This window comes from Bubalus bubalis, chromosome 18, assembly GCF_019923935.1.
Source record: "Bubalus bubalis isolate 160015118507 breed Murrah chromosome 18, NDDB_SH_1, whole genome shotgun sequence".
Classification (NCBI taxonomy): domain Eukaryota; kingdom Metazoa; phylum Chordata; class Mammalia; order Artiodactyla; family Bovidae; genus Bubalus; species Bubalus bubalis.
The window spans coordinates 42,703,166-42,946,958 of NC_059174.1; the positions used below are offsets into that span (position 1 = coordinate 42,703,166).

The window sequence follows — 243,793 nt, forward strand, 5'->3', positions numbered from 1 at the left end:
TGAGGTTTATTTTTTTTAATTTTTTTTGGCTGCATCAAGTCTTAGCTGTGGCCCTTGAGATCTTCATTGCAACACAAGGGCTTAGTTGCCGCACAGCATGTGAGATCTTAGTTCCCAGACCAGGGATCAAACCCACGTCCCCTGCATTGGAAGGTGGATTCTTAACCACTGGACCATCGGGAACTTGGTCCCGACCAACTGCACTTGAGGTTTTTTACATCTGTTGTAGCTCAGTGTTGGGAAGACAACATAATGGGGTGTTAGTGGACATCTCTTCCCGAATCAACTCTGTTTGAACAGAGTTGTTGGACAACGTGTGGGACCTCACGTTGGCAGCCTGAAACTGGTCACATGGGAGCACTGACACCACAGAAAGCAGCAAATGTGACTAATCAGGGTTCCTTTTGTTTGGTTTGGTTGAAGAGCCCTTGATACAACAAGCACGCTGATTCCAGCATATCCCCCCTGGACTGGAGCAGATTGAACAGCTGGTAATCCGGCGAGCAGCAAAGATGCTTCCAGTGGATGGTCTGAACAGACACTGGGAGGTAGCAAGAGGTAGCAAAGAACAAGGAGAAATAAAGGTTGGTTTCTCCTGAGGCCTCTCTCCTTGTTGGCAGGTGGTCTTCGTCTCCCTGCGTCTTCACATGGTCTCCCTCTGTGTGTATCTGTGTCCTAGTCTCTTCTTACAAGGACACCATTCATATTGGACTCGGGCCCATCCCAATGACCTCATTCATCTCTTTAAAGGCCCCGTCTCCAAATACAGTCACATTCTTAGGCACTAGGGGTTAGAATTTCAATATATGAACTTCTGGAGGACACAATTCAGCTTATAACAGCCAGGAATTTCTGAGGAGGCTTGGGAGACAGGGCTGAGCCCTGGAAGGCTGATCAAGAACAGCCCCAGGACAAAGACACTGAGGAACTCTCTCCTGAGGGCAGGCACTGCATCTTATCTGTTTTTGTTTCCCAAATGTCCAGCACAAGGGCTGGCACTTAGTAGGGTTTTTATAAAAATGTTTTTGAATGAGTGAGTGAATGGATGAATGAATGAATGAGCATGTTACTAGAAAAGATATCCCCTTCTCAGCACCATTTTTATAAACAGGTGAGAGTCTTTTCAGTTTAATTTAAGGACAGGTAAGGGTCTTCCCTGGTGGCTCAGATGGTAAAGAATCTGCCTGCAATGCAGGAGACCTGGGTTGGATCCCTGGGTTGGGAAGATCCCCTGGAGAACAAAATGGCTACCCACTCCAGTATTCTTGCCTAGAGAATCCCATGGACAGAGGAGCCTGGCGGGCTACAGTCCATGGGGTCGGGAAGCGTTGGACATGACGGAGTGACTAACACTTTTACTTTCTTTCAAGGGTCTTCTTGTTTCCTTTGAGGTTGGTTCTCTTTGGACCAGGCAGGTGAGAACTAGGACCAAACTTCATCTTGGCCCCCAATTCAGCACCCACTGTCTGCATCAACACTCCCCACCCCGCTCCATAAGCAGGGTTTGAAACCTAGAATTCCCTGAAAACCGGAGGGCATGTACACAGCCTGGGAGGGAAAAAATGTATTGGCACCAAACTACAGAGAAAGCAAAGCAACATCAGGATTAGCACACTTGATGGGACATAATATGTCAACTAGTTTCCATGCCTGTATTGTCATTTATTACAAATACGTATTCATATATTATCATAATGCGAGATGGTAGTGCATTTCTATTTTTTTATTTTTACTTTTTATATAGTAGAGTCTCCAAAAGTAAAGGCTTCTGGGGCTTGGGAGGCTCTTAAACTGGCCCTGTGCCTATTAGCTTTCCAGCTAGGAGAAGGAAGTCCGAGTTGGGGTAACAGCACAGTTGCCCTGTGGCATGGAGACCATCCTTAGAACAAGGCTGCCATCCCAGCAAGTGGCCACAAAAGCTCCGTCGGAGCTGCTTCTGAAGTCAAAAACTCCACGACTGGTTTCAAGTAAGAAACTCTTTCCTAAACATTTCCTGTGGTCCCCCTTTCCCACCAGGCACAGATGACATCGTAAAGGATACAGGACCCGAGGCTTTATTTCCTCCTGAGACTGGTTTCAGAACTTAGGTCAGCTGCTCTGGGAGGGAAATGAGGAAGAATGCGAACATGTTTATTTTTCCCAGAAAGAGCATGGAGTGAGGAACAAGGATGGTGTGACTTTGCCCTAAGAGTAAGCCTTGTGGGTCCTGACATCTGACACTGTGCCTTTAACAGTCACCTGGGAAGGAGTTTGAAAAAAAAAAAAAAAGGAATATTCTGGTACTGTATGCAATTGTATGTACCACAGGCCTGCTCTGAGCAGAGAAGATTCTATATCTATTACTTAGAAACAGATGAGAAGATGAATCAGCAGCTGCTAGACAATCAGATGAACCGCACTCTGCTGTATTTCAAGCCTAACTTTTCCTTCTGCCCCTCACATCTCCTAATGGTCAGTGAGCTCCGTGGTACCCTTCCATGACCTGTCTGATCAACTGCAGGATCATGGCTAATAAACTGATACAAAAGAGCTTATTAAGACATACCCTTTAAGTGTATGATAATACGCAATTCAACACAGCGTAACAACAGTTCAGAAGCCCAGGCTCACACTGTGGCTTTCTCCCGGCAAATCGGGGCATATGGTACCATAAATGGAGCAGGAATTTACAGCAACAGAGATGTACGAGGCAGAGTAAAGCTTCATCTGTAAGGACACACTGAGTGGCAAAAAAAAAAAAAAAAAAAAAAAAACAGTTATTGTATTTTCTACTCTGTATTCTAATGAGAAACTCAATCCCTTTCGGTAGAGTGTGGGCTCCCTCTGCTGCTGACAGGAGATATCAAGACTCGGTGACTCAGGAATCCTTGGGCACCTGAGCAGAGCAGGTGGCCAGTCCTGGGAGGAGAAGGATGGGGCTGAACATTCAGATGAACAGACTTGTTACTGTAGGCTCTGCGTCTGTGGAATACTGTGACTATCTGTGCTGCTACTGCAAGTGATGGAAAACAGAAGGAGGACCTGTCCACACCACCTGTGTCCATCCTGAAATACGTCACAGCAGTGGTGCTGAGAGGCAGCCCCCCGAGGGGCGACCCTCCCCTCCCTCCTCCTCCTCCCCTTCCTTCTTTCTCCTCATCTTCTTCCTCTTTCTCTGCCCTCTCTCTCCTTCCCCTTCTTCTTTTTTTAAAAAAATTATTTATTTATTTTGTCTGTGCTGGGTCTTCGTTGCTATTCGCGGGCTTTCTCTAGCTATGGAGAGTGGGCACTCCTCTCTAGCTGTGGTGCTCAGCCTTCTCATGGCGGGGGCTTCTCTTGTTTGCAGAGCACAGGCTCTGGCTGCATGGAGTTCAGCACTTGCAGAGCGTGGGCTCAGTGGTTGTGGCACCCTGGTCTAGTGCACAGGTTCAGTAGCTGTGGTGCATGGGCTTAGCTGCTCTTTGGCATGTGGAATCTTCCCGGACCAGGGATCAAACTCATGTCCCTGCATTGGCAGACAGATTCTTAATCACTATGCTGCCAGGAAAGTCTATCTTCTTCCTCCTAGTCCTCTTCCTCTCCTCTCCTTCTTTCCTCCCTCTCCTTCTCTCCCTCCTTCCCTCTCCCCCATCTCTTTTCTTCTTTCCCCTTCCAGACAGCCACAGTCAGAAGCTATACATTCGCTACTGAGCAAGAGGGCCATGGGGAAACTGCTAGCTCTCTGGGTGATATATGATCACCTACTCTCACCTGCAGCCTGCAGGGAAGAATGTTCAATTACATTTCTGATGGTGTCCTAGGGAATACACATTTATCTCTCATATCACTAATTTCAACACGCAAAGCATTTATTCATTGGTTCATTTAACTAAAAAGTCTCCAACAGTTGGACCATCTTTGACTTTAATCTAGTTTGTTTCACTTTTTCTCTTTCATATTCAGTGCTCCCATTTCATTTAGCTTATGAAATGGCAACACACTCCAGTATTCTTGCCTGGAGAATCCCACAGAAAAAGGAGCCTGCTGGACTATAGTCCATGGGGTCGCAAAGAGTCGGGCACGACTGAGCGACGAAATAGCAACAACAGTGTTTTGCAATTTCTCCATCTTTTTTTTTTAAGCCTTTATCAAGCGTAGTATTAATAGAAAAGCTTTTGTATACATATATAGGAAAATAGTATGTATTATATGTATGTTTTCAGTTCAGTCGCTCAGTTGTGTCTGACTCTTTGCAACCCCATGGAGAATCCCATGGACAGAGGAGCCTGGAGGGCTACAGTCCATGGGGTCGCAAAGAGTCAGATACATCTGAAGCGACTTCGCAAGCATGCCTGCCATTTTCTGTGATGACAAACAACAGAGGGAGACAAGATTCTCAAGGTGTAGCCAGGATTTGTTTTGGGCGTGATGAATTTCAGATGCCTCATCAATATCCTCATGATGACGTGGGGTGGGCGGGTGGATGTCCTACACTGAGTTCCAAGAAAGGGTGGGCTGGAGATAGGATTTGGGAATCACTACCTAAAGCCAGACATCCTGGAATGTGAAGTTAAGTGGGCCTTAGGAAGCATCACTACGAACAAAGCTAGTGGAGGTGATGGAATTCCAGTGGAGCTATTTCAAATCCTGAAAGATGATGCTGTGAAAGTGCTGCACTCAATATGCCAGCAAATTTGGAAAACTCAGCAGTGGCCACAGGACTGGAAAAGATCAGTTTTCATTCCAGTCCCAAAGAAAGGCAATGCCAAAGAATGCTCAAACTACTGCACAATTGCACTCATCTCACACGCTAGTAAAGTAATGCTCAAAATTCTCCAAGCCAGGCTTTAGCAATATGTGAACCGTGAACTTTCAGATGTTCAAGCTGGTTTTAGAAAAGGCAGAGTTACCAGAGGTCAAATTGCCAACATCTTCTGGATCATTGAAAAAGCAAGAGAGTTCCGGAAAAACATCTATTTCTGCTTTATTGACAATGCCAACGCCCTTGACTGTGTGGATCACAATAAACTGTGGAAAATTCTGAAAAGGTGGGAATACCAGACCACCTGACCTGTCTCTTGAGAAACCTCTATGTAGGTCAGGAAGCAACACTTAGAACTGGACATGGAACAGACTGGTTCCAAATAGGAAAAGGAGCGCATCAAGGCTGTATATTGTCACCCTGCTTATTTAACTTATATGCAGAGTACATCATGAGAAACACTGGGGTGGAAGAAGCACAAGCTGGAATCAAGATTGCTGGGAGAATTATCAATGACCTCAGATATGCAGATGACACCACCCTTATGGCAGAAAGTGAGAGGAACTAAATAGCTTCTTGATGAAAGTGAAAGAGGAGAGTGAAAAAGTTGGCTTAAAGCTCAACATTCAGAAAATTAAGATCATGGCATCCAATCCCATCACTTCATGGCAAATAGATGTGGAAACAGTGGCTGACTTTATTTTTCTGGGCTCCAAAATCACTGTAGATGGAGATTGCAGCATGAAATTGTCACATGAGTATATGTTCCTCGGTTCTTTGTCTCGTCACAACAAAGATTTGGAGCAACAGACATTAAAGCCCTCGGCATGTCACAGCTCTCGGGTCTTGGACAAACCGTGCTACAGCTCTTAGGCAAATCAGTGTTACAGCTCCATTTTATTTAGAAGATAGCAGGAGAGAGAGAGAGAAAGAAAAGAGCGCACGCACGCAGGAGAGAGAGTCCGTGAGAAAGCGCTTTGGCTCCTCCTTTTATATGTTTTTCCTCCACCTGGGCCTGCCTTACACAAATTGGGCTTAGCCAGGAGTGCTGTTTGTTCTGCTTGAAGTCTTCACTCTGGTCCTTGGACCTTCCTTTGACCTTCCTTGTCTTCTAGTCACCCCCATTTTGGACTCCTTTTCCCTATTCTACCTACCTAACAAAATTAAAAGACACTTACTCCTTTGAAGGAAAGTTATGACTAACCTAGACAGCATATTAAAAAGCACAGACATTACTTTGTCAACAAAGGTCCATCTAGTCAAGGCTATGGTTTTTCCAGTGGTCATGTATGGATGTGAGAGTTGGTTTATAAAGAAAGCTGAGCGCTGAAGAATTGATGCTTTTGAACTGTGGTATTGGAGAAGACTCTTGAGAGTCCCTTGGACTGCAAGGAAATCAAACCAGTCCATCCTAAAGGAGCTCAGTCCTGGGTGTTCTTTGGAAGGAATGATGCTAAAGCTGAAACTCCAATACTTTGGCCACCTGCTGCAAAGAGCTGACTCATTTGAAAAGACCCTGATGCTGGAAAAGATTGAAGGCAGGAGGAGAAGGGGACAACAGAGGATGAGATGGTTGGATGGCATCATTGACTCAATGGACATGGGTTTGGGTAGACTCCAGCAGTTGGTGATGGGCAGGGAGGCCTGGTGTGCTACGGTTCATGGGGTCACAAAGAGTCGGACACGACTGAGCGACTGAACTGAACTGAATGTATAGGTGGCACTGGACGAGATTGCCAGGGAGAGAATTTTAAAAGCCTGGGGCAGGAGACTTCCCAGGTGGTCCAGAAATCATCTTTCAATGCAGGGAGCACAGTTTGGATTGCTGGCCAGGAAACTAAGATCCTAGGTGTCATGGGGAAACTAGAGAGCCTGCTGCTGCAAATGGAGAAAGCCCTCGTGCCACAATGAAGACCCAGTGCAGCCAAAATAAATAAGTAAAAAATTATAAAAATTTAAAAAATAAAGACAAAAAAGGAGCCTGGGGCAGAGCCCTGGAGTAACTCCCAGATAAAGTCAGGAGGAGGAACAGCCAGTACCCACAAAGGGGAAGTAAGAGAAAACCAGGAAGCCCCGGGGCAAGTATTTCAAGGAGGAGCCAGAGATCAACATTGCTGCTGATGAATTGGAGTTATGCAGTAACTCTGAATACATCTAAGTGCTGATGAATTGGAGTTATGCGGTAACCCTGAACACAGCAGTTTCAGAAAATCCTGCCTGGAACAGTTCAGGAGAAAGAAGAAACAGCAAATACAAATGACTTTTTTGGAGTTCTGCTATAAAGGAGAAGGATAAAAATAGGCTTAGTAGAAGGGGTTTGTAGCATCATGACAAGTGTTTTGTACTGTTTTTTTTTAATTGTGACAAAATATACATAAAATTTACTATCTTAACCATTTTTCCATAGCCAGTTCAGCAGTGTTAAGCACATTCACGTTGTTGTGTAACCAATCTCCAGAATTCATCTTGCAAAACTTGAACCCTGTACCCGTTACACAACTCTCCATTCCCCACTCCTCCAAGACCCTGGAAACCACCATTCCATTCATACTTTCTGTCTCTATGAATTTGACTACTCTGGTATATTAGTCTGCTAAGGTTGCCATAATGAATTTCCACAGAGAGGGATGGCTTAAACAACAGGAATCTATTTTTTCACAGTCCTGAAGCCTACAAGTTCAAGAGCAAGTACTGGAAGGTTTGGTTTCTCCTGAGGCCCCTGTCTGTGGCTTGCAGATGGCCACTGCCTCATTGTGCCCTCACATGGCCTCACCATGTGCATCATCTTCTTATAAAGACACTAATCATATTGGATTAGGGCTCCACCCATAATTACTTCTTTAAAGAACTTATCTCCAGGGACCTCTCTGGTGGTCCAGTGATTAAGAATCTGCTTTGCAATGGAGGGGACATAGGTTTGATCCCTGGTCAAAGAACTAAGATCCCAATGCCGCAGAGCAACTGAGCTGGCACGTGCTACAATGAAAGATCCCAGACGCAGCAACTAAGACCTGACGGAGTCCAATAAATACATAAAATGTTTTTTAAAACGACCTACCTCAAAAGCAAGCCACCTTGAGGGTTATGGCTTCAACATATGAATTTACGGTAGAAAAAATTTAATCCACAGCATCTAAGTGCTTCATATAAGTGAAATCATACAGTATTTATCTTTTTGTAACCGGCTTGCTTCACTCAGCATAATATCTTCAAGGTTCATCTATGTTGTAGCACCTGTTCCAATTTCCTTCCTTTTTTAATGCTGAATATATTCCATTTTAAGTCTATAGCACATTTTGCTCATCCATTCATTCATTCACCAGTGGGTGAATGGACTGCTTCCACCTTATGGCTATCGGGAATAATGATGCTGTGAACATGAGAGTGCAAATATCTTTTCGAGACCCTGTTTTCCATTTCATTGAGTATAGATCCAGAAGCGTATCACTAGATCATATGGGAATGAATGCTATGCTTAATTTTTTGAGAAACTAATCACAGCAACTACATCATTTTATATTCCCAAAGACAGGGCACAAAGGTTCCAGTTTTTCCACATTTTCCTCAACGCTTGCTATTTTCTAGAGTTGTCTTTTGATAGTCATTTTCATGAGTGTGAGGTGGTCTCTCACTGTGGTTTTGATTTTTTTTAGTAGAAGTCGGAGAAGGCAATGGCACCCCACTCCAGCACTCTTCCCTGACAAATCCCATGGATGGAGGAGCCCGGTAGGCTCCATGAGGGTCAGACACGACTGAGCGACTTCACTTTCACTTTTCACTTTCATGTATTGGAGAAGGAAATGGCAACCCACTCCAGTGTTCTTGCCTGGAGAATCCCAGGGATGGGAGCCTGGTGGGCTGCCGTCTATGGGGTCTCACAGAGTTGGACATGACTGAAGCGACTTAGCAGCAGCAGCAGCAGCAGCACAGTTGATTTACAATGTCATGTCAGTTTCAGGTGTACATCAAAGTGACTCAGATATTATATATATATATGAATATACCCATATACACACATACACTTTTCTGATTTTTTTCCATTATAGCTTATTATAAGATATTAAATATAGTTCCCTGTCACTGTGGTTTTGATTTGCCTTTCCCTAGCAATTAGTGACGGTGAGTGTCTCTTCATGTGCTTGTTGGTTATTTGTATACCTTCTTCGTAGGAATGTATATTTAAGTCCTTTGCACATTTTGAATGGGGTTGTTTGCTTTGTTGGTAAATGGCAGGAGTTCTCTATATTCCAGACATCAACCTCTTATTAGATATATCATTTGCAAATATTTTCTCCCATTCTGTAAGTTGCCTTTTCTTTAAGTTGATAGTGTTCATGGCTACATGTACATTTTTAATTTTGATAAAGTCCAGTATATCTATTTTTTATTTTTGTTCCCTTTTGGCATCATATCCAGGAAATCAATACCAAATCCAATATCAATTTACATTTTTTTATTTTAAAAAGCAATTTGAGATACTAAGAGTAGAGAAAATATGTGGTCAATGAAACAGGGATTTAAAAGTTTTATTAATTGAAACAAAGGTTATTTAATCCACATAGAAAACACATATTTAACTATGAACTCTTACAAGATAAATAAGAGTACAAAACTGTTACAAAAAACAATGAGAAATCTACAGAAACACAGTAGTATATGGTAAGAACTTCAAATAATTCATTAGTCTTTGATAGATCTGGTATATAAAAAAACTAATAGGTATATAGAAGATATAAATAGCTTTATGCTGTGTATGTATTAAACTTGTCTACTAACAATAAAGGGTGTGTCTTTTCCAGTTCCACAAGATATTTTAAAAATTAGCTAATTTTTTACAAATAATGCAATGAAAGAAACTCTGGAGTTTGATACAAGCTCACATTCCCTGACTCAAGTGCAAATTTTTTTTAAATTTAAGAGTTAAATGTTTTTAGAATTCAAACACTTGAAGTTTTACAGTTTTCTGGTGGTTCACTGTATTATTCAACAATCATTTCCAGCTTTCCATTTTCTAGGAACAGGAAACTGTGGTTTTCTGTAAAAAAGTATGATTGTACTTCTTCACCCCTTTGATGTTAAGAATAGTCAAATGATTTTCTTTGGTCGGTGCAATATGTAGAGAAATGATAAGTATCATTTCTGGGTGGAAACTTAAAGGAACAGTACACAATTCTCTAGGTTATCTCTGCCACAGTGAGATGGCAGTTGTTCTGTTAGCCTGGGTCTCAGAGTGGGGAGACCTGGAGCAGAAGCCCTAGCCAACCTCGGTGAGCAAGAAATAAGCTTCTGTTGTTTCAAGCTGTTAATATTTTGAGAATTTTGTTACTACAACATAGCATCCTGTCTGATACAGGCCTCTTAAATAACTTCTCAGCCAAAAAGATCAAAGGCTTCCCAGTTGGCACAGTGGTAGAGAATCCGCTCAACAATGCAGGAGACACAGGTTTGATCCCTGGGTAGGGAAGAAACCCTGGAGGAGGAAATGGCAATCGACTCCAGTATTCTCACCTAGGGAATCTTATGGACAGAGGAGCCTGGTGGGCTACAGTCCATGGGGTCACAATAGTCAAGACACAATTTAGCAACTAAATAATAACAAAAAGATCAAAACTGCACCTTGGAGACAAGAAAACAAGTGCTATTTTCAAAATGATGATTGACCATTCAGTTCCCCCCACCCCCCCCCACCCCCCCCCGCCTGGCTACCACCACCACCAAGATCCTACAAAGGGGCTTCCCTGAGAGCTCAGTTGGTAAAGAATCTGCCTGCAATGCAGGAGACCCCGGGTTGATTCCTGGGTTGGGAAGATCCACCGGAGAAGGGATAGGCTACTCACTTCAGTATTCTTGGGCTTCCCTTGTGGCTCAGCTGGTAAAGAACCTGCCTGCAATGTGGGAGACCTGGGTTCGATCCCTGAGTTGGGAAGATCCCCTGGAGAAGGGAAAGGCTACTCACTCCAGTAGTCTGGCCTGGAGAATTCCATGGACTGTATAGTCCATGGTGTTGCAAAGAGCTGGACGCGACTTTCACTTCCTTCCTTTCTTTTCAAGACCCTACAAAAATGGTAGTAAAGGACTAAAATGGGAATAAATCACCAGGAAGTTGTCCATCAGTAGAAGAAAGCTGTAAAAAAAATTGTGAGACTGTGTCAAGCTGATAGAGTAGTAACAACAGATGACATACCATGAGGAGGTTGCTGATCTTCCCAACAGAATTCCAGAGAGGCAGAAGACAGAGGACGCAAGACTGGGCCAAAAACACTGAGATTATTCAAAAGGCTCTGTCTTAAACAGTCCAGTCCTTACCTCTACCCTTGATCAGAATGCACAATCAACTCTGTAAGTTAAACATCTGACAGTTCTTCCAGCAAGAAATTTAATAACAAAGAAGTAAAGGGAGGAGGAGAAGGAAGAAAGAGAAAGAAGGAAGGAGAAGAAGGAAGGGAGGAAAAGACAGAAAGAGAGACAGATATGTGTATTAATTTGCTAAGGGCTGCCATAAGAAAATACCACAAACAAGAAGAAAAAAACCTCCAGAGGAAAGAGAACTAATTCAGGAAACAGAAGCAAGTTTAAATTTTTTTCTAATTATTATCACAACTATATTCAGGAAGTTTTGCATTCAAAATCTAGAACAAGCTACTAAGTAAATGGCACAATCAGAGAACAAGAAAGGGCTCCTGGGACTTTCCCTGGTGGTCCAGTGGTTAAGAATCCAACTTGCCAAAAAAAAAAAAAGAATCCACCTTGCAATGCAGGGGACTGAGGTTCAATGCCTCGGAGTAACTGAGCCCATGTGCCTCAACCACTGAGCCTGTGCGCCCCAACTACTGAGCCCGTGCCCGCAACTACTGAGGCCGTGCGCCACAACTAGAGAAGCCCGTGCACTGCAACAAAGACCAAGTGTGGCCAAAATACTTAAAAAGGTGGGAGGGAGACTTGTATAAAGTGGAAATATGATGCTGAGGTAGATTGAAGAGAAGGTTCAGAAGATAAAACAGAAAAAATCTTCCAGAAAGCAGAGCTAGAAGATCATGAGATGGAAGACATGAAAAAGACACATAAGCTGTATCAGGGAAGTCCAGTTTTATAAACAATCTAGACAGACAGATAGAAATCAGAAGAGAAACATTATCAAATGAACAATACAATAAAAGCTCCCAAAGTTAAAGTTACAAGTTTTCAGACAGAAAGAACCTATGAAGCAAATAGTATAAGGACTTTTAAAAATATATCCACTATTCTGGCCTGGGGACTCTCCAGGCAAGAATACTGGAATGAATTGTCATGCCCTCCTCCAGAGGATCTTCTCAATCCAGGGATCAAACCCAGGTCTCTCACACTCCAGGCGGATTCTTTACCAAAGGCACTCCCAATTTCCCTGAGCCACCAGGGAAGCCCTTTACTATATATATATATATATATATATATATATATATATATACTATTATATATACTTTACTATATATATACATATACACTATATATATATACTATATACTTTACTATATTATATATATATTATATATATATACTTTATATATATATATATATACTATATACTTTACTATATTATATATACTTTACTCTATATATATATATATATATATATATATATATAGGGCTACATCAGCTCTTAGTTGCTCTCAGGCTTCTCTAGTTGTAGCATTCGGGCTGGCAGCATGTAGGATCTTAGTTCCCCAACCAGGGATCAAATTGGCATCCTTTGCATCGGAAGGCAGATTCTTAACCCCTGGACCATCAAGGAAGTCCCCCACAAAGACTTTTTAAAGACCCACATGTTTGCAAAATTTTAGAACATTGGGCAAAAAAGAAAAATATTCTAAAAGCTTCCAGAAGGAAAAAAATACCACTTATGAAGGAACAAAATTCAGATTTTATTATCACCAACACCAAATGTGAGAAAACAGATGAGACACATCAATACCTTCAAAGAGACTGACTAATAAATACAATTGAATCATGGATTGACAAGAAAACAAACAGTCGTGGTGAAGTTTATTTGAACAGTTAGAGCCAACAGTGGGTTGTACATCAATTAGATAATGCCATTTTATCTACATTAATTTATTGAGTGAATAATTGTAGGTGTGCATGAGAATGTCTTTTTCATAGGCTACATATACTTAGGGGTGAAGTGACATATTATCTGAAAGTTACATTCAAATGGTTTAGAAAAACTGTACCTGTGTATGTGCAGTTGTGTGTGTGTATGCATGCACAGCACATGTATATAGACAAATATAGCATGTGGATAAACAGATAAATCTTAATGATTAGTGGAGCTATATGAAGGACATACAAGTGTTCTTTCTACCATTCCTTCCATTCTTCCTTAAGATTTGATGTTTTCCAAAATGCAAAGTTAAGGAATTTCAAAAATACAACAAATACATAACAAAGTTGTAAATGAAAATGGCACATATACACAATGGAATATTACTCAGCCATTAAAAGGAATACATTTGAATCAGTTCTAATGAGGTGGATGAAACTGGAGCCTATTATACAGAGTGAAAATGGCAAATAATTTAAAATTTTTTAATTTAAAATAATTCAGAGAGAAAACTCTTTTGTCTATAAGTTTATAATCAACCAAGCAATTAAAGTATAAGATAAATATTCAGACATGCAAGCACATAGAAATTTTACCTACTAGCTTTTTTTCTTAGAAATTTACTTGAAGATGTGGAACACCAGGGAAATCCTAAATTCTATTTATTTATGGCTATTCTGGGCTCTCGTTGCTGCACTCAGGGTTTCTCTTGTTGAGGTCAGTGGGGGTTTTCTCTAGTTGAGGCAAGATGAGGGAATGTCCCTGGTGGTCTAGTGGTTAACAATGTACCTACCAGTGTAGGGGATGGGTTCGATCCCTAGTTTGGGAAGTTTCCACATGCTGAAGGGCAACTAAGCCCATGTGCCACAACTAGTGAAGCCTGTGCACCCCGGAACCCATGGTCTACAACAAGAGAAGCCACAGAAATGAGAAGCTTGTGCATCGCAACCAGGGAGTAGCCCCCACTTACCTCAACCAGAGAAAGCCCGAGTGCAGCAATGAGAACCCAGCATCAGATCAGATCAGATCAGATCAGTCGCTCAGTCATGTCCAACTCTTTGCAACCCCATGAATCGCAGCACACCAGGACTCCCTGTCCATCACCAACTCCCGGAGTTCACTGAGACTCACGTCCATCGAGTCAGCGATGCCATCCAGCCATCTCATCCTCTGTCGTCCCCTTCTCCTCCTGCCCCCAATCCCTCCCAGCATCAGAGTCTTTTCCAATGAGTCAACTCTTTGCATGAGGTGGCCAAAGTACTGGAGCTTCAGCTTTAGCATCATTCCTTCCAAAGAAATCCCAGGGCTGATCTTCAGAATGGACTGGTTGGATCTCCTTGCAGTCCAAGGGACTCTCAAGAGTCTTCTTCAACACCACAGTTCTAAAGCATCAATTCTTCTGCGCTCAGCCTTCTTCACAGTCCAACTCTCACATCCATACATGACCATAGGAAAAACCATAGCCTTGACTAGACGAACCTTTGTTGGCAAAGTAATGTCTCTGCTTTTGAATATGCTATCTAGGTTGGTCATAACTTTCCTTCCAAGGAGTAAGTGTCTTTTAATTTCATGGCTGCACTCACCCACCATCTGTAGTGATTTTGGAGCCCCCCAAAATAAAGTCTGACACTGTTTCCACTGTTTCCCCATCTATTTCCCATGAAGTGGTGGGACCGGATGCCATGATCTTCGTTTTCTGAATGTTGAGCTTTAAGCCAACTTTTTCACTCTCCACTTTCACTTTCATCAAGAGGCTTTTGAGTTCCTCTTCACTTTCTGCCATAAGGGTGGTGTCATCTGCATATCTGAGGTTATTGATATTTCTCCCAGCATAGCCATAAATAAATAAATCGAATTTAGGATTTCCCTGGTGGTCCAGTGGTTAAGAATCTGCCTGCCAGTGCAGGACCCAGTATAGCCATAAACAAATAAACAAATAGAATGTAGGACTTCTCTGGTGGTCCACTAGTTAAGAATCTGCCTGCCAATGCAGGGAACACTGGGTCAATCACTGTTCGGAGAGGACTTCACATGCCTCAGGGCAGCTAAGCCCACACGCCACAACTACTGAGCCCAGGGACTGCAACTACTGAGGCCCGTGTGCCCTAAAGCCGGAGCTCTACAACAAGACAAGACACTGCAATGACAAGCCCATACATCACAACAAATAGTAGCCCCCACTCGCTGCAGTGAGACAGTCTGCCTGCAAAAATGAAGACTCAGGGCAGCCAAAAATAAATAAAAATTTTGAATGGAATTAAAAAAAAAAAACAAAACAAAACTGGATGAGGGCTAGAAAACAGAGAACCCAAGAAATAAATCCAGAAGGACAGGGATGCAGCAAGCATAGAGAGAAACCTGTCCAAATTAAAGAGGGGGGAGGAAGGCCTTTATAAGACAGGTATCTGATGATAAGAGTGGAGTCCATCAGAACACATGACATGATGGAGAGCTGGAAAGAAATGTTCGATTTTCTTTGATAAAGAAAAACAAAGGCACTCCCCATTTCACTGCAGCATTATACACAATAGCTGTGACGTGGAAACAACCTGAGTGGCCATCAGTGGATGAATGAATAAAGAAAATGAGGCACATATAAACAACACAATATCATTCAGTCATAAAAAAGAAGGAAATCCTGCTATTTGCAACAACATGGATGGACCTAGAGGGTACCATGCTACATGAAGTGTCAGATGGAGAAAGACGAATACCGTATGATTTCACTTGTATGTGGAATCTGAAACAGTGAACTGAAAAGCAGTCACAAATAATATCAAAACAAAGTCATAGATGCAGAGAGCGAACAAGTGGTTGCTCGAGAAGAGGAGGGGTTGGAAGGAGAAATGAAATATGTGAGGGAGATCAAGAGGCACAAACTTCCAGTTACAAAATAAATGAGTCACAGGATGAAGTGTACAGCATGGAGAATATAGTCAATAATTATGTCATATTTGTGTTTGGGGATCAGGAAATGGCCACCCACTCCAATATTCTAGACTAGAAAATTCAATGGGCAGAGGAGCCTTGCAGGCTCCAGTCAATAGGGTCGCAAAGAGTCAGACACAACTGAGCACACACATCCACGTATGGTGACAGACAGTATCTAAACTTGTCATTGTGATCATTTTGTAATGCATAGAAATACTGAATCACTGTGCTGTACACCAGGAGCTAACATAGTGTTGTAGGTCAATTATACTTCAAACAAACAAACTCATAGAAAAAGAGATCAGATTTGTGGCTACTAGAGGCGAAGAAGGGGGTTTAAGAGGGCAGGAATTGGATGAAAGCGGTCAAAAGTTACATCCTTAGAAGTACTAAGGATGCAAGGTACAACATGATTCACATAATTAACATTGCCATATATTATATATGACAGTTGTTAAGAGAGTAAATCCTAAAAGTTTTCATCACAAGGAAAAAAAACTTTTTTTTTCTTTTTTCTTTTATTTTGTACCTATGTGAGATGATAGGGCTTCCCAGGTGGCTCAGTGAGAAAAGAACCTGACAGCAATGCAGGAGACGCTGGAGATATGGGTTCAATTACTGAGTCGGGAAGATCCCCTGGAGGAGGGCACAGCAACCCACTCCTGTATTCTTGCCTGGAGGATCCCATGGACAGAGGAGCCTGCTGGGCTACAGTCCATAGGTTGCAAAGAGTCAGACACAACTGAAGCTACTGAGCACTGAACATATGAGATGATACATATTCACTAAACTTATTGTCATAATCATTTCATAATCATTGTCATAATCATTTCGTAAGTTAAATCATTATGCTGTACACCTTAAACTTATACAGGGCTGTGGGTCACTTATATCTCAATAAAAAGGATGGAAAAAGATTCAATTATGATTACAGATTAGAATATCAATAAGATGCAGCACAGATAATAGAACCTGGGAATGTAGAAAAAAGGATGTGAACTTATTGGGAGGACAGAGATGCTGATGTATTCATCTTTAAAGCTAGGAGTCAAGAGACATTGTCTATACCTGATAAAATAAGAAATACAAGTTGTAAGTGTATTGCTTAAAGATAGAAGAATCAACAACTTTGGAACTAAAAATAGTAATATGTGTATTAAGAAACTAAGGCAGAGAAATAAGGGTTGTGCAGTGTGTTATCCTTAGCCATCATGGATGTTATGCTTAGACATTTCCTAAGTCATTTCCTAAGACATTAGGAAAATGTCTAAATTATATAAATGAAGACATAACAGCATAGGTATATTATTTAAATACATATCCTCTTATTTCATGATTCTGCATTTGCCTTCTTTCCATGCCCATAGTTCGCAGTCCAGCCTCAAAGGTATTCCTGCAGTTCCTTAAACATTGCAGGCTTTAACTTTAGGGTCCTTGCATTTCAGTCCCTTCTACCTGGATTCTCTTCCATATAAAATCTTTGTGACTCTCTGTCTCTCTTCCTTCAGGTCCTTATTCAAAAGTCACCATCTCAATGAACACTTCTCTGACACCACTCCTGCCCTCACTACCTGATTTTTTTAATCTCAATACACAATTAATAAAACAATAAATGAAAGAACAACTACAGATTCAGCTGGGTTTACCTTTGGGGAACTAAGAATGTGTTGGATAGGAGTGCATCAGGAATAGCTAGCTTTCCTCATAAATAAGTGACTTTCTAAAACCATATTATTTTCACCATGGTTTTACAAAATAGGAAACCATTTTAAGACATTGTGAAAGAGAAAAAATAACACTATTGATATGTATAACTATAATATGTAAATAAGACTATGTGTATATATATATAGTTTTATATATGTGTATATGTATTCACAAGTAAATTAATTGCTTAATGTTTTCATTATTAAATAAGAAAGAATAAAAATGAACATATAGAATGTTCATCTGAAGGAACTGAAAAGAAAATAGCAGTGGAAATATGAAAATTAGGTAGAAATAGACAAAAATAGATTTAAAACATAATCAATACTGATAACTTTTGAATTCCTTGAGAAAAAAAAACAGCAAAATTCTAAAATGACTAGAAAGTATATTCAAGAAAAGGGAGGGAGGGAGGGAGAAACATTATTCCCTCTCAAAAAGGAAGAAAATTCTGACACAGGGTACAGCATGGATGAACCGTGAACACATGCCAAGTGAAAGAAGCTAGTCACAAAAGGACAAATAGTACCATTCCATTTCATGAGGTACCTGTTGATAGGGCCCAAATAGCGTCTCATTGATAAGATGGCTCGTTATGTCGACCTCACAAACAAGGAATAAATCACAGTGATCTGTGAGACTGACCAAATTGCCCAAATAGCATCCTGTTATTTCACTGGGGCCTATCTTCCCAAAGCTTCAAGACCACCAGATTACAGACCTCCTGCTACGTGACCATCCCTTCAGAGAATTTTTTCATTGGTTGGGTATAAGAAGGACTCCATCAGAAAGGAAGAACACTGGTCCTCCTTAAGAGCCACTCGCCCTCTCTTTTCCCTCTAGTAAATTTCCTTCTCTTGCCTGACTGCCCTGCTTGCTCTCTTTTTCTCTGCACTCGCCTTACACCTATCATAGGCAAATTTGTAGAATCAGAAGGTAAAATGGTTCAAGGTTTGGAGGAAAAGGGGATTGGGAGTTGTTATTTATAAGGCATAGTTTCAGTTTTACAAAATGAAAAGCATAGTAGAGATTGTACAAGGTGAATGTATTTAACACTACTGAATTGGTTAAAATGGTAAATGACGTATTATATTTTGCTACAACCAAAAAAACAAGCATGTCACAGGGTTAGGGAGCTGACATTCTCCCCAACAGGAATCAATGTCTCCAGGCCCAAAGCGCACAATCTTACTGCCAGGGAATTCACCCCAGGACAGCCCTGAGTGTGCGTGTGTGCGTGTTTGTGTGTGAGCATGTTTGTGTGTGTGTTGGGAGTGTCCCCACAGTTCACACCACATTTCATAGCTCCTGCGCCACCCTCTGAGGAAAGAAAGTAAAAGTGGAAGCCACTCAGTCGTGTCTGACTTTTTGCAACCCCATGCAGTCCATACAGTCCATGGAATTCTCCAGGCCAGAATACTGGAGTGGGTAGCCTTTCCTTTTTTCCAGGGAAATCTTCCCAATCCAGGGATTGGACCCAGGTCTCCCACACTGCAGGGGGATTCTTTACCAGCTGAGCCACAGGGGATGCCCAAGAATACTGGAGTGGGTAGCCTATCCCTTCTCCAGTGGATCTTCCCGACCCAGGAATCAAACCGGGGTTCCCTGCATTGCAGGCAGATTCTTTACCAACTGAGCTAACAGGGAAGCCAGATCCGTCTGATTCCCAACTTCAGCCTCCCAAGTTTGTTTTAACTTGGCTTCTCCATGCAGGATGACCAGCGAGTCTCTGTTTGCTCCAGTCCCACCCTCAATCCATTTTCAGTGTACAATTTAACATTTCTTAACAAATTTAAGCGGAGAAGGCAATGGCACCCCACTCCAGTATTCTTGCCTGGAAAATCCCATGGGCGGAGGAGCCTGGTAGGCTGCAGTCCATGGGGTTGCAAAAAGTTGGACATGACTGAGCGACTTCACTTTCACTTTTCACTTTCATGCATTGGAGAAGGAAATGGCAACCCACTCCAGTGTTCTTGCCTGGAGAATCCCAGGGACAGGGGAGCCTGATGGGCTGCCATCTATGGGGTCGCACAGAGTTGGACATGACTGAAGCGACTTAGCAACAGCAGCAACAAATTTAAGAATTATGGGCCTTCATCGGGGGTTCAGTGATTAAGACTCGGGCTTCTACTGCAAGGGGCACGGGTTCCATCCCTAGTTGGTGAACTAAATTCCCATGTGGATCTAGACTAGTAGCTTAATGTTTTCTAGAAGATGAGTTCATCCAACCCAAGGGGTGGAAAAAACTCTGGTGATGGCTGAGGAAACAAAATTGTGCAACCATCACTGCCGTCCAGTTTCAGCACATTTTCCATCATTCCACTTAGTCTAAGCACCCAGATCCTTATCCACCAAAGGGGATAACAGGAGCCTAGCACATTATAGGCTTAACAAATTTTACCTACAGTTATAGTTGTGGAAAATTCTGAAAGAGATGGGAATACCAGACCACCTGACCTGCCTCTTGAGAAACCTGTATGCAGGTCAGGAAGCAACACTCAGAACTGGACATGGAACAACAGACTGGTTCCAAATAGGAAAAGGAGTACGTCAAGGCTGTATATTGTCACCCTGCTTATTTAACTTATATGCAGAGTGTATCATGAGAAACGCTGGAAGAAGCAGAAGCTGGAATTAAGATTGCCAGGAGAAATATCAATAACCTCAGATATGCAGATGCCACCACCCTTATGGCCAAAAGTGAAAAGGAACTAAAAAGCCTCTTGATGAAAGTGAAAGAGGAGAGTGAAAAAGTTGGCTTAAAGCTCAACATTCAGAAAACTAAGATCATGGCATCTGGTCCCATCACTTCATGGCAAATAGATGGGGAAACAGTGGAAACAGTGTCAGAGTTTATTTTTTGGGACTCCAAAATCACTGCATATGGTGATTGTAGCCATGAAATTAAAAGATGCTTACTCCTTGGAAGGAAAGTTATGACCAACCTAGATAGTATATTGAAAAGCAGAGATATAACTTTGCCAACTAAGGTCTGTCTGGTCAAGACTATGGTTTTTCCAGTGATCATGTATGTATGTGAGAGTTGGACTGTGAAGAAAGCTGAGTGCGAAAGAACTGATGCTTTTGAACTGTGATGTTGGAAAAGACTCTTGAGAGTCCCTTGGACTGCAAGGAGATCCAACCAGTCCATCCTAAAGGAGATCAGTCCTGGGTGTTCATTGGAAGGACTGATACTAAAGCTGAAACTCCAATACTTTGGCCACCTCATGCGAAGAGTTGACTCATTGGAAAAGACTCTGATGCTGGGAGGGATTGGGGGTAGGAGGAGAAGGGGACGACAGAGGATGAGATGGCTGGATGGCATCACCGACTCGATGGACATGAGTTTGAGTGAACTCCGGGAGTTGGTGATGGACAGGGAGGCCTGGCGTGCTGTGATTTATGGGGTCGCAAAGAGTCAGACACGACTGAGCGACTGAACTGAACTGACTGATAGTTGTTGATGGTAGCCTGTTTCTAGGTTATTATCTTTTCCCACACACAGCCGGATCTTAACCCTGCCGGCGTCCACGCCCGCTGAGCACACGCTTGCAGCTGGGAGCAAGAACCGAGCTCGGGAAGGCTCGGGGCAGCAGTTCTGCCCTACATCCCACCGCCTGCAATCGCGGATTCGGGTTTCTCTCCAGTCCCTGGCTGGGGCGGGCTGCGCGGCTCTAGGCTAGATTGGTGATGCCTGGGCGCTGCGGACGCCTGCGCAGTGCAGAGGGCGGTGCGCGCGCAGAGGGACTGCCGGCGTTCCCTCGGAGTGAGTCGGAGCGTGTTCGCTGCTGCTCGCCCGGGCCGGCCGCAGCATGGCGGAGCAGGAGCTCGAGGCGCTGAGGAAGCAGAGGCTGGCCGAGCTGCAGGCGAAGCACGGGGTGAGCGACCCCAGCACCCGCCCAGCCCGTCCCCTGCTGGGCGCCGCCCTCACCCGAGGTAGAGGGCGCGGCCCCCCAGCGGAGGCTCCAGGCATCTCTGCCCCGGGGCCGAGGACCCCGTCTCCGCCCGTGGCGGCCTTCTGGTAGCCTCCGAGCCTTCTCGGCCCCTCTGCCCGTCGCGTAGGGGCTCGGGCGGCCACCGAACCACGTGCTGCCCCGGGCTGGTCGGGCGCGGGCCGTCTCTCACCCGCCCGGCCGTCTTAGGTCCCGAGCAGAATGCTCAGCTTCTCCGGTCTCTCGGTGCCCTTAGCTAATGGACCTAGCCTACTTGACTACTGTTCCAGGCGAATGTTGTTTAGAATACAGTTGGTTCGACCCGAGGGGTCGACAGACATCTTCTGGGGGGGTCTTCCTTGTGCCAGGAGCAGAGGGTACAGCGGGGAACATCGCCTGACGGAGTTGACAGCCCTGAGAGCCAGGCACTGAACACTAACCCCGGAGATGAAACGCCCAACTAATGACTTTGCTGTGAGGAAAGCCGGAGTGAAGTGTTAGGGATGGAGCGGGATAGCCTGGAAGGGAGCGTTGTTTGGTTATCAGCGTCCCCAATACCGAAGCACATTTTCTTTTCCAGAAATTATTCTTTACACGTTAAATACGGTTTCATAAGGGGGGCTCTTCTCCTTAATAACCTGTTTGTATTCTAAAACATTCTATTAGATTGAGACTTTAGAATTCATCAAAACGTTGTAGTAAGTGGAAACTTATCTTTTTACTTCTGTGAGGCCCAGCTTTTAATTATTTTGTAAGCCCATCTCTACCCCTGCAGGAGCCTGTTAGGTACCAGAAACAAAATAAAATAACAAAATAAAATAGTTCCTCCCCCCCACCCCCCCCACCGTGAAATTTCTAAAAGATAAACTTGTTTTTTTCAGGATCCTGGCGATGCAGCACAACAGGAAGCGAAGCACAGGTACCGGCTGGAACTCTGAATGTAGAGGGGCCTCTCCCTTTTTTTTTAATTAAGAAATAATTGATTTAGTTTCCGTGTACAGTATGCTGATTCCATATTTGTTTATATTGTGAAGTGACCACCACTGTAAGTCTGGTTAACATCCATCACTACACATAATTACACATTTTTGTTTCTCGTGATAAGAACTTTTGAGATTTAACTCGCAGCAACTTTCAATACTATTAACTATATACAATTCAATACTCCTTAAGTATAGTCACCACCCACTCTATACGTTACATATTAATTACATCCCCGTGGCTTATTTATAACTAGAAGTTTGTACTTTTGACACCTTCACCCACTTTGCCCACCTCTTGCTCTGTTCTCTATGTCTGTGGGAACTCTGAACTCTTTGAAGGGTGGTTTCACCTTTTTTTTACTTTAGGTTTATTCACAGATGTGTGAATCTTAAAGTTATTCCTGGCATAGGGATTTTTCCAGACCCATCTCGATTAGTTTGTCAGTTAAGTATGTATAGAACCCCGCAGTACTTACTACTTTGTATTGCAATTACTGATTGATGTTTCTCTGCTAAACTGTGATTACCTTAAAATAAGCATACTAATAGGACTACCTCATAGGGGTGCTATGAGGATTGCAGGGGAACCCAGGGCAGGGAACCCAACCCAGGATTCTTGCCTGAAGAATCCCATAGACAGAGGCGCCTGGCAAGCTACAGTCCATAGGGTCACAAAGAGTCGGAGGTGACCAAAGTGACTGAGCACGTACACACAAGAAATATTAACTGTTTTTCCTATTCTCAGTTTATCTCAGCACGTGGCAGAGCACCTCACATGCGGCAGGTTTATTAGTAACCCCATCATGCTACCTTTTTTCCCTAACTCTTATAAAAAACACAAAAGGTAAAATTAACCTTCTTAACTACTTCTGAGTGTATCATTCAGTCGTATTAACCATATTCTCATTGCTTTGCAACACATTTCTAGAACTTTTTCATCTTACAAAACTGGAAGTATACCTATTTACTCCTTATCCCTCCCTACCCTCAGGCTACTTTTTATTTTTCACCTGGCACAGCACACACACAGCATGTGGGATTGTAGTTCCCCAACCAGGGGTGGATCTCATGCCTCCTGCATAGTAAGTGCAGAGTCTTAACCACTGGACTGCCAGGGAAGTCCCCAATGCTACCTTTTAACTCATTCGTTCATCCATCAAATATTTACTGAGCATCTGCTCTGGGTCAGGCATTGTGCTGTGTCTACAGAAATAGGCAAGATGGAGAAGGTTCCTTCCCTTCTGTATGTAGCTCATATTAGAGGGAAAGACATATTGTTAAGCACCTGGGATAGTGCTAAGAAGAAAATAAATCTACTACATGAACTTCACTGATTCTGAAGATGGGAATTTTTTTTCACATTTTAACATATCTGAAATTCAGATGTGTTGCATAATTGATCGCTCTTCTGGATTCTTCCGAAGAGGATTTACCTTTACTTCTGCCATCACTTGGGTCATTTCTAACCTTAGACCTCATAAAATTCTCTGCTTGATGTTCTTTCCCTGCCTCCGCCCTGCTACCAGAAGGAATTCAGACAGCAAACCTACAAGGCTAAAGCTTGAAGTCAAGAGACACTTTTTTTCTTTCTCCACTCAGGGCTGAAATTGATGAATGCACACTTTCCTTTCTGCATAGTGGTTTATTTCCTGTTTCCCTTGTACAGCGGATTCAGCCTTCTAATTCAGCCAAAGAATCTCTGCTTTTTTCTGTGTTAAGTTCATATTAAGTTTCTTGAAGGGCTTCATTTGAAAAACAATTTGTGCTTTAAAAAAATTGGACACTGTCCTGTGAATATGAAATAGTTCCTGCCTAGATAGGTGGAAGATGCAAGGGTAGAAATGGGTATAATTGTAACTCCTCTCCCAACCCAAAACTAGAACTGAGAATCTTAAAACGTGGAATCTGGTCATACCTTGGCCACAGTTACCTGTGTCTTCTTAACGTGGTCTCCATGAACCTCAGCTTCTTTATCTCTAAGAAAATTATATGGATTAATCATTCGTCTGTGTATTTGCCTGAAATCTCACTACAAATTTCTAGCACTTCTCACACAATGGGTACTTAATAAGTGTTTATAATGGTGGTTGAACTGAAACTCACTTCTGAATTGGGAAACGGTGAAGTTTAACCTTTCAAACTCACAAAATATAAAACTGGCTTTTAAGTAAGAATGGACTTGTTACATTTTTCTGTGTTCAGTAGGAATGCTGGCAGCTTAGTTCTAATTTTGCTTGACCTGTTTTTCTTGTAGGGAAGCAGAAATGAGAAACAGTATCTTAGCCCAAGTTCTGGATCAGTCAGCCCGGGCTCGGTGTAAGCATCTTCAGTTTTCTTTATAAAAGTGGTTTGAGTCAGCTTAGAATATGCAGCCCTGGATGCATCACCGTGATTGTACATGCATAGTAATATAGAAATTTGCTTTTCTATTGGATGGGTTGCTTTTTGAGGGCTTCCCTGGTGGCTCAAGCGGTAAAGAATCCGCCTGCAGTGCAGGAGCCACAGGAAATGCAGGTTCGATCCCTGGGTCAGGAAAATCCCCTGGAGGAGGAAATGGCAGCCCACTCCATGGACCGGGGAGCCTGGTGGGCTACAGTCCATGGGGTCACAAAGAGTTGGACATGACTGAAGCGACTTAGCATGTATGCCTGCAATATAGAGATTGCTCTTCATGGAACAGCATGGTTTTGCTTTGTTTTTAAAGCATGGAGCTTAGAATCTGAGCCCCCAAGTTTAATCTTGGTTCACTACTACCTCTGTGGTCTTGACTGAGGTTGACAAAGCTGAACTGTAGTTTCCTCATTTTTAAGAGGAGTAACAATAGCATCTGCCTTATCTACCTTGGTGGTCTCAAGACATAAATAAGTCTTAAGTGCTTTAGAAATGTTAGTACTTAGTCTCAAGGAATAAGTGCATTTAGTCAAGTGCATTTAGTTCTGACTTCTTTTTGTGCGTGTTTGTGTGTGTGTGTTTATATATATATATATATATATATATATATTTTTTTTTTTTTTTTCCCCCTTCCTTTTTAGTAAGTAACTTAGCACTTGTAAAGCCTGAGAAAACTAAAGCAGTAGAGAATTACCTTATACAGATGGCACGGTATGGACAACTAAGTGGGAAGGTAAGCTTGACCTGCCTTGAGGCAGTTTTAATCTGTTGTTACCTACTTGACCAAAATGTATCCTTAGAAGGTCAATTTCATCTCTTTCTGGTTACAGAATTCTTGTTGAAGCAGTTTTTAAAGGCGAGAATAGTGTCTACCATAGATCCTAAAAGATAACTCTCTTTTCTAAAATCCTTTGCTGCTTTCCTTTTCTGACATTGCTCTGGAACCAGTGACTATTAGGGTCAGATAGCCTAAATTGCTTCTACAATGGAAACAAGGTTTGTCAGCAATACTAATTAAAATTGGGAAAGTTATGCTTGTTTCGCAAATGAAGAAGTGCTAAATTTCCTGGTTATTCTGTGCATTGCTATACTGCCATGAGGGATATATTCTGGCAACCCTGATCTTCCTTCAAGATCCAGACGAGCCCCACCGGCACTGGGGAGCCCTCTGCCACCACCACAGCCTGCAGAGATCAACCTCCCCTGAACCCTTTACACTGAGAACGTGTGTGGAGGGGTGTCAGCGGCTTCATCTTTTTTGAGTGACTTGTCTCCTGCTTTTAAGTTTCTCAAGGTCTCGGTGCGGAGGCAGAGTATCTCTGTCCCTTTCACTTAACACAGTGGTATAGGTGGTTGTCAGTCTGCTAGTGGTGATGAAGGGGTTCTTAAATACCTGTTAACCTTGGATTTTTTGAGGAAGCTAACTGATGGATACTTTTCCTCCCGCAAATGAAGACCAGCAGAGCAGATTTTAAGTGCAACTTAAACCAAGAGTTATAGCCAGTGGTTTCAGCCAGCTGTCCCATTCTCCTTCCTTCTTGACCTCTACCTCCACACCCTGGAAGGGTTGAAATGATTCAGTCAGCTAAGGTCAATTCTTTGTCTTAAAAAAGCACTGTTTTTCTCTTTGATTATCCTAGGTATCAGAACAAGGTTTAATAGAAATCCTCGAAAAAGTAAGCCAACAAACAGAAAAGAAAACAACAGTTAAAGTAAGTTTCCCCCAAAGCACACAACAAAAGAAAGATTGATATTTTAAATACGTGTTACATCTGCATGTAGTGTGTCAAACATTTTAGCCCATAGACATTTTTGTTTTACAACACTGGGAAGTTTGGGGAGAACGTTGCATTGAGGGTCTAATTTTCAAGGCTCTTTTGTTGGTCTGAAACACTTAAGTTATATTAAACACAAACAGAAATGTCTTTCTGTAGTGGGTAGGAATTTGTTTTCTCAGAAAATCTGAGTTATGTTTTATGAAACATGATACTCGTTTAATTTTCCCCCCAGTTCAACAGAAGAAAAGTAATGGACTCTGATGAAGATGACGATTATTGAATTTGTCTAGAGACTGACTGGAACTTAACTAAGTTCCAGTATTATCTAGGAGATAATACTTGGCAGAAGTTAAGATCTGGTGGTGTGTTTACTTTGTTTATTGTCTATATACCTTTTAAAAATAAACTTGTTATGCAAAATAGAAAAATTTGGACAAAGTTGTTTTTCTACCATAGAGAAATAAGCAGAAGATCTGCATTTAAAACTTTTTGTCCTTCCCTATCAAAAGCTTTGAACATATGTAGCAGCATGAATATATCCTTCATACTTGTGACATTAGTGTTAAGTGGGAAAATGACCTTAGCAGAAGTAGGAGCTGCTCCAACATCTTCAGTGAGAAGAAAATAGCAGCATCTATAACATCATAGGTTTTAAGACTCATGGATTAAGCTGAGTCAGTTTTAGTATTTCCAAGACATAGGTTCTGAAAGCAGATAAGACCTTTTTCTTCCTACAGATAGTCCTTACATTTAATGTAGGAAAATTCCTAACTTTGATTTCATTTATAATCTGCTTTTCAAAGCATTAACTCATCTAGCAAATATTACCCGTACCACCTCTGTAACTGGAGGATACGTCCATTAGAAAAAAATTAGCAAAATAACTGAGACATGCTGGTAATAATACTTAAACACTAGTAAACATGTTTTTAAGAGAAATGATTTCTAATGATTCAAGTCCAGTTAGTTCACCATTGTGGTAGAAATGTTCTGGGTCTTCAGTGATAGGGTTGCAGGTAACTTAAAGCAAGTGTCATCTTTTGTCCTTTATTCCCACCAGGTTACGAAAAACTGTGCTTGTAACTTTGAATCATAAACTTAACTCTCAAGTGAGCTATTCAGTGTAACTTGTCTTAGTCCGGGGTGGGGGGGCGGCCAGCTCCAGAGGAAGTGCATAACATTTAATGAGCTCAGTAGGATTAATAGCAGGAAAATGTGATTTATAGTTCCAGTCTCTAGCTAGAGATATATACCCTGCTGGTATATTTCTAAATTATACTTGAGATTTTACTCTATTTCAGACTTAAAATTTAGTGAAGTGAAGTCAGTGTTAGAATATATGTCTAGTATTCCTGAGTAAGCAAATAAATGAGTAGAGCCATTAAGGACATCAAAAAGAGTTCAGAGGAACAGTAAATCACCAAAGTAAAATCTGATCAAGGATTTTGAAAAAATAATCCCAGTTAACAGGTAGATTTTACATAGAAACACTGGAAGGAGACTAGACAGCTCTGAGCAAGTTTGCTACATGCTTTCTCTTACAAAATAAGCACTGTTATGGCAGCTGTTGAGGTGAAGGTGTTGGACTATAAACCTCCCCTCATTCGGAGACACTCTAGAATGGAAAGTGAGGACAGAAATTCTCGATGACGTTGCAGGGGTGGAATATGTTCCCATCCAGGGGGTGGAGGCTGGTTATTCTCACCTTTCTGATTTAACTGACAATACTCTGAATTCAAAACATTCTCATACAAAATAGGAATTTTGGCATTACCAATTTCTGAATTGTCAAATATAGTTTTAATTGAGAAAGTAATTAGAAACACATGTGTTTTTTAAAATACTTGAGGTAATCACTTCAGATTGCTCACCCTGCTGATTACCAGAATAGCTCAAGAGGAAACTTCTCCCCCAGGATTGAGAGTCCCATTCATGGTATTTCCGTCTCCAGGTGAAGGGCGCACCCAGCTGGAAACAGGTGGCACTGCTAGCCAGGCCTTGACCCCAGCTCTGCCCGTGCAAGCAAATTAGCCCCCTTATTTCCGTAAACCTTCTCACTTGACATTCCTACCAGCTGAGGCACTTGTCAGAATTATGGAGGGTGTATGTGAATGTTTGGCTTCTTCAATATTTCTTTCTTTTTTTTTTTAATCACAGTATGGTTGCTTTACAGTGTTGTGTTAGTTTCTGCTATACAACAAAGTGAATCAACTGTATGTATAGACATCTCTTCCCTCGTGAGGCTCTCTCTAGGTCATTGCAGAGCACTGAGCTGAGCTCCCTGTGGTACCACAGCTTCCCACTAGACACGTCTATTGTACACACAGCAGTGCCTATGTCAGCACTACTCTCTCAGTTGGTGCCACCCTCTCCCCCATGCCAGGTCCATGAGTCCATTCTTTTACACCTGCGTCTCTATTCCTGCCCTGCAAATAGGTTCACGGTAGGTTTTCAAAACTGTTGTACCACCCCCAAAATTAGGTGGTTTCCAATGTACGTATTTGTATCTTGGACAGGACTGTGCTAATAAACTGCACAGTGTCAAGTCTCTTAATCAGGATGCTAGAAAAGCACAGCAACTTAGGCCAATAAGGTGGTTTTGTTTAAAAGTGGGGGAGAGGAGGAAAAATAGAACAAACTTCCAAAGCAACCGTGCTTATTTGCTGTTTGGGCTACGTACCTGTATTCACTTTGTTCTTCTGATGCTAAAAGAAATGAAAATACCTTTGTGGGGGCCCTAAGCACCGTGCTTACCGGATTAGGTCAGCAGCCTTGGATAATCTGCCCCAAATGACCCAGTTCACACGTTTCAGTCACACTTGTATCTCTAGCTGAAAAATAAAATGTATTATCTATCCAGTGGGAGAAGATGACTCCACACACCAAGCACATGTTGATAGCAGAAAGGCTGAGAAACTATCACCACAGGAGAACAAACTAAAAAAGGTACACCACGACACACTCAAGAATCATAAAGTTTACTGTTTCTTTCCCATCGTTTGGCACATATCCAAGGCACATTAGAAAATTAAAAATCATAAATTACTTTATAGAAAAATAATCAGCCCCTCCCTTCTGTACATACATAAGTATTTCCAAGAACGTGCACAAAACCATTTCCCTATTACAAAGTTATTTGAAAATGTACTCAGGACAAACCCGTGTTTGCAGCTCTAGACTAATTAGTAACATAAAAAAATAAGAAATATAATCTATAGAAATTTATAAAAAGGAATAAATGGCAATAAATTCTAACGTAAAGTTACTTTGACCTGGTTTGTGCTGTAAGTTTTGAATCTGAATCAAAAGACTAAGAGAAGATGTGCCAAGTCTGCTCTGTTCAGTAACCATCCATCCGGTGTGACGTTTAGGGGGGCTCTTAACGGAAAGGGATGTTTCTAGAGACACTGCTACAGGTGTATAAGTGCAGTGGTCAATTATCTGTACTTTGTTGGAAGAAAAAAGTATACCCAGCTTTCCCCACATACATAGTGTAGAACATGTCATATGTGTCCATTGAACTAAAATGAGCAATCAAAATGGCATTTAGGCATCTTTGGGTTCAAGTGTTGCTTAAAAGGGACATTTTTCAGCCCTGTTTTCTTTATTCAAATGCTGTATTTCTGCCCAGCCTCCACAGTACAGTGAAACCTAAATTGCTTTTCTTCAGCTTATCCCAGAGGGAGGAGTTCTTTTAGACTGTGGTTTGCTAGTTCATGCACATCACAGAGGTTTAGCACCTTTCATTAGAAGGGGGTCAGAATCTGGTGATGAAACCTCTCACTGTAACCCAGGAACCCAAATACTTAAGAAGTGTCTTAAAGATCTGGACACCACTGGAATTTTTGTCCATCCCTTTTCAAGTGTACCCATTACCTCTGAAGAGGAAAGAGCTAGTGATGACCTGCTGTTGTATTCTTTCTGTCAGCCACAGAAAAGCTTTCAGGACCTTTCTGCTTTTCTCTCAAGCCAAACAAATTGCATTTAGTGCGAAGCTGTATTCATGCGCAGCATCTTCTTGTTGAGGACTTGCTTCTTGGCAGTAGATAATTCCTCCTTATTACTGTTAAGACTGGGAAATGCTAGCCTCTTGGGGAGTGCTCAGGTTGCCAGCAGTCTCTGGGCCCTTGGGTGCCACTGTGTCGTCGACCGTGTGTCTACGCAGCATTCTCCTGTTTCTGGGAGCAGTTTGCCTTGGTCCAGACCTCTCCGGCTGATCGTTTCCTTTGTCAGCAGCCTCAGACCTGCCCTGGTCTGGCAGGTTATTGTGCTTCCGTGCGACTCTTTGTCTCCCTGGCTAAAGAAAAGATACGATTCAGACACTTCACATTTGCACTGTACTTGAAAACAACCACCAGAGTAACAGCTACCCTTGAGCACTTCTTGAGGTGTCATCAATGTGCTAAGTACTTTGCAGGCATAATTTCAACTCTTAACATCCCTGCAGTGAAAGTGTGACCTGCGCGTACTCCACATGTCAGACACAGTGTAAACATGTTCACGTGTTTTCACATTTAATCTTTGCAGCTCTAACAGATGTGTACTGCTGTCATCCCCACTGTGCATACAGCTGAGGACATAGGATCAGCAAAGTTCAGCAATCTGCCTTAAGTCCCCCAGCTAGCAAGGGGAAAGCTAGCACTTGAACCCAGCCATATTTCAAAGTCTGCAGGTTTTCCACCCAGCAGCAGGTCTATTAACAAAGCCAGGGAAGATTAACTATGAAATCAAAATCAGTCATATTAACAAAAATCACTTTAATTTGCTAAAAGATTTAGAACTGTACTATATTTGTTCCAGCAAGCCTATGCCAGACATACTATACATTCTATTTCTTAATAATTGGCATTTATGATATTGACGAACACCAATAAGAAAAGCCATGTTTCAGTAATGCCCTACTGTATAGCACAGGGAAATACATTCAGTATCCTGTAATGAACTATAATGGAAAAGAATCTGAAAAAGTATATATATATATGTATATATGAAAAACTGAAATCACTTTGCTGTACACTAGAAACTAACACAACAATGTAAATCAACTATAATTAAAAAAAGAAAAGAAAACCCATGTTTTCTGAGAAGAGCCACCTAATAGCACCACAGAAAGGAAAGCAGGCTTCTTTTTATGAGTATTAAATAGTGTTGTAGGAAGATGGCCACGAACAAAACTGACTATATGAGCAACATTATACCATACTCCCCAGGTTTTTAACTATCCATATACAGATGTGTTTTCTTCCTTACATTAGTGATTAACACGTTAGTGAATTAGCTCACGCGGTAAAATCTGAGAGAGTTCACCTAGTATGCATGTTATGAACTGCGGGATCTTCCCATGTGTCAAAACTGTCTGCCACTTTCCCCTCACTTTCCTCTCTCAGCTCAGAAATGCATTATTAAACGTAACAGTATTTAATCTTGCCACCACACTCATTTTGTTTCTAACTCTTTACCAGTGACGGGACTACTGAGATATGAAACGTGTTTTCCAAGGATTAGTTTTGAAAAATCTAGGATTTAAAAAATAATGGTATAAGCCAGTGTTTAATAACTCACCTCATGCAAAGAATCTTTAGTAAGATTAGGGACACTTCTGTCTCGTGCCATAATCTCCTTTGGAGTCCTTGCCCTGAAACCCAAAACAAACTAAAATAAGTGTTTGGGATAGTGGTGCAAAATATTCTGGTTGGCCACGAGGTGGCAGCATTTGATGGGTGCAGATTTATTTATATGCATTAAAGCTGCAAATAACCTGCTTGAGTTGTAAGTAAAATTAAGGTCAAAAGCACAGAAATAAACTTGAATTTTATACTCACTTAAATGGACCAACTGAGTGGACAAAGTAAAACTGTCTTGTAAAAGGTTCATCTGGTAGATCATATAGTTTTGAATTCCCTGTAGATAAAAGGATAAAAACATCTGAAAACGTCTAAAGGTAGTTTAACAATTGTTTAGAAATTAAAGCACCGATGCAAACTTTCAACATTTCTTTTAGTTAAAGTTTAACAACATTTAGGAAATTAAGGATTTCATTTGCTTACAGAAACGTGTTAGTAGATACCTATGTATTACTGTATGAACCCCCATGAAACAAAAATAAACCCTTAATACACTGATACTCCACAGGCACAAACAATTACAATGAGACAGACTCAGGATTACCCAGATATGTGAATAGATTTATTCATATTATTACACTTCAAACTACAACAATAGTTTTTTTTAAAGTTGAACAAGGACCCCATCTATAACAACTTTTTTATTAAAATAAGAAAATACTTCAGCCCCACCCCTGTTTGGCAGCTGCTGTTCTAATTACCATTAACCTCTATACACCTGCAAATTAAAAAAGAAATTTCTTAACATTTAAACTTTTTATATTTGTGTGTAGCCGATTAACAGTATTGTGGTAGTTTCAGGTGAACGGCGAAGGGACTCAACTATATGTATAGATGTATCCATTCTCCCCCAGACTCCCCTCCCACCCAGGCTGCTACATAACACTAAGCAGAGCTCCCCATGCTGTACAGTAGGCCCTTGTTGGTTATCCATTTTAAATACACCAGTGTGAACCTGTCCATCTGAAACTCCCTAACTATCCCTCCCATCCTTCCCCTCTGCCAGCAACCATAAGTTCCTTCTCTGAGTCTCTTTCTGTTTCGTAAGTTCATTTGTATCCTTTCTGTTTAGATTCCGCATATAAGGGATGTCCTACGATAGTTTTCTCCTTCTCTGACTCAGGATGACAATCTCTAGGTCTATCCATGTTGCTACAAATAACACTACTTCATTTTAAAAAAAAATATTTAAAGGTAGCATTTATCCCAGATGTCCAGGAAATGCTTAGAAAAAGGCTTGGATTTAGAACTCGAGACATGGACGGAACTACCAGAGGCAGGGCCTCCTCCAAAGCTGGCAAGTGGGGGCCTGACCTTCAGGGTAAGGCCTGCAAGTGTCCCCTCCCCCCTCAGGAAGCACTGCCATCGACCAGAAAGCCAGTATCCAAAACAGGCGATGAAACAGGCTATAATGTACATTTCTTTGGTGCCTATAATCCCATTCCCAGTCATGACTCTAATTACATTTTGCATTTAAAGTTAGGTGAAAACTGGCAACCACTCATGGATTTCCAAATAAAGCCAAGCTGAGAATTCCAGAAAGAATGTGAGTTCTTACATTTTTTCCTGATCTTAACAGTGACGTACTCGCTGTGGTCTGTTTCACCAATGTCGTCTAGTGTGGCCACACAGCTTGGTACAACTTGAAGCAATTCCATTATTTTTGAATTCTATAAGTTGAAAAGGAAAAGGTAACAGTGATGGGGTTTTAAAATTCTTTCTTAGGAGGTTATTGCCTGTTTTTAATGTAAGTGTCAATGCTGGTGTGGCTGGGCAGAAAAGCTAAGAGAAGCCACTACCGACAAAAGTTGGAGGCCATAAAGTGGTGGACAACAGCCCCGCATCTGGGGGCTGGCTCTGCCCGTGTTTCACTGCTCTGTGCAGCGGGGGTGATGAGAACAGGATCTATTACTGTAGACTTATTGTGAGGTTACTGAGCGCCCAACACATAGAAGTACTCAGTAAAAGATACTCATCATCATTTGAGGAAGTGCTAAACTGAATGTTTAAAATATGTCAATTCTGTTAAATACAACTGAAAATTAGAAATGAATATATTGCATACTACACTGAATATACTAAATAAACATACTCAGCCTATACTTCAGCGACCTGATACAATATACTAAGTAAATAAACTCAGCCTATACTTGGCCACCTGATGCAAACAGACAACTCATGGAAAAGACCCTGATGCTGGGACAGACTGAATGCAAAAGGAGAAGAGGGCAGCAGAGGATGAGATGGTTCAATGGCATCACCGATTCAATGGACATGGACTTGGGTGAACTCTGGGAGATGGGGAGTTGCTGCTGGGACTGCAGCAGGCCGGGCATGCTGTAGTCCATGGGGTCGCAGAGCCGGACACGACTTAGCAAATGAACAACAACATGAGTAGTTGTGTTATGGTGACTTAAAAGTGTCAGTGGTGCAGTTCAACAGCCTACCGGTTGTCTACCTGAGTAGGGAACTATATGAAGATTCAGCGTGAACAGAGGACCAGTGAAGAGGTGCCTCTTCCCCAGGAGGAGCAGACTGTTCCCTCACCATTTCCCACAGTGCACATCCACCCCTGGGAGGGTGGTAAACCGCCCCTCACAGAACTCAAGGTGTGCTCACGGACCGCACACACTTTCTCCCTTGTGCTGCTAAGACTCTGATGGGTTGCCAGGGCGGGGAGGGCGAGACCAGGACACTGTCGCATCCTGCTTCTTCCCCGCAGGCACCTGACTGCTGGGCAGTGGGCCAGGCCAGGGCACCAAGGCCCACAGTGGGTGAGAGGCACCTCTACTCGGACCTTTGAAAACTACCCCTGGGGACTTCCCTGGCTGTCCAGTGGTTAAGACTGTGCTTCCAATGCAGGAGGCATGGGGTTGACCCTGGTTGAGGAACTGACATCCCACATGTGGCATGCAGCATGGCAAAAAAAAACTACCGCTGGCTCCCGGGCAGGCCACCTCTGACCAGGTGACCCAAGGACCAGGGGTGTAGCCACACTGGCAGACTCTAGCACGCTAACTCAGCCCAGCTCAGTGAGTCAGAGGTCTGGCTACCATTCTCTCAGATCTGGCTTCAACGTGGGGGATCCACGAGAACTGTAAGGGAGCTTGGGATGCCCTCAGCCAGGAAGTGCTCCCACCTACCTGTTCAGCACAGTCGATTGCTGTGCACTGCCTCTTATTCAGGACCTGAACCGATGCTCCATGAAGCAGTAGCAGCTCCACCACGAAGACGTGCCTTTCTATCACAGCCTCGTGCAGTGCTGTGTTGCCCTTGTTGTTGGAAGCGTTGATGGAGGCCCCATGCTAGAAAGAAAAGCAGTGCAGTCAAGAGCAATGCTAAAAATGATCCACGCCGAATTGATGTGGTAGCTATATGGATGTACACTATAACCTTCCTTCAACTTTTCTGCATGTCTGAAATTTGTCTTAAAATGTTAGGGGTAAAAGTAATACTGAGGAAAAAAGATTTATGTACAAAGATATTCATGGCAGCATTTATCACTCAACAGCAGGGGAAAAACAGAAGTCACCTAAATGTATTAAGCAGAAAGAGTTTTAAAAAAGAAAACTACAGTAAGTACATCCATAATTATGCAACCATTAAAAAAATTCAGATTTTTAATAAACGGTTTTCTATGTTAAGTTAAAACAAGATAGAGGACCTCCCTGGTAGTCCAGGGATTAAGACTGTGCTTCCGCTGCAGGGGCTCGGGTTTGATCCCTGGTCCAGGAAGTTCCACATGTCATGCAGTGCAATAAAAAAAAACCAAGATAGAAAACAATACTGATCTAAACTATGCACATTTTCAAAAAGTCACCCAAAATAGTTACCCTTGAGTAACAGGGTTATGGAAAATTTGGGTTTTTCCCATCTTTTATAAATTCTTCCTTCTACAGTCAACACATACAACCTTCATCATGAGAGGAAAAAAAAGCAGTGACAAAAAAGGACATTCAGCTCACATTTCAGGTAATGATTCAACTGACCTGGTAAATGAGGCAAGACCCAAACCTCCAGGAAAAGCGGTGTCTCAGTCCTTAACCCTGCATCTCTGATGCATCGCTGACTCCAAGGCCCCTGATTCCAGAGCTCCTCTCCCAGGGCCCGCTTACATCATGAGCCCTGCCACCTCCCCAGGGCACTGCCAGGGGCTCCCTGCGAGCTGACCCAGTCAGCAGCTCCTGGGCCGGGGTGGGGGCAGGGGTGGCGGGTGCCTTACCTGCAGCAGCAGCGCCGCGACTTCGTGGTGGCCTCTGGAACAGGCATAGATGAGGGGTGTGTTTCCACTTATGTCCTTTTTATTGGGTTTTGCATTCGACTCTAATAGACACTTCACCACCTAGCCCAGAGAATAAAAATTTAACATTAGCAGGGAGAGATCCTCTAACTTGATATTCTTCTGGTTTTTCTGTAGGTTTATCCAGAGGGCTCTTTAGACACATGTCTGACCCTCAGGAGAAAGCAGACCAGCTGAAGCATGAAGGGGTTAACCTGTGCTGAGGGTCTCCTGCAGGCCAGGCATGCGCCAGGCACCAGTGCTTGTCATTGAATCACTGTATGTCCCCTGGAGAGCTGCAATAACTAGTTTTACATGTTAGGAAGCTGATGCTAGGCATTACCTGAAACATGATTCCTGTCTTTAATAAGCTTACAGTAGAACTACTAAGGGAAGATGAAAAAAAAAAAAGATATTTAACTGTCTGGCACAAGACAGGAGCTGTGGGAACACAGAGGTGGTCAGACACACTTCAGCCCTCGATGACCAAAGCCCAAGAATAAGAGAGAGGCAGTTCCAGGTGGGGGTGAGAATCAGGACTGGCTCTGGTTGGCTCCGCCCCCAAAAGCACCAGGGCTGTGTGTTCTGTTGCCAGGCGGCCCTGCCCTGTGCGTCTCAGAATCTCAGGGCTGGGAGGAAGGACACAGGCCAATCCCTTCGGACAGCCACCTTCCCCCTCTGCAGTGTCCCCATGAGGTGAGGTTCTAACCCTGTCCACGCTGCCCGAGAGTCAGCACCGGTACCTGGAAGTGGCCCTGCTGGCAGGCCAGGTGGAGTGGGACAGCCTGGCTGGCATCTCGGGCCCCCACGCTGGCACCGTGCTTCACAAGGAGGAGGATGAGGTCCGCCCGACCGTGCAGGGCAGCAACGTGCAGCGGGGAGGAGCCATCCTGGTTGGTCACATTCACACCAAGCCCACTGGCGGGAATCTTTGCCAGCTTCTAGTAAGGGCAGGAGGTGGAAACAAATGTCATTAGTTTTTAAGAAAACCAGCTAAAGGAATTGAAGCCACCTGTCCCAGCAGCCCCTCTGTAAAATTTGGAATCACAGCGGGATCCTGAATCAGGCTGCCTATAAGTGAATTAATACTGAGAAAGGTCTGATATATCAAAGTGTAACTTCCATTTTCAAGAAAGGAAGCCCCCTACAATGATACCATATTATACCATGGCAGTTCAATGGCGAAAGCAAATCCTGTCTTAGATGGTGCTGGAACAAGTGGATATCCATATAGGCAGAAACTGCCCATCAACCCTTACCTCACACCCAACACACACACTAAAGTGCATCGCAGACCTAAATGTAAAAGCTACAGCTATTAAACTTGAACACAAAGGAAAATCTCTGCTATGCTGGGATGGGCAAAGAATAGCTAGGACACAAAAAGCAAAAGTTTGATAAACTGGACAATAAAAATATTTAATACTTGCTCTTTGCATAAGGTAAGTAAGAAAATGAAAAGGCAGGTCACAGACAGGGAAAAAAATGTTTGCAATGTGTATATCTGACAAAGGACTTGTACCAACCACAAATTCAAAACAGAACAAGCTCGCTTACAACTCTTGTAAGACAATCCAACTTAAAAAAAAAAAATAGGTAAAAGATTTTCAAAGGACTTCACAAAAGGCTTCACAAAAGACCGGAGAAGGCAATGGCACCCCACTCCAGTACTCTTGCCAGGAAAATCCCATGGACAGAGGAGCCTGGTGGGCTGCAGTCCATGGGGTCACTAAGAGTCGGACACGATTGAGAGACCTCACTGTCACTTTTCACTTTCATGTATTGGAGAAGGAAATGGCAACCCACTCCAGTGTTCTTGCCTAGAGAATCCCAGGGACAGGGGAGCCTGGTGGGCTGCCGTCTATGGGGTCGCACAGAGTCGGACACGACTGAAGTGACTTAGCAGCAGCAGCACAAAAGACAGTTGAGCTTGGTGGGGGAGCACCTAAGGGACTCCCCTGCTGGTCCAGTAGCTGGGACTCCATGCTCCCGATGCAGCAGACCCAGGTTTGGTACCTGGTAGGGGAACGAGATCCCACATACTCCAACTAAGAGGTCACATGCAGCAACTAAGACCCAGCACAGCCAAATAAATAGTAAAAAATGAGCACATAAAATAACATCTTTAGTTACCGGGGAAAAGCAAATCAAGCCAAGAATCACAAAACTAAAGGGTCATGAAGCACCATGACAGTCGGGAGAGGGAACGGCCAAGAATCACAAAACTAAAGGGTCATGAAGCACATAAGTGACAGTCGGGAGAGGGAACGTGCAATCCAGCCAACTTCAAAGGGGCAGGAGGGAATATCGAGGGTGATAGAGAGTCCATTCTCTTGCCTGCGCTGGTGGTTAAGCATTCGTTTGTCAAACCTCAGAAAGCTGTTGGCTATCTCAAGCTGAAGCTCCCCTTCATGTTTATCATGGAACTTCCTTATTATTCACAATAGTTTTAAAACCAATCATGCAGATACAAGGAAAATCAATCACTAAATTAAAAGGGCAAACAAAACAAACCAATAGAACTAAAAACAAACATTGAATTGTGATGCTGGATCAAGTATTTGATAGTGGAATGAATATGTCAGTGGTTTCTGTGACTGATCAAAGATTAATCTTGGGTTATCTAGTTCACTTCTTGATGATTAAAAATATTATCTCTTTAAAAAACTATGCTGAAATTAAAGGGTGAATTTTACTGTACATAAGTTATATTTCAAAAATCACAAACAAACAAGTGAAGAAGTAGAAGGGGAAAAACATGATGAAACACCACTGCACACTTACCAGAAGGGCTAAAGTTAAAAAGTCAAAATACCAATTGTTGACCAGGATATAGGTCAATTAGAACTCTCACACCCTGCTGGTGGGGAATGAAAAATGCTATAATCACTCTGGAAAACTGGCCATTTCTTATGAAGTTAACATATACGTCCTGTGTCAGTTCAGTCACTCAGTCGTGTTCAACTCTTTGCGACCCCATGAATCGCAGCACGCCAGGACCCCCTGTCCATCAACAACTCCCAGAGTCCACCCAAACCCATGCCCATTGTGTCAGTGATGCCATCCAACCATCTCATCCTCTGTTGTCCCCTTCTCCTCCTGCCCTCAATCTTTCCCAGCATCAGGGTCTTTTCCAATGAGTCAGCTCTCCGCATCAGGTGGCCAAAGTATTGGAGTTTCAGCTTCAACATCAGTCCTTCCAATGAACACCCAGGACTGATCTCCTTTAGGATGGACTGGTTGGATCTCCTTGCAGTCCGCGGGATTCTCAAGAGTGTTCTCAAACACCACGATTCAAAATCATCAGTTCTTCTGTGCTCAGCTTTCTTTATATTCCAACTCTCACATCCATACATGACTACTGGAAAAACCATAGCCTTGACTAGACAGACCTTTGTTGGCAAAGTAATGTCTCTGCTTTTCAATATGCTATCTAGGTTGGTCATAACTTTCCTTCCAAGGAGTAAGCATCTTTTAATTTCATGGCTGAAGTCACCATCTGCAGTGATTTTGGAGCCCCAAAAAATAAAGTCAGCCACTGTTTCCACTGTTTCCCATCTATTTCCCATGAAGTGGTGGGACCGGATGCCATGATCTTAGTTTTCTGAATGTTGAGCTTTAAGCCAACTTTTTCACTCTCCACTTTCACTTTCATCAAGAGGCTTTTTAGTTCCTCTTCACTTCCTGCCATAAGGGTGGTGTCATCTGCATATCTGAGGTTATTGATATTTCTCCCGGCAATCTTGATTCCAGCTTGTGTTTCTTCCAGTCCAGCGTTTCTCATGATGTACTCTGCATATAAGTTAAATAAGCAGGGTGACAATATACAGCCTTGATGTACTCCTTTTCCTATTTGGAACCAGTCTGTTCCATGTCCAGTTCTAACTGTTGCTTCCTGACCTGCATATAGGTTTGTCAAGAGGCAGGTCAGGTGGTCTGGTATTGCCATCTCTTTCAGAATTTTCCACAGTTTATTGTGATCCACACAGTCAAAGGCTTTGGCATAGTCAATAAAGCAGAAATAGATGTTTTTCTGGAACTCTCTTGCTTTTTCCATGATCCAGTGGATATTGGCAATCTGATCTCTGGTTCCTCTGCCTTTTTTAAAACCAGCTTGAACATCTGGAAGTTCACGGTTCACATATTGCTGAAGCCTGGCTTGGAGAATTTTGAGCATTACTTTACTAGCGTGTGAGATGAGTGCAATTGTGCGGTAGTTTGAGCATTCTTTGGCATTGCTTTTCTTTGGGATTGGAATGAAAACTGACCTTTTCCAGTCCTGTGTAACATATCAATTATACTCATGGATAATTACCCAAGTAGACATATGTTTACACAAAGACCTGTACACACAAATGTTCTTGGTTGGTTTATTCACAAAGCCCAAAGCAGGAGACAACTAAATCCCCTGATCCCAGGTTGTTTCGAGTAATCAACAGTTTATTCTTTACCACTGAGCCTGACGCACTTCATTTAGCCAGTTAATCTGCTGAAGGACATGTGGGTTGTTTCTGGTTTGGGGATATGGCAAATGAAGTTGCTGATGAACCTATTAGCAGAAATAAAGACACAGACGTAGAGAACAAAGGTATGGAACACCAAGGGGGTAAGGCGAGGGATGAATTGGGAGATTGGGATTGACATATATGCAGTATTGATCCTATGTATAAAACCAATAACTAATGAGAAATGGCTGTACAGCACAGGGAACTCGACTCAGTGGTGACCTAAATGGGAAGGAAATGCAAAAGAGGGGGTAGAGTATAGAGCTGATTCACTTTGTACAGCAGAAACTAACACACTGTAAAGCAACTATACTCCAATAAAAAATTTTTTTTAAGTTGCTGTGTACATTTGTTTACAGGTTTTTGTGAGAACATGTTTCCATTCCACTAAGATCAATAAGGAAAGCAATTGCTGAATCATATTGTAATTACAGGGTAATTCTATGGTTAGTTTTATATGGAACAACACACACGTTTTTCCAAAGTGGCTTTTACATTCCCAGCAGCAATGGATGAGTGAACCAATTTCCCCGCATCCTCACCGACATTTGGTATTGTCACTTTTCACTAATTTTTATTTTAGCCATTCTGATAGGTGCGTAGCACTATCTCATGGTGGTTATAATTTGCATTTCCCTGAAGGGTGATGACCTTTAACATCCTTTCACATGCTTATTTGCCATCTTTAAATGTTCTTTGGTGAAATGTACGTTCATTTTCTATGCCCATTCTCTTCCTGGTTTGTTTATACTATTGAGTTTTGGAGGTTCTTTGTATAGTCTAGATTCTGGCCCTTTGTCAGATACATGGTTTGCAGACCTTTTCTTTAAGTCAGTAGTTTGCCTGTAGCTTCTTTGCATGGGTTTCCACAGGGCAAGTTTCTAAATGAGAAGTCCAACTATACTACAAAGCTACAGTCATCAAGACAGTATGGTACTGGCACAAAGACAGAAATATAGATCAGTGGAACAAAATAGAAAGCCCAGAGATAAATCCACGCTCTTATGGACACCTTATCTTTGACAAAGGAGGCAAGAATATACAGTGGAGAAAAGATAATCTCTTTAACAAGTGATACTGGGAAAACTGGTCAACCACTTGTAAAAGAATGAAACTAGAACACTTTCTAACACCATACACAAAAATAAACTCAAAATGGATTAAAGATCTAAACGTAAGACCAGAAACTATAAAATTCCTAGAGGAGAACATAGGCAAAACACTCTCCAACATAAATCACAGCAGGATCCTCTATGACCCACCTCCCAGAGCAATGGAAATAAAAGCAAAAATAAAGAAATGGGACCTAATTAAACTTTGCACAATGAAGGAAACTATAAGCAAGGTGAAAAGACAGCCTTAAGAATAGGAGAAAATAGCAAATGAAGCAACTGACAAAGAATTAATCTAAAAAATATACAAGCAGCTCCTGCAGCTCAATTCCAGAAAAATAAATGACCCAATCAAAAAATGGGCCAAAGAACTAAACAGACATTTCTCCAAAGAAGACATATAGATGGCTAACAAACACATGAAAAGATGCTCAACATCACTCATTATCAGAGAAATGCAAATCAAAACCACAATGAGGTAACATCTCACACTGGTCAGAATGGCTGCTATTCAAAAGTCTACAAACAATAAATGCTGGAGAGGGTGTGGAGAAAAGGGAACCCTCTTACACTGTTGGTGGGAATGCAAACTAGTACAGCTACTATGGAGAACAGTGTGGAGATTCTTTAAAAAACTGGAAATAGAACTGCCATTTGACTCAACAATCCCACTGCTGGGCATACACATGAAGGAAACCAGAATTGAAAGAGACACGTGTACCCCAGTGTTCATCGCAGCACTGTTTATAATAGCCAGGACATGGAAGCAACCTAGATGTCCATTGGCAGATGAATGGATAAGAAAGCTGTGGTACATATACACAATGGAGTATTACTCAGCTATTAAAAAGAATGCATTTGAATCAGTTCTAATGAGGTGGATGAAACTGGAGCCTATTATACAGAGTAAAGTAAGCCAGAGAGAAAAACACCAATACAGTATATTAACGCATATATATAGAATTTAGAAAGATGGTAATGATAACCCTATATGTGAGACAGCAAAAGAGACACAGAAGAACAGTCTTCTGGACTCTGTGGGAGAAGGCGAGGGTGGGATGATTTGAGAGAATAGCATTGAAACATGTATAATATCATATGTGAAATAGATCGCCAGTCCAGGTTCGATGCATGAGACAGGGTGCTCAGGGCTGGTGCACTGAGATGACCCTGAGGGATGGGATGGGGAGGGAGACAGGAGGGGGGTTCAGGATGGGGAGCACATGTACACCCATGGCTGATTCATGTCAACGTATGGCAAAAACCACTACAATATTGTAACTAGCCTCCAATTAAAATAAATTAATTAATTAAAAAAATAAATGAGAAGTCCAATTTATCCATTGTCCTTTATGGATCATTCTGTGGGTGTCCAGTCTAAGAACTCTCCACTTAAATGCTGGATTCCAAAGATTTCCTCCTTTTTTTTCCCCAAAAGTTTTATAATTTTACATTTTACAGTTAAGTCTGTGATCCACTTTGCATCAGTTTTTGTACAAGGTGTGAGTTTAGGTTGAGATTCTTTTTTTTTTTCTGAACATGTCCATTTGCTCCAGCACCATTTGTTGAAAAGGCTGTCCTTTCCCCACCAACTTCCTGTTGGCCCTCCGCAGCTGTATGTGTGCGGGTCTGTTTCTGAGCGCTCTGATCTGTCTGACCTGTGTGTCTGTCCCTCCACCTGGGCCACACTGTTTTGATCAGTGTATCTACACAGTCAGCCTTAGTATTGGGTAGAGTGATCCTAATTTATTCTTCTTTGCCAGGATTGTTGTTAAGTATTCTGGGACCTGCACCTTTCCATATAAATTTTAAAATTAGCTTGTCTGTGTCTACAAAAGCTTTGTTAGGATTTTGATAGGAATTGCATTAAAACTGTAGATCAATCTGGGGAGAAATAACTTCTTTCCTATGCTGAGGCTTCGTGAGTCTGTTTCTCTAAGTATTTAGGCATTCTTTGATTGATTTTTTTCATCAACATTTTGTGATTTCCAGCATACAGAACCTATCCATGTCCTGATAGATGTTTACCTAAGTAGTTCATTGTTTTTGAGCAGCTGTAAATGATGTTGTATATATAGTATGTGCTCACGTGCTAGCTGTCTAACTCAAGGTCCCATGTTAAGAAAATTAATTTGACTTTACAAAACAGATACAGAGCAAGATAATACTACCTTATTAAAAAAAGCTTCACCATGGGTGTCTCTAACCTAAGAGATGACTGAGTTTGTCGTTCACATGAACCTTTGCAGCAGAGTGCATGCTGAGATGTGTGACTTTTGTTCTGTCCCCATGCTGCTGGATATTTACAGTCCAAAAAACTGAAAACTGACCTCTCCTACGTGGGCTGCTTAAAAATCAAAGGGATTAAAAAAGGCAGATGCTGGTTCAAAGGATGTGATGTGAAGCAGCATCTCGGGCCCAGCCGATGACTGTATGGCTGGAGGCAATCACCGTATCTCTGCTGTTCTTGCTGTTTACTTTGTTTTTTTTCCACCTCACAGTTCATTAATTGTAAAAAGAAACTGAATTACACATCACAGTGTCTGCTGAATTGGTCAGATAAACTTATGTTCCTGCTCACTTAAAACCTACTACCTTTTTCTCTTTTGTAATTTCTCAAAAAGACACAAAAGTAAATTGCTTCATTCTGTGATTAAATTAACCCCTTACCCTCTTCCAGCCCAGTGGTGTGTTACAGCTTGCTCAGTGATAAAGAACAAAATGTTGATGACACGCAACGACCTGGAATTAGGCTGAGTGAGCAGAGCTAGTCCCCAAAGGTTCCATGCTTATTGATGACATTTATATAACATTTTTGAAATGACAAAAATATCAGAGCTGGGGAACAGATTAGTGGTGACTAGGGGCCAGGGATGGTGGGGTGGGGTGAGGAGGTGTGGTTATTAGAGGCAACATGAGTGATTTTCCTCGTGATGTGAAAACTGATCTGTACCGTGACTGTGGTGGTGGATGCACAAACCTTCAATGTGTAAATGAGACAGAACTAAACATACATACATGCACACAAGCACCAGTAAAACGGGAGATCTAAGACGGACCCATGGCGATGCCCTGGTCAGGATATGTACTGTGCTTTTGCAAGCTATTACCACTGCGGGAAATGGGGGGTGGAGAGGGGACAGGGGTCTCTCTGTGCTAGGAGGGGGGCCCTCCCACAGAGGGTGCACCAACATGAGCCAAGGCAGAGGGCAGCGGAGGTCGCCTGCAGCCTCCCCAGGGGACCATGGCCCCTTGGTGTGTGTCTGTTCATAAGCTCCTGCCTTGTGACTCAGGGGCCCTGAGAACCGCTGAAACACTAAACCCTCGTGCGTGGCCCTGTGCCCTGACCTGCGCGTTCAGAAGGCAGGCAGCCCAAGCTGATCCTGCACGCGTGTCCACTTTCCCCTACCTTGAGCTATAGGGTCTCAGGGGACACCTACAGCCAGCCACTCGGCCTTAGCTGGCTGAGAAGGGGACGACTTTCCTAAAGGGAAAAAGAAGAACTGGCCGCCTACTCCCGCCCCCACCTTCCAACAGAAGAGACGCCAAACCTTTTGAGCTGGAGCACACTTGGGGCACTGGCACAAGGGGTGACAGAACTCAAGATCCACCGCCCCAACAGCATCTTCTGCTTCATCCAGGTCCTCCTCCGTCCACTCCAACAGGTAACGCACCTGGTGTCAAGCAGTGAGGAGAAACGCGGACTGAAAGCCCATCCTAAGCTCCTGTACAAGCTATGGTGTCCTACATGCACACACACACATTAGTGTTCTGCACACACACACATTAGTGTTCTACACACACACACACGCACACAAACACCATATGCACACACACACACACACACACACATAAATGTTCCCAAATCAGGACCTACATCTCCACCACCACCAAAGTAACTTACACACGATGGTGCTCTTTCTTGAGGACTCCAGGGTCTCCTGAGCTCAGGCCTTTCTAAATCCTTTTAGTGGTGACAGAGAGATGGAGCTACCATTTCTGCAGCTTGCATTAGATTCTTCTCTTCTGTCTTAGAAAGGGGCAGCATGGTGCTGCTTCAGGGTGACAGCTTTAAAGCCCTGGTCCTAGAGCATCTCGCGAGCACCTCCTCTTATGTTACCTCCATGTTATCTAATTGTCCTCCTTCGACAAGCAGTCTGTCTCATCTTATCGGGGAGCAGACTCACTCCAAGGGGCCAACAACTTGTTCAAGACCACTTGACGAGGAAGTGGTGGCCAGAACCTAAACACAGGCTCTCTGACTTCACAAGCGTCCCTTCCACATTAATGCTCTAGCCCACAGGCCAAAGCACTGGAAAGACCCCTAACGGGTCAAATTTATGTTCCAGTAAAGGCCAGTTTCTGGGATATTAAATATGAGAAAACACAAACACATTTCCAGGCCTGGTTCTGAGCCCTGGGGAAGTCAGCAAATGCCTGCGAGGAGTGACAGAGGAAGATCCCATGCCCCAGGAAGATCCCATGCCCCTCCAAACATCCCCCCTCCAGGGCCCCCCTCCACATTGCTGACAGCAAATATTCCATGCAGGCTGAAGGCCTCACCTGACCCCGGGGCCTCACCTCCCAGGCTGGCTGGGACAGACTGGACTCAGGGAGATTGCTCCTGGCGGTGGTTAGAAGACATACGATGGGGGAAGGGGGCTGAGGGCGGTGGCCTCGGGCTGTGGGATGGGGGCTGTGTCGTGTGTGTGGATGGGTTTGGGTGGTGACCACCGGGCACTGCCCTGCCTCTGCTCAGCTCCTCCGTGAGCGGCCCCACCCCCTCGCCCGGCCACAGGATGAAAGCAGATGTGTCATGACACAGAAGGGTTGGTCTCTTCTCTACACCCATAGGAGCCTGAGAAACTCCTCCTTGGCTTCCCTAAAGAACACTGACTTCCCCGGGGCTGGTCTCGAGAGGGGAGCAGCCGGCACCAGCCAGATCCACACCCCGGATCCTCCCATGAGAGGAGCTGTGAGTCAGGCTGGGGGTTCACAGTGGGCTCTGGGCAGAGGCTAAGACACTGATAACTATGTTCAGACTCCATATACCCCCGGAGGCTGTGCTAATCAAATCCCAGGAAATTCTGTCCACCACCCCAAACTCCATCATCCTTGAGAAGCACTCCTGAAACATGACTCCTGAAAGCGCTCTTGTGCACTTGATCCACTCAAGGCTCCAAATCTGGTAAGGGCTAATTTACTCCTTTTAAAGTGGAAGACAGGGGACTTCCCTGGTGGTCCAGTGGCTCAGACTCCTTCCTCCCAACGCAGGGGGCCTCGGTTTAATTCCTGGCAGGGAACTAGATCCCACAGGCCACAACTAGAGATCCCTCATGCTGCATCTAAGACCCGTTGTAGCCAAATTTAAAAAAAAAAAAAGTTTTTTTTTAATTTTTAAAAAATAAAGTGGAAGACAGAACAGATTCCTTTCAGGAAGCCGAAGATAAGCCGGGGGGACTGCCCATGAGTGTCTCCAGTGATCTCATCACAGCTGTTCCCCGTCGCCTGACAGGAAAGGTTAGGACGCACACCTTAGCGCCGTCTCAGCTCCGAGCCTGGGACTCAGCCTCCTGACCAGGATGCCACACCGCCCACAGCTCCTTGCAGGGCCACACCAAGGCCCTCTGTGCTCTGTCCTCCCCTCCGCCACCTCTACCCATCCCCTCCCCAGTCTGTTCACCTTGCTCCCGGCTAGTGGGGTCTGGCCCTCTTGCCAGCATCGCCACCCTCCTGGAATATGAATGTCTAAAAGGCGGGGGGCAGGCTCCCCCTGAGGCTTTATCCCACCTGCCTTGTTACTTGTTGGGGGGTACGTCCCATCCCATCACCATCACTCATGAAATGCACCCCTTCTGCGTGAACGTGAACAAAGACCCCCCCATAGCTCCTAACTCACCTGGAGACCAAACACACGGGCACAGCTGCTTCAGCTGAGAGCGAGCCGTTTGAAATTCACTTCTAAAAACTCACCATTTTTATGGAGGTTGTATGTGTTAGGAGATAGGATATGGGAACTCTGTCTGTACTTCCTGCTCAATTTTGCTATGAACCTAAATCTTTCTAAAAAATAAACTATTAATTAATAAACAAAACTCACCATTTCCAGGTCTCCATCAGCAACAGCTCTTAAAAGTTTTTCTACCTTAATAAAAGGAAAAAGAATGTAAGGGAAAATATAATAATATGGTAAGAATAGAAACAATAAAAATGACATTCTGGGCATTCCCCAGTGGTCCAGTGGTTAGAACTCAGTGTTTCCACTGCTGGGGGCCTGGATTCAATCCCTGGTCTGGAAATTAAGCTCCCAGAAGCCTCATGGTCAAAAAGAATAAATAAAGGTGAAATTCATGTTATTATTAGAAAAACAAACAAAAAAAGAGCATTCTGAAGACCTAGTACCTTTCCTGTCTCGATTTCATTCAGTATCTTTCAAACACATCCCCGAAGTTGTTCGCACAGGGCACCTTCCACATAAGGTCTATAAGATGACCTGCCACTTATATGGCACAGGGGGACACCAGCCACCTGGAGTCCAAGTGCTTCCTAAGAGGGCGACCACCCGTCAGACCTGCATCTCTTCAGCTCTCATTATCCACCAGCTAGGATACCACGAGGTTAAAGCTCATGGATCCACTCCCGGCCTGTGTTAGACCCTGGAGCATGTCTCCGGGCTTTTCTTCGCTGTGGTTCTGCATTGAGCTAGGGGTGGCAGGGGTGGAGGGGCCCCAGGGTGCGGTCAATGAGGGCTCCCCAACTACAGGGGAGGAACTGGGGCACATCCATGCCATGGTCTGCTCTGTGGGCTGACTCTGGACAAGCTGTAAGGTAAGTTAGACAGGAAAAAAAAAAATGAACAGGGTATAAGTCAGATTTTATAAAACGTAGTGCGAGAGGACACGTTACTATCTCCATAAACTCTGCAGGAAGTCAGGAACGACACACCAAGTTAATAAGTGTGCTGACGGAGTGGGAGGCAAAGGCAGAGAATGTGCTTTGTAAAATAATCTTAAAGCAGTGGACCTATAGGTGATTCTACGTGTAGGCTTCTTAGAATACTCCCCCTCCCATCACACACACCCACTCCCATACACACACACACACACAGACACTTAAGCACGTGTGTCCATGAAGGGCAAGGAGGAGGAGGCTGGGCTTCCCCCAAGGGCACGGCATGGCCCCCGTCAGGCCGGGGCTCTAAGTGGCCCCCAGAACACAGGCCCCCTCCACCCTCCCATCTGGGGTCCTCACCTCTCTGTAGTCCTTCTTGGGGTCGTCTTGCCTGGAGCCCAGCGACACGGAGGAGAAGCTGGAGGTGGAGGAGCCCTGGCTGATGGAGTCCGTGGAGCACTGAGGGGCCTGCACAGACACCTACAGGCCAGCAAGAGAGGGAGTGAGGGCCAGACAGAGGCTGGTCGCGAACAGGGCCGATGAGTGCAGCCCTGCCATCTTACCTCTGAAGACTTCTGCCTCCTCTCGAAGGACAGATGGTGGGCTTCCATGATGGACAGAATCTAGGACGAAGGGGACGCGGATGAGTCCTGAGATGAGTCACCGAAGTCTCATCACCTGTATGGTGCCCCCCACCTCCTCGGGAGGGCACACAGCCCAGCCAGGCCCACAGCGGGCGGAAACCTACCCGGGTTCACACTAAGTCCAACAGGAGGAGCCGGTCTCCCCACCAATGGGCTCGGGGAACAAGGGAACCCAGGCACAGAGGGGCCTCAGAGGCTGCCTGGTCCAGCGTGGGCTGGTTGTCCACAGGCCTAAAACATGGCCTTTCCACTGGCAGCCAGGAGCCTCAAGTAGGGGCAGCTCAGAGCTGGGCAGGACAGCCGTTTGCTTCTTCTGTCTGCAGATCTCCTTCTGGAAGGGCCTTTGGGAGAAGCTCCAGGACAGAGGTGCCCTCAGCCCCTCATGGGCATCTCCGGCCAAGGGTGGCCTCACCCAGTCCCCCAGTTCTGGCTGCTGCAAAGCTGAGACCCTGTAAGGGCATGGGCAGCTGAGCCTGCTCCCCTCCCCGGGGCCAGGAGCAGGGATTTAAACCTCTGAAAACTTGGCCCAGAAAACTCCAAAAACTAGGTCTTACATTGTGCCCTTATCACACACACACACACGCAATAATAATAGACAAAGAGGGCAGGGGGAGGCGGGGTGGAAACATCTGGAGGCGATGCATCTGTTACAGCACAGACCGTGGTGCAGGTCTCATGGGCATGGACTGATCTCCAAGCCCATCACGCTGCATACGCTAAATGCGCACAGCTTTCTCCATGTCACACATACCTCAATGAAACTGAAAGTGAAATTGCTCAGTCATGTCCAACTCTTTGTGACCCTATGGACTATAGCCCACCAGACTCCTCCATTCATGGGATTTTCCAGGCAAGAACACTGGAGTGGGTTGCCATTTCCTTCTCCAGGGAATCTTCCCGATCCAGGGATTGAACTTAGGTCTCCCGCATTGCAGGCAGACTTTTTACCATCTGAGGAGCTTTCTGTATGTCACTCATACCTCAATAAAGTGGCTTAAAAACAAAAACCGGTACTCCTAGAAGACAGCAAGGAACTAAAAGAACAACCTAGATGAGGGCTGGGAATGATAAAACATCAAGAGGCAAATGTAGGGCCTGTGCAGAGAGAGACATCTGGAGACCTGCATGGAAACAGAACCACCCGTGCGAGCCACCAGCCAGGCTGGGCTGGACATCAGGACCACGGATGGCCATGGGAGGTGGCCCTGTGCTCCCCCAGCTCATTGGTCAAATGCTTCTCTGTGGGCATCCCTTCAACTGGGTTGCTGCCACAAGGCATACAGGCCTGGCCTCTAGAAGGAACCCCCATTCCCCACCCACTTGCAAGTGAGCACTGCATGACATGTGGCCCCAAACTACATGTGTCCAGAAGTTACTGGCAGGAGAGGATAGTAGCTCATTAACGAATCATTTATGGAGGAAACTATACCCAATGACATCCAGAGCTGGCCGACTCAGAATAAGGTTTTAGGTACTGAGGGTACAGGAACAGGGAGCAGAGCTGATGCTGCTGTCTCCAGGCCCCGCCCCTGCTCTCCCTGGTGGGAGCCACTGCCCCATCTCCTCTCACTCTATCTGCTCACAAGCCAACAGCCCTCAGAGGCAAACTCTGCAGGAGCAGCTCTTGGGAGGACACTGAGAAAAACTCCTACTAAGATGGAAAATAATACGACTGCATGAACCTCATTAACACCCAGGTGTGGTACGCAGCACAGCGGGTATGCACAAGTGCTACCCTTGGGGACCAATGCAGTTTGAACAGCACAGCAGAGACCTGATCTGAGGATGGTGATTTTTTTTAATCATACTGCTGGTATGAGAGGAAAAACGCTACCTTTGAGTTTAACGCACACTTGAGGGGCGTTTCCTTCAGCCTGTTCTGGATCTCTGTGGACGCCCCATTCTGCAACAAGGTCTCGATGATGCCCTGGTAACCCCAGCGGGCAGCGATGTGCAGGGGGGTGTCTCCCTTCTCGTTACCGATGTCCAGTCTGCAGGCCTGCACGTCAAAGTAGACCAGAGCCTTCACGCACTGCGAACAGAATGGGAGAGGCCCCCGTGAGCTCACAGGCCAGGCCCCCGGCAGATCTGTGCACCCTGCAGCCTCAGCCCATATCCCGACTCGATCCAGGTGCCATCTGCCAAGCAAACATGCAGTAATAGAACGTTACACCTCCAGGGTTCCAGGTAACCTGATCAGGACACATCATTTTTATTTTTTAAGAACCCAACTGCCAATCAACTAGAATGGCTGAATAAATTGTCGCATATCATGTGTAGAAAGGAATTCCCAGAGTAGGCCTGACCATCATCCCGTGAGAGGCCAACCTGCAAGTCTGGCCCTGGACTGGCCAAGTTCCTTGGGAGCTTGGATATGAGGACCGTTCTCACAGTGCCCTGACTGATAGATAAGATGGGCTCACTGGGCCTAAACTGTTTGTCCAACAATGGTTTATGCTGAACACCTGCTGTTCTTCTGGGAGTCTGGAATTTGAAAGATGCTAGGCAGAGATGGTTCACACTACCAGCCTCCAACCAAAATCTTGAGCACTGAGTCCCTAATGAGCTTCTGGTGGAGAACACTGCACGTGTTGTTACGCTGCCCGAGGAATAAGTGTGTCCTGAGTGACTCCACAGGGAGCAACTCTTGGAAGCCTGTACCTGGTTTCCTCCAGGCTTTATCCTTGGACCCTGCCCTTGGCTGGTTTTGCTCTGTGTCCTTCCACTATAACAGAGCTGTGAAGCAACTGGACGCTGAGTCCCGTGAGCCTTCCCAGTGAGTCACTGAACTGGGGAGTGGCCTCAGGGACCCTGACACAATACACATGACAGATTATCATGTCATGATTACAGAATGGGCCAGATCTACATTGATTGACCTACAGGATGTCCACAATATAGTAAGTTAGGAAAATAAGCTGCATAAAAATATGTCAGGGGGCCTTCCCTGGTGGTCCAGTGGTTAAGAGTCTGCCTTCCAATGCAGGGGATGCAGGTTCGATCCCTGGTCAGGGAACTAAGCTCCCACATCGCATGCATGTCTGTGCTTAGTTGCTCAGTCATGTCTGACTCTTTGTGACCCCATGGACTGTAGCCCACCAGGCTTCTCTCTCCATAGGATTTCCCAGGCAAGAATACTAGAGTGGATTGCCATTTCCTTCTCCAGGGGATCTTGCCGACCCAGGGATCGAATCCATGTCTTCTGTGTCTCCTGCATTCCAGGCAGATTCTTTGCTTGCTGAGCCATCCTACATGCCGCAGGGCAACTAAGCCCTCGAAATGCAACAAAAGATCCCGTACGTCACAAAGACCCAATGCAGCCAAATAAGAATAAATATATTTTTTTAACATGTGTACAGTATGATTTCATTTTCACTCCTCAACCACCTAGCCCTTTGTCTGTATAAATCTACCTATATTTCACCATGGAGAGAAGCAAGGGAGAGAGTGGTTAGGAAAAAAAAAAAAAAAAAACACACAGTTAAATATTAAGCAAAAATGGAAATGGTAAAATTCCTTGATATTACCACAAAAATATAAAATGTAAAGAGTGAGTACGAACAAAGGCAAGAAGCAGATGGCGGCAGGGAGGATGCACAAGATTTCAGGAAAAGACAATGGGCAGTTATGTTTCAGATTTCTGTTATTTCAATATAGCATCTGTAATATGCTTTTAAATTTTTTAATTAAAAAAATAATACACCAAATGTTCCAATAATTGTCAACATAAAACACGACATGCAACAAATGTGAAATCCACTTTTCTCCTCCAGTGAGAAAGGGTAAGGCCCCTCCCCGGGGACAGCAAGGACCACTTACGTCCTCATGGCCGTAGGTGCAGGCCAGGTGCAGGGGGGTGTTACCGTTGTTGTCTTGCACTTCGGCGCTGGCTTTGTAGTGCATCAGCAACAGCTTCCAAGGGAGAGAAGAGAGCAGTGAGCGCCAGTGAGCACGGCAGGGCAGGCCTGGAGCCCTCCAGGAGCATGGCCTGGGGTCTTACAGGGGGTTGTTGCCCAGTCTCCATTTTCAACCTTATCTACTTACAATTAAAATTAGATCAGCCCTTTAATGGAAACCAATCTGAAAAAGAATATATACTATAGGGATTTCCCTGGTGGCCCAGTGGTTAGGACAACACATGTCCGCTGAAAGGGGCCTGGGTTCAATCCCTGGTCAAGGAACTAAGATCCTGCATGCCACGGCCAAAAAATAAAGAAAAAGTTACCCAAAAAAAAAGTACTTGGCCCTGGGCCTGGTGCTTAATAAGTCAGTGAAGGTCAGCTCCCCACAACCCCAGGGTACTGAGTCTTGTATGCATTGTCAGACATATACTGGCCTAAAAAAATTTAAATTAAAAAAAAAAAGATTGTACACTGTAAATACACTACATACACACACATATATATAACTGAATCACTTTGATGTACATCTGCAACTTATGCATTGCTAATCAACTGTACTTCAATTACACAAAAAAATTGAAAAAATCTGAAAAATAAAAGGAAAAAAAAATATCACTCATCTTTCCTGCAAAAAAGTTTAGAGATCATTAAAAAAAAAAAAGAGTGGCTATATCTATATGTATAACTGATTCACTTTGCTGAAACTAACACAACATGGTAAATCAACTATACTCCAATAAAAACTTTTAAAAAAACAAAAACAACCCCCATCAATCACTAGCAGGAATGGAGGCACTTTATGTACCAAACAACTTCAGTTGAAATTGAAACATCAGTGACTGGCAAAACAATTTTGCTTTCCAGTTTGTGGACTGTCTTTTCACCGTAGGTATTATGTCTAAGGGAAAATCCATGTTGGGGCTCTATCTAAAATATTTCTAGTATCTGGGGGGTGCCCTTCTTACCGCGGATTACCATGACATTTCTAATCTACACCTAACAGTTTTGGCCCAGCAGACTCTGGGGGAGGCGCCCAAGACCCCAGGCTTGCCGTGACCCCCACAGAGCCACGTGGAGCAGAGGAGAGGCCAGCCCTGCAAGGCCTGGAGCAGAGCCCAGCTGCTCACCGTCACGCTCTGATAGCCCTTCTGACACGCAAGGTGGAGCGGGGTGGAGCCGTGGTAGTCCGTGGCATTTACCACCGCGCCCTTGGAAACCAGGAGGTCGATGAGGGACGCCTGCCCTGCAGAACAGAAGGGAAAAGGGTGGGCTTTCTGAAACCAGTGAGCGAAGCTAGGGCTTTATTTCACCCTCATCTGCTGGCACGAGTCGTGCCAGGAGGTATCTTTCTGCGTGGGGGGAACCAGAGCTAAGGTCAAGTCACACGCTACAGACTCTGGACACCCTGGGGTGATGCTTCCCCTCTGGAGGGAGTTCGGCCCCACCCCCACCCCTGCCGCAGCCACAGAAGGTAGGAGAAAAGAGCCTTAGATGCCCACAGAAGAGTCCATGGTGCATCACTTCACAGGATGGAATACTGTGCAACCATGAAAAAAAAAAACTGACATGGAGAAATGTTCTTACACATCACCTAGTGAAAAACAGCACCCCACAGACAGTGTGAGCCCCACAATATCATATCCTTTATATACACACACACTCAAGCATGGCGATGTTTCAGTCATGGATCAAAACAATCTTTAGACGACTGCAGGATGGCGAGAGTTTACAGATGTTGTGTTTTCTACCTTGAATGTGCACTTTTATTTGTGCACTTTAAAAGACAGAGAACTAAATTCAGTATCCTATGATAAATCATGATGGAAAAGAATATAGAATAAAAAATAAATTAAAGATAGTAAATTTAATTTTTTTTAACAGGAATATGAGAACCTTAATTCTGAGGTCAGTCTCATAGTTCAGATTCAAGCCTTCCCTGGCTGGACCACCAGCCCAGAGCAGTGTCAGGCATCCACACAGCCCAGACACATGCTCTTCCAGCCCAGGGACAGCACATGAAGGTCCCGGGGTGGGGGGCCTGTGATACAATCCCTGCCACCATCCCACACCGCCTCCCCCAGCAGCCATGCTCTGCTGGGGCACCCTTGGCCCCCATCCCTTTGCCCTGAGAGCACAGAGGCCGGACCACATACCACAGAGGGCAGCCACATGGAGCGGTGTGTGACCCCTGTCGTCTCTGGAGAATGGAGTGACAACTGAGGGGTCATTCAGCCTCCTAAAAGGGAAAGAGGATACAGAGAAATAGACCGAGGTAAGGACATGCTGGGGTCCTGGGACCAGAAGACAGACCTCCGGTGTGATCCAAGTTGGGTCTCCTCTACAGCGACCCGGAGAGCATCAACCATGGCTTCCACTGGAACCCTCCCCACACTCAGCCCTCCAGCCTTTGACACCCAGCCAAAGAGCCCGATAAAGATAAGAGGAGACCGAAAAGGTTGTGGGGAGGAGCTGATAGTCCTCCATCCGAAAACCCACTTTCCGAGGTTGGGGCAGGCCCTCTGCTCGCCTCCCCAGGTTAAGCAGCCCAGCAGGGTGCTAAATATTTTTATTTCATCTGATTCTCCAAAGAGGTGGAGGTTACCATCTCCAGTTTACAGCAGAAGCAGCAGAGTGCAGCAAGGATAAGTTCCTGATTCCAAATGGCACAGCGAAGGAGGGGGCAAGTTCCGCCCAGGCCCCAAGTCTCCCCCTTCCCGGTTCTGCGGGGCCCTCTTACCCAGAGACGAGTTGCTCACAGTCATCACAGAAACACAGAGGGTGGCACATCCTCTGGACAGCATCTTTATCTTGGTCTTCCTGACTCAGGAGTCTCTCCACTTCCTTCTGGTTACCTGATGCGATGTGCTGAAGTGACATCAAAAACACTGTTGATACGATGGAACGATTCGTTCTCTAAACTGTGAATTTTTGAAGCATCCTTACAGAAACATACATCTATGTGTGTGCGCTTAGTAGCTCACTTGTGTCTGCCTCTTTGTGACCTCAGGGACTGTAGCCCGCCAGGCTCCTCTGTCCATGGGGATTCTCCAGGCAAGAATACTGGAGTGGGTTGCCATGCCCTCCTCCAGGGGATCTTCCCAACCCAGGGACTGAACCTAGATCTCCTGCACTGCAGACAGATTCTTTACCATCTGAGCCACCAGGGAAGCCCATCAATGTGTGGATGGATGAAATGACTTGTTCTCTGGGACTTGTTTCAAAATGATTTGGATGGACGGCGAAAGTGGGGCCAGGTTTAGAAATGAAACAAGATTAGGGAGATGGCTACGTGGAGGTTCGTTCATCATACTACTCTCTTTTACTTCTGTAAATGTTAGGATTTTTTCATGACTAAAATAACGACCGTCTGACAAAAGTTGCAGAGCAACAGGCATCGGGGGGACAATCCACCCTGAGGGTCGGCGTAGATTCTGACCCTTCTTTTAGATTACAGTTGTCTTACAATCTAATAGAGCCTTGGCTTTCAAAAGAGCTGCAATTAGTAGGAGACCCCTGCTAACTGCAGGGCTCACCGTTGTGGCTCCCGGATATGTTTCCTATGTGGAGTGAGACTTTCTGGGGCGCAGAGCTCATGGAACCCACTCTGGCTGGTGGCCTCCTGATGACTGCCTCCCAGGGCACCTCGCCAGCCTCCCCGTGGTCGATCAGATCCGAGGAGGGAGCCTCCTTCACTGCCTGGGGGTCAAACCACCAGCAGGTGCTGTGTTCCCAGCCCAGTGCAGGCACACAGGTGTCTATCACGCAGGTTCCTGGAGCTGAGAAGAGGCACTGATTCTGGCAGAGCTGCCAGTGAGGTGCCACTGAGCAGACAGTGAAGAACAAGCTATGTTTTGCTGAATGGAGAGAGGAGGACAGCCAGGCAGAGGGTTCCATTCACAGGGGTTCAGTCCAGCTCACATCAGAGAAGACGGGCAGCAAACTGATCCCATGAGACCCCAGCATCCCTACCTCCTCCTTGAGCACAAAATGGACTTCTGTGTTGAACTATGCAAACCACCCTGATGGATTCTACAGAGAATCAAGAGGCGAGGAAAGATGGAGAGCTCCTGGGACTTCCCTGGTGGTCCAGTGGCTAAGACTCCCAATGCAGGGGGCCCAGGTCTGATCCCTGGTGGGGGAACTAGATCCCACATGCTGAAACTAAGACCCAGCAGCAGCCAAATAAACAAAAATAAATATATATTAAAAAATAAAAGACGGAGCACTCCTCACACATCTGCACCCTCGGGACCTCCCGTATCTTACCTGAAACAGGCAGTCGATGGGCGTTGAGGTCAGCTGAGACAGTAAGCTCATTCTCTGCTTAAGGAACAGTCTGTCACCAAATCCCTCCGACTCCTGCAGGAAAAGCCGATAAGCCATGTTATCACACGTCATGAGCTGCAGTGCAGATCCTTGAGAACAGAGGACCTGGGACGATCGGTGCCATCTCCCACAGAATGGGCCCGGCGGTGCCTCTCCCTGCCCTCACTGAGCCGCACAGCAGACCCTCATCAGGCTGGGAGAGGGGCTCCCCATTTACCTCCCCGGGAAGTGGGGCTCTGACAACAAATACCCAGCAGGGATGTGGGAGGTGGGCAGTGTACTGGCTGTGTGTGAATGTGAATGAGTGTGTGTGTGTGTGTGTGTGTGTGTGTGTAGAATGTAGCATCTCTAAGTGTGGAATGTGGCATGTACACAGCACTATCATCCCCAAGGCAACCTAGGTTGTCCTGGCCTCCCCCACCTCTCACTATATCTGTCCTAATGCCTGCAGAGCTCTGCCCTCTGCGTTTTATCTGGGCCCACAGACAGGAGACCTGGAGGAGGAAATGGCAACCCATTCCAGTACTCCGAATCCCATGGACAGAGGAATCTGGCAGGTTACAGTCCATGGGGTCGCAAAGAGTCGGACACGACTGAGTGACTGAGCACACACAGACAGGAGAACCATTCGACAGGCTGGTCTACGCGTCTCAGCAACAGAGGGAAGGGCTGTGCGTCTTGAACATACATATTGAAACATCAGACAACACGGCCCCTTGGCCCAAAGTCCAACAAAGTCTACCCCAACGAATAAACTTCATTGTGCAGATTATTTTTACCTACATACAAAAATCCAAACAAATATTCTTACTTTATGAAATCATTTCTAGAGAGACACTCAATGCTCACTTAAGCACCTGTGACTACATTTTCTGATGACAAATTAACTTCCTTGGAAAGAATGCTGGCGGAAGATGGAAAGAGTTGTTCTCAGCCAGCTGCTGCCAGAGCTCACCAAACCCTGAGAAAATGATGGGATCAGCTCTCTGTGGCCCCCTAAGTTCTGACGTAGGTGGTCCGGTTAAAAATAAAGCTGCCAACACTTCTGGGGTCCACCGCCAATCAGGGCCCCTCACACCAGCCGCCCTCACAGGGTTGTGTTGGCAGACAGCAACCCCTCAGCATTACAGCTGCCTTTGATCCCGTTGGCATCTGCTGCATAAAGCTCTGTTGACTGTTTTATTCAGTGATTTACAGCTGAGCAGCTCAGGGTCAGAGAAACATCAAAGACCTTATTGCTCAGGTAAATCTGGGGCTCTTTCCTCCACTTGGGGTGACTATTTACAGGGCAGTGATGAAAAGAGACAGATCTTCTAAGATTGAATCTTTCAGGGAAGAATGACCAGAAGAGATCGCATATCAGCTAAGACCAATTTGGGAAAAGGGTAAACCCTATTTATTGGAAGCCCAGTAAAGCAGGACTGAGCCAAAGCCTGCAAAGCTGGAGCAGAGAAGGGTGGAAATACTGTTTGGGTTCTGCCCCATTTTTTTTCTGTCCACAAAGGTAAAAGTCACCCCAGTAATGATTATTTTCCAAAAGTTCAAGCCTTCACTAATGAACATACTTAAAGAATGTTTATAGTCATCTCAACAAGGATTATGTCTTGGGGAGAAAATTTCCGTGAAACTACATTAAAGTATATATAGTCAATTGGAAAACATTATTTGATTTAGAAACACTTAATGCTTTTCAGAGATCTCACCTGCTGTTTAGAGATACACTTGGGCTCTTTCCCCAGGAAATACCACCACCGAGCTGAGACCTCACACACTTCTAGATGGAACTGCACCAAGGCAGAGACAGCACCGCAGACGAAATCCCAACGCTGACATCACACACAAGTGAGCCGCAACGCCTGCTCTGTCCATACAGGTAAAGGCAGGCAGCTCTCAGGTCTGATCCCCTCAAGACCCAAGGGTTGGGCTCCACGGCTGGCCATGAAGTTGATGCAACCTTGTCCCAAGTCTGGGGGTATCAACAAGCCTTCGCCCGGGAAGGCAGGACCAGCTGGTCTGACAGCCCAGACCAGAGGGGCACACTGGGCTGTGTACCCACCTTGCCCATCCAAGTTAACAGCCAGCCGTGGGGCGATCCACACAGAATATACCAGAGAATCAGGAAACGGGGACATCCAGATGAGGAGTGTTGCGAGAGCAAGGAAGTGCATCAATTATCACTTCATACGTTGAAAAGGCACTTTCAAATATCCCATTTAAGGACTTCCCTGCTGGTCTAGTGGCTAAGACTCAGAGCAATGAAGACGGAAGATCTGGTGTGCCACAACTAAGACCCAGCCCAACCAAACTAAAATAAATAGGTTTTTTTTTAAAAATATCTCATTTGATCCTCACAACTATCCTGCAGGGGTGAAATATATAACGTGCTCCCCAGTGTAGACAGGAGAATGGACAGAGGTTCAGAGAGACAGACTTGTCCAAGGGCTAGACCCCAATATACACCAGCACGAGAGGTGTCCCCTCACATACTCCCCTGATGCCACTTGGAACATTTTCTGAAGGCAAAGCAGGTGTGAGAAGCTGAGCGATGGTGTCCGGTCAACCACCTCTTTATTCTCTGGCCAAAGGGCTTCAAAGGCTGGCGATCCTGCCTACACGTCACGGGAAGCGAGATAGCAGGATGGCTGCGGGACAGGAAGCGGGCAGCAAGGGACAGGAGCACCTTCAAGAGGTGGGTGCCTCCCTCCAGGTGACGAGGCCCCATTGAGGAGCACGAGGCGAGGCCTCTGCAGGGCCGTGGGTCCAGGAGAGGAGAGCAATCAGAGGGAAAGGACCGGAAGGGCAGGGCTGTGATGGGAAACCTCCCCAGGCAGGCACCATGGGAACAACATGCGTTCCTGGAACCTCACAGCAGACGATTCAACCTGGGACATCTCACTGCCCAGCTCTGGAAGTGAGCGGCATTTCTGACTCTGTGGACACGTGTGTATGCAGAGGCGCCCGTGTACACCACATGTACATTCTGAATGTTAATGGTTTCCCCCGAATTAGAAGCAACTTTTCTTGAGAGTCGCGCAAGACCCATTGGAGATGAGATGCATGCATGCTAAGTTGCTTCAGTTATGTCCAACTCTTGCACAGCCTCTAATTCTACCTGTGTGTGTGCTTACATTCAGGCTCAGTCATGTCTGACTCTTTGCGACCCTTCAGACTGTAGCTCACCAGACTCCTCTGTCCATGGGATTTTCCCAGGCAAGAATACTAGAGTGGGTTACCATTTTCTCCTCCATGGGATATTCCTGACCTAGGAATCGAACCTGTGTCTCCTGCATTGGCAGGGGGATTCTTTACCACTGAGCCACCTGGAAAGCTCCTGTATATGTGTATGGGTGATCAAATCAAACCCAGACAAGAGCAGAACTTAATTCTTCAGCAAGTACCAGGATAGTTGGGCTATGTGCCAACAAGTGCAGCAGAAACTCAAATTTTGGTTAAAAATATAATTGTTTAAGCACAGAAAAAGACGTCTACCAAAATGTTAATAAAAGTCATTCGCAGATAGTGTGCTTATAGGAGGCTTTTTCTGTCTTCACTGCAACTTTTTATATATCAAATATTACTGCTACTGCTAAGTCACTTCAGTCGTGTCCAACTCTGTGCGACCCCATAGATGGCAGCCCACCAGGCTCCCCCGTCCCTGGGATTCTCCAGGCAAGAACACTGGAGTGGGTTGCCATTTCCTTCTTCAATGCATGAAAGTGAAAAGTGAAAGGGAAGTCGCTCAATCGTGTCCGACTCTTAGCGACCCCATGGACTGCAGCCCACCAGGCTCCTCCATCCATGGGACCCTCCAGGCAAGAGTACTGGAGTCGGGTGCCATTATTACTTATAAGCAAATATTAGTTTTCTAATCAGAAAAAAAAAGAAAACTATCCTTTCTGGAGAAAGAAACAGTATGCAATGTTATCTACAATATCATTTCAATTATGTAAGATATACATGGCAAGGAAAAAGACTGGAAAATACATAAACATGTTAACAGTGAATGAATTCATGGAACTGCTTGTACCCAAGTGTCCCCATTTGAACAGCCTTATGTTCTTTTTCAGATGTTTCAACTTGTCATTTACTTTGGGGAGCTTCCAACATCAGGGGGGCATTAAGATTGAGTGTGAATGTTCAATCCTTGGGGCTCTGGGTTTTTAATACAGAAATCTCTCCATTTGATTGATTTCAACTCTGCAATTTCTGTGAGTACTCTCACGTTTTGGTGGTGGGTATAATGCGAAGTAAATCAGCAGTGAAATCTTGGTTTAAGCCTCTCACAGTTCTCGTGGGAATATAATCGCCTCTGCCAGTCTAAGTTCATCAACGAACCAAGGAAATTACAATAGGGCCGCTGAGTCCTTAAAACTGCAAACATTATTAATCTCATCTCTTGCCCAGCATGATCAGGGTACCCCAATTCACCGCTTCTGGTGCCCCCTTCTGCCCGTGTGCATTTGAGGATGACCAGGATTAATGAAGCAGGAGATCAATGAAGTGAGAGCCAAGGATGACCTGCCAACTTTCACAACCTACCGACTGCTTCGTGTTCAGTCTGCCAGGCAGTTTTTAAATGGCTAAGGCCCCATTTTCTTGGGAGAGCATCTCTGATCCTCCTTCTCCCCACCACCCTGAGAATCCCGCCGCACACACCATGGCACCCACAGAGAAAGGGCAGGACAGGAGGGAGCTCTTACTGGCTTAACAGAGAGGCTTCCCTGCCGAATATATTCGATTGCAGCCTCGATTGAGGTCAAGCAGTATCCCAGTTCATCTTTGGCTGAGCTGCTAAATCTGAAGTTTTTGATGTAACTCAAGTTTGCCATCCTAATAAAAGGAAGAAAACAGTTTAATTGCTATATACCCCCATTAACGCTTTGGTAGAAATGATGCTATTGGCTTGGTCACAAAGTCGGTCAGCTCTGGGGAGCTAAGGCTGCTTCCCCTGGGATCTTTATTTAGAAGGAGTGCAATTAGGGAAATAATTGGGACTTCTCTGGCGGTCCAGTGGCTAAGACCTTTTGCTCCCAATGCAGGTAGCTGGGGTTCCATCGCTGGTCAGGAAACTAACCTAGATCCCACATGCTGCAACTAAGACCTAGTACAGCCAAATGAATACATATTAAAAAAAAAAAAAAAGGCAAAAGACGTAAAGTCACTTGTTACTTTCCTGCAATGAGCTGATTTTTAGGAAGCTGATTTTTTCTATGGTGAATTTGGGTTTCTGTGAGAAAAGGATGGGCTTTGGAGCCAGACAGAACTGGAGCTCACTTGTCTCTCAGCTACTGACTAGCCACATGTTCCAGAGAGAAACGTAAGATCTCTGGGCCTCACTTTCCCCACCTGCAGGTGGAATGACAGACGCCCCTGCAGGGCAGGTACCTGGCTCCTACAGGGCGCTCAGCTTCTAGAGTGACACCAGAACCACCCCAGTGCAGTCCTGCCATTCTGAAAAATGTTATTTTAACAAAAAAAAAATATTACCAATTAGGGATCTCTGTTTTCACAAGCAAATACAACAGGACTGACAGCAGATCATCAGCACACATGGTCTCCAAGTTAACTGCAAGCAGGAAACACACATTCAGGGCCATCCTGGGACGCAAATGGACTGACAGGCGTTATCAACTCCCCACCACCGTCCAACCCACAAAACCACAATCCGGGAAGATGACACATTGGGGAGAAATTCAATCGCACAATTTCCTTTCTAGTGTCCTGAATAGATGTCAGACTCCTGGAGGAAATGAATGCCTCCTGAGAACACGTGCAGAAAACAGCAAGCTCCAAGCAGACCACCCCTTGCTACCTGTCCCCCACAATCCCAGGACAGGGAAAGAGCCCAGGGAAGTCGGTGATGGTGGATACGACTCGAAGGTGTGCCAGGATCACTGCCAGAAGCCTCTTTCCTCCTGAGATCATTGCCATTTTATACACTGCAGAGTCCAGGGCTGATGGGCAATTTCTCATTGAAATTTTGTTTAAGTAATCCAGTCACACATTTAAAATTCCAAACGGTGCACAAGAGCAGACCATGCATGGCTCTCCCATCCGTGCCACCCAGACTTCTTCCCCAGAAGCCACTTCTATTGCTTCCCATGTATCATTCCAAGAGAGGCTATGATCACCTCACTGTGTGTGTGTGTATGTGTATATATATATATATATATATATATATATATGGGTATAGAGTCACCCGCTTTGTGCAGTGTCCTGGAAATTCCTGTTCATTTCATTTAATACACTTTGAAGAGCATCCCTACTGGCCCACAAAGATCTGCCTTCTGATTAATTTTTAGTTTTTACTTTTAATAATGGAAAATTTTAAGTATATACAAAATTAGAACAACCTAACAGTTGAACTCCCCTGTACCCATCACCAGCTTAGCTTGTTTTTGAGGCCGCTGCTTCTCCACCAGCATTTCCTTACCTAAAGATGCCTAACCTACCCCCCTACCCCCTAACCCTACCCCCATTACTAGGCACCCACTCTGCAGAACAGGCTCCGGGGTGCTCATACGGGAATACTCTACTACACATCAGCCCATCTCTGTGGCCCTTTAAGATGGCACTGCTCCTCAACAGATGTTTGCATCTGGACTTTTGCAGCCACTGCCCTGCCAGCCCCTTCCCTGAGCACACACCTCTCTGGCTGGGAGACTGGGTGATCAGCTGTACCACCTTCCGCAAACAAGCCAGCTTCTGCTGCGGGGACGTGCACCTGTTCAGCTGAGCCAGCTCCCTCTTCGCTCGAGGTATGTTGAAGCTGCAAAGTGATTTGGGACATGACCATATAAGACCACGGTGTGAAGGCCCTCCTTCTTGGTAATCACAAATCTCAGATTTACATTTCTCACGGCAAACCATAAGTAACGGCAAACAGAAATAGACACTCAGAAGTAATCTGAGACAGCAGCAAAACCCAGCAGCTTTCAAGGTCTCGAGCAGGCTGCCAGGTGATGTAGCTGCACCAAAAAATTAGGGGGAAAAAGAAATCAACAATCCTTAGCTTCAGAGTGAAACAGGCCAAAGAGGGGGAAAATTAGACAAAGAGATTAGACATTTTTGTATCCTGATGAAACAACTCAAAAGGAGGGGCTCCAGAGAATTTTCTGGCAGTCCAGGGCATGGGACTCCACGCTTCCACTGCAGGGTGGGGTGAGGGTACAATCCCTGATCGGGGAACTGGGATTCTGCAAGCCTCAAGCTGCAGCCAAAAAAAAAAAGAAACAAAACCAAACAGAGGTGCCCCTAAGGCAGGGGGCCCTCAGACCAGCAGGTGACGAGAGATGTCAGTGTGCAAGGCCCACCTGGGTGAGCTGCACGCCCACCCAGAGACCAGCTGTGCACGACCCCACCTCCTCCGGCTCCCACCCACCGGCACGCTGGAAGTTGGGTGCAGCAATGTGCCAGCTCTGAAACACTCATCTACCAACTTTAAGCCTTTATCTTTGGTCACAAATAATTGCCCTGCTCCACATCTGAACCACGTCACCTAGAGATGACGCTGCTACTGAGGGTCCCGCTTCTCGGGGACACAGTGGCCCAGCCCCCGAGGACGCCAACGCTGCAGTGTAAACCCTTACCTGAACTCAGGTTTCACACCGATATCCTTCTGCTGAAGATCCTGAAGGCTCCTCGTGATTTTGTTAAAGGCAGCATCCTAACGAGAGATTTTAATGAAGCTTCAAATGTCTGAAAAGGCTTAGAATGGGGCTTCCGTTCTGCATGGTGATGACAGAACCTACCTCTGCTGCCTCCATGGTCCCCACGTACTTGAATATCAGGTCGTAAATATCATGCTGGACGTACATCTGTGAGGTCAACAGGTTCAAGAGTGTGTGTGTGGGAAAGTGGGCAGCAAAGGAGGCCCCGGCCCTGGACCTCCTCGCCCCTCACTTCCCAGGGCCCTTACCTCTACCGCCTGCTTCATCAGGTTCATCTGGGCCTCCTGCTTGGCGAGCACTTTCTGGAGGACAAGGAGAGGACAGTTACAGAGCGTGGACTGGCCTGGGCCAAACCACACGTCTCTGTTTTGTTTTTGGTTTTGTTTTCTTAATTGAAGTATAGTTGATTTACAGTATTAATTTCTGCTGGACAGCAAAGTGATTCAGTTATACACATACATATACATATATATATATATATATACACATTCTTTTTTTTAATATTCTTTTCCATTATGAAAAGATTTTTTTTCTATACTCTTTTTCTTTTCTATATTCTTTTCCATTATATAGCCATTCTTTCCCATGATATTCTTTTTCATTATGGTTCATCAAAGGATTTTTTTTAAAAATATGCATTTATTTATTTGGCTGCACAGGGTCTTAGTTGAGGCACTTGGGATCTTTAACTGTGGCACGCAAACTCTTAGTTTGCAGCGTGTGGGATCTAGTTCCCTGATCAGAGATCAAACCCAGGCCCCTGCACTGGGAGCACGGAGTCTCAGCTACTGGAACACCAGGGCAGTCTGTCATAGCATATGGAATGGAGTTCTCTGTGCTATACAGTAGGACTTGGTTGTTTATCCTTTCTATATGTCATAGTTTACAACTGCTAACCCCAACCTCTCCTGCCATCCCTCTCCCAACCTCCCCATCCATCTCCTCCCCAACCTCCCCCTCTATCTCCTCCCCCAACCTCTCCTTCCATCCCTCCCCATCCTCCCCCTCCATCCTTCCCCATCCTCCCCCTCCATCTCCTCCATCCTCCCCCTCCAACCCTCCCCATCCTCCCCCTCCATCCCTCCCCATCCTCCCCTTCCATCCCTCCCCATCCTCCCCCTCCACCCCTCCCCCATCCCTCTCCTCCCTGGCAACCACAAATCTGTTCTCTGTGTCTGTGCATCTGTTTCTGTTCTGTAGATAAGTTCGTTCATATCATACTTCAGATTCCATGTATAGTTGACATTGTATGGTATTTGTCTTTCTCTTTCTGGCAAGTCTCTCTTTTGCAGGCCATGCTGCTTACCAGGTGGGAGTCCCTCAGCAGCTGCTGGAGGCATTTGGTGTAGAGAGCGTTCACGGAGTCCTGCGGAATACAGAGCAGAGAGAGGCCATCCTCAGAATCTGAGGCCACGACACTGAACCCAGGATGGAGCCAAGAGAATATCTCACAAAGTGGATTTCCTGGGCAAAAAGCTCTAAGTCCTAATGCAAGCTTATCAAACTAAGTATGTGATTTTTTTTTTAATTAAGTATGTGATTTTTTTTTTCCAATTTTTTTGGGGGTGTCTATGCATTAAAAGTAGGAAAAAAAATTTCCCTTAGGGTTAACACAGATGATAACAATATTCATCATGATACTTCTCTGTGATTTTTCAGGTTTTCTACTGTGCTTCTTACTTTTTTAGGTAACAAGAAACATTTAAACAGAATCCAACATTTTGTTGGACGTTTAAATGTTCGCTTCAGATATGTAAACGTTGCCAACAGAGGCGGCAGCAAAGTGGCAGAGTGATCCTGGCGCTCTGAGCCAGGGCACGCCTATGGCAAAGGAGGACTCAGCTACTGACTATGTGATGACGGAGGCTCTTTCGTTCACACTCTCTGAACGTTCGCTGGAAAGAGGCGATGTTCCTGTCAAATCTCTCCGCGTGTCTTCCCAAAAATTCCCTCACATCTTCGATGGTTTTCAGGGAAAAAGAATCTGAGGATGTCGAAGGCTCTTCTGAAAAAAAGAGACAAGCGGGTCAGGCTGGCTGAAGCCATCGCTGTTTCCTGAAGAAAAGAAGTCCCACAACCCAGTGCCCTGCTCCGCCAGCACCTGGATCACCATCTGCCACAGGAGGAGAGGGATAAGCTTATTTCAAGATATCACCCAACAGTGGCCCAGGTGGGGGTCCAGGGAGCCTGGCCCTCTTGAAGCCCTTTCCTGGGACAAAAACCTGAACTCTCCGGGATCACAGGCGTGGCCTGGGAGGCTCTGGTGACGAAGCCCTGATTCCTGACAATAAGACCTCGGACAGCATTTGGTACATCATTATCTCAATTTTCCTGGAGCACCAAAGAATTATATTATCTGTTGAAAATAATGAGATCTCAGAGAAGCACGGCAGTGGGGCTCCGTGACTAATAATGCCATAAAAGACAGCTCTGAAGCCGAGGCCCAGAGACAAAGCCAGGGCTGCCGTTTTGCACAGCTCCAGGGCGTGACATTCCCACTGAGGTCACATGTCGCCGCATGTGATGTGGCCTCACCCACGTCACGCTGGCTCAAGATGACCTTCCGATCTATGTTCCAGGGGGAATTCTTGTAAGCAGTTATGCAGGTTTCTCGTGGGCTCCTGAATATCGTACAAGATGTTCACAACTGCTGTGTCAGGAGGAAGTTCCACAAGCAGGTTTCTCCCAGTCAGGAGAAAGGGGTTTTCTCCCAGAATACCTGAACTCTCTCTCTTTTCCAAAGGATGGGCTATGCACAGTATGCTGAAACTTTCTTCTTTCTCATTGTAGAAAGTTTCTTCAAAAAGAATGGGCACTGAGAGAAGACAGGCGAAACCAGCTCCTAGTTTAATCCTGTTTCCTTGGATAAAGACATCCTAGAACAAGAAACAGGTCACTGCACCAGCAGCCGCTGTGACCGCCGACCCCCTCTCAGCCTGGCCACCAGCAGGCGCTCCACCCCACCCGCCCACCCGCCTCTCCCCCGGTGTGGTTTTCAGGAGGGCAGCAATACTTCGATCTTCTTTCCTCCTTGTTCACCCTGTTATGGTGGCTACATAATACCCTGACCAATTTCATATGTCACAACAGAAAAGCATTAAGCTGTTCCTTAGAGAAGAAGAAAGCCTGTGTTCTCTGGAAAAAGAAAAGGAAGGTTCTCCTCTCTGAATAAGAGATCAGAATGACCCAGATGACCCAGAGGGGTCGGAGGATGCTCGCTGCACCCCTCCTTGGCTCATCACTCTGGCCGTGGCTGGGGTGCCTGGGGAAGACCAGCCACCAAGCCTGGCGCTTCTGTTCTCCTGGTGGATTTGGGTACCGGGAAGTGAAGAAGTAAACTGATGCGCAGCTGTGGTGAGCAGAGCCCTGCAGGGCAACAGCAGCCTGCTCAGGGGCCGCAGGACTGCAGGCTCCCCTCTCCCAGGCTGGCGCGCTGTACCCACCTCCTGTCACAGCCTGCTCAGGGGCCGCAGGACTGCAGGCTCCCCTCTCCCACGCTGGCGCGCTGTACCCACCTCCTGTCCCACCCCAAGCACCCACAAGCCCTGGCTAAACCAGTGTGGGCCCCCACTGCTGCTGTGGGTAGACTGAGGACCACAGCCATTCCTGACCAGGGACGGAACTTACCCCTCTCAGAAACTATCTGCTTCCACTTGAAAAAAAAAAAAAAAAAAAAAAACAAGAAAATGCCTACCCCAAAGTTAACATCAACCATGAGACAGACAGATATCACATACCTCCGGACACAAAGTACTGAGATAAAGCACCCTCCAGTAGGCATTCTAACTGAAAACGCTTAACTGTGATCTAACCAAGGCAAACATCAAAGAAACCCACACTGAGGGAGAGTTTACAAAGGAAGACAAAAATGTCAATGTCATCAAAGACATAGGCCGAGAACTGTTCCAAAAGAAAGAAACTAAAAAGACAAAAACTAAATACGTTGCATGACCCCAGACATGATCCTGGATCTTAAAAAAAGATCTTTTTTGCGCTAAAAGGGTATTACAGTTAGCACAGTTTATTTAAGGACAGTATGTTGGAGAAGAGTATTCTGCCAACCTGAAATTTTCTGAGTATGATCACTGTGCTGCATTATATAAGAGATACACATTGTTTTGAAGCCAAGGGACAGGGTGTCTGCAACTTATTCTCACTCTTTCTGAAAACGGTTCAGAAAAAACAGCAATATGTGTGTGTGTTAACAGATAGAAAGATAGATAGATGGGGGTGGGGAGATGAAACAGATGCGGCCAAAATGCAAACAGCTGACCAGTCTGGAGAGAAAGCTATGTGAATGCTCCCTGTACATTACTGGAACTTTGTATAGGTTAAAACTTCCTATGTCATTGCTGTTGTTCAGTCACTAAGTAGTGTCCAACTCTGCGACCCCATGAACAGCAGCACGCCAGGCTTCCCTGTCCTTCACTATCTCCTGGAGTTTGCTCCAACTCATGTCCACTGAGTCAGTGATGCCATCTGACCATCTCATCCTACAGGTTTCTTAAAAAATTAGAAATTCATCTCTGATCCCAAGGGCACAGGGATAAACAGCTTGCTCTGACAGGCCTCTCTGAGGAGGTGTCCCAGCGACTCCCCAGTTCCCCGGGGAGAAGCCTCATGGGCTAAGGGAGATGTGACCAGCACCACCTCCAACTCCAGGCCACAGCCAGGACCCTGCTCTCCACGGCCAGCTTCTCTTCACTCCAAGGCGGCAGGGCTGTTGTGGTGTCAAAGCCACCAGGTGACACGGACAAGAAAGTGAGCAGCAGGACTCCCTCCCCTCCCGAACTCTCAGACGCTGAGTGAGTGCTCCTAGGTGACCCATAGGAAATGAAAGAATACCTTTCCATCTAAGGTCTGAAAGTGTTCTTCCACTGGAATCAAAATATAGGACTCAAACTGACAGGTAGACTGAATTCTGGTTGACAGGCTTCCTTTGCAGGGTACTAACACCTGGAAAAAAAAATTAAGGTGAATACTAAACAGATGTGTTGTTTACAACTCCAGCGGAACAGGATGTATCCAAAGATGCTCCAGCTGGAATTGCAGTGGAGACCTGCAGGCAGACAACCCCTGGGGTTACTGGTCAAAGCAGCAGCAGCTAATCTCTTGTCACTGCGATGGAAGCCTGGATGGACGTCTCATCCGTCCAGGATCTCGGGGGTGAGGGCGATGGAGGTGGGGGGGCCTCGGTCCCACCCCACTGGGCCCCTCCCCACAGCTACCCCAGGTGGCCGCTTTGTCCTAAGCAGGCTCAGAAACAATTCCAAGTGAAGAAAGGTTTGAAGGGTACAGAAAACTGAAACTAACAGATGACACGTAACCCCACACCTGCACGATAAACATGGCACATTGAAGACAGTTTCCTTCCCATCTTTTTTCCATGCTTTAAGCCCAATTGTGATCACAGTTGGTTGTACCAGCCACAGAAATAGTTTCCTAGCTCAGGCTGCCACCTCCACCAGGGATATTTCGGGTGCCAGACTCTGTCTTTGGAGCAGGTTCAACCTGAAATGTGAATTTTGGTCCCATCGTGGCCACCACGTTGACCTGATACCAGCCTCTCTGCTCAGCACAGCAAAGGAAGGTGCCCTGACATCCACATGGATCTGTGCGTGGCCTGGGGACTCACATTTAAGAGGAGGCTCTCAAGTGCACCTGGAAGAAGACGACCAAGGGGGTCGACCAGGTGGGCCCCTGACCAGGGCCCCAACTCCTGAAGCAGCTGGAACAAGACAAGGGGCTTCTGCACTGTCCCCATTGTACAGACAAGGAAACTAAGGCTCAAGCGAGTTCAGCAACTTGTCCTAGGCTACAGAGAGAGTGGCAGAGCCATGCCTTAAACTCCTGCCACCCACACCCATCACTGCCCTGTGCTGAGGCCTCCTGGAGGCCAGTGCTGGGAACACAGCCCAGTCCCTGCTGGAGTTCCCTCTGCAAAGACACCATGCAGCTCTGGGCCTTAGAGCAGCTGCCACTGGGAGCTTCCCTAGGTAGGCCAGAAAGAGCAGCATGGCCTCCCTCCCCACAAGGGACAGGGGAACGCCGAGTCCTCAGAGCAGGAAAGGGAGGCCCTCATTGATGAAAGATCACCACTGTGTATGAAGTGGCCTTGCCCCTCCACAAAAAATCATGACTGAATCAGACCCAGAGCTGGACTTAGCTACCAAGTTCAGGAAATACAGAGACCAAAGGACTTTGGTGAACACCAACACAGGACTGCAACTGGCAAAAGCCAGAAGGTAGGAAAGCCTATGGGATGAATGACCTGGATACATGAATTTCAAGGAAAGAAGGAAAATGAGGAAAGAAAGGGATATAGCTAAAAAGAAACTTAGGGGACTTCTCTGGTGGTCTAATGGTTAAGAATCTCCCTTACTGATGCAGGGGACGTGGGTTCAATCCCTGGTCAGGGAACTAAGATCCCACAAGCCATGAGGCAACTCAGCCCTTGTGCCACAACTAATGAGCCTGCATGCTCTAGAGCCCCTGCTCCACGACAAAGGAAGCTTGTGAGCTGCACCGAGGGAAGGCGTGTGCATGGCAAAAAAAACGTGCAGCTGGAAAGTAATAATAATTATTAATGGAATTTAAATTTTTTTAATTAAAAACACAATAATAAGACACTTAAGACTGCGGTGATGGCTTCACAAGCCTGTAGACGTGTCAAAATGGATGAACTTTACACACTAAGTAGGTACGGTTTAATTATTCTAAAAGTTTAGCTCAATAACATTAGGAGAAAAAAGAATGACTTGAAAGGCATACCCAGCAACAAAGATTTACTGTACAGCCCAAGGAACTACCTTCAATAGCTTGTAATCACCTGTAATGAGAAGAATCTGAAAAAGAACTGAATCACCGCATCACTGCTGTACACCCGAAACTAACACAATATTGTGAGTCAACTATAACGAAGAGCTGACTCGCTGGACAAGACTGATGCTGGGAGGGATTGGGGGCAGGAGGAGAAGGGGACGGGAGGATGAGACGGCTGGATGGCATCCTGACTCGATGGACGTGAGTCTGAGTGAACTCCGGGAGTTGGTGATGGACAGGGAGGCCTGGCGTGCTGCGATTCATGGGGTCACAAGGAGTCGGACACGACTGAGCGACTGAACTGAGCTGAACTATAACTTCAACTGAAAAAAACCAAGGCCTATCAAATTCAGAATAATGTGTGGATCTCCTCTGGATTCTGATTTAAACAAACCAACTGGAAAACAAAAAATGATGAGATGATGTGGGAGATTTGCACGGTGAGCGAGAGGCGCTGAGGAATCTCTGAGCTATGATAATGGCGTGAGCTTGTGGGTTTTTTTAAAGTCCTTATCATTGAAAACTACATTCCTGAAGATTTACAGATGAAATCAGATGACTGCTGCTGCTGCTAAGTCACTTCAGTCGTGTCCGATTCTGTGCGACCCCACAGACGGCAGCCCACCAGGCTCCCCCATCCCTGGGATTCTCCAGGCAAGAACGCTGGAGTGGGTTGCCATTGCCTTCTGCAATGCATGAAAGTGAAAAGTGAAAGTGAAGGCGCTCAGTCGTGTCCGACTCTTCATGACCCCATGGACTGCAGCGCACCAGGCTCCTCCGTCCATGGGATTTGCCAGGCAAGAGTACTGGAGTGGGTTGCCAGTATGACTACCTTATATAATTTTCTGGAATTTATTTCCAAATGATCCCCTGGCTGAGGGGAGAGGGCAGCAGGGTTCGAAGTGAGAAGTGCTGGCGTCTGAGCCCGGCACTGTGGAAGCTGAGAGATGGGGGCAGGGGTGCATGGTATGATTCTTTTCACTTGTTCATGTTTGAGATTAAACACAATAACTTTTTAAAAAATTTTTCAGGTAGCCAACTTTATTCAAGTAAGTATTAAAATTTGAGTTTGGTTTTCCTGTTTTTTTCTCCATTCAATATTCCTGACACTGGGCACTGTTGGAAATATGGTGAACTGTCCTCATGACACTACATTCTAAGTGGGGGCTACAGATTTAACAATGTAACAGATTCCATATATCAGTAAGTTTTGTGCAGCAATAAAGCAGGGCATCAAGCCAGAGAATGCCTGGAGTGGGGCAAAGGTTAGCTAACTCAGGTCAAGTTGTTAAGGGGGAGGGCTCTCTGAGAAAGCCTCATTTGAGCAACGAATGGATGGAGAGAAGGACCTACCAAGTAAAGATCTAAGGGAAAAACTTCTTTTGGAGGGGGCACACCACACAGCATGCAGGTCCTAGTTCCCAGACCAGGGATCAAACCCAAGCCCCTTGCAGTGGAAGTCTTTACCACTGCACCACCAGGGAAGTCCAGGGAAGAACGCTTCTGTCAGAAGAAAGCAAGTGCAAAGGTCCTGAGATGGGCTTGGTGGGACCAGACGAGGAGAGAGAGCAAAAGGGGAGACAATCATAATAGTTTTAAAAGGTTAATAAAAGTGCAGCTTAAAAAAACAAGAGGCCCTCAGGTATGAGAACCAAGAAACAGCCTCAAGGCTCCTAGATGGGTCACTGCAACCTGGAACACACAAAGAAGATCTTGGAGATGAGAGGGTTGGCCCCAGGCAAGAGGACAGCATGACCCAGGCCTAAGGGATTTAGGTGGCCAAAGGCAGGCCAAGGGATTGCCCCACTCCAGCTCAGTGGATGCAGGCGGGGCCTCCGAGGGGCCAGGAGCTTCTGAGTGCTTCAGAGATACACACTGCTCACCCCACCACCACTGTGACTGCATCCTGGGTGCCTCCTCACCGTGTACACACACCTTCTCTGCCTCCTTAAATAAGCATGGCCAGCTCCCGAGGCACTGCATCCCCCTTACCAAGCCCACGGCTCACCATAGGGTAGACACCAATCAGTGCTTGCTGAGTGAACAGGGAAGCCTCCAATTTCAAGGACTCTCCCAGTTTTCAGGCAGGCGAGGCTGCCTGGTGCATTTCAGGGCAAGCAGAAGCCAGTGGCTGGCTCTCTGCGGCTCTATCCATCCACCAGGTTCCTGCTGAGACAGGTGTGAGGAGGATCAGCGGTGGGTGGCTATGAAGCCACCCACGGGAGGCAGGCTCAGGTGCCAAGGCCCTCACAGGAGGGAGGTTCAGACTATTTCTGGAACGGAGGTTATGGAGCTGTAGCAGCCGGTGTGGAAGACGCAAAGTTCAGAGTTGCTGAGAAGACCATGAGTTAGGGACTCAGTTCAGAGCTTAACAATAAAACTTTTTATTATAACCCCTTTGTAAAGAATTTTTTAAAAATAATAGTCATTAAAGAAAAGAAAGCATAAAAACAAGAATTAGCATTAGTCATACCTACTCCACGGTAGGACTTCCCTGGTGGCTCAGACAGTAAAGCGTCTGTCTACAATGCGGAAGACCCGGGTTCGATCCCTGGGTTGGGAAGATCCCCTGGAGAAGGAAATGGCAACCCACTCCAGTACTCTTGCCTGGAAAATCCCATGGACAGAGGAGCCTGGTAGGCTACAGTCCATGGGGTCGCAAAGAGTTGGACACGACTGAGCGACTTCACTTTCACTTTCAGAGCAGCGTACCTGCCTGACTTCCCCCCGGCCTGGGTCGGCTACTCCACAGGAGCACATGACGACTTCTGTCCTATTACTCAACCCTCTGGCCTACAAATGACCTGTTTGTGGAAATCCCCAAAGGCATGTCGTGTCCCCCATTCCTCTGAGTAACCCTGCAAACCCAGCGTGGTCTGTGGAGTATAGGAGATACTCGGTGTTTGTCAGATGAAGCTCTACTAAGCAAATTCCGAGAAGTGGAATACAAACTTCAGTGCCCTTAGCTGGGCTGTATAAGCATGTTCTTGAGTCAGTTCCCTGGAACTTAGAAGTCATGATGCTAGGTTCCCAGGCGAGCCCTCAGAAGCCTGCATACCCCATAATTAGACCCATAATTACAGGGCCACGATTAAAGGACCAAATGTCATCTCCTTTTGCCATTGTTTTTCCTACAGGCAAATGGACCCACCCCCCCCACCTCCCCGGTCCACCAGGGAAATCTGGAGAACTTTTGCCCAATGCCCCAAGAACAACAGCCCCGGGGTGTGGGAGGCCTATGCAGCTGCTCTGAAGAAAACTCATTGCATAATAATTGGATGGTCACAAGATCAAGGTCACTGTGAGAGAGTGTGTGGGCATCACAGGTCCCTGGAATCAGAATGGGAAGGAACTTTAGGAGATGGGGTTCCACTGTCCAGTCAAAGAGCAAATGGTGGCAGGGGGTGCCTTCCAGGACACGGGGCAGCCCCATCAAAGGAAGGTTCGGGAAGGAAGTCAAACTCGAGGAGGGGCTGGGACAGGTGAGGGGAACAGCCAGCCTGCACCCTCAGCTGTCGTGTGAGGGGGCCTGCCGGCTCCATTTGCAGGGGGAGAGGTGAAGGGCATTTAACCGTGGGGAGACACATGTTCAAAAGTGGCGACTTCAGGACTTTCCTGAGGGCCAGTGGTCAAGAGTCCACCTTGCAATGCAGGGGTCACGCGTTTGATTCCTGGTCAGGGAACTCAGACCCCATATGCTGTGGAGAAGACCCAATGCAGCCAAATAAAAAAGTAAATAAAAAGTGGTGACTTCACATTTTTAGAGCCTAGTAAAGGACCCTAATCCCCAGGGCAGATTCAAGGGCCACCCAACTCAGTCCAGGCTTCCCAGGTTGGGTGCGAGTGGTAAAGAACTCACCTGCCAGTGCAGGAGACTTAAGGGACATGGGTTCAATTCCTGGGTCAGGAAGATGCCCTGGAGGAGGGCATAGCAACCCACTCCAGTGTTCTTGCCTGGAGAATCCCACGAACAGAGAAGCCTGGCGGGCTACAGTCCACAGGGCAGCAAAGAGTTGGACATGACTAAAGGGACTTAGCACAAACTCAGCCCAGTGGCCAAGCCCCGTGGAAAGAAATACAGCATTCACCTGCTGAGGCCATGTGGGTCCCTCAGAGATGGCAGAAAGGATGAGTGCTCTCTCTTCTAGAGGTCATTGGGATATTCTACTTTTTACACTCAACCAACAGACCCAGAAAGAGCAATAAGACAGGTTAGATGAGCTGGGGCTCCATCACATGGCCAACAGGTGGCAGGAGCTGGTTATCAACACCTGGCCTGGCTGAACAGGACAGCAGCAGCCCGCTCCTTCCCACAGTTGCCCTTTCCTGAGGAGCTGGCCTCCCTGATCCTCACGTCTACTGAATGCTGGCCCCATGCAGCCCCTTGTGGATTTCAGGGGGAGCCGGAGTAAGAAGCCTAGGGCACCCTTGGGATCTCGGGATGGCAACTTAAGAAGTATCTCCCGGGACTTTCCTGGTGGGCCAGTGGGTGAGACTCCATGTTCCCAATGCAGGGGACACGAATTTGATCCCTGGCCAGGGAACGGAGATCTCACATGCGCACCTCGCAGGCTAAAGAATAAAATTTAAAAAAGAAGAAGAAGAAGCATGTCCTGTTCTTCGATGTACCAGAGAGGAAGGTGACTGAGATGCCAAAGTTCTTATTCCAAATTCCCCTTTTGCTAAAGTGAGCTTGAGTGGGATTTTGAGCTGGCAGCTGCAGAAGCACCTCCTGGGTGACAGAGAGAGTGCTAAGTGCTGGCAACACAGCGGCGAGCGAGACAGGTCCCCGTCTCAGGCTTCCTGAGAGGTTAACAGCGGCCCGCAGCACGGCGCTTTTACAAAGAGAAAGTTACCTGTGATAATACACTCTTATCTAGACAGTATTTCTTTTCAAAATACCATAGAACAAAGATGGGAAGGAAATATTTCCCCAGTTGGGTCAGGCCCTCTCAGTTACCATGATGTTTGGGCCTTTTCTCTGTGACACTTAATCATAATTCCCTGGAGAAGGAAATGGCAACCCACTCCAGTTTTCTTGCCTGGAGAATCCCATGGACGGTAACCATAATTAGTTAAATATTAACCCAGAGCGCGACCATCTCTCCCACTAGAATTTTGGGTAGAGATCCATGAGGGTGAAGATCGTGATGCCTACTCATATTTTTGGCTGAATCTCCCACATCAAACCTGATGTCTTACACATAGCAGCATTTAAGAGCTGCTGTCAAATGAACGGATGACAGTGAACACCTGTGGCAAGCTTTATGAGATTTTTATTTTCTTCTTTGGAAATAACTGTATTCTCTTAACTTTTTTTTTTTTAAATATTGAAGTTTATGACTTCTAAAATCCAAAGTAAAAAAAAATTCTGGGAAAGAGATATTAATCACCAAACCAATCATAAAAACCAGAAGGGACTTGGGTGAGAAAAAAAAAAAAAAAAACAGGCTTCTGATGGCAGAGGGGTGGGCTAAGCATGGAAAAGTCAGTTCTAAGGTTGCAGAGAAACCTGAGCTGACTCATTTCTCCTTTGGTTCAAACCCTCGGCCACCTGACTCACTTAAGACCCCATCACTGGGTAAGAGAAGCAGGAACAAAAGTATGAGAAGAAAAGAGGACATGCAGGAAGGGAAGAGGCCCACACGCAGCAAGTACTGAAGCCCGCATGCCCTAGCGCCCATGCTGTGCAACAGGAGAAGCCACCGCAATGCAAAGCCCGAGCTCTGCAACTAAGAGCAGCTCCCGCTCGCTGCAACTAGAGAGAAGCCCTTGCAGCAACAAAGACCCAGCACAGCCAAAAATAAATAAATAAAAATTATTTAGAAAAAAAAAAGAAGAGGCCCTGCCATAGGCAGGCGGCACAAAGGCGCCCAGCTAACTCTCTGTATCCCATGGTGTGTAAGATGTCAGCCAAGTTCACCAACCTCGGAATGAAGAAAGGCCTGCAGTGTGGGCCCTTCCTCCCTCCAGGCACCAGACGCCCTGCCAACAGACCACGGTTTTTCTCTTCTCTGGCTCCTGTTACCTGGCTGCCCCTGTAGGCTTCTGAGGTTGTGGTCTCTACTATGAAACTTCCCTCGGCTCCTCCTCTTCAGGAAATGCCTTTGAAGGTGACACACCCGTACATTCACACGTTCCCCTACTCTGCGGGAGTGAGCACCCATCTCACAGACAAGGAAGGATATGATTTCTGCCCTGGAGAAGCCCTCCTGGTCAACATGGAAACAGGAGAAACAGAGGTGACTACCATGAGAGCAGTGATAATGGGGGCTGAGAGTTCAGAGAAAAGATTACACCTGGGCTGGAGCAGTCTCAGGGGGCTTCCTGGAGGAAGCTGCTCAGGGTGGTTCCTCTCTGCTCGTCCACATGTCGAGCATAGTCTGGGGTTTGCTGCACTGAGCAGTTCTATACCTGACTCCTGCTAAATTTAACTGAAGTCTACCTTATTTGTAGGTAGGCCTCCCACGCCCAGCAGAGAAGGACCACCCTCGGGATCGATGCACTTACAATGCCATGAGCTTGGGCCACCTTGTTGCACAAGTCAGGACGCCACTTCTTAAGAGCCAGGTAGAAGGGATTTTTCAGGAGGTCCTCATCATACAGAGCCATATGGACTTCAGGTGGGGCAGAGCGAGTCTCCTGGGACGAGAGAGGAAACAGCAGTAAATGACCACCTTCAGACTGGTGTGTCATATCTGATCTAGCAATGTCCAAAAAGCATCCCTGACATGCATTACTCTACAGACCTAAGACACGGTCAGGAAAAATCAAAGAAAACCTACAAGTTCCAAGATGACTTTTCTTACTGGTTAAACGTATAAATCATGTTCAGAAAATCTTGTTACGCTTCAAGTCATTGCAAAAGTAACAACAGCTATTTTTAGAACATCCTACATGACTCAAATTATGATATTTTAAAGATATGCATGTTTTTAATGAAATATTTTAAGCATAACAGAAACGTAGAGTAATAATGCTAACCTACCACCCAAGATAGATCAGTCGGTAAAGAATCCACCTGCAACGCAGGAGACCAGGGTTTGATTCCTGGATTGGGAAGATCCCCTGGAGGAGGAAATGGCAACCCACTCTAGCATTCTTACCTGGAGAATCCCATGGACAGAGGAGCCTGGTGGGCTACAGCCCATGGGGTCACAAGGGTCAGACACGACTTAGCGACTAAACCACCGCCACCACCCAGGATTACCAAATCTTCCCACATTGCCATATTTGCCTCAGATTTTCTTTTCAGAAAGAAAGTATATCAGAGTAGACTGGTTCCCCTACCTGCCCCCACCCTCCCATCCTCTACTCCTTTTTCAGAGACAACCACTATCTTAAAGCTGTTTCTATATCCTTCTTGCTGACATTTCTACTCCTTTAAAACTCATATATTCATAAATAACACAAAATCTTGCTTTATGGGCTTCAAAATCTACATAAATGGTATCACACTGTAAGTAGTCTGGAACATATACTTTTCCATCTTTTCCATCAACATTATGCTTTCAAGTTCTATCAGCGCTGATCCACACAGCTCCTATTAATTTACTAATTCCTGCTGTACTGTATGAAGTGAACATGACACAATTTATCTAATATCCTACACTTCAGTTGGTTCCACATCCTCAGTATTACAAAGAACGCTGACACAAACACTCTTACACTCTTACGTGTTCCTGGAGTACATATCCAGGAATGTCACTAGGAAAGGCACTGCAACACACACCTACACCTTCACCAGACGCTGACGACACTGGACCGCTTACGACCTCCCTGCAAAGTCCATGAGCACTCCCCTTCCTCCCATCACATCCTAGCCAGTGCTCCTTGGAGCTGTCAGACCAGCTCATTTATGCCAGTCTGGGCATAAAATAGCTATTTTGCTGTTTCTAATTTTCATTTTTTTTTCCTGTTATTTTATTTTATTTTTATTTTTATTTTTTTAATTTAATTTTATTTTTAAACTTTACATAATTGTATTAGTTTTGCCAAATATCAAAATGAATCCGCCACAGGTATACATGTGTTCTCCACCCTGAACCCTTAATTTTCATTTCTTTAATGAAGTTGATTATCACTTCTTTACATGCTATAAATTACCATGTTTCTTGGCCAGTTTTCTAATGGGTTGTTGGCCCTTTTCTTTACAATTGGCAGCTCTCTCAACATCTGGACACTACAAGATGTTGCAAATATCTTCTCTGGATCTGTGACTTGTCTCTTCATTTTTCCAAATGAGTGTTTTCAGAAATAAAAGTGTTTAATTTTAATGTAGTTGAACTTGTCCATCTTTGCCTTACTGGTCAGTGGTCTTGGGAGCTAAGGAAATCTTACCATCTTGGCATGCCCCCTTGTAAATTTCACCATTCCCCCTATGAGAAGGTGGAGTCTATTTCCCCATCTCTCAAATTTCAGCCACCCCTGTGGTTTGCTTTAACCAACCACACACACAGAATTGATGTTCTGTGATTCTGAGTGTCAGCCTCAAGAGCCCTTGCAGATTTCACTTTCATTCATTTCGTACCACGTGATCACCATGCACTAGAGAAGAAGCCCATGGGATGAAAGCCCATGGAGGGAGAGAGAGGTGGTCCAGTGAGCATAGCCAGCCCACTGGCTGAGTGCAACCACACAAGTGAGCACAGGTGAGACCAGTGGAAGACCCACCTTGCCAGCCCGCAGAATTGTAAGGAACAATAAACTGTAGCAGTTGTAAGTCACGAATCTGGGGGCTGGCTGGTTATGCAGCAAAGGCTACCTGAAACCACATCCTTTCCAACTTCAAGGCCACAAAAATAGTCCCTGTAATTTCCAAGACTCTTAAAGTTTTTCATTTTTTGGAATTTAATTCATCTTTATTTTTATATATGCTATCAATTGGGCATTTAAATTTTTTCTAAAGGTAATCTTAGTTTGGTCAGGGTCTTATAACAAAATACAATAGACTGAGGGGGCTTAAAGAACAAACCTTTTATTCCTCACAGTTCTGGAGGCTGCGGGTCAAAAATCAAGGTGCTAGTATAGTAGATCTGGTTCTTGGTGAGGGTCCAAGTCTTGGACTGTATGGGTTGGCCACCTTCTTACTATATCCTCACATGGCAGAGAAAGAGTTCTCCTATCACTTCTGCCTTTTATAAGGACACTAATCCCATCATGAGGGCCCCACCTTTATGGCCTAACCTAACCCCAATTAGATCTCAAATCTCCATCTCCAAATACCATCACATTTAGGATTAGGGATTCAACAAATGAATTTGGGCTGGCTCGGGGGGCGGGCGGTGTGGAACAGGGGGAGACAAACATTCAGTCCACAGCATAAGCCAACTGTTCCATCATTGTCTTTTATATATTGTATCCCTTTCACACCAGCTGATAATGTTACCTTTGTCAAATTCCAACTTCCCATGTATATTTGCCCTATTTCTGGGCTTTAGTCTGTTTCAATGGTCTTGACCAGTGCCATCCAACAGATTTATGTGAGAAATGTAATTGTATATACATTATGCATAATTACATATATTATTTAAAATTTTCTAGTAGTCATATTTTAAAAAGTGAAATTAATTTTAATTATATATTTTATTTAATATGCTGCTGCTGCTAAGTCACTTCAGTCATGTCCGACTCTGTGCAACCCCATAGACAGCAGCCCACCAGGCTCCCCCATCTCTGGGATTCTCCGGGCAAGAACACTGGAGTGAGTTGCCAAGTCCTTCTCCAATGCATGAAAGTGAAAAGTGAAAGTGAAGTCGCTCAGTCATGTCCGATCCTCAGCGACCCCATGGACTGCAGGCTTCTAGGCTCCTCCGTCCATGGGATCGTCCAGGCAAGAGTACTGGAGTGGGGTGCCATTTAATATAGGTACAATATATTTCCAACATGTGAACAATGCTTTAAAATTATTGACATATTTTACATTCTTTTTACGTCTATGGAGTCTTCAAAATCTGATGTGTATTCTGCTCAATTCATACTAGCCTCATTTCAAATACTTAATATCCACATGTAGCTAGTGGCAATTACTTTAGGAAAGAATCAGACCACATTAATTTATGTAACTATGGCTTCATCATAAGCCTTGACATCTCTTAGAGGAAGACTTCTCCCCCTGTTCTCCAAAGTTGTTTGTTTATACCTAATTCTTTACAATATCACATGAACTAGAGTCAGTCTATCAATTCCATGAGATTTCTATTGGGATTTTTATTGTAACCAGTAAATTTACAGACTAGAGAGTCAACATCTTTATAATAATGAATCATTCTCCATGAGCATGGTATGTCTTTCTACCTTCATCCTCTTTTATGTCTGCTAATTAAATTTTCTCCATTTGATCACAGATCATGAACATCCCTGGTGGTCCACCAGTTAGGAATCCACCTGCAGAGGATGTGGATTTGATATCTGGTCCAGGCGGATTCCACATGCCACAGGGCAACTAAGCCCGAGCTCCACAACTACTGAGCCTGTGCTCTAGAGCTCATAAGCAGCAATTACTGAGCCTATGTGCCACCCATACCGAACCCTGCACACTTCAGGGCCTGTGCGTTGCAACAAGAGAAGCCACCACAGTGAGAGGCCCATGCACCACAATGAAAGAGTAGCCCCACTCACCGCGACTAGAGACAGCCTGTGCACAGCAGTGAAGACGCCGAGCAGCCAGAATTTAATTTTTTTAAAAGATCATAGATCATGTATAACTTTCATTAGACATTATATATATATCCTGTATAGATTTGCTCCTATTGTGAATGGGGCTTCCAATTCACCTGGTCTACTCCCCTTACCATGTATCAGCGCGGTTTTTAACTGAAATATGAGACAGGAATATGAAAAATGGGCACAGAAAAGGAATCAGAGTTTTAGCCATGTCATTTCACCTCTCTGAGCCTCCATCTCAGTTTGAACAATGGAGAAAATGAATACTTGTCTTACGAGATTTCCATTTACATGTTACCTTCACTATTTTTGCCACTCTACACACCAATGTACGGTCACTTTCTGCCAGCCCACATGGTGCTTTCGTGAGAATTACAAAAAGGCAGCCCATCTTCCCTGTAGGTACAACCCTGTGCCAGAGCACATGGCTTAGTAAGCAGCTCATAGGCTACACACCAGCCTAGTTGGCCAACTTCTCTTCTCCCCCGGGGCAGGACACTTGTGCAATATATAACCTGCACAGTTGTACACAACGGCTCTATTGTTAATGTTTGACATTTTCCTTTAAACATCTACTCCCATTTAAAATTTATTTTTAAAAGAACCCTTATCACTACTTTAAATGGAAAACCAGCATCACTTCCCATTCAGATAATCTTATAATTAAAAATGATAAAGCCAATTGACATTATTTAAAACCTGGCTAGATACCACTGCCTGCCAAAGGTTCTTTGAGCCTCTTCTTTTCATTAAAAAGAGAAAATTAGCAACAGTAAAGGGCATCAAGCAATCTTATCCTTGATATAATCAGATGAATGAAATATAAGTGAAAAACTGAATTACTTTCTCATTATGTAACAGTATTCCAAAACGCCTCTTTGGGGAAACGCTAGAAACAGTATGCCTAAGTGCATTATGAATTCCATCCCTAAAGTCTAATGTTAAAAACAGCCACCATTTATTTGAAAGCATCCTTGGTCTAGACACTGTGATAACTTCTACACATTCTCATCCCATTTGAATGCTCACAATAAGTACAGGTAACTAAATACAACTAATGCTCACAATAACCACAGGTATCATTTGCCCCATGCTGCAGATGAAGAAACTGAGGGTCAGCTGTCCAACTCGAGGTTAGATGGATGTCAGAATTTATGCTGACACTCATCCCTTTAACCACTGCATTCATCATGTAAAAATAATTATGCCTAGGGGTTACAGCACACAAGCCACGGAGGCACAGACTCCACACTGCATTTCCCTTATAGAAGTCCCCGTGACAGACAGCCAAACAGGCTCCACATCAGATCCCCTCGGTCTGGTCCAGCCTGGGCTGTCTTGGCTGCAGGCCCTCCTGAGGACTGCCTGAAGAAGTCCCCTGAGCTCCCTGCAAATCCTCTTAGGGAGAAGAGCCTAGCATGAAAATGGCTACATATAATCCCTTCGCAGGCCCCAGCTCTGCAACCATTTAGGTATTTGAATCGTTGAAGGCAACCATTACTGGAGCCCAGATAATCCTTTTATGAGTCCCTACCAGAACAACTGGATAATATAATTTGGCTGGGGCACAGTCACAAGAAAACAAAGTTCTGTGCTGGTTCCGGACACAGCTGGTTCTACATGGCGGAGCACAAAAGTAAAGATGCCTTAGATAAAAACCACATGAGAAACAGGATGAGACAAGGTCAGACTAAAACTGAGAAGGGACACTCCTGCTCAACAGCCAGACAGGATGCTGGCAGAGCACCAACACCCGCGCCCACGAGACAGACCTGACAAGGGTGGGCTCTGATGGAGGAGCGAGCCACCTCACTGGGAAGCAAGAAGACTTAGAAACAGGACAGTGCCAGGCAAGGTAAGGAGAAAGGAGTACCAGGGATGGGGTTGGGCTGGGGCGTGTGGGAGGCCTCCTTGGCAGGGACCACGGCGGGGCCAAAGCCACCAGGAGGCAGGAACACGTTCCTGGGGAGCACAGGAATAGACTCAAGGATAAACTCGGCTTGACTAGCTGTGAACATGAGCTCTGAGAAATAATAAGAATCCAGACAGGGCAGGTCAGAGAGGGGCAGCAAGGGAAGGGAATGGCCCTGAATGTCACGTCAAAACGCTGGGTTCAAATGCATGAACTGTGAACACAAAAGACTCTCTGCACCCACTGCTGGTGAATGGGATGGAGCTGGCTGTTTTTCAGTCCAAGTCATACGCCTGCTCTTGGACATCAGTCTCCTGGTTGCCAATGACTGAATCCCGTCCAGCAGTAGGGATACAGAGAGCTCTTTCCTGCTCTGTTCTTGACCTTTCTGTCCCAGTGTTAAAAATATGTAATAATCAGGGACTTCCCTGGTGGTCTAGTGACTAAGGCTCTGCACTCTCAATGGAGGAGGCCCAGGTTACATCCCCCGTCGGGGAACTAGTAATAGCTCCCACACAACACAACTAAAAATCCTGCATGCCACAACAAAGACAGAAGACCCTGTGTACCACAACTAAGACTTGGCACAGCCAAATAAATAAATAAAAATACTAATATGCAATAATGCTTAATGCCAGAGCTGAATTCTTATACAGGGGTATGTGCTTTAAAATAATCTGACAAGTTTACTTGCAAGAATTGGTTTTGTATTTTAAAATCACATGTGAGGGAAAGAGGTGTGAAACCTCATTTAAACTCCTTAAAAAAAACACACACACACAAAATTCCACTCTTTCTTAAGCGCAAATGATGAAATGATTTACAGAAAACCCAGTGAAGTTAGTCAGAGGTACCAAATACCCTTGCACATGAATTATTTGAGGTTATTTTGAAAAGGAGAGTCAAGCGAGGCCTCAGACCAGTGCTGGGCATTTTAGGAGGTGGTGTGCACACCCGTGGTTTTGTGGTCTTCAACCGTCCTGCCGGCCCGGATGAGTCTGTGTTGTCGGGGGCCATCTGGTGATAGTGTGCAGCCTGGCTCAGCAGAAGCCAGCCCAGGAAAGTCTGCACCTCCCAGAGAAGCACTCCCTGCTGAAATCTCACTGCTGTGGCTGCTCCTGCTCACCCCCAGGGCCCTGACCATAGACTCTGACCAGGCGTATTTTCCAACTGATGAGCAATATTCTCCAGCGGGCTTAATGTGTCTCAGAAGGAAAAGGCAGAAAGGGAAAACTTCCTATGCATCTCTGCTTAATACCACATGGAAGCAGTTTGATGATGTAACGTGTGGTATTACAGCCACTCGTGTCCTTCTGTAATGTCTACGGCTCCTGTCCATATGCTTCTCAAAGCACTTTGAAGCCTGGCTGCCTGGCTCCCTGCAGACGTGCAGTAACCGCTGGTCCAGTTGAACAAAATGACAGCGAGGTGTTAGAGGAAGATCAAGCTCCCAGGGAGGGATTATCTCTCCCAGGAGCTGGAAATCCACCACCCACATGCAGGGGAGGATGAGGGGCTGGTCCTGCAAGTGTAGGCAAAAAGCCAAAACCAAATGTGCTCAGAGCAGGCTAAGCACAGAGCTGGCTGGAATGTGGAGCCTCACAGTAGGAGAGAAGGCCTCAGGGCTGGAAGAGGGCTGGAAGCAGGGAAGTTTGGAGGAATACAACTACCCCTCAGAAAGCCACTCCACACCTGTTCCTGGAAATGCAGGGGAGCCATCAGCACCAAACTCCCTCGGGCTGGAGGGCAGGAGCACCACGGACCACTTCTCAGTGCTCTCTTGGACGTGGAAGCAGCCTCAGGGCAACTCGTGTCCGACTCTTCGGGTCTGAACCCTTTCTAGATCTGATATCTAGCATCATGTGGTCACATTCCCCTGCTCCTCTAGGGAAGGAGGAAGTTACTGGACACCAACCTAACCCTGCTGCTGCTGCTGCTGCTAAGTCGCTTCAGTCGTGTTCGATTCTGTGCGACTCCATAGACGGCAGCCACCAGGCTCCCCCATCCCTGGGATTCTCCAGGCAAGAACACTGGAGTGGGTTGCCATTTCCTTCTCCAATGCATGAAAGTGAAAAGTGAAAGGGAAGTCGCTCAATGGTGTCCGACTCTTAGTGACCCCATGGACTGTAGCCCACCAGGCTCCTCCATCCATAGGATTTTCCAGGCAAGAGTACTGGAGTGGGGTGCCATTGCCTTCTCCTAACCCTGGCACTTCATAAACAGAAGGAGAGCCCTGACTCAAACACTAACAGTGGTGTCCCTGGTGATCCAGTGGTTAAGACATTGTCTTCCAAAGCAGGGGGTGCAGGTTCGATCCCTGGCTGGGGAGCTAAGATACCACATGCCTCAGGGCCAAAAAAACAAAAATCAAAATCACAAAACAGAAGCAATATTGTAACAAATTCAATAAAGACTTTAAAAACTGTCTGAGGAGGAAACAGATGGGCTCCAGGCTAAGCATTTACAACTGGCCTCCTATTCATACCTCCTAGGGTGGGAAGAAGATGAGCTCCAGGCCTGACATTCATCACCAGCCCCCTGTTTATATTTCCTAAAGCAAGAGACAAACGGGCTCCAGGGCAACAAATTTATGACCAGACTCCTGTCTATATTGTGAGATCTACACCTGGATATAAAAACCAGCAACAGGAATCGGGTAAATAACCAGACATTGGGCATTTTTATGGCAGGGGCAGAGTGACACTAAATCCTGTTAAAAGATCGGGTATTTCCCATCCTTAGGCCAAGGGAGACATTTCACATGTGCAGAAAGGCTCCTTGGGGGTCAAAAAGGAGGGGGCGCCACCCCATAACATGTGATGTTAAGGGCATCCCACAGGCCTCTGGGCCAGAATCCATCCTGGAAAAAAGTTCTGCACACATGTTGGGGAGGGTCCTAGGGCAGGTCAGGTGTGGAAAAAGAAACCAGATAATTGGCTAAAGGTAAACAAAGACCTGGAAGAACTGTCCTGTGCTTGCTTCAGCAACACAGATACTACAGATACTAAAACTGGAAGAACTGTCCTATTAAATGACAACTGCCCCTGTTCTGTGCCCCCTCCTCACGAGGGGGATGTCCATACCCTTCCTCTCTGGGTGTGCACCTCTGTCTTGTTTGTGTCTTAACTAAACAGCTTCTCTGTGCTTTCTCCCACTTGTTGTTATGCTTTGTCTCTAGTAGTAAACTTTGTACCTGCATTTACATTTTTGGCTCCTAGACAAATGAATTTTTCACTGGGGGCAGAGGTCCAGGGAAAAATGGCTTCCAACCTCTAGCGCTTACTGTTCTGGTGGCTAGGATTCCTGGTTTTCATCCAGGCTACCCAGATTCGATTCCTGGCTAGGAAATCAAGATCTCATTTCGTGCCACCGCTTACTGCTGCCTGGCCAAGATCAGATCCACATTGGAAAAATAAAAGACGCTAACAGGCCAACATGTGTAGAACAAAACCCCAGCACCTGCCCTCATGAGAGCAACACAGTCCAAGAGCCACAAGGAGGAACAGTGAAGACCTGGAGCCCAGGCCCCAGGCAAACACCACTGCTGCCCTCCCAGCAGTGCTGCCAGAAGGGATTATCGCAGGTGACAAGGCCAGGTGAGGAGAACTCACCACAGATGTCCACTCAGCTTCAGGGCCCCGTCTGCTTTTCTGCCACTAGAACTTGTGAGACCTATCTGTTTCTGCTCCCATTTTGCATTTCCACCCCCCAGGCCTTCAGGCCCTGACCTTTGATCCACCGCAAACCTGTCCACATGAAAGACAGGATCTTTCAAACACTGAGACCTGTGCGGGACTACTCCACTCCCTATCAGATGCACTCTCAACTTCTCTGCTTGGCATGGAGGCCCTCTTATTCCTGGCCTCCTGGCCACCTCTGCAGCTTCATCTCCTCCTGCTGTCCACAAAGCTCCGGGAAGAGATGGGCTCTCCTCCCTTCTACCTATTTTGTCCTAAAAACTACTCTTCCTCTGTCAAGGCCCCATTTGGCCCATAGGTGGCTGAGACGGCCAAGGGCCACAGTATCACCACTGAAACAACCAATTAAAGGACAGACTTCTGCGTGAGAGATCCCTGAACCCAGCGCTCTGGACGGGGTTGGGGGCGGGGCCGGCTGCCTCAATGCCAATCCTGGCAAGGTGCCTGGAAATGTAAATATCCTGCTAACATCTGCTGCTCCTCTCTAGGGCTGGTGGAAGGGTGCATTACTTAATCAAAATAGGGGTCTCTCTTTCAGAAACCCACAAAACTTGGAAAATTCCAGCACAAGGCAAACTAGGAGTCCCCTACAGTTTTGTCTGCGCCTCATTCCCTGAATGTCCTAAATCCTCAAAGACGACGCGCCACTTGCTCCCCGTGGCCCTGCACGACCGCAAGCGCCCACGTCCCCAGCACCTCCAGAGGCGGCCAGAGCCGCACGGCCTTGCTCACGCGCCAATGGGCAGTCCATTTTCAACGAAAAGAACTGAACAGACTCAGAATCCAGAACACCGCTTGGTGCTTCATAGTTTTCCCGGGGTAATCTTAACCCAGCTGGAAGAGGAGACCCCCGCCCCATGAGAGGCAGGCTAGCAGGGATTCCCTCCTCTCCTCCCAGCTCCTCCACCACCACGGGGACCACGACAGCCCGGCTCGAGGATCCGCACCCCTATCCACAGCCTCCCATCCACAGCCTCCGCTCCACCCGCCCCGCCAGGCCTCCCTTAAACCCCAGAAGCCACCCAGCCCGTGAGCGACGGCCCTGCCTATTATTGCCCCCAAGTCTGAGCTCCCGGGATCCCAGACTGCTAACCTGTCCTGATGCCGCGGGGGTCAGAGGGCTCACTCTTCGCCAACCCCACCCCTCGACCCGCAAACACACACGAGGGGCAGAGCGAGCCAGGCTGCGGACGGGAGCTGGAGAGCGCGGGCGCGGCAGTCCACCCCGCGATGGGCCCAGGCCTCGGGGGCCTCCCGGGGACAGCCAGCCCAGCTTGGGGCGCCGGCCGAGGAACGAGCCCCTCCCCCTTCTCCGCTCCGAGGCCCCGCCCGGCCTCTGGGCCCAGAGACGCAGCCGTCCCTAGGGAACGGAGGCGCGGGAGGAGACAGGAGGGAGGACACTTACTTAAAAGGCTACATAGTTTCACTCCCCGCCCTTCCAGGAGTGGCGCCGACACCTCCCAGCCCCTCGGTAGAGACCTCAGGGCCCACCACCCCAACGCGGCAGAACTGCTGCACCGCCCACCCCCGTTGGGCGGAGTCGCACCCCAGGACTCTGGTCAGTCCAATGAGAAGCTGTCTTTATTCAGAGTGACGCGTGCTCAGAGCAATCATTGAGCCCGCCCAGCCAGGGGTGGGGCTCAGGCGGCGTGCAACACTTCCTATTCAGAAAGGACCAGCCCAGAGCCATCGACTGCGCCTGCCTGGAACGGGAGGGGGCGGGGCCGAAAAACACATCTGACACAAGGGGTGGGGTCCAAGCTCTGTTGCTGGAAAGCGGGCTGGACTAGGATGGGGAGATACGGCAGCCTTCCCGCCCCGCAGATTGCCCTTTACTACTCGGTTTGGAGGACAGGGGTGTCCAGTCCTACGAAGCATACTACTTCCGTCGCTGGCTGGGTCTAAGAGTCAGAGCCTTTGGGTTGTAGCCCCATCACTTACATGCACGTGGGGTGATCTTGATCCTCCTCCCCCCTTTTAAATCTGAGCCTCAGTTTCCCCTTCTCAAAAACAGAGGAGGGTTGGATCTGCTGAGCGCTAATATTCCAGACTGTAATGGGGTGCAGAGGAGGGGGAGATGGGGGACCTGCACGTGACCTCCCCGCTCAGGGCCCCGCCTATGCCTGGTCCGGGGGATGGGAGCGCCCAGCGAGGAAGGGCGGGGGTGGGCGGATCTAAGAAACCCGACCCCGCCGCCCTTAAGGCGCTCGGAGCGAGCGGCTCAGCGGCCGGCTAGCCCTGGCGACGGCACGGGAGGAGGATGGGGACCTCAACACGGGCTTCGCAGGTGCTACCGTGGAGGCGAGGGCTGCGCCGGGATTCGGCGTGTGACTAGGAGCGCACCTGGGGAGGATGGATGAGGGAATGGCAAACCGGTTCAGCGGAAGCGCATGTTGTGGACCCTGAGCAGCGGCAGCGCCAAGCTCCTCTCAGGCCATGAGGAGTGCTCGGACCGTCCGTCCGGGGAACGCCGTCGAAGCTGGCTGCATCCTGCTGCGCTGAGTGGGTGAAAGTGAGAGGGGCGCAAGCGGCCGGGGTGCGCGGGAGAGCAGCGCCATGGCGAAGGAGGAGTGCAAAGCGCTACTGGACGCGCTTAATAAGGCGACCGCATGCTACCATCACCTGGTGCTGACCATCGGCGGCTCCGCAGACTCGCAGAACCTGCGAGAGGAGCTGCAGAAGACGCGCCAGAAGGCGCAGGAGCTGGCGGTGGCCATCCGCGTCCGGCTGACAGCCCCGCTGCGCGACCGGAGCCTGGGCGCCGAGGAGCGCGCCGAATTCGAGCGCCTCTGGGTGGCCTTCTCCGGCTGCCTGGACCTGTTGGAAGCCGACATGCGGCGTGCACTGGCCTTGAGCACTGAGTTTCCGCTGCAGGAGCCGCGGCGGCCACTGGTGCGCACAGGGGTGGAAGGCGGCGCGACAGGCGTAGCGGCGCGCGCCCTGAGCGCCCGCAGCCTGCGGCACGAGGCGCATCGCGACTTCGACGTGGAAGACCTGCACCAGCTGGAGCGGGAGATCCTTCAGGTGGGCGAAATGATCCAGGATATGGAGATGAAGGTCAACGTGCCCCGCTGGACGGTGCAGGCCCGGCAGGCGGCAGGTGCCGAGCTCCTGTCCAGCGCCAGTGCCGGCGTCTCCTCGGTGGGCGGCGTGTCGGTAGAACAGCGCACTGGGCCCTGCGACCTGAGCAAGGCCAAGGCCGCCACCATCTTCAGCGCCGTGCTGCTGGCGGCTGTGGCCTTGGCGGTGTGCGTGGCGAAGCTGAGCTGACCGGTACCCGACGGGTCCCCGCCTCCACCAACCCCTCTCCGGAGACACCCCTGGAGAACGTCTGCAACCGCCTGGACTAGGGATGGGAATGGGATCTGGCATATTTAAGGGAAGCGGTTCTAAAGCACAGTGTGTTGTAACGTGTATGTTTGTACGCGTGTTTGAAGTACACATCTGCCTGGGCAGAACGTGGCTTCCCTCTTGCTGGCCCGGGAGGAGTTAATTTTGCGCGGGCCACCAGGGCATTATCGCTAATGTATGCAAGAGCTTTATCCCCTATTAATAGAAAACCGTTCTCAGTGACCTGAGATTCCTCCCAGTTAATACGTTACCGCCTGTGCTGCTGGGACATGTTTACACTGAAGCTGAGCTTGGTGCCCCAGCCCCTGCGGGTGATTCCCATTCTCGGAGAGAGGCAGTTTGGAAAGAGGATGGGGTGAAATGAAGTGTGAGGTGAGGGCGCTGTTTTGTGTTTGTGTGTGTTGGTTTTGTTTCCTGGAACAAGAAAGCAAATGGTAATAAGATGTGAGCAGTTTTTATTACCTTCATCCTTTGGGGCCTAAGCGTAGGAGAGTGTGCGTTCTTATAGGGCAGGATTACACACTTCTGCACCTGTTTACCTACTGAAAATGACTCCCTGGGTGGGACACAAGCTTTGGGAAGGGACGCAGTCTATCCATACAAGCCCTTTCTCCTTGACTGGGGCTTATTTTTGTTCCAGAACTACACCAGAGTTTTTGATCCTCCTTTGGGGGAGGGCTGGGGAATCCTCTTTGGAGCCCTTAATCCTAACTATCCCTTGGAATTTGCTTGCTAGCCAGTAGGAGAGCTGGCTTTGGAGGGAGTTGCACAACTCCCTGACCTGGACACCCCCTGAGAGGGTCAAGTGACATCACTGGGCACAGAGGTTTTGAGCCAATCAGCCCTGAGACTGGGTTAGAACGTAACAGCTTTAACTCCAAAATTAAGGAGATTAAAAAAAAAAATCTTCTGTTTAAAAAAATCGTATGACCACATTGTGTACTATCAAAGCTGATTTTTTGTAAAAGACATTTGGCCACGAATTCATACAGTTGCCAATGTATCGTTACATGATGTCTTTACTTAAATATTTAGATTGCTAAACAAACATCTCCATTTATTTTGAAAATCTATCTTCTTAAGGCAGGAGATCATAGCATAAACTACTGGAACCACAGGTGTAGATGACAGAAGTTGAGTGGCCCTAGCCTCTTTGTGGCAATAAATAAGGAAATGTGGAAAACACCCTAGGTCCCAGGCTGGAATTTGAGCGGTGCCACCAGCTCCCCACCTGTGGTTCAGAGAGAGCGTTACTGGGGAAGAAAGGCTGAGAAAACAGATGCATTTAACTCTATAGATAATTTGGAATAAAACCCAGAGACTGATTTGGCTGAAAAGTGAAAAGAATTTTTTTTCTCTCTCTCTTTTTTACCCCAGAAGGGAGAAAGGGGACCGGGAGGAGGGAATGGGTAGTGTTTCACAGGGCAGTTTGAAGGGCCAAGGGTCAAAAGTAAATATCAGTCCCAAGAGCTCAGTCCTACGGACCACCCTCCCAGCCTCGCTCACCCAGTCCCACTCCTCAACACACAGATAGTTAAACCACAGGACCTGTTTGTGTGTTTCTGTGATAATGGTTTTAAAAGATCCACAAAATCTTAAGCTGATTAAGAGTTCTGCAACAATAACTAATAAAAGGAACTCCTTCTGCTTCATGCAGTCTGGGTGAATCTGAATTGGGCCATATCAATTTCTTTTTACACCTGCCTTCCCAGGATAACTTCAGAAATGACATAGGAAGTTTTCTAACTCCCCTCTTTCTCATCCACCTGGGATATAGCATGGACACTGTCACCTCATGTCTCTCAGGCTGGGGCATATTGTGACCCAGTGTTGGAAAATATCCCTAAAAACCAAGCCCTAAATATATTCTTTGATCTATAAAATTGTGACTCTTTGTTCTTTTGAAGGTGTTTTTGTTCATGATTCATCAGAATCTGGTATAGAAACAGCCCGTTAGAAGCTGTATAGTCATCACTTCTCAGCCTTTTGGCTAAGATCAAGTGTAGAAGTTGTGTAATCCATAGAGGGCAATTGGAACAAGCGAATGTCTTTATTTTCACTCTTCCCATCTACTTGACAGATCCTTGAGTATTTACTTACACGTGCAATCAAATGTGTACCTGGTTCTGAGAATCCACTGCTCCGTGAAATCAGTGATTAAGTACTGTACACACACCAAAAAAGCTGAATTAGAATGAAGGTATTTATCCTGTGGCTCTGTTAACCTAAACACCTCTTTGTTAAATATTCATAATATTTGGCATTATTTGGGGTTATAACATTGCCTAATAGAACTTTTTGCTCTATGATGCGAGCAAAATCACCTTCTGCTTGAGCAGTAGGCTGCTCTATAACAATATCTCCCTGATCTCATTTCTCTGTATCATTCAAGAGGTTGTTTTCTGGTAGAAGCCTGATTTAATTTAGAGGTTGGATATCAAAGTCATTAATTTTCTTAAAACATTTGGTATGATCTTATACCATGATACAAGTGATTAAAAAATTACAAATATTTAATAGAGGGTATATAGGGTACGGTCAGTGTTAGAGTCAACTTTCCTAAATTAAAGGTACAAGTGAAAGGATAGGTCTTTACCTCAAAAATTAAGTGCTATTATATTGATAAATCTATCATATGTTAAATACCTGTAAGAGAAAATATACCTGGCTTCTCTTTTGGGAAAATAGCACAGCTTTATCTGATACTGATATGATAAGAACTTGTAATGTCAAGACATTTATCATGGAAACTTTCAACTCTTCCTATTAGAAAAAAAGAACAGAACAATGTTTATAGACGAAAAAATGCCTGGCAAATTCTTTTTTATGTACTCTAAGAATGTATGCTTTTAAATGCCACAAGGGAAAATATTTTTGGCAAGTCAAATTAGAGCGTAAAATTCATGATTTGCCTAAGGTTTACAGTAAGCTACGTAAGAGATGTGTGATGTCCAATGACTGAAAAGCAGTTTGGGTTGAAGAGAGTTCCGGGTTGCATGAGAACCCTGATCATGCTGCATTTTTTTCAACATGCACGTTCATACATTTTTTTTTTTTTTTAAGCTAGACAGTTGATTTTTAGGATGCACTTCTCTGTTCTGTAATGAGTGTTTGTTAAGGGTGCAAGCCCCAAAGTGTGAGCCTGTAAGGCAGCCTCAGAAATAGAAGTGCTATAGGACTGACTTCTGTATTCCTTCGGGGAGTGCCTCCTCCTACAAGGCCACACCAGTTGCAGTGGGCATGGCTCTGCCTTTCTCTCCAAGTACCTCAGACAAGTCACTGGCTTCCCTGTGTCTCCCTTCCCTCATCTGTGAAATCGGAGGGTCCTGACTGGTGAACTCAAAAACATTTAACAGGATGTAGTTAGACAGGGAAGAGTTATTTTGTTTGGGGCTTTTTTTTGAGAGGGCAGGGGGTAGTGAGGGGTTGTTATTGTTGGTTTTGGTGCATATTGAAATGGAATCTTACAGTTTGTCTAAACTTAGCCTGGTGGTAAACTTCTATATGAATTTTAAAAATCAGAATGAACTAAGCTTACTGTGATTTTAGTCTATCACACGTGTGTAAAAATGCTACTTATTTATAGTATCTAGATTAGAATTTTTAATTCAGACTCTAAATCCAAGAAGGCCTAGTGTTTATTAAACACTTGGTTTTACCCAGCAACCTAAACTGATTCTGGTAACTTATAGATGTGAAATCCCATAGTTTGTCATGGAGTCTTGGAGAATCCTTTTCTGTAACTGCCCTGTACCCTCAGAACTGTAATGGCATTGCCTACCTGATGCTGGGAAACTAGCACAGCGTGGGTTGTTTTATGTGGCATCAGACACTAGTTGGAAGTAAAAGGCTTCGTATCTACTGTTTGAATGATGCTTCTAACTAAAATGGTTATTAATAATTTAAAGGGGCTTCCCTTGTGGCTCAGCTGGTAAAGAATCCACCTGCAATGCAGGAAGATAACATGCAGCATTCATAACTTTGTTGAAAAAGGCACCCTCAAATGATTCAGCTATCAACTATTATGATATTTTAAGTTATTCTTAATCTTCTTCATGTACATTTAAATTGAAGTGAATTTATACTTCACAGATTTCATTACATAAAGAGATGTTCAGAAGGACGCCAGGATTATAAATCTCCAGGTGTTTTTCTGCAATACAATCATACTCTTCTTTTCATGGAAGATGGAATCCAGGAAGAACAGTAGATCTGCATATGAACACTATTTGGCTGTGGTCAACACAGATCAGAGTCATGTTCAAATACTGTTCCTTTAGCTCTTAGGAACTGACCAAAGGTGCAGGAACTGACCACATGCCCTGCATCCATGAGCACAGGATAGATATATGTAAAAGCATTCCTCTCTTTTATTTATTTTCATTTCACTCCAAAGAGGATTTTGGGTGTTTTCACTGCAGTATTGTGAGATCTTCAGCATCCTTCTTCTCTGGTGTTTGAATTTAGAATGTTATAACCTTAAGGCTTATATGACAAATGTTAATAAGCCACATGAAAACTCCTGTTGACAAAATAATTTTTAAGAGTCCTTTTAACATGCTGTTGTCAGGAAAGCAATTTTTAAAATACTTATTTATTTGGTTGTGCTGGGTCTTAGTTGTGGCGTTCAGAGTGTGGCATGCAGGATCCTTAATTGCAGCATGAAAACTCTTAATTGCAGCATGTGGGATCTAGTTCCCTGACCAGGGATGGAACTTGGGCCCCCTGCATTGGGAGCATGGACTGGACCAAGTCCCCAGAAAGCAAATTTAAATGTCTTTTGTTTGTAGGTATGTGTCAGGCACATAGAGAAGATCTATGAAGAAATTTACATAAATGAAAATGTTTGTTAATGTTTGGTGGGATTATAAATGCTATTTTTTCAATATATTTGTATTTAATATTGTTATATTGTTTTTACAATAAAGTTTGAATGCTCTTATGGTTAGTTCTGTGGTCATGTATGGATGTGAGAGTTGGACTGTGAAGAAGGCTGAGTGCCGAAGAATTGATGCTTTTGAACTGTGGTGTTGGAGAAGACTCTTGAGAGTCCCTTGGACTGCAAGGAGATCCAACCAGTCCATGCTGAAGGAGATCAGCCCTGGGATTTCTTTGGAGGGAATGATGCTAAAGCTGAAACTCCGGTACTTTGGCCACCTTATGCAAAGACTTGACTCATTGGAAAAGACTCTGATGCTGGGAGGGATTGGGGGCAGGAGGAGAAGGGGATGACAGAGGATGAGATGGCTGGATGGCATCACTGACTCGATGGACATGAGTCTGAGTGAACTGCGGGAGTTGGTGATGGACAGGGAGGCCTGGCGTGCTGCGATTCATGGGGTTGCAAAGAGTCGGACAAGACTGAGCGACTGATCTGATCTGATCTGATGGTTAGTTACTAAAAATACAAATTTTAACAGTTAGGGTCTCAATTTTAATGAGAAATGATTTCAGAACACACACCCCTACCCCACCAGGAACCACAAACAGGCAAAGCAGAACTTTTAGAATCTTACCCACAGGGAATCAGAAGCATGTTTTTTTCTTTAATTAATTAATTTTAATTTGAGGATAATTACTTTACAATATTGTGGTGGTTTTTGTCATACATGAGTCAGCTGTGGGTGCACACAGAAAATGTATTATCAAGACAATAGCATCAAGGTTAGGAACACTGACTACAGAATCTGGGGTACCCCTGAATTCTGATCCATTCTTATTGAAGGTGTTCATTAATCTCCCTGACCTCAATTTCCATATCCTTACAACGGGAGTAATAATAGGGTATACTTCATAGGGTGGGATTCCCAGGTGACTCAGTGGTGAATCCATCTGCCAATGCAGGAGATACAGGCTCAGTCCCTGGGTAGGGAAGATTCCCCTGGAGGAGGAAATGGCAACCTACTCCAGTATTATTGCTGGAAAAATCCCATGAACAGAGGAGCCTGGTGGGCTATAGTGCATGGGGTTGCAAAAGAATCAGAGACGACTAAGTTCGATGATGATGATGACGAACACTTCATGGGGTATTGACTGTGCTGGGGGTATTGACTGTGCTGGGGGGTACTGACTGTGCTGGGTCTTCGTTGCTGCACGGGCTTTCTCTAGTTGCCCCTGAGCAGGGGCTCTGCTTCTTCAGGGCCTGGGCTTCTCATTGCAGTGACTTCTCTTGTTGTGGAACACAGGCTCTAGGTGCATGGGCTTCAGTATTTGCAGCACTCAGGCTCAGCAGTTGTGGCACAAGGCCTTAGTTGCTCCGAGGCATGTGGAGTCTTCCTGGACCAAGGATCAAACCAGTGTTCCCTGCATTGGCAGGCAGATTCTTAACCACTAGACCAGGGAAGGCCCATAGTCATACTGAGGTTAAGATTTTTTTCTGGCACAAAGCTCAATAAATATTGGCTGCCTAAAATGGAACTGGCAGAAAGTGAAGAGGAACTAAAAAGCCTCTTGATGAAGGTGAAAGAGGAGAGAGAAAAAGTTGGCTTAAAACTCAACATTCAGAAAACGAAGATCATGGCATCCGGTCCCACCACTTCATGGGAAATAGATGGGGAAACAGTGGAAACAGTGTCCAGCTTTATTTTTTTGGGCTCCAAAATCATGGCAGATGGTGACTGCAGCCATGAAATTAAAAGACGCTTACTCCTGGGAAGGAAAGTTATGACCAACCTAGATAGCATATTGAAAAGCAGAGACATTACTTTGCCAACAAAGGTCCGTCTAGGCAAGGCTATGGTTTTTCCACTGGTCATGTATGGATGTGAGAGTTGGACTGTGAAGAAAGCTGAGTGCCGAAGAATTGATGGTTTTGAACTGTGGTGTTGGAGAAGACTCTTGAGAGTCCCTTGGACTGCAAGGAGATCCAACCAGTCCATGCTGAAGGAGATCAGCCCTGGGCTTTCTTTGGAAGGAATGATGCTAAAGCTGAAACTCCAATACTTTGGCCACCTCATGTGAAGAATTGACTCATTGGAAAAGACTCTGATGCTGGGAGGGATTGGGGGCAGGAGGAAAAGGGGACGACAGAGGATGAGATGGCTGGATGGCATCACTGACTCGATGGACGTGAGTCTGAGTGAACTGCGGGAGTTGGTGATGGACAGGGACGCCTGGCGTGCTGTGATTCATGGGGTCGCAAAGAGTCAGACACGACTGAGCGACTGAACTGAACTGAACTGAAAATGGAATGATTGGGCAGAAGAATCAATACATATGAAAATACTAACTTCCTATAATTTAGGTGAAATCTGCTACACCAATCTGAAAATTAAAACTTGATAAACATGTCAAATTAGAGAAGGTATGTAATAAAATGGTCAAGTTTATAGAAGGAAATTTAGGTTATCTAGAAGTTGGACTCTGTACATTTTTTAAAGTGAAATTTATTAAGGTATAATTTTAATAGTGGAGAAGGCAATGGCACCCCACTTCAGTACTCTTGCTTGGAAAATCCTATGGACGGAGGAGCCTGTTAGGCTGCAGTCCATGGGGTCGCTAAGAGTTGGACACGACTGAGCGACTTCCCTTTCACTTTTCACTTTCATGCATTGGAGAAGGAAATGGCAACCCACTCCAGTGTTCCTGCCTGGAGAATCCCAGGGACGGGGGAGCCTGGTGGGCTGCCGTCTGTGGGGTCGCACAGAGTCGGACACGACTGAAGTGACTTAGCATAGCAATTTTAATAGAGTAACACTCACCCTTCTGAGGTGTGCAGTTTTTTGAGTTCTGACAAATATATACAACCATGTAATCACCACCGCAACCAAGATACAGAATGTTTTCATTACCACCCTAAAGTTCCCTCCTGTCCTCTGTAGGCAATCCTTTCCTCTCACCCTCAAATCTGGCAACCACGGATCTGATTTCTGTCCCTGCAGTGTTGCCTTTTCCAGACTGTCACCTAAATGGAATTGATGCATTTTTGAGAAAACATGAACCTTTTGAAAACTTTTCTCAAAAAGCATTCTGAGAAATCATTTTTATGTGGTGATTCTTGGTGCACTGGATGGTGCCAGTCATTCACAGGTGAATCTCATTTAACCACAATGACATCTTCATTTCCAGGCAGGCTGAACACACTCTCCTGGCCCCTGTTGATTCTCCAAGCTGAAGTCATCTCTCCGTGGCTAGCCACGCATAGGCTCTTCCTTTCTTTTCCCATGGAAAAACCTGATAAATAACAAACAACAGAAGTGAATATAGGCTCACTGAGGTAGATAGCTATGGGTAACAAACAGCATGACATGTTTGGGAAGTCTTTTTGTTTTTTTTTTCTTTCAGGATCATGCCTGTCATGATAAATCAAATGAGGACATTTATTATCATAAAGATAGCTGGGGAGGATCAGACAAGTGAAACGTAAGAACCAAGAGTCAAGTGTCCCTCTCTAAAATAAGCAACTATTGTCATAAACAAAGTGACTCATCTCTTGTGATCACGTGGCACATGGGAACTGCCAACTCTAATAGGGGATGGCTGTGTATACTTACTGTCAGGCCTGGGGTAAAACACTATGCTCCTGGCAGAACAGTGCCGGGCAGGGCACCTGGAGGACATGCCGATAGGCCTGGAGACATTCCAACACTTGCTGCATGTGTGACCTTAAATATACAGATCACAGTGAACTGTCTTTCTATATCTCTTGCCCATTGCACAATTGGAGGTTTTTTCTTTCTTTCTTAATATTTACTTATTTGGCAGCTTTGGGTCTTAGGTGCAGCACACAGGCTTCTCTCTAGGTATAGCACGAGGGCTTAGTCGCTCCGTGGTATGTTGGGTGTTAAGTTTCCTGGACCAGGGACTGATCGTGAGTCCATTGCCTTGGAAGGCAGACCCCTCGGTGGTCTCAACCACTGGAGCAGGAGGGAAGTCCCTTGAGGTTTTTTTTCTTCTCCATTTTTTCTCTCAATCCTTTGTGAAACGCAATAGAGTTAATTTTCTCAGTTTATTACATCTTGGACTTACTTATGGTATCTGTTGTCACAATAAAGTTATAAGTATGCATGGCGTGTCAAATTGATCAATCTTTTCCCTTATGCTTCTAGATTTTGAGTCAAAGACTATAGAGGAATTTACCTTTTTCTCCTAATACTTAGATATTTTTTTTATCCACTGTTGTAGCTAGCCTCCAAGATGACCACCAATGATCCCTACCTCCTGGTGTTTACATGTGGTCCCCTCCCATACGGAATAGAGCTGACCAGTGTCACAATAGGATACTGTGGAAGTGGTGGAGTGTGACTTCTGTGGCTGTCAGGAAAGGCATCATGACTTCTTCCCTCCTCTCTTCTGAATCATTGATTACCAAGTAAGTCTTGAAGACATCCAGGCAGCCCTGTGGAGAGGCCAATGTGGTGAGGAACTGAGGCCTCTAGACAATAGTCATATGAGCAAGCCATTGTAGAAATGGATCCCCCAACCCCTAATCAAATCCTGGTTGACATGCTGACCACAGTCTCATGGGAGATACTGAGACAGAATCACCCAGCTAAGATGCTCTTGATCCACAGGAACTGTGAGATAGTAAATGCTTACTGTTTGAAGCTACTGAGTTTCCAATCTCCCAAGATAAAACTCTAATTCCTTCCTCTCCCTTGCTCTGCATATTCAACAGTTCCACCTCCTAAATACTCTCTAATAAATCATTCCCTCTCCCCACCTCTCCCCTTCTTCACAGCCACTCTCCTAGTTTAGACCCTCATTATTGCTTCCCCAGCACATTCCATGGGGTTCCAGAACAGCCCCATCCAATGGAGTCATCATGCTGTTGTCAGCGTGACCTTTGAAGATACAAACTTAATCATGTCACCACCGTTTACGGCTTCCTATGGCTCAAAGCACTGAAATGACTTGGATGGTTGGGGATTGGATAGACTTGGATAGACTCCGGGGTACCACCCTGATCTCTACAATAGATTGTGAAATGATTTTCTCAGAGCAGACAGCCAAATGTAGTGGGAAAGCAGATAAGGGAAAGGTCCCTAACTGTGGATTATGAAGAGACTTGAGATGGATGAAGTTTGGCAGACTCCACCTCCCCAAACCCCAGTCTGCCAGTATATGTGTGCTCCCTTGTCTCTGTGTGCTTTTCTAAACATGTGGTCCTGTTTCTGGGATGTGGTCAGTACACATATATTGCATTTTTAGACGGAGAAGGCAATGGCACCCCACTCCAGTACTCTTGCCTGGAAAATCCCATGGATGGAGGAGCCTGGTGGGCTACAGTTCATGGGGTCACTGGGTCGGACACGACTGAGCAACTTCACTTTCACTTTTCACTTTCATGCATTGGAGAAGGACATGGCAACCCACTCCAGGGTTCTTGTCTGGAGAATCCCAGGGACGGGGGAGCCTGGTGGGCTACTGTCTATGGGGTTGCAGAGTCAGACACGACTGAAGCGACTTAGTAGCAGCAGCAGCATCTTTAGAAATTGATGTTAACAAAAAAGTCAACCTAAATACAGCTGGTGCCATCTCTGGATTCTCTCCCAGGAAACATCTCACATTAGAATGATAGTTTGAAAATGAGGCTCAAAGAGTATGGTCTGTAAGTGTTCTGTGCTAAGTCACTTCAACTGTGTATGACACTATACAACCCTATGGACAAGCCGGTCAGGATCCTCTGTCCATGGGACTCTCCAGGCAAGAATACTGGAGTGGGTTGCCATGCCCTCTTCCAGGGGATCTTTCTGACCCGGGATCAAACCCATGTCTCTTATGCCTTCTGCACTGGCAGGCAGGTTCTTTACCACAAGTGCCACCTGGGAAGCCCATGGTCTATATACTCATCCAAAAACATAACAAATGTGTGATCAACTATAATAGCAATTGTAGGAGAAACCGTTCCCCAGTGGCTCAGTAGAAACTGCCTGCATTTGGGGAGACCTGGGTTCCATACCTGGGTGGGGAAGATCCCCTGGAGAAGCAAATGTCAACCCACTCCAGTATTCTTGCCTGAAAAATTCCATGGACAGAAAAGCTGTAGTCCATGGGGTCACAAAGAAACTGAGTGACTAACACTTTCACTTTTCATGAAAGAGTAAATTATCAAATGGCCTAAAATGCTTAAGGTGGTCCCAGGTGCCCTTGACAATAATGTGTGGGACAATAATGTGTCCCAGATCACAAGGCAGGAGCTTGTCCTGGGATTCAAGGAGCACTTTTCACACTCAGACTGTGCAGTGTGAAATTTGTATTTTGGTATCTGGTTCATCCGTCAGTTTCTCGTTGCTGGGGTTCACGTCAGTTTGCAAAGCTCCGACACCTACCCCCTGGATTCCCCTTCACCGCCCGGCCACCACCCTGCCCCCGCCCCTCCCCGCGCCCCGCCCCCCTCCCCGCGCCAGAGGAAACATATCCTCTTGTCGATTCCTGGTTTAATCGAGAAAGTCCTAGTTCTAAGGTTTTGTTTGATCAGGTATGTGTCGCCAGGCCTAGGTCTGCATCGCACTTTTACCTCGACAGTCATTGTGCGACCCTAAGCATTCCCGCTGTAGTCCTGTGTCCTGCCTGGGTGAGGAAGATGAGGCCCTCCTAGCACGTGGCTGTGACAGCCTTTGTCCCGCGAGAGTGACCTGGCTGGGAACACGGGCATTCGAGGCGGAGCTTCTCTGCGTGGGCACCACACCCTTCTTACAGGCAGGCGCCAGCTCGGCCAAACAGCCGGGGTTCACCGATTGCCCCGTGCGCGCCTCGCTGGGAGAGGCGGGAGTTCACTTAGCAAGACGCCAGCTTCCCGGGAGAGCTCCAGTGGCACCAGAACCCCGAGCCCGGAAGCCGCGCTCCGCCGCCCGTCATGAGTGTCCAGGTGCGAGCGGGCCCAAGCAGCTGGAGGCGGGCAGCCACCTTAGTGCTGGCGGCGGGCTGGACGCGCCCGGTCCCCGCCGCCCCATCGAGGCCCCAGCCACCCGCCGAGGGATTCCGGGTGCTGCTGCTGCAGCGCTCCGCGAGCCAAGGCTTCTTACCCAGGGCGCACGTCTTCCCCGGCGGGGTGCTGGAGGCGGCAGACCGCTCGACCGATTGGCTGCGCCTCTTCGCGCCGCACCACGGGCCCCCCCGCTTTGGCCTGGGTCGCGCGCCGCCCCAGCGCTCCGCCTTCCCGGTGCTGCCCAACGTCCGGCCGGGAGCCGTGGACGAGGACGCGGCGGCGCTGCCGGATGACATCGCCTTCCGCATCTGCGCCATCCGCGAGGCTTTCGAGGAGGCGGGCGTGCTGCTGCTGCGGCCCAGGGGCCCCCGGCCCCCTGATCAGGCGCCGGGCTGCGCCCTCGCGTCGCCGCCTGCCTTGGCCGACTGGCGCGCCCGAGTCCGCCGGGACCCGCGGCACTTCTTGAGCCTGTGCGCGCAGCTCGACTGCACTCCCGACATCTGGGCGCTGCACGACTGGAGCGGCTGGCTCACGCCCTTCTCACGCCCCGGCGGCCGCCGTTTCGAGACCACCTTCTTCCTGTGCTGCCTGAACGAGCCGCCGCCGGTCTTCCCCGACTTAGTGGAGGTGGTGGACTGCCAGGTAGGGCGTCCTCCCGGCCCGGAGTGGGGACCCACAGGAACTAGAGAATGAGGACCCCGGCAGGAGGCCCAGCTCCCCCCGGACCTTCCAGCAGGCCGCCTCAGGGCCGTAATAGCCAGTTAGCTACTGAGCGGGCCTGGGACCCACGCCGTCCGGACCCCGGCCCAGCAGGCCAAAGCTGTGAGATTGGTGAACTGTTTTCTGCTTTTTCCCGCTTCACAGTCCCAGGGCCTCGAAGATGTCTCCCCACGCGGTTTCTCCAGCGGGTGGCCGGCGGAGATCCCAGGAGTTCTGCTAGTGCTCCTTCCTGAGCAGTTGCCACGCTTACACTTATTTCGTGCCCGCAGCCGTTTGTTTCCTCGTAGTTCAGTCTTTTAAAATTTATTTGAAACGTTTTCATTTGAGACTTGTTGGGGAAAAGCTACCCACTCCAGTATTCTGGCCTGGAGCATTCTGTGGACTGTATAGTCCCTGGGGTCGCAAAGAGTCGGACACGACTGAGCGACTTTCACTTTCACTTCCGGCTACCGATATGGCCTACCTTGGTGAATGATTCCTCTGCACCTGAACAAGAATGTGTTTTCTGCTGTATTTGATGGAGTGTTTTTTAAAATGTCAATTAGGTTAAGTTAGTTGATGGTGTCTTTTTAGGTCTTCCGTATCGTTTACCTGTTCCATCAATTTCTGAGAAAAGGTTGTTGAAATCGTTAATGAACAATTTGCGGGTTTGTCTTATTCTCTTCTCAGTTCTGCCAGGTTTTCCTTCGGGTATTTGGAAGCTCCTTTGTAAGGCGTTGTGTAAGACTGTTCAAGCTTGGAACTAGTTTTTGATTGTGATGAACTATCCTTTATCCCTGACAATGTTCCTTATTCTGAAATTTGAATTTTATTATCAGATAGTGATATAGCTGCTCAGTCTTCCATTGAATTAGCAATAGCACAGTATATCCTCCTCCATTTTTTACTTTGAACCTGTGTCTTTATATTTAAAGTATGTTTATTGTAGGCAGCATATAGTCTTACTTTTTATCCTTTATGATAGTTTCTGCATTTCAACTGGAATGTTTCGATCATTTACATTCAGTGTTATTCTCAAATTTACTATCTTGCTGTTAGTTTTTTTAATCTGTCCCTTCTATTCTTTGCACTGTTTTTCTTCTTTTCTTGACTTCTTTTGGATTATTTGAGTATTTGTTGGACTCTTTTTATCTCCATTATTGCCTAATTACCTGTACTTCTTTGTAATTACTTTAGGATTTGCAGTACATCTCTCACTTCATGTGTAGTATTAGAACCATAAAATAATATATTTCCATTTCGCCCCAACTGTCATGTATGCTTTTGTAGTCATACATTTGACTTTTATTTCTACTATAAACGCTACAATACAGTGAATATTTTTGCTTTAAGCAGTTACTCTGTTGTACACTGCGAATGAGGGGGAAATGTTTTTTATGTTTACCTGCATATGTGATCTTTGCACTCTTCATTCGTTTGTGTAGATTTAAAACTACATCTGGTATCTTTCTGCCTAAAGAACTTCCTCTAATATGTCTTGAATTTCAGTTCTTCTGACAGTGAATCTTCTAAATTTTGTTTGTCTGAAAATATTTTGCCTTTATTTTTTGAAAGCTATTTCGTGTGGGTGTAGAATTCTGTATAGGTTGACAGTATGAGTTTTTGTTTCGTTTTTCTGCCAGTACTTAAAGATGTTACTTCATTAGTTTCCAGTTTGCATGATCTTTTGGTGAGAAATCTGCTTTTTTCTCCTCCAGTTTTATTGAAATATAATTGACACACAGCTGGTGGCACTAGCGGTAAAGGACCCCCGCCTGCCGATGCAGGAGACATAAGGGACAAAGATTTGATCCTTGTGTCGGGAAGATCCCCTGGAGGAGGGCATGGCAACCCATTCCAGTATTCTTGCCTGGAGAATCCCCATGGACAGAAGAGCCTGGCGGGCTATAGTCCATAGGGTTGCAAAGAGCTGGACATGACTGAAGCGACTTAGCACAGCACATTGTGTAAGTTTAAGGTGACAGCATGATGGTTTGACCTACATACACATAATTACCACAATAAATTTAGTGCATATTCATCTTTTAGAAAAGTTTGATTTTAACTCTGTTCCTCTGTACATAATGTGTTCCTATTTTTGGTTTTGATATGTATGCCTACTTTAAGTATTTTCTCTTTAATTTCTGGTATTCAGTAATTTGATTATGATGTGCATAGTTTCCTTTTGTTTTGTTAATAATTATTTGTTTCTTCAAATATTTTTCACCTCCCCCTATTTTCTGGGACTCCAATTACATGTATGTTAGACCACCTGATAATTTTTTGTGGGTCCCTGATGCCTTGTTCATTTTTTTTTTAACTTTTTTCCTCTGTGCTTTATTCTGAATAGATTTATTGCTGTATTTTCAAATTTTCTCTGTTTATATGTAGTATCAAAATTGCTGTAAATATCATCCAGTGTAATTTTCATCTCTAGAAGTTCCATTTATTTTTTTAAAAAACATTTCCTATTTCTCTCACGTTCATATTTTCCTTTACATCTTTGAGCCAATGGAACATACTTGTAACAGTGATTTTTAATGTCCTTTTCTGCCAATTCCATCATCTCTATAATTTCTGGGTCTGTTTCTATTGCCTGATTTTTCTTCTGGTTATGGGTCACATTTTTTTTGCTGAGGTCTTGTAGTTTTTTATTGTCATTATTGTTGAGTCATTTAGTCTTATCTGACTTCCTCTGCTCAGGTTTCTCATACGAGCTTGTAAATTGTTGGCCTGTAATTATTCAAGGCAATCAATTTCAACTCCCTGGTTTTGGATGTGAGGGTCAATTTCCCTAGTGTATGTGGATATTTAGCAGTAAAGCAGTTAAAGAAAGAAAGACCTTTTGGAGTTATTTTATATTAATTGAATCAGCTCTTTTTATCTAGATGTGGAAGGATGGAAGACTTGGGAAGGAGGGCACAGCAGTGAGGTCACTTACGTTAAGCGCTGACTGGTTGATATAATGCAGTTACTTCACTCCTGGGACAATAGACTGAGTCATGCCTCTTGACTTTTCTCAAAGCTTCTCTCGCTCCTGGCTCTTTACCTTCATGGTAACACACTGCGTGTACCATGCTACATTTTGTTTGCTGAAGGTCCTACTAGGCCTGAGAGAGCTTTGTCTTGTCCACCAGCATGTCCTTATTGCCTAACCAAGGTAGGCAGGAACGAGAGACCCTTGAGAGTCCCTCCCATTTATGGGAGGAATGAACGGGCACTAAGTTCTCAATCTGCTGCCATGAATTTATACTTCAGTCTTCCTTTGAAAGTGATCAGAACCTCCTTGCCTTCTTAGCATCTCCTGTTTTTTTATGCTGAACAACTCTCCCAGTTCAACCCATTGTGATCTATCCTTGCTTATTTACTAGTTCTCAGGATCCATGTCCTAATAATCAACCTCTGAAGGGGATCAACCCAGCTTTCTTCACTGAATCTTTCCTTGTTTTCTCAGAGGAATCTAGCAAGATACATTAATGAATTAATTTTTACATTTTTTTCAGTTAGATCTTAAGTACTGATCCAAGGATCTCAAATTTTGGATTGTCTATGGGGTAAACCTTAGGAAACTCTACCTTTGTCTTCCACAGTGGTCGTCTCCATCAGAGGCAATTGAAAGGCTCACATCAAAGGAAATTTTGCTTGCACCCCCACAGTTCTACGAAATACGTAGACTAGGAAACTTTGCCTCTCTCTCTGACTTGCACAAATTTTCTTTGGATCGTGAATCAGAAGGAATGGAAAGATGGATGCCGATCATATTGTTAACTGCTGATGGGATGATCCATCTTTTACCAGGTAAATCTGTGTTTACCAGTGCTCTTGTTGATATTCCCATTTAATGCTCTAGGCTGTATGGCAATATTCTCCCACACAGACACATGAATTACAATCTATGTTTTATACGCTACAGTGGAACTAATTAGATAAGCTCAAGTTCTATAAGATATTCATAGCTTTTATTATAACCAGAAATTCTGGATATATTACTTCATATACACGTATGTAAATATATTTCCTAGACATTGGCAAGAGTTCTCTTGAATATTATCTCACTTTACCTTTTAATTTTGAATTATGAAAACTTGTAAATTATACTTATTTAATTGAAAGAGAGTTTTGGTGGTGGTCAGTTATTGTTGGGTTAGTACAGGACAGAAGTTTTTTAGCAGCTTACAGTGGAGTTTTCTGACCTGTCTTACTTACGGCTGCTTGTCTCACTTCTCAGAATCGTGATAATATTCGTTACTCATCCTGCAGTGGGACAGCTTAGCAGTTTTGATATGTAAATGATGATTTCTCTAACCTTAAAATGATTGGAGCAGCCCACATTGAAACACCAAAATTATATGGATATCAAGGTGAACGTTATATTGAATGAAATAACGAGAGTCTTGAATTAGTATAAAAAATTATAGTTCAGGATGAAAAAGTACCAGTTATAAATATTTATGTGCCCAAAGAAAATTCTTGGCTAGAAAATGGGGAACAGGTGAGGTTAGGTGGGATATTAAAAACACAAGAAATATATTGAGGTAAACTCAAAAAGTTCTGATTATTTAACAGCTATATCAGTTCCAAACACAGGAAATGAATAAAAATAAATACTAATATATTGGAAGGTTTTATAAAATAACACTAAAGTTAAACTATTATTTTTCAGGAGATGAGATGTACTTAGAAGATTCAAACTTTTTAGAAAACTGTATGTCCACTGAAAAAAAGACTGAAGAAATCATGAACAAAGGCAAGAAATTTCACCGAATAGTGTTGTATAATTCCCACAGTTATGGAGATCATGCAGGTTATGGCATCCATGTGACAGTTCTGCCGAAGTATAAACACGTGTACCCTAAGAGCTGTGTAGTGGGTAAGAGCCGTCTGTAGGGAACAGCTTCTTTATACCTGGCCCACTTGTAGTTGTTCTAGTGAAAACTGAGGCTTGACTAGAGGTGCCTGGAACTTAAGGAACTTTATTCCTGTAAGTTCTAGGACAGTCTCTCCTATCTCAAGTGTATTGTGTAGCTCTGTTATTTTATTCTTTAAACCTTATAGTATCACACTAGTGTAAGGTATTAATGTTTTGTCACCAAAAAGAGAAAAAAGATTTCACAGAGATTTCCACTTCTGTGTTGTTCTGTTATCAAAAGTTTAAATAAGATGTTCTACTGCATTGTCTTTTAACTGTATTAGCATACTACTTTATATGCTAGCATACTGCTTTACCACTTCCCTGGTGGCTCAGAGGTTAAAGCGTCTGCCTCCAATGCAGGAGACCTGGGTTCGTTCCCTGGATCAGGAAGATCCCCTGGAGAAGGAAATGGTAACCCACTCCAGTATTCTTGCCTGGAGAATCCCATGGACGGAGAAGCCTGGTAGGCTACAGTCCACGGGGTCGCAAAGAGTCGGACACGACTGAGCGACTTCACTCTCTTCACTCTCATATATGCTAGGAGTTTGATCCATTAATTCCTTAGAGTTTCTGCTGGAACTAATTTAAGGGTGTGTGATTAGACGCATGGTGATCAGAAGACTGAGACGACCTTCAAACGACAGTGTCATTATTTTCTTACGACTTTAGCTTGATGATTAAGATGTAATTCCGTTAAAACTAAACGGCGTAAGTTATTAGTTTACCAAATTGGAAATTACTTTAGTGATTGTTGTTAAGAAATATGAAGCCATAACAGAAGTCATAATTTTTATTTTGGAGTGCTACTTGACAGAATACAAAGAGGTTATTAGAGAGATGTAGAACTATTCATCATTAATCATGCTTATTAATGGTTATTTATTATCAGTGTTTTTAATATGGGTAATTTTTTTATCTCCTCTTAAGAGGAATAATAATCTTTATTGATTACAGATGGGAAGTGGTTAAGAAGAAACCAGTTCTATTTCAGAACTTTGACTATATTATGCATTGTATCAATACATTCAATTTCACTTTTCATAAAAAGTATTGATAAATGAAGACTTCCCTGTAGCTCAAATGGTAAAGAATCTGCCTGCGATGCAGGAGACCAGGATTCAATCCCTGGGTTGGAAGTTCCTCTAGAGAAGGGAATGGCAATCCAGTATTCTTGTATTCTTATATATAAGAATTGTATTCTTATAATAAACTCCAGTATTCTTGCCTGGAGAATTCCACGGACAGAGAAGCCTGGGGGGCTCCAGTTCGTGGGGTCACAAAGAGTTGCACGGGACTGGGCGGCTAACACACACACACACAGGAAAACGTCTAGATCATTGGTTCTCAGCCCTGGGCACTGTTGCCCTTTAGGGGCATCTGGCAGTGTCTAGGACGTTTTGGGTTGTCACAACTGAGAGTGAGATGCTACTACCATCTAGCGGACAGAGGCCAGGGATACAGTTTAACATCCTGGAGTGCACAGGACAGCCACCCACCGTGAAGAATTATCTGGTCACGGTTGAGAAACTCTGATCTAGAGTAAAATCTATTGTCTTCAGTAAATGATTCCAACATGTAAATTTTGAGAGCAACGGATAGGGTTCGCGTTCCATCTGGCTTCTAAATCTATAGCAGTTCTCTTTACTGATGTTTAGCCTTGGGCATCCTATTCTTTATTCTCATTGAAAACAGAATGTTACAGCTGAGAGAGACCTCAGTCAACACCGGGATTTTGCCGATGAGAAAACTGAGAAACAGATTCACACAGCTAGTTAGTGCCACAGCCAAGAGTAGAACCTGATTCTTTTTCTAGCAGGTGGTATCTGTTGCCTGTCAGTAGAGGCCTGATCATGTCTGCCCACCACATCTTGGTATTACAGTCACCAGGGAAACCACAACACAGCCAAGCATTGGATGGAACAAAGCTTTACTCATTTACTCAAAGCAGCAAGGCCAGCTTTTGAATGACTTCTATAAGAATCTAAAATTGGGCTGGTGTCAGTATTTCAGGCTAACATGTCCTTATCCTCACAGGTCTTTGTCAATATAAAACAAGAGTGCCTTGTAATGTGGGAGAAAAAATAAGGACTTGAATGTAAGGGGACTTATCTCCTGGAGGATAATTTGTCGGAGGATCTCACATACATGGGCATATGTAGGTCACATCCTTAAAGGAAACTGCTTGCCTTCCACTTTCTCTTTTCCCTTCTCACTGGCTGGAAATGGTGGCAACTGGAGCAGCTCCTCTGGCCCCAGAGACAGAGGCCAGATGTGAAAGCATAACTGCCTGCTACTTGGATTGCTCACCTCTTGCTTGTTATGTGAAGAAAAATACACTTCTATTTCATATAAGCCACTGTATTTTAGGATCTCTTTGTTAAGACAGTTTAGCTTGTTCCCTAATCTATACTTTCCCCTCCTAAGCAGGTTCCCTTGGCATAGCCTTCCCTGGAAGTCTAACAATCACTGAAGCAAAAATCTTAGTCATTTGTGATTCCACCTTTTCCTTCATTCCTATATCCAGGTGACTATCAAGTCCTACTGATCTGTTATACACAATTATCTTGGAATTCCCATCTTCCCACATCTTACACTGCTATCACGTTGGTTTGAGCCACAGATGACTCTTCCTTAACAAACTGTAAGAGCTTCAAAGCCAGTCTCCATTTTCGTTCTTCCCCTCAATACATTCCTCTTGGAAAAATGAACTTGACATTGACATGATGTCACTGCCCTCATTAAAGTCCTTCAATGGCTTTTCTTCACACTTCAACACAAAATTTGTGGTCTACAAGGCCCCACCTTTTTCTCTGATGTCATCAAGCACCCCTCTCCCTCTGCACTCCCCTCAGAGGATCTTCTTTCTCTTCTTGACTGCTCAGAGTTCTTTCCACCTTAGAAACTTAGTACATACTGTTGCCTTGAGACAAACCTGGATCTCTGAACTGTTTTTGTTCTTGGGTCTCCTTGTTACTAAAGCTTCAGAAAAACAGATATTAAGAACAGAGGTTGAGGGACTTCCCTGGTGGTCAGGTGACTAAGATTTCAAGCTTCCAGAGCAGGGAACCAGGTTTGATCCCAGGTCAGGGAACTAGATCCTGCATGCTGCAACTGGAGATCCCTCATGCCACAGTGAAGATTGAAGATCCTGTGTTCTGCAACTAAGACCCAGCTCAGCCAAATTAAAAAAGAACAGAGGTTGGGCATCTAATATGTGGATTATTGGCATGTCTAGATGAAAGTTCCAGAACAAATAGAAGACAAGCATTATTTATAGAATGAATTTTTCTTGAGCTAAAGGAAAATGTTGATCTTCAGATAAAAAGATCCCGCTGTGGTCAAAACAAAAATAACAAAAATTGTTCAATACTCGGATGACATTTTGAATTTTAAAGATAGAGAACACAGATTTTCAAGGAGAGGAAGAAAAGATTACTTACAAAGGCACAAAATCATCTTAGTGTGTATCACACAGTAATGTGATACACTGGATAGTATATATAATATGCTGAGGGGAAAAGGACATATGCATTCACTAATTTTATATCAGCCATATGTATGAGCCACAGAAATAATCCTTGTTTATACATGGGATTTGAAGAGTCCAAAGCTCTGAAGAATTGATTTGATAGAAATAACTAAAAGATGATTGAAAATAAAAACTTTTGAAATAGAGCTGCATGATAGAAGTCCTGATGGTGAATATGGAAATAAAATATAGGAGCAAGTGTAACTATTTAAATATGGCTCAAAAGCACTGCAGATGTTAAAAATAATTCAAGATTTAACCTACTTTATTTTAAAAAGATACCTTTTTCCATAAAAATTTTGTTCAGTAATCCCAGATTATGTTATTAACAGGAAGTGGCTATGGGAGGAATAAGAAAAACAAAACATGAAAGGAGGGAATCATTAGCTGTAGTTTTGAGATAATACTTGTTTAAATATTTTGGAATGCAAAGATGGCTATTAGAATTTAAAGGTCACTTTTCAAATCAATCAAAAGCAAGGCACAACCCCTAAGGCAGAGACAGAAAACATGAAAATGGCTATCAAACAAAAGCTTAGAATAAGACAATTCACATAGAAATAAACATCAACCATGCTGATATGCAAAAATGGGTTAAATGTATTGGATGATAAGGAATCTTAAATGTTTTTAAATCTCTCTAGAAGAACTTGAAAAAGAAAATTAAATAAAGCCCAAATGTAGCAAAAGGAAGAAAATAATAAAAGAAATTAGAGCAAATTATGTAGAGATAGGAAAACAATAGAAAAGGCCAACAAAACTAAGAGTTGATTTTATGAAAAGATATTGAATTGAAAGTCACTCAGTCATGTCCAACTCTTTGCAAGCCCATGGACTATACAGTCCATGGAATTCTCCAGGCCAGAATACTGGAGTGGGTAGCCTTTCCCTTCTCCAGGGGATCTTCCCAACCCAGGGATCAAACCCAGGTCTCTCCCATTGCAGGCAGATTCTTTACCAGCTGAGCCACAAGGGAAGCCCGTGAAAAGGTAAACAATTGGCAAATCATTAGCTAGACTAACGAAGAAAAAAAAGAAGAGGCAAATCAATAAAATTATAAATGAAAGAGGAGACAATGCAACTGATACCACAGAAATAGAAAAGATCATAAGAAACTACTATGAACAACTATATGCCAACAAAACTGTGCAACCCAGAAGACATGGATAAAGTCCTAGAAATATGGAACCTACCAAAACTGAATCAGGAAGAGAGAGAAAATCTGAACAGGCCAATAGTGAGTAAGGAGGTTGAATCAGGGGGAAAAAAAAAAAACGCCCCAAAAAAGAAAAGCCCAGGACCAGATGTCTTCACTGGTAAATTTTACCAAACATTTATAGAAGAATTAATGCCAATCCTCAAACTCTTCCAAAATTTGAAGAGGAGGGAACACTCCCAAACTCACAAGGCCAGAATTTCCCTGATACCAAAGCCATATAAGGACACTGCAAGAATTGCAGGCCAATATCTCTGATGACTGGAGATGCAAAAATTCTAAAGTAAATATTAGCAAACTGAATTCAGCACATTAAAAGGATCATATACCATGATCAAGTAGGATTCAGCCCTGGGATGCAAGAATGGTTCAAAATCAAATTAATAGGTGTAGAAGAAGCACTTGGCAAAATTCAACATCCATTCATGATTAAAAACTCAAATTAGAAATAAAAGGAACATACATAGTAAAAGTTACAAATGACAGACCCACAGCCAACATCATACTCAGTGGTGAAAGGTTTGAAGCTTTTCCTCTAATACCTGTATCAGGAATAAGACAAGGGTGCCCACTCTTAACCATTCCTATTCAACATAGTATAGAAGCAGTTGGCAAGAAAAAGAAGTAAAAGGCATTAGAATTGGAAAGGAAGAAGTAAAATTGTCTCTATTTTCAGAAGACATGATATTATATATTAAAAATTATAAAGTCTGCACCAAAAACCTGTTAGATCTAATCAACTAATTTAGTAGAGTTGCATGATATAGAACCAACATATAGAGATCAGTAGAATTTCTGTACACTAACAAATTATCTGAAAAAGAAACAAAACAATCCTATTTACAGTAACATCAAAAACCAATGAAATACTTAGGACTAAATTTAACCTAAGAGAAGCAGAAGAGATTGAGAAGAGATGGCAAGAATACACAGAAGAACTATACAAAAAAGGTCTTAAAGACCAGTCTAACAACAATGGTGTGGTCACTACCTAGAGCCAGACATCCTGGAGTGTGAAGTCAAGTGGACCTTAGGAAGCATTACTACAAACAAAGCTGGAGGTGATAGAATTCCAGCTGAGCCATTTAAAATCATAAAAGATGATTCTGTTAAAGTGCTGCACTCGGTATGTCAGCAAGTTTGGAAAATTCAGCAGTGGACCCAGGACTGGAAAAGGTCAGTTTTCATTCCAATCCCAAAGAATGGCCGTGCCAAAGAATGTAGAAACTACTGTATAATCGAACTTATTTCACATGCTAGTAAGGTTATGTTCAAAATGCTTCAAGCTAGGCTTCAGCAGAGTATGAATTGAGAACTTTCAGATGTACAAGCTGGATTTAGAAAAGGCAGAGGAACAAGAGATCAAATTACCAACATTCGTTGGATCATAGAGAAAGCAAGGGAATTCCAGAAAAACATCTGCATCATTGATTCCACAATAGCCTTTGACTGTGTGGATCACAACAAACTGTGGACAATTCTTCAAGAGATGGGAATACCAGACCACCTTACCTGTCTCCTGAGAAACCTGTATGTGGGGGCAGGTCAAGAAGTAGCAGTTAGAACCAGACATGGAACAACTGACTGGTTCAAAATTGGGAAAGGATTATGTCGAGGCTGAATATAGTCACCCTGCTTATTTAACTTATATGCAGTAAACATCAGGCGAAATGCCAGGCTGGATGAATCATAAGCTGAAATCAAGATTGTTGGGAGAAATATCACCAACTTCAGTTATGCAGATGATACCACTCTAATGGCAGAAAGTAAAGAGGAACTAAAGAGCCTCTTAATGAAGGTGAAAGAGGAAAGTGAAAAAGCTGGCTTGAAACTGAACATTCAGAAAACTTAAGATCTTGGCATCCAGTCCCATCACTTCATTTAAAACAGATAGGGAAACAATGGAAACAGCAACTGACTTTATTTTCTTGGGCCCCAAAATCACTGCAGACAATGACTGCAGCCATGAAATTAAAAGACGCTTGCTCCTTGGAAGGAAAGCTATGACAAACCTAGATAGCATGTTAAAAAGCAGAGACGTCACTTTGCCGACAAAGGTCTGTATAGTCAAAGATATTATTTTTCCAGTAGTCATGTCTGGATGTGAGAGTTGGACCATAAAGAAGGCTGAGCACGAAAGAATGATGCTTTTGAATTGTGGTGCTGGAGAAGACTCTTGAGAGTCCCTTGGATTGCAAGGAAATCAAACCAATCAATCCTAAAGGAAATCAACCCTGAAAATTCACTGGAAGGACTGAAGCTGAAGTTCCAAAACTTTGCCCACCTGATGTGAAGACCTGACTCATTGGAAAAGACCTTGATACTGAGGAAAATTGAAGGGAAAAAGAGAAAAGGGCAGTAGAGAATGAGATGATTCGATAGTGTCACTGACTCTATGGATATGAATTTGAGCAAACTGTGGGAGATGGTGAAGGACAGGGAAGCCTGACACGCTGCAGTCCATGGGGTTGCAAAGAGCTGGACACGACTGAACTACTGAACAACAACACGATTTTACCAAGAAGGTGAAAAATTTCTACTCTGAAAACTGTGAGCCATCGATCAAGGAAATTGAAGGTGCAAAAAATTGGATAGATAGCCCATGTTCATGGATTGGAAAAATTGATATTTTTTGTCCGTGCTAATCAAAGCCACTTCATTAAAGAGGCTCTTGATAAGGGTGAAAGAAGAGAGTGAAAAAGCTGGTTTGAAACTCATCATCCAAAAAACTAAGATCATGGCATTGACCCCATCATTTCATAGCAAATAGATGGGGGAAAAGTAGAAGCAGTGACAGATTTTATTTTCTTGGACACCAAAATCACTCCAAATTTCATGACTGCGGCCATGGAATTCAAAGACACTTGCTCCTTGGAAGGAAAGCTATGACAAACCTAGACAGCATATTAAAAAGCAGAGACATCACTTTGCCGACAAATGTTTGTGTCCAACTCTTTGAAACACCATGGACTGCAGCATGCAAGGCTTCCCTGTCCTTCACTATCTCCCACAAAGGTTTGTATAGTCAAAGCTGTGGTTTTTTCCAGTAGTCACATATGGATGTGAGAGCTGGACCATAAAGAAGGCTGAGCATTGAAGAATGATGCTTTTGAATTGTGGTGCTGGAGAAGACTCTTGAGAGTCCCTTGGACTGCAAGGAAATCAAATCAATCAATCCTAAAGGAAATCAATCCTGAGTATTCATTGGAAGGACTGTTGTTGAAGCTGAAGCTCCAATACTTTGGCCACTTGATATGAAGAGCCCACTCACTGGAAAAGACCCTGATGCTAGGGAAGATTGAAGTCAAAAGGAGAAGAGGGCAGCAGAGGATGAGATGATTAATTAGCATCACTGTCTCAGTGGACATGAATTGGAGCAAACTCCAGAAGATAGTGGAGGACAGAGGAGCCTGACATGCTGCAGTAGAGTAGGACATTACTTAACAACTGAACAGCAACAACTGAAAGCCATCTATAGCTTCAGTCAATCCCTATCAAGATTCGTATGTCCTTTTTTTGTTTTTTAATAGAAATAGAACAAAAAACCCTAAAATTCACCTAGAACTACAAAAGACCTTGAAGCCAAAGCAATTCTAAGAAAGAAGAACAAAGGTGGAAGCAGCACACTTCCTGACTTCAAGCGTTATTACAAAGCTATCAAAACAGTATATTACTGGTATAAGAACAGACACATAGACCAATGGAATGGAATCAAGAGCCTAAAGAATGAAACTAGACCCCTACCTTATACCACTCACAAAATCAATTCAAAGTGAATTAAAGACTTAAATGTGAAGACCTGAAACCACAAAAATAGGGGAAAATTTATTGACATGGGTCTTGTCAATAATTTTTTTAATATGACAACCTATAGCACATGCAACAAAAATAAAAATAAGTGGGACTCCATCAAACTAAAAACCTTCTGCACAGCAAAATAAATGATCAGCAGAGTGAAAGGGCAACCAACTGAATAGGAGAAATTATTTCCAAACCACACATCTGATAAAGGGGTTAATATTCCATAATATATAAGGAACTTAATAGTGAAAATTCAATCCAGTTTTAAAAATGGGCTTTTCCGATAAGCGGCCTGAGATGACCTCTAAAAATAGTGCGCTATTCACTCCACCCAGAAAACTCCACAAAATCATGCAAATCAAGAGGTTCAAATCTTCGTGTTCACTTTAAGACCATTCATGAAACTGCCCAGGCCATAACGGGTATGCATATCCAAAAAGTCACCAAGTATCTGAAGGATGTCACTCCATCGTTACAATGGTGGAGTTGGTAGGTGTGCACAGGCCAAACAGGGCTGGATGCAGGGCTGGTGGCCCAAAAAGAGAGCTGAATTTTTACTGCACATGCTCAAAAATGAAGAGTGTAATGCTGAACTTAAGGGCTTAGATGTAGATTCTGTGGTCAGTGAGCACATCCAGGTGAACAAAGCCCCCAAGATGCAGCGCAGGACTTACAGAGCTCACGGTTGGACCAACCCCTACATGAGCTCTCCCTGCCACATCGAGATGAGATGAACAAGAACAGACTGTTCCTAAACCAGAAGAGAAGGTTGCACAGAAGAAAAAGATATCCCAGAAGAATCTGAAGAAACAAAAACTTATGGCCCGGGAATAAATGCCACAAAAAATAAATGCAAATAAAAGTTAAAAAAAAGGGCAAAGGGCCTGAATAATTTTCCAAAGAAGGTATTCAGATGGCCAATAAATACATGATAAGGTACTAAACATCACTAATTATTAGAGAAATGCAAATCAAAACCACAGTGAGATACCAACAGTTCACACCTGTTGGAATGGTGGTCATCAAAGAGGCAAGAGATAAGTTTTGGCAAAGTTGTGGAGAAGAGGGAAGCCCTGTGTACGGTTGGTGGGGATGTAAATTGGTACAGTCACTATGTAAAACAGTACTGAGGGGCCCCAAAAGTTAAAAATAGAACTGTCATACTATACACACACACACACATAACTGAAAGCATTTATATAATTATCCTGAAGAGAGAGCAGCACGCCAATGTTACTGCAGCACTGTTTACAGTAACCAGGACATGGACAGAACCTGTGTCCATCAGCAAGGAACGGATGGGTAACAGTGGATGAATGGACAGATGCATGTTGAATGTATGTATATGTATGTGTGTGTGTATATATATATATATATATATATTAAAAAAATGGAATACTATTTAGTCATAGAAGGAAATCCTGGCACTGTGACAACATGGATGGACTTTTAGGACATTATGTTGAGTGACATGTCAGTGAAAGACAAATGCTACACTATCTCACTTACATGTAGAATCTAAAAAAATCTCATACAAAGGGATCAGATTTGTTGTTACCAAAAGTGGGGAAGTGTGAAAGTGGTCAGAGGAACAATCTTCCAGTTATAAGATAAATAAGTTCTAGGGTTATAATATACAACATGATGAGTACAGTTAACAATACTGTATTATATATTTCAAAGTTTCTAAAAGAGCAGATGGTGGAACTTCCAGGTGGTCCAGTGGCTAAGACTCTGCGCTCCCAATGCACGGGGCCCTGGTTCAATCCCTGGTCAGGGAACGAGATCCCTCATCCCGCAACTAAGAGTTTGCATGGCACAGCTAAAGATCCTGCATGCCACAGTGAGAATTGAAGATCCTGAGTGCTGCAACTAAGACCTGGTACTGCCAAATAAGTTTTTTTTTTTTTTTTAAAGAGTATATGATAACAGATAAAGAGAACAGACTTGTGGTTGCCAAGGGGTGAGGGAGGGAAAGATTGGGAGCTTGGGATTAGCAGATGCAAACTATTACATATAGAATAAACAACAAGTTTCTACTGTATATAGCACAGGGAACTATATTCAATATACTATGATTAAACCATAAGGGAAAAGAATATGAAAAAATACCTATTTCTAACTGAATCCTTTGCTGTACAGCAGAAATTAACACACTATAAATCAGATCTACTTCAAAATTTTTTTAGAAGTCAGAAAGCTAAAAATGTTTAAAATTCAAAGGTTGAGAAACAAAATACTAATAAAATTAGAATACAAACAATTGAAATAAATTTTTTTTAACTTACAAAAAAAAAAAAAAAAAGTAGGGATGTCCTTGGTGGTCCAGTGTCCATACTCCCAATGCAGGAGGCGTATGTTCAATCCCTGCTTGGGGTACTAGATCCCACATGCTGTAACTAATGATCCTGCATGCTGCAAAGAAGATCGAAGATCCTGAGTGTTGCAACCGAGACCTGGGGCAGCCAAATAAACATCTTTTTTCAAAGAAAAGAGTAGATAGTAAGTTTTTGTCTCTAGGGAAAAAACTTTTTTTTAACTATGTTATATAACTGATGGATATTAACTAAACATACATGGTAATCATTTTGCAATATATACATATATCAAACCATTATGTTGTACACTTCAAGCTTATATAATGTTATTAGTCAATTACATCTCAATCAAAACTGAAAAAAATTAAACCTAATTATAAGTTGCTTAACAGTCCTGCATGAGGGCTAAAAATAGAGAAAGCAAGAGCTCAGAGAGCACTAATCAGATGAAATGAAATTCATCATAGGAAGCAATAAAAGTTAATTTTAGTTTCTGTGTACAGTTAGAAATGGAAATATGAGAATCTTTTAGTGAGTAACACCATGTTGAGCTATGGAAAAAGATATATTAGAAACAAGGGTAATCTGACAGATGTATAATATTAGTGGGAACCATGAAGAAGACCTTCTCTGATGGACCAAGCAAGTCCATCAAAGATAAGTGAGGCGTCTGGGGAAAAACCCTGGACAGGTAGCTAGGCTTCTGCTTTTAGGTTAAATGCTATGACGTCAGCATTCACTTCCTCTCGATTAATGCAAAATAAAAGAATTTTAAAAGTTCCAAATCAGGTGACAAAGTAATGAAGCCAGCTTTTTAGGCCAAACTTGTTTTTCATCCCTTTTAAAACAAGAATATTTTAAAACTGGGAAAGTACACACTGCGTATGAGAACTGGTGACTCAAAGGTAAGATCATTTGAACTACATTTGGTGGGGGAGGGATCTGGCAGGGAGGGGAGCAAACAATGTCCCCTTCATGCCCATTTTTTAGAGTTATGTCAGTACTGGGAAACTTAGATCAGCTTCTCCCGATACCTCTCAAGCCACCATGAGCACACCGACAGAAGAGACTGGTCTAGCGTGACTACAGGTCCTGCTAACTCAGACTCCACCTCCTGCCATGCCTAATGCTTTGTCTTGTCTCCTTTTCTCCCTTCTCTTGGGGCTGGGGAGCAAAAAAAATCTAAGAATAGCTCACTGTCCACGAAGCCCTTTGCAGAACCAGAGTATCATCCCCATAATGGAGAGCCCCATCATCACCCCATGGTGCCTGTGAGAGCCCATCAGTTCATGACAACTTTTGGTTGCTTGCTGGGCCATGAGCTAGCCATGTTTGTGACTGACCAATATTAAACCTTCCTGCATTCCTAATTTTTTTTGTCTTAGGTTTTACTGGTAGCATTTTATTGGGATTTCAGCACTTTCATTAGTCTAGAGTTGTGTTAGCTTGGTCAGGTTTTGATACCAGAATTTAACCACTTTATAAAAATGCACCAAGCTAAAGTCTTTTTGTATTCATCTTCTTATCTTTCCATCACTTTAAAAGTGCTTCCCATTAGCTGTGGGAAGGGGAGACAGGTACAGATCCTGATGCCCTTCAGCCTCCAGAGGTCTGTGTGGCTGAAGCCCCACACACTGAGTTCCCACTGCAGCAGTCTTGACAACTCAGCCCAGACTGATAAATATTTTTGTTTCTGTGAGCCATGCTGTGAAAAGTTTGCAAAACACCGTATAGTAGCAGGGTATCTAATCAATGATACCCACCAGCTTTCTTGGCCTTCCCCAGTCAATAGAAATTGACGAGAGAGGGCAGATAAATTCAGGCAGGGCTTTAATGGGGCCCCTGTACCCCCGAGTATTTGTGAGGTGGTGATCTCGTTTCTTCTTTGGGGTGAGGGTAGGGGTGTGGCGTAGGTGGTTTGCCCACCTCTTTGTGATGCTGAGTGCAGGTGGCATGCGCAGTAGTCTGCTTTTGCTCCAGACACCCAGGTTTTTGCTCCTAGCTCTTCAGAAATGACAGTTGGGTTTTTTGGTCTCTGTATCATTTGGGTCCAGAATTTGCCCCAACTGCACACGGTTATTTTTAGTCCCATATAATTTCTATTTTTTAGCTGGTGGGGAAGTGTGTTCAGATGCAAGCTTTGCAGCACTGCAGCGAAGAGTCCCAGGCCTGTCTCAAAAAGTAAAAAAACATCAACTGGCTGTACTCTGTATCTACTCTGGGGATTGAGAACTGCCTCTGGGACCTCCTATTTAAAACACCCTCTTACACTGTTGGTGGGAATGCAAACTAGTACAGCCATTATGGAGAACTGTGGCGATTCCTAAAAAAACTGGAACTAGAACTGCCATATGACCCAGCAATCCCACTGCTGGGCATACACACTGAGGAAACCAGAATTGAAAGAGACAGGTGTACCCCAATGTTCATCGCAGCACTGTTTACAATAGCTAGGACATGGAAGCAACCTAGATGTCCATCAGCAGACGAATGGATAAGAAAGCTGTGGTACATATACACAATGGAATATTACTCAGCCATTAAAAAGAATACATTTGAATCAGTTCTAATGAGGTGGATGAAACTGGAGCCTATTATACAGAGTGAAGTAAGCCAGAAAGAAAAACGCCAATACAGTATATTAATGCACATATATGGAATTTATAAAGATGGTGATGATAACCCTGTATGCAAGACAGCAAAAGAGACACAGATGTATAGAACAGTCTTTTGGATTCTGTGGGAGAGGGCAAGGGCGGGATGATATGAGAGAATGGCGTTGAAACATATAAATTATCACATGTAAAACAAATCACCAGTCCAGGTTAGATACATGATACAGGGTGCTTGGGGCTGGTGCACTGGGATGACCCAGAGGTATGGGATGGGGAGGGAGGTGGCAGGGGGCTTCAGGATGGGGAACACATGTACAACCATGGCTGATTCATGTCAGTGTATGGCAAAACCAACACAATATTGTAAAGTAAAATAAATAAAATTTTTAAAAAAGGATAAAAAAAGTTAATGTAGAAAATAAAACAGACCTGGCCATTTCCTGTCTTTTTGTGACAAAGTCTGGAGCTTTCAGGTGCTCTGGTCCTGACAGGTGCCTGATTGGGGGGTGGGGCCTGGTTAGCCCAGTTCAGCAACAGGTGAACTTCATGTACTTCCTGTTGTGTTTTCCTCCTGATTGGCGGCCACAGGCACAGGACTCCTCTCTCCTGCTTGAGGCTTTAAGTGCATGTTTGTTTGACTTGTAAACTCAAGCTTGTATTTAAAACTGGAAGCTTGGGACTTCCCTGGAGGACTTTGCCTTTCAAGGCAAGGGGTGTAGTTTCTAATCCCTCATCAAGGAACTAAGATCCCACATGAATCCAGCCCAAGTAAACCAAAACCTAAAACAGAAGCAATATTGTAAAAAGTTAAAAAAAAAAAAACTTTTAAAATGGTCCACGGTAAAATAAATAAACTTGAAGGCTTAATGAGTATTGTTTCCCAAATATATAACCCTGTTCTAAACTGGTGCATCTTTTGCCATCTTATTGACACGAGCTTAAGAAATTGTTTTTTTTTCACAACTGAAATATTAAAGAATTCATCTGTAAAATCACCTAGCACCCAGCACCCCCTCCCTTTTAAAAAGCTGTGGTTCCTTCGATATTTAAGTAATATTCTTTTACTTTCCTGTTTGTTGGCTTACTAAAGCCTTGGAGACAGATCCCTGAGATGGTAATAAAAGTTAACCTTCCTTGAGTGCTTCTTGGGTGTCCTTTGTTTCACACAGGGTGAAAGTGAAGTGAAAGTTGCTCAGGCGTGTCCGACTCTTTGACCCCATCGACTATACAGTCCATGGAATTCTCCAGGGCAGAATACTGGAGTGGGGTAGCCAGTTCCCTTCTCCAGAGGATCTTCCCAACCCAGGGATTGGACCCAGGTCTCCCGCATTGCAGGCCGATTCTTTACCAGCTGAGCTATCAGGGAAGCCCCTCACATAGGGTGACCTCATCTAATTCTGAGAACCACTGAATCCCAAGTTTCAGGTGAGAAACCAGAAGTTTCCAAGCGTTGAAAACTTAACCCTACCAAGACAAAAAATTACACATCCGGGCCAAAACTTGGTCCATGACACCGCAGTATGCGATCTGCGGTTATCACAAGAGTGTCCAAGACACGTGGGGAGGACTTCCAGGTGAGGGTCATGTGGGAGGAAAGTGGGGACTAGGAGCCATACCAGAAGGTGGAGGTCGGAGAGGATGTGGTCAGGGGACCAGGAAGGCGGGAGGCGGGGTGGGGAGGGAATGGGGGTGGGCTGGGGGATTTGGGGTGGGGGTGTGTGGTCAGGGACTCTTCCTAATCCTCAAGGCCATGAGATGGACTCCGGGCAAAGTGGGAGTCGGAGGACATGGGCTTTCTAGGCGGCCACACCGCTCCACGCGGACTGGCGCCGACCCGGGAACGAGCCACGTGACCCCCCCGCAGCTCCGCCCCCCGAGCCCCCAGCCCCCACTGCCCCCGCCTCCAGGGCGCCGTGCGCAGGGCGGCGGCGGTTGTCTGGCCGTTGGCGTCCGTGTGGTTTTGGAAGTCTCGGGGGTTCAGCGGTCTGGGGTTGGGCGGCTGGGGGCGGTGCGGGCGCCCTAGCGCGCCCCCTGCGGCGTCCGGGTGGGAGCGCGGCGTGTCGCCCGCTGTTCGCGGCGGTGCGTGGCCGGAGCTTGGCTCGCGGGCTCCGCGGCGCTGACCCGGGAGGAGGCGCGGCTCCCCTCGGACGCCGGCCCTGCAGGTTTTCGCCTCTAAAGCTTGTGGCGAGGGAGTGGCGACAAGGAGAGCAGGACTGGGGCTAGGCCGCGGCGGTGCGCGTCTCTCCAGGAGGAGTCCGCCGGACGGCCGGCGAGGTGCGGGGAAGATGCTCCAGGTCCTGGTGCTTAAGGTGAGCGAGCGCGAAGCCCCGGGCCGGGCCGTTCATCCGCTCCCGTGCAGGGGCCACCCCGTGGGGACCCGCGCGAAGGGGTTCCGGATGGGCTCTTCCTGGACGCTTCACATTAACAACGGGAAGTCTTCGTTCAGGGGTGCTCCGTGCAGTATTGGGGACGTACTTAATAAAGTTACTCGTTGCTTCTCCGAAATTCAGATTGCACTAGGTGTCTTGTATTCAGAACCTCGCGGGGAGGGACGGAGTCTGACACCTCCCACGCACCTGGTCCGGGATCCGCGCAGGGTGAGCCACCGTTCCCTCCGCCCCGCGTCCGCAGTGTGTAGACCTGTTCCTCTCCCCGGATGCGGGTCCTCTCCGGCGGGCCCCCATCCCCGTTGGACAGGGAACTCTGAAAGCTGCAGGCTGTGGCCTCACTAAGGTGATAGAAACAACTCTTCTGCTGGCTGAGCGTATGACTTAAGTACTGTCAGTGAAATCCACAATGTCAAGAGTAGTTTATCTGCTGCAGGGGCGTGCTTTGCCCACTGGAGGCTGGATTGAGATTGAAGCAGTAGCTGTCCAGGGACTTCTCACGACCAAAAGTGGACCAAGTGCCATGTAGTCTGGCATTTTTATGACGTTTTAAAATTAACATCTTAATTTTTATAACTGATGTTGAAAAGTGAACTTGACTGAAACATCTGAACTTATTATGCCAAGGGGAACTGAACATGAATTAATGATTAATGATGAGCCTTGGTACTGTTGTTCTAAATGACACTTAACCCACTCCTGTTACTGAATGTGGGAAAAGACACACTCATTACATAGTTACTCAGATAAATGAAGATAAAGGAAAACCACAGGTAGGAAAGATAAGTTACTATTCCTGAGAAATAATAACATACTTTAATTCAATTAAATCATATTAATTTAATGGTGTGAGGTATTTCTCATGCCGGATAGCTAATTCTACTTGTACTTGAGTAAAAGCAAAGTATTCGAGTTTGAATGGTAGAGGTGAGGAGAAGAAAGTGGACCAAAATTTTACAGATAATATTTTTCGAAGGGCTTCCCTGGTGCCTCAGATGGTAAAGAATCTGCCTGCAGTGTGGGAGACGTGGGTTCAGTACCTGGGTCGGGATTTATCTAATGGAAATTATGTAGACATGCAGGGGAAAAAAACGTGTAAGGTGATGACTGAATGTGGGCAGCTTTGCCTATGGTGCTGGCGGGAAGCAGGAGGCCTTGACCTTGGTGTAAGAGGTGGATAGGATGACCCTGAGGGATGGGGTGACCCTGAGGGATGGGATGGGGAGGGAGGTGGGAGTGGGGGTTCAGGATGGGGAACACATGTAAACCCATGGCTGATTCATGTCAATGTATGGCAAAAACCACTACAATATTGTAAAATAATTAGCCTCCAATTAAAATAAATTAATTGATTAAAAAAAAAAAGAGGTGGAGGTGGCAGGAATTGTGAGCCCAGCCCAGAAAGTGAGCACAGGGACAAAGTTGCAGTTTGATGTAATTTTTCTGGCTGGTAAAACTGACCCTTTGTACATTTTTAAGGTTCTAGTAGCAGATTTTTTTTAGTTTATAGTATTTTATTAGTTTCAGGAGTGATTCTGTATTTTTATAGATCATGTTCCATTAAAAGTTATTACAAAATAATGGCTGTAATTTCTTGTGCTATACAAAATATCCTTGTTGCTTATGTATTTTACACATAGTAATTTGTGTCTCATCCTTTACTCCTATTTTGGCCCCACTTCCCTCTCCCGACTAGTAACAACTAGCTTGTTTCCTGTATCTGTGAGTCTGTTTTTCTTTAGTAGCAGATTTTTTAAAAAAAATTTAAACATTCTAGAAACTCCAAAGTATCTATGGTGCCTTAAAAAATTTTTAATGTCTAAAATTTTTTAAAAACATCTTTCTCCAACGTGGTATTTTGAAGTTTCAAATTCCTTGAAAACAGGTTACAAAAGCAATATTTGAGAATAAGCATACACTCTATACCTAGCATCAACAATTGTTAACATTTTTGCAGATTTTTTGTTAACATTTTTACACATATTTGCACATTTCTTTATGCATGCTAAGTCACTTCAGTCATGTCTGACTCTTTGTGACCCTAGGGACTGTAGCCTACCAGGCTCCTCTGTCCATGGGATTCTCTAGGCAAGAATACTGGAGTGGGTTGTCATGTCCTGCTCCAGGGGATCTTTCCACCCAGGGATCAAGCTCACATCTCCTGCGACTCCTGTATTGCAGGCTTTACCACTGAGCCAATGGGGAAGCCCATATTTCTTTATTTTATAGAATTGTTGACTTCTTTTGTTGAACCATTTGAGAATTAGTTGTGAACTCTAAATACTTATGCATGTGTTTCTTAAGAACAGAAGACTTTCTCTTACATAAATTATCATACTTGAGAAATGTAATGTCGATACAATACTGCCTAATACGTAGTCCATACTCAAATTTCTCCAGTTGTTCAGGGAATATGTTTTATAACTTGTTTTCTCTGATCCAGGATCCAATAGAAAATTATACATTACATTTAGTTGTCATGACCTTTTAATCTCCTTTATTTAGGGTTAGTTCTCTGGCTTTTTTGTACCTTTGATGTCATTGAAACAGAATTACTCCTGCTAGGCTTTGCAAAATACCCTTCAAGTTGAATTTGTCTGTCAGTTTCCTCATGATGGTGTTCAGGTTGGACATTTTTAGTAAAAAATACTGCATAGGTGATGCCACATCAGAGGATAAGAAGTTCTTTTTTATCATTAAAAAATCATTACTTTTGAGTAAAAATAATTTAAAAATGTAACTTTTTTATCAGGAAATACTTTAGACATATAAAAAAGCATAGAAACTATTATAAACACCTGGACATCTGCCACCTAGCTTTGCCAAATTTTAACATTTTGCCATATTTGCCTTGTATCTTTTTCACTCATAAAATGTTTTATTATTTTTAATGTAGAGTTCTGTGGTATTTTGAAAAATGCATAGTCATGTAGTCACCACCATGATCAACACAGAGAACAGGTTCTTCACACCCTGAAATTGTCTTGTGCTCCTTTGGATTGTTCCTTTTCCCCACCTCTCGTCCTTGGCAACCACTGATCTGTCTTCTGTCCTTGTTAATTTTGCCTTTTTCAGAATGTCATAAAAATGGGATTGTACACATGGAATCACAATGGTATATAGCCTTTGAGTTCGGCTGCTTTGACTTACCGTAAGGCATTAGAGGCTTATCTACATTGTGGCACTTTTTAGGGTTGAGTAGTATTCTGTTGTGTGGATAAGTGACTGTTTATAGGATCACCAGTTGAAGGCTACTTGAGTTGTTTCTAAATCATGTTTCCATGTGCTTGTTTTTCCCATGCATCTGTCTTTTTTTGTCAAGTATCTGTTCAGATCTGCCCATTCTTCTGACATGGCGGTTTGTTTTCTTATTGACTTTGAAAAGTTCTTTACGTATTCTGGATGAAGTTCTTTGGATATGTGACTTGTAAATATTGCCCCAGTTTGTGGCTTATCTCCTCATTCCTCTAACAATATCTTTCAAAGAGCTTTAAATTTAAAAGAAGGTTTAAATTCAGATTAAGTCCAGTTTATCAATTTTTGCTTATACAGATTGTACTTTTGGTGTTTTATCTAAGAAATCTTTGCTTAACCCACAGTCACAAAGATTTCACCCCATGTATTCCTCAAAAAATTTTTATAGTCTTATATTTTACTTTTAGATAAATGATCCCTTGGAGTTAATTTTTATATACGTTGGGAGGAATGGATCAAGGTTCATTTTTTTTGCATATATGTCTAATTTTTTCAGCATCATTTGTTGAAAAAAACTATCCTTCTTCCATTGAATTGCCTTTGTGCCATTATTGAAAATCAGTTGAGCACATATGTGTGATTCTGTTTCTGTTCTGTTGATTTATATATTTGAATTCTCCAGTACCACACAGTTCTGATTGCTGCAGCTTTATATTAAGCCTCAAAATCAGATAGTGTGAGTGTTCCAACTGTGTTGTTCTTTTTCAGAATTATAGGCACTGTTCTAGTTCCACTGGCCTTTCAATAAGAATTTCAGAAATAGTTCGTTGATTTCTTAACTCATTTTGAGGGGAAATCAGAATCTTAACATTCCATGGATACAGTATATCTGCATTACAGGCCTTCTTTGATTTATTTCATCAGTGTTTTGTACCTTTTAGCTTACAAATTTTGTTCGATTTCTTTCTAGGTAATTCCTGCTTTTTGGTACTGTTGCAAATGGCACTGTTTTTTATATTTAAATTTCCAATTTTTAATGTAGACATACAGTTGTATTTATTATATGACCTTGTACCCCGAAACCTTGTTAAAGTCACATATCAGTTCTAGTGTATTTTCTGTAGGCTCCTTATAATTTTCTCCATATATATTCTTATTGTGAATAGAGATACTTTTCTTTCTTCTTTTCTGATTTTCCTAACAATGTTTATTTTGTAATTACTTATTTTTAGCTGTCCTGGGTCTTCATTGCTCATGGGCTTTTCTCTAGTTGTGGCGAGCAGAGGCTCCTCTAGTTGTGATGTGGTGGCTTCTTTTGTTGAAGAGCATGGACTGTAGAGCGCATGGGCTCAGGAGCTGTGGTACGTGAGCTGAGTTGCTCCACGGGGTGCGGGATCCTCCCGATGAGGGATCAAATCCATGTCGTCTGCACTGGCAGGTGAATTCTTCACCACTGAGCCACCAGGGAAGCCCACATCTTTTTCTTGTCTTACTGTGGGACCTCCAGCACAATGTTACTGAGTAGGCATGGTAAACACATCACTAATAAATTTTTGTTTTGTTTTAATTTTCAGTTCTAGAATTGCTGTTTTCCAAAGGTTTATTTTTTTTAAGTTTTCTTTTCTTTTGTGAGATTCTTCTTTAAATAAAAAAAAAAGGTCTCTACAGCAGTCTTATCTTTTAAGTTTTTGAACATGGTATTATAATAACTGCTTTTAAGTCCCTGCCTATACAACTTCAGGGGCTTCCTAGGTGGCACTAATGGTAAAGAACCAACCTACCAATGCAGGAGATGTAAGAGACGTGGGTTAGATCCCTGGGCTGGAAAGATCCTCTAGAGGAGGGCATGGCAATCAACTCCAGTATTCTTGCCTGGAGAATCCCATGTACAGAGGAGCCTAGAGGGCTACAGTCCATAGGGAGCAAAGAGTCAGACACAACTGAAGCGACTTAGCACACATGCATGCTGTTCACTTCACCATCTGGGCAGTCTTGGGTTCAATTTCTGTTCACTTCACCATCTGGGCAGTCTTGGGTTCAATTTCTGCTGTTTGCTTGGCCTTGCAGCACATGCTCATTTTTTTGCTTCTCTAATATTGTTCATGCTACACTGGGGGTTGTAATAGGGAGCCACTGTATAATCAGTCTTTGGGGGGCTTGGTTTATAGAACTTTGGAGACCTCTTAAGATGAGCTTAAGATGGTGGAGTAGAAGGACATGCTCTCATCTCCTCCTGTGAGAACTCCAAAATTGGAACTCACTGCTGAACAACCATCAACAGGAGAATGTTGGATCCCACCAAAAAAAGATACCCACGTCCAAGGGCAAAGGAGGAGGCCCAACAAGACGTTCAGTTCAGTTCAGGCGCTCAGTTGTGTCCGACTCTTTGCAACCCCATGAATCGCAGCACGCCAGGCCTCCCTGTCCATCACCAACTCCCGGAGTTCACCCAGACTCATGTGCATCGAGTCAGTGATGCCATCCAGCCACCTCATCCTCAGTTGTCCCTTTCTCCTCCTGCCCCAAATTCCTCCCAGCATCAGGGTCTTTTCCAATGAGTCAACTCTTCACATGAGGTGGCCAAAGTATTGGAGTTTCAGCCTCAGCATCAGTCCTTCCAAAGAACACCCAGGACTGGTCTCCTTTAGAATGGACTGGTTGGATCTCCTTGCACCCAAGGGACTTGCAGGAGTCTTCTCCAGCACCACAGTTCAAAAACATCAATTCTTCAGCACTCAGCTTTCTTCACCGTCCAACTCTCACATCCATACATGACCACTGGAAAAACCATAGCCTTGTCTAGATGGACCTTTGTTGGCAAAGTAATATCTCTGCTTTTTAATATGCTATCTAGGTTCGTCATAACTTTGCTTTCAAGGATTAAGCGTTTTTTAATTTCATGGCTGCAATCACCATCCACAGTGATTTTGGAGCCCCTAAAAATAAAGTCTGACACTGTTTCCACTGTTTCCCCATCTATTTCCCATGAAATGATGGGACCGGATGCCATGATCTTAGTTTTCTGAATGTTGAGCTTTAAGCCAACTTTTTCACTCTCCTCTTTCACTTTCATTAAGAGGCTTTTTAGTTCCTCTTCACTTTCTGCCATAAGGGTGGTGTCATTTGCATATCTGAGGTTATTGATATTTCTCCCGGCAATCTTGATTCCAGCTTGTGCTTCTTCCAGCCCAGCATTTCTCATGATGTACTCTGCATATAAGTTAAATAAGCAGGGTGACAATATACAGCCTTGACGTACTCCTTTTCCTATTTGGAACCAGTCTGTTGTTCCATGTCCAGTTCTAACTGTTGCTTCCTGACCTGCATATAGGTTTGTCAAGAGGCAGGTCAGGTGGTCTGGTATTCCCATCTCTCAGGATTTTCCAGTTTATTGTGATCCACACAGTCAAAGCCTTTGGCATAGACAAGAAGTTAGGAGGGGTGAAATCATGTTTAGAATCAAACCCCATACCCACCAGAGATGCTCGGAGGGCTCAAACAAAACCTTGTGTGCACTAGGACCCAGAGACCCCACAGAGACTGAGCCAGACCTACCTTTGAGTGTTTGAGTGTCTCCTGTGGAGGCACAGGTCAGCAGTGACTGCCACGGGGAGAGGGGCTCTGGCTGCAGCAGACCTGGGAGGCACAGCGCGTGGCATAAATCCTCTTAGAGGAGGTTGCCATTAGCTCCACCATAGAGCCCCTCAGCAAATGACCCACAAACTGAAAAACAATTATACCAAAGAAGTTCTTGCACTGTTAGGAAAGTTCTAGGACGCACAACAGATTTCCCAACCTGTGGATCCTTCAAAGGGACTGAGAACCTCCAGGGAATTTGACTTTGAAGGCCAGTTGAATTTGATTACAGAACTACGACATGACTGGGGAAACAGACTCTTGGAGGGCACACACAAAACCTCGTGTGCATCAGGACCCAGGAAAAAGGAGTAATGACCCCACAGGAAACTGAGCCAGACTTGCCTGTGAGTGTCCAGGAGTCTCTGGCGGAGACGTGTGTCGACAGTGGGCTGCTGCCGGGTCAGGGGCACTGAATGCAGCAGTCCTGGGAGCCTCGGCATGCTGGCATAAGTCCTTTTGAAGGAGGTCGCCGTTACAGCCATTACCCCTACATAGTTTGGCCTCAGGCCAAACTAACAGGGAGGGAACACAGCCCCAACCATAAACAGAAAATTGGATTAAAGATTTATAGAGCAGTTCAGTTCACTCGTGTCTGACTCTTTCTGACCCCATGGACTGCAGCACGCCAGGCTTCCCTGTCCATCACCAACTCCCAGAGTTTACTCAGACTCATGTCCATTGAGTTGGTGATGCCATCCAACCATCTCATCTTCTATCATCCCCTTCTCCTCCTGCCTTCAATCTTTCGCAGTATCGGGGTCTTTTCAAATGAGTCAATCGTTGCCTCAGGTGGCCAGAGTATTGGAGTTTCGGCTTCAGCATCAGTCCTTCCAATGAATATTCAAGAGTGTGTCCTTTAGGATGGACTGGTTTGATTTCCTTGCTGTCCAAGGGACTTCTCAAGAGTCTTTTCCAACACCATAGTTCAAAAGCATCCATTATTCAGCACTCAGCTTTCTTTATAGTCCAAGTCTCACATCCATACATGACTACTGGAAAAACCATAGCTTTGACTAGATGGACCTTTGTTGGCAAAGTAATGTCTCTGCTTTTTAATATACTGTCTAGGTTGGTCATAACTTTTCTTCCAAGGAACAAGTGTCTTTTAATTTCATGGCTGCAGTCACCATGTGCAGTGATTTTGGAGCCCAAGCAAATAAAGTCTCTCACTGTTTCCATTGTTTTTCCATCTGTTTGCCGTGAGGTGATGGGACCAGATGCCATGATCTTACTTTTCTGAATGTTGGATTTTAAGCCAAGTTTTTCACTCTCTTCTTTCACTTTCATTGAAAGGCTCTTTAGTTCTTTTTTGCTTTCTGCCATAAGTGTGGTGCCATCTGCATATCTGAGGTTATTGATAGTTCTCCTGGCAGTCTTGATTCCAGCTTGTGCTTCATCCACCCCAGCATTTCTCATGATGTACTCTGCATATAAGTTAAATAAGCAGGGTTACAGTATACGGCCTTGATGGACCCCATTCCTGATTTGGAACCAGTCTGTTGTTTCATGTCCAGTTCTAACTGTTGCTTCCTCACCTGCATACAGATTTCTCAGTGGGCAGGTCAGGTGGTCTGGTATTCCCATCTCTTGAAGAATTTTCCACAGTTTGTGGGATCCACACAGTCAAAGGCTTTGGCATAGTCAATAAAGCAGAAGTAGATGTTTTTCTAGAACTCTCTTGCTTTTTTGATGATCCAGCAGGTTTTGGCAATTTGATCTCTAGCTCCTCTGCCTTTTCTAAATCCAGCTTGAACTCTGGAAGTTCACAGTTCACATACTGTTCAAGCCTTGCTTGGACAATTTTGAGCATTACTTTGCTGGTGTGTGAGATGAGTGCAATTGTGCAGTAGTTTGAACATTCTTTGGCATTACTGAGCATGGCCCCACCCATCAGAGCAAGACCCGGATTCCCCCACAGCCAGTCCCTCCTGTCAGAAAACTTCCACAAGCCTCTTACCCTCTTTCATCAGAGGGCAGACAGAATGAAAACCACAATCACAGAAAACTAACCTAACTGATCACATGGATCACAGCCTTGTCTAACTCAATGAAACTATGAGCCATGCCATGTAGGGCCACCCAGGACAGATGGGTCATGGTGGAGAGTTCTGACAAAACATGGTCCCTGGAAAAGGGAATAGTAAACCACTTTAGTATTCTTGCCTTGAGAACCCCATGAACAGTATGAAAAGGCAAAAAGACATGACACTGAAAGATGAACTCCCCAGGTCAGTAGGTACCCAGTGTGCTACTGCAGGAGTGTGGAGAAACAGCTCCAGAAGGAATGAAGAGGCTGAGCCAAAGCAGAAACAGTGCCCAGTTGTGAATGTGACTGGTGATGGAAGTAAAGTCCGATGCTGTAAAAAACAATATTGCATAGGAACCTGGAATGTTAGGTCCGTGAACCAAGGCAAGTTGGAAATGGTCAAACAGGAGATGGCAAAAGTGAGCATAGACATTTTAGGATCAATGAACTAAAATGGACTAGAATGGGAGAATTTAATTCATATGACCATTATATCTACTGCTGTGGGCAAGAATCCCTTATTAGAAATGGAGGAGCCCTCATAGTCAACAGAAGAGTCCAAAATGCAGTACTCGGATGCAATCTCAAAAATGACAGAATGATCTCTGTTCGTTTCCAAGGCAAACCATTCAATATCACAGTAATCCAAGTCTATGTCCCAACCACTAATGCCAAGGAAGTTGAAGTTGAACAGTTCTCTGATGACCTACAAGACCTTCTAGAACTAACACCAAAAAAAGATGTCGTCTTCATCATAGGGTACTAGAATGCAAAAGTAGGATATCAAGAGATACCTAGAGTAACAGGCAAGTTTGGCCTTGAAGTACAAAATGAAGCAGGGCAAAGGCTAACAGTTTTGCCAAGAGTATGCCCTGGTCATAGCAAACACCCTCTTCCAACAGCACAAGAGACGACTTTACACACGGACCTCACCAGATGGTCAATACTGAAATCAGATTGATTATATTCTTTGCAGCTAAAGATGGAGAAGCTCTATACAGTCAGCAAATACAAGACCGGGAACTGACTGTGGCCGAGATCATGAACTCCTTACTGCCAAATTCAGAGTTAACCTGAAGAAGGTAGGGAAAACTACTAGGCCATTCAGGTAGGACCTTAATCAAATCATTTACGGTTATACAGTGGATGTGACAAATAGATTCAAGGAATTAGATCTAACAGAGTGCCTGAAGAACTATGGATGGAGGTCTGTAACGTGGTACGGGGGTGGTGATCAAAACCATCCCCAAGAAAAAGAAATGCAAAAAGGCAAAATAGTTGTCTGAGGAGGCCTTACTAATAGCTGAGAAAAGAAGAGAAGTGAAAAGCAAAGGAGAAAAGGAAAGATACATCCATCTGAATGCAGAATTCCAAAGAATAGCAAGGAGAGATAAGAAAGCCTTCCTAAATAATCACTGCAAAGGAATAGAGGAAAACAGTAGAATGGGAAATACTAGAAATCTCTTCAAGAAAATTAGAGATACCAAGGGAACATTTCATGCAAAGATGGGCTCAATAAAAGGACAGAAACAGTATGGACCTAATAGAAGCAGGAAGAAGAGGTGGCAAGAGTACACAGAACTATAAAAAAATATCTTAATGACCCAGGTAACCATGATGGTGTGATCACTCAGCTAGAGCCAGACATCCTAGAGTCTGAAGTCAAGTGGGCATTAGGAAGCATCACTGCAATCAAAGCTAGTGGAGGTGATGGAATTCCAGTTGAGCTATTTCAAATCCTAAAAGATGATGCTGTTAAAGTGTTGCGCTCAATACATCAGCTAATTTGGAAAACACAGCAGTGGCCACAGGACTGGAAAAGGTCAGTTTTTTCATTCCAGTCCCGAAGAAAGGCAGTGCCAAAGAATGTTCAAACTACCACGCAGTTGCACTCATCTCACACTGTAGCGAAATAATGCTCAAAATTCTCCAAGCCAGACTTCAACAGTACGTGAACCAAGAACTTCCATGTGTTCAAGCTGGATTCAGAAAAGGCAGAGGAACCAGAGATCAAATTGCCAACATCTGTTGGATCATATTAAAAGCAAGAGAATTACAGAAAAACATCTACTTCTCCATTGACTGTACTAAAAGCCTCTGACTGTGTGGATCACAACAAACTTTGGAAAATTCTTTAAGAGATGGGAATATCAGACCGCCTTACCTGCCTCCTGAGAAACCTGTAGGCAGGTCAAGAAGCAACAGTTAGAACTGCACATGGAGCAACCAACTGGTTCAAAATTGGGTAAGGAATATGTCAAGGCTGTATATTGTCATCCTGTTTATTTAATTTATATGCAGAGTACGTCACGCAAAATGCTGGGCTGCCTAAAGCTCAAGCTGGAATCAAGATTGCCGGGAGAAATATCAATAACTTCAGATATGCAGATGACACCACCCTTATGGCAGAAAGCGAAGAGAACTAAAGAGTCTCTTGATGAAAGTCAAAGAGGAGAGTGAAAAGGCTGGCTTAAAACTCAACATTCAAAAAACGAAGATCATGGCATCCGGTCCCATCACTTCATGGCAAATAGATGGGGAAACAATGAAAACAGTGAGAGACATTATTTTCTTGGGCTCCAAAATCATTGCAGATGGTGACTGTAGCCATGAAATTAAAAGACACTTGCTCCTTGGAAGAAAAGCTATGACAAACCTAGATAGCATATCAAGAAGCAGAGACATTATTTTGCCAACAAAGGTCCATCTAGTCAAAGCTATGGTTTTTTCCAGTGGTCATGTATGGATGTGAGAGTTGGACTCTAAAGAAAGCTGGGCGCCGAAGAATTAATGCTTTTGAACTGTGGTGTTGGAGAAGACTCTTAAGAATCCCTTGGGTTGCAGGGAGATCAAACCATTCAATCCTAAAAGAAATCAGTCCTGAATATTCATTGGAAGGACTGATGCTAAAGCTGAAACTCCAATCCTTTGGCCACCTGAGGCGAAGAACTGACTCATTTGAAAAGACCCTGATGCTGGGAAAGATTGATGGCGGAAGGAAGAGGGGACAACAGAGGATGAGATGGTTGGATGATATCACTGACTCAATGGACATGAGTTTGAGCAAGCTCTGGGAGTTGGTGATGGACAGGGAGGCCTGGCATGCTGCAGTCCATGGGATCACAAAGTCGGGCACTACTGAGCATCTGAACTGACTGACTGCTTTTCCCCTTGATGACAGAGCATGTTGTGTTTGTCCTGAAACATGGTCTTTATTTCTCAGGCCTAACACTGCAGGGGTTCTGTGAGGGAGCCTGAGGTGTTTACTGAGCCTCCTTAACTTGGTAGGACTCCTGCTCCAAACTCCGTTTTCCTGTGATGGATGTCAAAGAGAGCCAACGCTTGTGGTTCTTCACTGACTCAGTTGTGTCTGACTCTTTGCGACCCCATGGACTGCAGCATGCCAGGCTTCCCTGTCCTTCACTGTCTTTTTCTTTTATTTCAATTTCATTTTATTTTCTCTTATTTTTCTTTCTCTCATAATTTCTTTTATTTTTCATCTAATGATGAAAATCTTATTTTTTAATGACACTAATAGATGATATCTATTCTTATCCTCTGAACAGAGAACTCTGACTTTCATTCGTATCCCTTCTACCCCATTCTTGGCTTCCTCTGTAGGTAATAATTTGTATTTTTTTTTATTTGCCACCATTTGTTTCTTTGAAAAATGAGCAGAATGTACATGCATTCATATTTTCTTCTCTTTCTTACAAAAGAGATGGAATACTGAAAACATTGTCTTGAACCTTGCTTTTGTATTTTATTATGAATATTTTCAAAATACTGATCAAAGATGTTGGTCTTTGCTTTTTGAATCACAGTAGACAACTTAAAATTACAAAAAATCAATAGAGTTACTTACATATTATTGGTTACATGTTTTACATTTTTGTGTTTACATCTTTCATCTTTTTTCCCAGTTTTATTGAAGTAGAGTTGACATATCATGTTTTATAAGTTCAAGGTATACAAGGTGATAATTTGATATACATATATATTGAAGGTCTTTTATCTTCTGTCCTAACCCTGTAAGACAGAGGTACTCATCAAGAATTTGTTAAAGCACTTAATGTTGAAACAGTTGCTGTGATTCTGAGGTTTTATAGTTCCACTTCTAAATGATGGATTGTTTTGTTTGTCTTTTGAAATTTTTACAGATTGAAGATCCAGGTTGCTTCTGGGTTGTTATAAAAGGGTGTAGTCCCTTTTTAGATCATGAAGTTGACTATCAAAAACTAAATAGTGCCATGAATGACTTCTATAACAGCATGTGTCAAGATATAGAAATAAAACCACTAAAGTTGGAAGAAGGGCAGGTATGTATCTGAATGTGCTTTGAACACTGTGTCTTGAAATACTACTCAAAATGTAGACTGTTTTGGCAGCTAAGTTGGTGTTTCGGTTGCTTCTAATTACTGTTTGGTATTAGGTTCTTTTGATTGCATAGTCACGAAAAGTAGTAGTTATGTTAGGTTCACATGGGGCAACAGGAGATGGAGTGTCATGTAAACCCAGTCACTGGGGCCATGATCCTGGGGCTGGGAACCAGAGGATTATTCTAGATCCATCACAGGGACCTTAGCAGAGCGAGCTTGGAATTTCCAATCTGGTGCTGCAATGAACATTGGGGTACATGTATCTTTTCAAATTATGGTTTTCTCTGGATATAAGCCCAGCAGTGGGATTGCTGGATCATATGGTAGCTCTATTTTTAGTTTTTAGGGAGCCTCCATACTGTTCTCACGGTGGCTATTACCATGTACATTCCCACCAACAGTGGGAGAGTTCCCTTTTCTCCACACCCTTTCCAGCATTTATTATCTTTAGATTTTTCAGAGATGGCTATTCTGACCAGTGTGAGGTGATATCTTACTGTAGTTTTGATTTGTATCTCTCTAATTATTAGTGGTATTGAGCATCTTTTCATGTGCTTTTTAATCATCTATATATATTCTTTGGAGAAATGTCTATTAAGATCTTCTGCTCACTTTTTGATTGGATTGTTTGTTTGTTTGATATTGAGCTGCATGAGCTGTTTGTATATTTTGGAGATTAATCCCTCATCGGTTGCTTTGTTTGCAAATATTTTCTCCCATTCTAAGGGTCGTCTTCTCATTTTGTTTATGGCTTCCCATAGCTCAGTTGGTAAAGAATCCGCCTGCAATGCAGGAGACCCTGGTTCACCCTGGTCAGGAAGATCTGCTGGAGAAGGGATAGACTTCCCACTCTAGTATTCTTGGGCTTCCTTTGTGGCTCAGCTGGTAAAGAATCTGCCTGCAATATGGGAGACCTGGGTTTGATCCCTGGGTTGGGAAGATCTCCTGGAGAAGAGAAGGGCTACCCACTCCAGTGTTCTGGCCTGGAGAATTCCACAGACTGTATAGTTAATGGGGTTGCAAAGAGTCGGGCACAGTGAGCAACTTTCACTTTTCTTTGCAAAAGCTTTTATGTTTAACTAGGTCTATTTGTTTGTTTTTATTTTTATTACTCAAGGAGGTGTATTTTGAAAGATCTTGCTGTGTTTTATGTCAGAGACTGTTATGCCTGTGTTCTCCTCCAAGAGTTTTATAGTATCTGGTTTTACATTTAGGTCTTTAATCCATTTTGAGTTTGTTTTTGTGTATGGTGTTAGGGAGTGTTTTAATTTCATTCTTTTACATGTAGCTGTCCAGTTTGGCCAACACCACTTATCGAAGAGACTGTCTTTCCTCCATTGTATAGTCTTATTTCCTTTGTCATGGATTAGGTGACTGTAGGTAATGGGTTTGTATCTGAACTCTCCATCCTGTTCCATTGATCTATATTCCTGTTTCTTTCTTTCTTTCTTTGGTGCCAGTACCATACTGTTTTGATGACTGGCTTTGTAGTATAATTTGAAGTCAGGGAGCCTAATTCCTCCAGCTTTATTTTTCTTTCTTGACTTGGCTATTCATGGTCTTTTGTGTTTCCATGCAAATTGTAAAATTTTGTGTTCTAATTCTGTGAAAAATGCCATTGGTAATTTGATAGGGATTGCATTGAATATGTAGTTTGCTTTGGGTAGTGTGGTCATTTTCACAATATTGATTCTTCCAATCCAAGAATGTGGTATATCTCGCCATCTGTTTGTGTCACCTTTGATTTCTTTTATGAGCATCTTATAGTTTTCTGAGTATGACTAGAGAATTTAACGCTCAGGTTTTCCTCTTCCTTTGTAGGTTTGTGTGGTTTATTGTCAGGAACTAAAGTGCTGGTGCAGGGCAGTTATTAAGTCAATCGTGTCTTCAGCAGACCACTACCTCACAGAGTGTTTCCTTGTGGATTTTGCCAGATACATTCCAGTGAAATCCAGAAAGTAAGTACATATTTATTTTGCTTTATGCTCTTTGGGGGGACAAATGTCAGTTTTGAAGGAGAGTGTTAATTTTCAAAGAAAGGGATGAGAGGTCATAAACTGGAATTTTTTAGCTTCAAGAAGAGCAGATTGCAGGTTCCAGTTTTATGAGCAGTGAATGTAAGAGCAGGTGGTTGGGATGAGGATCAGCAGGCGGCTCCGGCCCTCCTTCCACCATCCTTCCTGGAAAGGGCAGGTGCTCTTGGCCAGCCGTTTGCCTGGCCTGGTGTGACCTGTCCCTGCTCAAGTGATGGAGCGGGTCCTTTAGGAAGACCTTGCTTTACTACACAGAGGATGGTTTGCTGGCACGGCTCCAGATTACAGAGAGAAGGACATGTGTCCCTGGTTGTCCCACTTAGCAGAGTGAGGGTGTGACTGTCACAGAGTGACCCTCGCGGATTCCAGGACCACGCGTTGCAGTTCCCTAGAAAACACTCTCAGCAAGTCAGTCTTGGTGTTTTGGTAATTTTTTCATGGTTCCTGCCCCAGTTTCAGCGGATGTCAGTTTAATAAATAATAAATAAGTAAATGTGAGGACTTTTCTTCCCAAAGAGAAAGAACAGTCCCAGCTACAGGAGAGGCGACACCCTGACAGGGAGTCTGCACTAGGAGGCTGCTCCCACACAGGAGGCTGGCAAGTGTTCACAGGAGAGGCGATGCCTATCCGGCTTGTGCTTCTGCACCTTTATAACCATCAGTTCAGTTCAGTTCAGTTGCTCAGTTGAGTCCAACTCTTTGCAATCCCATGGACTACAGCACGCCAGGCTTCCCTGTCCATCACCAACTCCCAGAGCTTACTCAAACTCATGTCCATCGAGTCGGTGATGCCATCCAACCATCTCATCCAGCCATCTCACTTTATAGCCATACTGGTTGTTAAAAATAACATGATAATTAACGGCTTGGGAGATTTCCTATTAGCATTTGGGTTTTTAAATTTAGTTTGATTTTGGCAAGAGAATTGTTTGATTAGAGCAAGGAAGCCTGGAGGGGCGGTTAGTGCCATCACTTTCTCTTAACTGAGACGAGGTGGCCAGGCTACCCACACATGGCCCTGAGAACATGTTGATGTCGAAACTGTATGTGCAAATGCTCTATCGTTTTCATGAAGGAGAATGGAAATAAAAATGTGCAACAACTTACTTATCAAACTGCAGTCCATCAGCTCTTTTGTGCAGAGTTGACAAACAGTGATTCTGAAAACATCTGCTTATTTACAGAAACTGAAAGGTAATTCTGGTTGTGGATCGAAACTGAAATTTTAAAATCTTAAATAAAATTTGCCTCCAGGTTTGTTCATAATTACCCAGTGTTTCTCAGTCTAAGGAGACAGTATTTTTCTAATCTCTCCCTGCCGCCATGCCATGAAATTTTAATGCCAAAGATTACTGAGTATCTTTTAGGTGCTGTATGTATTTATATACTACATGTATTTTTGTGCTTTATACATATAAAAGTAAGGTTTTTTCCCTCTGCCCCCAAAAACCAGTTTTCACCTTGTTGGGCAAATGTCTCCAAGCATTTGCTGTTGGTGGCTGTATTAGAAATAGAATCAGATTTTGTGTGTTTTATGTTAAGTATGTTAATTATATAGGTGGACTTTAAAAAAATATGTTATATATATATTTTTTAATCATGAAACTGTTTTTGTTTCACTGTTAAGCATCCGAGTTGCCATAGAAACTTTTATGCAGCTTCCCTACAGAGCAAAAAAATTCAGACTGTACTGCACAAAACCTGTCACATTGCACATTAACTTCTGTGAAGACAGTGCTGAAATTGTGTAAGTACAGTTTCTAATGTATGATGAATCATTAGTAAAAGTCTTAAATTGAGTGTAGGAAGTTTATGTGAAATCAAGTCTTTATAAGAAGTGCTAAAACGATTTCAAAGGTCTCTTTGTCCTTCAGAAGGGATCTTCTGAATCATCCTGTCAAACCTGGCCATGCAGCCATCTCCAGAGGCTGCAGTGTAGGGGGTTTAGAGTAAGACCTGAGCTCTGTTTTTTGTTTTTTTTTGTTTGTTTGTTTGGTTTTTTTTTACAAAAAGGGCAAGCTAACTGTAAAGAGAAACATGGATACATCGGATCATGGAGCATTAACAAAAAGTCCGGGCATCCTTCTCCAGCCCTGTTTCTTCCCTCCTGCCCTCCCTTCTGGGAAGCCTCTGTGACCTTTTCAGGCACTGAATTGGCAGACCTTTGTTGGTGCTTTTATGCATATTCACATTCACGGAGCTTTTAATGAAAATTAGAATGCACTGTCTTATTGGCGAATTTACCAGCTGGCTTAGTATCTTATTGGTGTGGATCCCAAGGCAGCTGCTAGAGTGATGTTTTCATCAGACCAAGGGAACTACAGGTGATGAGGGCTGGGGCTATGGAGATGGGAGGGTCTCCACAGACCTCACAGAAGCATCGGTAACGGAGGCAGCTTCCAAGCTGAGAGAGAACATAGAACGCAGTACCACCAGGCCATGCAAGCTGAATCAGAACTGTGCTGCTTCCTGCAGCTTTATCCCCCACAAAGCCACAGTGATGGAGGAGGGGGGAAGGCAGAGTGCAAGGGCAGGGGTGGGGGGCGCTGCCCCCAGGACCTCAGGTAGTGCTCATTCAAGGCAGCAAAGATCACAGTCATAACTCTGACACAGCTCTGCCCAGTGCAGGGACCCATCCCATACAAACACTGGCGGTGTGGTCAGATCACGAGATGGGGGGGTGTGAGTGTGAGAGGTACATGTGTACACATGTGCATGCGTGTGTGTATATATCTCTACATCAGTGTACAGTGCAGCATTGTTTGGAAACAACCTAGCTGGCTATCAAGAGAGGAACGGTTAGGGGCAGCTAGTATGCCAATTATATGCCCCCAGGAGAAAGACTGAGAGTAGAAGGGAGTACACATATTGGCTTCAACAAACATTCTTAAGGTAAATTCGCCAATAAGACAGTGCACTCTAATTTTCACCAGTTTAGTTTAAATGAAGTAACTCGGGAGCAGCCCGATGGAAGAGATGCATGGGGCAGGGTCTGGGGAAATGAGCTGCCTTCCCTCCAGTCACACCTGTTCCCCCACATTTCCAAGTGTTCACCAGCCCAAAATCTCCCAACCTAGTCCATTTTCAGTGTTTATGGAGGCTTCATTGCCTAGTCATGATTGATTAAATCATTGGCCTTTGACAGTTGATTCAACCTCCAGTACCTCTCCCCTCCCCAAAGGTCCAGGGAGTGGGATTGAAAGTTGCAACCCTCTAATCACAAGGTTGGTTCCCCTGGCAACCAGCCCTCATCTCTAAGTTACCTAGGCACTTTCTACAGGTCACCTCATTAACATAACAAAAGACACCTTTTATTACTCTCATCACTGAGCTCTGTGCCAGAAACAGTGACAATGACCAAGTTTATATGTCTTACTATAAATCACAGTATCACACAGAGGAAAGGACAAGATGATGCGGAGAGAAGGGACACAGTGAAAGGGAGTCATCAGAGTGAGGAATACCATGAGACAGCAGGGCCTGGGCTCCCCATGGCCACTCTTAGAACTTTGGTTTAACCAACACGTAGGGAGCCCTCGCTTTGCCAGCGTGTGCTGAGCATTCCTCACTCAGGGTCCCTGTTCCGGGGAGCTAGCACCCTGGCTGGGGAGACGGGTGTTGCAGGTAAATGGGACAATAGTGTTGGGATGGATGATGCCGTGGAGGTGGGCACAGTAGCATAGGAAGCCCCACAAAGGGCCCATTCGCAGTGAGTGTCTACACTGGCGGAGCAGTTGGTGGGAGAGAAGCCTACTGCGGGGTGCGGCTGGGGTCATCATCCCAGGCCAGAGCTAGACTCCCCATTTCCTGCATCATATGTTCCGTGTGTAATATCTAAAACATCCAGTGTGTAATTTCAAAGTGATGTTAGCATGACTAGCCTTGGCTTTTATTTCATGAGATTGCCTTTGTTCTCTTCCAGACGGGCCAAGAAGTGGGACAGTGCAGCTATTCAGTACTTCCAGAACATCCTGAAAGGTAAGGCGAGTGCATGACCTCAGCTGCCTGCTTTGAACTGACACCCAAGGGGGTTTCACCTTCTGTTGGGGAAAGGGTTTGAGATGCACTTGCTTCGCTGTTTGACCTCCCCCCTCAGGGAGATTCATAAGTCACATGGAGCTTTTTCCACTCCAAGTATCACAGTGACTCTGTACCCTTGGAATCTGAGGGATGGATGTGGACATCAGTAATTAACAAGTGAAATCAGCAAGGAACTGTGTAGGTGAGGCACCCTTACACGGTGATAATGCCTTTTTCTTAGTCTGTGTAAAAGTGCAGCACTGCAAAATAATTCACATGCATTTCATTGAACCAGCAATGATGAAAAGCCTATTTTTTAGAAGGCAAAGAGTAGTCAGTGGGTACTTACTGTGCGGTCCCCATCCTTGCTAATGAAGATGTATAGAATGTCTCAGCACCTGTTTGGTGTGCTCTCTGTTTAAATCGTTGGCCGTAAATTAGACTCTTCTGTGGCATCTGTCCTAAGCCCTGGCAGTCTGAGCCAAGTAACTGGGCGGCCTCTAGGGTCATGCTGAGGAGTAGTGGGTGTGCAATGGCTGGGCTGCATCCTGATGCCTGTTGGGGCCCTGGCCCCTCTTCTTCACTGCCCTGCTGTCTGGGTGAAGGAGCAGCCAGAGGCATTGTTGCTGGAGAAATGGGAGGTGGGGCACCTCTGGTTTCGTAGTTTGGGCCCTTGTGAGCCCACAGGGCCCCCGAGAGACTCAGACTTGGAGGAGGCAGAGTGTTTGGGTTGGGTACCATTCTGCTACCTCTGAGCAGCCTTCTGAGAGCCTGGTCTCCTCACCTGTAAAGTGGTAACAGCACTATCTCAAAGGCTTGTGGTGAGAGGGAAGTGGAACACATCAGTGGACTGAGCAGCGTGCCTGGCGGTACCCACGCGTGGAGCTGCTCTTCAGGCGTTCAGAGGGTGGAATGACTCGGGCAAGACTCTGGCTGGGCCTGTGGGTTTGGGGATCACTGGAAAAGAAGGGGGGCCCAGAGCTGTGCTCGAGGTGCTGTCACAGGGCGGCCAGAGGAGGATGGGGGCTGAGGGGACAGAGGACACTTGGCAGACTTTGCCTGGAGAGCCTTCACCTTGGCTTGCCTGCTGCCAGACCCCTCCTGAGGGAGGAAGCTCTCGGACATTGTGGCACTGGGTAGTCATGAGTAGTTAACAAATAGTCATAGTCGTTTCACCCATTCTTATTTTTTGGCCATGAGGCATGGCATGCGGGATCTTAGTTCCCCGACCAGGATTCAGACCTGCAGTGGAGGTGCGGAGTCTTAACCACTGGACCCCCAGGAAAGTCCCTCAAGCATACTTTTAACATCATCTTCTTCATGTTTTCATTTATGCTATTTAGCGACTACCCAGGTAGAAGCCAAATTGTGTGCTGTGGAAGAAGATACTTTTGAGGTTTACCTTTATGTAACTCTGAAAAATGAAAAGGTGAGTGAAAGAGTTGTCTTTTTAAAGTATTTTATTATTATTAAAATGCTGTTTTAATAAAACAATGCACACAAGAAAAACAGTGTCATTCACACTTGCCCTTACCTCAGGCTCTTAAAGAGCAGAGGCAGGCTCAGCAGAGAGAACTGACAGTGGCTGCATGAGGTCATAATTGCTAGAAAAATAAATGGGGCCAGCAATTCTTTTCTAGCTGCTAAAGGAAGCACAGGGATGTGTCCGGGGTGTTCTCTTCCTCTCTCTGTTTTAAACTTGTTTTTTTCACACACAGTTTTTAGGAGGCGTGCACGCTGATCCTTTATTGTCAGCACCCTCCCCTGTCTGGATGTACTACAGTGTTCATCCACTCACTTGCTGATGGACTTTTGAGCTGTGGCCTCTGTGGGACAAGTGCAAATGAAACTCCTGTGACGCTTCACGTGCAAGTCTTCCTTGGACCTGTGCTTTCATTTTTCTTGGGTAAATACCCAGGAGTCACCCTTCTGGGTGGTTTTATAAGTGTTAAGAGACTACCAAACTGCTTTCCAGAGTGACCCTTGTACAGTCCCATCAGCAGTGAGTTACACTTCCTCCACATCTTCTCCATTCCTTTCATGGTCATTCTCATTGGTGTGTAGTGGTCTCTCATTGCAGTTTATTTGTGCTTCCCTAATGCACTTTCCTTCTTGGAAAAGGAAATGGCAGCCCACTCCAGTACCCTTGCCTGGAAAATCCCATGGACAGAGGAGCCTGGTATGCTGCAGTCCACGGGGTCGCAGAGTCGGACACGACTGACCGACTTCACTCACTCACTCAATGACGTAGTGGTCTTGAGTGTCTTTTCATATGCTGTTTGCAATCCATATATCTTTAATGAAGTATCCAGATCTTTTACCCATTTATTTTCATTTTCTCCTTTAAAAAAATTTTTTATCCTTTTTTAAAATTGAGGTATAATTGATGTACAACATTATATTAGTTGCCAGTGTACAGCACAATGCCTTGATACTTGTACATATGCATTCACAGGGTCTAGTTAACATCCCTCACCACACAGTGACAGCATTTTTTTTCTTGTTCTCATCACAGGATTTAGCAACTTTCAAATATGAAATACAGTATTGTTAACTATAGCCATCTTGCTGTTCATCATATGCCCGTGACTTATTTATTTTATAATTGAAAGTTTTTACCTTTTGACTCCCTTCTCCCATTTCACCACCTTCTCCCTCTGTGCCCCCGACCCCAGCTCTGGCAATCACCGGTCTGTTCTCTCTCTGTGAGCTTGTTTTGTTTCGTATTTAGATTCCACATAGAAGTGGAGATTATGTAGCTTTTGTCTTTCTCTGACTTATATCATATAGCGTAATGTTCTTAAGGTCAGTATATGTTGTCACAGATGGAAAGATTTCATTCTTTTTGTGGCCAAATAATATCCCATTGTGTATATGTGTATATACACCACGTTTTTTTAATCCATTCATCCACCGATGAGTACTAGATTGTTTCCATAATTTTGGCTGTTGTAAATAACATTGCAGTGAACACCGAGGTGCGTGTGTCTTTTCAAGTTAATGTTTTTGTTTTCTTCAGATAAATACCCAGAAGTGGAATTGCTGGATTGTATGGTAATTCTGTTTTTAATTTCTAAAGGAACCTTGGTACTGTTTTCCGGAGTGACTATGCCAATTTACATTCCTACCAATAGTGCCTAAGGGTTCCTTTTTCTCCACATCCTTGAAACACCTGCCCTGGGTGTTTCTTGTCTTTTTAACAATAGCCATTCTGACAGACGTGAAGTGATACCTCACTATGGTTCTGATTTGCATTTCCCTGGTGATTAGTGATATCGAACATCTGTTCTTGTCCCTGTTGACCATCTGCATGTCTTCTTTGGAAAAATGTCGATTCAGATCCTCTGCCCATTTTTAAATTGGATTATTTGGGAGTTTGTTTGTTACTATTGTTTATGAGTTTTTATGTATTTTGGATATTAACCCCCTATCAGATAATAAGTGACTTAACAGATGTTTCCTCTTATTAAAAATCTTTTTGTTTTATTGGTGCTTTTTTTTGCTCTGAAGAAGCTTTCTGTTTTGATGTATGTAGTTCTGTTGGTTTATTTTCACTTTTGTTGCCTTTGCTTTTGGTGTCAAACTCCAAAAATTATCACCAAGACCAGTGTCAAGGAGCTTATTATTACCTATGTTTTCTTCTATGAGTCTTATGGTTTCAGATCTTATATTCAAGTCTCTAATCCATTTTGAGTTTGTTTGTATATGGTGTGAGTTAATGGCACAGTTTCATTGTTATGCGTGTAGCTATCTAGTTTTCCCAACACAATTTATTGAAGAGACTGTCATTTCTCCATTATATATTCTTAGCTCCTTTTTAGTAATTTTATTGACCATATATATCTGGGTTTATTTCTGGGCTATCTTTCTGTTCCGTTGAACTATGTGTCTGTTTTTATGCCAATGCTGTACTCTTTTAATTGCTATGTTTTGCCCGTTTAAAAATTGGTTTTGTTTTCTTTTAATTGAGTTTTTTGAGAGTTCTTTATGTTTTCTGGATATATGTCCATCCAAAGGTATTATCTAAAAATATTTTCTCCTGTTTTTCTTCTCAAGAAGGTTGGCCAGAAGTGTGTAGTTCACCATTACAAAAGCAGAAGTCACGAGATCAATTTCTGTCAAATTGTATTCTATAAAATAATTTTTCTGAAGATTAAAATTTTCAGTTAAGTTCGGCATGTTTGTTGAACAGTCACGTGACTGTGTTTGTCTTATTCATGAAATGTTTACACAGGTTTGTGTTAACGATGATCTGGTTGCAAAGAACTTCGCTTGTTATGTGTCACCCATGGAGAATAAGAACTTTGATTCTTTGGAGAAGCCAAGATTGAATATAAAGTCAGCATCCTTTTCCAGTAAGCTCAATCCAGCACTTACTCTTTGGCCAATGTTTTTGCAAGGAAAAGATTCTCAAAGGATGGGAAGTGAGTGGATTTCACTTATGTATGTTTCCCTTAAGTTGTCTTATTTATAGAAATCTTAGTGTATTAATATAAATTGTTGTATCGATTTTTCCCCATATGGAGACAGAGACTTTGATTCTGAATTTAATATTTTAAGATTTTAATCCTAGTGAGTTTGTTAGGTTTGAGTTTTGAGGTTCTAAGAGAGCTGTTGTGGTTTGTTTTTATGAGAGCAGAAAAAAAGATTGTTATTAATTTCTTATTAACATGGAGTTATATTTTCACTCTGTGGCTAGGTGGGTAAAGAATCCACCTGTCATGCAAGAGACACAGGAGATGCGGGTTCAATCCCTGGGTCAGGAATATCCCCTGGAGAAGGAAATGGCAAACCACTCCAGTATTCTTTCCTGGAAAATCTCATTGACAGAGGAGCCTGGTGGGCTGCAGTCCATGGTGTCGCAGAGTCTGACTTGACTTAATGACTGAGCGCAAGCACATGTATTTTCAGAAGTCTGTATGTTAGTAGTTTAACGATATTATCAAAACAAGGGTGTTTTTTAGAATTTTGAAAAAGAGCCATTTATTAGCATGAAAATATGAGAAGAGTCAGTCATGGGCAATGGAAACAATGGTAAACATTTCCTCTACACCCGTGTTTCTTAGTCCCCTCACATTGCCCCCCTGCCCTGTGGTAGATGTTCTGTAAATCATACAGCAGAGGTGATTTACAACAAATTCATGTTTGTATTTTGGGTTTTATTTCATGCTTTAATCTTGAAATGTATTCTTTTTATCAGAGTCATGTGGTTTAACTTTTCTAGCAAAGTCTCTCGAGCATCCGTGGCCCCAGGGTGCAGGTGACCTCAGGCCAACCAGTAGGCTCCTGGGTGAGTTTTCCTCTCTTGTTCCATTTCAATATAAAAGAATACTCTTAAATATCTCAGGACTGTAAGAGTTGTTTATAAGGGCTGTGGTAATTCTGTCTCTCTTTTTCCCTTAATTTAATGGAACCGATTTATGCTGTGAAAGAAAGTGAAAAGAAAGTGAAGTCGCTCAGTCATGTCTTGCCTACCTGGTTTCTCTGTCCATGGGATTTTCCAGGCAAGGATACTGGAGTGGGTTCCCATGCCCTCCTCCAGGGGATCTTCCCAACCCAGGGGGTCAAACCCAGGTCTCCCACATTGTAGGCAGATGCTTTACCATCTGAGCCACCAGGGAAGTTTATGCTGTTGCCGCTGCTGCTGCTAAGTCGCTTTAGTCGTATCCGACTCTGTGCGACCCCATAGACGGCAGCCCACCAGGCTCCCCTGTCCCTGGGATTCTCCAGGCAAGAACACTGGAGTGGGTTGCCATTTCCTTCTCCAGTGCATGAAAGTGAAAAGTGAAAGTGAAGTCGCTCAGTCGTGTCCGACTCCCAGCGACCCCATGGAGTGCAGCCTACCAGGCCTCTCCATCCATGGGATTTTCCGGGCAAGAGTACTGGAGTGGGTTGCCATTGCCTTCTCCAATGCTGTAGATGCTGACAAAGATAATTTGCCTCGTAGTCTGTAGGATTTTGCCGAAACATAAAGAACGTAACAGGCACTTGTTTGTGTGTAGGACTGATTTATTCTAGCCCAGACATAGACCAGTGGTTATTATTTGTCATCAGACTATATCTAAAGATCTGATTGGTTTTTATTTTAAGCAATAGGATGCATAAAAATAAGAGAGAGGCATTTATGAAGTCAGAAATATCCCGTCTTTAACTCTGTATCTACAAGTTCTTGAATGAGTTGGAATTACTGGATGAGAGTAAAACTTGCTCGGCTCACCCTCTGTGGTGACTGCTCTGTGCTCACCCCCACACTGGGTGTATGTGTACCTATCAGTACTTCAGAGAGAGCCATAGTAAACCTCTAGTAAACTAAAACTTTACGTGTATGCTCAGTCGTGTCCAACTCTTTTGCAACCCTGTGGATTGTAGCCTGCCAGGCTCCTCTGTCCACAGGATTCTCCAGGCAAGAGTACTGGAGTGGGTTGCCACTTCCTACTCCAGGGGATCTTCTGGACGCAGGAATCAAACCCACATTTCCTGCATTGGCAGGCAGGTTCTTTACCACTAGCGCCTCCTGGGAAGCACCACCTTTGATTCCTACTTATTAAAATTTTACAGTCTTTTCTCTCCCAGTTTTTCAGGTGTGAGGCTGTGTCTTTATTTCTTAAGAAATGAGACTCTACTGTACAAGCGTGTATGTGGCGGTTTTCACCTCTCTCTGGGTTAGCTGCGTCCAGTGTGATGTGGTTTGAGGCTGTGGACTCTGCCATGAGACCGTCCATCTGCCCTCTCCTCTGTGGCACAGGGAACAGCATTCCCTGCTGCTGGGCTGGTGAGATGAGCTCTCTGCGTGCAGAGTTTGTGTGGCAGACTTGGGCACCTGTGGCCCCAGCTACATTCTGGTGTGCCTTATAGGAGGCATGGTGTGTCATAGGAATTCGTGCTGAATGGAGCCCGTTACTGACGGGAATGTTATTTCCATTTTTGTTTCTTCCATTTCCATGGAAGCAAGAAAAATACCAGGCATTTACATTGTGTTTAACCACTGCACAGCTTTCCATTGTTTAAGGGCTCCCCTGGCGGCTCAGATGGTAAAGAATGTGCCTGCAGTGCAGGAGACCTGGGTTCAATCTCTAGATCAGGAAGATCCCCTGGAGAAGGGAATGGCAACCCATTCCCTTGGGAATGGGTATTCTTGCCTGGGAAATCCCATGGACAGAGGAGCCTGGTGGGCTACAGTCCATGGAGTCGCAAAGAGTTGGATACGACTGAGCCACTAACTTTTTCTTTTTAAAAAATAATTATCTGGCTTTGTCAGATCTTTGTCGGGGCACGCGGGATGCTGCTTTGTGGTGCGTGGGACTCTCCAGTTGTGGCGCGCAGGCTCTGGAGCACGTGCGCTCAGTAATTGTGGTATGTGGGCTTAGTTGCTTCGCGGTACGTGGGATCGTGCTTCCCTGACCAGGAATCATCCCCAGGTCCTCCGCATTGCAGGGAGGAGGACACTGGACCGCCAGGGAAGTCCCACCTCGTTTTCTTTATTACAGTCAGTGTTGGAATTAACTCTGCATATCTTTGAAAAGGAAAAGGTTGATGGTAAACAAAAGAAAGCTCATATGAGATGTGACCAGACTTATCATGTAAGAAACAAAATTATTAGATGTTACCTACTCAGGCAAAGATTTCTTTTTCCTTTTTAATTTTTTTGAGAAGCTATTTCAATTTCAATTGTATTTTTATTACATTTTGATACTTCTCTTTGGAATTCCTTACGTTTTCAAAAATCAAAGTTCGGTACTTTCTAACACTTGGCTAATCAATCAAATAGTGCAGAAAGGCTATAAAGAACAGTAATTTTTTCATGTCCAGCTTCTTCTCACCCAGGCTCCTTGCTTGAGATAAACCTTTTTTTTTTCCTTAGCTATTTATTTTGACAGTTACCTCTTAAGTTTTAGAATCCCTGTGGTTATTGTACTTTGTCCATGCTTGCGCATCCTGGACCCTGTGCTGATTTAAGTTCTAGAATCCCTGTGGTTATTGTACTTTGTCCATGCTTGCGCATCCTGGACCCTGTGCTGATTTAAGTTCTAGAATCCCTGTGGTTATTGTACTTTGTCCATGCTTGCGCATCCTGGACCGTGTCCTGATTTCTGTGGCGGTTATCTGTCACACCCCTAAGCCACACGTCTTCAGACACTGTTCTAGGGATTCACCAGAAAAGGAATGAAAGTCTGTTTTCATGGAGTTTTCTTTTATTTTCTCAGTAAACTTCTGTTTTAGAATGATCACAAACTTCCAGATAAGTTGGAGAGCATTACGGAGAACTTGATTGTATCCTAAACCACGTGAGAGTAAGTTGCCAACTGGAATGCCCCATCTCTCCTCAGTACTTGGATGTGTTTTTCCTAGAAATAAGAGTACTTTCAAAAATATTCGCAGTATAGCCATCTACATCAGAGGTTACCGTTGCTGCATTGTGATCGTCTGACTCTCAGATAACCCCTGTCATTTTGCCAATCATCGCACTGAGTCCTCTGGGGAAGGAAGACACAGCTCAGCGTCAGGTGGAGCATCTCCTCGCCTCCCTGGGTCTGCAGCAGTCCTCAGTCTTTCTGGACTTTTCTGACTCTGACACTTTGGCAGATTATGGACCTGTTATTTCACAGCGTGTCCCAGTTGTGGCAGATGATCTCCTGTTTCCATTTTCATTGATTTTTGCTTTGAATTTAATTCTTTTTGTCTGCTTACTTTACATTTAATTTGCTCTTCTTTTCTAGTTTTCTTTTTTTTTATTTTATTTTTTTTTATTCTTTTCTAGTTTTCTAAGGTAGAAGCCTATACTATTAATTTAAATTTTTTCTTCTCTTCTCATACAAACATTTAATGCTGTCAACTGCCCGTCACTGAATCCCATAAATTTTGATAAGTTGTATTTTTATTTTCATTTGGTTAAAAACATTTCAGAATTTCTCTTGATATTTCTTCTTGATCCATGTATTATATAGAAGTGGGTTGCTTAATCTCCAAGTATTTGGGGATTTTCCAGCTATCTTGTTGTTGCTAAGTTAGTTTAATTCCGTTGTGGTCTGATAGTGTACTTTGTACAATTTCCACTTTAAGTTTATTTAGGTGTATTTTATATGGTCTGTCTTAGTGTCAGTTCCACTTGAGCTTGAGAAGAAAGTGTCTGCTGTAGGATGAAATCGTCTGTAGATGCCAATTCTGACCAGTTGAGGTGATGCTGTTGAATTCAGCTATACCCTTACAATGATTTTCTGCCCGCTGGGTCTGTTTATTTTTGGTAGAGAGCTGTTGCTGTCTCTAACTGTAATGGTATTCTCATTTATTTCTACTTGCAGTTTTATCAGTTTTGCCTCACATATTTTGATGCTTTCTTGTTATGCACATACACAATAAAGTCTCATATGTCTTTTTGAAGAATTGGGTTCTTTATTACTATGTGATGCTTCTGACCTTCATATTTTCCCTTGTTCTGAAGTCTACTCTATATGAAATTAATACAGCTACTTTAGCTTTTTTTTTAAGCTATAAAAATTTTACTGAGGTACAATTGATGTATAATATTATTTGTTTCAAGTGTACAACATAGTGATTCACAATTTTTAAAGGTTATACTGCATTTATAGATATTTTAAAATATTGCTTATATTCCCTGTACTGTACAATATATCCTTGTAGGTTATTTATTTTATGCATAGTAATTTGTACCTCTTAATCCACTGCTGTTTTTTGGAACTTCCCCCTTCCCTCCCCCCTACTGATAACGACTAGTTTGTTCTCCGCATCTGTGAGTCTGTTTCTTTTTTGCTAAATTCACTAGTTTTATTTTTTTTTTAGATTCCACATATAAGAGATGTCATACAGTATTTGTCTTTCCCTGTCTGACTTAATTTCACTAAGCATAAATCCATCCATGTTGTTGCAAATGGCAATTTTTCATTCTTTTTATGGCTGAGTAATATTCCAGTTTGTGTATACACACCACATCTTCTTTATTTGGGTATGGATAGATTGCTTCCCTATCTTGGCTATTATGAATAATGCTGCTCTGAACATTGGGGTGCATGTTTCTTTTCAACTTAATGGGACCATGTATTCTTTATCCATTCATCTGTCAATGGATGAATCTGTCGTTGCTTCCATGCCTTGGCTATTGTAAACAGTGCTATCCTGCTGGGGTGCATGTGTCTTTTCGAATTATGGTTTCCTCCAGACACACACCCATGGATGGGATTACAGGATCATGTGGCAGCTCAGTGTTTAGTTTTTTAAAGCACCTCCATACTTTTCTCCATAGTGATTGCACCAGTTTACATTCTAATCAACAGTATAGGTAGGTTCCCTTTTCTCCATAGCCTCTCCAGCATTTACTGTTTATGGACTTTTAATGCAGGCCATTCTGACAGGTGTGAGGTGATACCTCATTGTGCCTTTTAAAATTCATTTTTAATTGGAGGATAATTGCTTTACATGTTGTGTTGATTTCTGCTGTATATCAAGATAAGTCAGCCATAGGTGTACATATGTCCCCTTCCTCTTGACTCATTGTGCCTTTGATATGCATTTCTTTGATGATTCGCGATGTTGAGCATCTTTTCACGTGCTTGTTGGCCATCTGTATGTCTTCTTTAGAGAAAAGTCTACTTAGGCCTTCTGCCCATTTTTAATTGGTTGGGTTTTTTTGATGTTGAATTGTATGAGCTGCTTGTATATATTTGGAAATTAAGCCTTATCAATCATGATGTTTGCAAGTATTTTCTCCCAGTTGTCTTTTTGTTTATGGTTTCCTTTGCAGTGTAAAAGCTTGTAAGTTTAACCAGGTCCCATTTGTTTATTTTTGCTTCTGTTTTCCTTTGCCTTGGGAGATTGACTTATACGAATTTCTAGAATTTGTATAATTATTTGTCTTTTATTTGGTGAATTTAGACCAATACCCTTTAAAGTGATGATTGATTTAGTTAGATTGATACCTGCCAAACTCGTTACTGTTTTCTATTCATTGTCTTTGTTTTTTATTCTTGTCTTCCATTTTTTGTCATTTATAGCTTTAGCTGAGCATTTTACAGAATTCTGATTTCTTTCCTTTCTTAGCACATCAGTTTGCTTCTTTTTTCACTTTTTTTAAATGATTGCCTTAGATATTGCAATATTTACAACCAGTCCAATCTACTCTCAGATAACACTGAACCACCTTACAGGTAGTGCTAGTACCTTATAATAACAAGTATTCATAATTCCTCCCTCCTGGCCATAGTGCCATTGTTGTTATTCTTTTCATGAATATGGGTATGTTTGAAATAAATGTATATTTACATATTTTATATGTATATGCATAAATAATGAAATACTTTGTTGCTATTATTTTGAACAAACTGTTATCTGTTATATCTGTTTTCAAAAAAGAAAACCTTAAATTTGCCTTGACTTATTCCTTCTCTAATATGCATATCCTCAAGTTCAGTGATTCTTTCCACAGATGAATACAGTCTACTAAGTTCATCAAAGGCGTTCTTCATTTCTGTTAGTGTTTTTGATCTCTGGCATTTCTTCTTGATTCTTTCTTATAATGTTCATGTCCCTGCTTATATTACCCATCTATTCTTGCATATTGTTTGCTTGTTCTATTAGAATCCTTAGCATAGTAATCATTTGTTGTTCTGTTGTTCAGTTGCTAAGTTGTATCCACCTCTTTGCAATCCCATGGACTGGCTCCTCAGTCCTCCGCTGTCTTCTGGAGTCTGCTCAAGTTCATGTCCATTGAGTCTGTGATGCTATCTAACCTTCTTATCCTCTGCCGCCCTCTTCTTTTGCCTTCAGTCTTTCCCAGCATCAGGGTCTTTTCCAGTGAGTCATATATTTACATCAGGTAGCCAGAGTATTGGAGCTTCAGTTTCGGTATCAGTCCTTCTAATGAATATTCAGGATTGATTTCCTGTAGGATTGATTGGTTTGATCTCCTTGCAGTCCAAGGAACTCTGAAGAGTCTTCTCCATCACAGTTTGAAAGCACTAGTTCTTTGGTGCTCAGCCTTCTTCATGATCCATCTCTCGTATCTGTACATGACTTTCTGTCCATACATGGAAAAACCATAGCTTTGACTATATGGACCTTTGTCAGCAAAGCGATGTCTCTGCTTTTTAATATATTGTCTAGGTTTGTCATAGCTTTCCTTCCAAGGAACAAATGTCTTTTAATTTCATGACTGTAGTCACTGTCTGCGGTGATTTTGAAGTCCAAGAAAATACGTCACTGACTGCTTCTACTTTTCCCCCTTCTATTTGCCATAAAGTAATGGGACCAGATGCCATGATATTAGTTTTTTTTTAAATGTTGAGTTTCAAGCCAGCTTTTTCACTCTCCTTTTTAACTTTGATTAAGAGGCTCTGTAGTTCCTCTTCACTTTCTGCCATTAGAGTGGTATCATCTGCAAATCTGAGGTTGTTGGTATTTCTCCCAGCAATCTTGATTCCAACTTTTTGGTTCATCCAGCCCGGCATTTTGCATGATGTACTCTGCATGTAAGTTAAATAAGCAGGGTGACAGTATATAGCCTTGTCATATTCCTTTCCCAATTTTGAACCAGTTCGTTGTTCTATATCCAGCTCTAGCTGTTGCTTCTTGACCTGCATGCAGGTTTCTCAGGAGACAAGTCAGGTGGTCTGGTATTCCCATCTCTTTAAGAATTTTGCACTGTTTGTTGTGATCCACACAGTCAAAGGCTTTAGCATAGTCAATGAAGCAGTAGATGTTTTTCTGGAAGTCCCTCATTTTCTCCATGATCCAGTGAATGTGGCAATTTGATATCTGGCACCTCTTCCTCTTGGAAATCCAGCTTGTACACATGAAAGTTCTCAGTTCAACTACTGCTGAAGCCTAGCTTGAAGGATTTTGAGCATTACCTTGCTAGCATGTGAAATGAATGTAGTTGTATGGAAGTATGATCATTCCTTGTCATTGTCCTTCTTTGAGGTTGGAATAAAAACTGACTTTTTTCAGTCCTGAGGCCACTGATGAGTTTTCCAAATTTACTGACATGTTGAGTGCAACATTTCAACAGCATCATCTATTAGGATTTGAAATAGCTCAGCAGGTATTCCATCACCTCCACTTTGTTTGTAGTAATGCTTCCTAAAACCCCTTGACTTCGCACTCCAGGATGTCTGGTTCTAACTGAGTATCCACACTAATATGATTATCTGGGCCATTAAGACCTTTTTTGTATAGTTCTTCTGTGTATTCTTGCCACCTTTTCATACCCTCTTCTGCTAGATTCTTAGCATTTCTCTCCTTTTCGTGCCCATCCTTGTATGAAATGTTCCTTTGATATCTCCAGTTTTCTTGAAGAGATCTCTTGTTTCCCCCATTCTGTTGTTCTCCTCTATTTCTTTGCATTGTTTATTTAAGAAGGCCTTCTCACCTCTCCTTGCAGTTTTCTGAACTCTGCATTCAGTTGGGTATATCATTCCCTTTCTCACTTGCCATTTGCTTCTCTTTTTCCAGCTTGTGCTTCATCCAGCCTGGCAATTTGCACGATGTACTCTGCATATAAGTTAAATAAGCAGGGTGACAATATACAGCCTTAATGTACTCCATTCCCAATTTGGAACGAGTCTGTTCAGTCCGGGTAGTTCAGGCTCTGGTTAGTTTCTCCTGAGGGCAGACCTTGCTGAGAACAGAATGCACTGGCATATTTCAAAAAGGTTAATTTTCCCCTCCCCCTACTAAGCCCCAAGGGGATTTTTATATGATCTTCACTGTGAGAAGCTGTGGAGTTTCAGTAAGTGAGAGTCACAAAGTGTTGGGGGTCCTCTTGGAATTGTTAGTTTACTTTCCCACACTAGCTTCCAGTAGCTGGTCAATGTACAGTTCAGATTTTCCTTCTCTAATGCTAGGTTCTACGGAGATTTCTGCTCACATCAGTTGTGATTATCTGTCTCTCCAGTTGTAGGCAAGAAGGTTTTCCCTGTGGCCTTATCTTTTATGTCAGATATAAGAAGAGTTGTTATTTTTCACTTGGGTTAGCTGTTTACTGGGGAAGGCAATGGCAACCCACTCCAGTACTCTTGCCTGGAAAATCCCATGGGCAGAGGAGCCTGGTAGGCTGCAGTCCATGGTGTCACTAAGAGTCGGACAGGACTGAGCGACTTCTCTTTCACTTTTCACTTTCCTGCATTGGAGAAGGAAATGGCAACCCACTCCAGTACTCTTGCCTGGAGAATCCCAGGGACGGGGGAGCCTGGTGGGCTGCTGTCTATGGGGTCACACAGAGTCGGACACGACTGAAGCAACTTAGTAGCAGCTGTTTACTTACTGTTATGAGGGAGTGGTGAATTCCAGCCTCCTTACATGCTGGGATAGAAACTGGAAGTTAAATTGAGCTTTGAAATGTAAGATTGGTAAATATAAGATGACAGCATTATTTCTTCTTGGAGATTCTAATTGTGCCGGGAGCCAGCGTGAGGAACTCTGCCCGTGGCAAAGGTCATGAGGAAGGAGGCTTGGCATACGCAAAGGCGGGATCGAGCCTCAGGAGTCCCCTGGGATATTCTGGAGCATCTACCCCCAAAACCAGAGTCTGCCTACTTTACTGCTTTGTGCTCTCACCTCTGACTTTACGGGGGGCCGACCGCCACCACCATCTCGCTCTCTCTGAAAAGGAGTTAACTTACAGCTCCAGTTAATAAAGTTCCTGGGCATAATAGGAGTGTTTAAATCCAAACCCCTCAGATGGCTCTCTAACCTGCCTGACAAGTTTACCCGGACTCCTACAGCTATGCATACAATTGTTTACAGTCTCCCAACCGCGAGAGGCACGGGAAGCTTAAGATATTCAAATAGTATAGAGCCTCTCGGAGAGTTAGAAATTGTCAGACTAGAACTAGTAGAAGATTTCATTGTTGCGCCAATGCTTGCTGCCAAGTTTCCACATCCCCTGTATTGTATCCTTGGAAGTGTATTAATTAATATAGTTGGTATGTAGAAAAAATAAGTAGTGGCCTTGGTGTTAACAACTTTAGACCCTTAAGGTAATAAATTCTTTCCTTTGTTGTAAACCCACTGCACCTTTGCCCTATAGGAATGCAACTTTATCTAACACCTTCAGAGGATGGCGCCAAACTTGAAAATAATTACTCTTAGAGAAAATAAGTCTTATGGTTGACAAACCTTTGTCAGAGTCATAAAAGGTTAACATGCCTTCTGGCCAGAAGATGATGTAAATCACCTAATCCATTTGTATACGATAAGTTTGCAGAAAAGAAACCCTGGTTTCGATAAGGATCAGAGACTGCTGACTTTGCATGATTTCACACCCCCTATTATCCTCTATGTGCAACTTATGGTATAAAAGCCCCTGTTGAAAATAAAGCTATGGGCCTTGCTCACTGAAGCTTGGTCTCCCCATGTCATTCTTTCTCTCAACCTCTGGCTGAATTTCCATCTGGAGCACGGAGGCCCGCCAAGCTTACTAATTTTGCCTGGGCTTCTAAGATCCGACCCGGGAGGCCTCAGTTTCTCCTCTCCCACAGGAGAACGGAAGGACACCTGTGGCCTACGTAAGTGGTGCAAACTTCTAGGCTTGAAGTTTTATTGGTTTTCTGCACAAACCAAGCTATTCGGCCTGTTTTCTCCACTGAATTTTCCTGCTGAGCCATCCTCATTCTATTACTCTTTATATCTTTGATTAATATTTAATAAAAGCCAGTGTACTCGCTGACGCCGTCTCCCTTTCGATTTCCCTGGATCTGCTGGGGCTGGACCCAGGTATAATTGCTTTTCTTTTTCCTATTTATATTGTCTATCTCTGTTGACTCCTTAAGTTGTTCAAGATTCTCAGTGGAGTATTCTGTATTTTTTAAAATTTATTGAGACTTGTATTATGACTCAGAATACGGTCTCACTTGGAAAAGGCTGTGTGTGTACTTGAGAAGAATGCATATTGTGCTGCTGTTGGGGCAAGTGTTACGTAAATATTAGTTAGGTCATGTTGGTCGATGGTCTTGTTCAGGTCTTCTCTGTGTTTATGATTTTTTTTTTTTTGTCTACAGGTCTGTCAACTACTGGAGAGGCATTGGCATCTCCAGCTATACAATTGTTTTATTTATGACTCATTTCCATTCTGTTAGTTTTTGCTTCATGTATTTTGAAGCTGTCACTTAGGTACACGGGAGTTTAGAAGTTTTATGTCCTCTTGATGAATTGATATATGTCATTATTAAATGACTCCTTCTTTGATCTGAAGTCTACTTTGTCTCTTCTGGGCTATCATCTGAAACATATGTAGTGGCCTTTCCATGCAGTTGCTTGGGCTTCCTTGTAACATGACGGCTGGGTTACAGAAGTGAGCATTTTAAGAGAGCAGATCATAAGCGTATGACTTTTTTGTGTTCGAGCTTTGGAAGTCACAAAACATCACATCTGTGTTTCTAAGCCCACCCAGGCTTATGGGAAAGGAGTATGAGCCCACCCATCCTTGGGAGAAGTGTGGAAGTCACACTGTGAGAACAGCATGTGTGTTGAGAATCATGTGTGTTCTAGCCTCCTTTGCAAAATAGAGTCTGCCAATTTGGGAAAATAAATAATGGTTAAATTGTTAGTAAGCCAGTAAGGAATTTTTTTCAACATTTTTTTCTTTTTCCTAATAAGGATTGATACAAGATTTTTAAATTTAATCCCCTCAAGTAAAGTTTGATACAAAATCTTATGCTGTAACAATTTTATGTATTAAGGTTTTATTATGATAACACTTTTTTAGTAAGATCCTTTTGGTCCTGTTTTCTATTCATTTATAACACTTCCTAAGATAATTTTTGTTATTATTTTTATTCCAGATAAGACTGTAAAATGTAATATGGATTCATTGAAAGATTCACCTAAAAAAGAGTCTGAAAAGAAACAACAGTACATCTCCTTGAAAGATGTAAATAAGGTGCTGTTTTTAAATGTTCATTAAATATAAAGTTTATGTAGTGTTCATTTTAGAATATTCTTTAAAATCTACCAGGAACCAAAACTGTGGCTATGATAGTTTTATTCAGGAAAAAAACGTAAGTTTACACGTTTACTCTGTTTCAGATGAACAGGATAACCCTTGTTCCTCCCTTTTCAAGTCCTTGTTCTTGGCCTGCTGACCACTTGACAAAGTTGGGTGCATATTCTCACTTTAACAAGGGTATAAATATCTGGAATTATGGGACACTCTGATAGTTAAGGTCAAGTCTTACCTGTCCCTCCAGTTCCCTTGACAAGACAAGTGGAAGTAATTCCAGGACATTTTAAATACTGACTGTCTGAAAGGCTGGCTGCCTGCTATTTGGACCCTTCAGTCGAGTGTTTATAGTGGTGGCCTCTCCAGTTCTTGGTCTCTTCATATCTGTGTTGCCTGGACCTTATCTGAGATGGTTGTCTATGGGAACAACTCCCAAGGAATTTTGATGCCTCAAGAACACGTATGTTGCTAGCATAAATTTTCATCCTGAAAAAAAATTTTTTTTTTTTACAGTGTGTTGAATCTTCAGTGTGCTGGCCAACAAAGAGAGGCATAACCATATATGCCAATCCAGACACACCAGCTGCAAGGTATGATCTGAAAATCTAGTGTAATTGACTAGAGACTTAAGTATAATACTGTTTTATACAGTGTTCTGTAAGATTGATGATGGGAGAATATTCATTTTCAAAAAGAGTGACCCTGGAAATTTTGATCAAGCATATATTTAAAATCAATATGTTTGACAGCTGGCTAGCAGCACAGTTTTCCAAAAAGTGGTAGTGATTCTGGAGTCTCCTTGTTACCTTGTCAGACAGAACGGTGTCTGTAAGGCAGATGTCTTGATGTGAAGAGAGGGTATATGTGGGCCCCATGGCAGTTCAGGTTGGTGGAAGGTGAAGAATGGTTTCTTGTATCCTTGAAGATGAGCTTCCAAGTCTTTGTAACCCTGTCCTCAGCAAGATCCATGCCAGTGAAATTAATGGGAAAATGTGGTATTATGCACTCCGTGTAGAGGAAAAGACCTTAAATAGGAAGCTTCCATTTCTCCCTCCTGGACTGTATGCTACTGTTGCCATGCGTTGTATTTATACCTTTGTTACACATGCTGGAATCTGTTATTGTTCCTATTTAAACAGTTTTTCTTTGAGGGATTTAAATAAATAATAAGAGAAATTATCGTATATTTACCTATGTGGCTATCATCCATGCTTTTTACTTTTTGTGTAGATCCAGGTTTCGGTCCGGTACCATTTTCCTGTTACTTGAGGGACTTCCTTTACTATTTCTTGTATTATATTTCTTCCTTTACTATTTCTTGGGTCTGCTGGTGATGAATTCTTTCAGCTTTTATATGTCTGAAAAAGCTTTGCTAGGATAGGATTCCAGCTTTAAATTCCGTTTCCCCTGTATTTTAGCGATGTTGCTTCACCATCTGCCCGCTCATATTGTTTGCAATGCAAAATCTACCATCATATTTTTCCTTTGTTCCTCTGTTTGCAGCATGTCTTTTTCCTCTGTTTTTAGGGTTTTCTCTTCATTGCTGGTTTGAACAATTTAATTATTGTATGTCTTGATGAAGTTTCTCTCATGTTCTTATGCTTGAGATTCATTAGGGCTCTTCATTTGTAGGTTTCTGTCTTCATTGGGGCTTCCCTGGTAGCTCAATGGTAAAGAATCCACTTGCAATGCAGGAGACCCGGGTTCGATCCCTGGGATGGGAAAATCCCCTGGAGGAGGGTATGGCAACCCACTTTGGTACTTTTACCTAGAGAATCCTGTGGATAGAGGAGCCTGGCAGGCTGCAGTCCTTAGGGTTGCACAGTCAGATACAACTGTGCAGCAGCTAAGCAGCAGCAGCGGCAGTCTTTTCATCAGATTTGATAAGCATTCAGCTGTGTTATTCTACAAATATTTTTTCTGCACCTGTCAGTTTCTTCTTTTTTGAGACTCTTATAAGACAAATGTCTCTGAGGCTCTGTTCATTTTTTCAATTTTTTCTTGCTGTTCTTCTATATTAATCATTCTACTGGTCTGTGTTTAATTGACTCTTCTGTTATCTCCATTTTGCTATTAAGTCCATCCATTGAATTTTTTATCTGATGTATTATATTTTTTGTTCTAAAATTTTCATTTGATTTTTTTATAGTTTATATTTTTGCTGAGAAGAAAATAAAATTCTGATTGTGTCATTTAAGAGTGCTCACCTTTCCTTCTCTTATGGAGCATGGTTATAATAGCTCCTCTAGGGTGTTTTATAATCACGCTTCTGAGCTGTATTGGGGTTGGCACCTGTTGGTTATTTTTTCCCTCTACAGCTGATCTGATTTTCCTTATTCTTTGTATGTTGAGTAATTTTGGATTGTACTCTAGATACTTTGAATATTATGGCATAAGACTTAGGTTTAGGATCTTCTGGAGAACGTTGATTTTGCTGTTTTAGCAGGAGGTCGTCACTCCCTTAAGGTTCAAACCTCAAACTCTGTCTCGCTTGCCGTGGTGGTGATGCTGGCACTGTTTCCAGCTCTGCGGCCCGCTGCTTTGGGTCTGTTCTGGACACGCTCAGTTTGGGATTGGAGTGGGACTTGGGGTGGGTATGGGATTCCCCCCACCCCCAGCTCTCTATCTCTTTTTTCCCCAGGACTTTTCCTCACATTCACCATTTTATAGATGTTCTCGCTCCCTGTTCCTCTGACCAGATAGATGTTTTTTTGTGTGTGTGGAGAAGCTACCATGCACTTTGTGTGACTGGGGCTGCTTGTGGAATAAAATAGCAATGGAAATAAAAGAAGAAAAAAAGATGGAAAATTTCCCTCATCCAGTCTCTAGACCACTGGGTCCCCATTTCCTGGTTCATTAGAGAGAGAGAGAACTTTTCTCTTGGGGTTTTAAGTGACCACATGTGTGGTTAGTACCACTACATGCAGCTCCATGATCAGAGCTGGCCTTGGGGTTAGAACAAGAGGAGAGAGGGCCAGGAGAGGACAAGAGGGGAGAGGGCCGGGATTCCTCACACCCACTGGTCTCAGGCCCCTCTTCTCTGTTCTCTGGCTTGAAATATTTCAGCCGTCCTCATCTGAAGCTCCTGCACCTGCACTGATGCAGATTCCTTGATTGCGGAGGGTCTGCTGTACGACACTGTCTTATATAAGGGACTTGAGCATCCTTGGATTTCGGTATCCCTGGGGCTCCTGGAATCAGTACCCTGCAGATACTGAGATACTGACAGATGATTTTCTCAGGTTTTTTGACTTCTGCATCCTCTGCACCATTCTGCAACTCAGGCCACCCTTGTGTTAACACCAAGAAATAGAGAAATGTGAAAGCCAAGACACCCTCCATGATTCTGGTGGTTTTTCACGTTGGGACTTCCTCTCCTGTAGTTTCATACTTCATCCCAAGTTTCTCATCGTAATCCATAAGGGAGAGAAGCTGTAGGGGGCTTGCTCCCTCTTGGCAGCCCAAGGACTGTCAAAATGGTCTTCATACTCAAAGGACTCAGTTTCAGTTCTCAAAGAATTTACTTAAGTTGATCCACTTATTCTGTAGTGGTACTTCTCAAATTTTCTCCCAGAAAATAAAGGTATTTTCAGATTTGGAGTAAATGGATTCAGAAATTTTAGCAAATGTTTTTGATTTTTAGTGCTTCATGTCAAAAGTCAAGTGAGAAGCCACTTAGATCAGCTGAGAAGAAAGAATACAATGAGAAGAATGGCTGTGTGAAGTATGGGTTTTTTTTTTCTTGGCCTAAATTTTTAATTGAAATAATTGTAGAAAAATTATAAGCAGGAAGAATTGATATATGATTTTATTATTAATTTCAAACCTGCATTCCCAGTGATTCAGTTGGTAAAGAATCCACCTGCAGTGCAGGAGACACAAGAAACACAGGTCCAATCCCTGGTTTGGGAACATCCCCTGGAGGAGGGCATGGCAACCCACTCCAGTATTCTTGCCTGGAAAATCCCATGGACAGAGGAGCCTGGTGGGGTACGGTCCTTAGGGTCACAAAGAGTTGGACACGGCTGAAGCGACTGAGCACAACATAGCACATACACAGTGTCTTCTACAGGCTTTGGGGTTAGTTTTTTCTTTTCCATTTGCTAGGGCAGATTTTTCTGTTTAAAAGTTTTGTTCTACTGTAAGTAGTCATTCTCTGCCTCCCCTTCCTGAATCTCCTGTCAAGTGAACAATTTTATGAAACAAATTAAATATAGTTGATCTTTTGAGGGCTGTTGATTTTATATGGGTTGGCACTTGCTTTCTTCCTAGTTTTCTGATGTTAAATGGATCTACCACCTCCTGGAGAAAGTAGGTATTTATAGTGTGAAACTTGGGAAGTTTTTTTTTTTTTTTTTTTTTTTTGTCCTGCCAGATTCACAAAGTACTCACTTGCAGGTTGTTAACAGTAATCTCTTCATTTTATACTTGTTTAATCCACAGTGTATTTTTGTACCAATTTTTATGATTTCTTACCCTACCAGCCTAAAAAAACACTCTCACATTCCAAGTAACTGTGGCTGCTCTGAAGCCATCAGAGTGACAAAGTGTCTAAGACAGTTCAGAAGTGGGTAGATTGTACAGTAGCCGCTAACTGGGATGACTGGGGACAGGGTCATTGCCCTATGGCCATCTTGGTGTCCTGACTCCCTGGAGGCTGCTCTGTGGCCCTGTGACATCCCAGCAGGAGGGCCTCACGGTATCCACGGCCAAGGGCTCTGAACGCTGCCCCATGGAGCCCACGGGTCTTGGAATGGTTGTTAATGCACCAGAATTGACATCCTCCTACCCAGGCATCGCTCCACCTGATACCTGGAAGTAGTGATGCTCCAACAGGTTATTTTCCTTGACCCAAAGACTTTGCATTATCCATGTAGCTCATTCCTTTTAGCCTCATGCCCTTTACTTAGAACCCTCTGATGAAATGACATCAGTTATTTTATCAGTCTGTTGTGGGTTCCAGAGAACCTTGAAGTGATTGAAGATTAAACCATAGAAAAGGAAGGAGGCAGTGGGTTTCTTAGAAGGAACACGAGTTAGTGATCATGCAGTCTTTCTTCCTGTCCAGAGCCAGTGGTCCTGGGATCAGCACTGTGTGCAGAGCAGGGCCCAGTGGGGGAGGGGGAGGGGCAACACGAGCCTGGCAGACCCACCACAGCCCTCGTGGACAGTGGACAGTGGACAGTGTGGAACAGAGCAAGTGGTAATGTTGTGGCCAGGCCTGTAGTTCATTTTACCTCTGTCAAGGAAAATTTAGAATAATAGCTGAACTGAAGAGCACTTCTTTTTCCTTCAAATGATCCTTTTGATTATTTTATAGATTACTGCAGTTTTTAAATCCTGATCCTTTGAGAGCTGATGGAATCTCTGATCTACAGCAGGTATTGAACTCCCCCCCAGCCAAAAGAAAGAAAACTGTTTACTCTTTAAATCCCACTCCTCCTTTCCTCTAAATTTTAGATATAAAGAGAAATTCCTTGCATGGAGAACTTTACCTGAAGATGTCCTTTTAGAAATTATCTAATAAATTACTGCTTTAGAACATGGCTCCTTTTCTGTTTGGGTAATAGATAATCTTCCTTTCATTTGGTTATTTTGATGGGTTTTGATTTACACTAGGGTTTTACACTGAAACCAAACTCTCACGTCCTCTTCATCTCCGTAAGGTTCTTGGTATTGTGTGCTAACACCATTGGGCAGAGCCATCTAGCACCTGTGTTCTTAGTTGCAGAAGCTGAAGTCGGGGTCCCGGCAGCCCATGGCAGTTTTGCGAAACAAAATTGAGCCCTGCTTGTCCATCGAGACAGCACCACTCTCAACAGACCTGAAAAAGGTGATGGGATTCATAAAGGAACGCTGACCTGTTGTAATGTAAAGAGATTTTTAATCAACAGTTCTGAGGTTGCATTTCCATAACTTCTTTGCTTTTGAAACTCCCTTTTAAGATTTTGTTATTAATTTCTCATTTATTCTTAAAGTCCAGGTTAACGTCTTATAAGTGAATAATTCCTTTTGTGGAGAAACCTAAATGCTTTTGTGCAGTGAGTTCTCAAATGAGCCTCTGAAAGGAAGCTCAGAAGGGGCACAAGCAGTCGGGGCAGTTAGACTATTCTCTGCATTCTCTTCAGAATTGCGTTCTAGAACTGTGGTTTCACTTAGAGCGTCAATTTCAAGCATCAGTTTAGATCATGTTTATCTGCTTCCCTCTTGATATTAAAAAAAAAGAAAAGAAAACCCCACAAGGATGAATAGAATGAGCGTGAAGTCTTTATTGGGCAGGAAATTTCTTACAGGCTTTTGGGAGATGGAAAAACAACAGCAGAAGGCGGCTGGCCACTGACTGGCCACTGAGAAAGGGGCAACGTGGGGAGGGCTCTGAACTGCCCCCCTTGTTTCCTGAGCACCCACAGCCCAGCTTCTCAGGAAGGAGATGGAGGCTCTGCTTGGAGACACTGAATGACCCTCAAGAATAACCTTCAGGCAACGCTGTTGTTCAGTCCTCCCAGTAAAAATGCCTGCTTGCTGCCTGTCTCCCTTCAGTGATGGGACTCTGACGTGGTGCTGAGCTCCAGCCTGCCTACAGGTGTAGCCCAGCATTTAGTGTCCTTGATGGGAGCAGTCTCCAGGGATCCTTGGACATTTTGAAGAAAGCCTTCACCTGGGGAAAAAGGAAAACCAAACAAACTCTGAAAGAAACAAACGATGTCGGGAGCGAAAGAAAACATGAGAAAGTAGATATCCTCAGAGATAAGAGAAGATACTGCTCGACTTTAATAAGGTGCTATAAAAAAGAGAAACAGATAAAAAGGGGTCTTAGGAATTAAAAATACTATAGAAAGAAAAAACAGATATGAGAGGTAAAATAGAAGTTAACATCAGAAAGTAGAACAGAAAGATGGAAATGGGGGGAAAAGAGAATTTGAGAATCAATTTGAGGTCTCGTATCTGAATAGGATTTCTAGAAAGAATGACGAAAGAGGGCAGAAAATCCTGGGCATAGCACATGGACACTCCCTAGACTTAATGGATATGACTTTCTAAATTTAGAGAGTTTGGTGACCACAGACCCAGCACAACTGAGGAGCAAGAGCATAGACACGTTGCTACGAAGCATCTGAATTGAAAGGGATCCAGAGATGCTGCAAGCTTCCAGGGAGAAGAAACCCAGCCCTGGAGGGTCAGAAACCAGAATGGCTTCAGACTTGTCCATGGGCCGCCAGAGGAGCACTGACTCCAAAATATTGGTGAAAAGTGACTTCCAACATGGAAGTCTCTAGCCGAACCACTAGTGAAGAGTGAGGATGAAATGAAGGCATTTTCACATGTGCAGAGTCTGAAATTTCCTTCTTCTGTACCTTTTGTCGAGAAGCTGCCAAAATTTGATCTCCACCAAACCAAGAAATTCACCTGAAAAAGTTACAAAGAAGAGGTGACATTGCAGGAAGATCCCCGTCCCGGGTACAGCTGGGGCTCAGGGCTGGGGGATGAGGTCTTCAGAGAACTGACGGGCTGGCTGGTGAGTTCAGCCTTGTGGAGGAGCGCATCCGTGCAGCTGGAGAGCTCTGTGGAACATTTGGGGGGTTTCAGTGAGAGTTATATACAAAATTAAGCAAACAAAAGGCATGTTTGTTTGGGGGAATTACAAAACAAAAACTTTGCAAGTGGGGCTGATGCACCAGCAGTTTATCAGAAGGAAGAAGAGAAACTACATCCTTGCTCTGGTAAGCATTAAACACCTGGTCCTTCAACACGCTGCCTATTGGATCCTTTCAGTCTGAAGCCCAGAAAAGCAGAGAGTCTCTTTGAGCAGGAGTTCACTGCTGGAAAATGTCTGGGGGGACTTACTAAGTTAGGTGTTGGAAAATACCAGACTGAGCAGTGAGTACTTGTTGGGGTAAGGTAAGCAGTGAGAAGGGTCTGTTAGCTTTCTGTACTTTATTGGTGTCTTGGTTGTCATTGATGTTTTGTAGGCTCTTCAAAGAAATAAGTTTCCAGGCCCCAGCCACACTGAGTCTTACTCTTGGCCTCCCATAGCACGTGGCTGCGACGTGGTGGTCATTTCTCACTGTGGAAATGACCCTTTGTTGTACCTTCCACCAATGCTCACGATTCTGCAGACAGGGGGCTGCTACAAGTCGTTGCCAAGTAGAAACGGAGTAAGTTGAAGACAGTTTTGTTTTCCAACAAAATGGATTCAAAGTTTATTTTAAACTTGATGCCTGACTTTTGGTTAAGTTTAGGTTACATTAAAACTGAGACAGAGACTGTCCTGTGAGAAACTCTTCCCAACGCAGACACTGGTTCTTGCCGAGAATCCCTGGTTGTTGGCAGTTGTCTGAGTCCGAGTCCTGCTTTTCGTGATGAATGTACAGTTTATAGAATTGTTTCACTGGCTGGGATCTAATCGTCACAGCAGCCCCTTGAGATGCTCAGGCTGTGTGTTGTTTTCACTATTTTATAGATGAGAAAATTAAGCTCATGAAAAGGCCTTACCTGCTGACAAGTGTGACAAGACGTGGGATTTGAATTGAGATTATCTTTTTAAAATTTGTATTTGTTTGGCTGCATGAGGGCTTAGCTGTGGCACGTGGGATCTTTCGTTGCGGCGCACAGACTCTCGTTGCCGCGTGTGGCCTCTCTAATTGCGGTGTGCGGGCTTCAGAGCCCCAGGGCTCAGTATTTCAGTGTGCGGGCAGGTCAGCGTGCGGGCGTAGTTACTCCACAGCACGTGGAATTTTAATTCCCTAGCCAGGGATCAAACCCACATCCCCTGCATTGAAAGGCCGATTCTTAACCACTGGACCACGAAGGAAGTCCCATGAATTTAGATTTTCTGTCATCTTGTCCCTGTTCACTGTTTTGTAATCCTACTTTATTTTTCCCAAGCACAAGAATCGGAAAATAGCTGAGAAGCCAGACGGAGAGGGGAGGAGGTGGATGTGAGGGTCCAGTGGTGGGTGGGGGAGTACCATCTGCTTTGTTGGGGTCTGGCTGTCAGGGAACTGATAAGTGTGATCTGTTTCAGTTCTTCTCCCCAGAGATACACTACGGGTGGTTCGATCACTCATTATAAGGCGAAAAATAGCAGTACAGGTTTCATCTTAGGAAAGATAATAGTTTATCTAATTATGCCTTGTGGTTTTATGAGTTTTCTTTGGAAATCTGCATTGTCTGTGTTATGATGTATTAACTTAATAATATTAAGTGGATGCATTTATATCACTCAGGTAGCAGCTGACCCCATTGATGAGAGGCAGCTTTGTGTTGAGATTGGCCCCTGGCTGGGCCAGGAGGGAATGTCCAGGTCTACCGCTTGTGGCCGTCCTGTTTCGTCCGTGTCTCCAGGGTCAGCCTGCATTTAGGCGTGAGCCCTGGAAGCTGGTGCTCGCCTGGATCTGCATAAAAGAAAGAGGAGACTTGTTCTTGTCTTCAGTTAACTGAGGCTGTGTGTTCAGAAAGGTGTCGGCAGACAGTCCCCCTTCCAGAGAGATCCCTGAGGGAGAGCGGAGGGCAGGATTCAGGTGGTGCGGCAGGAATCTTGCTGTCCTAAGGAAGAGATGTTAACCTTTTCCACAGCCCTTTTCAGGAGGCTGTTAGTGCATCCTTGCGCTGTCTGGAGCCAGACTGCCTGGCTTGAAATCCTGTTGCTGCTGTGTGTTTAGCTGCGCAGCCATGCGCAACTGCTTCCACCTCTCTGCCCTATGCTGCTCCTCTGTGCAATGAGATAGGACCTCGCCTGCCTCTAAGGGAACTTTACAGATGAAATGATTTTTACTTGTGCATAAGTGATTTTTAGTTTAGACCTTATCAGAAGCTGAGTCACTGTGTCTGTCTCCATTCTAATGAGATTATGTTTTGGCTTTTCTGACCTACATGACAGTGATGATGGCAAAGACTTGGTAGTGCTTACTGCACACAGGGAGGTGTCCTGCATGCTTTTACATACACTTTCTGTGATTTTTTAACCTTTGTCCAAAATTATATTGAATTTGTTTGTCTTTGCAGCCTCTGGCAGTCATCGTGTGCCCTGGATGGAAAAAGGCCCAATTTATTTTTGAGTTATTGGGAGACTATAGCGCGTCCTGCAGACCTCTTCATCCTGTGTTGTTAACAATCGGACTCCACAAAGATGAAGCCAAAAATATGAAGCTTCCAAGGGGGTGTAAGCAGCCTTTCAAGGCTATTTGGTTTTCCCTAGAGAACACGGTGCAGCCCGGCTCAGGCAGACCTGGGAGCCACCCAGTCACGGGGCTTGTGTGTTGGCCGGCCTCACTTATCAATTATGTATCTGTGTAGGTAGTCAGGGTGTACTCGTGGCTTACATTTGTTTTACTGAAATAAGTCTGTCTTTTCATTCATTTATCAACTATGTAGTAAATACCTACTGTTCATTTGAAGGTGAAGGTGAAGTCGCTCAGTCGTGTCTGACTCTTTGCGACCCCGTGGACTATAGCCTACCAGGCTTCTCCATCCATGGGATTCTCCAGGCAAGAGTACTGGAGTGGGGTGCCATTGCCTTCTCCAGGGGATCTTCCTGACCCAGGGATCAAACCTGGGTCTCCTGCATTGGAGGCAGATGCTTTATTTAGTGTTCACTAAAACCCCGCCCTGCCTTTCAGGAGCTCAAAACCTGGTGGAAACCCAGGTTACTGAATCAGAAAATACAGGGGCTGGCCCAGGCAGGCCTCTTGTGTACCCACCTGAGTAAGAAAAACAGGTTTTTATTTTATTAAAAGGCATTTCTAGAAAGTGTGTGAAATCTTAGCAAAGGAAATCTTAGAATCACGTGTGGAAAATCTAAAGTGTCAACTCTATTTTCTTTTAAAATGTAGGCAATGTGGTTGTCACAACACCACATAGTCTCCTGAGACTTCTCCAGTATCAAAGCTTATTGTTTCTTAGACTCTGTCACCTACTTTTGGATGAGGTGGAAGTATTACTGTCTGAGGCTAATGAGCAAGTAAGTGTGCCACGTTCATTCAGATGCCGTTACTACTTAGAAATATTTACATATATGTATATATACAGAGAGAGAGAGAAAATTGAAACTCTTTTAGAAATCAGGAAATTTAGTTGGGAAGAACCTGGTTAGTCTAAAAAAATTTTTCCTTTAACTGCTGTAATTAAGATGAGAGACTGTTTATCTGAATTTTCTACCCAATGTTAAAGTGCTTTGAAGAGCAAAAATTCTTTCCTAGGGAGATTTTTCTAAAATACTTAATATTTTTCTGGTTATAAAATCAATAATTTTGTTTTAGAAAATTTGGGAAATAGAGAACACTTCAAAAACCCCCACATGTGTAATCTTAACACTCAGAGGTAATCAATTGTTCCTAATTTAGAGTATTTCTTTCCTTTTTGTAATTCTGGTGTCTGTTGATACATATAATTAATGTTCAGTTTAGTTGCTCAGTCGTGTCTGACTCTTTGCGACCCCATGAATTGCAGCATGCCAGGCCTCCCTGTCCATCACCAACTCACGGAGTTTACTCAAGCTCATGTGCATCAAGTTGGTGATCCCATCCAGCCACCTCATCCTCTGTCATCCCCTTCTCCTCCTGCCCCCGGTCCCACCCAGCATCAGGGTCTTTTCCAGTGAGTCAGCTCTTCACATGAGGTGGCCAGAGTATTGGAGTTTCAGCTTCAGCATCAGTCCTTCCAATGAACACCCAGGACTGGTCTCCTTTAGAATGGACTGGTTGGATCTCCTTGCAGTCCTAGGGACTCTCAAGAGTCTTCTCCAACACCACAGTTCAAAAACATCAATTCTTCGGCACTCAGCTTTCTTCACCGTCCAACTCTCACATCCATACATGACCACTGGAAAAACCATAGCCTTGTCTAGACGGACCTTTGTTGGCAAAGTAATATCTCTGCTTTTCAATATGCTATCTAGGTTGGTCATAACTTTCCTTCCAAGGAGTAAGCGTCTTTTAATTTCATGGCTGCAGTCACCATCTACAGTGATTTTGGAGCCCCCCAAAATAAAGTCTGACACTGTTTCCACTGTTTCCCCATCTATTTGCCATGAAGTGATGGGACTGGATGCCATGATCTTAGTTTTCTGAATGTTGAGCTTTAAGCCAACTTTTTCACACTCCTCTTTCACTTTCATCAATAGGCTTTTTAGTTCCTCTTCACTTTCTGCCATAAGGGTGGTGTCATCTGCATATCTGAGGTTATTGATATTTCTCCCAGCAATCTTGATTTTAGCTCATGCTTCTTCCAGCCCAGCGTTTCTCATGATGTACTCTGCATAGAAGTTAAATAAGCAGGGTGACAATATACAGCCTTGACATACTCCTTTTCCTATTTGGAACCAGTCTGTTGTTCCATGTCCAGTTCTAACTATTGCTTCCTGACCTGCATATAGGTTTCTCAAGAGGTAGGGCAGGTGGTTTGGTATTCCCATCTCTCTCAGAATTTTCCACAGTTTATTGTGATCCACACAGTCGAAGGCTTTGGCATAGTCAATAAAGCAGAAATAGATGTTTTTCTGGAACTCTGTTGCTTTTTCCATGATCCACTGGATGTTGGCAATTTGATCTCTGGTTCCTCTGCCTTTTCTAAAACCAGCTTGAGCATCTGGAAGTTCACGGTTCACGTATTGCTGAAGCCTGGCTTGGAGAATTTTTAGCATTACTTTTTAATGTTATCAGGACCTTATTTTGTGTATTAGTTTGTAACTTGCATTCCAGTGAACAGCATTGTGAGTGCTGCTACTCACTATTATTCCCTAGCATGATTGTTATTGTCCACTTAATATTGAATCCTATGGGCACAATATAATTTGTTTTATAATTGTCCTATATTTGGATATTTAGGATTATGTGTGTGTGTGGCTGAAGAAACACATCTTTTTTGCACACACTTTTCTTAGGATAAATTCCTAGGAAGGGGATTAATGGACCAGAGGCTGTGAATTCTTAGAAGGCATTTGTTGGAAGCAGTGGCAGCCTGGAGCATTCCTGTGGGGGCAGTGATGCCCCCAGCGTCGAGTCCAGGCTTTGTTACTTACTGACTGTGTGGGCCTGGGCAGGGTTCCTGAACTCCTCTGAAGTCTCAGTTCTTATTTGCAAAGTTAACATCTGGAGCGCTGCCTTGTACACTGGCCCTTCTGAAAGTGTAGATGAATTTGCACTCCATCAGGCAGTATACCAGGGGCCACACACGCTGGACCCCTAGCAGTAGGAGGCCCTCGTCCAGCTTCCTCTTCCAGGCTGATTGTTACTCATGGAGTCTGATTTACTTAATCTCTGTGTCCTTGACAGTTTGCTAAATTGAGCATTGATTTGTACTGGCCCTTTGTACCCAATCTTCTATGAGCTGCTGTTTCATTTCCTTTGATTGTTTTCTTTCAGTGGGATTCTTTTTTCTACCTAGTTTGTACAGTAGAAGTTTTTATATAAGGCAGTTAATCCTTTATTACCTTTGTTACCCCTGATTCTGGGAAAGACTGAGGGCAAGAGGAGAAGGGGGCGACAGAGGATGAGATGGTTGGTTGGTATCACCTACTCAATGGACATGAGTTCGAGTAGACTCTGGGAGATAGTGAAGGACGAGGAATCCTGGCATGCTGCAGTCTGTGTGATGGCAAAGAGTTGGACATGACTTAGTGACAACAACAACAAATTAATCCTTTGTTACCTGTGTTATCCATGCATACCTAGATGATGTTTATTTTAATTTTGTCTATGTTTAACATTTTTCCTTTTTAGTTTTTTTTTCCTTTTGCTTTAATGTTTAAAGACTTTCCCCATTCTGAGAACAGAAAATATACACTCTTTACCTTTTATGTTCTGTCAAACTAATTCTTAGTCTCTTTTGAAATAAAAATGAAATTAATTATACTAATTTTTTAGATGTTTGCTATATTAGATAACTTAAAAAAAAACATGGAAGTTGAAGAAAGGGAATCTGCCCCACATCAGATTGTTGCAGTTGGAGTTCACTGGAACAGACATATAGAGCATTTAATCAAAGAGTTCATGAACGACCCCTACATTGTGATCACGGCCATGGAAGAGGCTGCCCTCTATGGCTGCGTCCAACAGGTAGTGAGTTGTGGGTGTGCATGGTGGGGGCTGGTGAGCACAGGCCAGTAACCTTTATTCATGGCTTAATATTTAAAGGTTACGGCATTGATTTCATATACAAATCTGGACTTATGTATTTGAATTTCTATTGCTTTTTATACCTTCTTCTCTGTTAAAATTATGACTTTCCCATAAAAAGGAAAACTGGGGCGCCTTGAACATGTTAAAAAGCCCCGCTGTTTTTGCGTTTCTTTACCAGGTAGTACATCTTTGCTTAGAATGTGAAAAAACTTCTACTTTACTCCAGACTCTTGATTTCATCCCAAGCCAGGCACAGAAGACCTTGATCTTCACCTGTTCTGCAGCTGAGACAGAAATAGTGTGTAAGGTGAGCCCTGCCACACATGAAACATTCTTATTGCCTGTTCACACTGTGGCTGAGTCTGGAGTCATCAGAGAATTATTGGAATAGTTACATATTTGACAAGAAAATAAAATTTTATAAATTCAACATCAGAACCAGCTCTGCCATAAAGCAAAACTGGTGACAGTAGGACAGCAGGAGGCCTGACGTTGAGAGCGTCAGAGCCAAGGGGGGCCTGGCTGAGCATGGAAAGGAGCTGGTTCATGCCCACGTGGCAGCCCCTCTGTCCCCTCTGGTTAAGAAAGTAGAGATGATGACACTAAGATATACCATCATTTTATCCAGAGAAGCCAAATAAATTGGCCAAAGATTTAATCTAATTGTATATAAATACTAAAATGTAGAAACAAGGCCACGTACAAAAGAAGCAGTAGAGCATCTACATTTCAACAAAAATGAACTAGGTGTGTAGTGGCAAAACCCCTCCTGACGATAGTGCCATACATTTCATGTGTTCATGTACACACCTCTACAGAGGTGAGCATACATACACATAAGTATAGACACACACACACACACACACGTATGCACACATTATTTTAAAAGGAAGAAAAATTGTTTTAGCAAAGTAATTTTGTTTCACTGGAGCACGTGTTTAGATATAAATGATAGAATTTTGAAAGTATATTTAAATTTACAACCATCTCATTCTTAGAATTAGTGGATCAGTGAGGTAACCCCCTCACAGATAATTTTAAATGGTTTATATTGATGTAATTGATAATTACTGATGAAAAATTATCTCTTAAGTTTATATTCCTGAGTGTGAACTGGCCCCTTTGGTTTCATCTTCAGGTGGTAGAAAGCAATTCCATATTTTGCTTGAAAATGCATAAAGAAATGATTTTTAATTTAAAAAGTGTTTCACAACAATGGAAGAAGAAGTTAAGTTCTGGTTCTCACATTGTATTAGGTAAGTATTTTAATTTCTACTTCTATTTAGAGAAGGCTGAACTAATAGGAATTATTCTTTGATTTATTTACCTCTTCTCCAAATTTCTTATTCTCAGAGTTATTGAGAATATATTAGTAATGTTAATTTCAAAGTGAAAATTAACTTCAGTTAATTGATATTGAGGTGAAGTTCAGGTATCTCCAGGGCAGTGGTCAGCAACCCTTGGTCTAGATGTGCTCCCTGGAGTCGAGTTTAAGGATCACTGTCATATATATGTATGCCTGTGATGAAACTTGTCATAAATGATCGCTAAATTTGGTATTGGAAATACAAAACTCAATTTGTATTAAATAAGTGAAAGCATTACATGGGCAGCTTAGATTTGTAATAGAGGCATTTTTCAAGTTAAAAAGGAGACTATTTTTTCTGAAATTTAATTACTGAGCTTTGAAATTTGGGGAAAAGAAATGGGAAAGAAGTTTCCTTGTATCTCAACAGTAAAATGAAATAAATGTTTTGAAATGTGGTTCCTGGAATTTTCTCCATGAAGTGGGTGTGGTACAATCCCAGCCTTTTTTGAGATCATCACCTCTTTCTCTCCAGCCCTCACAGATGACTGCATCCCGCTCCTGGCCATCACCGATGCCACGTGTGTCATTCACTTCAGTTTTCCTTCCTCTCCAAAAGTTTTCGGTGGACGCCTATATTGCATGTCCGATCATTTTCAGAGTTTAACTGAACAGGTTTGACTCATATGCATTATTTACTATTTCACTGGCATTTTCCACGTAATGACAAACTTAGAGTCTGTAAAGTTTTATCATTTAGACCAGTATGGATGATTCACTTCCTTTATTTGCCCCCAATTTTAAGGGTTCTGCAGAACAGGGAGATAAAAAGACCAAATCTGTCTTGCTGCTGTCGGAGAGAAATGCCTGCCACGCAGTTGGTATCCTGCGCTACTTGGAGCGAGCAGATGCCAAGATCCCGTCAGAGCTGTACGAGTTTACGGCGGGGGTTCTGGAAGCCAAAGAAGATAGAAAAGCCAGAAGGCCTCTTTGTCCATATCTTAAGGCTTTTGGTTTTTGCAAGTAAGCCAGTCATCTTTTTTTTTTGAAATACAATATGCAGTAAACTGCATAGATGGTACATTTATAGCTTGAGGGTGGTTATATAGGTAATGCAACCCATGTGAACCACACCCAGCTCTGAGGGGCCCTCTTAGAGGTCCTCTCCATCTCCTTCCCAATTTGTTCCTCCTCCAGAAGTAACCACCCTCATTTTATCTACCAACACTGACTAATTTTGCTAGGTTTTGAATTTTATATAAATGGAATTGTGGTATGTTCAGCCAACTGTCTGTTGCATTCATCCATGTATTGGTATTTTATTTATTTATTTTGTGGCTCAGAATTCCATTGTGTGATTATATCTATATTCATTCTCCTTTGGATGGGCCTGCGAGTTGTTTTATATATAAAGCTGCTGCGAACACTCTTGTACATGTCTTTTTGTGGAAATGTGCCCCCATTTCTCTTGGGTGTCTACTTCAGAATGGGATCGCTGGGTCATGAGGCAGACGTGTTTAACTTTGCCAAAGTGGTTCGTCACTTTATGATCCCATCAGTTGTTATGAGAGAGTTTGAATTGCTCTGTATCTTCACCAACTCTTAGTATTCATGGGGGCATGGAGTAGATCACTGTGATTTTCATATGTATTGCTCTAAGAATTCATGATGTTGAATGTCTTTCCACATGATTGTGGGACATGTGACCGTCCTTTTTTGCGAAGTGCCTGTTCAGGTCTTTCTCCCATTTTTAAAATGGGAAAGAGGTATTTATGGATTTATAGGAGTAGTTTGTTTATTCTAGATATAATTGCTTTGTCAGAGATATGCAGATATGCATTGAGAATCTTCTCCCAGTCTGTGGCTTGCCTTTTCACTCTCTCTTAATTAATTAATACGTTTTGGCTGCACTGGGTCTTCGTTGCTGCGCTCGGGCTTTCTCTAGTTGCAGTGAGCAGGGGGCTATTCTCTAGTGGTGCGCAGGCTTCTCACTGTGGTGGCTTCTCTTGTTGCAGAGTACAGGTTCTAAGGCGCTCGGGCTTCAGTAGTTGTGGCACTTGGGCTCGGTAGTTGTGGCTGCGGGCTCTAGAGGGCAGGCTCAGTCCTGTGACGCATGGCCTTAGTTGCCCCATGGCATGTGGAATCTTCCCAGACCAGGGACTGAACCTGTGTACTCTGCATTGTCAGGTGGATTCTTAACCACTGAACCACCAGGGAAGTCCTCACTCTTTCGAGTCTCGGTGAACAGATATTTTTAATTTTTATGAAGCACTTTACAGTTACTATTTTTTGTGTGTTCTTAGATAAGAAATATATGCCTATCTCTAGGTTATGACATTCTCCTCTAATTTTTGTGTATAGTGTTTGACATGGACAAGGTTTAATTTTTTCTGTATGGATAATCCCTTGCTCCAGCTTTCTTTATTTAAAATATCATTATGTTCTCACTGAGTTGGTACCTTTGACATAAACAGACAATAGTGTATGTGATCTGTTTGTGGATGCTCTCTGTTGCATTGGTCTACTTGTCTGTTCTTAAACCAGTACTGCACTTTCTTAAGGTAGCTTGTACTATAGTGGGTCTTGGAAAATGGTATGTAAGTCCTCCGACTTTGCTCTTAATGGTTATTTCGGCATTTTAATTCTAATGCATCTCCATATTCATTTTAGTATAGGCTTGTCAGTTTCTTCAAAAACATTGCTGGAGTTTTGACAAATGCATTGATTCTGTGGATCAGTTTGGAGAGCCTAGGTATATCTTAACACTCAGGAGGTCTCTTAGGGATCCAGACACGATGCCAGTAGCTGATCAGTGGATCTCTGGGACTATGTAGTAGATGTCTGATAGATATCCACTGGATGGAATTTAAAGATAACTGTTGAAATTAACTTCTTTTTTTGATTGTCGTACATTATACACGTTATTAGCAACAATTTCCATAATGCTTTTAAATAAAATACTGACTTTTAAAACTGAAGCTTTAACTATTTCTCAGTTTGGGTTAAGTGGCTCCTGGTTTAGAGGTTCATTGGCCTCTGTTGTAGGTTATAGTGATGTGTTTCTGATTCAGAATCTTTACTTTGGAAGTATATTTTGTTTATTTACATGTTACATTTCGGAGAAGGCAATGGCACCCCACTCCAGTACTCTTGCCTGGAGAATCCCATGGACGGAGGAGCCTGGTGGGCTGCAGTCCATGGGGTCGCTAAGAGTCGGACACGACTGAGCGACTTCACTTTCACTTTTCACTTTCATGCATTGGAGAAGGAAATGGCACCCCACTCCAGTGTTCTTGCCTGGAGAATCCCAGGGACGGCGGAGCCTGGTGGGCTGCCCTCTCTGGGGTCGCACAGAGTCGGACACGACTGAAGCGACTTAGCACAGCAGCAGTGTCATCTAAAGGATTTAATATGGTTACTTTACCGCATCTCTGATTTCAATTATAGATTAATTTTCTTGAAGGATACTTTAAAATTCATGTTGAAAATTATTATTTTTTTTCTGGGCTTAAAATCCTGTTCCTTTTTTTCAGAGACAGAAGGATCTGTCCTGACCGGCACCGTGTTAATCCAGAAGTAGACATACCAAGGAAGTTATCCAGCCAAACTCTACCGGTGCTTGGATACATAAAAGTAAGTTCTGTTAAAGATCCTTTGTCCAATGATTAATGGTTAGCTTTAATGAACAAGTTTCATTTTTGAGTGGTAGAATTTAATAGAATGTAATTATGACAGTATTAACATACCTCCATTAATCTGACATTAGGTATGTGTTCTTATATGGTGCCTTATTTCAAGGTACCAGTTTGTTCAGAAAACGAAGATTAAATTGGGAAGATAGATAAACCACTTAAACAATTTAAGGACTTTTTAGTTTTATATATGTATATATACTTTAAATTATATATATATGAAATATATATAAATTTTGTTTTAAATATTTTTTTATATAAATATAAATAACTATTTTATATTTACGCATTTAAATATATATTTATATATACATATTTTATATTTAAATTTTTTAATATAACTTTTATTTCTTTATTTACTGACGGCACTGGGTCTTCATTGCTGCACATGGGCTTTCTCTGGTTGCAGCGAGCGGGGTCTACTCTTCACTGCAATGCAGGGACTTCTCATTGTGGTGGCTTCTCTTGTTGCGGAGCACGGGCTCAGTAGTTGTAGGGAACAGGCTTAGTTGCACCACGGCATGTGGGACATTCCCAGACCAGGTATCAAACTTGTGTTTCCTGCATTGGCAGGCAGATCCTTACCACTGGAGGACCAGGGAAGTCCTCGGTTATATTTTAAGAAAGAAAGTCATTTACCTCTGGGGACCATTAAAAATAATGTGCTGATTACACAGCCCTTTTCAGAACACCTGTGACTGTTCCTTTGGGGAGATTCTGAGGTGCAAGTAGAATTACTGAGTTGAGCTGTCACTTTGCTGTGGCTGTTTTATTGCTTTGCTGCTTTCTGAGTTTGAGTGTTCTGTTCTCACCTTCCCTTTCCCCTAAGGTGCATCTGTTGGGTTCGTTCATACTTGTGTTCCCCTCTTGTGTGGCTGTGCGGTTTTTGTTTCCTGGGGCTGTTTACACAAGTTTATTCTCTCCGTCCTGGAAGCCAGAGTCTAAAATCAAGGTGCCAACGAGGGGCTGTGCTCAATCTGAAGACTCGGGAGGCCCGTCCTCTCCCTGCCCCTCACAGCTTCTGTTGACTCCACGTGTTCCTTGGCTTGTCTCAGCTCGTACTGCGTCCCTCCAGCCTGTGCCTTTACCACCTCATCGCTTTCACCTCTCTCTCTGCCTCTTGCAAAGCACACTTGTCGGTAGATGAAGGGCCCAGCGAGATAATCCACAGTAATCTCCTCATGTAGAGATGCTTAATTACGTCTGCAAAGACCTTTTTCCTCAATGAGGTCACAGTCACAAATCCTGGGAGCTAGCACAGAGACAGTTTTCTTTGGAGCAGATTGGGCAGGTGGGGTAAATCTCCATTCAACCCCAATACAGTTTTTATTGCTGAAATGGTTTTTTTCTTTAATTTCTAATTATTTCCCAAGTTCTGTCACTTCATTTCTAGAGTTTAAAATTGTGATTTATGTTGTCATTTTATATCATATATCACTTTTCTTAATTAATTAATTTCTTAATCAACAAGCTGAAAGGCAGCTTGTTTTGAAAGCGGAGGTTACAGTTTCATCTGTTCTGTGGATACACGTTCCTAGTGGCTTTCATTGTGTCTAGCAACTTATTCTGCTGCTTATTGTCTTTTTTATTTTATAACTTAGTATGGAATTTGACCTTGATACTTTGCTGTTGTTCATTTTTAGATAGAATTCCTTTCCCCTAAATTTAAGGAAGCGATGTGGGTCAGGTTTCTATAATTTCACAGAGTTTTCATTTCTGTTGTTTCCATGTCTTGTTAAAAAAAAAAATGGGAACACAGTTTATGACATGTTTGAAATGCCCGGGCTCTGTGTCCCTCCCCCGAGGTGTGTCTGGCCTTTCTCCTCCTTCGTCTCTCTTGTCCCTGGGTGGACAGTGGAAGTCTCGTGGGGCCAGCCTTCCCGCACTGTCAGAGCGCGTGGAAATGCTCCAGCGTCAGCTGCCCTGGTCACCCAGGCCCAGTGTACCCTTAGTGACTACCTGCTGCCCTGTGGGGTCTTCCTGTTCTCAGTCCTCCGGGCACACTTGTGCCTCCCAGTGCTGCTTCCTGCACGGACAGGGGTACCTTGCAGCTCTTGTGGTGTGGGTGGTTTTTACACATCTGCTCTTTTGTTGTTGTTATTTTAATTAATATATTTTATTTTTTCAAGCAGTTTTAGTTTTACAGAAAAGCTGAGCAGAAAATACAGAATTCCCCTCTCACTCCCGCCTACCCTGATGCCACCAGTTTCCCCTATTGTTAATACTTTTCATTATTGTAGTACGTGTGTGACATTGATGAGCCAATACTGATAGATTATTATTAATTGAAACCTATACTTTAAGGTTCGCTCCTTGCAGTGTTCCTTCTGTAGACTTTGCAAATGTACGGTGACACATGTAACCGTTACGGTATCACACAGAGGACTTTCACTGCCCTAAAAATCGCCTGAGTGCTCTACCTGCCCTTCCCCAGAGTTCCTAGCAGTCACCTATCTTTTTACTGTCTGTACAGTTTCCCCTTTTCAAAATGTCATATAGTTGCTGTCATAGGGTGTGTAGGCTTTTTGAACTCACTTTTCATTCAGCAGTTTGCATTTAAGATTCCTCCTTGCCTTTTTATGACTCACTAGGGCGATGGCACCCCACTCCAGTACTCTCGCCTGGAAAATCCCATGGATGGAGGAGCCTGGTAGGCTGCAGCCATGGGGTCGTGAAGAGTCGGACACGACTGAGCGACTTCCCTTTCACTTTTCACTTTCATGCATTGGAGAAGGAAATGGCAACCCACTCCAGTGCTCTTGCCTGGAGAATCCCAGGGACGGGGGAGCCTGGTGGGCTGCCGTCTATAGGGTCGCACAGAGTCGGACACGACTGAAGCGACTTAGCAGCAGCAGCAGCAGGTCATTTTTATTGCTGAGTGTGCTACAGTTTATCCATTCACCTACTGAAGGACATCTTGGCTGCTTCCAGTTTTTGGCAGTTATGAATGAAGCTATGATTAATACTCAAGTGCAGATTTTTATGTAGGCAGAAGTTACTTGGATAAATACAAAGGAGTGTGACTGTTACCTGTGATTGTATATAGTAAGACCATTTTGCTTTGTAAGAAACTGCAGAACTTTCTAAAGTGACTATACCTTATTGCATTCCTACCAACATCTAATGAGTTTGTTTTCTGGATATGTTTACTGTTTATGGGCTTCCCTTGTGACTCAGCTGGTAAAGAATCCACCTGCAATGCAGGAGACCTGGGTCCGATCCCTGGGTTGGGAAGATCCCCTGGAGAAGAAAAAGGCTACCTACTCCAGTTTCATGGCCTGGAGAACTCCATGGACTATATATATATATAGACCATGGGGTTGCAAAGAGTCGGACACGACTGAGCAGATTTCACTTTCACTTTACTGTTTATATTTCAGATAATACCCTTTTATGTTTTGAATGCAACAAATTACTTTGGTCGTATAGTTGATAAACATGAGGATCTTTGTGCAACTCTTAATGCTGAGATGAAACAGTATTTTGAAGACTCCAGTAATAAAGCAACTGTGGAAAAGATAGAGAAATTTGGATTATATGGGTTAGCAGAAAAATCAGTTTTTCACAGGTAAAATGTCTCTCTTTCATCTCTACAAGTTGTGAAGCATAAGGTAACGTTAAATGGTATTGAATCCCTATTTTCATCTCTGTCCATCTGACCGGCGTGCATATACTGAACCTGGCTGCCTCCCAGGAGGGTGGTGGCAGGGTCGTGTGCCCACATGCCCAGCTCAGCTCTACTCCCGAGCCCATTGGCCACGGGACTGCTGAGCACAGAGCATGGATGACAGGGTGGCATTTATATGTGACTGTCATCGAGCTGTCACTGTCCCGCACATACGTGCATCTTTAACTCATGGAATTCTTACAAATTCCCATAAAATGAGCACAGTTCTCATTTTACAGATAAGCTGACTGAGTCCTGGGCTTCCCTGGTAGCTCAGCTGGGAAAGAATCCACCTGCAATGCAGGACACCCTGGTTCAATTCCTGGGTCTGGAAGATCTGCTGGAGAAGGGATAGGCTATCCACTCCAGTATTCTTGGGCTTCCCTAGTGTCTCAGCTGGTAGAGAATCTGCCTGCAATGCAGAAGACCTGGGTTCGATCCCTGGGATGGGAAGATCCCCTGGAGAAGGGAAAGGCTTACCCGCTCCAGTATTCTGGCCTGGAGAATTTCTTGGACTATATAGTCCATGAGGTCACAAAGAGCTGGACACGACTGAACGACTTTCACTGTGTGTGTATACTGAGCCCTGGCAAGGTTATGTGAGTTGTCTAAGGTCTGCTCAGGAAGTGGCAGTCAGGGTTCCATCCTGCCTCACGTGGTGTGTGCTCCCATGTCCGCTGAATGCCACACCTGTCCTCTCTTGATGATAGCCCAGATCGAGAACCTTGGAACATTTAACTTGTCAGATAAAGGAATTTCCTCCTTTCAGAATGCTACACTATCTTTTATGTATGAAGTGAAAGTGTCAGTTGCTCAGTCATGTCTGACTCTTTGTGACCCCATGGACTATAGTCTGCCAGGCTCCTCTGTCCATGGAATTCTCCAGGCAAGAATCCTGGAGTGGGTAGCCATTTCCTACAACAGGGGTTCTTCCTGAACCAGATATCAAACCCAGATCACCTGCATTGCAGGCAGATTCTTTACCATCTGAGCTACTAGGGAAGCCCTTATACTTGAATTAAATAAATAAATCAGGGCTAAGTGCTCTTGCTGACTCTGGCTATTTTATTTCTAGCATGGAGTTAAGCCCTGCAGTTTGGGGGAAACTTCTGTGTGATTTGCTTTTAGCAAGTAAGTTGAGGCGACATTAATTTCCCTTTGGGTCTCTGTGTCAGTCTGAGGCCACTGTCGTTCTGCAGGGTTCAGGTGTTGGAGATGCACCAGAAGGAGGACACGTGGGCCCTGGATAATGTCCTTGTGAAATTCATAGATGAAGGCAGGACTGAACTCGTCACAAGAGACCAGTTGCTGCACCTCCCAGAGAGTTTCCACACACTGCCCCCCCAAGCTGTGGAGTTTATCGTTTGTAGAGTGAAACCCGCTGACAATGAAATTGAATGGAATCCAAAGGTGGGCTATTTGGGCTTTTTGTATTTGTTGACTTCTAGAATATATTTAACCCAGAATAAACATGGAGTTGAGGACCAATACTTTGGCCACCTCATGCAAAGAGTTGACTCATTGGAAAAGACCCTGATGCTAGGAGGGATCGGGGGCAGGAGGAGAAGGGGACGACAGAGGATGAGATGGCTGGATGGCATCACTGACTCGATGGACATGAGTTTGAGTGAACTCCGGGTGTTGGTGATGGACAGGGAGGCCTGGCATGCTGCAATTCATGGGGTCACAAAGAGTCGGACACGACTGAGCGACTACACTGAACTGAACTGAACTGAGGTGTATTTGAATTTGGAGTACTGGGTTTGGGTGAAATGCCTCATGTTTGTAGGCAGGAATGCACTTCCCAGCGCTGTGCTTTGAACGTAGCTCTGAACCCTCAGACGGGTGCCAGACATGATTGGCCATCATTATCGATAGTGCTTCCAGACTTAGAATTGGTATAAAATATGCATTGTGCTAAAAATAAACTGACTGTCACTTAAAGAGAATAAACAGTACAAGTAGCTACAAGAGTGGATACCCCTGTTACCTCTCTGGAGGGACCAGGTAATTCCACTGGAGTTGGGAAGATGGGCAAGGAAAGAGAGAAAGTCCAGAAAAGCTTCCAAAGGAAGGGACGTTTCCTCTGGGTCCTTCAGAACAGGTAACTAGGATGTCACCAAGTAGACCAGATAAGGCATTGAAGGCGAAGAAGTCCACCTGTGCCAAGACGCGGCGCACACGGCTGTCCCAGGTAGGCGGAGAGACCAGGCAGACAGTCTTGCTCATCACCAGAGCAGTGATTCCTGTTCATAGCAAGGCTTTTAATTCTTCAGAGGAAGGTTGCGTTTCATACAGTCTGATTACTAGGATATGAAAGAAGCCATTGCAGATGGCAAAGTGAAAAGTCTGGGTTGTAGACAGGGCACTGAGGACAGGTGCAAGCGTGCATCCTGAGTGCAGGGCCGGCCTGTGGACGCCCCACACCGCGCGTCCTAATGTGGATGCACAGCTGTCATTCCTGTCAGCTGTCAGCCTGTCTTTAAATGATACATGTTTATTTCTTTAGAAGTTAGATGAGAGTGAGAGAGCGAGTCACACTGGTAGTGGAGACCAGGGCCCCTCAGCCCCAGCGTCACTGGTGTGAGCAGCCCCCGCGCGTGGCCTCCTCCTAGGGAGCAGCAGGAATATTGTGTGCTTGGGACTTGGCACCTGTCCTCGGCCTTCTCCGCTGGTGGTTACCCTTGTTGGTGTCAGGGCATTATGGCCTCCATAACCTGCTTTGTGGGGTGGTCGTGAGGCTCAAATGAAAGGCGCAGAAAAGCTTTTTCTGAAACTATTGAGCACATACAGAATTAAGTATTTCCTTAAAGCTTCAGATAAATTTACTTATGTGTATTTTTTTTTCAGGTTACTAGGTACATTCATCATAAAATTATTGGAAAACTGCATGATGCAAAAGTGATACTGGCTTTAGGAAATACAGTTTGGATTGATCCAATGGTAAGAATGCAGTTTTCTTGAAAAGAAACATGTGTTTGAATGTGCTCAGTCCCTAAGTCATGTCCGACTCTTTGCAGCCCCATGGACTGTAGCCTGCCATGAGATCTTCCAGGCCCCTGCAATTATCCAAATTATTCTAACTTGTTGCTTAAATAACTCTTTGCCTCACATAAATGGAGGCTTATTTGATAAGGGCTCTGTGTGAAGGAGAGTTTGTTATTTGGGTCATGAATGTGTGGTCATGGGTTTTATGGTTGAAGGGAATCTTTTATGTTGTAACCCAGCACTCACAGGCATGTGTGTATAAATCACATGTGCTCACACGTACAACCAAGAGAAAATTCATGAAACTGTTGTTAGTACACGCGACAGTCTCTGCCATTTACAGTTCTTTCCCAGGAGTCAGTTGTGCACCATTAGTCTCCTTTCACAGCCCTCTGCCCACAGCAGTGGGAAACCCTGCGGCAGTCCCTGCCCTGCAGGAGCACAGCCGTGTGTTGGTCTAGTTGTGAATGATCTTAAACATGGTCACCAGTGTGGAGGATTCCGTCCTCAGGCTTTCCAAGATGGGTTTTATTATGTTCATGGTTTCTACCTCATCCATTCACCGAATACTTATTGAACACCTCCTGTGTGCCCGGACCTGTATGGGGGACTGGGGTTCCACGCATGAGCAGACAGCTGCCCTGTGGAGCTGCTGTGGGGGTGGGCAGCGGGACAGAAGGCGAGGCCAGGGCCTCGGGTGTCCCCTCTGAGATCCGCTCTCAGGCCAGCAGCGTCTCCACTTTGCTTGCACCCCAGGGACTCTACTTTTCACTTCAGAGTTTTGCTCTATTAGACTTAAATCCGGAGAAGGCAATGGCAACCCACCCCAGTACTCTTGCCTGGAAAATCCCATGGACGGAGGGGCCTGGTGGGCTGCAGTCCATGGGGTCACTAGGAGTTGGACACAACTGAGCAACTTCACTTTCACTTTTCACTTTCATGCATTGGAGAAGGAAATGGCAACCCACTCCAGTGTTCTTGCCTGGAGAATCCCAGGGACGGGGGAACCTGGTGGGCTGCCGTCTATGGGGTCTCACAGAGTCGGATACGACTGAAGCGACTTAGCAGCAGCAACAGTAGCAGCAGACTTAAATCTTAATTATTATGATTATTTATAAAGTTTAAAGGAATTCAGTTCATAAAAGCTGTTTTGTTAAAAGTTTTTTTCCCCCTAAGAGTGAAAAAGCCTTAACACTGAAAAAGATGAGTTTGGGTATAAGATTTACAAGTAAGAGGAGAAAAATGATTTTTAGAAGGGAAGGTAGAGACCACCAGTGTAGGTAAATGAAGCGATTGGGCGGCGGGGGTGGAGTGGTTCTTAGTTGATGTCATAATAATACTGTGGTGGGTCTTTATTATAGAAATAAAATGGAAATTTTATGAATAAGCGAGGATTTTTTTTAGAACTACAGCCAAGAGAATGAAGCAAAAAAAAAAAAAAAAGAAAACCCACGTGGCAAATACGCTTCCTCAGCTCCAAAGTGTAACCATGTCAATGGTACCTTGAAGGGGAAACAGACATACCCCACTGCCTTCTCCCCCTACAGCAGCATGGTCCCCAGCCTGAGAGGAGAAAGGTTCTTCCCTGTTCCTGGATGGGAGAACGTTCCCAATTCCTGGTTCCTGGGGAGGTGCGTCTGCCTTGCTAGCCTGGTCTGCTCCCCCAACCCAGGAGTGCCCTGGGGCCACACCTCCCACCAACAGGAAGCAGACAATTGCAGATTTCCATGTTTTACTTAATTTTGTGTAAACTGAAATGGATGAGAATATTTTGGTTGCAGAAAAAAAACAAATGGAGGAAACTGTCCAAGATACAGGATCTAGAGCCTTGGCATAGGCCCTTTCTGGGCCTCTACAGAGCCTGAGCCTTCTTGTTAGGAGAGGTGAGAGTATGAGAGGAAAACCAGAAAGATCTAAGAGTTGGGTATGTGGTTACAGCATCACGGATGGGTCTTGTCCAGGGTTTTACCCCAGGACTTGATCTTGGTCCCTACTCCACACCTGCTCGTATTTCCCCAGTACGAGGCTGGGTTCTGGAAGGCTCTGATGAGGAGAGCCTTGCGCGTGGTGGCATATGCCCTGGTGCATCGAACACTGCACAGTGAGCTAGGGAGGCCATGAGAGAATGCTTGTGATTCATCTAAAGTTCTAAGTGTGGCTCTTGTAAACTTTGTATTTTTTCTTTGATTCAAGGTGCACATTACAAAACTTTCAAACTTGAAAACTTCTGTCATTGATTATAATGTTCGAGCTGAAATTTTGTCAATGGGAATGGGCATTGATAACTCAGAACATGTAGAGCAACTGAAAAAATTATACAAAGGAGCTAAAATGCCATCTTTTGAAGAAAGCCTGAACCAGACCCTGTAAGTGGATTTTTGTCCCCCTTTGGAAGAGCTGTTTTGTGGAAATAGAACTCACAAGTGGTATGAACATTTTTGCTGAAAGTAGAGTAGTCTAATGAGTCTCTGTGTTCCCATCACATTTGGGGAGTCTTATTTTATTCACACTCCAGGCCACACTTTTGTTTTTGCCTGACTATTATAAAACAAATTCCAAATATATTATTTCACCATACCACTTATAGAGTGAACTTTTGTTAGCTTTTTATTGACACCACACATCCAGAAAGGCAAACACAGACCAAGTATGGCTTAATGGGTTTTCTGAGTGTGGAAACTGGCCCAGATCAGAAACAGGGTACCACTCAGAGCTGCCTCCTGGTTCTCCCCAAGGGCAGCCGCCTTCCAGACACAAAACAACGCGGATGACTCTTCCCGGGCTCGTTCTTTGAGCCATGCCATGTGTCTCTTGTGTCTCCTGGCATGTTTAACTGTTGCTTGTGGAATTCATGCATATTGTGCGTGCAGCTGTAGACCATGGATGCTCATTGCTGTGTCATATTCCGTTGTATGAACACGGTGTGATTTATTTCCCCATTCTTTTGGTGGGAGGAATTTCCAGGTCTGGGCCACTTCAGGTGGCACTTTAAACATTTCTTCGTCATGTGCTTTGGTGCACTAACGAATGTATTTTTGACAGAATGGAATGGAAACTGCTCAACAGTTTTCCAGATGGGTTGTACCAGTTTTCATGTCCACAGCAAGATAATGAGAGAGACTTCTGAAGTCTCTGAGAGAGTATACTGGCAGCCCCGCGGGAGGGTTGGACTCAGCATGTGTGTCCACCAGAAGGACTTGCATCAAGCGCTCCTTTCAGTCAGAAACAGCGGACACCTAGTAGAAAACAGGACAAAAGATGTGAACAGACACTGCACACTGTCCAATTCATTGATTAGCTGTCCAGTAATTAATATGTGAAAGGGTCCTCAGGCTCATGACTGATCAGGGAAATGCAAGTTAAAACCACAGTGGAGCGGTACCGCTTCATAGCCATGGGAAATGAGAGAAAGGAAATGCCAAGTGCTGATGAGGATGTGGGACAACAAAAGGCTTTAAAAAACTTGACCAAAGTGCTGTTAGCACAGCTAGCAAAATTATCGGTAATTTCTTAAACTGCATTTTAATTGTGTTAAAATTTACATAACAGAATTTCTCACTTTTGTTTTTTTCAAAGTGTGGTAAAATACACATAAAATCTATCACTGTAACTATTTTTAAAAAAATTTATTGGAGTGTTGTTGCTTTACAATCTTCTGTTAGTTTCTGCTCTGCAGCAAAGTGAATCAGCTATGTGTATACACATATTGTCTCTTTTTTGAATTTCCTTCCCATTGAGGTTACCACAAAGCTCTGAGTAGAGTTCCCTATGCTATACAGTAGGTTCTCATTAGTTACCTGTTTTATACATAGCAGCGTATATATGTCAGTCCCCATCTCCCGGTTCATCCCACCCTCCTTCCACCCTTTGGTGACCGTATGTTTTTTCTCTGTGTCTCTGTTTCTGCTTTGCACACGGGTTCGTTTATCTGTCCCATTTTCTAAGATTCCACATATGTGTGTTAACACACGCTGTTTTTCTCTGGCTACTATCGAGTATACAGCGCAGCAGCGGTGCGCACATTCACGTTGTGTGACCATCAGCACAGTCCATTTGCAGAAGTTTTCAACATCCCAGCCAGACACCCTGTGCCCAGTACACCGTAACCCCCTTTCTTCTCTCCCCTCAGCCCCCAGGAACCTCCTCTGTGCTTTGTTCCCAGTAATTTACCTATCCTGGGCACCTCACACCAAGGGAAGCCTACAACATTTGTCCTTCTCTGTCTGGCTTATTTCACTTCGCATAATGTTTTCAAGGTTTATCCATGTTATAGCAGACGTCAAAATTTTGTCCTTGTTAAGGCTGAAAAATCTTCCGCTGCACGGCTACACTGGCCTTCCCTGGCGGCACTGCATTTTGTTATTCACTCACCCGTAGTGGATATTTGGCTGCTGTAAATGGTGCTGCTGTGAGCACTGGTGTGCAGATACCTAAGTTCCTACTTCCAGGTCTTCTGGAGTTTCTGGATCCTGTGGCAGTTCTGTGTTTCATTTTTTAAACTGACAACCTGTTTCCACAGCAGCTAAGTGTTGTGTTCCCACCAGCAATGCACAAGTGTCCTGTTTTCTCCACATTCTGCCCTAGAAATCAGCCTGAGGTGAAAGCTTAGGGTCTTCTTAGGACTTTTCTGAGCGAGTGTCTTGTCTTGGCTCCAGACAGCTTAGAAAGGACTACACAAATAATTCACAAGGTCGGCTCTGCCCTCTCTGGCTTCATGGGTAGAGCTGGGGGAACAGGAAGTTCTTTCAGTGTTATCTAGAGGGAAATAGGAACTTGGAGTGTCCTAGTCCACCATTTTGTTTTGGATGCTGAAATATTTCTTCTGTCTAACTTTGTTTCAGTTGACCTGATTAGCAGATAAATACTTTTTATTGAAGTTGCCAGTAGGTAAAGTTGAAATTTTAAAAATTCATTCATTTATTCAGCAAACATTTATTGAGTGTCTACTAGGCATGCAGTAGTGAACTAAATAGATGAAGGACTCACATTTTAATGGGGAGAGAAGGACGATAAAGATGTTACGGAGAAACATACGGGATCAGATGGTGGTATGTGAGATGGAGCAGATTAATGCAGAAGCGAAGGGAAGGTGGTTTGGGGTCTGAGATGGTGAGCCAAGACACTAGAGCTGAGTCCTAACCCAGGCAGATGTCGAGAGGTGAAGACTCGAGTGGGCAGGAGAAGGCTTGGTTGTTCCTTGGTTCCAGGACCAGAGAGGGAGGTACAGTGATCAGAGGAGTGAACAAGGGGAGAGTCTAGGTGGAAGCGGTGAGTGGTACTGGGGTCGGATTTTGTTGAACCCCGTGGCCAGTGCAAGGAGTAGGCTCCTCGGAGGAGGAAGTGGAGCCGTGAGAGAGTTTTGAGCAGAGGAAAGACTTATTAATCAGAGCACCCTGGGCTGCTGTGTTGAGAAGAGACTGGAGGGGACGAAGTCTGTGCCTGGGTCGGGACAGGATGACTGTGGCTCAGACTGGGATGGTAGTGTGGAGGTGGGCGAAGCAGCCGATGTCTGAACGTACCTGTATGAGTGTGGTCTCAAGGGTGTGGTCAGCAGATGCTGGGTGTCAAGAGCCAGCTGAGGGGCCTCCACTGCTGAGAGGTGGCCAGCTGTGGGCATCTGAGAAGGTGCAGCCTGGAGCCAGCTGGGGTCACAGGGAGCATCCAGGATGGCAGTGAAGAAGGAGTTTCACGGACCAGGGAGCCGTGAGCTGCACAGTGGTCCTGAGGCCACGTGAAATAAGGATTGAAAACTGATGGGCGGATTTAGTGCTGTGATCGTGGGAGACCTTGAAGTGTTCCTAAATTATTGCTCAGTGTAGGGGAATTTCAGAGAACATGGCAAAGATGAAAACTGTCTGAAGTTTACAGGATTTCTATCTTAATAAAATTGGGTACCTGTGGGATTAGAATATGTTTTGGTTTCTATACACGTTCAGGAAACAAAATTGTTCCATGCTTGCCTTTTTTTTTTTTTTTTTTTGCTGTGCTGGGTGTTCTTTGCTGCTCGGGCTTTCTCTAGCTGTTAACAGAGCGCGGGCTTCTCAACTGCGGTGGCTTCTCTCACTGTAGAACACAGGCTGTAGGTACGCGGGTTTCAGTAGTTGGAGCACTCGGGCTCTCGAGCACAGGCTCAGTAGTTGAAGCGCATGGGCTTAGTTGCCCTGCAGCTTGTGGACTCTTCCGGACCAGGGATGAAACCCATGTCCCCTGCACTGGCAGGTGGACCCCTATCTACTGCGCCACCAGGGAAGTCCTCCATACTTACTTTTGAGATATTCTTTTAAAACTGAAGATGCCACTGCAGTTGAGTAGGTTTACTCAAGACAAAGGTGGATCACTTACAGGGAGCCCCAAAACTACTGTTGAGCCCGGCTCTGAACCAAGCACCCTGCTCAGTGCCTGTGCACAGATGATTCTGCAGTCGCACAGGAGTGTTGGACGCCTGTGGTCATACATGGAGGGAAGTGCAGAGACCACGGGAGCCACAGAGGAAGCTTGCCTCCCAGGAAGGGACTCCGTTTCAAGAGATGAATAGGCAGCTGTGTATTTCCTGAACCAGAATCGAGGAGCATGGCGCCATTCTTACAGCAGATGGAAAGGGGGACAGAGTCTGGGGACCTGAAAGGTTGACAGACACAGGGGGGCGTGTATAATTGTGTCATTCTGAGTCCTCAGGACTGAGAAGATAGTGGCAGGGTTGGCTGTTCGAGGATGTTTCCCAGAGAGCAGCCAGCTCAGAGGGGAGGAGACACCAAGTGGGTCTGGGACTTGAGTTTCAGGTTATTGAGGTATAAACCTAGAGTGCAGGAAAGTGGATGGGGAGGCTCTAGTTTGCTGGTGTTTGAGGACAGTCATGACGGAGGAGGAAGGAACTGATCCCCAGTAAATGAGGGCCAGGAGGAGGAGGTCAGAGCCTTGGCGGAAGAAGAGGGTGGGCGACAGAGGGTCTAAGGCTGCACGGTGGTGAGGGGAACAAAGCCTGAGAAAGGGGTCCATGCCTGAGTGGTTGGACCATGTGGCACTGCCCTCCATGCCACAGGCTTCATATGTGTCAGTCAGACGTGCCTTTGGAGACACACACACGCACACTCCCTACCCATAGGGGTGTGTATACGTGTATTCGTATAGGTTTGCTCCTTTAGGTTTCATTAACTCAAAAATGATGCACAAGAAATGATTTCTGTTTTCTCCCTTGGGAAAGGAAATTGGTGACTGGGGAACAGGGGAGGGGAGAGATTTTTCACTGTGTAGACCTTTCTATCTATTTCTAAATTACTGAACCACATGTATGTGGTTACCTGTTAAAACAACCAAAAGAAAAACACAATTTTTTATAAGAATGAGATTGCCCTCTATATATTGATATGGTGCAATCTTCAGTTATTAAGTACAATAAAGTAAGGGATAGAAAAGTGAATGTAATGTAGTAGGTTCCCATGTGTTTAAACATGTGTGTGTGTTCTAGATAGAAAGATACAGAGGGCAGTATTTGCTTTTTCTTGCAAAGAATGTTTCTAGCAATAGATCCAGAGTGGTAAGAGGGTGTCTAGGAAGCTGGGACAGGAGAGGAAAGGAGATGGCTTGTACTTCCTGCTCTTTTATCCTCTTTGAAGTGGGCAGCGGTGCATACAATTCTCACAGTTAAGTGATTTGAAAAGAATTTTATTTTGGCAAATGAGTTCCTGCGCCTGTTGCGTGACGTATGTCGACCAGCCGCTCGGCACCTGCCGCCAGCAGCGCCCAGGCGGGCTGACCCGCTTGTCGTCTGTCAGTGAGCCGTAGGTTGCATGCAGGTTTGACTGCCGTAGGAGGCACTTCTCAGCCATGTGTGGCTGGCCTGCCTCCCTCTTGCTGGAAATCCCTGCAGGGAGCCAGATTGTTTCTTTCTTCATCTCACAGTTCACCTCTGCCTCTTCCGCCCAGGGTACCTTCTTCCAGAGAAGACAGTGCTTGTCTGCCGAGCACACAGCAAGAGGACAAGGGCTCAGAGAGAGGAACTGATGCCAAGACAAACTCAGAAAACCAAAAGCATGGTTGGTTATTTAAAAGATGGGTAATATAAGGTCACTAATGCTTGGAAATTTTCTGATGTTTAGGCTTTCCACTTTTAGATGAATTAGAAGGTGATATAAACTGATGTTACCTAACTTTCTATTTTTGACAATTCCGCTTCCAATTTTTTTTCCCTGAAACTTTTTTCCTTTTTGTTATTTGAGGTATAATGCTCATCCAGTAAAAGTGCACGGATCTTAAACATACAGAATCTTCCTGTGTGTACATGTCCACTACCCCACCCGGGTCAGGCTGTTGGCCATTTCCAGAATCCCAGTGGTCTCCCTTATATACCCTTCCTGTCTGTAACCCTGCCTAGGAGCCCTGTTCTTCCTTGCGATACCATCAGTGTTGCTGAATTGGAAGCACATGGTATACACTCTCGTGTCTTCTTTTATTCGACATTATGTCTGTGAAGTTCATCTAGATTATTGTAAGTAGCAGTGGCACTTCATTGCTGAGTTATATTCTGTGATATGGGCTTCCCCTGTGGCTCAACTGGTAAAGAATCTTCCTGCAATGCGGGAGACCTGGGTTCGATCCCCGGGTTGGGAAGATCCCCTGGAGAAGGGAAAGGCCACCCACTCCAGTATGCTGGCCTGGAGAATTCCATGGACCGTATAGTCCATGGGGTCGCAAAGAGTCAGACATTACTGAGCGACTTTCACTTTCGCTTTCATTCTGTGATGAATACACTGCAATTTATTTCCCCATTTTCCTGTTGAAAGACATTGTTTTCAGTTTTTGACTATTGTTAACAAAGCCCCTTATAAACATTTCTGCTCAAGTCTTTGAAAGCCTCAGACGTTTTAGATTGAGAATTTCAATTGCACTGATTTACAAAACGTTATGTGCTGTAGTGGTCCTTGCATGTACTGACTGCTGTTCTGGAGATCGTTAGGGGTCCTAGCAGGTTGAGATAGCAGGCACATTGGAGCAGTGGTGCCCTATGGCCAACAATTACGTGTGGTCCTTTTTCACAGAGCTTACATTCCCAATCGTTTAATCATAATACTGGTCAAGGGAAACAGTTCTTTTCTTAATCTAGTATTTGTTTTATTAGTTACACTAAATGATGTACATTTTACTGTTTTTTAATTGTTCTTTGCAACTGGATACTTTGGTTACTATGAAGTTTATGCTCATATTCTTAGTAGTTCAACTAAAAGTTGCATAAAATGTCAAAAGTACATATATATATATTATATATATATATATATATATATATATATATATATATATAATGGAGTCATATATACATGTTATTTGTAATATATATGTTATATATTATGGAGTCACATATAAATAACCTATAGGAAAATTTGACTTTTTGGACAGAAACTTTACCTAAAAACACTGGAGGTGCTTCCATTAACAAAACTGCAGAGCCGCCGAAAAGGTATGCTCATTGCTGGGGTCTGCTTTCCTTACTTGCCTAGCAAATACACAGAGATGAGTATATAATCCTCTTCCCTTTCTTCCAGCTTCCACCCACAAATAAAATGGTTCCAAAAAGAGGATGTGGTCATACTGAAGATAAAAATAAGGAATGTAAAAGATTATAAATGTAAATACTTTAGAGATAGAGTTGTTTTCAGGTGGGTTTATGTATAGCTTATAAAACAAAATAGAAATAATTTCTAATGTTTTAAAAGGCTGACTTTATTTCTTTTTGTAAATCTAGTGCCTGGGTAGGAGAGAAATTTTACTTGGCTGATTTGGAGCTGCAAGCCAACATAATAAAAGATGATTGCAAATGCATAATTAAATATGACGAACCTATAATCACTCTTGCAAAAGAGCAAAGGGAGTCTTGGTGTGGCTTACTCAAACAGAGGGTGAGTAGAAGTCAACCATGCTTGGTCTTAACACCCTGAGTATGTTTTATTCTCTCAAGTAATGTAAATTGTTATGTTGAACAGAATCCCAATGTGGCGTTTGATTTTGATCACTGGGAAGACTGTGATGAGGATAAGGAGGATAGCCACTTTGCCAAAGGTAAGAGCAGGTGCACCCACTCCCCAGGAGAGTCGTAGGACCGGAGCATCGTGGGGGTGGACGCATCACTCAGCAGATTCCAGGAATGCAGCCTTTGTAAAAATGGGCCATTACTGTAAAGCCCTTAGGTGTTAGTTTTCTCCTTGGGGTTGATCTCGGTGCTAAATGTTCTGCTTTGAGGAGTATCAACTCTTGGTTATAAACGTACCTCCTTATAACACTTGTACAAATATTTCTCCTAGGAAAATAACTTACCCATATGCAGGCAAATTTTACTTGCATGTTTCTTGCTTAAAATAATGAAAACTTGAGTCACAAAATATAGAGCTAGAACCCAAGGGACTTTTTCTGCAATAACCAAAATAATGGGCGTGGGGGAAGATTTGCTAATGAATCTGTAATTATTAATGCATTTTTGATAATATCTACCTCTTTTAGTTGTAAACTCTAAAAACCTGTCCTGCAACGTGGCAGGCTTGGTTGAGACCAGTGGCAAAAGTTCGGATGAAGATGAAAATGAGAGTGAATGAGAATGTGAATTAAAACCTGCAGAGCATCCAGAGGCTTCTGAACAGAAATGGATATTGCTGTGTGACCGGAAGCTAAGAAGACAGGCAGTCACATTCAGACCGTTTTTCCCTCAAGGATCAAGCGTTACTAAGTGTCACCTTGCGGCACTGGGATTAGTAATGGTGAGAAATTCTTAATTGATAGAAAAATGAGTTGATGATGAGACTCTGGAAGGAAGGTGGAAGCAGAGACACTGTGAGTGCTAGGCTGTCCTGCTGGCCGCCTGCTGTGAAGCCTGCTTTGACACACTTGAGTGATGCAAGCCAGGCGTTCAGGTAATGAACTGTACCACCTGGAGTTCACTGTTGTTGTCTTTTCATCTAGACCTGTGTTTGGTACATTCTTAAAACCTGATCTTGCACATATAAATTGAGATTTCTTAAAATGCATACTCTGCACTGCTTAAGAGACCTTTTCAATGGCTTCCCTGGTAGCTCAGATAGTTAAGAATCTGCCTGCAGTGCAGGAGACCTGGGTTTGATCTCTAGGTCGGGAAGATCCCCTGGAGAAGGAATTGGCAACCCGCTCCAGTATTCTTGCCTCAGTTCCATGGGCAGAGGACCCCGGCAGGCTACAGTCCATGGGGTCGCAAAGAGTCAGACGTGACTGAGCAACTAACACTTGACTTCACTTTCAGCCATGAGTTAGTTGGCATTCAAGGTAGCTGTGTGTGTGCTAACGCTCCTAGTAGTCTTTACATAGTGATAGCTGGTTTCCCAGGCTAAGCTGACATCTTGCGAAGAGACAGTCCAAGGGTGAGAATGGGCTTGCCTCAGCAATAGCAGCCTGAGCCAGGGCTTTCTGGAGGTAAGGCTTCTGAAGTACCCTCAGAACCTGCAGCGTCCGGGACAGACAGGACACAGGTCTCTCTCCAGTGGAAACTGAAGAGGACTTGTGCCTGGAGGTAATGCTCAGAATACCTGCTCATGGTGAGCCCTGCACACATTCTTGGCCTCAGCCTGCGGCGAGGCTGCAGCACCCGCAGTCATGAGGTCATCAGGAAATGTGCATCTGTCATGAGCGCTTCAATGGGGGACTGCCCAGAGCCTGGCTCTCCACGTTAACTGGGAAGTTAGATGGCGAGCCGCTGGCCAGTTCCCACCCTGTGCACTGCCTCAGTGTGGGGCTGGCAGCTTTGCCTAGAACTAGAAAATAACACGGTAGAACATGACTGTTAGGACAGCCCCCCGAGTCTTTATTCTGTTTAACACATCAGAAAGCACAGGGGCCCACATTTGTCTATGTCCCAGGTATGGAGCACCACCTGAACGGGAGTAAACTTTGTCATCAAGCTGTCGTGCCCCATGAGCAGGCGCGAACCGCCCTCTTGCTCTCAGTTTCCTCATCTGTAAATAAGACGGTCTGCTTCTTGGTGGGCATTGCCCAGCGGTGGGGCCTGGCGTGCTGCTGGGTGGAGTCATGCCGCTGCCCTCTGGGGGGCGGACGTGGTGTCCAGCCTGGACAGCTGCCAGGATCGCATCCTTGCTGCCGCTGTGAGCCCGTGGTTGACCGGCAGGTGTCTGATTGGCGCGTGAGGTGTACCCGCGGTCCTTTTTTCCTGGCTAAACTGGGCAGGCTCTTCAGGAAGTTGTGCTGTCTTTGCTGGCAGAGGTTCTGATTCTGTGCAGCTCTTGTAACATTCTTATCCCATTTTGGTAAATACAGCTTTCGCTCCCACCGGGGAGGCCTTTGGGTCGGTGGCCAGGCCTGCTGAGCTGCACCGGCTTTTTCCCTGAGGTTGTTGGCCACCTGCAGTGTATGCGCCATTGTATTGTCTCTTTTGTAAAACACAACACATAATAATAGCAAGCAGCAGAGCTGCACAGGTGTGTGCCCAGGTCAAGTGATGGGGTTTCCTGTTCTCAGAGAAGATGTAACATTGGTTCTCTTGTGTGGTTCACTAACAGCTGAGTGAAAGTATTGGGCAGAGGATGGCTACATGTTTAAATTTCAATTTCTTTTTTCAGACATTTAAATTTATGACTATTTGAAGTTCTGAATTACGTTCTGTAAGATACAGGAGTACTGGCTTGTGAAATGTAAACAGTTACTCACTGTTTTTTGTTGTTGTTGTTCTCTATTATTATATGTACTGATTTCATGTTTTGGGAAATTTTTTGAAATGCATGGTAAAAGTACCTTTACATGCTTCTAAAATTGCTCATGTTCTTAGTTTTGGTGTGAAAGTCTTTTGCAATATATCAATAAAATTTCAGTGTTTTCACGGAAATGTTACTTTTTCCATTCTTTTAGACCATATTTTGTCAGGAATATTCCTGAGTGCCAAATGCAATAGAATTTTATACAGCATACGTCCTGGCTTGACTAAAATACCAATGAAGGTTGTCAGGGGACCTGTGACGCGGAGCTTCTGTGGACACAGGCTGTGGGTGGTCCTGGGCAGTCAGCTGTGCCCTGCAGGCCTTGACAGCCAGCCTGGGACGGACCTGCCCCCTGCGCCCCCGGTGAAAGACAGGAAGGGGTGGAGGCAGGTAGGAAAGCACTCGTACTTGAATATTTTAAAAATCTATTTCAATCAAAGCAAAGTTCCATCAATTTTATATTTAAATGTATATATGTGTGTATGTGTGTATATACATATACGTGTGTGTGTGTGTGTATACGTATATATACCCTTCTGATGATGGAGCTGAAAGAACACCTTTATTGAAGCAGGTGTGACGTGCCCCTTGCTAGAGTCGCTGCGTGGAGCCAGTGGCTCTGATGTACTCCTTCCCGCCACCACCGTTCTTCTGGGTTATGTCCTTGCCTGCTGATTTCAGCCAGCACCCACCCAGAGAACTAAGGATAGCTAAAAATAATAGTATCATACACGTGTGAATATGTTTGTTTCTTTTTCCTTAAGAAAAACATCAGGAAGAAATAACCACAAATATTGCTTACAAAAATAAGTTCATCACAGCTTGGATTTGGCACAAGAGGCAGAGCTTGTTACTCTGGAGCTTCCTCTGGGGGGACGACTTCCATCAGCATCTGAAGGTGCATGGTGAGAGGCTCTGGGGGGGGAAGTGCAGTTAGAAAAGCGTCATTAAAAATCAGCTTCACCCCACTTATTGGTGAGCAGTGATAGTGTTACTCCTTGGTGATGTGTCTCCTGTTAGAGCCTGTGCACGGGGGACACAGTAGGTAGAGAGGGACAGACCCATCCTGGGAGCTATGGTGGTTCTTTGGAGATAAGTTATTTCCCATTAAAGCATTAGGAACCTGCTAAATATTTTACTGCCACCAAACCATTTGTAGGAAAAATATGAATGCCTCAGTTATATGTGTATATTTAACTACCACTGACCAAGGCTGAATATGTAGTCTGAAGTCACTTAGTTGGCATCTCCTTTAAAATACAGGTGGTTCATTCTCTTCACTTCCTTAATTCTAACTTAACAGTTTTTGTTGGGAACAGCTTGGCTAAACACTCAAAGCTGAGAAATAGGTGTATTTGGGTGGGGCCTTTAGGTTGTAAGTTATCCTGGCTAGATTCTCTGTCAATATAATCAAATGCAAGTCCATTTTCAGAGGCATAGGCAAGTGTGGCTGGTTTTCTGATAGTTATTAACCTTTTCTTTCATTTTTATAGTAGAGCACCAGCAACCCCTCAGCTTTAGGCTTAGATCAGCGTAAAGAGGTTGGAGGCAGGAGGAACTCTTTCAAGAAAGGAGCAAAGTCCTTGGGAAATACTAGAGGCCACAGGTGGACCCCAGGGGTGTCACACTGAGGGGAACAGGTCACGTGTCCTCCCAAAGAGGAGATGAAATTTTGTTAGCTGTGTGAGACCCTGTGACAAGAAAGTCCTGGTAGCATCGGGACAGATGAGGCTGCGGGGTGTTGGGCTTGCCTTGCTTCACTAATAGCCCAGCGGTTCCCCGGTTGATACTTACTTGAGATTTTCTGAGCCCATCCAAACTTATGGTAGACAAAAAGGAAATAAAATACAAGGCCACTCAGCATAAACAACACACAGTAGAGATATTCCCACGCAGGTGCGCTGATGATTGGGGCCAAAACCAAAAACACGGATAAGAAAGTCACCAAGATGGGGATGAAAATGGGCACCTGCGGGCAGAACAACATGGAGTCATGACTCGGCGTGAGCACTTGTTTCCCTTTTGACATTTTTCATACCCTTGACAGAGAAAGAAGAATATAGTTTCCATCACTTGTAAGTAAATTTGCCGACCTTATTTCACCTGTTCTTTTCCTTTTCCCTAGAATATAAAGAAAACACCTTCACGTCATTTTTACCTGTAAAATACACATCATGCACTTCTAACCGACAAGGACTTCGATGTTAACCTGTTGGTTCCCTCCTTTCTCTGTCTCGTCATTAATTTGTTGCCGGAATTGGATGGTGTGTCCTACACTGTCTTCATCTTGCTCTGCTGATAACTTGCTCCTCTGTCCCTCTCGTTTGTTAAAACTGGCGGCTAGACCTGGGGGCAAGAGCCTTTTGTGGTGGAGCGGTGCACTGGTGGAGCGGTGCACTTCGTTTCGTCACTTCAGGAAGCACTTAAGGTCTGACTGCCACACTTTGGAATCCCTGAAGTCAATCACTGAATTCAGGGGCTCGGGAGACATCCAGTCCTAGCAGGTCTGGATTCACCCATTTCTCCAGGGAGCTGTTTCTTTTCGGTAGGAAATGGACACTTAGAAACCATCATCTGGGTGCTTGGAGTATTCAGTGTTCTTTCACCAGGACAGAGAAAAATCTTTTTTTTTTTCACGAAGCAGAAAACATTGCACAAATGATTCTAATAGTTTTGATTCAAATGTAAGATTGCACTTTTTTCCTTACTTTACTCTAGACTTGCATTTTCTTTCCTAATGCTTCTTTTCGAAAATCTTCATAATGGCTTTCACATGATTACTTATTTTCTTTATCTTACAATGTGTCTATAATAAAATAACGACACCAGTTCAATTCAGGTCAGTTGCTCAGTCGTCTGACTCTTTGCAACCCCATGGACTGCAGCATGCAGGATTCCCTCTACCAGTACTACCATTGTAAGTACTATGAAGTTAAGACTTTTTTTTGCAGTTCTTTTTAACAGAAGAGTATAAGCCACAAGGGAAATGCAGTTAAAAGTCATGCACTTTAGTATCAGTTCTGGTAATTATGCTGTGTGGTTATGTCATCTACTTTTTATAGAGTAATATTTTTTTATCTCCATTTGTTCGGAGTTTTCAGGGATTTGCTCTTTCCCTTTGCAGTGTTTAATTTTTTGATATTATAAATTTTTTCTTGAGTTTGCTTTATTCGTCCATTATTTCTTTTTGAGAATAAGCACATGTATATGCACAAATATGCATACACCTGTTCATCTTCCACTACCCTTACATAAAAGGTAGCAAATGCATAAAACACAGTGTTACACCTTATTTTTTTCCATTAATATACTTCAGAGGTAGCAGTGCTGTATAAAATTACTTACGCATTTTACTACTGCATACCACTCTATTTGGTGGATGTTCCAAACTTATCCAGCTAGTCTTCCACTAATTGACATTTGGGTTGTGTTGAGGCTTTTGCTTTTACAGTTAATGCTACAATAAATGACCTTGGGTATGTTTCATATTTTTTGTCAACTTCACTTTGGGATCAGTTCAGTTCAGTCATTCAGTCGTGTCCGACTCTTTGAGACCCCATGAATCGCAGCACGCCAGGCCTCCCTGTCCATCACCAACTCCCAGGGTTCACTCAAACTCATGTCCATCAAGTCGGTGATGCCATCCAGCCATATCATCCTCTGTCGTCCCCTTCTCCTGCCCCCAACCCCTCCCAGCATCAGAGTCAACTCTTCACATGAGGTGGCCAAAGTATTGGAGTTTCAGCTTCAGCATCAGTCCTTCCAGTGAACACCCAGGACTGATCTCCTTTAGAATGGACTGGTTGGATCTTCTTGCAGTCCAAGGGACTCTCAAGAGTCTTCTCCAACATCACAGTTCAAAAGCATCAATTCTGCAGCATTCAGCTTTCTTCACTGTCCAACTGTCACATCCATACATGACCACTGGAAAAACCATAGTCTTGACTAGACTTTGGGATAGATTACCTCAAAACAGGATGACTGGGTCACAAGGTAAATCCATATGTAATTTTGCTGGATATGGCCAGGTTTCCATCCATAGTAGCCATATCATTTGAATTCCAGGACACAACTGAAGCAACTTAGCAGTAGCAGCAGCAGTGTTGGAGAAGGCTGTTTCCCCATGGCCACCTCCATGGGGTGTGGCCAAACTCTGGGATTTCTGCCCCATCTTACAAGCAAGAAATGGTAGCTTGTTAGAATTCTGGCACCTGTCTCTTCTTAGGAACAAAACTGAGTGTGCTGGGGTCCATTTGTTTCATGTTTAAGTCTCACTGCATTCTTCTCATTGAACTTTGTTGACTTGTGTCCATTTATATCTTTTGTCCATTTCAGTTGTTAGTAACTCCCATCTCAATTTTTGGAACTCTTTAAATGAGGGCTGTTACCTTTTGTGTGTGTGTGATATTATTGAAGATATTTCCCCCAATATTATATGTATGTGCTTTCAATTTTCTTCTCCTTATTTGAATGCATGCATTTTTATTTTGGCCAGGAGATATGGTTGCCCCTTTTTAAAAAATTACTCCTTGATTTTTGAGTCACTGGAAAGGTTTTCTCCATTCTTGGATTACAAAACAGTTTATGTTTTCTTCATGCATCAGTACTATGATATTTAAAGTTTAGAATCTGTATTTTAACATTTAATGGCCAGGTTTTCCCTGGCCATTCTTGCTATTAGTAGTTTGTTCTTCAATATAAACTGTAAAATCAGCTTGTCTAACTCCAGAGATAAAAATTAGATGGTGTTTTTTATTATAGTGACATGAAATGTCTAAATGAAGGATGCTGAGTCTCCCTATCCAAGAAGATGATGAATTTCCATTTGTTCAAGTTCCTTTTTTTGTCTTGCAGGAGAATTTTACTTTTCCATGGAGAAGTCTAGCCTCTTGTTAAAGTTTATGGCTAGGTTTTTGTTTCGGATGGAGTAGGGGGAAGATGAGGTGTTGTCTTTCACTTTCTTTTAATTGGACATCATTTTTATAAAGAAAGGCTATTGATTTCAGTGTCTTAATTTTATGTCTTATTACTTTACTATATTTTCTTGTAGTTTTTTCTTTGATCCTTTTGGGTTTTCCAGGTGTACACTTTTATTTTCTTTGAGTGGAGAAAGACTTTCAAAAATCTTCTCTAATCCTTAGGCTCCTAAGTGCTTTCTCTTCCGTAATTGCCTTGCTGCTATCTTCAGAGCAGTGTTAGCTGATAGTAGAAATCAATAGAAGGAAGGCATTCTTGTCTTAGACCTAGCAGGGATCTCTCTAGTATTAAGGTTAGCAGTTAAGCTTATCAATTAAGATTGCTTTTTGCCATAAGGTGTGTTTGTGTGTGTGATCATACCAAGGAAAAGATTATGCGTTTCTAATTGTGTTTCTATCAGTGATGTATGTTGAATTTTATCTGGTGGTTTCTGGCATCTGTGGGAGGTGATCATAGGGGTATTCACCATAGGTATATTAATATGATGAATTATATCCCCCATGAATTAAATCCAGTTCATTCTAATCTTCAGCCATGCTTACACAGACTTGACTTAGTCGTGGTATGTTTTTAATATAATTGGATTCCATTAAATTATTTTATGATTTTTCTATCAATATTCAAAAGTGAGATTGGTCTGTGATTTTTCTGTGCTGTCTTTGTAAGGTTTGGTATTAGTGTTACAGTCCATAAAAATAATTTGAAAAATCAGTAAAACAACCTGTAGCTTACCTTAAAAAGAAAAACAGAAAGCATAAATACACAGATAAACAAAAATGGAGAAATAATCTCCAGAACATAGGAAGTTTTTTTAAAAAAATCATAAACTATTTTGTATAGCTGTATACAAATAAATTCAAACACCTACATGAAATGGACAGTTTTCTAGGAAAATACAGCTTACTACCCCAGCAGAATCTGAGTTCATGGTGAAATTCTAAAAAATAATCCAGTTAAGAATCTTAAGTTCTTTCTTTAGGTTTACTGATTCCTTCTACATTCTTTTGGTTTTATTGATTTTTCTCTTGCTTTTTGAGTTGTCTATTTAATTTGTTTTCATTTTTATTGATGTAAGTAATATAGCAGAACCTCCTTAAAGTACTGATCATAGATGTCTTGTTTTGTTATTAATTTGTTATTTTTAGGAATTTATGTACTTTCATTTCCTGTCTCCATTTGACATTAACAAACATCTCCATTAACATTTTTAGGAATTTATGTACTTTCATTTCCTGTCTCCATTTGACATTAACAAACATCTCCATTAACAAAAAGATGTTAATTTTTAAAATCGATGTCCTGTTTTATTGCATTATAGACAGAGAATGTACTTTGTAACATTCCTGACTTTTTAATTGGAGTTTTTCTTGGTGGCATTACAAATTCAGACATGTCCTCTCTTCACTTGAAAAGGTGTGATTGCTATTTGGGGAACTCAGAATTTGATAGGAATCTCTAAAATGTACCTGTTATATTGTTTTAGCTCTTCAGTCGCCTTTACTAGTGATGTGCCTGGACCAACCCTGCTCTGAGGGAGATGTTTTAAAGCCTTCTATTTGTGTGTGCCTGTTTCTCCTCCTGTTTCCTGTAGTTTGTTCCCTAAAAGTAATTATGTGGTGGGGTAAACAGGTTTTCACAACTCTTCTCTCTTTAGCCATTATTACTTAATGGTCTTTGTCTTGTGTTCTGGGTCTGAGTGCTTGTCTGATATCACAGCCCGTTTTCTACGAATTTTCATTTGCTTCATTTTTTTTTTGCCTATCCTTTTAATCTTTCACCACTTTGTAAACCTGCCTAAAAATTATTTTTTTCTTTTAATGGCCAATTTAAACTATTTAGGCTGAATAAGGCAGTTTATTCATACAGCTGGTAAGTTTTGTTTTCATATTATTTCACATGTCTGTATAAAGTACCTTCTACTTAACTGTCATTTTCTTGCCCTTTAAAGAGTAGCATTCTGTGGGAAAACTCTCACCAGAGGCTCTACTTTCTTTATTGTTAAAGTGGGGAAAATTACTGTGTATCAGGTGAAATCCTAAACTTCTAAGTAGAGTTTTCAGATATAACTAAAAGATAGTAAATGCATATATATATCCAACATGTGCTATGGGCTTCTCTGGTGGCTCAGTGGTAAAGAATCCACCTGCAATGCAGGAGACAAGGGTGCAGTCCCTGGGTCTGCAGGATCCCCTGGAGAGAAGGAAATGGCAACTCATTCCAGTATTCTTGCCTGGAAAATGCCTGGATGGAGAAGCCTGGGGGGCCACAGTCCCTGAGGCCGCAGAGAGTCAGACACGAGTTAGTGAGTACACAACAACAAATGTGTTATACCTAGAAGTTAGCTGCTTTAAAAAATCATTTCCTGGCACCAGTTAGTGTGATTGTTAGTAAATGGTTACCTTTAATGCAATAACATGTTTCCCAAAGTCTGAGATATGCACGCTTTTCCACACTTTTCAGCACACCTACACACGATGGTAACTTGTGTCGGGTTTGGAATGTCATTTGAAACTTTTCACACACAGAAATACAAAAAACCTCGAATAGCCAAAGCGATCTTGAGAAAGAAGAATGGAACTGGAGGAATCAACCTACCTGACTTCAGGCTGTACTACAAAGCCACAGTCATCAAGACAGTATGGTACTGGCACAAAGACAGAAATATAGATCAATGGAACAAAATAGAAAGCCCAGAGATAAATCCACGCACATATGGACACCTTATCTTTGACAAAGGAGGCAAGAATATACAATGGATTAAAGACAATCTCTTTAACAAGTGGTGCTGGGAAATCTGGTCAACCACTTGTAAAAGAATGAAACTAGAACACTTTCTAACACCATACACAAAAATAAACTCAAAATGGATTAAAGATCTCAACGTAAGACCAGAAACGATAAAACTCCTAGAGGAGAACATAGGCAAAACACTCTCTGACATACATCACAGCAGGATCCTCTATGACCCACCTCCCAGAATATTGGAAATAAAAGCAAAAATAAACAAATGGGACCTAATTAACCTTAAAAGCTTCTGCACATCAAAGGAAACTATTAGCAAGGTGAAAAGACAGCCTTCAGAATGGGAGAAGATAATAGCAAATGAAGCAACTGACAAACAACTAATCTCAAAAATATACAAGCAACTCCTACAGCTCAACTCCAGAAAAATAAATGACCCAATCAAAAAATGGGCCAAAGAACTAAATAGACATTTCTCCAAAGAAGACATACAGATGGCTAACAAACACATGAAAAGATGCTCAACATCACTCATTATCAGAGAAATGCAAATCAAAACCACTATGAGGTACCATTTCACACCAGTCAGAATGGCTGTGATCCAAAAGTCTACAAGTAATAAATGCTGGAGAGGGTGTGGAGAAAAGGGAACCCTCTTCCACTGTTGGTGGGAATGCAAACTAGTACAGCCACTATGGAGAACAGTGTGGAGATTCCTTAAAAAACTGGAAATAGAACTGCCTTATGATCCAGCAATCCCACTGCTGGGCATACACACTGAGGAAACCAGAAGGGAAAGAGACACGTGTACCCCAATGTTCATCACAGCACTGTTTATAATAGCCAGGACATGGAAGCAACCTAGATGTCCATCAGCAGATGAATGGATAATAAAGCTGTGGTACATATACACAATGGAGTATTACTCAGCCATTAAAAAGAATACACAATGAAACTGGAGCCTATTATACAGAGTGAAGTAAGCCAGAAAGAAAAACACCAATACAGTATACTAACGCATATATATGGAATTTAGAAAGATGGTAACAGTAACCCTGTGTACGAGACAGCAAAAGAGACACTGATGTATAGAACAGTCTTATGGACTCTGTGGGAGAGGGAGAGGGTGGGAAGATTTGGGAGAATGGCATTGAAACATGTAAACTATCATGTATGAAACGAGTTGCCAGTCCAGGTTCGATGCACAATACTGGATGCTTGGGGCTGGTGCACTGGGACGACCCAGAGGGATGGTATGGGGAGGGAGGAGGGAGGAGGGTTCAGAATGGGGAACACATGTATACCTGTGGCGGATTCATTTTGATATTTGGCAAAACTAATACAATTATGTAAAGTTTAAAAATAAAATAAAATTAAAAAAAAATACTGTAGCGGGCTTTGAAAATTTAAATACTCATTTTTTCCCATATAACTATCAGTTAGACATGACTATTAAGAGACTCATAGAGTCTGTAAAGTTTGGGAATGTAAAAAAACTAATAAGCAAAAAAAAAAAAAAAAAAAAAAAAAAAACCACAGTAACAACAAAAAACCCTAGTAAGCATTCTACTGAGAAAATGTCAACCAGGAAGATATTCTGATTTGTTTCCCTGTCTGAGTCTTCATGTATAGGTTCTTTCATGATGTGGCTTCATGGGTGTGTGTGTTTTGGATATATTTATCTATAAACACTAATTTTCTTAGTTCTCAACCCAGGGATCAAACCCAGGTCTCCCACATTGCAGGCGCATTCTTTATCAACTGAGCCACCAGGGAAGCCCTTTCTTCTGAGCATTACCATTATAAATAGGTATAATATAATACCTTTATCTCCCCCTTTTTAAGATATTGTTCATAATAAGCAGTAATGAAGTGAGCTAAAGATTTCTTCTCCCCTCTCCAGCATCAAATTTCAGCTGGTATCCTAAAGCAGTTTCTCTGGCACACTTCCCTTAACTTGAATACTTTCCTATGCTTTCTCTTCCACTTTTGTTGTATTATGTCGTCAGTGCTTAATAATTTACATACTGTTTTGCCATCCTTATCTCCTGTCGTTAAGTCTTAGTTCTTAAATATATTCACCTTATGCCCATGACTTTTTGGTTTCTAAAGCTCATTCTCTAGTGATTCCAAAGGAAGGAAGGTCTCATATAACAATGTATGCTTTGAGTTCTCTCATTGGTAACTTTACTCTTCAAGGTCAGTTTGAGTAGATATAAAATATTTGACTTACATTTCCCTTCCTTGAATATCTTAAATAAGTTGCCCACTGTCTTATGGCATAAAGTGTAGCTGGTGAGAAGTCTGATGCCTGTATATTTCCTTTTCTTTATAAGTGAATTGAGGTGGAGGAGGACAAGAAAGAGGATGTGATATACCCAAAGCATTAAAAAAAAAAACTACATAGTTTTATCAGAATGTATTTATACTTTAGTTAGGATATCTCAGTTACACTGTATGACTTTCAGTGTGTTGATTCAAGTCCCTGCCTCCTCTTAAGGTCCCCTCTCCTCCTTTCCTTCCAAATTCAGGAAATGTTTCTTAAATCACAGCTTTTTAAGAATTCTATTACTTTCATTTTCTTCCTCAGCGACTCCAGTTACACATATGTTGATCTCTCTCATTTTCTTTCTTGCCTCCTTACTTATTTTTTCTCAAATCCTTTTTATTTCTGTTTGAGCAGTTTTGTGCAGATTACCAATCTGTGCTACCATCATGATTTTGCATGCTTGATTTCCTGATTGAGGGGAGCTGCCTGATCCCAGCAGGCTACTCTACGCCTCTGCTGACTTTAGCTACTGGGTAACAGTCAAGCTACCACGCCAGAAAGACTTTTAACCATATTTATGAAACAGAATTCCAAAGCTAAATACACTATTTTTTTTTCTTGCTATATAGTTTCTGAAGCCCTCTTCTTGCCTACCTTTTTCTTAAATCTGTGCTTGTTATCATAAGAATATATGTGCTAAGTCACTTCAGTCATGTCCAACTCTTTGCGACCCTATGGACTGTAGCCCACCAGGCTCCTCTGTCCATGGGATTCTCCAGGCAAGAATACTGGAGTGGGTTGCCATTTCCTTCTCCAAAGAACATATACCATAGGTTAAAAAAAAAAAAAAAATAAGAGCCCATAACATAAGCAAAACACAATACATTCTCCTTCCCCATCAGTATATGGACCCACACCAGCCATGGAGGCAGGTGGGAAGGAGCCTAAGACAGATTGCAGAGGTGGACTGTAGGTGGCTGCATGCACAGGAACAGGTCTGGGTCTGAGTCAGAAGTCCCCATCAGTAGACAAAAAGTGAATGCTTGAGAGATCCTGGAACTGCCAGAACTGGAAATCTCCCTTTGCTTAGACAGGTCACAGGTATTGCTGATAACTTTAATAAATTAATAATGAGATGGCTGGCTGGATCATAATTTATGATATGAGATGAAGAGGAAACTCCACTCTTTTAAGTATGACATTCAGAACAAAAGGTTGAAAATAGAAAGCAGGCTCCTAGAACTTAAAATAGTTACATCTAAATAAATAAATTAGTTACCACTGTCTAGCTCACTTCAGGACAACAAAGCCACTTGTGACATTTGGGGAACTAAACCTACCTTGATAGGTCTTTTCAGCTGTTTCCTTGTAAACCTCATCACAATGAGTCCGGTGATCGTCAAACCATAGAACAGCCATGCAGCGAAACTGAAGTAATTGACTAATGAGTTTATGTCACCAGGGATGATGTAAATGATCGCTATCATGCCCTAGAGGAAAGAAGAATGAATTCTTAGGTCATCACTACATGAAAACATTACCTTTACGACTTCACAAAAGACAAAAGAAGCAGTGGATAAACACTTTAATGTGAAAGAAAACTTCTGTTTATCCCATTACATTTGGAGTCAAGCCAGACTGGTGGAAGCTCTTTTCTTTGAGGTGTGATGGAAAGGACTTGGAAAATAGGTGGTTCTTTTAAACAGGAGAAAAACAAAATGTATATTGCACCAGCTTCCTAATTATTAATTTTCCTGCAAAGAGTTTTCACTGGGGGAAAGAACCCTGCACTAGAAAACCCAGGCTGTCTAGGTCTGGTATTGGCTGCATTTACTCCACTGTCCTGGACTTGTAATTCCTGTAATTCTGGGTCTGTTTTCTCATCTCCAGAGGGAGTAGGCTGACAGAGAACAAGGGCTTTCCTCAGGGTGGGAGGAAGAGTCTGGCCCTTGAGCTAGGGTGTGGATGGTCCAAAGTTGCCCATAACAGTTGCATACAACCAAGGACTACCCCTCACTGAGAAATTCCAATCAGAAAATGTCAAAGGGCCTTTAATTCACAAGCATCCCATGACTTACGAATTATTGGACCATAATGAGAAGCTGTTGTCATTAGCTACCTCATAAAATGCCTTATTCTCCTTCCCCATAAGCTAGTGGGGTTTTGTTCAGTTTGTTACCAGGGACCCAGAGCACACAAATGTGCATGTAAGACGTGTAAAGGGTACGAGCTTGGAAGATTCAATCAGTGTCTTTCATAGATGAATTCAGAACAAGGAGCAGAAATTGGGTAAATAATTTTAATTGTTTTGAACTTTTTTATATACCTGAGGACTGGGAAACCTGGGTCATTTGAAAATCACTGAACTTAGTGATCAAGTTTATACTTTATCATCCAGACTGAGGGACCCTCTGCCTTATGAGGGTGTTTTCACGGCAGAATTCATACTTACATGAAACATGATGGCAGGAGCTGGAGTGAGGCGCTTGACGCTAATGTAAGATAGCACTTTTAGCATGTGGCCTTCCCGGCCCGCAACGAAAACAAGTCTGAATGGGCAATAATAAGGAAGTCAGTCGATGAAGGCATGTAGGCTACAGTATGAACACAAAGCAAGTGTGTCCTAATCTCACTACTGAGGCCACAGAGAAAAGGACTGAGTTATGACCCTGGTATTTTCAGATAGGAGTCCAGTCTCTTGAATAAGTGAGTTTTGCACAAGTAAGCTGATTAAATGCATCTTAGACGAATGCCTTTTCACACTGTTCATGGGGTTCTCAAGGCCAGAATACTGAAGTGGTTTGCCATTCCCATTTCTGGAGATTTCTTCAAGAAAATTAGAGATACTAAGGGAACATTTCATGCAAAGATGGGCACAATAAAGGACAGAAATGGTATGGACCTAACAGAAGCAGGGACTCCCTTGGACTGCAAGGAGATCCAACCAATCCATTCTGAAGGAGATCAGCCCTGGGATTTCTTTGGAGGGAATGATGCTGAAGCTGAAACCCCAGTACTTTGGCTGCCTCATGCGAAGAGTTGACTCACTGGAAAAGACTCTGATGCTGGGAGGGATTGGGGGAGAAGGGGACGACAGAGGATGAGATGGCTGGATGGCATCACTGACTCCAGGGACGTGAGTCTGAGTGAACTCCAGGAGTTGGTGATGGACAGGGAGGCCTGGTGTGCTGCAATTCATGGGGTCGCAAAGAGTCAGACACGACTGAGCAACTGAACTGAACAGAAGCAGAGGATATTAAGAAGAGGTGGCAAGAATACATGGAAGAACTATACAAAAAAGATGATAATCACCCAGATAACCATGATGGTGTGATCACTCACCTAGAGCCAGACATCCTGGAATGCAAAGTCAAGTGGGCCTTAGGAAGCATCACTGTGAACAAAGCTGGTAGAGGTGATGGAATTCTGGCTGAGCTATTTCAAATCCTAAAAGATGATGCTGTTAGAGTGCTGCACTCAATATGCCAGCAAATTTGGAAAACTCAGCAGTGGCCACAGGACTGGAAAAGGTCAGTTTTCATTCCAATCCCAAAGAGAGGCAATGCGAAGAATGTTCAAACTACCACACAACTGCACTCATCTCACACACTAGCAAAGTAATGCTCAAAATTCCCCAAGCAAGGCTTCAACAGTACATGAACCTAGAACTTCCAGATGTTCAAGCTGTATTTAGAAAAGGCAGAGGAATCAGAGATCAAATTGCCAACATCCACTGGATCACAGGAAAAGCAAGAGAGTTCCAGAAAATATCTACTTCTGCTTTATTGACTAAGCCAAAGCCTTTGACTGTGTGGATCACAGCAAACTGTGGAAAATTCTTAATGAGATGGGAATATCAGACCATCTTACCTGCCTCCTGAGAAATCTCTGTGAAGGTCAAGAAGCAACAGTTAGAACTGGACATGGAACAACGGACTGGTTCCAAATTGGGAAAGGAGTACATCAAGGCTCAATAACCTCAGATATATGACTTCCCTGGTGGCCCAGATGGTAAAGCGTCTGCCTACAATGCAGTAGACCCAGGTTCGATCCCTGGGTCGGGAAGATCCCCTGGAGAAGGAAATGGCAACCGACTCCAGTACTCTTGCCTGGAAAATCCCATGGATGGAGGAGCCTTGTAGGCTACAGTCCATGGGGTTGCAAAGAGTCAGACAGGACTGAGCAACTTCACTTTCGCTTTTTTCAAATATGCTGATGACACCACCCTTAATGGCAGAAAGTGAAGAGGAACTAAAGAGCCTCTTGATGAAAGTGAAAGAGGAGAGTGAAAAAGCTGGCTTAAAATTCAACATTCAAAAAGTGAAGATCATGGCATTTGGTCCCATCACTTCATGGCAAATAGATTGGGAAACAATGGAAACTGTGACAGACTTTCTTTTCTTGGGCTCCAAAATCACTGCAGATGGTGACTGCAGCCATGAAATTAAAAGATGCTTGCTCCTTGGAAGAAAAGCTAGACAGCATATTAAAAAGCAGAGACATTACTTTGCCAACAAAAGTTCATCTAGTCAAAGCTATGGTTTTTCCAGTAGTCATGTATGGATTTGAGAGTTGGACCATAAAGAAAGCTGAGCACTGAAAAATTGATGCTTTTGAACTGTGGTGTTGGAGAAGACTCTTGAGAGTCCCTTGGACTGCAAGGAGATCAAATCAGTCAATCCTAAAGGAAATCAGTCCTGAATATTCATTGGAAGGATTGATGCTGAAGCTGAAGCTCCAATACTTTGGCCACCTGATGCAAAGAACTGACTCATTGGAAAAGACCCTGATGCTGGGAGAGGTTGAAGGCAAGAGGAGAAGGGATGACAGAGGATGAGATGGTTGGATGGCATCACTGACTCAATGGACATGAGTTTGAGTAAGCTCCAGGAGTTGGTGATGGACAGGGAGGCCTGGCGTGCTGCAGTGCATGGGGTCGCAAAGAGTCAGACACAACTGAGTGACTGAACTGAATTGAGAGGAATGCAGCCTGGTACAGCGGGGTCAGCTGGGGGAGGGGTAGGTGAAGTGGGAGGTTGGGCCCTTTCAAGGAGGAGATTACTGATCTGAGTCCTGAAATTTGTGCAAGAAACAAATGTAAAAACTAGTCCAGGGCCTATGAACCACAGTGCTTGATGCACTTGACAAATGCCAACACAGATGTGCCTTGCACTTCTTAAATCCAGTTTGGTACTTTTCAAAAAAATCAGAAAATTAAGGGTAAGTCAGCTGATGCAAACAAGTGGCTTAATAACCCCCACCCCTGCCCAGAATTCCTGATTATTCAAGAATATGAAAGGCAGAGTCTAAAATGGTAAATTAAAGGTGAAGGAGAGCTAAATGGAATTCCTAACAAAACAGAAAGTTATCATAGTTAAGAATTTAATCAACAGAAAACTACAAGTTAAAAAAGTACTTTGGCCACCTGATGCAAAGAACTGACTCATTGGGAAAGACCTTGATGCTGGGAAAGATTGAAGACAGGAGGAGAAGGGAATGACAGAGGATGAGATGGTTGGATGGCATCACTGACTCAATGGATGTGAGCTTGAGCAAGCTCTAGGAGTTGGCAATGGACAGGGAAGCCTGGCGTGCTGCAGCCCATGGGGTCGCAAAGAGTTAGACACAACTAAGTGACTGCACTGAGACTGAATATGAAGCATAGAGAAATAGAAAATACAGCCAGGAAATTAAGAAAGAAACACAGGAAGAAGCTTGAATATATTGAATGGGATAAGAAAATTCACAGAAGAGCAGAAAGGGACTTCCCTGGTGGTCTGGTCCAATGGCTAAGACTCCAAGCTCCCAATGCAGAGGACCTGGGTTTGATTCCTGGTCTGGGAACTAGATCCCACATGCTGCAACTAAGAGTTTGCATGCTGCAACTAAAGATCCTGCATGCTGCAACTAAGACCCAGTGCAGCCACATAAATAAATCTTAAAAATACACCAAAGAAGAGCAGAGAGCCTTTACACAATCAAAACATTCTGAGCCTTCAGACTGAACCCAGTTCAGAAAATAAAACATCAGATCAGATCAGTCGCTCAGTCATGTCTGACTCTTTGCGACCCCATGAATTGCAGCACGCCAGGCCTCCCTGTCCATCACCAACTCCCGGAGTTCACTCAGACTCAGGTCCATCCAGTCAGTGATGCCATCCAGCCATCTCATCCTCTGTCATCCCCTTCTCCTCTTGCCCTCAATCCCTCCCAGCATCAGAGTCTTTTCCAATGAGTCAACTCTTCACATGAGGTGGCCAAAGTACTGGAGTTTCAGCTTTAGCATCATTGCTTCCAAAGAAATCCCAGGGCTGATCTCCTTCAGAATGGACTGGTTGGATCTCCTTGCAGTCCAAGGGACTCTCAAGAGTCTTCTCCAACACCACAGTTCAAAAGCATCAATTCTTCGGCGCTCAGCTTTCTTCACAGTCCAACCCTCACATCCATACATGATGTGTATGGGAATCACCATACACCACAGGAAAAACCATAGCTTTGACTAGACGAACCTTTGTTGGCAAAGTAATATCTCTGCTTTTGAATATGCTATCTAGGTTGGTCATAACTTTCCTTCCAAGGAGTAAGTGTCTTTTAATTTCATGGCTGCAGTCACCATCTATAGTGATTTTGGAGCCCAGAAAAATAAAGTCTGACACTGTTTCCACTGTTTCCCCATCTATTTCCCATGAAGTGATGGGACCGGATGCCATGATCTTAGTTTTCTGAATGTTTCTGAATGTTGAGCTTTAAGCCAACTTTTTCACTCTCCCACTTTCACCTTCATCAAGAGGCTTTTTAGTTCCTCTGCACTTTCTGCCATAAGGGTGGTGTCATAAACATAGTGGAAGGGAAAAAAATTTAAGCTACCGAATTTAAAAGATTAACTAGAAAATTAGGACAGTCAGAACAACAGCCATCTCATGAGAAATAACACTTTGAAAGTGATGAGGGAAATTGATTCGATTTTCAGATTAGAATTCTGCATAGCTAAATCATCATTCAAGACTACTGGCAAAATAAATGTTTAGATAAACAATAGCTATGATACATTTACTTTTCTTCAGTCCTTGTTGGAAACTTAAAAAGTCTACTCCAACAAAAGAGGACATTGAACTAAGTTTATTGAAGAAGTAATGTTAAGGAGACAGCAGTAAAGCACATTTTCTATGTATGTAAGTATTGGATTTTTTATTTCTGTCATGAGAGACTTTTTTGGAGGATTGGTTTGCTTTACAAACATGGTGTAGCTGATATACTAGATGATATGAAAGGGAAAGCCCTTACAAGAAAGGAAAGAAAACTGAGATACTGATAGACTCTACTAGGTATTCATGTTAAATTTTAAAGGTAATTACTAAAAGAATAGAAATATAACTTCCATCTATATCAATACAAGAAAAAAAGGAATAAAAACATTTGATGGTTAATAACTCAGGGTAAGATTTTTTTAAGCCAAGAAAACACAAAGCAATATGATAGGAATTAATCTATCTGTAGCAGTAATCATATCCAATATAATCAAATTCCACTTGCTCAGCTGGAGACTCTCAGGTTGGGTTTGTTTAAAGAGACACAAGCCAGAACCCATATCACTGAAAGGTAGACATTTAAAAGGGGTTAGACATGTTAGGCAGAGGAACCAGAGATCAAATTGCCAACATCCAGTGGATCATCAAAAAAGCAAGAGGCTTCCAGAAAAACATCTATTTCTGCTTTATTCACTATGCCAAAGCCTTTGACTGTGTGGATCACAATAAACTGTGGAAGATTCTTCAAGAGATGGGCATACCAGACCAGCTGACCTGCCTCTTAAGAAACCTATATGCAGGTCAGGAAGCAACAGTTAGAACTGGACATGGAACAACAGACTGTTTCCAAATAGGAAAAGGAGTACATCAAGGCTGTATATTGTCACCCTGCTTATTTAACTTATATGCAGAGTACATCATGAGAAACGCTGGGCTGGAAGAAGCATGAGCTAAAATCAAGATTGCTGGGAGAAATATCAATAACCTCAGATATGCAGATGACACCACCCTTATGGCAGAAAGTGAAGAGGAACTAAAAAGCCTCTTGATGAAAGTGAAAGAAGAGAGTGAAAAAGTTGGCTTAAAGCTCAACATTCAGAAAACTAAGATCATGGCATCTGGTCCCATCACTTCATGGGAAATAGATGGGGAAACAGTGGAAACAGTGTCAGACTTTATTTTGGGGGGCTCCAGAATCACTGCAGATGGTGATTGCAGCCATGAAATTAAAACACACTTACTCCTTGGAAGGAAAGTTATGACCAACCTAGATGGCATATTCAAAAGCAGAGACATTACTTTGCCAACAAAGGTCCGTCTAGTCAAGGCTGTGGTTTTTCCAGTAGTCATGTATGGATGTGAGAGTTGAACTGTGAAGAAAGCTGAGCGCCAAAGAATTGATGCTTTTGAACTGTGGTGTTGGAGAAGACTCTTGAGAGTCCCTTGGACTGCAAGGAGATCCAACCAATCCATTTTAAAGGAGATCAGCCCTGGGATTTCTTTGGAAGCAATGATGCTAAAGCTGAAACTCCAGTACTTTGGCCACCTCGTGTGAAGAGTTGACTCATTGGAAAAGACTCTAATGCTGGGAGGGATTGGGGGCAGGAGGAGAAGGGGACGACAGAGGATGAGATGGCTGGATGGCATCACCGACTCAATGGATATGAGTTCGAGTGAACTCTGGGAGTTGGTGATGGACAGGGAGGCCTGGCGTGCTGCAGTTCATGGGGTCACAAAGAGTTAGACACGACTAAGTGACTGAACTGAACTGAGACATGTTACTAAAAGTAGAAGTCTGAAAGACAGCTGATTCAGCAATGTCAATATCAGAATAGAGTTTAAGGCAAAAGGAGCATTCCTACTGAAAAAGGAAATAATCTACCAAAAAGATATAAAAAAACAGGAGCCCTTGCAAAGAAACAGTAAAGGTAGAAAATCAACCACATACAAAGCTAGTAGGAAGGTTAAATGAAGGTAAAAAATCATCTGTATATCACAACAAGCAGTTAAAGAATACACAAAACAATTAGATGCAGTAAAACATGTTGTCAAAAACAGTACTCATAAGTGGAGGACAATACAAATGCAGGGTTGTTAAATGCATTTAAAATTAGATCCGCAACTTAAAACAATAATGTGTGTGTGTGTGTGTGTGTGTGTGTGTGTGTATAGTTTGTTATATATAAACTTCACATAACTCAAACCAAAACTATAAGAGATACAAAAATAAAAAGGAATTCAAACATAACATGAAAGATAGCCATCTAATCACAAGAGAACAAAAGAAGGAACAAAAAATTAAAACAACCTCAAATAACAAAATGGTGATAAGAACATACATTTAAGTAATTAAGTGTAAGTGGACTAAATGCTCAAAAGACATAGAGTGGATAGAAAATGGATGGATATATGAGTGGATATAAAAATAAGACCTGTATATATGCTGCCTATAGGAGATTCACTTCAGATCTAAAGATGCACATAGATTGAAAGCGAGTGGATGGAAAGAGTTATTCCATGGAAATGGAAATCAAAACAAAACCTGGGTAGCAATACTTAGACAAAATAGAGTTTAAAGACTTAACAAGAGATGGGCATTACATAACAATCAAGGGATCAATCCAAGAAGATATAATGATGGTAAATATAATATGTGCTCTCAACATGCTGCTGCTGCTGCTAAGTCACTTCAGTCGTATCTGACTCTGTGCGACCCCAGAGACGGCAGCCCACCAGGCTCCCCTGTCCCTGGGATTCTCCAGGCAAGAACACTGGAGTGGGTTGCCATTTCCTTCTCCAGTGCATGAAAGTGAAAAGTGAAAGTGAAGTCATGTCCAACTCTTAGCGACCCCACGGACTGCAGCCTACCAGGCTCCTCCGTCCATGGGATTTTCCAGGCAAGAGAACTGGAGTGGGGTGCCATGCTCTCAACATAGGAGCACCTAAATATATAAAGCAAATACTAACATGTAAAGGAGAAAATAAAAGTAACACAATGATAGGAAGGGACTTTAACACCCCCACTTATATAAATGGACAGATCAGACAGAAAATCAATAAGCATATGCTGGTCTTAAATGACCTATTACACCAGATGGACTTAACATATATAAAACATTCCATCCCCAAACAGCACAATACACATTCTTTTCAAATAACACATAAAACACTCTTTAGGAGAGATCACATGCTAGGCCACAAAACAAGCCTTGGTAAATTTAAGAAAGCTGAAATCAGAGCATCTTTTCTGGCCACAATGCTGAGAGGAATCAACTACAAAAAGAAAAACTGCAAAAAGCACAAACACGTGGAAGCTAAACAATATGCTACTAAATAACCACTCAATCACCGAAGAAATCAAAGAGGAAGTAAAAAAGTACCTGGAGACAAATGAAAATGAAAACCAAATGATCCAAAATCTACTGGACACAGCAAAAGCAGTTCTAAGAGGGGACTTTACAGCAATAAAAGCCTACCTCAGGAAAAAAGATTCTTTAATCATCAATAAGATGACTTAATCTTTCACCTAAAAGGACAAGAAAAAGAACAAACAAAACCCAAAGTTAGTAGAAGGAAATAAATCATAAATATAAGGACAGAAATAAATAGACACACAAAAATAGAAAAGATCAATGAAACTAAAAGCTGACTCTTTGAAAAATAAAATCAAAAGACATCAAGGAAAAAAGAGGGCCCAAATCAATATCATCAGAACTGAAAAGGGTAAAGTTATAAGTAACACCATAGATATACAAAGAATCATAAGAGATTACTGTGAACAATGATATGCTGATAAAATGAAGAACCAAGTAGAAATCAACAAATTCCTAGAAATGTACAATTTCTCAAAACTGAATCAGGAAGAAACAGAAAATATGAATAGACCAATTCCCAGTAGTGAAATTGAATCCACAATTTGAAAACTCCCAAAAAAGAAAAGTCTTGGTCCAGATGGTTTCACAAGTGAATTCTACCAAATATGTAGAGAAGAGATAACACCTATTGCTACTACTGCTAAGTCGCTTCAGTTGTGTCTGACTCTGTGCAACCCCATAGATGGCAGCCCACCAGGCTCCGCCGTCCCCAGGATTCTCCAGGCAAGAACGCTGGAGTGGATTGCCATTTCCTTCTCCAATGCATGAAAGTGAAAAGTGAAAGTGAAGTCACTCAGTTGTGTCCAACTCTCAGCGACCCCATGGACTGCAGCCCACCAGCCTCCTCCATCCATGGGATTTTCCAGGCAAGAGTACTGGAGTGGGGTGCCATTGCCTTCTCCGAGATAACACCTATTGGTCTCAAACAATTCCAAAAAATACAGAGGAAATGCTTCTGAACTCATTCTGTGAGACCAGCATTACCTTTATACCAAAACCGGACAAAGATACTACACAAAAAAGAAAATTACAGGCTAATATCACTGTTGAACATAGATGCAAAAACCCTGAAAATATAAGCAAACTGAAGTCAGCAAATGTTTAAAAAGATCATACACCATGATCAAGTGAGATTTTTCCCAGGGATGCAAGGATGGTTCAGTATCTGTAAGTCAATAAGTGGAATACATCACATTAACAAATTGAAGAATAAAAACCATATGATTATCCCAAGAGATATAGAAAAGCTTTTGACAAAATTCAATATCCACTTATGACAAAAACTCTCCAGTGGGTAGAGAGGGAATATAACATAATAAAGGCCATATATGATAAGCTCCCAGCTAACATCATACTCAATGATGAAAAGCTGAAAACTTCCTCCAAGATCAGAAGCAAGACAAGGATGCCCAATCTTGCCACTTTTATTCAACATAGTATTGAAAGTCTGAGCAACACACTCAAACCAAAAAAAAAAAAAAAAAAATAGAAGAAATCCAGACTGGAAAGGAAGAAGTAAAATTGTCAGTCTTTGCAGACAACACAATACTATACAGAGAAAATCCTAAATACACTACAAAAAAAATACTAGAGCTCATTAATGAATTTGGTAAAGTTACAGGGTACACAATTAATATACAAAAATCTGTTGCATTTCTAAACACTAACAACTGCCAGAAAGAGGATTTAAGGAAATGGCAACCCACTCCAATATTCTTACCTGGAGAATCCATGGACAGGGGAGCCTAGTGGGCTGTGGTCCATAGGGTCACACAGAGTCAGACATGACTAAAGTGATTTAGCATGTATGCACAAACTTAATACACAGAAATCTGTTGCATTTCTATAACAACTGTCAGAGAAGTTAAGGAAACAGCAGCATTTACAATTATATAAAGAATAACATACCTAAACATACAGATAAACTTACCTAAGGAAGTATTAATAGAAGACCTACACTCAGAAAACTATAGCACATAGATGAAAGAAATTGAATGTAACATTTACAGATGGAAAGATATACCATGTTCATGGATTGGAAGAATTAATATTGTTAAAATGACCATACTACCCAAGGCAATGTACAGATTCAATGCAATCCCTATCAAAATACCAAAGGCATTTTTCACAGAACTAGAACAAATAAATTTTGTATGGAGACACAAAAGGCATCAAATAACCAAAGCCATCTTTAGAAAGAATAGAGCTGGAAATATCACACTCCCTGACTTTAGATTACAAAGCTACAGTTATCAAAACAGTAAGGTACTGGCACAAAGACAGACACAAACACACAGATTAGTGGAACAGAACAGAGCCCAGAAACAAATCCACATACCGATGGTCAACAAATCTACAACAGAGGAGGCAAAAATAACGCAAAGGTGAAAAGACAGTCTCTTCAATTAGTGGTGCTGGGAAAACTGGACAGCTACATGCAAATTCAAAAATAGACTCAAAATGGATTAAAGACCTAAATATAAGACCCAAAACCACAAAACTAGAAGAAAACATAGGCAGGATACTCTTTGACATGAATTGTAGCAATATCTTTTTGGATCTGTCCCCTAAAGAAAAGGAAATAAAAGCAAAAGTAAACGAATGGGAACCGACTAAAAAGCTTTTGCACAGCAAAGGAAACCACTGACAAAACAAAAAGACAACCCACTGAATGGGAGAACATATTTGCAAATGATATGGCCAAAAAGGGGTTAATATCCCAAATATATATAACTTATACAACTCAATATCATAAAAACAATCCAATTAAAAATGGGCAGAACTGAATGTTTTTTTATGAAAAAGACACAAATATGGCCAACAGACACATAAAACAATGCTCAACATCACTAGTCATCAGCAAATTGCAAATCAAATCAAAACCACAATGAGATATTACCTCATATCTGTCAGAATGGCTATCATCAAAAGACCATAAATAACAAATGTTGGCAAGGATGTAGAGAAAAGGGAACCCTTGCAAACTGTTGGTGGGAATGCAAATTGGTGCAACCACTGTGAAAAACAATATGAAGTTTCCTCAAAAAAACTAAAAATAGAAATATCGTATGTGCGTGTGTTAGTTGCTCAATTGTGTCCAACTCCTTGTGACCCCATAGACTATAGCCCACTAGGCTCCTCTGTCTGTGGAATTCTCCAGGCAAGAATACTAGAGTGGATAGCCATTCCTTTCTCCAAGGGATCTTTCTGATCCAAGGATTGAACTCGAGTCTCCTGCACTGCAGGCAGATTCTCTACCACTGAGCCACTAGGGAAACCATGAAATTAAAATATGCTTGCTCCTTGGAAGGAAAGCTATGACAAACCTAGATAGCATATTAAAAAGCAGATATCACTTTGCTGACAAAGGTCCATATAGTCAGAGCTACAGTTTTTCCAGTAGTCATGTACAGATGTTGGTCCATAAAGAAGGCTGAGCACTGAAGAGTTGATGTTTCTGAACTGTGTTGGAGAAGACTCTTGACAGTTCATTGGACTGCAAAGAGATCAAACCAGTCAATCCTAAAGGAAATCAACCCTGAATATCCATTGGAAGGACTGAAGCTGAAGCTCCAATACTTTGGCCACCTGATGTGAAGAGACAACTCATTCAAAAGGACCCTGATGCCTGGAAAGATTGAAGGCAAAAGGAGAAGGGGGTGGCAGAGGATGAGATGGTTGGATGGTATCATCGACTCAGTATGCATGAATCTGAGTAAATTCCAGGAGATAGTGAAGGACAGGGGAGTCTGATGTGCTGCAGTCCATGGGATTGCAAAGAGAAAGACACAACTTAGTGACTGAACAACAAACAAAAAGAGTTGTACCTGCAACAAACTAATCAGAAACTGAAATTTTTTGCATTTTTGAAAATACCATTTATAATAGCATGAAGAAATATGAAATATTTCAGGGTAAATCTGACAAAATGTGTGTAAGAATTATATACTGAAAACTGCCACTCCAAAACAACAACAACAAAACAACAACGAAAGAAGACCTAAATAAACGGAGAGATAAATCCATGCCCATAAATTAGAAAAATCAGTACTTCAAAGTACTGGCAGTCCTCTCCAAATTGAACTATAGATTCAGTAAAGTTCTAATCAAAGTCCCTAAGGCTTTTTTGTAGAAATTAATAGGGTAATTCTAAAATTCAAATAGAACAACCAAGACACTTTTGAAGACGTCTTAGAGGACTAGCACTAAGGCATGATTTTGTGTATATATTTCATTTTTTAAAGTGTATATGCATATAACCTTTGCCAATTTCACTCTCAGGACTATACCGCCAAGAATGCTGGAGAGATGAACAAAGACATGCTCAGAATGTTCCTTGCCAATGTCTGTGAAAAACTCCCCAACCCAGCCCATGAGTGGAGGTAATGTGAAATTATGCTACATTGGCCAAGAGGATTCCAACTAAACTAACTGTCTCCCGACCAGGTAGGGGCCAGAGGCCCCGCAGGATCTGGTGAAGTGCCTGGTTATGTAAATAAAGTTTTCCTGGACCATAACCACAGCTGTTGGCTTTCCTACTGCAAAGACAGAGCAGGACGGGTTTACATGGCCTGCAAACCTAAAATCTTCACTATCTACCCTTTAGTTTACCAATTCCTGCTGCTGCTAAGTCCCTTCAGTCGTGTCCGACTCTGTGTGACCCCATAGATGGCAGCCCACCAGGCTCCCCCGTCCCTGGGATTCTCAAGGCAAGAACACTGGAGTGGGTTGCAGCCTACCAGGCTCCTGATCTAGACTGTGTATCTATTAACATGAAAAGATGTTTCAGAAAGCTCATTCCGTGAAGCGTCCCACGAGTAAACCTCGCTCACCCGGGTCGCCAAGCCCTGCCTTGCGCTGGCGCTGGTGGCACTATCCCCACTCGCTCTGGACCACTGGGACCAGCGCCACGTGCCCTCCCGTTCTACGTGCTCCCTCCCGCCCAGTGTGTGATTTCCGCTCTGTCACTGGGGACTCAGGCCTGACCCTGGCGCCGCCCCACGTGCGTGCGCGCGCTCCGCCCCAGGGTAGGTGCTAGGTCCTACCTGCCAGCAGTAAAGCACGACCCGTTAGCTGCGCCGATGGTTGAAAACGCCACGAAGAGCGGAACGATCCACGAGGCGGGGTAGAGGACACGGTCACCAAACGTCTGAGAGAGAAGTGGGTGCGTCTTGAGACCGTGCGCCCCCAAGAGCCACCAGCCCCACAGGCTGCTGAGCCCTCCCAGCGGCCCCACTGAGCTGGGCTCCAGGACGCCTCCCTGAGGAACGGTGGGGCACCAGTCTGGAGAAAAAGACCAACACCCCCGCCCCGCCCCACCTCTGCGGATGGTGATAGACAGCTCTTCTCCCCTGCAGCCTGGCCTAATTCTCAATGTTTCCACATCCTCTGACGCCCTCGCTCTCCCTTCCTCGGAATGACCAGGTCTCCCTCCCACCTGAGCCACCTGGTCTCAGGGTCAGTGGGCCGGTCACCAAGCCTGCCTCTCTCTGCTCCCTGTCCATGTCACCTCATTGCCTGTTTTCAGTTTCATTTCTTGTCGTGCCCCAACTCTGCAGGTCTTCTCCAGCACATGGACCCCGCCCACCTTTCCCCTGTCCCTCATCCCCATCCCCCTGTCCTTGCTTCCCTCCTCACCCAGATGAATTCCACAACCCATTATTATCACTCCCTCCTACAATGACTCCCCTGATCTTGCTCTCCCCTACACTTGCCTGTCAAAGTCCCAACCCTGGTGAAGTGGAGCCCTGCGCCCTGTGTTGAGGAGGCAGGTAGGGTGTGCTGGGAAGGCAGGACCTCCCAGCTGCTGGCCACCTGGAAGGTAGGCCAGGTCTCTGGTGCTACCCTATCCTGCTCATCTTCCCGTGTCTGGTCTCCTAGACGATTATTCCGCCCCCCCACCCCCACCCCTACACACACAGGGTCCTTCAACTTGAGCATTTATCCCTTGCCTGTCCCCTCCCACAGAGACCCCGGGCACTCACCACGGCCACAGCCTGGGACTGCAGGAGCTCGGTGGCCGTCATCACAGTGAAGTAGGACACGTTCATGAGGATGTAGCAGCCTGTTACTAGTGGGATCCCAATGATGATGGCCAGGGGCAGGTTTCTGGGAGGGGTGGGGACCCAGAGACTCAGTCAGACCAGAGCATCCATGACAGACTCACAAGATTGTTGTCTTAGTCTAGTCCTTTCTTCCACCTGCCCGGCCGGCCCTCTACCTGCTCCCTGGGGAACTGCCCTTCCTGAGTCTTCCTGATGCTCACCAAGAAGCAGGGGGCTAGAGGGACAGCAGAGCCCCAGTGGGGACACTGACATTTTCTAATGAGAAAGAACTCTCCCTCTCCTTAGACTCCAGGGCAGTAAAACTGAATTTGGTTATAATGCAAAATAAGCTAGAGTTCTTCCTTCCTCTTAGCAACCATTCTACTACCTCAAACAAAACCAAGCTCTAACGAATGTCAATGAGCTGACAGGAAACCATCCACTGTCTGGAAGTGGGTGGTGGGTGATTGGGGGAAGCAGTTCCACCTTATGTTTGGGGGAGAGAAGTATGCTAACCTATCCACTGTCTCCCCTCTGACTCAGCTTTCTTACCTGAAAGGGTTTCTGAGTTCTTCTGTGATGTAGTTGAGTTGATTCCTACCGGGAAAAAAAGTAACACTGAGTAACATAACTTTGACTTTCTTTGCTTAAGATTATGAAACACAAAATAAAAAGTGTATGCTTCATTTAAACTGTTGAAATGCTGCACTCAATATGTCAGCAAATTGGGAAAACTCATCAGTGGCCACCAGAATGGAAAAGGTCCGTTTTCATTTCAATCCCAAAGAAGGGCAATGTCAAAGAAGGTTCAAACTATGATGCTAGCAAGTGTATTAGTTTGAGCTAGTAAGGTTGTGCTTAAAATCATTCAAGCTAGACTTCAGCAAGAACTTCCAGACCTACAAGCTGGGTTCAGAAAAAGCAGAGAAACCAGGGATCAAATTGCCAACATTTGCTGGAACATAGAAAAAGCAAGGGAATGCCAGAAAAACATCTACTTCTGCTTCATTGACTATGCTAAAGCTTTTGACTGTGTGGATCACAAAAAAACTGTGGAAAATTCTTAAAGAAACGGGAGTACCAGACCACCTTACCTGTCTCCTGAGAAACCTATATGTAGGTCAAGAAGCAACACTTAGAACCAGACATGGAATAACGGACTGGTTCAAAATTGGGAAGGGAGTACATCAAGACTGTATAGTTGTTGTTGTTCAGTCACTAAGTTATGTCTGACTCTTTGCAACCCCATGAACTGCAGCACACCAGTCTTCCCTGTCCTTCACTACCTCCTGGAGTGTACTCAAACTCAGGTCCATTGAGTCAGTGATGCCATCCAACCATCTCATCCTCTGTCGCCCCTTTCTCCTCTTGCCCTCAATCTTTCCTTCAAGACCCTCAAGCATCAGGGTCTTTTCCAGTGAGTCCGCTCTTCATATCAGGTAGCCAGAGTATTGAAGCTTCAGCATCAGTATCCGTCCTTTCAATGAATATTCAGGGTTGATTTCCTTTAGGCTTGACTGGTTTAATCTCCTTTGGTATATTGTCACCCTGCTTATTTAACTTATATGCAGAGTACATCATGCAAAATGCCAGGTTGGGTGAATCATAAACTGGAATCAAGATTGCCAGGGGAAATATCAATAACCTCAGAAATGCAAATGATACGACTCTAATGGCAGAAAGTGAAGAGGAACTAAAGAGCCTCTTGATAAAGGTGAAAGAGGAAAGTGAAAAAACTGACTTGAAACTCAACATTCAAAAAACTAAGATCTTGGTATCTGGTCCATCACTTCATGGCAAATAGAAGGGGAAAAAGTGGAAACAGTGATAGAGTTTATTTTCTTGGGCTCAAAATCACTGCGAATGGTGACTGCAGCCATGAAATTCAAAGATGCTTGCTCCTTGGAAGGAAAGCTATGACAAACCTGGACAGCATATTAAAAAGCAGAGATATCGCTTTGCAAACAAAGGTCCATATAGTCAAAGCAGACTATTGGTTTTTCCAGTAGTCATGTATGGATATGAGAGTTGGACCATAAAGAAGACTGAGTGCTGAAGAATTGATACTTTCAAACTATGGTGCTGGAGAAAACTTTTGAGTGTCCCTTGGACAGCAAGAAAATCAACCCTGAATATTCATTGGAAGGACTGATGCTTAAGCTGAAGCTCCAATACTTTGGCCGCCTGATGGGAAGAGCCGACTTACTGGAAAAGACCCTGATGCTGGGAAAGATTGAAGGCAAAAGGAGAAGAGGGTGGCAGAGGATAAGATGACTAGGTAGCATCACTAACTCAATGAACATGAATTTGAGCAAACTCTGGGAGATAGTGAAGGACAGAGGAGCCTGGGGTGCTGCAGTCCATGAGGTCACGAAGAGTCAGACATGACTTAGCGATTGTACAACAACAACATCATACAGAAAATTCCCCTGTAGGAATTGTTTCCCCCTGTAGGGCTTTCTCTTTTAAAGAAAGCCCTGGGGGTGCGGGGGGCGCTACTAAGATCTGCACATTCTTCAGTTGGTAAGTCTTTGTACTCCATGGGGATTCTGTAACTTTTCAACAATTATTGGGAGTAATGAGTCCCCAGCGTGCTTTGAAAAAAAAAAAAAATGCAAGATTCGTTGTCTGGGCTTCACAGCTGAATTCTACCAAAAATTTAGAGAAAAGCTAACACCTATCCTGCTCAAACTCTTCCAGAAAATTGCAGAGGAAGGTAAACTTCCAAACTCATTCTATGAGGCCACCATCACCCTAATACCAAAACCTGACAAAGATCCCACAAAAAAAGAAAACTACAGGCCAATATCACTGATGAACATAGATGCAAAAATCCTTAACAAAATTCTAGCAATCAGAATCCAACAACACATTAAAAAGATCATACACCATGACCAAGTGGGCTTTATCCCAGGGATGCGAGGATTCTTCAATATCTGCAAATCAATCAATGTAATACACCACATTAACAAATTGAAAAATAAAAACCATATGATTATCTCAATAGATGCAGAGAAAGCCTTTGACAAAATTCAACATCCATTTATGATAAAAACTCTCCAGACAGCAGGAATAGAAGGAACATACCTCAACATAATAAAAGCTATATATGACAAACCCACAGCAAACATTATCCTCAATGGTGAAAAATTGAAAGCATTTCCTCTAAAGTCAGGAACAAGACAAGGGTGCCCACTTTCACCATTACTAGTCAACATAGTTTTGGAAGTTTTGGCCACAGCAATCAGAGCAGAAAAAGAAATAAAAGAAATCCAAATTGGAAAAGAAGAAGTAAAAATCTCACTATTTGCAGATGACATGATCCTCTACATAGAAAACCCTAAAGACTCCACCATAAAATTACTAGAACTAATCAATGACTATAGTAAAGTTGCAGGATATAAAATCAACACCCAGAAATCCCTTGCATTCCTATACACGAATAATGAGAAAACAGAAAGAGAAATTAAGGAAACAATTCCATTCACCATTGCAACAGAAAGAATAAGATACTTAGGAATATATCTACCTAAAGAAACTAAAGACCTATATATAGAAAGCTATAAAACACTGGTGAAAGAAATCAAAGAGGATACTAATAGATGGAGAAATATACCCTGTTCATGGATTGGAAGAATCAATATAGTGAAAATGAGTATACTACCCAAAGCAATTTATAGATTCAATGCAATCCCTATCAAGCTACCAACAGTATTCTTCACAGAGCTAGAACAAATAATTTCACAATTTGTATGGAAATACAAAAAACCTCGAATAGCCAAAGCGATCTTGAGAAAGAAGAATGGAACTGGAGGAATCAACCTACCTGACTTCAGGCTCTACTACAAAGCCACAGTCATCAAGACAGTATGGTACTGGCACAAAGACAGAAATATAGATCAATGGAACAAAATAGAAAGCCCAGAGATAAATCCACGCACATATGGACACCTTATCTTTGACAAAGGAGGCAAGAATATACAATGGATTAAAGACAATCTCTTTAACAAGTGGTGCTGGGAAATCTGGTCAACCACTTGTAAAAGAATGAAACTAGAACACTTTCTAACACCATACACAAAAATAAACTCAAAATGGATTAAAGATCTCAACGTAAGACCAGAAACTATAAAACTCCTAGAGGAGAACATAGGCAAAACATTCTCTGACATACATCACAGCAGGATCCTCTATGACCCACCTCCCAGAATATTGGAAATAAAAGCAAAAATAAACAAATGGGACCTAATTAACCTTAAAAGCTTCTGCACATCAAAGGAAACTATTAGCAAGGTGAAAAGACAGCCTTCAGAATGGGAGAAGATAATAGCAAATGAAGCAACTGACAAACAACTAATCTCAAAAATATACAAGCAACTCCTACAGCTCAACTCCAGAAAAATAAATGACCCAATCAAAAAATGGGCCAAAGAACTAAATAGACATTTCCCCAAAGAAGACATACAGATGGCTAACAAACACATGAAAAGATGCTCAACATCACTCATTATCAGAGAAATGCAAATCAAAACCACTATGAGGTACCATTTCACACCAGTCAGAATGGCTGTGATCCAAAAGTCTACAAGTAATAAATGCTGGAGAGGGTGTGGAGAAAAGGGAACCCTCTTACACTGTTGGTGGGAATGCAAACTAGTACAGCCACTATGGAGAACAGTGTGGAGATTCCTTAAAAAACTGGAAATAGAACTGCCTTATGATCCAGCAATCCCACTGCTGGGCATACACACTGAGGAAGCCAGAAGGGAAAGAGACACGTGTACCCCAGTGTTCATCGCAGCACTGTTTATAATAGCCAGGACATGGAAGCAACCTAGATGTCCATCAGCAGATGAATGGATAAGCAAGCTGTGGTACATATACACAATGGAGTATTACTCAGCCATTAAAAAGAATACATTTGAATCAGTTCTAATGAGGTGGATGAAACTGGAGCCTATTATACAGAGTGAAGTAAGCCAGAAAGAAAAACACCAATACAGTATACTAACGCATATATATGGAATTTAGAAAGATGGTAACAGTAACCCTATGTACGAGACAGCAAAAGAGACACTGATGTATAGAACAGTCTTATGGACTCTGGGGGAGAGGGAGAGGGTGGGAAGATTTGGGAGAATGGCATTGAAACATGTAAACTATCATGTATGAAACGAGTTGCCAGTCCAGGTTCGATGCACGATACTGGATGCTTGGGGCTGGTGCACTGGGATGACCTAGAGGGATGGTATGGGGAGGGAGGAGGGAGGAGGGTTCAGGATGGGGAACACATGTATACCTGTGGCGGATTCATTTTGATATTTGGCAAAACTAATACAATTATGTAAAGTTTAAAAAAAAAAAAAATTCGTTGTCTGAAAAGAGAACGAAGCCTGCAGATTCTCTGCACGAGGGAAAGGCCAGTGATCTGGATGGCCACATGTATTTGCAAAGTGGAAAGAAAAGTGCTACCGAGCAGTCTTGCCTTGCCCCATGCCTGGCAGCCCTCATTGCTTCCAGTCCAGCTGAACCTGTGTTTGTCTGGTGAAGTTTCTGCAGGAGGCCCCAGCACTGGGGGCTCATGGGCCACTGTGTCGGGGTCTGGTGCCAGGTGAGTGGCTGGGGGAGGGGCAGGTGCCTCTGGGGTTCAAGGAGAACAGAAGGGTGAAGGGTAGGGTACTTAACAAAAGGGAGATGGGAAGGTACATGTTAGAGTCCCACCAAATCCCCAAAAGGAGAAGTTATTGCTTTCCATGTGGTTTCAGGAAGATAGCCTAAAGAAACCCACAGGCAGACATGTGCTGTCTTAGACCGAGTGCCTTACCATCCATCATACGCCCAGAGTCCATTATATAATGCCAGACTGATGGAGCCCACAGACAATGATGCGCCTTCAAAAGAGTTTTCAAAATTCCTCGTATTTCCTGTAATCAAGGCAGATAGTTATCAGCTGACTAGACTGGAACTGTGTGAAGGAAGGGGATGACCAATGACCTCAGGTAATTAAACAAACTCTGAACAACTGGGAAACTATTTCCGTTGAATTGCCGCATGAAATGTATGCTTAGCAGCAAGACCTCCAGGTGGTCTGTGGCGTGTGGCCCCACCCTCCCCTCCAGCCGAAAGTCACCTTGGGCCAGGAGGACAAGTCCGCTGATGATGATAATGACCACGATCACCATCTTGGCCGCCGTGAACACGTTCTGGACATAGCTCCCCAGCCGCACGCTCAGCGCGTTCACCGTGGAGATGAGCACTGGGAAGTCAGAGGTGGGCACTGTTCTGTGTCTATGGGCTCAACATCTCCCTCCTGTCTTAAGGCCCTGGAAAGAGCCTCCTTTCCATTCCCAGGCCCCGTTTCCCCCCAGCCTCCCCTCTCCACTGCCATATCCATGCACCTTTGAAATCCAGCCAGGGCTGTCCAACCCCCTCCCCGAACTCCACCTCTAAGAGCAATGGAGACGCAGCCAGACTCCAGCCAACCGCTGCCCTGTGGGGCAGCCTGCAGCCAGCCCTCCCTGACAGCTCTGATGGCCCCGCAGAGCGGAGACCGGATGGCAAAGACCATCAGGCTTGGGACCAAGGCCAGCCCTGGCCCTGCTCCCTGCCAGCACCTCCAGGCCCACCTGGCCTCTTTCTGGGTGTGCAGGAGCCCAGTTTCTCCACCCCCAGCTGTGCCAGGTCTTTTCTGCCCCCTGCCTGGTGTTCCTCACAGGTACTCACAGATGGCAGCGGCAGCCAGGGATTTAATGACAACTTGGGGAGGGCTGCAGCCTGAGTAGAAGGGCGCACAAACGTACTCGGAGAAGCTGAGGCAGATGATGGCAAAGGATGAGGGCTTTATGACGAACAGGCTGCTCCAGGAAAAGAGGTATGCCGGAATGGGGCCAAAGGCCTCCATCAGGTAGGGGTACTCGCCCCCCGACTTGGTGATCATCGTGCCAAGCTCCGCGAAGCACAGGGCGCCTGAAATACAGAGAGAAAGGGGGCCCCAGGCCCCTTGTGAGGTCTCGCCCTGGTCAAGGGAGCCCCTCTCCCCACTGGAGGTTGTGCTCCCAGGGCCCACCACGGTGCCCCTCATCCTGAGCTCTGGCCTTTGGACATTCCGTAAACCCCAGTTTACACACATCTGCACACAAGCATTGAGGGGGATCCTGGCAGCGACACAACCCCGCACAGACAGAGCTCCAACATCCTGCCCCACATGCAACAGGGGGTCATTGCCAGGGTGGGCATCTTTGTTACCCAGTGTTGCAAGAACCCCACACATGGTCCATATGATGAGACAGGGTCCCACGGCTTCCATGTTCCTGAGCACAGACTTGGGGGAGATGAAGATCCCAGAGCCGATGATGGTACCCACGATGATGCAGGTGCCACTGAACAGGCCCAGCTGGGTTGTAGAGCGGGGGAGAGAAGGGTTAGTGCCGCTGCAGGGTGCAGCTCAGAAGGCCGCACGCAGCCCTCTTCCTTCCATCCTCCTCCCCTCCCATGCTGGGTACAGCCAGGCAGCCCAGAGTCCCAGGCACCTTCACCCTGTGCTGTTACAGGGAGAGCACCAGGGTGCTGCTTCTGGGGATTTGTGTGTGTATGTGTGTGTGTGCACACACGCTCAGTCATGTCCAAACCTTGCAACCCCACCAGGTTCCTCTTTCCATGGGATTCTCTAGGCAAGAATACTGGAGTGGAGTCATTTCCCCCCTCTAGGGGTTCTTCCTTACCCACGGATCCAACCCAAGTCTCTTGCATCTTCTGCATTGGCAGGCAGATTGCTTATCACTCTGCCACCTGGAAAGCCCCTTGCTTGTGTGGATTAAGTCCGTTAATCCTCACAACAACAATGAGTCAGTTATGCCATTATCATATCCATTTACAGAGGAGAAAACAGAGGAACAGAAAGACCCAGATACTGCCAGGGTTCACAGCCCGTGCAGTTCACAGGCCTGGCTGAGGTTCCAAGTGCCAGCCCTTACCGCTCTTGACAAAGAGGCCCAGGTGGTAAGGCCTGACTTGACAGTCACTCACCAATAAAGGCCCTTAGGACCTACCTCTGAGCTGGGCTGAGTGGCACGGAGTTCCTCCCCCAGACTGTGAGTGAAGTCAGGGTTTGGGGCTCCTGGCCGGGGCCATGGGGGTGAGGGGTGAGTGACAAGGCCTCTGGGGACAGAAACACTCAGGGGCTGTGAACTTTCTCTGATGCCCTCTTTTAGAATATGACCTTCCTACCAATGAGACCAGGCTCGGACACACCCCATATGATTCCATTCCCATGAAATTCCACAACAGGCAGAACTAATCTGCAGAGATAGAACACGGAGGGGTGGGGGGGGTTGCCACCTGGAAAGGGGCAAGAGGGAAGTTTCTGGGGTGACCACTTTGTCAAACTCATCAAACACTGAAGATCTGTGCGTTTCACTCTGTGTAAATCCTACATGAATCAAGAAAAAAATTCTAAGGAAGAAAACGGTCTGTTTCATGTTCCTACTTATAATATCAGCCCCCCTAAGCCACTAGCCTGATTTCTGGAGCTTGAGTTGAATGTACGTGTGCCTGTCTCTCTGGGCACAGGCTGCACTCAGAGTTCCAACTCAGAGAATATGGAAGAGCCCAGCTGTGACCAGCCCCCAAAGGACACACTATTGGAGGGGTGGGGGTCCAGAGAAGTATCAGCTTCTGTTTCCCATGGCCATCTCAGATTTCCTCCTCTGATGGCCCAGGTTGACTCACCAATGGCTTGGATCTTCTACTGAACTCTGCATTCACCCTGAAGCTGCCTACTCAAGTTTAGGACATGCTGAGGGTTTGCTTGGCTGTGCTTCTCTCACGGCCAAAAGGAGGGTGTTGCTGCTCATCAGCCAATTCCTGGGGCCCTGGGATCCCAGGGTGACATAAGTCAAGCCACATCATTCCCCCTGCCAAGCCCCTGGTCCCTCCTTCATCTCTTCTGCAGCCAGACATGGGAGCTCTGGAGGCTCTGCCCAGAGCCCAGCCCACTTGTCCTGCCCTTGACACCATCCTGACCTCATTCTGGGCGCCCTTGCTCCTCATCCTCTGAGCCCAAAGCTTGTCCATTCACTCCCCCACACCCCCAAACCTCTCCCTCCTCACAGGTCCGGTGACAACCCCATCTGACCTCTCTCTAAGCTGCAGGCAACTCCAAGTTCAGCCCTTGTGTGTGCTAAGTTACTTCAGTTCTGTCCAACTCTTTGTAGCCCCACGGACTGCAGCCCTCCAGGCTCCTCTGTCCATGGGGATTCTCCAGGCAAGAATACTGGAGTGGGTTGCCATTCCCTCCTCCAGAGGATCTTCCCAACCCAGGGAGCAAACCCACGCCTCTTAACGTCTCCTGCATTGGCAGGTGAGTTCTTTATCACTAGCGCCACTTGGGAAGCCCTGGTTCAGCCCTTACTACATTCCAACTTAGAGGGATCACCTGTGTGACTCCCATGTCAGACTCGCCACCCCAGCTACTGGCTAAGAAGAAATGGGATTTCCCTATTGCCGGAAGAATTCAAACTTAAGAGGATACATGTGGTGAAGGTGCTGTAGCAGGGATCCGACATCCGAAGTTGTCTCTGACTATCCAGGAAAAGACTGTTGCCCTGAGCAAACAGCAGCCCTCTAGGTGCTTACCCAGCACATACAAGTACACACATATTAGCCTCACAAGAATATGCTGAGTTCACTGGCAAGAAGGAAAGGGGTGTGAGTGTGAGAAATTGTTTAATCAGAAGTACTGTGTGTGTGTGGTGGAGGGGGAGGATGACTTGGTTGCATACACCCACCCCTCCTCGATTGGACCTGGGAAGGGCCAGCCCCCAAGGATGGCCTTACCTCCTTTTGGAGATTCGTGGTCTTGGGTTCGCTGCTCTGGATCGACGTCTCATCCCCCCTCCTTTTTCTCAGGCTCGTCTCTTCCATTTTCCCCTCCCGCCAGTTCTAGGAGGCTGCAAGGAGACTCGGCAAATGCTCTAGCAGACAAGGTGCAAATAGAGTCAGCTGTGGGTTGTGAGCACTAATTTCACGAGCAGATAATTATCTACAGTTTTACAGTTGGGAAAGTGCAGCTGTCGACTCCGTAGGCATAATTTGCTCGGGTCCAGCAACATCCTGACTGCCCTTCAGACCCTGGGGCAACTGGGGTTCCAGGCTCTTTTCCAAACTCCTCCAGCGCCCCCGCACTCCCTCTCCCATCCTCTGGGTCCTATATCTCAGCAGTGACATGCCTGAAAGTCATTCTGCAGCCCAAGCTCATTTTTTCAAAAGCTTTTAAAAAGAAATATTTTAAAACATTCTAGAATCTACTTAATGGAGTCAAGTCTGAGGAAAGAAAGCTTTTCTCACAATTAGTTTCCAAGTTTAAGGCCCCTCGCGCATAATAGATCCACAGTACAGATATTTTTTTCGTTGAGTGATGCAAAGAGCATTGATGAGCAAATAAAACGGTACAAGGCTGACCTAGTTGGTGGTCATTTCCGGTTCCCTTTCTCCAGATAAAGGCCCTCTCGGGTCCCCAGGCCAGGGGCTCTGCCAACCTTCCCATCACTGATGGCCTTACCTTCACCTTGACCTCGAGGAGCCCAGGGATCTCCCCTGGCTGTCTGACCACCTTCCTCCACACAGCTGTGTCCTAGGAATGGCCATGTCTCCTGCCCAGGAGAGGAGTAAGCCAGAAGGTACAGAGGTCAACAAAGGTAATTATTAAGCACCTTTTTTTTTTTTAATCTATGAAGCTTGGGTAGACCATGCAAAAAAGGGGAGGGTTGGGCAAGCCAGTTTCTCTCCCAAATGTTTTTGTTTTGTTCATTTGTGTCCAGACCGGTTTGTTTTAAAATTAACCAGATTGCTCCAAATCAGCCGCATCTTGTAAGGAGAAATCTCATTCTGAAAGATGAACCAGAGGAGGTAAATTTTGGAACCCATTCTTCTGTTATCTGTGTTTACAACTCCAGGCAGGCAGCACAAACAAACAGCAAAGCTGCATGTGGAGCTCTTTCAAGGCGGGGGTGCGGGGAGGACGGGAAGAAATTTCCCTCCCCACTGAGGAATTTCCTCCAGCATCCTTGGTCCACCATCCCTCTGGTTCTGACCAAGGCTTCAGGGTGGTGGACGAGTCCTTCCCATTCACCTTGGCTGGCGGCTGGATTTCGGCACCCTCTGGATCCACAAGAGAGTTTGTCCAATGGGGACACAGTGAGGCCTCTGCTCTGTCCACACCTGCAGCCTTGGCCACACGCCTCTGTGATTTGTTACTGCTGCTGCTCAAGTGGCCCAGGCCCGTGCTCATAGGACTTTTTAAAAATTAATTTTTTAAATCAAAGTATAGTTGATTTACAGTGTTTACAGCAAAGTGAGTCAGTTATACATAATACATCTACACTTTTTTTTTTTTAACTTTTAGTTTTGTATTGGAGCATAGCTGATTAGGGGCTTCCCAAGGAGATCCAACTAGTCCATCCTAAAGGAAATCAGTCCTGAATATTCATTGGAAGGACTGATGCTGAAGCTGAAACTCCAATTCTTTGGCCACCTGATGCGAAGAACTGACTCATTTGAAAAGACCCTGATGCTGGGAAAGATTGAGGGCAGGAGGAGAAGGGGACAACAGAGGATGAGATGATTTGATGGCATCACTGACTCAATGGACATGAATTTGAGTAAACGCCAGGAGTTGGTGATGGACAGGGAGGCCTGGTGTGCTGTAGAGCATGGGGTCATAAAGAGTTGGACACAACTAAGTGACTGAACTGAACTGAACTGATGGCTTAATGGTAAAGAATCTGTGTGCTAAGGCAGGAAATGCAAGTTCAGTCCCTGAGTCCGGAAGATCCCTTGGAGAAGGAAATGCCAACCCACTCGAGTACTCTTGGCTGAGAAATCCCATGGACAGAGGAGCCTGGCGAGCTGTAGTCCATGAGGTTGCAGAAGAATCAGACACTTAGCAGCTAAACAACAGCAACAACATAGCCGATTAACAATGTTGTGATAGTTTCAGTGGACAGCAAAGGGACTCAGCCATACATATACATGTAACCATTCTCCCCCGAACTCCCCTTCCATCCAGGCTGCCACATAAAGTTGAGCAGAGTTCCCTGTGCTATACAGCAGGTCCTTGTTGGTCATCCATTTTAAATATAGTGGTATGTACTTGTCAATCTCAAACCTATCTCCCCAGTGCCATCCTTCCCCAATTAGCCACTCTTTTTCAGATTCTATCCCCATATAGGCCATTACAGAGTACTGAGTTCCCTGTGCTATACAGTAGGTCCTTATTAGTTGTTCATTTTATATATTATAGTGTGTATATATCAATCCCAATCTCCTAGTTTATCCCTTCCCCATTTCTCCCCCTGGTAACAATGTTTGTTTTCTATATCTGCAGCTGTTTCGTAAAGAGGTTCATTTTTTTAGATTCCACGTATAAGTGATATTATATTTGTCTTTCTCTGACTTTACTCAGTATGACAATCTCAGGTCGAAGGACTTTAAAGTGAAAAGCGGAGCAGATGTCATAAATTTCGCATTCTTGCTTACTCTCACTTGGGGAAACCGAGGTCCCAGAGGGAAGGAAGTACATCAAGGGGTCCGGAGACCTCTCGTCTCAGAGAGGCTGCAGTTGTGCTCAGCGGGGCTGGGGGCAGACCCAGCCCTCCCCGCTGACACCAACTCCTCGGCTTTCACTAATCCCTTATCTCAGATGAGATCGTACCTGAGACGGAAGAGCCCAGACTAAAGCATGGTTGCTTATCACTGGGCTCCTCCGGCAGCTGTGCTTGGGGGTAAATGTAACAGCATTCTAGATATCCAGATGAGCCCAAAGGTCACAGGACAGTGCTAGTGAGTCACTGGGGATTACTTTGGGACAGGCAGACCTGGGAGAAGGGAAGATTTCTCAGGGTCATCTCTTAAAGCCTTCTGAGAAAGTGGGGGATCTTTGCTAGCCCAGAGTCAGAGTCCCGATGTGGAACTTTGTTACCTATTCCCTCGGTGGGGCCCCGTCTGCTCATCAGGGCACCTGCTCCCTTTGACTGGCATGGTGCCAGAGCCCGAGGAGCGTGCTCATTCGCGGGCTATCTTTCTTCGCTATCTCTCTCTCTCTCTCTGGAGCGTGGAGGCAGGACCTGCCCACAGGCTTGTTAGAGTCACTCCTTCAGTATTTGCTAACACTGCAACATTCAGAGGAAGGTCTGAATGCAGACCTTGCAGAACCCTGCAGAAGGCTCCCTGGGTCAAGGTTGCCCCAAAGGGCTGCTAGGCTAACAGAAATCACTGAAGACAGCAGAGTGGCAGTGATGAGCGGGAAGGGCCTGTGGATCCACACCAGCCACATGGCCTCAGGGTTACTTATTGCTCTCTGAGCATTGAATTCTGAATCTGTGAAATGGGCCAGTTCTGGCACACCCCCTTCACCAAACAGTGAGAACTGCAGAAGGCTATGCATTAAGCTTCCTGCGTGCATATGTGCTAACTCACTCAGTTGTGTCTGACTCTTTGCAACCCCATGGACCATAGCCTGCCAGGTTCTTCTGTTCATGGGGATTCTCCAGGCAAGAATACTGGAGTGGGTTACCATGCCCTCCTCCAGGGGATCTTCCCAACCCAGGGATCGAACCCAAGTCTCATGCCTCCTGCATTGGGAGGTGAGTTCTTTATCATTAGTGCCACCTGGGAAGCCTGCATTAAGCTTCAGGGTTCTGTTAATGCAGAGGATCCCCTGGTCTTCTTGGGCCTCTGTCAAATGCTCAAATGCTGAGTTTGGAACTTCTGGGCACAAGGATCCTTGTTGAGGCTCAGTTCATTTTTAGTCCATGTGAGCATTTCTTTTCTTAAAACTTGTTTCTTTTTGTTTCATTTTTTCCCCAACAGAGTGAGTGTTCAATCAATTATCATAAAGCTCCCCCCACCTCCCGCCCTTGCTGCACCAGGGAAAATAATGTGGATTTGTCTTAACACCATTTTCCCCCCAATTCTTTAAGACCTTTGGCTCATTGTGCATCCAGCCCTTCCATCACATGGCTTAAGTTTTACCTCATTGCAGTCAATTTCCTCTTATAGTTAATTTCCTAGGAGGTTTCATGTTACTTTATTTTTTCATAAAACTCCATAAAACTTGTTTCTTAAGTTTCTGCTAAAACTCTTGACTTTCCCTTTCTTTTCTTTCTTTTTTTTGGCTACACCACATGGCATATAGGATCTTAGTTCCCCAACCAGGAATGGAACCCACATCCCCTCCAGTAGAATCGCAGAGTCTTAACTACTGGACCACCAGGGAAGTCCTGACCTTCACTTTCTTTTTGAAAAAAATTATTTAGCTAGTTACTTTTGGCTGTGCTGGGTCCTTGTTGCTGCGCCAGCTTTTCTGTAGCTGTGGCGAGCAGGGTTTAGTCTCTAGTTGCGGTAACGGGCTTTGCATTGCAGTGACTTCTCTGGCTCCAGAGCAGAGGCTCTAGGACACTCGGGCTTCAGTAGTTCCATCATGTGGACTCAGCAGTTGCAACTCCCAGGCTCTGGAGCCCAGGCTCAATAGTTGTGGCACACGGGCTTAGTTGTTAGGATACGGGATCCTCCCAGACCAGGGATCGAACCCATGTCTCCTTCATTGGGAAGCGAATTCTTGACCACTGAGCCACCAGGGAAGGCCCGTGACCTTCACTTTCAAACTGTGCTTTCTCCAGTTGTAACGATGCTTGCAATCTGAAGATGATAACGCCATCTGTATCTTATCATCTTATATTTGGTCTGTATTTGGTTCCCCGGCCCTGTAATGGTTTATAAAGACATGTTTAGCCCCGCAGTGTAAATCTATATCCCCATTGCCTCTTGATATCTTGCCCTCAGAGTCACCGTCCTCTGAGTCAGCAGCAAGATCAAACCTTCAGACAGATTCTGGCTCTTCCTTTACCCCTTAAATCTTGTTCCAGACCTGGCTGCGAGTTTTCAGACCTTCTCTTCCTAAGTTCACTCACCTTAGATCCCTTCCCTGTGCTTTCGACAGTAGTTCAGAACTTTGGGAGAATCCAATGGACCGCACTAGTGTTCACTTACTGACCTGAATTCCAACTGGAAAAACTCATAAACAGTCAGCGGAATGTGCAAAGTCTTTAAAAGTCAAGGATTTACAGTCTGACTGTAAAACAATTAGCAAGGAAAGCACAATTTAAAATCTCTTATCTGGGAAACAATCTGTATCTATACATATATCCAAGAGCTATTTGAATAGTGCAATTCTACCTTAGAACTTTGTCCATTCTTTTTTGAGATATAATTGACATATAGTATTATATTAGTTTTGAGTGTACAATGATCCTATCTATATTTGTAAAATGACTATATTGTGAAATGACTGCCCCAATAAATCTAGTTAACATCTGTCACTACACCTGGTTTTAATTTTTTTTTCCCCTGGTGATGAGAACTGTAAAGATCTACTTTCTTAGCAATTCTCAACAAAGACAGCATTGTTCACAATTTTTATTTCTTTTATTTGACTGCATCAGGCCTTGGCTGCGGCATGTGGAATCCTCGCCGCCGCATATGGGCTCTCTAGTTGAGGTCCGAGGGTGCAGCGGACGCAGCTCTTGGCCTTAGTTGCTCTTTGGCATGTGGGATCTTAGTTCCTTGACCAGGCAGCGAACCCGTGACTCCTGCACTGCAAGGCATACTCTTAACCACTGGACCATCAGGAAAGTCCCTCAAACGATACAGTAATACTGTATTGTTTTATTTTTACTTTTTTTAAAAAAAATTTTTTATTTAAAAAATATTTATTTACTGTATTAACTATAGTCACTGTGCTGTACATTGTGTCTCTAAAACATTTGTTTTATAACGAGCAGCAGTGCCTTTTGACCAGCTTCACCCATTTTGCCTACCTCTCACCTCTGGCAACTGCTAATCTGTTCTCTATATCCATGAGCTTGGTTTGCTTGGGTTTTGGGGGAGTTTTTTGTTCATTTTTGGGGCTTGTTTGTTTGAATCCTACATGCAAGTGAGAGCATTTTTGTTTTTCTTCGACCTATTTCACATAGCATATTGCTTTTACAGTCCATTCATGTTGTCACAAATGGTAAGATTTCTTTCTTTTTATGGCTAAATAATATCCTATTCTCTCTGTATATATTTGTACACTTGTGTATATATGTCTGGAGAAGGCAATGGCACCCCACTCCAGTACTCTTGCCTGGAAAATCCCATGGACGGAGGAGCCTGGTAGGCTGCAGTCCATGGGGTTGCTAAGAGTCGGACACGACTGAGCGACTTCACTTTCACTTTTCACTTTCATGCATTGGAGAAGGAAATGGCAACCCACTCCAGTGTTCTTGCCTGGAGAATCCCGGGGACGGGGGAGCCTGGTGGGCTTCCGTCTATGGGGTCGCACAGAGTCGGACACAACTGTAGTGACTTAGCAGCAGCAGTATATATGTTATACCTTCTTTATTCATCCTTTGAGGGACACTTAGGTTGTTCCCACATCTTGGCTACTATAAATAATGCTGCAGTGAACGTGGGGATATAGATATCTTTTTAAGTTTGTGTTTTTACCCAGAAGTGGAATTTCTAGATCATACGATAGTTCTGTTTTTAATCTGCATATTGCTTTCCATAGTGGCTACACTAATTTACATACCACCAACAACATACAGGGGAGAAGGCAATGGCAACCCACTCCAGTACTCTTGCCTGGAAAATCCCATGGACGGAGGAGCCTGGTAGGCTGCAGTCCATGGGATTGCTAGGAGTCAGACATGACTGAGCAACTTCACTTTCACTTTCATGCATTGGAGAAGGAAATGGCAACCCACTCCAGTATTCTTGCCTGGAGAATCCCAGGGATGGGGGAGCCTTGTGGGCTGCCTTCTATGGGGTCACACAGAGTCGGACACGACTGAAGCGATTTAGCAACAACGTACAGGGTTCCTTTTTTCCCACATCCTTGCAAACACTTGTTATTTCTAGTCTTTTTGATAATATCCATTCTGATAGATGTTAGGTGATATCTCATTGTGATTTTAATTTGCATTCCCCTGATTATTAGTGATGTTGAGCATCTTTCCATGTACCTGTTGGTCACTGGTATGTCTTCTTTGGAAAAACATCTTCAGATACCTCTGCCCATTTTTTAATCAGATTTTTTTTGCTGTTGACTGGTACATATATATATATATATATATATATATATATACACACACATATATACATATATATATGATATTATAGTTTCTATTGAAGCATAATTTTTTTTCTCTAAGGCCACCCTCATTTCTACCAAAGATAACCAAATTGACCCTCATTTGTTTTCAAAGTAAGTTTAGTTTCATTAAACTTGGCCTGATTATTTACATAAGTTCAGTGAGAACATCA

At 43.9% G+C, this 243,793-nt stretch overlaps 6 protein-coding genes and 2 long non-coding RNA genes across 20 annotated transcripts; 5 read left to right on the forward strand and 3 right to left on the reverse strand.

Annotated features, from left to right (window-relative positions):
- The first annotated feature begins 21,139 nt into the window (after positions 1–21,139).
- On the forward strand, positions 21,140–26,947 carry PDCD5 (programmed cell death 5). The gene is made up of 6 exons (XM_006056382.4): positions 21,140–21,313; positions 22,249–22,286; positions 24,605–24,666; positions 25,383–25,474; positions 26,382–26,453; positions 26,752–26,947. The coding sequence occupies exons 1-6, from the start codon at positions 21,248–21,250 to the stop codon at positions 26,797–26,799; spliced, it is 378 nt and encodes a 125-aa protein (XP_006056444.1). The 5' UTR covers positions 21,140–21,247; the 3' UTR covers positions 26,800–26,947.
- A 2,534-nt stretch (positions 26,948–29,481) lies between these two features.
- On the reverse strand, positions 29,482–90,131 carry ANKRD27 (ankyrin repeat domain 27). 5 transcript variants are annotated; one of them, XM_025269003.2, is made up of 29 exons: positions 89,975–90,131; positions 78,805–78,936; positions 70,318–70,428; positions 68,192–68,348; positions 67,323–67,477; positions 66,779–66,838; positions 65,721–65,774; positions 65,554–65,619; positions 65,392–65,468; positions 64,450–64,571; positions 63,290–63,368; positions 62,503–62,632; positions 57,743–57,835; positions 56,214–56,341; positions 55,630–55,712; positions 54,604–54,719; positions 53,394–53,486; positions 51,409–51,606; positions 49,494–49,553; positions 49,291–49,410; positions 48,140–48,184; positions 45,591–45,713; positions 37,166–37,363; positions 36,366–36,485; positions 35,287–35,448; positions 33,702–33,813; positions 32,342–32,420; positions 32,082–32,154; positions 29,482–30,812 (listed from the first exon to the last, which is right to left on the reverse strand). In XM_025269003.2, the coding sequence occupies exons 2-29, from the start codon at positions 78,904–78,906 to the stop codon at positions 30,621–30,623; spliced, it is 3,108 nt and encodes a 1,035-aa protein (XP_025124788.1). In that variant the 5' UTR covers positions 78,907–78,936; positions 89,975–90,131; the 3' UTR covers positions 29,482–30,620. The 5 variants fall into 5 exon arrangements, with proteins under 5 accessions (XP_025124788.1, XP_025124786.1, XP_025124787.1 ...); XM_025269001.2 differs by having other exon boundaries at positions 29,482–30,816; XM_025269002.2 differs by lacking the exon at positions 89,975–90,131 and adding an exon at positions 89,663–89,945 and having other exon boundaries at positions 29,482–30,816.
- LOC112580273 lies at positions 35,444–36,855 on the forward strand. The gene is made up of 2 exons (XR_003104600.2): positions 35,444–36,115; positions 36,561–36,855. It is a non-coding gene; the product is annotated as an uncharacterized LOC112580273 (long non-coding RNA).
- A 209-nt stretch (positions 90,132–90,340) lies between the features above and the next one.
- LOC102414808 (regulator of G protein signaling 9 binding protein) lies at positions 90,341–96,868 on the forward strand. The gene is made up of 2 exons (XM_044932177.2): positions 90,341–92,292; positions 94,001–96,868. Exon 1 carries the CDS (start codon positions 91,126–91,128, stop codon positions 91,837–91,839), a length of 714 nt encoding a protein of 237 aa, XP_044788112.1. The 5' UTR covers positions 90,341–91,125; the 3' UTR covers positions 91,840–92,292; positions 94,001–96,868.
- A 2,715-nt stretch (positions 96,869–99,583) lies between these two features.
- LOC102415369 lies at positions 99,584–104,025 on the reverse strand. The gene is made up of 3 exons (XR_327790.4): positions 103,887–104,025; positions 101,077–101,257; positions 99,584–100,092 (listed from the first exon to the last, which is right to left on the reverse strand). It is a non-coding gene; the product is annotated as an uncharacterized LOC102415369 (long non-coding RNA).
- Positions 103,577–109,672, forward strand: NUDT19 (nudix hydrolase 19). Its single transcript, XM_006061396.4, has 3 exons — positions 103,577–104,431; positions 108,079–108,286; positions 109,152–109,672. The coding sequence occupies exons 1-3, from the start codon at positions 103,718–103,720 to the stop codon at positions 109,373–109,375; spliced, it is 1,146 nt and encodes a 381-aa protein (XP_006061458.2). The 5' UTR covers positions 103,577–103,717; the 3' UTR covers positions 109,376–109,672.
- Positions 109,673–123,186: 13,514 nt separating this feature from the next.
- Positions 123,187–200,253, forward strand: TDRD12 (tudor domain containing 12). 4 transcript variants are annotated; one of them, XM_044932180.2, is made up of 32 exons: positions 123,187–124,304; positions 138,287–138,445; positions 140,327–140,463; positions 142,166–142,285; positions 144,461–144,516; positions 145,902–145,987; positions 148,793–148,982; positions 149,759–149,848; positions 161,349–161,446; positions 162,020–162,096; positions 165,150–165,230; positions 166,827–166,887; positions 167,232–167,339; positions 169,477–169,662; positions 171,512–171,668; positions 172,339–172,466; positions 175,369–175,563; positions 175,802–175,930; positions 176,762–176,879; positions 177,465–177,604; positions 177,735–177,952; positions 180,463–180,562; positions 184,002–184,189; positions 185,464–185,698; positions 187,139–187,231; positions 189,470–189,642; positions 195,200–195,309; positions 196,667–196,727; positions 196,813–196,926; positions 197,013–197,166; positions 197,251–197,326; positions 197,765–200,253. In XM_044932180.2, the coding sequence occupies exons 2-32, from the start codon at positions 138,377–138,379 to the stop codon at positions 197,854–197,856; spliced, it is 3,840 nt and encodes a 1,279-aa protein (XP_044788115.1). In that variant the 5' UTR covers positions 123,187–124,304; positions 138,287–138,376; the 3' UTR covers positions 197,857–200,253. The 4 variants fall into 4 exon arrangements, with proteins under 4 accessions (XP_044788115.1, XP_044788113.1, XP_044788114.1 ...); XM_044932178.2 differs by lacking the exon at positions 123,187–124,304 and adding an exon at positions 124,328–124,453 and having other exon boundaries at positions 185,488–185,698; XM_044932179.2 differs by lacking the exon at positions 123,187–124,304 and adding an exon at positions 124,328–124,453 and having other exon boundaries at positions 175,369–175,560; positions 185,488–185,698.
- SLC7A9 (solute carrier family 7 member 9) lies at positions 199,514–237,130 on the reverse strand. Of its 6 annotated transcripts, none has more exons than XM_044932183.1 (14): positions 236,777–236,891; positions 236,267–236,403; positions 233,678–233,825; positions 233,156–233,398; positions 232,563–232,688; positions 232,257–232,356; positions 226,985–227,029; positions 226,373–226,496; positions 225,434–225,537; positions 212,439–212,535; positions 211,327–211,476; positions 201,793–201,967; positions 200,801–200,913; positions 199,514–199,645 (listed from the first exon to the last, which is right to left on the reverse strand). In XM_044932183.1, exons 2-13 carry the CDS (start codon positions 236,351–236,353, stop codon positions 200,849–200,851), a joined length of 1,464 nt encoding a protein of 487 aa, XP_044788118.1. In that variant the 5' UTR covers positions 236,354–236,403; positions 236,777–236,891; the 3' UTR covers positions 199,514–199,645; positions 200,801–200,848. The 6 variants fall into 6 exon arrangements, with proteins under 6 accessions (XP_044788118.1, XP_044788119.1, XP_006061453.3 ...); XM_044932184.1 differs by lacking the exon at positions 199,514–199,645 and adding an exon at positions 200,407–200,708; XM_006061391.3 differs by lacking the exons at positions 199,514–199,645; positions 236,777–236,891 and adding an exon at positions 236,991–237,130 and having other exon boundaries at positions 200,739–200,913.
- Positions 237,131–243,793: the final 6,663 nt, after the last annotated feature.

What these genes read in the sequence shown, in the direction of transcription:
- PDCD5 (XM_006056382.4), top strand. Translation starts at nt 21,248, where the DNA reads ATGGCGGAGCAGGAGCTCGAGGCGCTGAGGAAGCAGAGGCTGGCCGAG. An exon ending in AGCTGCAGGCGAAGCACGGG is followed by an intron (nt 21,314 to 22,248) that starts GTGAGCGACCCC and finishes TGTTTTTTTCAG; the next exon opens with GATCCTGGCGATGCAGCACA. An exon ending in ATGGACAACTAAGTGGGAAG is followed by an intron (nt 25,475 to 26,381) that starts GTAAGCTTGACC and finishes TGATTATCCTAG; the next exon opens with GTATCAGAACAAGGTTTAAT.
- ANKRD27 (XM_025269001.2), bottom strand. Translation starts at nt 78,906, where the DNA reads ATGGCTCTGTATGATGAGGACCTCCTGAAAAATCCCTTCTACCTGGCT. An exon ending in TGTGAGCAACTCGTCTCTGG is followed by an intron (nt 55,713 to 56,213) that starts GTAAGAGGGCCC and finishes TTTCCCTTTTAG; the next exon opens with GAGGCTGAATGACCCCTCAG. An exon ending in CTGATGGAGACCTGGAAATG is followed by an intron (nt 45,714 to 48,139) that starts GTGAGTTTTGTT and finishes GCTTGACACCAG; the next exon opens with GTGCGTTACCTGTTGGAGTG.
- LOC102414808 (XM_044932177.2), top strand. Translation starts at nt 91,126, where the DNA reads ATGGCGAAGGAGGAGTGCAAAGCGCTACTGGACGCGCTTAATAAGGCG.
- NUDT19 (XM_006061396.4), top strand. Translation starts at nt 103,718, where the DNA reads ATGAGTGTCCAGGTGCGAGCGGGCCCAAGCAGCTGGAGGCGGGCAGCC. An exon ending in TGGAGGTGGTGGACTGCCAG is followed by an intron (nt 104,432 to 108,078) that starts GTAGGGCGTCCT and finishes TGTCTTCCACAG; the next exon opens with TGGTCGTCTCCATCAGAGGC. An exon ending in GATGATCCATCTTTTACCAG is followed by an intron (nt 108,287 to 109,151) that starts GTAAATCTGTGT and finishes ATTATTTTTCAG; the next exon opens with GAGATGAGATGTACTTAGAA.
- TDRD12 (XM_044932178.2), top strand. Translation starts at nt 124,400, where the DNA reads ATGCGATCTGCGGTTATCACAAGAGTGTCCAAGACACGTGGGGAGGAC. An exon ending in CGGTGCTTGGATACATAAAA is followed by an intron (nt 180,563 to 184,001) that starts GTAAGTTCTGTT and finishes TTTATATTTCAG; the next exon opens with ATAATACCCTTTTATGTTTT. An exon ending in GAAAGCCTGAACCAGACCCT is followed by an intron (nt 189,643 to 195,199) that starts GTAAGTGGATTT and finishes TCTTCCGCCCAG; the next exon opens with GGTACCTTCTTCCAGAGAAG.
- SLC7A9 (XM_044932183.1), bottom strand. Translation starts at nt 236,353, where the DNA reads ATGGAAGAGACGAGCCTGAGAAAAAGGAGGGGGGATGAGACGTCGATC. An exon ending in CCACGAATCTCCAAAAGGAG is followed by an intron (nt 233,826 to 236,266) that starts GTAAGGCCATCC and finishes TCTACAACCCAG; the next exon opens with CTGGGCCTGTTCAGTGGCAC. An exon ending in AGCTGAAAAGACCTATCAAG is followed by an intron (nt 201,968 to 211,326) that starts GTAGGTTTAGTT and finishes TTCTGCCCGCAG; the next exon opens with GTGCCCATTTTCATCCCCAT.